Genomic DNA, 274,805 nt, shown 5'->3' with positions numbered 1-274,805 from the left:
TGATCACTGTGATTCAGCTAGACTGTGGGACAGCTGGTTTGCATGAAATAATCAGGCTTGTCTTTTTGTAACTCCTCTGGAAGTGGGCTAGTGTACAAGCTTTATTGTATGCTTGTACAAGGAAAATTTTATTTGCCTGTTTCATTGTCCTTTCAAACACCTCTGGTGTGTGTTGGTAACACCAGGAAATGCTGAGGCTTTGGCAAGACCATAGTTTAACCCCAGCAGTACAGAGTGCCATATTCCTATCCACATCACTCCCTTGGAGGACCCACACCATGAGCATGGTGGAAAGGGACCTTGTGGTGCCATCAACAACCCTTCCCTAGGGCGTAGTCAATATTTCTTTACCAGGCTTAGGCTAGGAAATCTACGTTGTAAATAGTTTACCAGTAACTGTACTTATGAATGTACATGATTTATATTTTGTAATACAGGCAGGACCTACACAAGTATGCAGACAGCAAAGGGAAGTTACTATCTCATTCCAGATGCCATTCCTTCTGATTCCCTCCCCACTCGTTTTTATGATGACTCAGAAGGGACTTGCACCCTGCAGGAGTACACCGATCTCCAGCAACAGCCTGGGATATATACAGATCCAGAGTCTTCATCCCCTTAAGTCTACCAGAGATGAGAGGTATGGGATCAGGCAATCATAAGTGGCTCCCTGCAGCTCCTCTCCCCCACCTCTGGGTGGGGTGGAGAACCTAGCCCATAATATATGCTTTTAGCACATCTTCTGATAAGTGAAACTCCCTTCTCTCACACCACACCACAAGGCACTTTGAATCTGACAAAAGGCATGCCAAAAAGCAAATTTCTTGCTAACAAACAAGAAAATGAGGAATGTGATGTAGCTGGTCTGTTGGGCTCAAAGGGGGAGATGATTAATCACCAGTGAGGGAGGATGACCATAGAGGGCAAATCAGCATCTCTGGGTATTTTGTTTTTCCTCCCCTCATCCCTTTCCCTTTTTAAAATGAATTTAACAGATTGTTTATAGTAGAGTCCCCTCTGCATGCTTTGGCATCTTGTCTGAAGTCAGCAAGTCCCATTCTCTCTGCCAGCATGCAGAAAACACCATGCTAGAGCTTTTCTTGAAAATAAATCAAGGGGTTTAGTGGCTCAGAAATGGCCACAGGTGAGCTTCTAAAGAGGCTCAGGTAGCCTCTTTAGAGAGATTTTCTGCAACCCCAGAGTCTGCTGTTCATGAAAGCTTCTACTGTGATCCTGTCACACTGCCCAGCCCCAGAACGAATGAGTCAATGTAAAGGGATGAGCAGAAGACAAGCCATGAAAAGTAGCAGCTTAGTGATGCTCTTCCTTCCTAGCTCCCAAGCCACACATAGCATTACAACACTATCTGCAGATGGAAACAACATAGGATAAGCTACAGGTCCTGTGCTGACAATGATACTGTCTTGGGATTTAAATGTGCAGATGGAATTTTAATGCACTTGCAGTCATTAAGGTTCAGATAGCATTCACTGAATAAAAGAGATGTTAATATTTGCAGACCAAATTCTATTGAAGATCACTTCTCACCCTATGGTTTCAACTGGATACACTGTTTTTCACTTTGCCTCAAAACCCTTGACTGGGAGTGAGGTATTTCCTTTAATGCTGTTACACTGAGACCAAGAGCTACATAATTTACAAAGCATTCCAAATTCACAGGGAATGAGAAGCAACATAAAAGTATGAAAGTGCAGCCTTTCCCACAGTCTTTTAGGTGAGAGAAGAAACTGAGCTCACCACGCTTCTCTCAGAAGATTTTATGCTCTGATATTGATCCTGAATAGGCAGAGATGCTTACAAAGTCCGTGGTTTTCATCTGGGGGAAGCGTTTTAGATGGTTTTGGTAAAAAATATATCTACAACTGCTCCTCTTTAACCTTAGCATTGGCTATATAAACAGAGCTCCCATAAGGACCTATAGATGCGTCAAGCTAACACTGACCTCATAGAAAGGAGCAATGCTGGGTGAGAGATGCTCTGGTGCAGATGGAGCAAATTCCCGCTCCACGGGGCAGGCCTGTAGCATCCCAGGGTGCTGAGCAAAGCAACACTGGTACTATTGGGCTAGCACTGACCTTTCTCTTTTCCTAAAGCACTAGACACTGGTCCTAGGACCTCAGCAGGAATCAACAGGAACCGCAAGCAATTGTGAGGCTACAGTGCATATCACACAGGCACACACCATGGGTCACTACAGAACTCTGCTCACATGGAAACAGCCCAGGATCAGTAAATCTGACTTGCAGCAAAAAGCCGGAGAAATGTGAGCATTGTGGACTAACACAATTAGGTGCCAGACAGAAGGGCTCAGGACATGTTGTACAGACTATTTGTAAAGACACGTTCCTGGCATTCTGAGTCCATAAATAATGTTTGCTAAAAGGTATTAGGTGCCTTCCCCAAGGGCTGCCAGAAAAAAAAAAGAAAAAAAAAAGAAAAAAAAAAAAGAAAAGAAAAAAGAAAAAAGAAAAAAGAAAAAAGAAAAAAAAAAAAGCAGACCAGAAGGAGCTTAGGCACATTCCAGTTTGGGGAGGAGAAAGAGGCTGCAAAGACATCTCTAGCAGACTTACTACAGTACCTTTACGATATGTTTGTCTTTTCTTACCCGGAGGGCAGGGGTGGGGGAAACATGATTCTTCTCTCTGACAACAGTAGAGATATAATGCTGGATCTGTATAGACAGCACTCTCGTCTGCTTGGGCCACTCCAGCAAAGGTGTCTTGAGCTGGACTGACAGCAGCCGGAGGGGGTTCTGGCAACTGCTCATCTCCCAGGGATGTGACAGTTACATGAAGCGATCACATCAAACTTTGGAGAAAAGCAGGAGGAACGAGGAAAGAGTTTGGATCTGCATGAACTGATCTTTTCTTGCTCCATTGTTATCTGCAGAGTTGATCCAGGGCAAAGTGTCATGTCTTCAACCGAAACAAAGAGGCAGCGTGCAGAGCACACCACGAGTCTGCCAACGTCCCCGCCGTGATCCTGCAGAGGCCTCAAAACACTCGCAGCTGAAAGAAATGGATCATGGTGATAAAGGAGAGTTACCTCTGCTTTATCCTCATATGCCCAGCGAGTCCTGCAAAAACTCCTGCTGCCTCTTCCCCAAATGCTTTTGCCTCAGGCCCAAACTCAGTCACCACTTTAGTCCTATGCAGGAGACCCCAGATCAAAATTGACAGGACTTAGTTTCACTGCAGCTGTTCCCAGCACCCTCTTGGGGGTAGAGACAACTGCTGGTTTCCATTCCTCTGCCACAGGGCAGCCAGATCTGATAGTGTAAGTGTTAACCCCGGGTTCAGCACAAATTACAAACTGAAAACCTACCTGCTCTGTGGAAGGTGACCAGCTTTTGCTACGGTATTCTGTCGGGCTAAATTGTTAAATGGTGTTTTGCCATGTGGGTAGCAATATTTCAGTGACAAAGGAAGCGATCCCAACACAATCCGGGATCTTTTGAGATGAAAGGTGATCTATAACTGTCCATTATATTATCCCCAGGAGAGGAGGAAGAGAATTGAAAACATCAAACATTTACTGGAAGAAAAACAAGTCTAGCCCTGCATTTAATCAAAACATTTTGTTTTGTTCCATTTATAATTATTTCCATCAAATGAACAAATATTTTAGCAATGAAAATGACAGTTCCCTTCCATTGGCAAACAAAAGAATTTGTGTCAGTTCCCCTACAGTGCCACAGTGAAGGTGACATATTTTTAATATAATGTTGAAATCTTTATTGGTATTCCAGTAATGCTAAAGGCATCAATTTAAGCTTAAGAAACTATTGTGTACAGTGCTGGAGGGTTTTTTAGTGTGGTGGTAAGGAAACCAAAGATTTGTGGGGAGAAAAGCTGAAGAGACATTTGATTTTCCCCTGAAATCCACGAGAACGTGATTGAGTTTGTCCACAAGAATTTAACTGAGGCAGAGGCTCCGGGGGAGGAGGGGGGGAACTAACCTGAGAGCCTGGGGGGCTATTTCTATTCCCAGCTGTACTGGTACCCTTGGTACCCTGCATTTTTTTCTTGGAAACAGTAGTGTGGATAAAACTGCTGGAAAGGGGGGGACAGGAAAATCCCCATCTCTGTACAGAACTTGCTCTTACGCTCAAAGGACAACCACAAAATTGAGGCAATGAATTGCAGGTAGCTCTGTGGTAGTTTGTTGAGACCTCGTGCCCCTAATGCAGACTTCCTATAATGTCTCCCCTATTTTCCCCTCCCTGTGCCTCAGATACCTGAACTATGTGTTTCCCACAGAAAAATGGAAATAACCGTGCAGGCTCCCTCTGCAGATCACAGTGAGATCTACCACTGAAACACCAGTAGCTACACATTGCCATTTAGGTATACTGGGGTATTTCCTCCCTCTCCAACCCCCAGAGCTCTCCGATGGTTGACAGCACTCACAGTAGTGATTTCCTGCCTAGACCAGGCCAGGTGTTTTTCCTCTAACACCAGTAGATTTTACTGTCCAAGTGAAAAGGGAGATGTAGTTCATGGATGTAGCTGCTTCCTGTTAAGAAATTCTTCACCCAAGGACACCATGCTGCTTTCCACGCTCTCTCTGCTTAAGTCCTTCCTGGTATTATCTCTGCACCACCCAAACAGGCTCATTTTTATGCCCTCTAGCAACAGGTACTTTGTGAGGGAGTCAGCATCTATCACAAGTGGTTTAATATTAATTAATGCAGGCTTCTTGCCATTTTCTCCTTCAGCTCAAAACAACAGCACACCAATCACATAGCATTCTCACTGGCACATTTTACTACCACAAGATCAAAATATCTCCCTGAAATCCAGCTGTACAGCTCTTTGCTGCACAATAGGCAGAATTTAGCTGCCTCTCACGGAGTGACGTGGCCAAGTCAGCACCTCCTGAAAGAGCAGGAGTTTCTGCTGGAGACAAGCAGGAGAGATACAGGTGCTTAATGGGCAACTTGGAAAGCCTTCTCACGCAGGCAGGGATGGCATTTGGGGACCCACATTACACTGATTTAAACCCTCGTTACTGCATTTCATAGCAGACAGCATTGCTAGTGTATGTGCTTGATGGTGAGCAAGCAGTATCTGGTTTGCGGAGAAGAGAGAGAGTTTTGAATGATCAAAGGCTGCCCAAATGGGCCAACTAAATATAGGGAAGCCATCTGCGAAAGAAACCCACAAAAATCAGGGGGCTCCTTTGCTCTTGGTCCAGTTGGACGATGTGAGAGCAGGTCCCTTGCATCCCATGGCAAGGGAGGGGAGTTGTACTCCTTTTTGGTGAGGGGAAAACAGGGTGGCCACAGCATATTAGCAGGCCAGATCTTCACCCAAATACCAGAATGCAATCACAGCTTTACTATGAGATATTCAGACCTGCTGGCACCAAATCTCCCATTACTCATCCAAGGCTCCACCTCACCCTCTATTTAGGTACTGCTGACAATGCAAAATCTTTTCCTCACCACAAGCCTTTCCACAGAGCATGTTCTGTGTCAGAAATGAAGTGTGGTATGAGGCCAAAAAAATCTACAAAGCATCATCTTCTAGTGCTTTCAGCTAAACATACCATGGCCTGCAAGAAATGAGAGTTTAAACTGATCAATACATGAAAAAATTTAGGATCTATGCTAAAGATGCCTCTAAAAATTCCAGGAGAATCGCAGTCAGCTGCTAATTCTGACTGTCTAGCCTGTCTAGCTCTCTCTCTCTTATATCCTAGTGTCTTGCTCCATCAGAGGCTTTAAAGATTGCCTGTGTTTCTCCTAGAGCTTTCTCAAGCTGTGAGCCACCAAACTCAACTTTGAGTCAAATCTCAATAAATGTCCAGGTGTTCAAAATAGGACTTTGATTATATTTATAGCTCAGAACAACCCGATCATTAGTTCACATGTGTGGGGATAACATGTGATTACAGGCTCAGTTGTATATTTGCAGCATCATGAATTTTCTCGAATTGTCTTTTTTCCTTATTACCAAGATTGCAAGTCTTTGCAGGCATGGATTTATATAGCCAGAAGGGTTGCAGCCAGGTGGTATATCAATCTATATAGTACAGCAGCCACCAAGACAGGCTGCGATATGGACAGAGAGGCCAGGAAGGTTCAGAGTTAAGGAATATTTCTATTTCAAGTGCACAAACACGTAATGCTACCTGCAAGGCTTGCTGATAAGAACATACAGACTCTTGGGCCAGCAGTGGAGCCAGGAATGTTACACCAGGTCTGAGCAGGAGCCGTGCTGCAGCCCAGCTGCCCTGCTGCCAGGCTCCAACAGCACCTCAGTGCTCTGGGCAGCCGAAGCAGCTTCCAGGGTACTGGAAGTGTTGCAATTCCCTGAGCTTTTCTTGCACTGTGGAATTACACTGTTACACCTATGTGATTTAAGCCAGATTCTTCAAGGAGGTACCAACTCCGTGCTTAAAACAGCCACTACCCAAATAAGTGCAATGACATGATTTCTAGTTCAAGTTATTACAAATATTAGCTGTTAATACAGTCAATGAGAGCAATATAGAGAAAAAAAAAGTGGCTCTTGAAGGACTCTTTCAGAAAGAGTCTCCATTAAAAAAGTCTCTCAGATACGGTCCCGCAGACCTGTGCATCTTCGCAGGAACACCTACTGCCCTTAGGTACGAGGACAGCAATTTTCATGCTTCCACTAGCTTTCACCTTTGCTTGGGCCAAGTCATCTAAAAAGAGAAGGACAAAGACACCATATGCTTGTTATTTCCGAGGCTGCAGGTGCCCGGGATGAGGAGCTGCTGGCAGCACACCCTCCCCTGTGCCTGTCATCGAGGGTGGCTGAGGAGAGACCAGTCATGGTAGTGGGATCATCAGGATAAGAACTGGGACTCCTCTCAGAGCAGCAAAACCCTGGTGGCTCTGCTGAGGGACCCAAACTGCTTCCAATCTGGGTGAACAGAGAGATGGTGGAAGGGGAACTCCCGACCTCCTGAAGCCTCCTCCTTTCCCCTGGTTGGTCCTTCCCCTTCCCTTGCTGCACCCTCCCTTGGCCTTATCGCATTCTCCCCATTCCTCGCATTGCCTGCAGCACGCCTCGAAAGCGCTAAGCCCGCCCTGCTCATGCCCCACAGCCGTGCCAGAGCGCTGAGTTCCCCTTGCTCAGGCCTGTGGCACCTGGAGTCGTGGGAGCTGCAGCGGCAGCGGTGGGGCAAACACCCAGCCTCCCACCCATCTTCTCCCACAGCTCTGAAGCATACAGATGCTCTCTCGCTGTGCATAACGCTGCATAAAAAAAACAACTTCAGCTTGATGCCATCATCTACCTTAACCCAGTCTCCTGCATTTATTCCTCACTGTCCTGGAGCATGCTTATCTTATCTTGCAAACCTGACTTGACACCAGGCAGTTTGGTGTTTATATGAAAAAGGGTTTGGCTTTCAAAACAGTTCAGCAGCTGCAAACAGAGCAAGACCTTCAGATCAGCCTAGCCTGCATCTTTGGGGCACTAAAATGAACAGCCAGGTTGTCCCAGAGGGCTCTGTGCGATGATGTGCCTTGAAAACACTTTAGATATTCCTGAAACAGTTAGTTGTGGAGCTTTTGTTGAAAAAGGAGATTCTGGGCAGGTGCCTCTCTAGCAGTCTGCCTAACAGGACATCTGCTCTGCCGCCCATCGCAGCCCTTCCCATGTTCAGTGCCACAAGTTATTGGGACAAACAGAGATCTGGGCCCCATCTGCGCCTGACTTTGACAGGCTGGCACCTCACCGATTCACATTGCAAACCTGCAACAATATTTATTGTCTCTTTGCCTGTTTCTTCATACTAGAACTAACCCAGGAGTACGTAAATTGTGCTGCGTGACTGCAAATCACCGAGATTCAAAGCTGGGTCATCCTAAGGTCAGTATTTACTCTCACACTCTCACAAACTTGCTCTCGTCCTCTCTTTTTTTTTTTTTTTTTTTTAAGAGCACTGCCAGGAACTGGCACCAAGGCAAGCTGTCATCATACAAATCCACTAAAAATACCTATGCCCATTATTTTAAGTTGGCATAGAAACCACCCTGTCTTGACCCAGTTCAATCTTATTGGCCTTAAATGAAGGATCATTGCCCAACAGATTTATTACGGTGACTGTTTAGGTGTACAACAATTTGGCGACATCAGTCCTCCATCTTATGAACTGTGGAGCACTGCACAGTCATGAGGTGATGTATCATAAGCCTCCTGTTATTTCAGGATACGGAAATATCACTCAGGTGCTGCATATAGACCATGGATTCATCATAAGCCAAACTGGAAATTTCAGTCTGAACAGCAGTCTTAAATTAGAAAGCATAGGGAAGTCTGCAGTAAAATAGCAGACCATCTCCATTCATCCCACAGTAAACAAGAATACAAGTAGAAGCAGCATGTTATAGACAAAAACAGAGGTAATACGGTTGAGATAAAATGCTGCAAAGCATCTGGCCCCAAACCTCTGAAAATGCTTGATAGTATTTCACTTTCTTCAGTGGGCTTGGATCACATCTGAACAGAGGAGATTTGAAAGTATCATCAGCACTTCCCATCTGGACCTAGAACAGTCCCACTTTGGGGTTAGTCTGGAGGAAAAAAAATTGGCTCTTTATGATGAACTCACTTTTGTTATTCTGGACAGCAGTTATCACTTATTGCCCATAGAAATGCCTAGATGAATGCAGACTTACTGCCCAGGTAGCTTTTACAAAGGAGCCTGGTTTTACCTTCTTTTTACAAGTAGGAAAATGGAAAGTACGGATGAACGAACTGGTTTGACTGGGAACACAGACCTGCTCAACGCCGGTGTCAGTTCTGAGCAACGTGCCCTCCCTGCCATGTGAAAGAGGTGCCAGATGTGGAGCCAAGTAGCAGCACGCACCTGCTGCTTCTGCACAGCCGTGTGGGCAGACCGTGGCGTAAGGTCCACAGGCACGTTACCGACTCGAGTTCGCAAACAGTGGAGCCAGAGATATCCTCCGGGATGTCCAGAGGAAATACACACCCAAGAACTGGATATCAGAGTTGTACACAAACGAAAGAGCACTGATTTGGCTTCAGCAAGTGATTTTTTAGTTAGCAGGTTTGCAGAAACAGATGCTATTTGTAAAGTGACTCTTTGGGTTATCCAGACAGGTCCCTGGCTACAGAATACTATCCTGTCATCAAGGACACTGGTTTTCAAATTTTTTCAATCTGGGAACTCCTGTGAAGTTTTCTAGTGGAAGTTATGCCTTGTGTAGCATACTTAAACCTACTCACAGTAGGTTTAAAAACTTACAGAGTTGTTTTCCTCAGTTACTTCATCTGAATACTGGAGACGTCAGATCCACAGGAACCGACAACCACTGCCCCAGACCATCTTTCAGTGTCTTTCTTTAGTAAAAGCGTCCATGTGGCAACTCCCAGTGCTCACGTAGCATCCAGGGGCAGGTGAGCTCCATCATGTCACTGAACTTCACCGGTGCAAATTCCCGTGTAACTTACCTAATTCCTGAAACTGGGCTCATCTGCTACATATCAACAGTCACTGGCCCCTAGTATTTTCATGGGAGGAATATAAAAAAAAAAAAAAAAAGAAAGAAAGAAGAATTAAAAAACCAACCAGGTATGCCCTCTCCAAGTGGCAAACAGTCAATTCTGTGGTCAAATTGTGAGAGCAGAATTACAAATACAATTAAAGCGAAATACAGCTCTATTGAAGCTGGTAGGAGTTTTATTATTAACTAAAGTTTCACCTATATGTTTCGGGTGGATAGTTCTGCTGTTCAAGGAAAGAAGCCATTATTTAATCAAAATGACATTTATAATGCAATGCCTCTATCATATTCAAATCTTCAGGACATGTTTACTTTAATCAGTTCTAATTAAATTGCTACATAAGAAAAATATTTAGATCTACTGATGTGTGTACATGTACTCAAGGGAAAGCAATGTAAATTGCCTGGGATCTCATTAACTGCTATTTGTACTGCTTTAAACTCTGGTGATATATTTAGCAAGTCACTTTGAACTTTTCTCTTGCACTACACTGAAACAGACTGCTCTAAAGTGAGAGCGAGAGCATTCCCTAACCAAAGCAATGCGGCGTGTAAAGCAAGGTGGAGGAGGCAGATGTTGCCAAAGCCTCAGCGCTGTTAATTGCAAGGTTTGAGCTGCACTTTCGTAACAGCCAGGACTCTCCAGGACTAAAAAGCAAATAAACAGGTGGAGGGATGCTCGCGGATCTCACGCTCCGCAGCCACTAGCACAGGGCGCCGTGCTGGAGCTTGCCTGGCAGATACCCCCAAGCCGCGCCGAGCCGGGGCCGAGCGGAGCCCCAGCAGGGCTGAGGTGCCCCCAGCCCCACGTAGGGCAAAAGTCGCAAAGGGGATGGAGAAAGAGGCCAAACGCTGGGTGTGTTGGAGCTGCGCCCAGCCTCTGCCCTGCCTCGTGGCTCTGCCTGGCCCCGGCTGCTGCCGTGCTGCACCTCCATCTGTGCTTGTCCCCTAAAGCCCTCTGTCCTTCCCCCTTGTTTGCAACAGGAGAAAACAGGGGCTACAAACACCCCAGAGGGTGGAAAGGGAGGACCATGGCAACACCACCTTTCCTCTGAGCCCTGGCAGTTCCTCCTTGTTGCTTTTTCCCTCAGCTTCACGTTGAGAAACTCCCTGACGCCCTCTGATCTTTTCTGTCACGGTCCCCTGGATTCCTGTCTAGTTTTACCGGTCTCTTCTTGACAAAGCAGAGCATGAAACTATGCAGCACTTCCCATGCGCCCAACCAAGGTTCTGCAGAGGGGAACAAGCCTTAATGTCATGTACCCAGCCCTGCTGAGCTATGTCCTTGTGCCCTGACCCTCACCTTACCCTGTCCCATCTGTATATTTTCAGGCCAGTGTGCACACACAAATATGAGGTTGGACACGATGGTATTTGTTCCCATGGGATGGTCTTTGTACAGGGACCTGTAGGAGCTGGAACGAAGCTTGGCCAAGCTCTGCGGGACACCGATCTTCTGTTCCTTTGGAAATCTTATCTGCCTGGACTCAGCTCAATTGGTCTCAAATGGTTTCATCTATCAGCATAACCCTACTCCGCCAAAATCCAGCCTGAGGAACAGCCCAGGGCCAGGAAGAGTTTACCCTATGAAGAAACCTTCAGACCACTTTCCTTTTGTCACCAGTTCTTGGACTCAGCGCTGCGGTCCCTGCGAGGGACACTGTGAGCCCGGCAGATGGCAGGAGCAGGGCTCAGTGCTGAGCACCGGCTCTGCAGGTCCCAGGGAGGCCGGTGGCGGGGTGCCAAGACACACAGCTCTTCAGTGGCACCCTGCAGGGCGGGCACCTTGCACGATTGCCCTAGCACCCTCCGCCTGCCTGCCTGGTGTTACCTGCTGGGCAGCCAGCGCGAGGACAGAGCTGGCCCAGGGGCTGCTCCTGGGGTGCTCAGGAGTGGTGCTGGCAGTTGCTTGGCACTGAAGAGGAGGCAAGTTGGCAGAATGCAACCCAAGGGTGCCTGAAAGTTCAGGCCGTGAAGGTCCTGTCAGTGACAGCATTTTCTTCACTAAGTACCAAGTTTTACTTTTATTTTAAAATCAGGAACTACTACTTTGTCCAACACAGAGTATCTCTGTGCCATTTGCAGTCTGTGGGAATGGGCTGGCAATGACATTTGCTTTTCTCTAGCCCTCTGGTCCCCTTCTGAGGAAATCTGTTCTTAATTTCCTACCCAGCTGCTATCCTTTCCTCGCAAAGCAAGCGGATGTGATCAGAAAACCGAGTCACAGACCTCTGGTGTCTCACACACCCCACAGACAGGAGACACCTGCCGCGGAGGGTCTGCTGCCCCCTCCCCTGCAGCCCTGGCCTCGGGGTGCCACCGGTAGAGCAAAGCAGCCCTGGCCCCGGGCCCTGCTCAAGGCTGACAGAGCTGCCTTCAGGGGAGGGGATTGCTGAGGTGAGGTTGTTCCTCCTAAAAAATACCCTTCCCCATGACTACTTAGTACTCTAGACCTAAAGACCATGTGTGAGCATCGGTATCACCTGCTCCAGCTTGGGGCCACAGCTTCATTGCCTGTCCTTACTCCAGTCTCCCACAGCAGTTGCCCCAGGAGTGCCCAGGATCAATGTGCCCCTTGCCGTGGCTCACCCTCCCCAAAAAATCCCCTGGCCCTCCCCTGACACCCAGGTCCTGCAGATAAACAAGGCGCCTTTCTCTCCACCCTGGCTTGGCCTCCACCCTTCCTTCCTTCCTGAGGGGCTGTCCTGCTCCTCGGACACCTTGGAGACTTTTCCTGTCCTTCACCAGCTCCCTTGAGTGTCTCCCCTGGCGGCATCTCTGTCCTCACGCCTAGCTTTCCTCCCACCACCTTCCTGGCGTGTAGCTGGCGTGATCCACAATGCACTCCCCACGACCCGGCAGCAGCTGAGCATCATCCTTCTCCCCACTGAGCTCCCTCTGCATGGCAGGGAGCTTGCCCCAACACAACTGGGCTCAAGTACCCCATCTGGACATGTCACCTGTGGCCAGACAGGAGAGCAATGTTGGGTAGATGCCTGTGCATGCTGGGCATGAGGAGAGGAGAAGCAGCTGATCCTTCTCCAGGGAGCCCTTGCTGTCCGTATGTCAACCATCAGTGTCAGAAAGTGGAGGGAACCTGTAGGAGAGCAAAAGGAAATTGTGGAAGACTTGATTTCTAAAATAGTCAAGAAGGCAGTCAGTGTAGGGCAGAGCAGTCTGCCTTGGAAAGGCGTTGGAGAGTTGTGTTTGTCCATCCTTCCCTTGCTCTGCAAGGTGTGAGCCCCTGGGGCAGGTGATTCAGAGGAAAGCAAGGGGGACTGGCCAGCTCTGGAGAGTCTGAGCGCCGTGACCTGATTTTCACCACTGGTTGCAGTAGCTTTTGAAGTCAAAGGCCCTTCAGCCCAACTCGGTGAGCATGAAGGCATTTCCAGCGTGCACATGCAAGGATGCGCTGTGCCTGGCGAGCCTGCTGGCCCCAGGCACCCAGGCCAAAGCCTGGGGCTGCTGCTTCTTGTGGGGTGATGGGAGGCTCCTGCAGCAGCAGTGAAGAGCCAGGATCATGCTCCAGGATCCAAAGTGGTCTTGCAATTTGAGCTGTCCCCACTCTGGAGAGGCTGATGAACGTGTCAGTAACCAGAAACGGGGCCGAGGCATTCAGCTGGTGGGTAGCTCCCTCCCCCCCCCCAGGCTGCACTGCACGAACCGCTTAGAGCAGCAGCGTCTGCATGCAAGGGGCAGACGGCTCAGAGGGGCTGGCCTGTGCTGACAGGCTTTGCTTGTTTTATTTACTGATTTATTAGACTCCTTGAGGAAAGAGCAAAAACTGTGGTGCAGCTAGACTGAGACAAGTGTCTGCAGCAAGACACAAGACTTGTAGGGGTTAACATGGCACAGCACAGGCGGGAGAGCCTCTTGCTCTCCCAGCAGGCTATTTTTTGCACTGTAAGGGGATTGCGATAGAACAGCTTCCTCTTTTCTGACCCCAAACCTTCACCTGGACAAACCGTACATGTGCAGGCCACTGCCAAGTTAGCAGGAGGAGCGTTCCACAGGAAATCAGTGTCTTCTGGAAACCTCTGTTTACAGGAATGCAAATGTTATGTATTTCCTCCTTTTCCTCTTTGAAACTTTTTTTTTCCCTGCCCACTAAGCAGCTGCCCTATGGCACTAAGCTGGGAGAGACCACCCTGGCCCTGGGAAATCCTGGCCTCAGCAGAGCGAGAAGAGGAAGGGTGCCAGGGTGCAGAGCGGCTTCCCGGGACCTCGCCGCAGGGCTGGAGCCGAGAGCTGCCTCCAGCAGGGCTTCCCGGTCCTGCATGTCCGTAGCATGACATTATTGCCATCTTTTCTGCTTGCTTCTCCCCAGGTCAGTTATCACATGGATCCAATATCCTGCTGCTAGACATGGCCCAAAACCTTGCTCGGATCAGCATGAGAGAAAATGGGTTCAAGTCAGGGGGTTGATTGCGTTGCACAGGGTCCTTCTGTGCCACTCTGCAGGTGTAAAAGGCAAACCAGGGTGTAGTCAAGCAACCTGTCCAGATCCGGCCTCTAACTACAGGGGACAGGAAGCAAGATGGAAAATGAGGTCTAATATATGCGTATGATGAAAGATTGACAGTTATTTCATTGTGTGCTTCAGTGAGAAAACCACAAGGACAGCGATACTGGAATGTATTTTTCTTCACCACAAATAATTCACGTCAGGTGGGGGGGCCCTTTCAGTGCATGAGGAATCCTGCGATTTGGGGGCTGCACACCTTAAAAATGGGTCCTGAAACTACTCACAAAAATCCTGTTCTGCCAGACAAGCTGCAGCAGCAGGAGGTGAAATTATTTGCACAGGGGATCTGCCTCAAGCAAAACAACAGGGGAGCACCTGCCCCAGCCAGGAGAGCTCGCCTGTACAAAGCCACATGTGCCCCGGGCTCCGTCCTGCCACGGCGTAATTTGGCTCTCAGGAAGTTTTTCAAAGCAGGGAATCACCCTTGACAGGCTCTCTCCTTTGCAGTTACCGAGTGTCTTAGCAGACAGTAGCAGTCACTCTCGGAGGAAGACGCAGGGGCGACTTCAACCCCGGCAGCGCACATTAGCAATGGGGGTGCAGAGGCACCGCAGCATGGCCTGCACGGTTTTAAGAGCGACCGCTAAAGTAGGCGTCTTGCTTTCCAGCTGCCAAACTTGGGAATACATCACGTTACAAACAGCACTTGCCCTAGAAGTTCACAATTCAAATAGACAAGGTGGAAAAAGTGGAGAAGGAAATGTTATTTCGGTCCTTTACAGATGGGAGCTGTGCTGTCCCCCTCCTTGCTCCAGCCCTGGGACTTTCAGGAGCACGGGACTCCCAGTCCCATCCTCTGCTGAGCGAACGGAGCTGTGGGTGCTCCTGGCAGCAACGAAAATGAAGCCGCCACTTTTGGGGATCACAGCACCTAAACACCAAACTCATGGCTGCCCCAGCAAGGGGGGGCATGTGCCGGGGCAGCTCCTGCCAGCCCTCAGCCTTCCTCCGGGGGCACAGGCTGCCTGCTCCGACGTCCGCTTCCTCCCAGCCCCGAGGCTCACCCGGGTGATGAGCAGGGTAGGATGCAGCTGCGCCCCGGCCACCCAGCTATCCACACTCGGCTTCTTGGGGTGGAGAGTTTTCTTACGGCTGAGGAAACTGATGCATCTACCAGAAATGAAGCTGCTGCTGACTAAGAGTTTTTTTTTCTTTCCCTGATACATCCTCTGCAAGTCAGGAGGGAATTTCCTGCCCCGGTACAACCTGGAGAACACTTACGTGCACACTTTCAGTGTGGGGATGAGAGGGAAAGAGCCCCGGCACACAACCCGAGCCGGCACCTGGGAGCACACAGCAGGCAGCTGCGGGCGACGGGCTCGTCCAGCGCGTGCCGGGACCCAGGGCACCCTCGCGAGGTGCCGGCCGTCCAGCCTCGCTCTGTGGCCGGGGCCGTCCCGCCAGCTGGGGGGCTGCGCTCCTGCCCTCTCGCCCCCAGCTCTGCCCCAGCTCCCCAACCCACCCTGATGGGACTGCAAGAAAAATGACCCCCATCTCAAAGCTCCTCAGTGAACGGTGAGAAGAGGCAGCACTATTGCTATCAGAGCAGGGCAGAAGCTGCAAGGTGGAAGCGTCCGTCCCTTCTTGCTGGCCTGCAGCAGCAACCAGGCCCAACGGGTTTGTGTAGCACGCGTGTGACCTGTCCTGCGCTGGGGGGCTCGAGGTTTGGAGCAAAGGACACGAATTATCAGTTTCCTTTTCTGCAGTTTCCTCAGTTTTGGACACGTGAAGCAAATGCCATTTTCGTTTCTTGCTTGTAGGCTATTTTTGATGAGGGCTGGAATCAATGCTGTTTACTGCTCGTAATTATATGATCACAAAAAAGCGGGGGAGAGCTTTAGATAGGTGCTTTTATATTGCAGTAAAAGTCCTAAGAATATGATAATTTTACCTGGTCCAGTGCTAGGCTACTTAGGTGTAAAACACTTCAATGCTGATACAGACAATACATATGAGTCGAAAAAATACATAGTTTTTCTAAAACCAATGTAGTCATGCTACTAAAACTTTTCAAATGCAGACAAAAATAACCAGGAACAACACCTAACCACAGCTTTATGGGTCCCTCTAGACTCCAAACACTGAAGCATGTTGTGTCAACACAGGACACTTGTAATATTAATGATGAGCTGCATACATACAAGCACACTCTCTTGTAAAAGCACCTAGAGTACTGAAATCTTGTATCAATTTCCAGCCATTTCATTCCAAGTTTTGCCCTAGCCTAGGGCTCAAATAGTTGGCTTGTGTGCATTCCAGGGGATTTTTTATTCTTGTTCAAAGGCTTACTGTCACTGGTTCTTTTTATTTATTACATTTTGGTAGCAGAGTAATTTCTGTTGGCCCCAAGCATTTGTTGAGTGCAAGGAGGTAAACTGAGCCTAGAAATGGCCAGTTCAAGACTTTGTTTAGGAGCCTAGTTTTCAGATGGTATCAAACATTTTCTTCACTGCAAATTAGAGTCATTTCTCTGGGAACAGGACCCTGAAACCACAGCATCAAAATCCCAAGACACATCTGAAAATGCTGGCTACAGTTCTCAGTATCTCTTAGATTTGGTCTGAGCTGAACCTGACTTAAGAGAACGTCTCATCAGGAAAGGTTGGATAGGAGAAGCCTTGACAGGAAGGAAAAATGGTCTACATTATCATTAAAAAGGGAATGTGCCATGCCGTAATTATCCCATGCACTTCATCTTGCCCAGAGCACTTTGAATTGCAGTTGTGTATAGACATCAGCAGAGTAGCTTTTCTATCTCCAAACTAATTACTTAAAAAAAACAAAAAAAAAAAAAAAAAAGCCCTTGAGTGATATTGGAGTAGGCTGAGCAGTGTATGAAACCACCGACCTCTATGGCAGGAGGAAAGGAAGGTGCAAACCAAGCCAGGATCTGGCAGCACTGGGGCTGAGGGTGAGATGGTAGCACTTCCTCCCCAAAACGCCTCTGGCTGCTGACTGCACTACTGAACCCGCGCTCAGGCACCTGCAAATGGCCTTTCAGCTGCTCTGATAACTCAGCACTCCCACAGCACAGCTTTATCCTGGAAAGACCTAACATGCCCAACAACTTCTGCCGTACGAAATCCGGCACTGCTTGCACTGTGGGGCCAATGACTGGCCTTGGGGAAACTTGCTGGAAATACAGGTGCGTTATAAGCATTGAGCTCTTCCTTTGCCACCCTCTTGTGAGCGCTCCTGACCACTTCGTTAGCCACATCCATCCGCAGCTCCTCCGAAGGAAGGACCTGTCTTCACTTGGTCCTATAAAATGGTCTCTAACCCAGGAGCAGTGCAGGGCAGGGCAGAGGGGAGGTTACCGAGGACAGGCCCAGCTCTATCCCTTCCCAAAACCACCTGGACTGTGGCCATCCCAGCAGTGTGACCCGAGTGGTCCCTGCCGTGCGTGGGCCTGGGGCCGGCTGTGACATTCATGAGGGACATCCCCAGTAGCAACAGGGTGATGAGAGAGCGGAGAAAAGCAGCTGTGTGCTGGGGCAGGGGTGCAGCTGGTCACCCCTTCCCTGGCCTGGGACCGCCTCAGTGGGAGAAATGGGGACCTCCTTCCCTGAGGGAATTTACGGCCTCCCGATCCCACCAGCCCCAGACACAATGTTCTTCAGCTTTCCCACAGGGGCAGGTGCTGGGTGCCCGCAGAGCACCTCGAGGGCTGCGAGGGCAGTGCTTCGGTGCTGCCCGCAGACGCGCCGTCCCACCGCAGCGGAGCGCGGTACAGCCCCCAGCACAGGGAGGACATTTCTCAACAGAAGGACAGAATGCCTTCTGTTGGACGAAAAGAGCTGGGGAACAACAAAATAATAGCTAAATAGAAGAGCAACTGTGGTGGGGAAACGAGGCCAGTTAAATCGCTTGTTTTTAAGCTGTAGCTGGTGCAAACTGGCAAACTGCACGGACCCGTACCACAAGCAGGGATATCTGGCCCGGGTTTGGTTCAGAGGTGTGGGACAAAAACCAGCATCCAGAGAGCAGAGTTAGGGCCAGCTGGGCTGGATCTCCCCTGACAGCCACCTCCCGCCTGGCTTCCCATGAATTTGTAGCAGGGCTGGATCGCTCAACGGCCAGCTCTGAACAGATCCAATCCTGGGCAGCACCCACAGCCGGTCTGTGGTCTCCTCCGGGTCCCTGACCCTGCGACAGCGGAAGCCGAGAGAGCTGGGCTGGTTTAACCAGAGGAGCAGCACATTTTCTCCCAACAGTCAGCAGGAGTCTGGCAGGGACTGGCAATCTCTTGGCAAACAGAGCAGAGAGACCCCGGATAGGCTATCAGGCTGTGGGCTGCAGGGGGGTTGTGTTGCTTAAACCTAGCCTGAGGGGCAGCTCTCACCCCGTGCAGAGAGGCACGTACGCAGAGCGCCAAGGGAGCGTGGGCTCGGTCAGCTCGGCTCGGCTCGCAGTGGGCTCCCCGGGCCGGGCCTGCGTGTTCATGGCTCGCTCCAGTGGGGCGACACCACAAACGCGCCCACGGGAGCTGGCGCCCAGCACGGTCCTGCCGGTTCCCCCTCACCCTTCCCAGCTATAGCCTGCAGCCCCATTACAACCAAGGCAGAGTTTTGCATTGCAAACTCATTACTCGGGATTTAAATAGAGAAAGAAAGAAAGAAAGAAAGAAAAATCATTGCTCCACTCTGTCCTCCCCACCCAAAACATTCCAGCCTTTCCTTTCCTGCCACTTGTGCGAGGAGGGAGGGTTGTTTATTGACATTATGCAAGTGCTGAAATATTTTTCTTTTTCTTCGCGCCTGCCTCTCTCTCTCTCTCTCTCTCTCTGGGGGTTGCAAAGGTAGTGCAAACCCCTCCCGTCATCCCAGCTTATCAGCCGAAGGAGACGCATTCCTCAGGGCAGCTCCCTCCGCAGGTCCCCGCTGGCCGCCCGCCCGCCCGCGCCCCGACGCCGCCCAGAGCCGCCCGCCCGGGCGGGCAGCGGCGCTGGGCCGCCGCGAGGCCGCCGCGATGGCCGCGCCGCCGCCGCGCCGCTGAGGGCGGCCGCCGCGATGCTGCCCCGGCGCAGGACCTTCGCGCTGGCGGCGCCCCGCGCCCGAGGTGAGTCCCGCCGCCGCGCCGGTGCCGCCCCGGGCCGCCCCCGCGGCGCTGCGCTGCCGCCTCGCCGCGCCCCGCTCCGGGGCAGGGCTGCCCGGCCGGCGGGCTCCGCACGCACCGGCAGCGCCGCGCCGCCACCGCCGCCCTAATGCTGCGCTCGCTGCTCGCCGGCTGCTTTTGCGCGCACCCAGGTAAGAGCTGGGCGGGCGGGCGGCACCGCGCTCCTCCGGGGAGCGGAGCGGGCTAAGGAGGCGCTTCGCTTTCTCGCAGGAACACGCTCGCTTTGCGGGAGGAGAGGGGCAAAGGCTTGCGAGAGGACAGCCGGAAAGACGGCAGCCTTGTGACTCGGGGCGATCTGTCTGTGCGCGAAGGCAGGCAGGCAACGGGGCTGAAAGCTTCAGGGGATTTAGCGTCTGAGCAGATGTCAATGCAGACCGCGCTCGTGCTCTCCCAGGGGGTTGTCCTGGTTTCGACTAACGTGAGGAAGGTCAGATCTGTCCTTTAGCCCTGCAATTCTGTTGCATACTGGCAAGGATGTAATTCCCTAGGCTGATGTATCCCCAACAAACCGAAGTTATCCAGCGTTTGAGAGATTTTAGTCTCTCTTCCTCCTGTTCAGTGAAGATGAGGCGACCAAGGCAGGGAAGGCATCTTTGAATCTGCAGCAGATTAGATGCAACTGTGGAAGTTTGTCATCAAAGCAACTGGTGTGGCCCCACCTGTCTGAGTCTGCTGAGCCTGCTCTTTCAGTTCTGATGGGTTTGGTATATCTTACATCTTAGCAAGTTCTTCAGGCTTCACGACTGCAAGATCAGGTAGCAGAACCCCCTTGTCAGCCTTGTTTACCAGCAGCTTGGCTTGCACCAGTTGGAAACTAGGGCTGCGGTTTCTGTCCCTGTTGACAGCATTGCACTGGATCAGTTTGCTTTACCCGGAGGTGGCTGCAGGCAGAGCTTGCTAGGCTCTAAGCAGGTTGGGCTAGGCAACAGTGGTATAGCTAAGATGCTGCAAAGCATCTGCTGGAGCCATTTGTGCTCCGCAGGGTCTCAACTTCCTACCTGTAAGCTCACCCCTGTGTCTCTGAACTGTTGCAGTGCAGGCAGCTCCTCAGACTGCCACTGGCTGCCATGTCCATGGGCACATGCTCTGTCATCCACTGCTGAGAGCTCTCTTCCAGGCTCTCCCAGTCAGGAGGGTTGGGGGAAGCTAGTGTGAGCTGAAGCCTCTTACATGCCCTTGTTGGTGCTCTGTGAGCCAGGGTTGCTGAAGCACATGGCTGTGCCCACGTTTAGTTTGGAGACTGCATTTACCAACAGTACAAAGGGCTGGCTTTAAAAGCTGCTCTAATGCAATGCGTCCAGGAGAGCACTCCAGCCCTGCTGCCAGATGTGGAGTGTTTGAAGAGATGCTACCTTACAAAACTGCGGAGGCAGCCTTTTTCTTTTTTCCCTGCTTCTGGGGATAACTTGGCTCTGAACTTGTGCCCCTCCCCTCCCCTCCCACCCCAAATACAGCACAAGCCTTACAGCAGAGTAAGGCGAGAGGGGACTTGCCGTGCCACAGGGCAGCATCCCTCAGCACCCGAATGGAGTTACAGCCACAGATATAGGTGGAGCCCATGGCAGGAGAACAGACATATCACACAGGGCATTCAAGAATCAGAGAGAAATTGAGCTGGAGTTTCTCCAAGTAGAAGACCAGGATGGAGCTTCCTAATCATCTTAGCTGCAAGGAGACATCAAATAGTGTGTCCTGACTTGGGCCATGTCTTGAACTCAGAAAGAGCCAAGAACTTGCATTTTCTTGCAAGTTTCATGGCAAGAACTTTAAAAATGCATCTCCAAATGCAGCTTGGGAGAGAGAACGCAAACCAGATACCTCCTTAGCTCCTTGTATCATCACTGCTTTCGTAATGAGCAGCTCAGTGGCCAGGCATTGCAGGCTGAGAGAAAGCAAGTGAGGAATGATGAGAGGGAAGAAGGGAACACAGCCCAGCAGCACAGGGTGAGAATTGAGTACTGCAGAGACAGAAAGGAAATCTGAGGGCTAAAACAAAAAGAGCAAAAGCAGGTACCCATGTGCTCTCCCATCAGAAGAGATGGAGATGGGATAAGGGGATTACAAGGAGGTCCTGGAGAATAGATATGGACTAGTCCAGCAATACTAGTGGGACCCCTTCAAGTCTCATATCAATAGGATGTGGGGCTATCCAAGGCAAAACAGCCACCACATCACAAGTGAACATTTTTGGAGTGGCAAATTTTAGTCGGGGGTCATCAGATGCAGTAGGCTGGATCTGACCCTGCTTTTTGCAAGAGCTGTTGGAACAGAGGGTGCTCTGGTGGCAGGACACATTGCATCAGCAAGTTCAGTCTACTGCAGCAGCAGAGCTCTGCATCACCTACCCCTGCTTGTCATCCTACTAAGCTCCTTGTATGGCCCTAGGAAAGCCAAAATGACAAGAATCCTCTTCTCTCTCATTGCCACCATGAATGATTTCAGACCTACCCTCTGGGGAATGCCACCTGCCCACTGCTACCCTGTGCAAGCTGAAGGCTCTCCAGGGTTTTGCCTGGGGACAGCAAAGACCACACATAACAAACAGGTTAATGGCTTAAGTGACCTTTCTGACAGGATTCATGAGTTGCTCTGACTTCAGCAGAAGCACTGGGATCTTAATTGCTCCAGTCTGTAGAGCCATAGGACAACTGTTTATCCAAGCTTATTATAGGCAATAAAACCTGAATTACTACATAGCAGGAATGGAACTTGCTCCCCAGGGATGACAGCTAAGTGCCTCATGTCTGCTAATACTTTTCTGGCAGAATACTCCAGTGTGATATGCCATGGCTTGCAAATCAGACTGTCAAGGAAAGATCAAATTTGACAGTTTTGCTAAGGTATAGAATATTTATTTCCATCACTGTCAGCTCAGGTGCATTAGCAAGCTGTGTACCAAGTGACCTCTGTGCTATTTTGCAGGTCTGATTGTGAATTACAGAGAGAAATAACTATATAGATTCTTGCTGTAAAGATACTAGCCTGTGTTTCCTTCTGCCACACTCCCAAATGAAGGAATGTATCAGCAGTTATCACGGGTCTTCAAAATATCAATGGGACAAAAGTAGTGACAGCCATTAAAAAATCTCACTCCTAGATTGTAATATTTGGGAAAATTGCTGCCAAATACCCAGTTCCACAGTGGCACTTCATCCTTCCTGGGTTCTCTTAAGCTAAAAGGAGTCCACTATTCTCCTGGTTAGTGCAGGCCTGTCCTCTCTCCAGCTCCAAGATGACTTGTGGACAGAGGCCCCTCTCTAGAGGATACACTTCTGCAGAGTTCCTGATGCTTGAACCTGTGCAGCTGGATTAGCTGAGGTGTGAAGCGACCTCAAAAACACAAAGTCTTGACCCACTGTCTTCCCATGCCTGATAGGCCAAGTTCACCTTTCATGCTCAAAAAGGCAAAAGGAGAAGATTCCCCTGCTTGGAAAGGTTTGTGGGCAACACAGATGGGTTTCTGAATTCACTGACAGCTAAGCTGCTGGTGTTTCCATTAAGAGAGGGCAACAGCAGCACTGAGAGAAAAGTTGTAGATAAAGGTTTATTTTTGTAGTTTATTTCCCAGGCAAGGAGGTCAGAATACTTTTGCAAGCCTATTTCTTGTCATTTCTTCTGGAAAGAACTGATACCATCTCTGAATCTGCAGTTATCCCAGGATCCACTCCCAGCAGATTATTGGTGGGGACAGCAACAACTCAGCCACTATTTCCTTTATTTCAGGTTTTGAATCTTTCCCCTAAATGGGCATTCTTCCACAGAGAATGATTATGAAGGACTTTAGCAAGAGCTGTCACCTCCGACAGCCTTACAGAACAGCATGGTAGGTGACTGGCATAGCTGAGGCCCCCAGGAACAGCTGTGTTCCAAATTAATCAAGACCTAGGCATGATCCTAGTGCACTGAAATGGCCCTTGGTCATGTTTTCCTTTTTAATTAGATATCTAAGGAAATTAGTTGCACAGTAGGTACAGAAAGAAGTTGATGCAGTTTTTTAGCTAGCGCCACGCACAAGGCCAGGGCTGGCTTTAAAATGGGTGATTGCCAGCATGCATAAATAACTGTAATAATCCAGGTGATCTGCAGGGCCCTGATGTGCCCCAGGACTTTCTGCCAGAGGTCACTAATCTATCAGACTTGTCACTCTTTCAAAAGCTTCACAGGTCACTTAGACTGAATGGAAGCAAGCTGTAAAAATGTCAAGTGGCCTCTACTTGGAAAACCATTTCCTCTTTAGTTCACCCAGTTATATCCATTTGTAAACAGTCAATCTCCCATCATCCACTCATTGCTACTAAAATGCCTGAAAACAGCTATCACTCTCCTCTAAAACATACACATTTAAGCTATGAATGACTCTTCAGAGAGAATCCTTGAACTCAGTTATCATTTGCTCAGCAGTTATTTCGTATTGGATTTATCATTACCTGATGCAGCTGTAGGGGGTCTATAGCACTTCTGGTCCCATTATGTTAAACTATCATCCATAGTAACTCCACACATTTACCAGTAGAAAGACCAAAAAGCACTTTGTAACCAAAGGACCTGAGAACTTTGTGCTTTCTGTGCAAGGACTGTACAAGATTAAAGCTTTGTCGTAACTATTCCTTTTCATTCAACTTTTCAGTGAATGAAGCCATATTTGTACTCCCATGAAATCCACGTGTTTTTCAGTTCTCAAGCTGGAAAAAAACAATATCCTGAAAATGAGGTCTCTTGTGTAAATATTCACAACCTCCAGTTGGGAATGTGGTCCTCTACAAAAGAGGCCTTGAAAGTGACAGTTCCAGTAGTAAAACCCATTTCTAGGGCAGTGATTTTCACATTTTCCACAAATTTCTGCCTTTGTAGATGGAGGCTGTAACTGGTACATCAAGAAGGGGGCCATGAGACCTTCTTATAACCTCCCACAGAAACATATTTGACTAAAAGTTGTCCTGACTGTTAGGAAGTCCTTGCTGAGCTGGGGCAGCTCAAGAGCCCTATGGAGCCCCTGTACGCTGGGGCAGATGAGCACAGCTTTGGGGAAGCAACCTGTCTGCAGAGCCTTGGTGCCAGCCAAGCAGCCCCTCCAGCATCACCAGGCCCATGAAACATCAGGAGACAGGGAAATCCTCACCCCATGGAAGTCAACGACAAAGCCTGGTGGAGATAGATTTCCATCCTAGCAGAGCAATTGGGAGGGAGAGGGTGGTTGCTGGTTCCTTTGATGGTATAAGAGTGATAGGATTCTTCCAGGTACTAGGTGTCCTGTCCATACAGCTCCCCATGGCCACAGGACTATGCCAGACACAACCATTGCCCCCCTAAGAAAATAACGTGTCTTCTGCACACTGCATCAGGGCTGCTAATGGGCTAGAGCCGAGAATGAGGTGCTAACACAGCCCCATAACCCAGCCGCACCCTCGGCACATATGGTGGAAGAGTCAGCAGCAAAAAAATGCTTATTGTTTCAGAAAGGAAGTGACCCTTTCTCTCTTAAATGGTGGGAAATTGAGACCTCATCGTTAGCAAGAAAAAAATTCCCTCTTTGCAGTAAAAGGGAAATACCACCTGAGCTGTATTGCCCCAGAAGTATTAGAGAACACTTAGCAGGCGACAGAAAGGGAGATGCTTCGTAAAGGAAGGAAGGAAAGTGAGAGAATGCAAGGACTGAATGGCAGAGGCAGTCTTTCACTTAAATCATCAGCTTGACTCCCATCCACTAGTTACCGCTGCCTAATAACGCTTCAAAAGACTATATAGAGCGATCATCTCTCCCTGTGCTCAGTCCCATCACAGAGCCTGTCCTGACCTCATAGCACTGAATCCTGACACAGCTGGAGCCAGGCAGGGTACACCAGTCCTCTACAGAGTCCTGAGAACACCCTTCTGGGGCTTAGCTAGTGCATCTTGCTTCCCATGCTCAAGGTGAAGCCTCAAGACGAAGCATACTAGTAGGAATGAAGGGTTTGACTTGTCTTCCTTTGCAGGGCAGCTCTGCTTGCTTAGACGTTTTCTTCCAGCAGTCACTGGTGATGCCCACTCTTGTGCTCTGTCCCTGTGCCACATTAAAGTTTTAGAGTACTGGAGTTAAGTTAAGAGAGGGCTGTGTCTCCTGTATTGCACAGGAGCAGGGAGAAGAATGGACTCTCCAAGCAGGTTTGGACTGGTCACCTTGTGCCTCTGCCTGGGACTGCAACCCTCGAGGACCCTGATGGCACCACACACAGGTTTGCTGCACACACGAACCTTGCAGCAGCCCTGGTGACAAGCAGAGGGCTGCAATGGCTCTAATGCTTCCATCACGCACTAGTATCACAAAGGCAGGTGGAGACAAGCAGAGGTTTGACCCTAACTGGGCCAACCACTGTGCACAGATTTGACACATACTTCCCATACCAAACCGCCTACAAACCAGGATGAACATTTTGAAAAAACGGGTGGACACATGGGACCGAAGCAGGGAGAGCAGCGCAGAGCGGCATTATTGCTGACACGATTAGCAGAATTTGTACTATACCAGCTGCTCGGAGTCCTGTGCTGCCACTGCCAGCGCCTGTCATCCCACTGCCAGCTCGACCCCTTCCATCACCTGTACTGCTATTAGCCAGATACATCTAACGGTCCTGTGCAGTGATGCACTCTTGAGTCAGTGTAGCAGAGGCCAAGGCCTGCTCTTGGGGATCTAGCAGAGCTTAACAGGGCTTGCATGGAAAGAACAGCCAGTGAAACACTGCTTTAGGTCTCCTTTCTCCCTGCCCACCAGGCATAGTTATAAAATAAGAAGCTAGGCCTGGATTTTGAATGGTCTGAGGCTTGGGTAATTGAACACAGGCCTCGGCTCTCTTCACTGGAAGGGTGGGAGCTTCTGCAGGAATTGGACCTGGGCAGGAGTGGGAATGCCTGGGAGCTTGCTCAAGTGTCTCTTGCATACAGCTTATTTAGAAAAAGCTGCTTGAAGGAAATTTCATGCTTTGACATTCATCCTCCTCCCTTAGATCAGAGATCTCTATATTAACGCACTCAGCTCTGTCTGGCAGCTGGTGGTTATTGTGCAACAGGAAAAATGCACTTAGAAAAGGACACTTGAGATTTTAAACTAAGACTCCAAGGACAGGGAGGGAAGACTTGGGGCAGCAGCTGATGTGAGGATATCCACCTTTGAAGGACTTGAGCATCTCTGCCAGGCTTTGTTAACTGCCAACAGAGAAGCATCCTAGAAAGCAGTTTGGAAGTGAAGCAAAGGGAGGTTCTGGAGATTTAGCTGGGACACATCTATTACTCTCACTCCTTATTAGTTACCTTCAGCTATTAGCTAGGTCCCTGTTACCACCTCCCCATGAGATGGGAGGCAGTCTTACCCTCCAACTCTGCAGGCACAGGAAGGCTGGCAACTTGCTCAAGGTTGTACACATCTGTCACTGTCTGTTTGTTAGAGACTTGCATTACAGCCCAGGGAATCCTGTTTTATCTCTGCTGTGATTACAGAGCCATATAACCCCTTGAGACAGCTACTAAGCAAGTAGCACAAGTCAAATTGCAACAGCACTTGGCCTGGCCGTGCATTTCCAGAGATTCTGCAGGCAGCAATATTGGTTCTTAAGCATGCACACACACCTCCACTCCCTCCAGCACTGCTGCACCAAGGTCCCAGCCAGCTGTTAGAAAGCAAAAAAAAAGCCCTGGCTGATTTCCCAGGGAGCAGCAGTGTCAAACCTGGCTAGCCTCCAGCACAAGTAAATAGATTTTACCAACCTTAATGCCACCCTTCAGCTCACTGAAGCTCTTCTTCACACCTTCTTTCAGAAGCCTCCACACAGCATTGTAACCCTACCTCTGCAAGGCGTTCACTCCCATACCACCATCCCTGCTTTGCTATGGATGGTCCTCCAGTGTTGTTGTACAAACCACTTAGAAGCTTATGTGAACTAGAATCATCTGACACAACCTCTGGTAGGTTCCCTGGAAATGAGCTAATTTATAGCAGCTGAGGGTCTGATCTGGCCCATTTGTTTTTGTAGCTGCACAGATGAGCTTCAATTCCACCCTTCTGGTGCTCGCTGGCAAAGTGCTTGAAAGAGCACTTGTGTGTGCCTCTTTTGAGATCTGTAACAGGACTGATCTGCTTATTGGAAGAACCATGGTTTAGAGTGCATAACCCAGCTGATAAGAAGAAAGAAGAGACTATTCTGTTAGTGAGGTGAAACAAGAACTTGAGTTTCAGGTCACTACCTTAATCATTGGAGGTCTCTCACTGTAGTATAGGTGACCTCACTCACCATGGGAATTATGATTGAATGAATGAGCTGGAGATGCCTAAATGTGTTGCAAAACTGTGCTGTCCTTTGTGTTGTTTCCAAACCTGTGGTAGTGGGATGATAACATTTTGTGTTATCACAGGGTTCTGGGAGGATTAATCCCCCCAAATGCTCAAACACTGTGGTTACCAGGACCTGTCACTACCTTGGTCAATGGTTTGTAGCCTATAACTGATGAGCGACCAACTACTGCAAAAGCATTCTGTGTTGCTAGTGGCCAAGGAGGCTGGGAGAGTGAAGGACCATGATTTCACAGCACAAAACTTTCTCAGTGCTGGAGTCAGTGGCATTCAGGACACCCTCTCATGAGGGGTCAGAGACTACTTCTCCTCATTTGTTTATTTTTCCTCCTCCCACCAAACTTTCTGGTACACAACTTGGCTTTTGTAGTCATCAAAAATATGAATTAAGGCACCCAACATCTCCTTCTGTAACCACAGAGACCTCATTTTAATATGTTGCTTCCTGATTTCAGACAAAGAAATATTTGTGTAGGCCAGGGTGAAACTGGTTAAGCAAGAAAAAAAAGGCAGATTGAAAGACAGTGAGAGAATCTCCAATGAAATGCAAGCATGGCATGATTAATAAATGAAGGCAATCAGATGTCTGTGGGAAAGGACTACCACTGCATATAGTCATTTCTGGTGAGAATGGCAGCTGCATCATTTGTTCTTAAAAAGAAAATGCAGCACAACAGCTGCTTTCTAGCCGGCTCCCAGGGGTTATTTTAGCCATTTGTGCCATTTGGTGTGGTAAGGCCATCAGAATAGCCTGTTAACCTTTCATTTTTTTCATGCAATTACGATGCTTTATCTCTAGAGCAGAGGTGTTGGAGGAGGTGTTTGGGCCTGGGGAGGTGACCCTTTTCACTCCATATTAATAAAGATGCTCCTCCCCCAGGCCTCTGGAATCACTGACGGTGTTTTGCTGGGCATGAAGCAGCAAGCCAGGCTCCCGATTGCTTGTCTGCAGTTCAGGGACCAGCACCTTCATCCCAAGAGGATGAAGGGGGGCTGCCCAGCCCAGCGCAGGCAGCTCCTGAAAAGTTTTCCCCTGTCATTTCCACAGGGAAAAGTCTTTCTCTTGTGCTCATCACAGCCATGACTGCCCCAGACATGGCTTCTCACAGTGGAGAGACGCCTGTGAATGCCACCAAGGGAAGCAGGTGCAATTCTTTATGTTGCTAGAGGGTTAAAAGCAATGTGTATCCAAGTCCCATCAAAAGCCCATCAGGTAGGATTCTTTATCTCCCTCAGCCCCTTTGCAAATCCAGTGTAAAAGATTAAACCTATGGCTGCCTATGAATGGTCAAGGGCATCTTTCAGTGGTATCCTAAGAAGGTCTTAACATAAGATAGAAAGAATTTAAATAAAGTAGAAAATGGTTGTAATAGCTTGGTGTTAATGAGTCAAAAAATCTCCATTGGCTGTAGACGTTGCCATGAGTTAAAAATCTGGAGGAAAGAAGGCAGAGAAAGGGCTTATTTCAGAAATAGAGTTTTGTGGGTTCATCAAAGGAGGGCTGGGTGACGGAGCTCCCTTTGCTTTACTTCCAGCCACAGGTCCCCTCTCTACTGACTTTCAAATGGTTACATTTCCAAGTATGAGTTTCTGAAGCAGCTGCTCATTTGATGTCAGGCAAAAAGGAAGGAAGGTAGGAGGAAGGGAATGAAAGGAAACGAAGAAGGAAGTAAGATATCCTGAAAAGCAAATGCACTATAGCCCTTTGATGTGTTCTGGGTCAGGCAGTAAGGAAGAGAAAGATATTAGAGCAACAAGTTTTGTATAGCAGCAATTCATGGTCCCAAGTCCTTGAACAGATGGATTTGGATCTGAGATTTGCAGTTTGCTGAGGGATGGAGGTGGGGCTTTCACACTGGCTCTCTGTGAACCTGTCTGGGCTGTGAAATATTGAACTAAAAAAGGAAGGAAACCTGAGGTCTGATCTTCAACTCACGCAACTGAGCCTTTCATCCAGAGGCTGTTCTATAGATCATCCATGTCACTGTGTGAAACAGCCGTGATGAGGAAACAAATCTACTTTGTCTATATGCAAAAACCCTAATAAATAAAGCTGTTCCCATACCCTTTCTCTTTACAAGGAAGGTAGGACTTAATTTAAAGAAATGATTTCATAGTTAAAACCATACAGGGAGTGAAAAATATCTACAATGCCTGGTTTTATTTTCCTATGAGTACCTGGTTTTCATCACCTGCCTGTATGCAGTGAATACTGCTAACTAAACAGTTTACAACTTACTTGATGCAACCCAAAATTCACTCAATCTGTAGAAATCCAGATTTAGTTTTGCCCTTTTCTGCTGTTTCACAATAAATTTAATCAGAGGAAATATTTTAGACTTAAGGTTTATCATGCTGAAAGAACATGTGCTCCTCTGCATCTGCACACATGAAATCACTGGAAAGTCATTTAAGTACCTGTGTGATTTTCTACGTATCTACTAAATCAGAAGTCTGTGTGCATTTATGACTCCCCCTGAAGCAGTCTGGGTCTATGAAACACAACGTTGCTTTTGTAGCACTTCTGTTGGACTATAAGCTAGTTTCATAGAGCTCAAGAAAAACAGATCAGAACTGTGCCCCCTTCTGCTTCACTTGTGTGGACAGTTTTACCTTTCACATCCCGCAGGGGATGCACTATAAAATAGGACAAGTTTTGCAGTCTCTTAGGACTATTTGTTTCTTTTTAAACAGGTAAGAAGAGCCCATCTGCTGAGGACACAGTTGTGCTAACACATATGAAGATATTGAGCAATGAAGGAATTCAAAATCCAGGGTTAATACCTGAGCCTCCAGCTGACACAGACTGCACAGAAAAATCCCATCTTCCTGGCGTCAGCCTCCAGCCGCACTGCCAGGGAAACCTGAATGCAGCGGCCACACCAGCAAATCCAGATTATGCAGATACTCCGGCGAGCACAAACTATGTAGCCACACTACCTGACCTCAGCACCTTTGAGTCCAAGTGCCGACTTCACAGATTCTCCAAATTTGAATCTGAGGACTCAGGTGTTGAACTGCCTAGTGGAGCTAATTCTCCATCAACACCAACAGGTTCAGAGAAGAGCTTTGTGCTTCACAGCAGAGACTCATTTTGTGACTCTGGGGTGCTTAGCACCTCTTCTTCTCCAGAAATTGACCATCTGATAATGAGAACATGCAAAGAGCGGGCCAGAAAAACTAGCCAGCATGGCCCCGAGAGCGAAAAGCAAGCTGAATACTACAGCCAGGAGGTAGAGGCTGTGCAGGTTCCTACGGCTTCCCTTGAAGACTTCGATGTCACTCAGAAAGGAGAAAGTCCCAAACAACATTTTGACCAAAGTGAAAGTCAATCTCTGGAAAACCAACCTACCCGAGAGACAAACCTTCCCAGGGAAAACATACTTCCGAATCCAGCTCCTGTAGAAGAGCCAAAGACAATTGCTGACCATTACCCAGAGACCTTTGGCAGCATGCAAGACCTTCAGGTCCACGAACATCAGCTGAAGAAGTACCCCACAAGTGACAGTCTGGATGAATACATGGATGAATGCTGTAGACTGAGCGAGGTAAGAAAAACACAGAAACTGAATCTTATAGCAAGGCTTGTCCAAATAACTCACTCAAGTTCTGTTGTTTCTCAGCAAATTAGGGCACATCTGAGTTAATAAAAAAAAAAAAAAAAAAAAAAAATCCTCTGAAACTGTACTGATCAGCAAATGGTTGCAATTGATTTTTAAAAGTTCTTTTCATGTCAAAGAAATTCTGAAGTAATTCACATTTATTGTGCTGGACGAGGATGACTAACAGTTCATAATGATCTGATGTTTCATAGAGCCTTAGATTAGAGGATGTAATTGCTTCTGCTATTGAACACAAAGGTTGGTTGTGAAGTTAGTCACCTTGCAGAGTCACACTATGTATGACACAGGGGATGGGAATCAGAATATACTGCCTTTTCTAAGGCCATGTTACTCCTGTTCCTGGAAACAATTGGACAGCTATTGCAACTCAGAAGTTTGGAAGAACTTGTCTCAGGGCTAGCTCATTGCTGTCCTAGCCTGGAGATGGCCTCTCAAGGGCCTCTCCCTTGAATAGTGAGTGCAAACTCCCATCTTTGCTGTGCTGGAGGTGGAGATCCCATTTTAAATCACCTACACAACTGCGGTGTGTATATTTTGAGGCTGACAAACGGAGGCTTTGCGTAACTGCAAAGACGTATCATTTTCTGAGGCTCGTCTTACCTCGCACTCTGTTTCCCCATTGCCGGGTGCACTGTGCAGCTGCTGAATCTGCCACACAGCTACAGAATTGCTTCAGTCGCTGACAGGTGAACAAAAAGCCCGTCTGTGCACCCGCTCCCGTACCGAACGCTGGCAAACGCTCACTCCAATATTTGCCCCGACCAGCTCGCTGACAGATTGCTGACTTGCTTGCCTGCCGCAGCAGCTTCCAAGAACCAGTGACGGAAAGATCTAACTGGGGATTTAATTCTTGAGAGAGAGAGGGAGGGAGGGAGACAGACCAGAGAGCCCCACGAGCAAGGGGAAGGCATAGTGCAGGCCAGCTGAAGCGCTGTCTCACAGACACACCAAACACATCGAGCAGCACGTAACGGGCAGCTCTTTTCGATAGAGGCAGTGTGCTGCTTTTCTCTCTGTTGCTCCTCTCTCCAGTCATCAGAGCAGCGGGGCCTGCCACTCACATTCTCTTTTTTTCTTTAAGAGGGAAGAAAGATGCTCTAAAAATGAGTGAATTGAAGTCTTGTATCTCAAAGACATTTATTTAGGCATCTTAGTTACTCCCTATTTTAGAAGGAATTAGGTGTCTGCGTCTTTTAAAGAGGTACTTCCGCTAATATTTCCTGAATTTTTGGGAACTGCGGATTCTGTTGGCTCAACTTGAAATGTACTGCAGGGATGGGTTGCCAGAAAGTGCTGGTGCCAAGACTCCTGAGAAGCAGGACCCTTCGGGGTGCCACAGAGGGAGTCACCTCAAATCACCGATCAGGTCTGGGGAAGAGCAGCCTGAAGTTAACAGTCTTTGGGGCTGTTTTGCCGTCACGTGCCCAGCCATCACTTCCCACTCTGGGACTTACGTTGCTGTGATAGTGATGAATTAGGATGGGGGTCAGGGAGGAAGCCAAGTGACAAGTGCTGTGTGTCCATAAAATAAACATGCCTCACCGTGACCTCTCCTGCGGCCCTGAGCCGCTGAGCGATGACCTTCCCCTCCAGCACGCCAAACCCTCGCAAGCAGTAAGGAAGGTCAGAGATGGGCCCTGTAGGTCAGGCCCATCTCTGTTAACATTATATATTTAGAACAAACATTATATGACCAAATTTAGCATCCTCCTCCTCCTCAGAGCCATCTCGCACATGCCAGAAGTAAGACACATATTGGGCACTTTTTCCCAGAGAAACAGTGACTTAGCCTTTTGGCAGACAGCTCAGAAAAGGGCTAGAGCAAGAGAGTTTGGACACAAGAAGACTGTATAAGAAGTTATCTTAAGTTCCCTGTTGCATGCTGGAGGGGGTTGCAGCCAGGCTGACCTTACCTAGCAGCTCCAACTGCCCATGACATTCCTTTAAATCCTTTGTGAAATGGAGCCTCAGTTTCCCAAAGCAAAGCATTTAAATAAACAAGAGAATAAATTAGAAAGAAGCGGGAGAGGAAATGAAGCTCTCAGTTGCTTATCTCCCCTCCTTTTTAATATCCTCACTGGCTGAGTGCTAAAGCTCTGTGCCCCAGAGCACTTTTCTTTGTTTGGTTTTCGAGCTGTATAAATACAGCTGTGGCCCAGACACTGGGGAAGTCTGCCCCTCCTAACAGAGAGCCTTCAGGCTGCCATATCTCAAGAGCAGCACTCTTCAGACTGCCAGCTAATGCCCAGGCTGACTGGACTGACAAACACCTGTGGCTGCCGCACAGTGCTGTTGTTACCCTGTCCTACGTGCCTGAGGGTGAAGGCACTGCTTATTGCAGCCCGGGAGCTTCATCCCCTTGCTAAACCTGCACAAGTGTGCTCAGTGTCGTACAGCAGGGCCAGGACAAGATGCAACTCTCTCAGGAACTGCAGCCTAGACAACCATCCAACCCTACAGCTGATGGATGCGTCTTGGTTAACCTCAGCTGAGGTTCTGCTCCACCCTTATGTTGTAGTTTTCACATTTTCCTGAGACTTGTCCCAGATACAACCTGGTCCTTAGTAGCCAATCTCTTCCCTGGCCTGATGTGGTCACAGGGACTCAGCTATTTCCCGAAGTGCAATCAATGTGGTTTGAAAGACAGCAGGCCAGTTCAGCATATTCCTGCTCTGTTTGGGTAGCATGGCAAACCAAACTGCTCCATCAAATTAATTCCTGTTGCGTTAAAGTTATGTTAATATAAAGCAAAGCAGGCGCTCTTGTATCTCTGTTTAATGCCAGGGTAAGCATATTATGGCTGATAGCAGCTTCCTCAGTTCTGTTGCTGTCTTTGGAAGTACAGCTTTCAAATAAAAGGAGGGCAGCTGGGTTTTCCCAACCTGGCTGGCTGCGGTGCAGCTGCCGGGGCCGTGCTTGCTGGCACCCAAGTGGGATTCAGCTGCTGGATGGGGACAGACCTTGACGTCCTCTCAGCCACCTTCACTGATGAGGCCATGGCCTAGAGAACAGGAGACTGTCAGAAAAACAAATTCTGAAAAAAAAGTCTGGAAGAACCAAATGTTTGGACAATCTGGATTCATTTGGTGAAGGCTTTAACTGAAAATATACATCATGTCCTTTCAGTCTGGCATTTCTTAAACAAAACTTTTTGATCTTTTGTTTTGAACTGGCATTGTTTTGAAATTCACCTATAGTTAAAAAGATGAAAGCAAATGGAAGCTCTTAACACATAGAAGATCTTGGAAGCCTAAATAAAAGCATTTCCTTTAAGCCATATTAAATGTTTTGCGTCAGTTTGAAGATATATAGTTTTGATGCTTTTGCTTTGCAAACCTCTCCTCACCCCCCATCAAGTTTAAATGTAAACTCAGCCCAAACCCCTAGAAGAAGGGAGAGGGCGGTAGCAGCATTGGTATTAAATGAAAAAACTAATTATTCACACAGTGCTAATTACCCTTGGCCAAAACAGTCAAAATACTTCTCTACAGAGAGTGCTTGGGTTTGGGGGAAGTACATGGCAACCTGTGACACTGTGCTGTAGCCTGTACGTGCCGCTCGGAGGAAACTGGAAGTTATTGGCCATTCCTGGACAGCAGGGTGGAGCAGAAATTCAGAAATACGCAGCACGATACCTCTCTTTCCTGTTATTCACAAGCCTTTTGGTGCTGTCGGCTTCCACTGAAAAATGTTTCCCACTCAGCCCATGACGTCACCGGTTGGTTATTCCAAGCCCGCGATGCACGGTGTGTAGTTACGTCCCTCGGCTGTTGGCACAGTTATTTCACTCTGCCTCTTCCCTGACCGTGCTATAAGGAGGCAGGAGCAAGCAGTGAGGGATTTATCCACGTGTGGAGCATTGTATAACTCAGTGCTACCTACGAGAGAAAGTGCAAACGAGACCTTGCAGCTCCCACTGAACTTCGAACCTTCGTAGCACTCAGATGCCGCAGTGAGCACGGTTATACGCGCGCAGGCACTGAGGGACAGATTCCTGGGTCTGCAACCCTGGTGATTTCAGAGGAAAAGGAGGATTTTACACCAGCTAAAATATTGACTAAAGGGCTCTAGATAAGAGCTAAATTCCCAGTGCAGATGTTGGTCCTGCATTTTTAGGCTTCCTAAGAAACCAATGGGCCAGCCAAACTATGCTGATTTATTGCTATCTGAGCAGGGCTACATGCACTGAATATTTGTCCCCAAAACTTGATCAGATGAACACTCACACACACAGAGACCTCTTTTAAGTTACACAGATGTAAAAACCAGCTTAGTGCTCCTTAAACCCAGAGGATCAAAGCATCAGTGGTGTAACTCAGCACTGCAGAGATGGAGATCCTGGCTTTTTTTTTTTTTTTTTTTTTTCCCAGCTGAGGATCTGGTTCAATCCGATGTATATGAAAGAAAAATCTAGCAGCTATTTATACATCGGATTCCTACTATATTCCTACTATATATTATGTTCCTACTATAACTTTAACAGTCTGTTCTAAAATTGTGTCTGTCTGATCCTCTGCCTCTCCACCTTCAAAACCGTGGGTGAGATGCTTTTCCTGCTCTGTTGGTATCATCAGCTCAAAAATGGGTACATGGCTTTTGTTCCACACTATTCAACTATCTTCATGTGAGGGACAGAAAAAAATTCACTCCCATGGGTGAATGTTTTGAGAAGCTTCAATTGGGAGGACAGAGACTGGAAAGGCCTCATCATGGAAAATGTTTGTAGTTTTCCTGTTGTTGCTACCCCCTCAAATGTTAGCAAAAAACTCTCTCTTAGGCACTGAGAGGAAAATATTTAGACCAGAATGTCACAGAGCAGGTTCTACGCTGCATGTGGCATAGGGCACAAGATAGCAAGTACTGTTTAAATATTTCCATCTTTTGAAAAGAAATTCCTGGAAGGGCCCCTGGAGAGGCACTCTCTGAGCAATCATCTGGGAGGCAACCTGCCGGATTACACAAGCTTTCTATATTGGATGCCTGCCACCTCTGAGCAAAGCTGACCCCAGTGGGCCTTGCAGCAGGGAGAGCAAGGTGAAGCATCCCCCTTGAAAGCTCTTACCCTTGCCTGTTGACCCAGAGATGGCTGGCCCTGCAGGGCTGGGCAGGCACTGAAGACCTTGCCTGATTTGCCTTTTGCTCATTTGGCCTCACTGGGACTCCTACAACAAAATGGAAATTAAGTCCCTGTCAAATAGTTCAGACTGCCTGCCCTGAGCAGCCTCTGAAGGATGGCTGTTAGATGAGGGCTTCCAGCATACCGGTTATACTGGGTCCAGCCTGCAGTGTGCTTTAGGCCCTCCGCAGGGGTAAATCCCGCTTACCCCATGGCCTAGAGCAACTGTTTTACACCTTTTCTCTCTTTTCTTCTGGGGACCTGTGTTCATTCTTTGTAGCTTGAAATTCTCTCTAGCTTTTGATAAAAGCCAGATTTTCCTCCATAGCTGCCCAAAATATGCCTTTGCTTCCAAGAGCCTTCAGCCCTAGGCACAGGCCATTGGAAATGAGAGCTACCTTCTGTTCTCCTCCACCTGCCTTTTTTACCCTATAAACCTAGCAGTTGTGAATATGAAGTAGCATCTTACAGTAATAGTTGCTGGACGGACATGAAACAAAAAGACAGTCCCTGCCCAGAAGAAGTCAAGTCAAATGCTTCATGTTTTCTCCCTGTTCCTGAGATCCTAGCCAAACATTTTAATGTATTCTTTTTTACAAGAACTTGCCCACCCCTTGTGGTCTTCTCTTGTGTTTCCACAGCTATCCAAGGGTTGGGTTTGTCTCTCTAAAGGGCAGTAGAGACCTGCAAGGCATCAGTGACTGCAACAGCAAATCGGCAGAACAGCAATTTGCTAAATGTGCAAAAAGGGGGAATAGAGTGGCAGAAAGCCTACCTTTTCAAGGGGAATGTGGAATTTCTGACTGCCCTTTTTGGGACAGCTTAGAAAGCCTCAGATACTCAGATACTTTCTGAAAATCATGTTTCTGAAGCTGGACACACCAAAATCGCTAGCTGCTTTTGGTCATGTTGGCTGTAGCACACAGATCTCAGCAGGCATCGCTTGAGCTCTGTTCTCCCAGCGGGTCCTATGGCTGTGCCCTCCCACTGCACAGACACAGTAAGGATTGTTTTTTTTTTTTTTTATGGCTGAATAACTTTTATTCTGCCACCACTTCTACAGGCTCTGCCCAAGAGGAAAATGCAAACCATGAATGTGAATGAATGATTGGTGTGGAGTAATCGTAGTTTTTCGTATGATTTCATGCGACCTATGTCCCAATCTCGGGCACAAAAGCATCTGGACATAATAATACCTATTTATAAATAACATTATATCATCATTTGTTTAAAAAGAAGTAAATCCTAATGTTGATTATTTTTGAACCCACCATGAGTTTTCTGACATAATGAAAAGACAGGAAGAGTCTCAAAGCTGGCATTTCCCCAAAAATGTTGATTGTTGTGGGAAAGGAGACAGAGTAAGCTTCCTGCTTTTGTAGAGGGAACTTATTTTTTGAAGTAAGATAAACTTAGAGCACCGCTTTTGTAAAGATTTAGGTTTATTTTACTTACTGATATCACATGCACATCAGCAGGCAGCGCCAAGGTGGAAGTGAGCCTCTATGTATTTGTTAGCCATGTGTTCAGCTGAGTCCACTCACAGTGCAGAGGAGTACGCTTGTAACGTGCATGGGAACATCCTGGGGCCAGAAACTGCAAGGTGCAGAGCAGCAGACTGGAAACGCTGTTGTCCTTCCTCTGGTGCAGAGTAACTGCTCTGCCTTGGCTGGGCAGCACAGTGGCAAGACACTGCAGGGCCTGGATGGGGAGAGGTCAGCAGTACAGTCTGGTCATAGCCCAAGTCAGTCTACTGATACAACATACACTGGGGCACTTGTTCACAGGTATATAAACACAGGCGGCTCAAAGGCAGTCCAAAAATCATATATCTTAGTGCCCAGTTCCCACATAGCTACTGTCTTGAGCACAACCCCTAAGCAGATGGATAAAGCTGAGAGCAAGCCTTTTTTAAACAAGCAACATGTGGTCTCAAGGAACTGCTGCATAGTAAAACTCAACAAAGCAATGTTTCCCCCCCTATAGTGACTGTCTGTTCCCATACTCTGAATAAAAACATTTTAATGTGATTTGTTGCTGCGCTTGCACTTCCCTGGCATAGCCAGCCAGCAGGCTTGATCCTTCAGACCTTTCTTCAGGTGTTACTTGATGACCGAGAAAGTAGCAACAGGGACTTAAGCTGGGATCTACTAAAGACCAATGGAAAAATGCTCTTTCTTTTCAGCAGCTTGGTGGAGGCAAATATCCTTCCTGCTGGTGGTGTGGCTGTAAGTTCAGGTGCTCCGTAACTGTTGCACATTGTGAAAGGTAGAAAAAACTATTCCTGGTGGGATAAAGAGAGTCACAGTGGGACTATTACTCCCAGGCACCTATACCATAGGGGGATACTATATCTGTTTGTAGAGGTACTGTAGCTAGTAAAAACTGGAGCCCTATCTCCACGTCAGGTAGACACCCAGCCAGATGATGTAAATGGTATTTTGCAGGCTGAGTGTTACAAGGCTGGCTGACCCCACCTGATTTGCTATATTATGCTCTTTGCTCACCTTGCACCTGGGAGGTAGGACTAGAAACAGGCTTTCATGAGATTTTCCTTTGCTCCAGTTTGTGATCAGGCAGAAGAGTCCTTCTGATGGAGCATCTTGCTGGGTGATTTCAGAAAAGAGCTGTAAGAGAAGTTCAAGCTAGGTTCTGGTTATAACCAAAGCCCCTTGCAAGAATAAAGCTTGGTGGCTTTACTACAGCCCATGCCACTGTAAGAGGCAGGCTGGGCTCTCCAGCTGCTAATAAGGATTGCTCTGCTCTCACTCTGCGGTCTAAGCTTTACTATCGTTGCAGGTGAACCAAGGCAACAGCAAAGCCCTGGGATCTGGCCTGGGATACCTGGAACACATCTGCCAACTGATTGAGAAGATTGGGCAGCTACAGGAACACAACCTGCGCCTCCAAAAGCAAGTGTGCAGCTTACAGAAAGAGCAGAAGATGAGCCAGATAAGGGAGGTAAGCAGACACTGTTGTATCTTTCATTAAATGCTATATATATACTCAAGGCCCAAGTGGAGAGGTCAAAGTGTTTCAGACAGGGAAGAGAATTTACTTGACCCCGTACCCACCTGGGCTGGGTATTCTGGTCTTCAAGGAGTGCTTGTCCACCACAGCAGCATCAGCCTTCCTTAGGGTGGGCTTGGGTTTCTGTTCTTATTCAGTTTTGTTCCCCAAATGTTCTAGTTACTACATGCTTGCTTCTGTTGATTTGAAAAGGGTCCCTCTCACCTTGTGAGAGAGATGGCCAGCTCAGAATCAGGAGCTTTGACTTCTCTGCAGTTGAAGATTTCCCCAACAACACATCTCCCTTCATCAGTGTTATCAGAACAAAACATTTCCATGGACACCCCCTGCTAGCAGTTCTATTTTGTATTGAAGTCCATTTTGAGGCAAGTTGAAAAATCTTTCTTTTCCTCCTGGTTCCAAACTATCAAAATCCAAGGATTCCTACAAAAGAGACACAACAGGGAAGAGAAACTGTGGCATAACAACCCAGTTCTCATTTTCTCTTTCCCTTCCTGCCTTTCTGAAGTGAGCTGCCAAATGAAGAATCTCTGAAATGAAACATCTCAGTGTTCCCATTTGTCTTCGCTGTGAAATTTGACTCAAATTTGCATTTCATTTCAGCTTGCTTTCAAACAGCATTTTTAGCCCCTGCAAGTTTTGCTCAGTTCTACCCAATCTCTGATTCTCAGGTCCTTTTCTTTGGCTACCACGTCAGGTTTCCAGCTCTTTTCTTCCCCTCCCTTTCTCCTCTCTTCTTTTTATTTATTTTATCACCCTCAGAGGAACAGAAGAGGTTTGTCACACTCAGCTGTTTCTTCTCAACCATGCTGTGGCAAGACTTTTATTTTCCTGATAGCATCATCCCCCCCGCCCGCTGCTACTCTCCCACCTGCTGGGACTGGATCTGCAGTAGGTGACTGACTCCTTCTCAGAGCCAAAGCCAAGTTGTGAGTCAGGTTGCAAAGCAGCACAGCCCGTCATTTCCATGTACCCATCTCTCACACTCAGAGGAATGCAGCCTCCTACACAGAGCCTGGGAATTGTTAACACATTTCCTAAAGCTCTACAACTGTGAGTCATTGCTCGAAGTCACTCTTCCAAGCTGCAAATTCAGGATCAAATACCCATCTAGTATACATGTCCCCTCCTCCCTGGCTTCCACTGAAATAAAAGGCACTGTGCTTTCATTTAAATTTTGAAACTTTGATGTTTTTTGGTATTTTTCAAGATGTCTCAACAGAGCCTTTTCAGCTGCGTATGTCACACTGTTCAGTGTGGACACCAGGTCTCAGCTGTAACATTCAGCACTCAGCACTTCCAGTGTGCTCTGCAAAACTGGTGCTCTCTCTCAGGTATTGCTGTGGTGCCTGTACTGCTTGTAGCAGAGCAGCTTTCTGTCATTCTCCTCTTCAGCCTCACTGCCCCTTTGTATGCAAGAGAAACACTACTCTTCCCATTTCCCAAGAGATATGTAGGGTACTGTCCACATGGCACCTTGAAGATGTCCTAAGGCTGCTTTCCAGACTGCATGCACTCTCCAAGCAGACCATGAGCATTGAAAGATTTCTGTGTCCCATACACAGCAAGGGAACATACAACCCCCTGAGCAGAGAAGGCTTAGTGTGGCATTAAGAGCTAGTTCTGAGTATTGCCAAACATGCACATATGGGGGTGGCAGATGGCCCATCCTCTCAACATTGCTCATCAGAGCAGTACAGATGTCCCCATGAGGAATGATATCGTTTCTACAAGCACTCAGGTAATATAGATTGCTGAAGTTGATAGAGCTATACCGATTGATTCCATATGGCCCCAGGCAGTTCACATCATAAGAAGCTGAAAGCACACTATAACTCACAGGGCTGTCCTTGCCCAAGTAGGATGATTGAAAACTTTGAATGTTTGGGAAGCCTTCTTTTGTCATAAGTCTTCTAGGCAAGTCTCCCCTAGAGGAGTATTTAATCTCTGGCAAAATGCTGTGCCATTGCAGAGCCCAGCTTTTGCCAGAGGGCGCATGGATTTCCCCCCCACCCTTGAAAAGTGAGGGACGTATTCCTGCCTGCAGTGCCTTTGCTGTGAATCTTATTGTCTTAATGACCTCTGTCCTTATGAAAAGATGTCCCAGACACAACTGCAGCAGGTGCTACTGGGTATTCATCCTGGACATGAGGGACACGGTTACTCCACATCTGCTGTGGATGCAGATGTGCCAGGAAATGTTTAATGACCTGGGCCAAAAGCATCACCTGTCATCAGATTTTCAAAGCACCCTCCAAAGATTATAAGCACTGCAAAGTGCCATGTAAGTCATATTCAGACAAGATGTTACCTTGAAACTGTCAGCTACCTGTGGGTCTCCAAAGGTGCTAAAGCAGTGTTCGCCTGTCCAGGCTCCAACATCAATGAAGAGTTTGGTTCCTTTTCCACTTCCACGAGATAAGCCTTCCTCAACTCTTGTGCAACATGGTTATGCAAGGTAGAAGATTCGCCCCTCACATCATGCCAGTTACAGGAGAAATGAGCCATATTGTACTCAGATAAAAGGATTGCTCTTTAATAAGCCCTAAAGAATGGAAAGATCCAAATACCCTTACAGTGATAGGTGAAACATCTTCGCGTAAAGCCATTTAAAAGAGACCGAAATACGACTGCTTTGGCAAATGACTGAAGTACCACATACAGCATATCTGTTTGGTAACAAGTAAGCAGACTATGGCATCCCATCAATAAAAATACGAGATACTATTGTCTGTGCACGTTCCTAAACAAATAATATTATCTTAAAATGTGAGTCACTGTTAAAATGGTTCTGTTTATTTACACAAATGCCTCAGTTTAGCAGCTGTGTTTAGAAACTTGCATTCAACTCCTTCTGGGAAGCAAATCGAGAAGATGCTGAGTATCAGGCAATTTAATTTAAACACCTGGGGGGTTTTAGCATGTCACTGATGCATGGAACATTAGTTGCTGCTCTCTGTACTTCAGCTTCACAGCCTTTAGCAGAAACTGCCAGCTTCAGAGCACCCAGTGCAGTCTCCACTGATTTAGGGACCAGCTGGCTAACAAACTCATTTACTAAGGAAAGTCATTTTAGTGTGCAGAATCCCAAATATGTGAAATTATAACCCCCCAGAGGACTGTTATTAATTGGCTATAAGTGGCCAAAATAAACTAACATCTTCGAATTGAGATTGGTAGAGTTACTCCTATTTCTACCAGTCAAGGACCTCATTATCCAAAGCTGGGAACTTACAAACAGAACCGTCCCTGACTGAGAGGCACATCCATGTCAGTGTTGCAAAGACACTGTAGAATTCACCTCAAGCAGAAAAAGGACCAAAGAATCACATACAGAAACTATGAAACTAAGACAGGAATTCACTAAAACTCAGAAGCAGATAGGAAACAGAACAATTCATGTTTGCAGCAGTGGGTTTGGAAGCTGAGAAAAGCCTAGGCTCTCTTGAACTTTCAGGGTTATTATAGAAATGCTGAAATTACTGCTTGGTTCAAACTACAGCATGTGGATTTCATATATGGCATTCGTTCATGTTTGGGTTGCCCCATTGGAAAGAAATGCCTCATTTATCAAACTCAACTTGATTTGAAACTATGCTGATGTCTGGGCCTGCTTGTACAGAGATTTGCTTCTGGCTCGTTTCTGTTCAAAGTGCATCTTTTGGGAACATTAGTTCCAAATTCTCAGTTGCTCTCCAACTTTGGATGCAATCATTGATTTTTCTGGTATCAGCAGAACTCCAGAGTGCCACAATTACAAGGACTGCTATATGATCAGCCAGAGAATTCACACAGGCTCAAGATGACAAGGAACTCAGCTTGTTAAAATGTTTTCCTCTGCTGAACAGCTATCACATGTGTAAACAAGGAACTGTTTTACTACATTCCTGCTCTAGCTTTATAGCTTTAAGAAAACTCTTGCTGCTGAAAACTTGGCCTTTGATTCTTGCTTAAAAAACTGAAAATGAACCAATGGAAAATCTATATTACTGCTCAGCCATTTACAGAGTTAAATCACTTGTCTGGTTCCTGACAGGTCTTGGGATGAGGCTGGGCATCCCTGGGCTGGAATGCTTGCAATCTACCTGCACTATCATACTGCCCAGTTACCTTGGGCTGTTGCAGCCTAACAGTCTGCATACTTTCTTCTTGTTTGGTGTAGGAGTACCTCCTGCAGCATTGCTCCTGTGGAGCTGCCAATGTCTTCCTCAACTCGTACCAAGATGCGAAGACATCTTTTACTGGGAGGAGCAGACCTCACAGCCTCTTGGTTCAGACTGGAAACCCTTCAGATCTTTCCATCATCCCAGAAATAGGAGCAAACAGTGAAAAGCTGAGCAGCTGCAGTGGTGAGTTTAAATACATCTGACCTGCCCTTGTCACCAACTGGTGAAATAAGCTGATCAGCAATTTCCTTTTCCCTAGGAAAGATGGATGGAAACAAAGCAAGGTGTTAGCTTCCCAGCTAAGGTTTAATTCTACTACGAGATGCATTTTTAAATGCTTTGGCTATACTAGGATTTTAACACTTGCCTCTTCACACATGTGAAGCAGGCCTTTTTGCCTACTGAAGATGTGTCTACAGAGGTTAGGACAAATGCATTATCAAATATGTCTGTCTGGTGGGAATTTGGCATGAATGTATGAATGCATTTGTACAGTCCCTCTGTGGGGCTTTGAGATTCCCCCCAACCAAGATATGATTTGATCTAAGATGGAAAGCCTTAAGCGTATTATTAGTCTCCTACCATCTCAAGCAGGCAGAGAATACATTCCTGGAGGATGACTTATTCTACAGACCTAGTTGAAATAAGCCCCAGCTGCAAAGCTTAGATCCAGAGACCAACTTTTCCAGAAGGCTGAGAAGGACTGAGCTCAGCCTACTGATAATAAAGCCAGCTGAAAAGTCTGGATCTAAACGTAGATGTGAACTAGCCTGGTCTGATAATGAGGCTGATTATTTTGAACCTTGGATCTGGATCTGCATCTAATAGCTGGTGAAATGTACAGCAGCATCACACCTCCTGGTAGGATTCAGTCAGAGTGAAACAGCCTTTGGGATGCCTAGCGCAGAGACTAAGAAATGTTCTTTCCTCTCCCTGTCACCTTTCCTGACAATTTCAGAGCAGGCCTAGAAGAAAAATAAGACCATGAGGAAGCTGTTAGAAAGTCTGCCCTAGTCAGACACTTGCTTGGGCCATCTTGCAGCAAAGCAAGATAGAACCACAGTGCAGTGCGGAGAAACCCATCCTTAGGGGTCTTATCCCTTTTGGAGTCACAGCTTGTTGGTGGCACTGCTCAGAGGCCAATCTAGCAGACCACTGCTGAGAAATATGAGCAAGCGCTTGCATTTCATTACAGGAAATGAGAGATACCCGGAATCAGGAAACAGCCAGCTGATGATAGGGCTCAGGAAGTCATCGAACAATAGGAGCAACAAGGAGAATGAGTTCAGAGAAGCCAGTGGCACGGCTGAGGGACAAGCTTTTCTATCAAAGCACCCTGCAGTAAGAAAGGTGAGTGACCAGCTTGAAGCCAGACCCTGAGTGGGATCTGTGGAATAGGCAGGGAGAAGTTCTGCTCAGGCAAATATGGGGAGCGTGAAGTGGGGCTCCCTGGAGAACAAACCAGCCCTGTCTGCTACTGAGTAGGGCAGGAGTAGTGAGGACAGGGGTAGCCTGTGCCTCCCTGGCCACCCTGAATTGAAGATGATGGCTATGTCTATGTAACAAGAAAGGCATAACTATAGCATAGGCCTGGCACAGGGGAGAACAGCATTGCAGACAACAGTATTGGCTTTATCCCTTGTTAACTCCAGATACCTGATGGTATTTTCACTACTGCTGCTAGTGAGATTAAAGCAAGGATACATTTATTAGCAGATATGAACATCTCAGTGGGTTGACCCATAGCTGGGAATACTTGTTGCTAGACTGGCAGTGTGTCAGTGTAATTAACTTCAACCCTGAAAGCCTGTTTCAGAGAAACCCTATCACTGAAATCCAAGGAAGCCAGAGCGAATGCTTTTCCTCTCCCTCTCTTTCCCATTGTTTGTGGCTGCCTCAGCACTTTCAGGTTCCTGTGGGGATCAGAAGTGCTGAAATACCAGGGCAGAGGCTGTAATCGGAGTATTCCCAGCCTTACAGGAAAGAGGAAGGAGTAGGTCTCTCACGGGAAAGACCTTCTCATGAAATTTCCACCCCAAAGTTGCAAATGGGTAGCAAGCATTTGGATGAACTTCAGAAACCCAATCAAGGCTGAACCCTGAAAGGTGCTTAGTGCTCTGGCTTGCATCCAGCAAAGTTCTTGAGCATGAGCATTATTATAGGCACACAGGAGGCCCTGATGATTCACAGGACTGCACAATCAAGCTCCACACTCTTTAACCTAAATCCTCTTATTATACTACACCTTAGTACTGTCAGTTCTTCACTCTGTACTCTGAGCATGAAATACCCCATTTACTTTTACAACTGCAAGTACTGTATGGGAGTTCTGCCATACTAGTACTGTGTTACTAAGTGCTATATATGTGAACTGGCAGTCTAAATACAAAAGGTGAGAGGCAAAAGGTGGAGGAAAGAGGGGATTATCATGCACACAAGAAGGACTGAACTATAAAGGGATACAGGACTTGACCAAGGCTATGGGTAAACTCCAAGGCAAGGCTGAGAACAGAGCCTAGTCTGTCCCCAACTGTGAGACGGTCTCACTGGCATGTTATTTATCAGTTTGTTTATCTTTGATTTTAGGGTCTGGACATCAGTAAGAACATCTCGGTATGTACTACCTTTGATGAATGTATTTAATTTATATCTACATTGTCATGGACCAAGCTCCTATACTGCATTATACATGAATAAAAAAGGATCACTGGCCCCCAAAGCTGACTGTCAAAGTAACAGCCCCATATGTTTCTCTTATTATGCCTAACTGCATTTGACCCATCGTTCTCCCATGCTCACTGCAGGCAACAGTTAGCTGGCCTTCAGAAGCAAGCAACCACTCAGGCTTTCTGTGATACTAACAGTGCTTGCTTTTCTGGGGCAACTCCAGCACAATGAATGACTGACTTTGTTGAGGCCTTCAAAACCTGTCTGCAGCGTGCATTATTCTTAGTAATAAACACAAAGCTCTGATATTTTCATGAGTAAACAGCCTCACTTAAGAGCAATTAGCTCAATAGCACTGAAACTAGTACTGCAGTTTTCAGCTGAGCCTGTGACCTCATCTGACGTTTTCAATTGAAAAGTTAGTGGAGCCTGAAGAGGAATTACCACAATATGTTCTCCCTGGGTTGGTGTGAGTTGCTGGGCAGCCGCCAGGCTCTGCTCCCAAGGTGGCCACAATTCACAGAGCGATCCCGTGGCTGCGTGGCGCCGTGGGGAAGGCACCTCGGGAGACACGAGAACAATGCTGCAAGCGTGACAATGGTTCTGAGAATGTCACCAGCACTGGCATCATTTCTGCCCATTAAGTTAGCCCTGAAAAACAGTTTTTTTCTTTCAGTGTGTCAAAAAACATGATTTTTTTCTTTTAAAACACGACCCATTTGAACTCACCAGGATGAGTTCAGTCCTGGAGGGAACATTAGAGAAGGCCTTATGGGACTTCCTGATCTCCTGAAAATCACCATTAGCATTTCAAATATAAGCACCCAGTAGCTGTGGCTTACAGACATGGTGGGGAAACAAAGCCTTGATCTTTTTTAATTCAGGGTCTACAAAATGCTGTCACCTTGAAAAGGGCAGATATCAACACATTTATGCCCAGCAGAAAGAAAAAAACAGTTAAACTGCTTTTTTGGGTTGTTTTGGTTGTAAATGGCCCCTTGTGCGGATCTAAGTAAGTAGGAAACCAAATTATGCTCTTTTCTTTTCCTGTAATACAGTGTAACAATGAGGTAAAACCTGCCTTCAGGCAGCTACTCAGTACTCACCAGCAAAGTGCTTTCATTCTCTGAAACATTAACTCAGAAAGAACAGCAGGGTCCTGGACATAGAAATGTTACCAGGGGCAAAATACAAGAGAGAAGGTGTTACTGATAAGTCCATCCAGGCCATCTTACTGTGTAACTGAAAACAAAGTCCTCCCCATCTGCCCAAAACAAAAAATTGCAAAGCAACAGTTGGCATCATGTGGACTGTGGAGCTGCAATAGAGTGTGGGTGTGGGCGGGGGTGACAGCCCTGCGTTAGCTCTACCAGGAGTGAAGCTCTTCCTAGGACAATATTTTGAGTGGAAAGTGCCTGTCGTGAAGTACCCAAAGCGTCACGTGTTGGCCAGGTGAGGTCTGCCAGTAACCAGTGTCTGGCCTTGCAAGTTGTGCTTTGATTTTGCTCCCTAGGGTGAAAGCCATGCTTGGGGAAGAATGAGAGATCTTATGAAGAAGACGCGGCTGAGAAACCAGAGCAAGCTGGGACTGTCCTCTGCTGCTCTGAAGAGGTCCTGCCCACAGCTGTACAGGTAAGGCAGAGCTGTGGGAGGCTTTCACTTAGCATTAGGAGGAGATGTTGAGAGATTTTTATCTGTGGTTACTGCTGAGCCAGCAGACTCTTCCTTACTTACTTCTCATTGCATACTGGTGATCCTGGCCAGCACTGCCTTTTGTTTCGTTAGTGTCCAGGTGCTTTAAGATCCCAACAGGATAATGTTACCTGTGTGAGAAATAATGGAAAAACTAAGGTTCTTCCCCACAAAGAAGGCACTCACACCCAGTAGGGCCAAGGGAAGTTCATGACCACTCAGAGACATTACATACCCTAACATTTTTTCTTTTCAGTCCCTCCTAAGTATTCCAGTCAAGTTTAATGCTCTCCTCCATCCTCCTTGACATCTTTCATCCAGGGGAACAGTAACCTGTACTGCATCTGAAGCATGACAGGATGGGGCAGTCAGAATTATCTGGAAGGTTTCCTCTTAGGAAGAGGAAATATGGTTTGCTGAGCATGTGCTCGTGAGTGGGTCCTGCTTGTTGCTATGGATAAATGTTTGGGGAAAAGCACTGCGTCTCACCTTCACTAGGAGGTCAGTGCTGGTCCCTTGGATTAGTTTGTCTACTAGGCTCATTCCAGCCTGGCCTTTACCTGAGCTATCCTGTGCAATGCCTGTCTCTTTCTGAGGTGGCAGCAGCACTGCCAGCTGCCCATTGCACAGGTATTCTCCACGTGCTTGCTGAGTGCTCACAGCTGGCCTGCTGAATTTGTGATAGTTCTGTATATAACGAGGTAATAGGAAGAGCCTGGGTATCTTACTCACTGGAGCAAGAGTATCACATGAAGCTGGGTACTTTCCTGTGTTTTTTCAGCTGTGATCTTAGTGATCCTGACTGGAATAACTCAAATGTGCTTAAGCCCTCTGCAAGTTTTAGTGGGGATGATGGCTGGAAAACAGCCGTTGTTTAAGCACTCAGGAATGTCTCATTGTTCCCCTTAGGTAGCCTGTACCTACATTACAAAATGCAAAAGGGAACTAGGAATCTTGTAGTTACAGCTGGAAAAACCTCTATACTTCATGGAGTGATTTTTCCAGCTGGGAAGAGCTTGGTTGGGGCCCAAACACACATAACAAGCAAGCTTCCTCCCATTGTTTGGGAAACTGAAAGAAACACACAGCAGAAAGAGATCAAACAGTTCCAGCTCAAATAGGTGGTGAATCAGCCGGGGAAAAAGTACAAACTCTTGTGAACCTCCCTGCTAAATCTGAATAGACTGAAGCATTATTTGGGCTTCAGAAAAGTCCTGTCTCTGTAACCTCCTGCTTAGTCTTTTCTCTGTAGCACTAAGGATACCAACAGTGCACCCTGCATGAGAATTACTGGCTAGATCCTCATCTAGTTAAGTCAGTGCAGCTCCACTGAAGGGCAAGCCCAATAGCTCCTAATTGAAATAGGTTTGTTACTTCTGTGCATATATCGGACTCAGCTACAACTGTCATGGAAATGTTGGAGAACAAGACCCCAGAGAGACAAATTCTAACCTGGCTGGAACTGGAGAGCCCCAGAAATCTCACATGATTACTTTTCCAGACTGCTTTCTGTAGCTGCTAAAATGTCTTTCTCTTTTTCCACTAATACTCTTCCTCCCACATCTCTGCACACATGCCCTTGCCTCTAAGCATGGCCCGCAACTCCTTCCAGTCTTCCTTTGCCTACTTCCTAGCTCTTGTTCCCCAGCCCCACTGGGGAAAAGGAAAAGGAAAAAAGGGGGAAAAAAAGCTCTCACTTGCTGTACCCCACATTCCTAGGTAACACTGCATTGACACGGGCTTTTCACTGGTGACTAGAAAAGCTGGGCACCCTACTCCTTTGGGCACCTAACTGCCCTCAGGCTCCTTTGAAATAAAAAGCTAGGCCTTAGGAGTCTGCGAAAACCCTGCAAATGCTGTTGGATAGAAGGCCAGGCTCTTCCCACAGCAGTACCGTGATGGTAAAACAAGAAACTCTTGCTTGGCTGCAGTTCTTGACTTGAGGACGCATTAAAGCTCTCAGCATTTAAAGCCACTGTGTGTGCTAGAGTTTATGAAACACGTTTGTCCTGGCTGCTGGTCCTGTTCATACATGCAGCATATGGGATCGGCTGACTTCTGCTTACCCAAATTTCCTTGGGCACTGAGACATCTCCTGAGCGTCTTGAACTGGATCAGGCTGGAACCTGTTGTCCTATATTAACATATAGCTTTGAAGGAAGAACAGTTTCTTGCTTTTGACACCCAGACCCACTTAAGTCATTCAGGCAATTTGTTTTTTTAACTAGGTCAATGCAAATCCCCTTTTGTGCTCCCACTCTGCGTATGATGAATGATCTGCTCCAGGGTGGCTGTTTTGTTTTTCTTTTTGGATTTTTTTTAAACATCCACAAAAGAATTCTCATAGTAGAGAGAACTTGGTGCTTCCAGGAGGAGGAACAGGGGCCTGCCAAGGTAAACACACGGCACAAGACTCCGTGGTTTGTCATACATTGCTCTCAACAGGCTGAGCTTTTCATTTCATTTTCTTTTTCCTAGTAGTGCTTTTACTCCCACAAAGGAAAGTCTTTTTTGTACAAAGGGCCAGTACAGGCTAGTGAATGAGCTGACTGCAGTGTTAGGAACTTAAGCAGCACATGGACCTGGATCTGACCTATGGCAAAAAAGTACATTTCTCCTCCAAATCACTAGGGAATAATTCTTCTGCCCAGAGCAAGGAACATTACCAAGATGGCCCACAAGACAAGACTTTTTTGCCATTCCACTTTGACTTGGTTTTAGTGTCTGAAAAAATGTTCTCAAATGATAGTTGAATATCAAAATGCCTTAGATACACAAATAAACACTCTGGTACTAGTTTGAATAGTACGGACAAAATTCAGTCTAGCCGGTGAAAACTGGGCTGCAAATTCTGCCGGAATTTGCCTTGATAATTTTATTGTCCATATAGTGCCAGTCTTTCTGACATCAGTTCGATTATTTCATTGCATAAGCTGATGAAACAAAAATCTTGCAACGTTGAAATTAAAAAGAAAACAAAGTAATGGTTAGAAGAGAAAAGGTCTGCACCATGTCAACATTTTTGAATTGAAGCTGTGTTTATCAGTAGCTTTGAAATTTTGCATATTTGATGAAAACCGCTCTTCTTTCTTAAACAGCAAGTGTTTCGAAAGATTATTCTGTCGTTAGTCTGGAGGCCTGACCTAACAAAGCATTAAAACCACACAGGACACACTACACTTACTTCAAATGGATGTAAGAAGTAGTAAACAAACAAACAAAAAAAATCTAGATACAGTCCAGAGCAGCTAGTTTAGTGTTGTCCTTCACAATGTCTCATTTGCTACTTAGTACTTCAGCCAGAATATTAAACTTCCTCATGACCTTTATCCACTAGCCTGTCCCCCACCCTCACTTCCAGCTAGGCAGAAAATATTGGTTGTTCTTAATGGATGAACACAAATTTCATTTTCTTCTGTTATGACTCCATGCCAAGTGATGCATTTTATAGCTCCTTTTTTTGGATGCTGCCACAAATATTTGGACAGCATCTGTTTTGGAATTTCAGATTGGCGAGGAGGGAAATTATTACTCCGGGTGCACATTGGATGTTGGATACTTAGCATATTAATGCTAAAAACAGCCATATATTCTGACTGCTGTCAACTCTAATTGTATTTTTCCATTTGTTAAGGCCAGATATTATGTCTTCGGAGCTGAGGAAAACTGAGAGGAACTCCATGATTGTTCTGGGGCAAAATACAAAGAATGAAAACATATGGCCTTTCTGATAACCCCAGTCAAATGGAACAAGGTAAAATAATTAGTAAGAAGCATGTTTTGCCTTTTTTTTTTTTTTTTTTTTTTGCCTGCTTTCAGAATAGAAGTAATGCAGTCCTATTCCTTCATCCAGACATGGTCATGCAAACATGGGAATAGGTCAGATTTTTGACATTCAAATTATATGGGATTTTGCCAACTGAGGACTAGTCCCATGCTTATCTAATTAATTGTTTATTTTTATTTAAGGCCTCTGATCATTAGGGCTTTATCACACAGGCCATTTGCATTGCACTCAGGAAGTGCAGCAGCAAATTTAGTTATCTGTGGTCTTAGTCAAAAGACTCCAAACAATTAAGTCAACCATATACCTTGGGAATGGGCAGCTTGCACATAATCAAAGCTAAGAGAAAAAAAAAACAGACTTAGCATTATCTTCCATCTTCAAGGTAAAAACTCAGGCTGCTGGTTAAATGCAAAGAATCCCTTTCTAATCTCATTTTCACTGCATGGTCTCATTTCAGAAAGGAAGGAGCAGGAACACCATTGGACACAGAACTGAAACCGCTGGGGTTACTTTGTGCAACCTGCATTCTACGGCTGTCAGCAAGGCAACTGTGATTTGGTGTTGAAAGAGAAAGGGGGAGCAGGGAGCCTGGGAATGGTTTGTGGAAAGATGTGCGCTCAGCTATACGTGGCTTCACTCCCAACTCTGAAGTATACTTACAAAACCAAACCACATGAAAACTATAGTCAATGTTTCAGCAACATAACCAATAGGGGCTTTTAAATAAGATTTGGTAAATCTTCTTCTGCTCTGGTTTAGGAACCGAACTACCTGAAGTACTGAAGCTTTTAAATTATCATTGCTTTCTGGGGATCTTCGCCAGCTGAAAGAAGCTTAAGACTTAAAGGAGACAACAGTACTTGGAGAATTGCCAGAGACTCCTTGTCTGGGCAGCAATAGTTGATGGGGAGAACAGCTTCCTCCTCCAGGAAGGTTTGAATTGCAGTCTCTGCTAACACCTACAGCAGCTCCTGCCCTCAGGGCTGCACCCTGCCAACAGTGCAAGCTTAGTGGCATTCAATGGAAGAACCAAGTCTGTGAAGCAAAAATATCCACCCTTTGCTTCTAATTCTGCAGGGGCACTGCCTCTGTGAAGGCCCCTTGACTTCAGTACTGCCCTATGCAAAAACTGGCTTCAGTGTGGCTTCATTATAGCAAGCAGAGCAAGGGGCACTGTGGGAATCAATCTTCTGAGTGATCAGAGGGTGCATTGAAGATAGTATGCAGCTCTGGCAGGCTGCCCTGTGAATCTTTCAGGGGGCCAAGCTTGATTTCCCACCTTTAAGCGACAAGTTAAGGACCCCTGGAGGCTACAGGCTGCAGTGGCCACCTGATGCACATGCTGGACCTGCGCTCCCTCTGCTGGGAAAGAGCACAGTGGAGAGCAAGGCTGCAAGGAAGAGTTATTCAGCTACATGCATCATTTAAAAGCTGCTTCTCTTGCCTCTTAAAAGTTACTCTTTTGGGTCTTAACTTCTTTATAACAGCAGAGCCATGTTCAGTGGCTGCCTTATTGCCCTGTGTTCACTAACTTCAGACTCAGGCTACAGGCAGCATGTACTTCTGGAGGTCGCATGACTGCTTTGGCCTCTGCACACCAGCTCTTACTGGTACTAGCATTCATGCACGCAGAGTAAGAATTTAGACAAACTATCTTTGCCTGTTGTTATATGGCTATTCTACCCATTGAACTATGATTTAATTGTAAAAATTCAAGTAACTGTAGTTTAACCTCCCCACTCCCCACTCATCCTTACTTGCTTGGGAACTGAGATTTGAGAAGCCAGCAGGAAGATGCCAGCTTCAGCAGGCTCAGCTTGTAAGAGATGCCTCCCCTGTGCTCATCAAGATCAGCTGGAGCCCCTGGAGTCCACAAACCAGGAGAACAGGATCCGAGATTCAGAATATCCCAGTACGGGAAGGTTAATTTGAGCTCAATTCCAGTAACAAGCAACAGTGTGAGGTTAAAGAGCTGCTGTTGATTGGAACGATGGGCCACATTGCCAGCGTGGCTGTAGTTTGTGAGGGTGACAGCCCAGGCCTGTTTCTTCAAGTGCTCAGAATGTTTTCAGGGAAGTAAAGTATGGCTGTTATTAACCTCTCCCCTCCCAAAAAAGTTTGTGCTGATTCAGAGCTAGCACCTTGATGTCTGTGCTGTGTTCAGTATTTCAGCTGTCACTAGTTTTAGCTGCTGCAAGATTCAGATATTTACTGTATATCTTGCTAGCTTCATCAAAAGCTAGAGAGATCAAGGTCTACAACTTGATTATTCTGTGAATAGTCAGCATATCTTCACAAATACAGGGGGCTAAAATCCTACATTATCTTACACCCTCTGTTATCCCTCCAGCTTTACAGACACTGTAACGAATGTGAATCAGTGCAGAACTGGACGAAGTATTGTAAGATGTAGCATTATAAACTGGTATTTTTATAACTACATTCCCCTTATATACAGATTTTTAAACTAGAATGAACTAGCATTTTTTTATTACAGCATTATATGAAATATATTCATGTATTTCCAGAAATATATTTATAACATGTAACATACTGTATAGTTCTCTACTCCAGGATGCATTGTTATACAGGCATAAAATTTAATAAAATGCACCACTATTACAAAATAAATTTGCTTCAGAGATCTATTAATAAAAAACCTGTGCTAGAATGTAATAAGTGCTACACATCTAAAAGTTTCAGGTGAGCACAGCTGGTCAAGAAAATTGTTACTTCCAAACTTTTTAAAGTACTTCAGCTCTGCAATGAAGCAGGTTTGTTCCTTTGAGACTGGTGCTGTTCTTGCAGAAATCTAGAGAAACAGAAGACCCTTTGGAAACGTCACTGGTAATGCCAGACTGTGGCTGTTTGTTTTGAACAGCTCTGTCTCTGCGAGCTGTTGCAAAGCTGCAGAGAAAGCGGACACTGAGGGGCGACAACAGACAACATTCGAAAAGGGTGAAGGCACCTGGCACAAGGCACACCAACACAGAATTAAGGGGCATTTCTGAAACTCTGGATTCATTAGCAGTACTGCACAGCAGCCCTTTCTGCAAGAGAGTAAGATAGGGACCTAACATTTGGGTGACTGATTTGGCAGATAGCTCACAGAATAGGGCACCTGCTGCCATCATCTCACTCCTAGACCCTTACCTCCCAAACCCAGCACCAGCCCCAGAGCCCATGAGTCTGAGCACAGCTGCTTCATACATGCTGCTGCTGCTTCCCAGCCTGTATTCAACTTTCTCCTGAGAATTTCTGCAGACTTGTACAACCTCTTTAAAAAAAACCAATTTCTCCCCAGAACTCCTAAAGCAGCAAACAGGAATCTTGCATCACTGCTGCCTAGATTATCAGGGGAATTTGATACTACTGAAGCTGCACTCCACAGCAGCCCAGCTATGCAGCCAAAGCACAGGTGCTGTGGGTTGCCATCAACATTAGTTTAGACTCCTTCAGGTGGAGGAAAGTTGTGTTTTTCAGAAGGGTGGCATGGGCTGTGAGGGAGAGAGGGAGGGGCTGAAGAAAAGCAGCCCTAAGGCCAGCCAGTACCTACATGTCATTTGACTAACAGGAAGCTAAAGGCACTAACACAGGAGAAAACATGCACTCAAACTAGAAAAAGTAGAGGAGAAAGTCAGTGAGACCCATCTAAGGAGAGGAAAGGCAGGAGAGGAAGACCAGGAATTTGCCTGGGAACATAGCAGGGGAAAACAGTGTTTAGCAGGAGGGAGGACTGCCATGCAAAGAGGTAGTTTCTGTCCTGGCCCCTTCACCACACACACAAGCAGCTAACATTTGTAGGTAAATACCAGTCTGTTTTAGAGGCAACCATTCCTGAAATTTGTTGGAATAAATTAAAAAGCAGTTTCTATCACCTGGAAACACCACTCACACTATGGCAGAAGCCAGTTAAGCCAAACGTCTGCTATACCAAGCAAAGTAGTATTCAGTTTTTTTGCTTTTGAGAACATAGTGGCTGTTCTCCCCTTTAAAAGGGGGATAAGCAGTATAAAGAGATTCACCTATTTTTTTGCAGGGGAAGTTTCCAGTGAGGCTTATGAAAGCAGCAAGTGTTTTTCCTCCTTGCTCAAGAATTACTATATCAATTAAGAAGAAAGTCTTAAGTGCCAGAGTCAAGCTCCTCAAGCCTGAAAAAGGGGGTGAGGGGGAAAAAAGTGGCACCTAGTTTCCCTTCCAGGGATGAGATTTGCTGGACAGTTTTGCCCAGGATATCAGGAAGTTCAGAATGATCCATACATGAAGTTACTGTCTATCTGCTCAGCTGCTGTAACTGAGCACACTGACAGACCTGCCCCACTAATGCTCAGAGTTATTTCTCACCTCCAAAGCACCCTCATGAACTGTTATGCCAGTAGTGGTATCAAACATGCTCCAGTTTGAGAGCTCTGGACTATTTCTAACTGTCTGCTCATGAACTCATTCTGCTGAACACAAAGGCTCACAGTTGGTCTGTTAACCCAGGTTGAGTCTGAGGTTTAGATCACCTAAGCTTTTTGATTCTCTTTATTTCTTTGTCAGATGGGCATGTTTCCCTTTTCTCTACCTCAAGAAGTTTCTCACTTGCCCTGAGGAATGCAAGGTAGGAGAAGCAGCAGTAGGAACATACAACAGCACTAGGTAGACTCGGCTGCAGAGTGCTTTGCTATCCCTACCACCAAGTCCTGCCACAAGAGCACAGCCTCAGCTTATCTGGGGAAACCCTGGGACATTTGTGATTCTCCACCTCAGCAAGTTCCCCACTGCACTATGCAGTCCGGAGACCAGCTCTGCATGTTCCAGATATGATTGATCAGACTGAAAATGCAGTTTAAAAACTAATCAAAGCAAATTCAGTCAGCATTTAAAATGAGTCAAGGTATATGCTTTTGAAGGCTGGCTTAGTCACTCAGGCACTACCCAGCATCACTCCTATCTCCTTTCCAGCAGCCCAGGCTGCAACAGAGGTTCCCCCATGAGAGCAGCAGACAACACTAACCCCAGAACAGAACAGCCAGAAAATAAGACCAAGAGACAGCATCTGGAAACCCCATCTCAACTATCAGGATTATTTTGCCTTGCAACCACAGACAAGGGCCTACAGCCAGAGCCCTGAAACACACTCCTGTTGCACTGAGGTGCTCCGGGTGAGGTAGAAGGACCACCACAGACAAGGTAGGTTTAGGAGTTACTTTATTGCAGTACATTGACTTCATGTGTTACAGGTGTTTTCCTTTGCCACAGCACAGTAGCTACAAGCACCACACATAGAACTGCCCCAGTTGCCACTGCAGCAAAACCCAGAGCCCAAGAGGCTGCAGCATGCACAGCAGCTCCTGTGGGAGGGAAAGGCCTTAGTTACAACCCCCTGGCCTGAGGTATAGGAACATCCTATGTTCCCTCTTTCCATAGAGAAGACTTTTACAGAACCCTTTCCCCAGTCTAGGCACAGTAGGCCTACACTTACCATGGCCATCCACAGCAGTTTCCTGTCTCAGCTGATCCTGGAGGAGAATCAGAGGGCCTTTGCTGGTGACGTAAGAGATGCCCTCCTGAAGGTGATACTCAGTACTCCTTTTACTCCCTACAGAACAGGGGGAATTTTAGGTAAGGCAACTTATGGTCCTGAGTACTATGTTAGGCAGAGACCCTTGTCAACACCTGCTCTGGCATAGGGAGCAAGTACTTTGTTCCCATTGCATTGCCTGCCACATTTTGTCCAACTCAGCTTTAGACAGCCAAAACTTCCAAGCAGGTAAAAACAGGATTAAAAGCTTATGAAGGCGTCTGCTTCCTTGACATGATGGCAAGGCCCCTTCCTCAGTAGAGAGGAGGGGAAAGTGTCCCTATAGAGCACTACCAGCTGAATTAGTCAGTAGGATCTTGTCCTCAACCCCGACCTCCCTAGTTGGGAGTTAGACTCTTCTTGTCCCATTAGGTAGAAGTTAGCAAGGATAGGGCACCTACTGGCTCCAGCAGGACAGATTGTGGTGCAGGATTCCTGCATCAACTGGTGACACATCAAGGCACTGCAGTGTAGATATACCTAAAAGAAGGGGCCATGGCCTTGAATCAGATGTCTGTGGACAGGTGATATGTTAATCTCAAAAATGAGAGGGTAGTAAAATTGCTGTGAATTGCTTCAACAACAGGCTTTAGCCTGGAAACCCTGTTACCTACAACCAGACAGCTTTGATACATCTACCACACAGACTTCAAATGCAGTCAGCTCTGGAATTACAGCTGGGACACCTGGGATTAGCATAGCTGTCCTAACACCACTATACTGTGACCACTGCCTAGGCAGAGCTGGAACCAGCTTTGAGTATTGGCTCCAGCAGCACTGAGCAACCAAGGCAGGCGTGGTGAACTTCATATGACTCTTGCTCAGAAGTTCCCACAAATTCAGAGCCCAGAGGCTTCCCAGGTTCCAAGAGCTACTTCAAAATAGCTTTAGCCAAGAAATTGTTTAGAGAATACACTTAGTGTGGCTAGACCATGTATCCTAAGCCAGTTCAACAGAACAGCTTAGGCAGGCAGTAAGCTAGCACTTGTTCAGTCAGAGCTACTGTTTCAGTAGTTTCATTTTCTGCTACACTCCTCACTCAGAGATGAACGCAGTAGTGGTAAGATGCCTCTTTAGAGAGGCTTTTACATTAACCTCCACCCTTTCCAATTCAAGGGAAGATCTTCCCAGCCTTTGGGAGGCCCAAAAAGGCTAAGAGTGAGCAATAAGAACTACTTTCTACTTATGAGATATGTTTGATTTCAGCAACACACTAGGCTGCCAGAACAGGATCTTACCAGCCCAGAGAGCATCTGTTGGGAAGCAGAGTCCACAAATGCAAATGTGTAGAGGATGAAACGCTGGTAATGAGAGGGGAACTGCAGTCCTGAGGCAGTATTAAGAGGCACCAGCTGTGTCTGGTAGTTGTCCCCTTTATAGGGGCACCTGAGAAGAAAAGGCCAGCAGTGAAGAGGTGTCAGGCACTCCACCAACCCAAAGCTATCTACAAATCACTCACCCATCCACCAAGACTGGCCACTGTGGCTGTTGATAGGGGTGAACACCTGGAGTGGCCCAGCAGTGGTGCAAGACAAGAACCAGGTCTGGGTCCATCCTATGGAGGATCTGCACCTCTGCATAGATGGGGTCTCTCAGAGCTTTCACCACAGGGTAATCACTGTCAGTATAGTAGGATCTATAGCTTTCATCTGAATTAGAAGAAATACGTAAGTCATTTTTAATCCAGAAATAGCAGTTAGAAACAGCCACGCCAGCAAGTCCCCGATGTGGCAGGTGAGAAGTGCCAGGATTTGCCCATCAGGACTCCATTATCACTAGATGAAGAGACCAGAGCTCTGCCCAAAGAGCTAGTAGAAAGTCCTGGAGCCCTCCTACCTGAGGCAATGCGCATCTCCAAGGATAGAGGACCAGACTGGGACACAGCGGGGAGTGGTGGCAGAGTGAAGACCTGAACACTCAAGGGGAGAAAGTTCCCACTAGTGGAGTAACTACAGCGTACATGCAACCTGGTAAGACAAGAGAAGCCCAAGTTGGGCAGATGAGCCAAGGTCACAGACATCCCTTACCCGCCCCCCCCCCACCTCCCTCAGCATCACAACTCATGATCCTCTTGATTAGTTGTATTGCCACAGCATTTCCAACATATGCTTTTAACTACTTGAACTTCTCCGGAGTGCAGACTTGACTCTGCAAAGCATAACTGATCAGCAGCAGCTTTATTCCCACTAGCTGGAGATATACCAGTCCCTAGCCTATTCCAGTACCTCTGCTGCAAATTCAGAAATAGTGACAAGCAGGAATTCTCTAGAGATGCTGGACAGAGTGGCACCTGGCAATACCAGCCCCAGAATGTTACCTGAAAGTGCTGTCCCTAGTGATGGAGCCAAGGTTCCCAGTCTTCACATCTCTTGATGCCACCAACTCATTTTCATATATGCCCTGATCTCCAGCTACCTGCAATGATAAACACGACATTGAGTAAAGTCAGGCTAGAGAACAGTGTTTGGCCTCTGGAGGTTAAGCTGCAGCACTAAATAGCCAAAGCAACTACAGGCTGTTCCAGGTCTGCAGGCTCCTGCTAGTCTAGCTTAGTGACCATTGCAGCTCTTACCTGAAAAGTAGTGCCACAGGCTGAGAGCGGGAATCGGTAGACAACAAACACATTGTTCCTCACTACAGGAATGCAGCCAGCACTGTACCCACTGGCCAGATGTACAGACTCCAGAATAATAGGTGGCAGAGTTACATCCCGAGAGACTGCAATGGAGAACTGGCCATCTGGTGTGCAATGAGCTGTGACTGGAGCAAAAATAGAGAATTCAGTCTTAAACTCAGGGAAAGCACTACAGGAAAGACAAAGGCAACAAGTTCTGCATGCCCAGGACCCCCAGAGCCTGTGCTATGCATGGCATGATATAGGTGCCACCAGCTCTGACTCACATCCAATAAAAACACTGTTGATTCCATCCATAAACATAGGTCTATAGCAATAGAAGTTAGGAGGCTGGACACTTCAACGGGGCAGAGTGTTCTCTACAGCCTAAACTATTTGCATGACTGGTACACATCAGCCCTGCTCCATCAGGCAAGTGAGAGCATCCCAGAGGGACTAATGGCTGGAATACATGAGGACAGTTACTGAAACACTTACCTGTATTACCATAGTAACAAGGCTTCACCCTGTCCCTAGGATCATAGCAACAGCCTCTCTCTTCACACTCTCCCCAGCTTATAGACATGGAGGCACAGGGCAGCCGGTATTGACTGTTAACAGCAGAACAGACACTACTGCTTGGAGCATCTAGGGCTGGAAGAGATCACAGGAGTTTAGAGGAAGAGCACAGGAGTAGGAGAAGAAAAATACAGGGGACACCAGGTTATAAAGCAACCTGATGACTCTGCGTACAAAGTAAGGGAAGATTCATACACTCAGGTGAGGGGGTCAGACTCATGGCACAGAGCTAACCTGGAAGCCTACTGAAGGGCTACAGACTGGAGTATCATCTCATCAGAAGTGACCTGCATTTTCTTGGAAGAGAGACTTGCCCTATAGTCATGTGCAGGAGACATAGCTGCAAGGGTTCAGCCAAGAGAAGGTTCTTGATTAATTGTGGTAGCAGGAAATGGACATTCTACTACCTACAGCCTATGGCTCAATCTATGACTTAGAGACTTTCGTGGTCAGAATATGGCCAGGAGATATCCACTTGCTCAGCCTGCAAGATAAGCACAAGTCCCCAGCAAGCTAGTGGTTCCTATGTCTGAATACTTCTGAGGATTTTTCTGGGCAGTACTAGGTCCCCTTTTCTTCCAACTTCCTCACTGTCTGTCTAGGAACAGTTACCCAAAGGGAAGGGCATTCACAGCCACCAGACACAGCGAGGTATCTAAAGAGATATCAGAGCCTTACCAGGAAGGTCCACAGGGCACCTGAGCAGCTTCTCTTCATGGAGAACCTTTTGTCCAGCAGCATCTGTCCCTTCAACCCCAATCAGCGTGAAGTAATTACCTTCCTGGGGGAGAACCACACAGGTCAGGGCAGTCAGAACAGCAGTAGTTTTGCAGCCCCAGCAGGGCCCCTAAGCTTACTTACCCATTCAAAGACATAGCAACCAGTGTAGGAGATAGACACTTTCCTGGAGCCATCTGGAGTCCCAGATACCCAGAGACCACAACTGGAGTCATTCTGCACAGCATGTGCCTTTCCCTCTGTATCTAAGGGTAGAAGAGACAGCAGGAAGGGCCTAAACATCCCACAGAGGACAGGGACAGCTACAGCCCCACCTTTCTGTAGAACATAGGGTCCCAGCTAGTACTAGGGTCTGTGCCAGCAGAGAGCTATAAAGGAACAAAGCTTTCAAGACCATCTAGATGCAGATGCAGCACTCCACCAAAATGCTTGACTTCTGGGTCATATAGCCAGCCCCCAGCTACACAAGCACAGAAGCTGGTAGACAGCACTTCCCTGCAAGGCCAGCCCCTTTCTTCTCATTTCAGCTATACCTGGCACTGTGCAACTATACAGCAATAAAAGTGTCTTGACATTATCCTCACTTACCCCAAGCAGTCAGTACAACAGAAGCATTTTTCTTCCATCCTGGGGGCAGGGTGAGCTGCAGATTTCCTTGACCACAGGCCAGCATCATAGGATCAGCAAAAAAGCCACCCTGAATCTCCATATCCAATGCAAGGATGCCAAGCAACCCCCAGAAGAATACAGCACTAAACAAGATCCCAGCCTGCCCTACTGTACCCATCCTGCTCTTCTGCCAAGAACCACAAAGCAGCTGTTCTTAGCCTAGCCCTTTTAAACTGTGGGGCCACCTGGCATCGGAGAGAGCCAAGGCAGAAAATTCTAACGTGGCCAGGTGGATTCAGTCCAGCATTTTAACACCTCCATTGCTTTCACCTGGGCCTACACTCACCACAGTCCTCTTGTGTCAGGAGGATGAAAGAAAACCACGGGCAGGAGCTGAGCTTATGTCAAGAGATGGGTCCATATTCATACCACAGAGATGAGAGGAGCTCATTTGTGCAATTTATTCTGGAGCTGTAGAAGGGACTTCAAGCCCTTTCTCTGACTCAGAGTTCTCCTCATCTATGGCCCATCCAGCAGATCCAGCTGCTTTTTTCCTGTGCATCCTGCTGACTGCTGTGACTGCTCATGGGGTGGCATGAGTACAAAAAGTTGTGTGTCTGTGTAAGATGTGGTGAGAGGAGAAGGGAAGGACAAAAGCACAAAAGGGGATGCACTCCCCTCTGAAAGATACACTACATGTTCTTTTTCTCTTTTTAAAAGTGCCACTGCTTCAAATGCTGGACAGGGTGCTGTCACATAGCCACAGCCACCTCCACACCCACATGTAAAGTAGGTGGCTCAGGGTACTTTGCACATGTAAAGGGAAGTGATTCCTCTTAAACACTTCTGCTGTGGACTACAAGCCTATTTGCAGTAAAGGTGGTGTGGGGATAGCCTCAGGGGCCCTGGTTCTCAACTTTTTCAGGCCTGGCTGCTAGGGATATGATCATATGCTCTGTGGGACTCCATTCTCCAAAAGTTTTTTGGGGTGTTTGGTGTTTGAGCAGAGCTCATGAAGCAATATGCTTTCCCCACTCCCTGCCTGGGCACCAGGTAGCTGTGGTGGAGCAGCTGTGGGGGAAAACATTTGGACTTTGGCAGGGACAGTTCACTTCTGCAGAAACTGAGAGCTGTGCCAAGAAAGACTGCGCAAATCTCACAGCCACTATGAGACACTAAACGCTTCCTTTGACTCACTGCTACCTGTTGTTTATTGGGTAAAGAAAAACAAACAAGTTCTTTGGAGTCTTTTTCAGAGAGAGAATTTTCATTATACTTTAACCTAGTGACATTTTGCTTACACTGATAGGAAAAACGTCTATATTTGAAGCAACACTGGGAGCAGTGTAGATTCATCACAGTAATACCTGTACTGACAAGTGTTTGATGTAAGTGCTCTTTCTTCTCTACACACACACAGTTGACAGCTACATTGGATGACGTGGAGATGGGAGGCAAGTGAAATGAGCCTGAAATTCATGAAGCTGAAATACTTTGTTTGGAAGAAGCTGTTGTCAGAGGCAGTGGAAAGCAGCTTGGTTAAGAAGAAACATGCAGATCTCTCTTTCTCACAAATCTTTTCCTTGTCCATTTGTTAGTTATCGCACTTTATAATAATGACTGAATTGTAAGCACTAATTTAATTAGCATGCAAATAGTCCACATACGAGGTGAAGACAGGTAAGCAAATATCTGTGTAGGCCACTAATCTGAAGCTGACCAAGGCTACAACAAGCTAAAATAATCCTGAGATGTCTTATCAGGAAAATCATCTCCTCCTAACAATTTTCTTTCAAAGCAATGAAAAGGTGCAACAGAATATTCCATAGTATTCATCACCATGGAGCCTGTGCCCAAGAGAGCCTTTGGGAACTCTCCCATTGCAGCTGAAAGTGAGGTGCACAATGCTGTCATATTTCCACGGTTTGAGATACCAAGCCCTGGAGATGATAATCACGTTCTTCACTCTGAATGAAAGAGTCTTCCAGCAATCTCTTTGAAGGCTAGAGACAAGGTCGCCCTCACAGTAAAGAAGGTAAAGAAGTGGGGTTTTTTGTTTGGTTGGTTGGTTGTTTTTTTTTTTTACCTGAAATATTAGAAAGCACCCTGCGCGGTTCAATCTACAGAGAGCATATAGCTGGGGCACTATCAGATTGTTGGTTTATATCTTAGTACCTTGCAGAGTTGTCTTGTGCTTGTGTCTCTGACCCAGCCTGGCAAATGACACCTGTGAGCCTGGGCGACTGGAGTCATAGACATATTAGCAGTGTAGGCATTATTCTGAGCTGTAGAAAACTCTCTGGAGACCTGCGGAAAGAAAGGAGGGATTAAAAAATATCTAGTACCAAGTGCCAGGAAGAAGAGCAGAAAAGGCCCTGTGCATTGTGGTACTGCCTCTAGGGAGATTCCTGAACACCTGGCTTATGTGGTAAAGTGTGCAAAACGCCTGCACACAGAGGTGTACTTCAGCCAACACATTTACCCCGAGAGGCTGAACAGCATTTGTGGACAGAAGGCATACCCACACCAATTGTCCATCAGAAGAGGGCTGCTGGCTGCACAGTCAGGTGGGAGCAGCATTTGGCAGTCACTTTCTGAGTCAAAATCCCAAAAGAAAAGAAGGGAATAGCAAGCCTGCAGGTATTGCTACATGATGATGACAAATGTTTTGAAGTTTGACATCTATTTTGGAAAAAAGAGGCAAAGCAGATACTATATTATTTTTCTCAGACTAAACAACTTGCTAGTCTTTTTTTTTCAAATATCCCTAATACCTGCCTCTGATGAACTTAAAACAAAGTTCCTTGGGAAGATGGATAAAGGGGCTTTGAATCCAGCTTTCCTAGGCCTTCACATGGACAGATAGGACAGAGCAGTCCTTCCTACTTTGGGCTTCTGCAAACAGAAATGAGTACTCAGAAAGCCATTGCACACTATCGTGAGGTGAAAACAGCCACAGGTTCCCACAGGTGGAAGTCTGACTCACTAGTCACATGATATTTCCTGCCTGTTAAATAGCCTGTGAATCTGCTAGAGTGGTGGGAATATTTGTCCAGGTAAAAATGAGAAATCTTGAAAGGGTTCCTTGTCCCAGGACTTTTGCCAAAAGTAAGGTACAAACTGTGAGGCAGAGCTGCGAAGTGATCCCTTATCTCTATACACAAGGGTACTTTACAGGGAGAGAGGTCAAGTCATGAACTGGAGGTAGAGATTTAATTTAACAATGCAAATTCCCATGAACTCCACCTTCCCTGTTCAGAAATGTCCAGCAGATCAGCAACTAGAATGAACTTGCTGATTCACCAAAGTACCAGCCAACAGATCTTTAATAAGTAATGAAACGATGTTAAACCAACCAAAAGCAAAGATAACAAACACAGAATATGAACAGTAGGCATCAACAGCATAAGATGCATAAGAACTTATGCACATCAGCTTCCAGCAGTACCTTTGGCTTCTTCAGTCCTTGCAATTACAAGGACTAGGCCTCAGGCTGCACTAACGTCTACTCAGCCCCTCACAAATTCAGTTTTGTCTGGGTGGGAAGTCATTCCCCAGAGACCCTTTCAAGCTCTTGATTTTTCTCTTCTCTGCTTCTCTCACTCTTTCACTCCTACAGAGGAGCTTGGAGAGCTCAGTCCCACCATCTAGTTGTCATTTTATATTCTTCTCTCTCCCGTCATACTAATTCTTCACAAAATCACAGAATCACAGAATGGTTGAGGTTGGAAGGGACCTTAAGAGATCATCTAGCCCAATCCCAGTCCCAATCCCATCTTCTAGTCCAATACAGGGTCACCTGCAGCAGGTTGCCCAGGATCCTGTCCAGATGGTTTTTGAATATCTCCAAGGAGACTCCACTACCTCTCTGGGCAACTTGTTTCGGTCACCCTTACAGTAAAGATGTTTTTCCATATGTTCCTTTTCACAGTAAAGAAGGGAACTTCTTGTATTTCAATTTGTGCCGTTGCATCTTGTTCTGTCACTGGGAATGACTGAGAAGAGCCTGGCCCCATCCTCTTGACACTCTCCCTTAAGATATTTATACACATTGATAAGATCTCCCCTCAGTCTTTTCTTCTCCAGGCTGAACAGGCTCAGCTCTCTCAGTCTTTCCTCATATGAGAGATGCTCCAGCCCCTTAATCGTCTTAGTAGCCTTACGCTGGACTCGCTCCAGTAGCTCCATATCTCTCTTGTACTAGGGAGCCCAGAACCGGATGCAGTACTCCAATTGTGGCCTCACCAGGGCTGAGTAGAGCAGCAGAATCACCTTCCTCGACTTGCTGGCAATGCTCTGCCTAACACAGCCCGGGATACCCTTGGCTTTCTTTGCCACGATGGTACATTGTTGGCCCATGCTCAATTTGTTGTCCACCGGCATTCCCAAGTGCTTCTCTGCAGAGCTGCTCTCTAGCAGGTCAGCCTCCAGGCTGTACTGGTGCATGGGGTCATTCCTCCCTAGCTGCAGGATTCTGCACTTCCTTTTATTGAAGGACCTCCAGCCTATTGAGGTCCCTGTGAACGGCAGCACAGCCCTCTGGTGCATCACCCACTCCTCCCAATTTTGTATCATCAGCAAGTTTGCTGAGGGTGCACTCTTCTCCCTTCATCCAGGTTACTGATGAATAAATTGAACAGGATTGGACAGATCGCTGGGGTACACTGCTGGCTACAGGCCTCTAACCAGACTGTTCTGCTGATCACAACCTTCTGAGCCCTGCCCTTCAGCCAGTTTTCAATCCACCTCAATGTCTGCTCATCTAGCCTGTACTTCCCCAGCTTGCATATGAGGATTTTATGGGAGACAGTGACAAAAGTCTTATTGAAATCAAGGTAGACAACATCCACTGCTCTCCCCTTATCTACCTGCCAGTCATTTCATCATGGAAGGCTATCAGGTTGCTGAAGCATGACTTCCCATTTGAGAATCCACACTGACTACTCTTGATTACCTTCTTATCCTTCATATGCTTAGAAATTATATCTAATCTTACCTGCTACATTACTTTTCCAGGGATTGAAGTGAGGCTGATTGGTGTGTAGTTCCCTGGGGTTTCCTTCTTGCCATTTTTGAAGACTGGAGTGACATTTTCTTTCTTCTAATCCTCAGGTACCTCTCCTGATTTCCATAAGCTTTCAAAGATGATTAAAAGTGGACTTGCAATGATATCTGCCAGCTCCTTCAGCACTCGTGAGTGTATCCTATCAGGACCTATGGACCTGTGTATGTCCAGTTTGCTTAAGTGATCCCTAACCCAATACTCCACCACCAAGAGAAAGTCTTCTTTACTCCAAACTCTGTTCCTTGTACCTATCTATTACATGTGAGTAATGACATGTATGGAGACCCTTCTGTCCTCATTAGGTGGATATTTAATACTTTCCTCTCTTGTGAGGTCACACATCCCTAGGGACAGAGACTGAGGCAATTGCTGTGCACGCAGGACAAGATACTAATGTGTTCAGGCCATTGCAAATGGTGTGAACATCAGTAATAGTGTCAGAAGGACTTCAGGAACAAGCAAGGATGGCTCACTCTACTGAGAATATTATTTACTATTGATCATATCAGTTATCAGTGGGGTAAGTGGTCTTTGATTATTCCTGAAGTCCTTCTAAACAATCAAGAATGGCTCACCCCTCTGAAAACTGGTATGATCAATATTGAAGAACAGAAAATTCAAATGGCACTGAAGTACGTGGAAGATATTTCAACATTACTGAATTTATTGAGAGCCCTTGGTAACGGCAATGCTGACCTCAAACTATGAACACTTTAAATATGGCCCTTCTATTTTTTTATATTTTATGAAGCCACTATGAAGTTCTCAAACTCTGTTGACCTCTGCAATTGCTTGATAGGTTTAATGATCAATAAACACTGAGAGAAGTTCAGTCCTAGTTTCATAACACAGAGCAAAGCTAGCAAATGATTGACTCAGAAAGGTGACTAACTCAGCCTGGTGTTGTGTTAACACAGAATTCTTCAGTATATAAGCTCTGCAGCCAAACTCACTCGTTCCTGAGCCTCAGAAACCCTCCTCCACCAGGCAAATGGAGCTCCTGGGAGCAACAAGTGCTGTCCTCCTGGTTTGCATTGTTTGCCTGCTTTCCTTCACAGCATGGAGAAAGAGGTTTGGAAAGGGGAAGATGCCTCCTGGACCAATTCCCCTTCCCATTCTAGGGAACATGCTACAGGTGAAACCAAAGGACCTGGCCAAAACCCTCCAAAAGGTAAGGCTTCTTTCTTTTGCTCTCTCACTTTTTTTTTGCAGGCAGGAAACATGTGAGCCTAGTGCACTGGGAGAACCGATGGCCATAGCCTGATGATTGCCAACTCCAGAGGGGGAGAAAAGCTCTGGGTATCTCAGCTGCCACCTCATATTGCTGTGACCCTTGTTTTTGAGTGTCTGATGACTGCAAAACCGTTCCATACCCATATTTGTCATGGGAGGGCCAGATCTTGATATTCCTGATCTCTGAGAACACATTGCCTGCAGAGGGATACAACAGGAAAGCCACTTTCACTCCTTTTGCCCACCTGCTCCACGGCCATGTTCTCTTTTGTATTTTGACAGCTCACTGAAAAGTACGGGCCAATGTTCACGGTGTACCTGGGCTCAGAACCCGTGGTGGTGCTGCAGGGACATGATGTGGTGAAAGAAGCCTTGATTGATCATGCGGACGAATTTGCTGCCAGAGGACACATGCCTATAGGAGAGAGGGCTAACAATGGATTAGGTATATTTACTGGCCAAGTTCCTTTTGAGGAGAAAAGAAGGGCTGAGGACAAGACAGGCAGAGAGAGGCTGGAGTGAACTGTGCACAAGGGGAGGCTGAGGAAACTGGCTGGGTCTTGGCTGGAGAAGGAAAGGCAGAGTGAGGTGTTATTGCTAGCTTCCACTACTTAGGGAGGTAACAGAGAAACAGAGCCAGACTCCTTTCAGCGAAGCACAGTGAAGGGGCAAGGCAACAACCACAGGCTGCAGCAAGGGAAAATCTGTATGGTTACAAGGCGATGTGATGGAAAAGGTCAAAAACAAGAGACTGAGCTATATGACCTCCAGAGGTCTCCTCCACACTGAAGTACTCTATAATGCTACTCTATAGGCACTCTTCTGAAAGATAGGATTCACTGTCACTGTGAACCTCAGTTCATCTCATGTCCAGCACACTCAGCCAGGCTTTTCCTCTTCTTTCTTCTTCTGCAGGCATTATTTTCAGCAACAACGAGGGGTGGTTACAAGTTCGTCGATTTGCTCTCAGCACTCTACGCAACTTTGGGATGGGTAAGAGGAGCATTGAGGACAGGATCCAAGAGGAAGCTGAGTGCTTGCTGGAAGAGATCACCAAAACAAAGAGTATGGTTTATTCTTAATATAGCTTATGTTTGCTAAGATGGACTGCATTAAGTGAGCATTGCTGGTGCACAGTCAAATCCAGGAATAAGGTTTCTTGTGTTCTTAGCTTGGAAATCAGGTTTCCATGCATTTGGTCCATGTAAGAAGGCCCCTCATTGTAAAGCAACAAATAATTCCATGATTATTATTACTATTTTCGGAGGACCTTCTGTGTCACTTAGACTGTGATCTGATATTTCTGCTAACCCCCAGAGCTCAGGTTATCCACAGAAGCCATATGTTTTGCTTTTTTACTTTTTGTAACTTTTGTGAACTCGCAGGAATGCCATTTGACCCGACCTACATGCTGAGCTGTTCTGTCTCCAATGTTATATGTTCTGTCATCTTTGGGAACCGATACGACTATAAAGACAAGAAGTTCCTGGCCCTGATGAACAACATGAACAACACCTTTAAGTTGATGAACTCCTACTGGGGACAGGTATGTTCAGCAGCCATTTCACAGTGATGATACACTTCCAGGGGAACAGGAGGCTTTCTTTCCCAATGAAGTCCTAGTTCAGTCTTGAAACAAGGACCCAACAGTGCACACACCTTCTTCGCTGCACTGCACAGGAAGGAATTCACTCTAGAGCAAGAAGAGTACTCACCAACCAAGCTGGCTTTGCCAGCTAGGTGCAGCCTACCTCTACTCCTGACCACCCTTCTTCTCCTTTTCTGAGATTCCTACTACTACTAAACAAGCCCCAATCTTTCTGTCAGTCTGCCCAGGCCTCACTACCCCTCTGACTGGCTCAGCTGAGAGGGTTATGGCCTTTTGCTAATTCCAAATGACAGAGAAACACACTGTGGGCCTTCCTGGTCTTTTCAGCTCTACCAGATGTACCCAAAGATCATGGATCACTTGCCTGGGCCTCACAACAAAATATTCACAGAAATTGATTCTCTAAAAGCCTTTGTGTCAGAGGAGGTGAAGACGCACCAAGCTTCCCTAGATCCCAGCTCCCCTCGGGATTTCATTGACTGCTTCCTCAACAAAATGCAAGAGGTAAGGAGACAGCATGCAGCCCCATCTGATCCCCAAGCACACCTACACTGACCCTCTTTCCTCTCCCAAGTCACATAGACATTAGACTGACCTCTTCCCTGTACTAGGCCCTGAAAGCTGGTCCGTGGAATGGGAAAACACCAACATCATCCCAGATGTCACCGCTGTTAGAGCACAGAGCTCTGAGTATGCCCACTCACTGGCCACTACCTGCAGCTCCTTAGACATCAAACTCCACATCTGCTTTCACTAAAGCACAGAGACATTTGCAGTTTGGTCTTGCAGTTCTTTGGCTGGAAAGCAGTTGGCACATATGGGCGAGTGGGTAGCTAGCTGTCATATGGTGCACAGCTTGAAAAAAGGCTGCTCTGGGGGTCTAGGCTACTACAGAGATAGCGTAGTGATGTTCCAGCTGACTGCTGCACTTCAATAGAGAAGCACAACAGTTCCAGATCAAAAAGTAAGCCAGAACTGATACAAGAAAGAGCCATGTTTCTCAGCTCAGTCAGAGAAACAGCCCAATCTTTTTCCTAGGAGAAGGATCGTGCCAATTCCCATTTCCACTTGAAGAACTTGATAACCAGCACCTTTGATTTGTTCGTTGCTGGAACTGAGACAACTAGCACCACCATAAGATACGGACTTCTGCTTCTTCTCAAACATCCAAAAATACAAGGTATCAGTCTCTGACTTGCTCCCCTTGAGCCATTCTTCTGACCTGGGCTCAGGTCTAATACTACTTTCTTCTCCAAACTTTTCTCCTCCCTCTCTCATTCTCTGCCCAAACAGGGAAAGTCCTTGCACTCTCATTCCCCAGGGTGGGTCTTTGTGGACCTCTCAGCTTCCCTGGCATCAAAAGCAGCAGCAACCCTGGATAGCCTGAAACTTGGCTCTGTTCACATCTTTATCTTCCAGTACTACTATTTACCTGAGTCACTAGGAGGGCACACTTTGCAATGGGCCATAGTGCAGTTGCCTTGTGGGCATCACCAAAACCAGTATTAGCGCTCTTGGGGCTGTGATGTCCTAGTAAAGTGGTTGGGATCTGGACAGCTTGGGGCAATCTCTTTGGGTAAGCTTGGTTTTATTCACCCACCTTATAGTCTGTGCCTTTCATGACAGAGAAAGTTCAGGAAGAGATTGACCGGGTGGTGGGACGATCACGAAGACCCTGTGTGGCCGACCGGATGCAGATGCCCTACACAGATGCTGTGGTCCACGAAATCCAGCGCTTCATCTCCCTCACCCCCTTGAGTCTTCCTCATGCTGTGACCAAAGATATCCACCTCAAGGAGTATGTAATTCCTAAGGTTAGTTGATATGCTCCCTTGGGTTCCACAAGGTGGCAGCACACGCTCACTCTCAGGCTGTTAGTTCTGAGTCAGGAGAGAGAAATAACATGGCCTGATCTTGCCCTCACTCGGACCTTCACGAAGGTCTTACCCTAGGGCTCATGCAGCTGGCATGAAATTCCTTGTTGCCTGGATGATCTTGTAGAAACGCCTTTCATTAGCTATAGAACAGAACTAGGACCTTTTGGACTGCTCTTCTGTTAAGCTTGATGAGGAGCTAAAGGTTGCAGCACCATCTCCGCCCAACACCTTTGCTCATTTACTCTACAGATTGGCCTACCAGTGGAAAGATGGCAGCTTCATAATAAACCCAGAGCTGTGTTTCTTCACACAACATGCAGCCAAGTCACAGAACTGTTTGCCACCATCCACTACAGCCTGAGCAAATCCTTGGAAGCAAAATCTATCAGTAGTTATTAAGCACAGACAGAAACATTCAGAGAGTCCCTGAGCCACAAAGTGCTAGAAAATAGGTTTGCATTCAAGAGAAAGAGTAAAACCTGTTTGCACTACTCTTACCCACATCTTGAAGTAGTCACTGCTGGCTTCTGCCAGAGGCAGGCTAATGGACTACCGAAACACATGGCCTCACCTGGCCCACTACAGTAGAGCTCACGTTACTTTACATCTTTTGGGTGACTGTGTACAGCAGGTGAAGAGCATCACACACACTGAAAGGTGCTTTGATTTTCAGCTATCTGTGTAAAACGAAAAAGTAGGACTCAGGAAACTACTCAGCTTTTAGCAGAGGGCTCTGTGTGACAGTTCTGAAAGACTTACCCAACCCTGCCTTCTGTTCCTGTTCAGGAAGGAGGAAGGAAGGGGATCATGGCAGGAGAAATTTATTAGGAAAGAGGAAGACCTTCACTTCCACAACTGTATGGGCTTTTGCTTTTGGGGGCTGACAGAAAAGAAGGAACATAATCATCTACAAGCTCATTATAGTGAAACACTAAGAGAGAGGAAGAATTAGGTGAGGTGGCCCAAAAGGTCAAGACCTAGGAGAGGATACAAGGGATGAAACAGAAAGGGAATTTTCAGGAAAAGTAGTCAAAACAGCTGTCTTTGCTGAGAGATCTATTAGGCCATCCCTAAATCTGCCCCAGGAGGTGCTTGAATAGAAATTGAATGTATCGATAGCAATGTGCTGGAAATTTCATCCTTAACTTGGCAGGCAGTCAGATTACAAGACATAACTCACCTCCTCTTTATGTTCTGCTCTTCTTGTGCTACTGCAGGGCACCACAGTCTTTCCCATTCTCAGTTCTGTTCTCCATGACAATAAAGAGTTTGCAAACCCAGAAGAGTTTAACCCTGGACATTTCTTGAATGAGAATGGCACCTTTAGGAAGAGCGAGTTCTTCATGCCATTCTCAGCAGGTAAAATGTGCTTCCTCTTCTGATTCCTCTCTCTCAAGCTGCCAACCTCCTCCTCTGGGAACCAGCCTGCCTTTCCTCACACGCATACACTTCTTGCTTTCTCTCAGCATGGTCCCTCCAGAGTTTCCTCAAGACTCAAAGCTCTCTGGATAACTTCCAGCTGCTCCCTTCCCCAGGTGCATCTCCCATCTTGTAGAGGGCCTAGTAGCTTCTTAAACCTTGCCCTGGAAGCTTCTGATATAATGACATGAATGGTACCCATTCCCACTTTTTAAAAAAATTGTGTGCTACAAAACCACTAACCTCTTTCTTGATTAATCTTTCTTTTTATGGTAACTCGACTTTTCCCCAGTTCATCTTAAAATACTTCTCAGGCTATATGCGACCACTCACTCACCCTCTCCAACCCTCTGTTTTCTCATCTGTTCTTTATGTCACCTTTCTCCCTCTCATCCTGCCTCCTATAACGTCTCCTCTGTGCTCAAGGCTTCTCCTGCTCAGGTTCTTTCACACATCCCCCAAACCTACCAACTGGGGTCTACTCTTTCTCCAACAAACTGTTCCCTTGCAAAACTTTCTCTGTAATCCTGACACAGTCACATCACTGCCATGGCTGTATCTGATAAACAATGCTGTGTAACACATCTAAATAGTACAAGCTTCAATCCACTCTGCAACATTTGTTCAGCAATATTTGTTGTTTTACTTCCAGGGAAGCGAATATGTGTTGGAGAGGGCCTAGCACGCATGGAGATATTCTTACTCATCACCATCATCTTGCAGAACTTTACCTTGAAGCCTGTTGTTGATCCCCAGGAACTCAGCATAACCCCGATACTGAGTGGAACAGGAAACGTACCTCCTATTTACCAGCTCTGTGCTATCCCTCGCTGAAGGACTCAAAATCTCTCTCCACTGTGTCTTGAGCTTGGCTATTCCCTTGCATATCCTTTACTAAAACCAATGGCAGGAACTTTAGCACACCTTTCTAAAGCCTCTAGAATGGCCAAAAGGTCTCTAGAAAATATCAGATAGTTCAAATACAAGTGCATGTACAGAATATAAAGATGCTTTCAAAGACTCCTAGAATTACTTTGTTGCATCACAGGGAGGCTCCGGGCAACTTTAGAGCCTATTGCAACGATGCACTGTCCACTTGCTCACTGAACATAGCAGTGGTCACACCGAATAGCTAGTTTGTTCAAGAATGCAGCTTCCATTGCTGGCCATGACCTGCTTCTCCTGCAATGTGTCCAACGAAGAGCAGTGGCAGAGAGCCCTGTGGACAGACAGCTCCAGATGTTTTGGGTACATTAATAACCAAATAAAATAAAATTCTCCGTGACAGGATTCAGGCTGGTACTTTATTTGGGTTGGGGGGGGGGTGGCTGCACCTACTGCTCCACTGTAGAGTGAGCCCATAGCTCCTGAGGCCAGAGCAACCCCGCAATATGCTGCAGGAAGGACTGTCACTCCCTTGGCAAGGACCCTGCCTGGTTCAGCCACTGTGTCTACTGCTGCTGCCAGTAAGCAGCCCCCAGCCTAGTGCAGGGCACTACATTCAGGAAGGCTAATGGTGTGCAAGGAGAAGGCTCTCCTGAGGTAAACAACCCTAGGAGCTTTTGGCAGCCTTGACTGCCATCTTTGTGGCTAGGAGCATTTTGGGGCTGCGACTGCTGTTTTTGCTGCCAGATGAAGAATGGCTGCAGGCTCCTCTCCTGGAGGAGAGCATTTCTTCCCAGCTTGGTAGGTGGAGTTCTGGTTCCTTTCAACGTTGCCTGCCTCAGTGGGACCTCAGGCTGCTTTTGGGGGCTGCCCTTATTTCTTGGGTGCTCTCTACCCCTAGCCTTTCCACAAATCCTGAGCACGTCCTATCGCTTCTCTCTGTCCTCCTTTGTGCCTTCTGCTCTCACTGAAGCATTTGCCAAAACAATCCTGCTTGTCACAGTGGCCACTCAGCACCTCCATATGAATCAATGTGTGTGCTGGGACATGAAACCTTCAGCAGTCTGTCGCTGCAGTGACTTGAGGTGGTCTCCTTAGAACAAGTCAACATTTATTCATCTCCTGGAGAACAGTGCACTCCTTCCCAAATGCACATCTGTTCCCTCTCATCTTATTGAGCCATCTACCTTGGGCTTTGGTCAGTTCAGGCTCTCACCTGATGTCCCAAAGGAATGCCTTCCTGAGACTGCAGAGGTCATTTCTCACCTGATGTCCCAAAGGAATGCCTTCCTGAGACTGCAGAGGTCATTTCTCTGGATAGTGTCTCCACCAAAATCAAAAGAGGGTACTCCTACCCCACCTCACGGCTGAGATAGCTTTTACAGGGCACAGAAAGAACAGCATAAGTAAGAAACCTTTGTGGATAAAGAACAAGAGATGAGGACTAAGAAAAATTGACATCACTATGGTTAATAAGGTCAGAAGGTGGAGTTTTATTCCTCCTCCATTTTCCCTGGGCGTATCAGTTCATCTCAGTTGTGATCTAGCCTCCATCTGCCAATGAAAACAAGAAGTAGGCAGAAACAGTATCTCTGACTACTTTTTTTCTAACATTAGTTTCACTGCAAAGATTTGCCTGTTCTTTATTAGTTTGAATTAACCTAAATTTACTAGGACAGCAAAACCATCTCTCTGAGTTTGGGTACTCCTGGGGAGTTTCTTTTTTGCTTGTGTATCTCAAAGGCACCAGCTCAAACAAGTTCCTTGCCCATCCAAAGTCTCTGTCCTGTCCTCTGTAGAAACACATGTATTACAAGAAGAAAACTCTCTTGTCCATGAAATGCAGCCACATGACCTTGGTGACAAAGAAAATCATTCTGCCTACTGTTTCTGTTCCCAGTCACTATTTGGTGCTTTTCTTTGAGTTATGGGGCAGACAATTTTCATAAAAGGATTCCACTACAGGTGGTTCTCCTCTAGACTTATTCATCCTTGTGAATTTCACTTGTGTTTTGGTGTCTGTTTTGAGATATTTTACTTGATTTTCATTTACATAGATATTTGTTGTCCCCTCCATCATGGTCATGTAAAAGTCCTAGAAGCAAAACATCATTTAGATGATGAACTAGGCTGATTGTCACAAGGTACTCTGGCTGCAAGAATTCCCTCTCTCTTTGCAAACATTTTGCAGTATTTTGAAGAAAATAACAAATTTGCTCACATAGCAGGTGCATCCCTCCTTCTCCCTCCACTTTTGCCCTGCAGGATGCAGGTCTAACATCTGTTTACTCTGAAACAATGGTAATCCATTGTTGGCCCCTCATCTGGGACTGTGATCAAAAGGTAGACATACAGTTAGAGACAGTTGTGATGTAGGCACCACAGGCAAGTGTGGGCTCTCTATTGCGAGCTCAGGGCTACCCTTAAATCCAGGCCTGTGTTTAGTAACTTACTCAGCAGCATATGTGCTACATTAAAGATCAGTTAATAGATGACTTACTTCTGAAGGTCTGGGAGGGGATAATTTATATTCATGTTCTTCTGGCACATTAGGACCTAGGGTTGTCTGAAGTAAACAAAACAGTGGTACATAGCACATATTACAATCTACCCGTAGCTGCATAAGAAGCACAGAGCAGTGCGAAAACGTGCTGTTATTAAACAGCTTCAGAGCTGAGGACACCCACAAGGTACAAATAACCACACAAGCTGTGATATCCAACATACTCTAAGCCAGATCTCAAAATGTTTTTTCATTTGGCACAGTCCCAGAGGTCACTTGATGCCTGCCCAAGGGAATGGTCTTGCAGAAGCTAAAACTCAGTGCCTGAAAGTCACCTTTACTAGAACAACCAAAATCATCTGCTCCTTTAACAGAACAGAAAACCTTTACTTGTACATTTACACTCAGAAAAAAAAACGTGATATTAACACGCAACAGTCAAGTGGAAATTATCTCCCTCAGTGTGATTACAGGTCTGCTTTTGAGGTAAGAAAATAAAGACTCATGCAAATACTAGAGGTGGTTAAAAACATCTGTAAAGCGACAGGGAGGGAGACGACTGTTTTGGGTAGAACCATTCACTTTTGCTGCTGTGGCACTTCACTTTTTTTTCCCCCCATGGGCAGGTTGACTTGCTCTTCAGTGATGTGAGTGGTTTTTCATCCCAGAGGAAGGAAGTGAGGATAAATAAATAAATGATAAATAAATCCACTAAAGAACAGTGGTGATATATTTTTTTTTTGATTTTCTGCTAGTTAATAGCCCATTTGGGTCTGTTCCTCCTTATTTTCACATGAATTTCTTTTATTTTTATGATCTTGTAAATCCTAAGTTGAGCTCCAGCCTTTCAGAGACTGAGCAGAGACAGTTTGAGTGCTTACAGATGTGGATCTGAACCTCCCAAGAGCTCCAGAGAGCTATGAAATAGGCTTCTGATGTGAAAATCTAAGCATGGAAATGAAAAGATGCTCAGAAAATGAGAGGTAGTCACCTGCTTCCAGCTGCAGTTCGTCCCCTGGTGAACACAGACCAGTACCAAGATGACTACAAGCACCAAGACCAGGAAGCTTGGTATCCCTGTGGCACCTCCAACCACCCAGGGCTCATGCTGACTCATAAAGAGAGAGAGTCAAATTAAACTCATGTAGTGGGATCCTTCAATTCTGCACTTAGTAGCTGCGTGAGGGGCTAGCATAGGCTAGCATACAGTAAGAATAGCTAATGCACATATAATCTGTGAGGGACAAAAAGACAGCCCTGGATCACAGCAGTGGCATTCAGCCCAGCTATACTGCATACTAGGATAGATGGGGGAAGTAGAGATTTGATTTCAGAGGGAAAAGGCTCTATAAGTGAGACTGTAATCAATCAGATTAAATAACAGAACAAACTCTCACCCCATAAGAACAATCTGCCTGGATGGTCGTGCCTCCAAATGTATTTGCAGAAGTCTAGAAATCAGTCAGTTATGGATTACTCACAAAACATATTTTCTGCAAAGCAAGGAAGGACAGAGGCTAGGCAAGCAGCTACAACACATCTACAACAGCATGCCACAGGTAACACACAGAAGGCCCAGCTGCACTCTAAGGTGGCCTGTACTTGTTAGTCATAAGCAAGGACCTAAATTCTGATCCTTCCAACAGCAGCTCCGACTGAGTGGAAAGAATATATGTTCTTCCTCAAAAAGTGGCTTGAGGCTGGGAGAAAACATACAGAAAAGTACGAATGCATGCCAGAGAAAGCTGGATTCAGAAGAAAAAGCAGCACAAAGGGAATGGGATGCCCCAAGGAATGATGTGCTCTTTCAACAGCTTACATCTATAATGTAATAAGTGCTACACATCTAAAAGTTTCAGGTGAGCACAGCTGGTCAAGAAAATTGTTACTTCCAAACTTTTTAAAGTACTTCAGCTCTGCAATGAAGCAGGTTTGTTCCTTTGAGACTGGTGCTGTTCTTGCAGAAATCTAGAGAAACAGAAGACCCTTTGGAAACGTCACTGGTAATGCCAGACTGTGGCTGTTTGTTTTGAACAGCTCTGTCTCTGCGAGCTGTTGCAAAGCTGCAGAGAAAGCGGACACTGAGGGGCGACAACAGACAACATTCGAAAAGGGTGAAGGCACCTGGCACAAGGCACACCAACACAGAATTAAGGGGCATTTCTGAAACTCTGGATTCATTAGCAGTACTGCACAGCAGCCCTTTCTGCAAGAGAGTAAGATAGGGACCTAACATTTGGGTGACTGATTTGGCAGATAGCTCACAGAATAGGGCACCTGCTGCCATCATCTCACTCCTAGACCCTTACCTCCCAAACCCAGCACCAGCCCCAGAGCCCATGAGTCTGAGCACAGCTGCTTCATACATGCTGCTGCTGCTTCCCAGCCTGTATTCAGCTTTCTCCTGAGAATTTCTGCAGACTTGTACAACCTCTTTAAAAAAAACCAATTTCTCCCCAGAACTCCTAAAGCAGCAAACAGGAATCTTGCATCACTGCTGCCTAGATTATCAGGGGAATTTGATACTACTGAAGCTGCACTCCACAGCAGCCCAGCTATGCAGCCAAAGCACAGGTGCTGTGGGTTGCCATCAACATTAGTTTAGACTCCTTCAGGTGGAGGAAAGTTGTGTTTTTCAGAAGGGTGGCATGGGCTGTGAGGGAGAGAGGGAGGGGCTGAAGAAAAGCAGCCCTAAGGCCAGCCAGTACCTACATGTCATTTGACTAACAGGAAGCTAAAGGCACTAACACAGGAGAAAACATGCACTCAAACTAGAAAAAGTAGAGGAGAAAGTCAGTGAGACCCATCTAAGGAGAGGAAAGGCAGGAGAGGAAGACCAGGAATTTGCCTGGGAACATAGCAGGGGAAAACAGTGTTTAGCAGGAGGGAGGACTGCCATGCAAAGAGGTAGTTTCTGTCCTGGCCCCTTCACCACACACACAAGCAGCTAACATTTGTAGGTAAATACCAGTCTGTTTTAGAGGCAACCATTCCTGAAATTTGTTGGAATAAATTAAAAAGCAGTTTCTATCACCTGGAAACACCACTCACACTATGGCAGAAGCCAGTTAAGCCAAACGTCTGCTATACCAAGCAAAGTAGTATTCAGTTTTTTTGCTTTTGAGAACATAGTGGCTGTTCTCCCCTTTAAAAGGGGGATAAGCAGTATAAAGAGATTCACCTATTTTTTTGCAGGGGAAGTTTCCAGTGAGGCTTATGAAAGCAGCAAGTGTTTTTCCTCCTTGCTCAAGAATTACTATATCAATTAAGAAGAAAGTCTTAAGTGCCAGAGTCAAGCTCCTCAAGCCTGAAAAAGGGGGTGAGGGGGAAAAAAGTGGCACCTAGTTTCCCTTCCAGGGATGAGATTTGCTGGACAGTTTTGCCCAGGATATCAGGAAGTTCAGAATGATCCATACATGAAGTTACTGTCTATCTGCTCAGCTGCTGTAACTGAGCACACTGACAGACCTGCCCCACTAATGCTCAGAGTTATTTCTCACCTCCAAAGCACCCTCATGAACTGTTATGCCAGTAGTGGTATCAAACATGCTCCAGTTTGAGAGCTCTGGACTATTTCTAACTGTCTGCTCATGAACTCATTCTGCTGAACACAAAGGCTCACAGTTGGTCTGTTAACCCAGGTTGAGTCTGAGGTTTAGATCACCTAAGCTTTTTGATTCTCTTTATTTCTTTGTCAGATGGGCATGTTTCCCTTTTCTCTACCTCAAGAAGTTTCTCACTTGCCCTGAGGAATGCAAGGTAGGAGAAGCAGCAGTAGGAACATACAACAGCACTAGGTAGACTCGGCTGCAGAGTGCTTTGCTATCCCTACCACCAAGTCCTGCCACAAGAGCACAGCCTCAGCTTATCTGGGGAAACCCTGGGACATTTGTGATTCTCCACCTCAGCAAGTTCCCCACTGCACTATGCAGTCCGGAGACCAGCTCTGCATGTTCCAGATATGATTGATCAGACTGAAAATGCAGTTTAAAAACTAATCAAAGCAAATTCAGTCAGCATTTAAAATGAGTCAAGGTATATGCTTTTGAAGGCTGGCTTAGTCACTCAGGCACTACCCAGCATCACTCCTATCTCCTTTCCAGCAGCCCAGGCTGCAACAGAGGTTCCCCCATGAGAGCAGCAGACAACACTAACCCCAGAACAGAACAGCCAGAAAATAAGACCAAGAGACAGCATCTGGAAACCCCATCTCAACTATCAGGATTATTTTGCCTTGCAACCACAGACAAGGGCCTACAGCCAGAGCCCTGAAACACACTCCTGTTGCACTGAGGTGCTCCGGGTGAGGTAGAAGGACCACCACAGACAAGGTAGGTTTAGGAGTTACTTTATTGCAGTACATTGACTTCATGTGTTACAGGTGTTTTCCTTTGCCACAGCACAGTAGCTACAAGCACCACACATAGAACTGCCCCAGTTGCCACTGCAGCAAAACCCAGAGCCCAAGAGGCTGCAGCATGCACAGCAGCTCCTGTGGGAGGGAAAGGCCTTAGTTACAACCCCCTGGCCTGAGGTATAGGAACATCCTATGTTCCCTCTTTCCATAGAGAAGACTTTTACAGAACCCTTTCCCCAGTCTAGGCACAGTAGGCCTACACTTACCATGGCCATCCACAGCAGTTTCCTGTCTCAGCTGATCCTGGAGGAGAATCAGAGGGCCTTTGCTGGTGACGTAAGAGATGCCCTCCTGAAGGTGATACTCAGTACTCCTTTTACTCCCTACAGAACAGGGGGAATTTTAGGTAAGGCAACTTATGGTCCTGAGTACTATGTTAGGCAGAGACCCTTGTCAACACCTGCTCTGGCATAGGGAGCAAGTACTTTGTTCCCATTGCATTGCCTGCCACATTTTGTCCAACTCAGCTTTAGACAGCCAAAACTTCCAAGCAGGTAAAAACAGGATTAAAAGCTTATGAAGGCGTCTGCTTCCTTGACATGATGGCAAGGCCCCTTCCTCAGTAGAGAGGAGGGGAAAGTGTCCCTATAGAGCACTACCAGCTGAATTAGTCAGTAGGATCTTGTCCTCAACCCCGACCTCCCTAGTTGGGAGTTAGACTCTTCTTGTCCCATTAGGTAGAAGTTAGCAAGGATAGGGCACCTACTGGCTCCAGCAGGACAGATTGTGGTGCAGGATTCCTGCATCAACTGGTGACACATCAAGGCACTGCAGTGTAGATATACCTAAAAGAAGGGGCCATGGCCTTGAATCAGATGTCTGTGGACAGGTGATATGTTAATCTCAAAAATGAGAGGGTAGTAAAATTGCTGTGAATTGCTTCAACAACAGGCTTTAGCCTGGAAACCCTGTTACCTACAACCAGACAGCTTTGATACATCTACCACACAGACTTCAAATGCAGTCAGCTCTGGAATTACAGCTGGGACACCTGGGATTAGCATAGCTGTCCTAACACCACTATACTGTGACCACTGCCTAGGCAGAGCTGGAACCAGCTTTGAGTATTGGCTCCAGCAGCACTGAGCAACCAAGGCAGGCGTGGTGAACTTCATATGACTCTTGCTCAGAAGTTCCCACAAATTCAGAGCCCAGAGGCTTCCCAGGTTCCAAGAGCTACTTCAAAATAGCTTTAGCCAAGAAATTGTTTAGAGAATACACTTAGTGTGGCTAGACCATGTATCCTAAGCCAGTTCAACAGAACAGCTTAGGCAGGCAGTAAGCTAGCACTTGTTCAGTCAGAGCTACTGTTTCAGTAGTTTCATTTTCTGCTACACTCCTCACTCAGAGATGAACGCAGTAGTGGTAAGATGCCTCTTTAGAGAGGCTTTTACATTAACCTCCACCCTTTCCAATTCAAGGGAAGATCTTCCCAGCCTTTGGGAGGCCCAAAAAGGCTAAGAGTGAGCAATAAGAACTACTTTCTACTTATGAGATATGTTTGATTTCAGCAACACACTAGGCTGCCAGAACAGGATCTTACCAGCCCAGAGAGCATCTGTTGGGAAGCAGAGTCCACAAATGCAAATGTGTAGAGGATGAAACGCTGGTAATGAGAGGGGAACTGCAGTCCTGAGGCAGTATTAAGAGGCACCAGCTGTGTCTGGTAGTTGTCCCCTTTATAGGGGCACCTGAGAAGAAAAGGCCAGCAGTGAAGAGGTGTCAGGCACTCCACCAACCCAAAGCTATCTACAAATCACTCACCCATCCACCAAGACTGGCCACTGTGGCTGTTGATAGGGGTGAACACCTGGAGTGGCCCAGCAGTGGTGCAAGACAAGAACCAGGTCTGGGTCCATCCTATGGAGGATCTGCACCTCTGCATAGATGGGGTCTCTCAGAGCTTTCACCACAGGGTAATCACTGTCAGTATAGTAGGATCTATAGCTTTCATCTGAATTAGAAGAAATACGTAAGTCATTTTTAATCCAGAAATAGCAGTTAGAAACAGCCACGCCAGCAAGTCCCCGATGTGGCAGGTGAGAAGTGCCAGGATTTGCCCATCAGGACTCCATTATCACTAGATGAAGAGACCAGAGCTCTGCCCAAAGAGCTAGTAGAAAGTCCTGGAGCCCTCCTACCTGAGGCAATGCGCATCTCCAAGGATAGAGGACCAGACTGGGACACAGCGGGGAGTGGTGGCAGAGTGAAGACCTGAACACTCAAGGGGAGAAAGTTCCCACTAGTGGAGTAACTACAGCGTACATGCAACCTGGTAAGACAAGAGAAGCCCAAGTTGGGCAGATGAGCCAAGGTCACAGACATCCCTTACCCGCCCCCCCCCCACCTCCCTCAGCATCACAACTCATGATCCTCTTGATTAGTTGTATTGCCACAGCATTTCCAACATATGCTTTTAACTACTTGAACTTCTCCGGAGTGCAGACTTGACTCTGCAAAGCATAACTGATCAGCAGCAGCTTTATTCCCACTAGCTGGAGATATACCAGTCCCTAGCCTATTCCAGTACCTCTGCTGCAAATTCAGAAATAGTGACAAGCAGGAATTCTCTAGAGATGCTGGACAGAGTGGCACCTGGCAATACCAGCCCCAGAATGTTACCTGAAAGTGCTGTCCCTAGTGATGGAGCCAAGGTTCCCAGTCTTCACATCTCTTGATGCCACCAACTCATTTTCATATATGCCCTGATCTCCAGCTACCTGCAATGATAAACACGACATTGAGTAAAGTCAGGCTAGAGAACAGTGTTTGGCCTCTGGAGGTTAAGCTGCAGCACTAAATAGCCAAAGCAACTACAGGCTGTTCCAGGTCTGCAGGCTCCTGCTAGTCTAGCTTAGTGACCATTGCAGCTCTTACCTGAAAAGTAGTGCCACAGGCTGAGAGCGGGAATCGGTAGACAACAAACACATTGTTCCTCACTACAGGAATGCAGCCAGCACTGTACCCACTGGCCAGATGTACAGACTCCAGAATAATAGGTGGCAGAGTTACATCCCGAGAGACTGCAATGGAGAACTGGCCATCTGGTGTGCAATGAGCTGTGACTGGAGCAAAAATAGAGAATTCAGTCTTAAACTCAGGGAAAGCACTACAGGAAAGACAAAGGCAACAAGTTCTGCATGCCCAGGACCCCCAGAGCCTGTGCTATGCATGGCATGATATAGGTGCCACCAGCTCTGACTCACATCCAATAAAAACACTGTTGATTCCATCCATAAACATAGGTCTATAGCAATAGAAGTTAGGAGGCTGGACACTTCAACGGGGCAGAGTGTTCTCTACAGCCTAAACTATTTGCATGACTGGTACACATCAGCCCTGCTCCATCAGGCAAGTGAGAGCATCCCAGAGGGACTAATGGCTGGAATACATGAGGACAGTTACTGAAACACTTACCTGTATTACCATAGTAACAAGGCTTCACCCTGTCCCTAGGATCATAGCAACAGCCTCTCTCTTCACACTCTCCCCAGCTTATAGACATGGAGGCACAGGGCAGCCGGTATTGACTGTTAACAGCAGAACAGACACTACTGCTTGGAGCATCTAGGGCTGGAAGAGATCACAGGAGTTTAGAGGAAGAGCACAGGAGTAGGAGAAGAAAAATACAGGGGACACCAGGTTATAAAGCAACCTGATGACTCTGCGTACAAAGTAAGGGAAGATTCATACACTCAGGTGAGGGGGTCAGACTCATGGCACAGAGCTAACCTGGAAGCCTACTGAAGGGCTACAGACTGGAGTATCATCTCATCAGAAGTGACCTGCATTTTCTTGGAAGAGAGACTTGCCCTATAGTCATGTGCAGGAGACATAGCTGCAAGGGTTCAGCCAAGAGAAGGTTCTTGATTAATTGTGGTAGCAGGAAATGGACATTCTACTACCTACAGCCTATGGCTCAATCTATGACTTAGAGACTTTCGTGGTCAGAATATGGCCAGGAGATATCCACTTGCTCAGCCTGCAAGATAAGCACAAGTCCCCAGCAAGCTAGTGGTTCCTATGTCTGAATACTTCTGAGGATTTTTCTGGGCAGTACTAGGTCCCCTTTTCTTCCAACTTCCTCACTGTCTGTCTAGGAACAGTTACCCAAAGGGAAGGGCATTCACAGCCACCAGACACAGCGAGGTATCTAAAGAGATATCAGAGCCTTACCAGGAAGGTCCACAGGGCACCTGAGCAGCTTCTCTTCATGGAGAACCTTTTGTCCAGCAGCATCTGTCCCTTCAACCCCAATCAGCGTGAAGTAATTACCTTCCTGGGGGAGAACCACACAGGTCAGGGCAGTCAGAACAGCAGTAGTTTTGCAGCCCCAGCAGGGCCCCTAAGCTTACTTACCCATTCAAAGACATAGCAACCAGTGTAGGAGATAGACACTTTCCTGGAGCCATCTGGAGTCCCAGATACCCAGAGACCACAACTGGAGTCATTCTGCACAGCATGTGCCTTTCCCTCTGTATCTAAGGGTAGAAGAGACAGCAGGAAGGGCCTAAACATCCCACAGAGGACAGGGACAGCTACAGCCCCACCTTTCTGTAGAACATAGGGTCCCAGCTAGTACTAGGGTCTGTGCCAGCAGAGAGCTATAAAGGAACAAAGCTTTCAAGACCATCTAGATGCAGATGCAGCACTCCACCAAAATGCTTGACTTCTGGGTCATATAGCCAGCCCCCAGCTACACAAGCACAGAAGCTGGTAGACAGCACTTCCCTGCAAGGCCAGCCCCTTTCTTCTCATTTCAGCTATACCTGGCACTGTGCAACTATACAGCAATAAAAGTGTCTTGACATTATCCTCACTTACCCCAAGCAGTCAGTACAACAGAAGCATTTTTCTTCCATCCTGGGGGCAGGGTGAGCTGCAGATTTCCTTGACCACAGGCCAGCATCATAGGATCAGCAAAAAAGCCACCCTGAATCTCCATATCCAATGCAAGGATGCCAAGCAACCCCCAGAAGAATACAGCACTAAACAAGATCCCAGCCTGCCCTACTGTACCCATCCTGCTCTTCTGCCAAGAACCACAAAGCAGCTGTTCTTAGCCTAGCCCTTTTAAACTGTGGGGCCACCTGGCATCGGAGAGAGCCAAGGCAGAAAATTCTAACGTGGCCAGGTGGATTCAGTCCAGCATTTTAACACCTCCATTGCTTTCACCTGGGCCTACACTCACCACAGTCCTCTTGTGTCAGGAGGATGAAAGAAAACCACGGGCAGGAGCTGAGCTTATGTCAAGAGATGGGTCCATATTCATACCACAGAGATGAGAGGAGCTCATTTGTGCAATTTATTCTGGAGCTGTAGAAGGGACTTCAAGCCCTTTCTCTGACTCAGAGTTCTCCTCATCTATGGCCCATCCAGCAGATCCAGCTGCTTTTTTCCTGTGCATCCTGCTGACTGCTGTGACTGCTCATGGGGTGGCATGAGTACAAAAAGTTGTGTGTCTGTGTAAGATGTGGTGAGAGGAGAAGGGAAGGACAAAAGCACAAAAGGGGATGCACTCCCCTCTGAAAGATACACTACATGTTCTTTTTCTCTTTTTAAAAGTGCCACTGCTTCAAATGCTGGACAGGGTGCTGTCACATAGCCACAGCCACCTCCACACCCACATGTAAAGTAGGTGGCTCAGGGTACTTTGCACATGTAAAGGGAAGTGATTCCTCTTAAACACTTCTGCTGTGGACTACAAGCCTATTTGCAGTAAAGGTGGTGTGGGGATAGCCTCAGGGGCCCTGGTTCTCAACTTTTTCAGGCCTGGCTGCTAGGGATATGATCATATGCTCTGTGGGACTCCATTCTCCAAAAGTTTTTTGGGGTGTTTGGTGTTTGAGCAGAGCTCATGAAGCAATATGCTTTCCCCACTCCCTGCCTGGGCACCAGGTAGCTGTGGTGGAGCAGCTGTGGGGGAAAACATTTGGACTTTGGCAGGGACAGTTCACTTCTGCAGAAACTGAGAGCTGTGCCAAGAAAGACTGCGCAAATCTCACAGCCACTATGAGACACTAAACGCTTCCTTTGACTCACTGCTACCTGTTGTTTATTGGGTAAAGAAAAACAAACAAGTTCTTTGGAGTCTTTTTCAGAGAGAGAATTTTCATTATACTTTAACCTAGTGACATTTTGCTTACACTGATAGGAAAAACGTCTATATTTGAAGCAACACTGGGAGCAGTGTAGATTCATCACAGTAATACCTGTACTGACAAGTGTTTGATGTAAGTGCTCTTTCTTCTCTACACACACACAGTTGACAGCTACATTGGATGACGTGGAGATGGGAGGCAAGTGAAATGAGCCTGAAATTCATGAAGCTGAAATACTTTGTTTGGAAGAAGCTGTTGTCAGAGGCAGTGGAAAGCAGCTTGGTTAAGAAGAAACATGCAGATCTCTCTTTCTCACAAATCTTTTCCTTGTCCATTTGTTAGTTATCGCACTTTATAATAATGACTGAATTGTAAGCACTAATTTAATTAGCATGCAAATAGTCCACATACGAGGTGAAGACAGGTAAGCAAATATCTGTGTAGGCCACTAATCTGAAGCTGACCAAGGCTACAACAAGCTAAAATAATCCTGAGATGTCTTATCAGGAAAATCATCTCCTCCTAACAATTTTCTTTCAAAGCAATGAAAAGGTGCAACAGAATATTCCATAGTATTCATCACCATGGAGCCTGTGCCCAAGAGAGCCTTTGGGAACTCTCCCATTGCAGCTGAAAGTGAGGTGCACAATGCTGTCATATTTCCACGGTTTGAGATACCAAGCCCTGGAGATGATAATCACGTTCTTCACTCTGAATGAAAGAGTCTTCCAGCAATCTCTTTGAAGACTAGAGACAAGGTCGCCCTCACAGTAAAGAAGGTAAAGAAGTGGGGTTTTTTGTTTGGTTGGTTGGTTGTTTTTTTTTTTTACCTGAAATATTAGAAAGCACCCTGCGCGGTTCAATCTACAGAGAGCATATAGCTGGGGCACTATCAGATTGTTGGTTTATATCTTAGTACCTTGCAGAGTTGTCTTGTGCTTGTGTCTCTGACCCAGCCTGGCAAATGACACCTGTGAGCCTGGGCGACTGGAGTCATAGACATATTAGCAGTGTAGGCATTATTCTGAGCTGTAGAAAACTCTCTGGAGACCTGCGGAAAGAAAGGAGGGATTAAAAAATATCTAGTACCAAGTGCCAGGAAGAAGAGCAGAAAAGGCCCTGTGCATTGTGGTACTGCCTCTAGGGAGATTCCTGAACACCTGGCTTATGTGGTAAAGTGTGCAAAACGCCTGCACACAGAGGTGTACTTCAGCCAACACATTTACCCCGAGAGGCTGAACAGCATTTGTGGACAGAAGGCATACCCACACCAATTGTCCATCAGAAGAGGGCTGCTGGCTGCACAGTCAGGTGGGAGCAGCATTTGGCAGTCACTTTCTGAGTCAAAATCCCAAAAGAAAAGAAGGGAATAGCAAGCCTGCAGGTATTGCTACATGATGATGACAAATGTTTTGAAGTTTGACATCTATTTTGGAAAAAAGAGGCAAAGCAGATACTATATTATTTTTCTCAGACTAAACAACTTGCTAGTCTTTTTTTTTCAAATATCCCTAATACCTGCCTCTGATGAACTTAAAACAAAGTTCCTTGGGAAGATGGATAAAGGGGCTTTGAATCCAGCTTTCCTAGGCCTTCACATGGACAGATAGGACAGAGCAGTCCTTCCTACTTTGGGCTTCTGCAAACAGAAATGAGTACTCAGAAAGCCATTGCACACTATCGTGAGGTGAAAACAGCCACAGGTTCCCACAGGTGGAAGTCTGACTCACTAGTCACATGATATTTCCTGCCTGTTAAATAGCCTGTGAATCTGCTAGAGTGGTGGGAATATTTGTCCAGGTAAAAATGAGAAATCTTGAAAGGGTTCCTTGTCCCAGGACTTTTGCCAAAAGTAAGGTACAAACTGTGAGGCAGAGCTGCGAAGTGATCCCTTATCTCTATACACAAGGGTACTTTACAGGGAGAGAGGTCAAGTCATGAACTGGAGGTAGAGATTTAATTTAACAATGCAAATTCCCATGAACTCCACCTTCCCTGTTCAGAAATGTCCAGCAGATCAGCAACTAGAATGAACTTGCTGATTCACCAAAGTACCAGCCAACAGATCTTTAATAAGTAATGAAACGATGTTAAACCAACCAAAAGCAAAGATAACAAACACAGAATATGAACAGTAGGCATCAACAGCATAAGATGCATAAGAACTTATGCACATCAGCTTCCAGCAGTACCTTTGGCTTCTTCAGTCCTTGCAATTACAAGGACTAGGCCTCAGGCTGCACTAACGTCTACTCAGCCCCTCACAAATTCAGTTTTGTCTGGGTGGGAAGTCATTCCCCAGAGACCCTTTCAAGCTCTTGATTTTTCTCTTCTCTGCTTCTCTCACTCTTTCACTCCTACAGAGGAGCTTGGAGAGCTCAGTCCCACCATCTAGTTGTCATTTTATATTCTTCTCTCTCCCGTCATACTAATTCTTCACAAAATCACAGAATCACAGAATGGTTGAGGTTGGAAGGGACCTTAAGAGATCATCTAGCCCAATCCCAGTCCCAATCCCATCTTCTAGTCCAATACAGGGTCACCTGCAGCAGGTTGCCCAGGATCCTGTCCAGATGGTTTTTGAATATCTCCAAGGAGACTCCACTACCTCTCTGGGCAACTTGTTTCGGTCACCCTTACAGTAAAGATGTTTTTCCATATGTTCCTTTTCACAGTAAAGAAGGGAACTTCTTGTATTTCAATTTGTGCCGTTGCATCTTGTTCTGTCACTGGGAATGACTGAGAAGAGCCTGGCCCCATCCTCTTGACACTCTCCCTTAAGATATTTATACACATTGATAAGATCTCCCCTCAGTCTTTTCTTCTCCAGGCTGAACAGGCTCAGCTCTCTCAGTCTTTCCTCATATGAGAGATGCTCCAGCCCCTTAATCGTCTTAGTAGCCTTACGCTGGACTCGCTCCAGTAGCTCCATATCTCTCTTGTACTAGGGAGCCCAGAACCGGATGCAGTACTCCAATTGTGGCCTCACCAGGGCTGAGTAGAGCAGCAGAATCACCTTCCTCGACTTGCTGGCAATGCTCTGCCTAACACAGCCCGGGATACCCTTGGCTTTCTTTGCCACGATGGTACATTGTTGGCCCATGCTCAATTTGTTGTCCACCGGCATTCCCAAGTGCTTCTCTGCAGAGCTGCTCTCTAGCAGGTCAGCCTCCAGGCTGTACTGGTGCATGGGGTCATTCCTCCCTAGCTGCAGGATTCTGCACTTCCTTTTATTGAAGGACCTCCAGCCTATTGAGGTCCCTGTGAACGGCAGCACAGCCCTCTGGTGCATCACCCATTCCTCCCAATTTTGTATCATCAGCAAGTTTGCTGAGGGTGCACTCTTCTCCCTTCATCCAGGTTACTGATGAATAAATTGAACAGGATTGGACAGATCGCTGGGGTACACTGCTGGCTACAGGCCTCTAACCAGACTGTTCTGCTGATCACAACCTTCTGAGCCCTGCCCTTCAGCCAGTTTTCAATCCACCTCAATGTCTGCTCATCTAGCCTGTACTTCCCCAGCTTGCATATGAGGATTTTATGGGAGACAGTGACAAAAGTCTTATTGAAATCAAGGTAGACAACATCCACTGCTCTCCCCTTATCTACCTGCCAGTCATTTCATCATGGAAGGCTATCAGGTTGCTGAAGCATGACTTCCCATTTGAGAATCCACACTGACTACTCTTGATTACCTTCTTATCCTTCATATGCTTAGAAATTATATCTAATCTTACCTGCTACATTACTTTTCCAGGGATTGAAGTGAGGCTGATTGGTGTGTAGTTCCCTGGGGTTTCCTTCTTGCCATTTTTGAAGACTGGAGTGACATTTTCTTTCTTCTAATCCTCAGGTACCTCTCCTGATTTCCATAAGCTTTCAAAGATGATTAAAAGTGGACTTGCAATGATATCTGCCAGCTCCTTCAGCACTCGTGAGTGTATCCTATCAGGACCTATGGACCTGTGTATGTCCAGTTTGCTTAAGTGATCCCTAACCCAATACTCCACCACCAAGAGAAAGTCTTCTTTACTCCAAACTCTGTTCCTTGTACCTATCTATTACATGTGAGTAATGACATGTATGGAGACCCTTCTGTCCTCATTAGGTGGATATTTAATACTTTCCTCTCTTGTGAGGTCACACATCCCTAGGGACAGAGACTGAGGCAATTGCTGTGCACGCAGGACAAGATACTAATGTGTTCAGGCCATTGCAAATGGTGTGAACATCAGTAATAGTGTCAGAAGGACTTCAGGAACAAGCAAGGATGGCTCACTCTACTGAGAATATTATTTACTATTGATCATATCAGTTATCAGTGGGGTAAGTGGTCTTTGATTATTCCTGAAGTCCTTCTAAACAATCAAGAATGGCTCACCCCTCTGAAAACTGGTATGATCAATATTGAAGAACAGAAAATTCAAATGGCACTGAAGTACGTGGAAGATATTTCAACATTACTGAATTTATTGAGAGCCCTTGGTAACGGCAATGCTGACCTCAAACTATGAACACTTTAAATATGGCCCTTCTATTTTTTTATATTTTATGAAGCCACTATGAAGTTCTCAAACTCTGTTGACCTCTGCAATTGCTTGATAGGTTTAATGATCAATAAACACTGAGAGAAGTTCAGTCCTAGTTTCATAACACAGAGCAAAGCTAGCAAATGATTGACTCAGAAAGGTGACTAACTCAGCCTGGTGTTGTGTTAACACAGAATTCTTCAGTATATAAGCTCTGCAGCCAAACTCACTCGTTCCTGAGCCTCAGAAACCCTCCTCCACCAGGCAAATGGAGCTCCTGGGAGCAACAAGTGCTGTCCTCCTGGTTTGCATTGTTTGCCTGCTTTCCTTCACAGCATGGAGAAAGAGGTTTGGAAAGGGGAAGATGCCTCCTGGACCAATTCCCCTTCCCATTCTAGGGAACATGCTACAGGTGAAACCAAAGGACCTGGCCAAAACCCTCCAAAAGGTAAGGCTTCTTTCTTTTGCTCTCTCACTTTTTTTTTGCAGGCAGGAAACATGTGAGCCTAGTGCACTGGGAGAACCGATGGCCATAGCCTGATGATTGCCAACTCCAGAGGGGGAGAAAAGCTCTGGGTATCTCAGCTGCCACCTCATATTGCTGTGACCCTTGTTTTTGAGTGTCTGATGACTGCAAAACCGTTCCATACCCATATTTGTCATGGGAGGGCCAGATCTTGATATTCCTGATCTCTGAGAACACATTGCCTGCAGAGGGATACAACAGGAAAGCCACTTTCACTCCTTTTGCCCACCTGCTCCACGGCCATGTTCTCTTTTGTATTTTGACAGCTCACTGAAAAGTACGGGCCAATGTTCACGGTGTACCTGGGCTCAGAACCCGTGGTGGTGCTGCAGGGACATGATGTGGTGAAAGAAGCCTTGATTGATCATGCGGACGAATTTGCTGCCAGAGGACACATGCCTATAGGAGAGAGGGCTAACAATGGATTAGGTATATTTACTGGCCAAGTTCCTTTTGAGGAGAAAAGAAGGGCTGAGGACAAGACAGGCAGAGAGAGGCTGGAGTGAACTGTGCACAAGGGGAGGCTGAGGAAACTGGCTGGGTCTTGGCTGGAGAAGGAAAGGCAGAGTGAGGTGTTATTGCTAGCTTCCACTACTTAGGGAGGTAACAGAGAAACAGAGCCAGACTCCTTTCAGCGAAGCACAGTGAAGGGGCAAGGCAACAACCACAGGCTGCAGCAAGGGAAAATCTGTATGGTTACAAGGCGATGTGATGGAAAAGGTCAAAAACAAGAGACTGAGCTATATGACCTCCAGAGGTCTCCTCCACACTGAAGTACTCTATAATGCTACTCTATAGGCACTCTTCTGAAAGATAGGATTCACTGTCACTGTGAACCTCAGTTCATCTCATGTCCAGCACACTCAGCCAGGCTTTTCCTCTTCTTTCTTCTTCTGCAGGCATTATTTTCAGCAACAACGAGGGGTGGTTACAAGTTCGTCGATTTGCTCTCAGCACTCTACGCAACTTTGGGATGGGTAAGAGGAGCATTGAGGACAGGATCCAAGAGGAAGCTGAGTGCTTGCTGGAAGAGATCACCAAAACAAAGAGTATGGTTTATTCTTAATATAGCTTATGTTTGCTAAGATGGACTGCATTAAGTGAGCATTGCTGGTGCACAGTCAAATCCAGGAATAAGGTTTCTTGTGTTCTTAGCTTGGAAATCAGGTTTCCATGCATTTGGTCCATGTAAGAAGGCCCCTCATTGTAAAGCAACAAATAATTCCATGATTATTATTACTATTTTCGGAGGACCTTCTGTGTCACTTAGACTGTGATCTGATATTTCTGCTAACCCCCAGAGCTCAGGTTATCCACAGAAGCCATATGTTTTGCTTTTTTACTTTTTGTAACTTTTGTGAACTCGCAGGAATGCCATTTGACCCGACCTACATGCTGAGCTGTTCTGTCTCCAATGTTATATGTTCTGTCATCTTTGGGAACCGATACGACTATAAAGACAAGAAGTTCCTGGCCCTGATGAACAACATGAACAACACCTTTAAGTTGATGAACTCCTACTGGGGACAGGTATGTTCAGCAGCCATTTCACAGTGATGATACACTTCCAGGGGAACAGGAGGCTTTCTTTCCCAATGAAGTCCTAGTTCAGTCTTGAAACAAGGACCCAACAGTGCACACACCTTCTTCGCTGCACTGCACAGGAAGGAATTCACTCTAGAGCAAGAAGAGTACTCACCAACCAAGCTGGCTTTGCCAGCTAGGTGCAGCCTACCTCTACTCCTGACCACCCTTCTTCTCCTTTTCTGAGATTCCTACTACTACTAAACAAGCCCCAATCTTTCTGTCAGTCTGCCCAGGCCTCACTACCCCTCTGACTGGCTCAGCTGAGAGGGTTATGGCCTTTTGCTAATTCCAAATGACAGAGAAACACACTGTGGGCCTTCCTGGTCTTTTCAGCTCTACCAGATGTACCCAAAGATCATGGATCACTTGCCTGGGCCTCACAACAAAATATTCACAGAAATTGATTCTCTAAAAGCCTTTGTGTCAGAGGAGGTGAAGACGCACCAAGCTTCCCTAGATCCCAGCTCCCCTCGGGATTTCATTGACTGCTTCCTCAACAAAATGCAAGAGGTAAGGAGACAGCATGCAGCCCCATCTGATCCCCAAGCACACCTACACTGACCCTCTTTCCTCTCCCAAGTCACATAGACATTAGACTGACCTCTTCCCTGTACTAGGCCCTGAAAGCTGGTCCGTGGAATGGGAAAACACCAACATCATCCCAGATGTCACCGCTGTTAGAGCACAGAGCTCTGAGTATGCCCACTCACTGGCCACTACCTGCAGCTCCTTAGACATCAAACTCCACATCTGCTTTCACTAAAGCACAGAGACATTTGCAGTTTGGTCTTGCAGTTCTTTGGCTGGAAAGCAGTTGGCACATATGGGCGAGTGGGTAGCTAGCTGTCATATGGTGCACAGCTTGAAAAAAGGCTGCTCTGGGGGTCTAGGCTACTACAGAGATAGCGTAGTGATGTTCCAGCTGACTGCTGCACTTCAATAGAGAAGCACAACAGTTCCAGATCAAAAAGTAAGCCAGAACTGATACAAGAAAGAGCCATGTTTCTCAGCTCAGTCAGAGAAACAGCCCAATCTTTTTCCTAGGAGAAGGATCGTGCCAATTCCCATTTCCACTTGAAGAACTTGATAACCAGCACCTTTGATTTGTTCGTTGCTGGAACTGAGACAACTAGCACCACCATAAGATACGGACTTCTGCTTCTTCTCAAACATCCAAAAATACAAGGTATCAGTCTCTGACTTGCTCCCCTTGAGCCATTCTTCTGACCTGGGCTCAGGTCTAATACTACTTTCTTCTCCAAACTTTTCTCCTCCCTCTCTCATTCTCTGCCCAAACAGGGAAAGTCCTTGCACTCTCATTCCCCAGGGTGGGTCTTTGTGGACCTCTCAGCTTCCCTGGCATCAAAAGCAGCAGCAACCCTGGATAGCCTGAAACTTGGCTCTGTTCACATCTTTATCTTCCAGTACTACTATTTACCTGAGTCACTAGGAGGGCACACTTTGCAATGGGCCATAGTGCAGTTGCCTTGTGGGCATCACCAAAACCAGTATTAGCGCTCTTGGGGCTGTGATGTCCTAGTAAAGTGGTTGGGATCTGGACAGCTTGGGGCAATCTCTTTGGGTAAGCTTGGTTTTATTCACCCACCTTATAGTCTGTGCCTTTCATGACAGAGAAAGTTCAGGAAGAGATTGACCGGGTGGTGGGACGATCACGAAGACCCTGTGTGGCCGACCGGATGCAGATGCCCTACACAGATGCTGTGGTCCACGAAATCCAGCGCTTCATCTCCCTCACCCCCTTGAGTCTTCCTCATGCTGTGACCAAAGATATCCACCTCAAGGAGTATGTAATTCCTAAGGTTAGTTGATATGCTCCCTTGGGTTCCACAAGGTGGCAGCACACGCTCACTCTCAGGCTGTTAGTTCTGAGTCAGGAGAGAGAAATAACATGGCCTGATCTTGCCCTCACTCGGACCTTCACGAAGGTCTTACCCTAGGGCTCATGCAGCTGGCATGAAATTCCTTGTTGCCTGGATGATCTTGTAGAAACGCCTTTCATTAGCTATAGAACAGAACTAGGACCTTTTGGACTGCTCTTCTGTTAAGCTTGATGAGGAGCTAAAGGTTGCAGCACCATCTCCGCCCAACACCTTTGCTCATTTACTCTACAGATTGGCCTACCAGTGGAAAGATGGCAGCTTCATAATAAACCCAGAGCTGTGTTTCTTCACACAACATGCAGCCAAGTCACAGAACTGTTTGCCACCATCCACTACAGCCTGAGCAAATCCTTGGAAGCAAAATCTATCAGTAGTTATTAAGCACAGACAGAAACATTCAGAGAGTCCCTGAGCCACAAAGTGCTAGAAAATAGGTTTGCATTCAAGAGAAAGAGTAAAACCTGTTTGCACTACTCTTACCCACATCTTGAAGTAGTCACTGCTGGCTTCTGCCAGAGGCAGGCTAATGGACTACCGAAACACATGGCCTCACCTGGCCCACTACAGTAGAGCTCACGTTACTTTACATCTTTTGGGTGACTGTGTACAGCAGGTGAAGAGCATCACACACACTGAAAGGTGCTTTGATTTTCAGCTATCTGTGTAAAACGAAAAAGTAGGACTCAGGAAACTACTCAGCTTTTAGCAGAGGGCTCTGTGTGACAGTTCTGAAAGACTTACCCAACCCTGCCTTCTGTTCCTGTTCAGGAAGGAGGAAGGAAGGGGATCATGGCAGGAGAAATTTATTAGGAAAGAGGAAGACCTTCACTTCCACAACTGTATGGGCTTTTGCTTTTGGGGGCTGACAGAAAAGAAGGAACATAATCATCTACAAGCTCATTATAGTGAAACACTAAGAGAGAGGAAGAATTAGGTGAGGTGGCCCAAAAGGTCAAGACCTAGGAGAGGATACAAGGGATGAAACAGAAAGGGAATTTTCAGGAAAAGTAGTCAAAACAGCTGTCTTTGCTGAGAGATCTATTAGGCCATCCCTAAATCTGCCCCAGGAGGTGCTTGAATAGAAATTGAATGTATCGATAGCAATGTGCTGGAAATTTCATCCTTAACTTGGCAGGCAGTCAGATTACAAGACATAACTCACCTCCTCTTTATGTTCTGCTCTTCTTGTGCTACTGCAGGGCACCACAGTCTTTCCCATTCTCAGTTCTGTTCTCCATGACAATAAAGAGTTTGCAAACCCAGAAGAGTTTAACCCTGGACATTTCTTGAATGAGAATGGCACCTTTAGGAAGAGCGAGTTCTTCATGCCATTCTCAGCAGGTAAAATGTGCTTCCTCTTCTGATTCCTCTCTCTCAAGCTGCCAACCTCCTCCTCTGGGAACCAGCCTGCCTTTCCTCACACGCATACACTTCTTGCTTTCTCTCAGCATGGTCCCTCCAGAGTTTCCTCAAGACTCAAAGCTCTCTGGATAACTTCCAGCTGCTCCCTTCCCCAGGTGCATCTCCCATCTTGTAGAGGGCCTAGTAGCTTCTTAAACCTTGCCCTGGAAGCTTCTGATATAATGACATGAATGGTACCCATTCCCACTTTTTAAAAAAATTGTGTGCTACAAAACCACTAACCTCTTTCTTGATTAATCTTTCTTTTTATGGTAACTCGACTTTTCCCCAGTTCATCTTAAAATACTTCTCAGGCTATATGCGACCACTCACTCACCCTCTCCAACCCTCTGTTTTCTCATCTGTTCTTTATGTCACCTTTCTCCCTCTCATCCTGCCTCCTATAACGTCTCCTCTGTGCTCAAGGCTTCTCCTGCTCAGGTTCTTTCACACATCCCCCAAACCTACCAACTGGGGTCTACTCTTTCTCCAACAAACTGTTCCCTTGCAAAACTTTCTCTGTAATCCTGACACAGTCACATCACTGCCATGGCTGTATCTGATAAACAATGCTGTGTAACACATCTAAATAGTACAAGCTTCAATCCACTCTGCAACATTTGTTCAGCAATATTTGTTGTTTTACTTCCAGGGAAGCGAATATGTGTTGGAGAGGGCCTAGCACGCATGGAGATATTCTTACTCATCACCATCATCTTGCAGAACTTTACCTTGAAGCCTGTTGTTGATCCCCAGGAACTCAGCATAACCCCGATACTGAGTGGAACAGGAAACGTACCTCCTATTTACCAGCTCTGTGCTATCCCTCGCTGAAGGACTCAAAATCTCTCTCCACTGTGTCTTGAGCTTGGCTATTCCCTTGCATATCCTTTACTAAAACCAATGGCAGGAACTTTAGCACACCTTTCTAAAGCCTCTAGAATGGCCAAAAGGTCTCTAGAAAATATCAGATAGTTCAAATACAAGTGCATGTACAGAATATAAAGATGCTTTCAAAGACTCCTAGAATTACTTTGTTGCATCACAGGGAGGCTCCGGGCAACTTTAGAGCCTATTGCAACGATGCACTGTCCACTTGCTCACTGAACATAGCAGTGGTCACACCGAATAGCTAGTTTGTTCAAGAATGCAGCTTCCATTGCTGGCCATGACCTGCTTCTCCTGCAATGTGTCCAACGAAGAGCAGTGGCAGAGAGCCCTGTGGACAGACAGCTCCAGATGTTTTGGGTACATTAATAACCAAATAAAATAAAATTCTCCGTGACAGGATTCAGGCTGGTACTTTATTTGGGTTGGGGGGGGGGGGGTGGCTGCACCTACTGCTCCACTGTAGAGTGAGCCCATAGCTCCTGAGGCCAGAGCAACCCCGCAATATGCTGCAGGAAGGACTGTCACTCCCTTGGCAAGGACCCTGCCTGGTTCAGCCACTGTGTCTACTGCTGCTGCCAGTAAGCAGCCCCCAGCCTAGTGCAGGGCACTACATTCAGGAAGGCTAATGGTGTGCAAGGAGAAGGCTCTCCTGAGGTAAACAACCCTAGGAGCTTTTGGCAGCCTTGACTGCCATCTTTGTGGCTAGGAGCATTTTGGGGCTGCGACTGCTGTTTTTGCTGCCAGATGAAGAATGGCTGCAGGCTCCTCTCCTGGAGGAGAGCATTTCTTCCCAGCTTGGTAGGTGGAGTTCTGGTTCCTTTCAACGTTGCCTGCCTCAGTGGGACCTCAGGCTGCTTTTGGGGGCTGCCCTTATTTCTTGGGTGCTCTCTACCCCTAGCCTTTCCACAAATCCTGAGCACGTCCTATCGCTTCTCTCTGTCCTCCTTTGTACCTTCTGCTCTCACTGAAGCATTTGCCAAAACAATCCTGCTTGTCACAGTGGCCACTCAGCACCTCCATATGAATCAATGTGTGTGCTGGGACATGAAACCTTCAGCAGTCTGTCGCTGCAGTGACTTGAGGTGGTCTCCTTAGAACAAGTCAACATTTATTCATCTCCTGGAGAACAGTGCACTCCTTCCCAAATGCACATCTGTTCCCTCTCATCTTATTGAGCCATCTACCTTGGGCTTTGGTCAGTTCAGGCTCTCACCTGATGTCCCAAAGGAATGCCTTCCTGAGACTGCAGAGGTCATTTCTCACCTGATGTCCCAAAGGAATGCCTTCCTGAGACTGCAGAGGTCATTTCTCTGGATAGTGTCTCCACCAAAATCAAAAGAGGGTACTCCTACCCCACCTCACGGCTGAGATAGCTTTTACAGGGCACAGAAAGAACAGCATAAGTAAGAAACCTTTGTGGATAAAGAACAAGAGATGAGGACTAAGAAAAATTGACATCACTATGGTTAATAAGGTCAGAAGGTGGAGTTTTATTCCTCCTCCATTTTCCCTGGGCGTATCAGTTCATCTCAGTTGTGATCTAGCCTCCATCTGCCAATGAAAACAAGAAGTAGGCAGAAACAGTATCTCTGACTACTTTTTTTCTAACATTAGTTTCACTGCAAAGATTTGCCTGTTCTTTATTAGTTTGAATTAACCTAAATTTACTAGGACAGCAAAACCATCTCTCTGAGTTTGGGTACTCCTGGGGAGTTTCTTTTTTGCTTGTGTATCTCAAAGGCACCAGCTCAAACAAGTTCCTTGCCCATCCAAAGTCTCTGTCCTGTCCTCTGTAGAAACACATGTATTACAAGAAGAAAACTCTCTTGTCCATGAAATGCAGCCACATGACCTTGGTGACAAAGAAAATCATTCTGCCTACTGTTTCTGTTCCCAGTCACTATTTGGTGCTTTTCTTTGAGTTATGGGGCAGACAATTTTCATAAAAGGATTCCACTACAGGTGGTTCTCCTCTAGACTTATTCATCCTTGTGAATTTCACTTGTGTTTTGGTGTCTGTTTTGAGATATTTTACTTGATTTTCGTTTACATAGATATTTGTTGTCCCCTCCATCATGGTCATGTAAAAGTCCTAGAAGCAAAACATCATTTAGATGATGAACTAGGCTGATTGTCACAAGGTACTCTGGCTGCAAGAATTCCCTCTCTCTTTGCAAACGTTTTGCAGTATTTTGAAGAAAATAACAAATTTGCTCACATAGCAGGTGCATCCCTCCTTCTCCCTCCACTTTTGCCCTGCAGGATGCAGGTCTAACATCTGTTTACTCTCACTCTATAAGTGAGACTGTAATCAATCAGATTAAATAACAGAACAAACTCTCACCCCATAAGAACAATCTGCCTGGATGGTCGTGCCTCCAAATGTATTTGCAGAAGTCTAGAAATCAGTCAGTTATGGATTACTCACAAAACATATTTTCTGCAAAGCAAGGAAGGACAGAGGCTAGGCAAGCAGCTACAACACATCTACAACAGCATGCCACAGGTAACACACAGAAGGCCCAGCTGCACTCTAAGGTGGCCTGTACTTGTTAGTCATAAGCAAGGACCTAAATTCTGATCCTTCCAACAGCAGCTCCGACTGAGTGGAAAGAATATATGTTCTTCCTCAAAAAGTGGCTTGAGGCTGGGAGAAAACATACAGAAAAGTACGAATGCATGCCAGAGAAAGCTGGATTCAGAAGAAAAAGCAGCACAAAGGGAATGGGATGCCCCAAGGAATGATGTGCTCTTTCAACAGCTTGCATCTATTCTCTGTCCTCACTCTGATGCTGGAGACAGCTGCCTGCACTGCCTTGCCTAGAAGATTGATCAGTAGACAATGCCTTAGCTCATGCCTGGAGCACAGGACATCAGCAGACATGGTGCACCCCGCACCAGAGCACTCTGCCTTTTTCTAGTTTTTACAAGTTATCTCATCCAGCCCCAAATGACAAGGGAGCTGAGGATCAGCTACAAGAAAGTCACTCACATAAACAGTAATGGCAGCATGTACCTGACTTGCTATCCCTTCTCTTGGGCTGACCAACTACCCAAAGCCTGCAGCTCGCATGCTGACATGCCTTCTGGCAGATGGCCACAGGAGTGTCCATCCCAGATGGCTGCAGGAGGGGCTTTGGGAACAGGCCACAGTTCAAGAGCTGCACATAGCTTCTCAAAGGTGATAGGTTGGCCATTTCTTCTCTGGTCCCTGCAACAACTAGATGCTCTGTTTATACAAGAAAAAAAAAAGAAAAAAAAAAAAAAGAAAGAAAAAAGAAAAATACCCAAATCTATATTCATCTTTCAGTTACAAAGTAGCCAGGAAAACTGCCCTTCCCTGAGGTAGGTTGTAGCTAGATTGATTGTCCTCAATACCTATAACTCAACAGTAAAATGCAATTGCTCCCTGGCTGGATAATCCAGCAATAAAATGCAAAATGACAAAGGGATTACATGTTAGAACAGAACCATATTTCAAAGTACAGCAAGTGGGATAGCAAGTTTCTAAAGGCCACATTTTTGCATGCCTAGAATCCTTTTTTATGGGAAAGGAGAAGAAACATATGTCTTTCAGCTAAGAATTAGCATTGATGTGCGCTTTTATTGAGTGTCAGAACATTTAAATAATCCTCTGATAACTGTTGTGATGGCTAATGACTGCTCTAGTCTTTATCTCCTTTCTCATCAAAGGAAAATAGAAATGACATTCAGGTTCCCTTTTGGAGCAGGAAGAAAGTTCAAGCGTATTATGGGCTTATCAAACACACATCATACTGGGCTTCCATATAAATGAGAAAAAAGAAAGAAAGAAAAGAAAGCAAGAAAGAAAGAGAAAAGAAGAAAGAAAGAATCAGGGTACTGTAAGCATCTCATGGGCCTTAATGATACAATACAATATTGGTGGCGTTAGTACAGTCCATCAGACAGGATCTTTATTAGCCAACCACCCATGAAGTCAGCTTTTTTTATTCCAGAATCACGCACTCAGCTCCCACAGATAACATGATAGTGAGCAATCAGTTAATCTTAGCCCTACACAGCATGCTTACCAAATTTACAGCTGGGTTGTAAATGGTTGACAGAGAGGGTGTTGCCACCTGCGAAGAAAAATAAAAAAGAAAAGAAAAATAGAACTGAGTATTAGCAATTGCAATGTATTACTGGCTGGGAATACAAGTGAGGAGGGATGTTTCTGAAGTGCCTGGAAGTGCTGGCATGAGAATATAGTGGTTTGATCTCAACACACAAGGTGTGCTAGTTACTCCAGAGAAAACACAGAATATACAATCCTATTATTTAAGAAAATGATAAAAGGAAATACAGACTGGTTTGCCTGAATTGGTTATGCTATTCAAAGCATCTGAGCAGTCAGGGACTTATCATTTAATGAATCTACCCTATCACATCCCCACTGAGAAAGGGCAGGCTATTTATTCCCACTATGGCTTGAGAGTTAAAGGACAGAGGCAGCTTGTAAGATAACAAAGATTTGCACCTGCAACCTTTGAGCCCCAACTAATCATGTGTGCCTGCTGCTATTGATTCAGGGTCAGCTGAAAATGATCCAAACACATTAACTCTTTCCTGACTGAGTTGTTTACACAAACAGGAAGGGAGGTATACAAAAGAGCTTCTGCTAGACACACTGTCTGCTCGGGGTACTATGCTCTCTTGTAGGGCAGCTGGATACATGGATTTTGCCATCCTGAGAGGAATAAGGAAAGAGTTTGGAGGGAGTTAAAAACTTTTTGCCTCCTCAGTGTTTGCTTTCTTTCAGCATTATTTCCCAGTTGTGGTGCACGCACACACACACCAGAGTCTGTGCAGAAATACAACATATGCTACCCAGAATCTCCAGCTGCAATTACTCAGACCGTATTTTTAACTTCTATGCTGGTGTAGCTCCTACTGCCGGAAGCAATATTGGGTTCAAATGGTGAGCCTGGTGAGCAGCTTGGGCTGCCTGTAGAGACTGCTGCCAGTACCACTGTTGGGAATAGCACTACAGAGGGGCTTAGTTTCAGAGCTAGCTAATCAGGAGGAGATGCAGGAGCCTCCCCTGTCCTATAATCCAGGGTCAAGTAGTACATATCTCCATATGAAGCAGCTCTTTTAAGACAGTTGGGTTCAGTGTGATTCCTGAGCCAGTGCCAGGAGTATGTAGGAATTAAATAAACTGGAGTGAAAGAGCAAAGCTCTCCATTTGAATTGAAACTCTGATTAGGTGCAAGTGACAGGAAAAGCTTGAAAGAGAGCATCACTGTGCACCCACAAAGAATCAGTAGAGAGGGAGCCAGCAGACTCCCTCCCCAGACTTTTTCTGACTACAGTAGGTTCTGCTGCCATGCACTGAATATGGCCTAGTTATTGTAGCACAAGGAGGTCAGTGTAGAGAAAGCATGTTGACAGAAGTCTAGATATTGCAGGTTATGGAGAAGGAAGGCTCAGAAAGTTAGTAAGCTGTGAGAGATTTGGCTCTTCAGTCTTAACTCAGTCGAAGTCCTGCAGTCTTAGAGAGAGAAATATCACTGGGTGTCAAAGATCAGAATCCAGAACAAAATCAAAGAGGAGAAAGTATTGGAAGGTACAGAATTTATCCTCCCATCACAGACACCAACTAGAGGCTTGTTCAAAAGTGCTGCCTTTATATGCAAGCTGTGGTCACTATACTGGGAGCATGATCTTTGAATAACTTAGCTTATAAGACAAGAGATGTTGGGAAAATCCTCTGAGCATGCAGATATCTTTAGCAACTGGTCACTGAGTAAAAAGGGTCTCTTTTCAAACTCCCAAGGGACACAGGTATTGCTGAACCCAGTTACCAGTTGAGAATGAAATACAGTAGAGACATTTCTTGTTCAAGTTTTCTGCTGTGCATTCCTTGAATGTCCTGAATGAAACACACCTTTCTGAACAGCTGACTTGTTAATGTTTAGATTTTTATTTTCATATTTGTCTCTTCTCTGAAGCTGCAGATATTTTTATTTCCTTCTTTTTGGTTAAAGACACTAAACTTTATGGACTTGATGTTTATGTTGAGGACTGTGCATGTAGATTAAATAAAAGTCTGAATAAAAGGAACAACATAAACAATACATGTATTCACCTGCCTGTGCTCAAGTTATTCAGGAAACTGATTTGTATGTGCAATTAAGTATTTACAACCATCAGTTACCAATTAAGAACAGGTTTGTCTATTACTTGCAGATAACCTGATCGGTAGTTCTTGAGTTGGGTGGAAATGTTTTCCCTAACTAATGCAATCACAGTTCCAGACCATAAGTATTAAATTTCTTAAGGTAGTGCAGTAGAGGACAGACTGTATAAAGTAAGTCCTTATGCAAAGAAAAAGCCTGGTTCTGTACTTGAATCTCTAACAGGTGACTTGCCAGGCACTAGGCATTTGTGCTGTTCTCTGAGATGCCTTGACTTTCAAAGAGCAGGATTCAGCACATCTTACTGTCATATTTGGAAAATGAGGTCCCCAACCTCTTCTCAAGCACATATAGAAAGCTGTAGCAACACATGTAGAATTAGGTCTCTCATAGTCATACAGTAGTTTAAAACCATTGCCCTAAACTGTTCAGAAAAGTGGGTCAGTATGGCTGGCCAATCTGCACATGTCAGCAAAGAATGGTCTCTTATGTAAACTGTTATTGACTTCCTATTTGTTTACCTTAAAAAAGAAAGAAGAGGATTCTTCTAATCTTTGTGGCTGAAACTCCTGCCTCCTCCTGCCCCCATTTCTAAAATTAAAGTGAGTACAATTCAATATTGTGATGCTTTTCCTTGATCCTCAGAAAAATGTCTGCAGAGCCTCAGCTCTTTCTCATAGATTGCCCAAACTACTCCAAAGTGATGTCTGGAACTATGAGTGTCAGTGACCCCAATGAGAGTCACTTATCTAAGTTTCCCAGCAGAATGAAGCACCACAGCTACTGTCTAGGAAGAGTGCATCTAGGAAGAGAGAAAGCCTTATACTGCAGCTGAGATCAAAAAAAAGTTCCACCCTTTCCATGTCATGCTTCCCCATAACTCGTAGCAGCCATCAGATGCAGAAACTGAAAGAGAGACCACATGGAGATAGCCCCCTTCCCTCTCCAAAATCAGCCTCACTAGGCCCCTGCATCTCTGTACAGGAGAGCTGCTTGCTGAAGGGAATAGAAGGGAGACAAACAAATGCAATCAACACACAAAACCAGGAATCAGATGCTCTAGATTTACTTCATAGCTTTACTAGACACCTCCGCCCCTCAGTATCAGCTCTCCAACATGTGAATAATATCCCTTTCCTCCCAGCATTTCTCAAAATTGTTCAAATTGTGACTGTGCATGAGCAGGGACTATCTCCTCTTCTGTGCTTATACAGTTCCAGCTGTAATACCTGGCTGCCTCTTGGACAGAGCCAGCATAGGCTACATGCTATTCATTGGGTAGAACTGGGATTATTCCTGTAGAAGAGAAACAGATGGAGATCCCAAGGGGATCAATAAAGGCACAATGAAAAAGATCAACACAGGTTAGAGAGAGTACAAATCTATTATTTCAGTTTGTGTGCAGTTAACACTGCACTATGCTCTGTCAGTTCTGCAGTTGCTCCAAGATCCTTTGAGAACATACTTTCAGCAAATAGTCATGGAATTAATTCACTACTAAATTTCACAAGAGAATGTTGCTTTAGCCTCAGAAACAGCTAGCTACTGGGAAAGAAGGAGTTTGCACTCCCCGCCACTCTCACCCATCCATTTCTAAATAGATGCTGTATGTGTTTCAACAGATCCAACCCCACAGGACAGGAAATAGCCTCAAGAGCTGTTATAAAGATCCAGGGCACAATTTTCCTCATTGCTGCACCCCCTTAAGACCAGGTGGTACCTCCAGGACAGAAAAGCTGGGCTATGCACTTAAATCAAAGCAGAAGTCAGAAGCCATTGCTTGCATTGCAGAGAAATGCAGAACTAACAAAAAAGCCAATTTGATTGATTTGGTCAGGGCAGAGAATGGGAGGATTGAACATTCACAGGGAACATTTAATGTAACAGCTAAGTAATCCCATGGCTTCCCCTCTCTCGCATTCTGTCTTCTCCCCTCCCCTTCCATCCAAACAAGGTTCAACAGAGACACAACTCCCACTCACCATTTTGGTCTGCTTCCCAAGAAATCCTTGCATGTATTAACAGCTGACCAGCTGACTCCAGAGTTAGCACTCCTCCTGGAACGAGTTTCTCTTCGTGTTAAAACACAAACTGCAGACCCACAAGAGGAAGAAACAATGACATTTCTCTCAGGGCAACTCAGACAACCTGGCTGGGTCCCAGCAGAGCTAACAGAACAGTTCCTCAAACTGGCTCATGCCAGGGGCAGAGTTTGGCAAGTGTGTAGAAAGCTGGGCTTCAGAGCACAAAGGACTCTGCCTCTTTCATATCTGCCTCATGTCAAGTAAAACCGCTCCTGGCTTTGGCTATGCATTTAATATGTGCCACAGCTCAACATTAGGTAAATTCTGCTTTTAGTTTCTAGGACTGATACCTTGACTACCAGAGCATGTTTATTAGGAATGCCAACACAAAGTGGAGGATATCTACTGGCCTGTTTCGTGCTTGATGTGGAGACCAGTGGGCCTTCCACTAGGTACTCATGCTTTAAAATGTCAAAGGCTCTCCTGTCAAAGAACTAAAATCCCCTCTAGTATTTCATGCACAAAGACTGGACAGTCCTTGGGCAATCTCTGGAAAATTAAATACTGTTTCTAGCAATAGGCAGAGAAAATGAGAAGCAGCCAATCACACAGCACGAGTGGCCTGCAACATTGAAAGAACAATTAAGGGTAGAAGCTATTTGGGCAGCAGGGAAGATGCAAGTCAGTGAGAGATCTTTATACATACAACAGGTAGATCCTGCACACATGAGAACTTGTTTTGCTGCTACCACAGATGTCTGCATATTTGTCTAATAGCTGTGACTCTTGTTCACATTCCATCTTCTACTTCATCTCCTATTTTCTGCTGGCTTCACTTGGGCTGCATTGTTTCTAATATTTCAGCAACAGCTTGGACTATAACTCTACATGCAATTGGAGGCTTTCTGGCCCTCTAATTCAGAAATTATGTCCACCAAGCAACCCAACTGCCAACTTCTGTGCTTATTCTAAGGTCATATTAGACAATAACACACTGGTGCAGGAAGCAGCATGGGGGCTGTGTGCTTATTCCTTCCTTCAGCTCTGTTGCTGCTTGTCTTTGGGAGCAGTTGAAAGAAAACAGCACAGGAACAGTACAGGTGGTGGGAGATGCACAAATTGTGTGTTCCAGGTGGAAGGACACAGATGTGATCCTTAAGAAGTGGAGTAGCATCAAACAGAGGATAGAAAGAAGGGGAAAAGCATTTTAGGTGCTGCCTGGATACTCAACATTTTACTGCCACAGTGACAGTGCAGAGCACAAGGCTGCAGTTAAGAACTCTCTCACTTTTAAAGGCTAAGACATTAGTTTCATGGAGCTCTGTGTCAGTCTGTCATAGATGCTTCAGGTTTGTATTGGTACCTTTCCTAGGAAATGGCTATATAAACAGAAAATTTCTGCCTTGGGTTCATATTGCTGTCCTGCTTTGCACAGGAGTTTCATGTCCTGAGGTCTTTGCAATCCACTGCTGAAGGCCATATTCTGTAGTGTAGCAAATAGCCTCTTTCTTCTGAAGTCCACTTACAGACTAATTTCCAGACCTATCATCATGTTTATTGCTGTAAATCTGCATCTCAGCCAATTAATGGATCAGTGCAGAACACGAGACACAGTGATGTAGACACTTTTGGCTGACCCTATCATTCCTCTGCTCCATTTCCTAAACATGCTCTGGATTCAAAAACAAACAAACAAACAAACAAACAAACAAACAAAAAAAAAAACCCACAAAGACAAATGCACATGTGAAGGTCATTTTCTGCAGAGAATAAATCCCAACTGGCATTAGTAGCAGAAACAAACAATGGATGACAGAACAAGGAATGTATTAAGAAATTTCCTCACTGTCAAGAAACAGTAAATGCATGCATACAACAGAACGTGCAACTGAATCCAGTCTTTAATGAATGTAGAGACTCGTTCTGGGCATAGGTACATTTGTACATCCTCCTCTCTTCCCCCTCTTAAAAAATGATTTTATTCAGTGAAATGTAAAACCACAGAAAGACTGGAATGTGTATGCACACCTTAAAGAGTCTGACTTTTTTTCTTTTTTTTTAAAGAAATTTCATGCATTCAAATTATTGACTGTTAAGACTAGTCAGTACAGCAGAAATGTTCTACATAGATCATTGGTTGAAATGTAGAGTACAACAGTTGTGAATACACTGTCACAAGACATCCGTTTGAATGCTAACAAATGCAGCAGATCTGTCAAACCACATTGCAACAAGCATCTGCAACAAACCAGAGTATACATTCCAAAGACCAAGCAAGATGAGAAATTATCAGAACATGAAACAAAGATGTTAAAGTACACAGGAAGCTTCTAAAGTAACTTCTCTCCAGAGTAATTACTCTCATTAGAGAGCCAGGAAATCTGAATGCTGCTTGCCAGTGAAACTTTCCTTCTATTTCACAGGGAACATGAATGTCATGATCTTATCTCTGGTCCTCAGTTACTCAGATTTTGCTTGAATGGAGGCAAGTAAGAGAGGGACAAAAGCAGACCCTATCTAGCAGGGCTCACTTCCCCAGACCTGTGTTGTCAAAGAGCAAAAGATCAAAAGCTTCACCTATAAAAAGAAGGCTATAAAATTTGAAGAGAAGCAAAATAGAACTAAAAAAAACCCCAAGCAGAAGTAATATGGTTTTGTACAGCCTGCAATAAAGCTATAGTCAATAATATAGTATTGTTCACATGACATTTATTAAGGCTTTGACTACTGGTCTTCTACATGCAGCCTTCATATACATATAATTGTGTGTGTGTGTGTGTGTGTGTGTATAAATTACTTTTTTTTTCTTGTTCTAAACAAGAAAGTATTTTCATGCATTTGTTTCCCTACTATTCACAATAATTGGATCATCCTCTGTTTAAGGACTTGTGGAAAGGCTGGGGTCTATTTGTTACCCATCCAGAAATGCCCTCATCTCCAAGAATGTCATTTGTGCCTAACACTGGTGCTGCCCAACATTTTCCCACAGATATACACCAGAGGAGGACGTGTCACCCTGGAGCCTGACAGTACATTGGTTATGTAAACATAGTAATCCTTGGATCATAAGTACTTTATTAAAGCTAACATACCTCAGCTTTTAGCTTGTAATTGCCCATGAGCGCCTTAATGAAATGCCATTTGGAATAAAGCCTTCTTTTTTTTTTGCTTCCCATAACAGCAGCATAATAACAGCAGTTCCCCAAAAGGTGCAGCTTCCTCTACTTTTTCCTAATGAAGTGCCAAGTTAGCTGTTGATTTTGAAAGCCCATGGCTCAGTAGCTTCCACATACATAAATAACTAACATAGAGCATGTCTCAGCCTTACAGCTCAAAGTGCTTAAGTCACTATCTTGCTTGCACATCTGGGTTACAGACTTCCAATGATGTCAAGAGACTGGACCCTGGCTCAGCAAAGACTGGGGAGAAAGCAGAAACCAGTGGAGCTCTCCTGTTCCTAATCCTATGCCTTGGGCATGTACATGTTCAGCAGGTTCCCAGAGCTCACCAGAACTGACCTCTAGCACGGCCTCTGTCCCACTGCTTGAGGATCACCCAGTGACACAGTGCTGAGAATTCTGACTAATTCTACCTGACATTTCCTTCTGCGAAACGCTCTCCTAGCTGATGTGGCAGAGAGCTCTAAGGTTGCTGCGGAGAACTATGGGAAGAGCAGCTCAGCCAAGAGAAGCGAGGACTTACGAGGAAGTAGCACTAGGGAACAATAGAAGGGTGGGAACCAAGGACCATAAAGTAGGCTAGCAAAACAAAGGGAGTGGAATGATGACGGAAAAATTTTTATTTAAGACAAGACCTGGACAGTTGCCACAGCCATCTGAGTTGCCTTGTTGTGACAGAGTAATGGGATCAGACTATGAGTGCTCCAGTGGCTAAATGTGCCCTGACTTCCACCACAGCACTTCCTCATCAGCCACAGCCTTTCCCTTGGCCACTGCATTGAAATGCTTCCATTCTACAGGTACCATGACAATTACTGCAATCACGCGCTGGGCACTTCTCATTGTTCATGGTTCGAAGTACATAGCAGTCCTAAAGAGACTCTCTCCATGTCCTTGCCTGTCTACACACACAATAATCAAGAAAATAAATAAATGAGACAGAAGGAGTCATGGAATCTGAAGTCACAGTCATCTGGTTGCTGACATATTGCAGAGAGTATTTTGGGCTGGTAGAGGACAGTGGGTGGACCGAAAGGTCCATCAAGAAAATCCTACTGGGTGGCTGCCCACATCATCTGCTCCAGAAGATGCTTTCAGACAGCTCATGTGTACGGGATGCTTAGGAAATGTCGCCTAGAAATAGGATATAGAAGAAACCAAGGCTTTTTTTCAACTCAAACTCGGTCTTCTCTCAGCCTGTGGCAAGCTGTGCAAAATACAAGATTTATGCCCTGGCAGGTATGATCAGAAGACAATTTTTGGTCCTGGGTATGTAAGCAGGAGAAAGATTATGCTAATTTTTTCAGAGGCAAATCTTTGAACTGGATTTAGTTTTAGTTACAGAAAATATTGTACACTGCTTTGGGCTAGGTGTACAGGAGCATAAAAAGACAAAGATCACAGTTAAATGTAGTTAAATGACTCAGTCTTCACACGGGGAAAGTCTGTGAGGAGCAGTCAAACTACTTTCTCATGTGCAGTGCATCCTGAAATTTGGTACTTATGTATCGGGCGTGAAAGCCTTTCTTGTTGATGGTGTCATCTGTGTGGAATCGAATCATGATGGAATCCCCTGCAGAGTAAATTTCTTCCAAAGGCTGCAGGAAAGAAAATAAGACAGCACGAAGTGGTAAAATCTGCATGCTAAATAATTATTTGCACAATGATGACAGAGTTTAAGCTCACAGTGAAGATAAAATGGTCGGGAAACATGGAAACTGAGTGTTCAGTATGTCCTGCCCTGCTCTGACTTCTTGAGCACATCATAAAATAGAAGACCTCTTACTTGCCAGTAAATCATGGTGCTAGGCACCAGATTTCTGACAGCTGTGGTTCAGATCATAATGATCTTCCCCCAAGACTTGGAGGGAGAAGACCCTGTGTGCCCCCCTCCAGTCCTATTGCTTTCTGTGATTGCTCAAGAGGTCAATCAACCACTGTATTGATTCACCAGGTTGGCAGAGAGAAGCAGAGAAGCTTATGCAATCCATGCCTTCATGCAGGGATTCTTTTGCTCTCCCAGAGCTCAGCAGTTGCTCGTGTTTTTACTCCTTACAAGTTGAGTACCTTGGCTAGATACAAACAGAAATAGAGGTGCTACCTTCACACAAAATTAGCCCTTCTGCACTGGGCAGGTTGGCAGCAGCAGGCCTCCTAGAAAACAGGATTGGAAGGCTCCCCAAGAAATCCTCCTCCTGCCCCAAAACAGGATCACACTCCCCAAAACATTTCTATCAGATTACTGCCCAACACGCTCTAAAAATCACTTGTGATGGAGATCCTCCCTCTTCCAGACATCCATTCCAACACTTTTCCATTCCCACCATCAGGAAGTTCTTCCTCACATATAGCCTGGATCTCTCTTGCTGCAAATTTAAGCCTATTACTTTTGTGAACAACCCCTGTCCCAACTTAGTGGACATGGAGAACAGCTTGTTCCCTTGCTCTTTACATGCTTGCCTTTTTGTCCAGTCCGCTGGATGCCAGCCCACTCTACAATCCCAGTTCTACCAATTGTTCTGTAAGTCACATTCACCGGACTCTTTGTTGTTATTTTTCTAGTCTTCTGAGCTTGCTCTAAATGATTCTACTATTTTCAGGAAATGACACAATCCAAACTGGACCCTATTTTGCAGCTGATGCCCTTCCAGGGTCAAATAGTGGCAGAATAATTTACTGTATCTTACTTGCAAATTCCTGTTCTCTTCCCCACTGACGAGCTGTGACCTACTTAAACCTACCTGTGCTTCTCTACAGAACTGATGCTTTCCTGGCCAATCTTCTTTTCATCCTTGTGTTAATGAGTCATTTGGTGTGATCTGGCCTGAACTGCTTCACATTGAGCTGCTCTACCTCTGTTTATTTTCCAAACCATCTCCCCAGTTTGCCAAGCCTGTTTCAACACTCTTTCTGCCTGTCTGTGTCTTTTTAAATTCAATAATCACCTTCTCCATTTCAATGCTGGATTCACAGATAAATCAAACACAGAACCTCTGCTTTTAAATACCACTCATTATTGCCTGCATTAACAGAGTCACCTCTATTAATCAGGACATAGATAATGGTTTAGGAGACAACATACTATCCTGCAGTTAACAAGCAACTCTGCAAGTCTCTCCACAGCATGGCTGCAACATTACCTTGCTTCAGGAAGAAAGTGACTAAGGATTAAATTGGGCTTTGGAAGCTGAGTTTCCCACAGTTACACAATGTTCTAACTGCAGTCCTGGGGCACAGCACAGGGCAGTGCCATGCTGCTTCTCATGGCTCTGTACTAACAAGGAGAAGTCAATTGGCAAGGTTTCCAAACCAAGTTGTGTATCAAATAAAGTGGCTGTGATCTCTGGCCATAGGGGAGTAAGCAAAGACCAGTCACAAAAAGCATTTTCATCCCAGTTTATGTCAGCTGCCCTCTCCAAAAAGAATATAAGAATACCTTTCTTTGTGACTTCCAGGTACCCCTAAGAAATCATCACCACCATGGCTTACCCCTGAGCCACAGAAGCGTCCCAGTCGGGGTGCAGTGCTGTCATAACCATCGTAGATCTCCATGTAGTCATACCCACAGTCAGCCTCCTCCTCAATCTCAAATGTCTGGAATATCAGCTCCACTCCATACCCATCTTCAGCTACAATCACCCAGTCACAGTTGGACTGTCCTGGATAGTTGTTGTCCCCAAACTGAGCATGGGAATAGAGTTCCTGACTTTGTACTTCAGCCTTTAAGAGGCCACCACACTCTGGAGGAAGAAGAGGGTACATAACAGTCTCCCAGAGACTCCACCTCATAACAGTGTTTGTGTAAAATGCATGTACTTTGGTGCAGAGTTGATCTGCAGCCAACCAGGAGGAGGCAGTCAGCAATCTACTCACACATACACTACCACTCTTAGAATTTGTTTCATTTGTTTGCAGTTGCAGAGATTTCAGAAAACTGAACCTTGATTAAAACTAAGGTTTCCAAGACCAGTCAGGGCTGCCACAAATAAAAGATTAAGCTTGTGTGTGCCCACAGCACACCTCTGTCTCTACCATAACCCATTCAACATGGGCCTGTTCTGTGTGTGGGCCTATACACCTGACTGGCAATTCTTTGTCAGGCTCATATTCTGAAGAATAGAAGAACAGTTGCTCCTCAACCAAGCATCTCTAATTTATATATGAAAAGATGAGTAGGAATGTCTGTTATGAAGAGACCTCTCAGCTGATATGGAAATTGGCATGAACTGTACAGTGCAAACAATGTTCTGGAAACTGGTTAGCATTATTTACAACCAGTTAAAACTCAGGTTTTGCTCATTTTGTTGAAAAGTGTGTCTGGTTTGGCCTGGCAAACACCGCAGTGAGAAATCTGATCACACCTCCTCACACTGGGGTATTGGCAGGAAACACAGCTTACCCGTGCTGTGCTTTGCCTGGAAGCCTTTTCTTTGTACAGAAGCATCAGAGTAAAACCTAAGGAACATCTTGTTAGTAGAAGTCACCACAGGGTTTGGTTTCTTGCTGCCACAGAAACGGCCAAGGATAGGCGACTTGCTGTTGGGCCCATCATATATTTCTAAGTGGTCATAGGCACATTCCTGATGCTGTTCAATTTCAAACTCATTGAAGGTCTGCAGTAAGAACAGAATAAGTAGAATTAAGAAAGATGCTTGTAAATCTGAGTAGCTGTTTAGCAGAGGATGAAATGCCCAAGAAGAAATAGGTCAAATAATATGTCCAACTCCTCACATGCAAACAAAAACAGAATCACATGCTTTCAGATGAAAGTGATCTCAGGATGATGGAGCTCAGTTCATAAGCACATCTTCTGTAGCCTTAACTCTACTGCCTTGCATGCATGCATGACAATGGTCTTCAATTACAAGTCCAATACACTCTCATTTTCCCTGCTGGTAATCCTGCCTAATGCACTGAATGGGCAATTGTTCAGTATTACTTCCTCCAAAGACTCCTTTGGATCCAGGAATTATTTTCCCCAAGGGCATGGACTGGCCACATAGCTTTGGGCATGTCCTGCCACATGCATCAGTCTGCACTGTAAAATGGGGCTGATGCATCCTCCTCAGAGAGGCTGAGGACTGGCACTGCCCTCACTTTATGTGAAGATGGTCCCAGCAAAGTGGCTTGCAAGCAGGGATAGGGAGGAGAGGGCATGTAACTGCCTGTTGCACCTTCTTTTAACAGAGCAGGCCGTGTTCCACAGGCACTGCCTTAGAGTCTCCTCTAAGCTGCCTCATCTCCCTATGCCCCTCTGAGACTTTCTGCCCATTCCTAGCCCAGAGGCAGCCTCCTGGGACCCCCTCCATCTAGCACCCCACTAACCTTTCCTCTCACACAATGGCAGGGAGATATCACTTTAGCAAGGCATAATTTAGCCTGCTTCTCCTCTTTCGCTTTCTGTTACTCACTACTTTCACTCGGTGGCCAGGTGTTGCAGAGATATTCCAGGTGCACTCTTTCCGGCTGGGGTACTTGTCAGGCCAGTTTGGACTGCTCATCATTCCCTCCACACTGCTCAGTTTGTGCTCGCAACCAGCTTGAGAGAGAGAGAGATCAAAAGATGGAGGCATCGAGGCAGGTCTCACAAGGGAACTGTGTTACTGTACTGTACTACCTGCTCCTCCCTGTCCACTGAAACCCTCAAAAGGGCAGAAGCAGAGAATATTTCAATCATTGAATACAGTTTTTTAGGATTACTGCATAGTTCTGGGTGAATCTGTGCCTAGCAAGGCTTATACTTCTGATATCCCAGAGTGCAGCCAGACTAGGCGGCTGAGCTAATCAGACAGCTGGTGCAATAGGTCATCTTACTTCCCTCTTCCTCCACTCCTGTTCCTCCATTTTTTCTCCCCTGCTCCCAAAGACACGGGCTCCACCGAGTTGACGCTGGTGCTATCTGAGCCCTGTCTGAGCTGTTTGTTTTGTTGACTCAGCAAGTTGAATCTGTTCATGGAGAAATCAGGCAAGTGGAGACTTCCTCCATGGAAGGCCACGGGAGCACATATCCAGGGGTGATATGTAAAAATAATGAAATTTTTGAAAGCATCAAAGTGTTAGATCAGCTCAGTCTCTCTCTTCTGACTGAACCTAAGGCTTAAATGATAGCCGGAGCAACAAGTAAACAACAAGGTGGTGTTTCACAATTACTTACTGGCTTCTTTTGCTAGCCCAGCTTCTTACTCCCAACTCTGTCCATCCCTATGGCCATGTGGAGGGCCAGACTGGGGAATAGATCCAGCTAACAAAAACTCTCTTTTTGCTTTTGCTGGAGAATTTTTCAGCTAGATCAGTGCTCCACCTTGGTATGCCACCCAGCTGTACAAACATGCTTCCAATATGGGGCAGGAAGCGCTCTGGATCAAGAAGCATTTGAGAATAAAGACTGCTTAACTTGCCTGGATGTAAGAAGTGGGGGCCTTACCTTCTTTGCAATCATGGCTGTTTTCATGCAGCACAAACCCGTTTCTGCAATGGCATGCATAGCTCCCAAAGGTGTTGATGCATTCGTGCTGGCAGCCACCATTATCTTTGGAGCATTCGTCCTTGTCTGAGCAGGATCAAACCAACAAATACTGAGGTGCCAGCAAGAAACAGGCTAATGCAGCTACCAGCTGCGATTCCCATATCCAAACTGGCAAATACCAATGCAAACTTTAAATCTCTGCTGCTGGATTAGTCCAGTCACATTTTTAGCCTCAGGTATGATTCTTTTCAATCATCTTTCATTCCATAAAATACATCACAAATGTATTTTATTATATAATGTAGGTTTTGAATGATTAAATAGTCCTATTGTTAACAGAAAACTAAGAGCAATGGCTCATTATTTTAGAATAGGGTTCAGGAGAAATATTACACAAATTTATCTACTTAGGCAAAAAATCCACTGGCCCATATTTATATTTTCAAGTTCCTGTGTACATTGATGAGCCCTTATCTTTAAATAGTTTTGTCTGAAAGCACAAGGAACCACATGGAAAAGAGATTCCAAGGTATAAGCTGATCTCTGAAGCTGCAATATGTCTCAGTAGATTTTCACTCAAGTGTGTTTAGCTTTATGCAGAAGCTACAGGGCCAAAGAAGGGCCTGTCTTTTTCACCCTTATGGGACAGTGGCACGTGTAGGTAGCAGAGAAAATGGAAGATCAGACACTTCTATTCCACCTTTTCCATAAGCAAATATAAGCAGTTTGGCTTAGAAAAATTCAGGCTTAAAGTAAAGGGAAAGGATCCAGAAAGCACAGTGGAAACCACTTACTTAGCACCCTCCCACTACATACAGTTCCCTTCACAAACTGTTCCAGCTGAAAAGAAAGTGGGATTTTGTCCCTACTGCTCTTCATAGCAGGTGTTCCTGAATCTCAGTGCTCTGACCTTAGGATCTTTTCTCGGTTTCCAGTCCGGTTTCATTTATCTCCAACTTATCTCCAATTTTTCTTGTGCCTGTGCTTTCCCTGGACTGCATTACCTTCTTCTGTCTCTTCACACCCAAACATATTTCTAGATAAAACATACTCTACCCCATCCTTTCTCTTTTTACACTTAATAAGCCAGTTCTCTTGCCCTGGTTCTCCTCTGCATCTACCTTAATTTGAGGTCATTTTGTCTGATTAGCTGCAAATTGTCCTACTCAAAAATATTTATACTGGTCCACTTCTGGACAGCGTGGTTCCATTTTCACGTAATCTCTACAAATGCCTACCACAAGATGCATCACTGAAACAAAGAGCTATGAAAGGTTCAGACCAAGGGATTAGAAATCTCCAATAGCATGCAAAGCTTAGATAGGATGGATTGCAGTACAGAAGACTTCTGGAAATTTTCTAGCTCTTCTAGTTTCAGAGAGAAAGCTAATGACTCCTGAGGCAGAAAGAACTTCTGGGATCAGGTTTCCCAGTGCTTCCTTCTGCAGGGGACTGGGAGCGTTGATGAAATTCACGCACCTTGGGCACCACACTGTGAAACTGGACCACAAACTGTGCTGAGAAACCAAGATGAAAAAGTCACAACACAGAGCAACCATATTTTTTAGATGTAAATAACCATGCAGTCGGCTGCCTAAATTAAAAGGAGCTTGAAGAATCATAGAATCAGTAAGGTTGAAAGGGACCTCTGGAGATCATCTAGTCCAATCTCCCTGCTCAAGCAGTGTCACCTAGAGCATGTTAGACAGGGTTGCATCCAGGTGGGCCTTGAATATCTCCAGAGAAGGAGACTCCACAACCTCACAGTGAAGAAATTCCTCCTCATATTCAGGTGGAACTTCCTGTGGTTCCGTTTTTGCCTGTTGCCTCTTGTCCTGTCACATGGGACAACTGAAAAGAGTTTTTCCCCATCCCCTTCACACCCTCCCTTCAGGTACTCATACACACTGATAAGATTCCCCCCTCAGTCTTCTCTTCCCCAGGCTAAACAGGCCCAGCTCTTGCACCCGTTCCTCATAGGGCAGATGCTCCAGCCCTCTGACCATCTTCGTAGCCCCGTGCTGGACTCTCTCCAGTAGCTCCATAGAAAATTCACCTAAAACAAGATTTTCAGACAAGACAACCAAGCAACAGAGAAAAAACAGCCACATACCAGAGAAGAAGTGAATTTTGAACCCTTTCTTGGAGACTGTGTTGTCTGATTTGAACTCCAGTCTCATGTTGTTACTGTATGATGTGATTACTTCAGGTTTCTCTGACCCACAGAATTTGCCGTGCAGTTTGGAGTCAGAAGCCAACCCACTGCGAATCTCAACATAGTCATATTTACAGACCTGTCAAGAAAGGAGGAGGTTTCTCAGCTCAATGGAGACAGAACAGAGCTTTTCAGAGGAAGAGGACAGAGGCTTGAGTGACAGGTAAAGGAAACACCCCTATACTCAAGCATACTCCTAATTTCCCCAAATTCTCCTCTGTCTTATAGCATGAGTGTGTTTATCAGAATAGCAGGGTTCCATTTAATCTAGCTAAAATAATTTCCTCCTTGTCTGAAAGCTTGACAGCCTTTACTGAACTTCAGCAGCCTGCTGAATTAAGGAAGAGCACTGCCCCCATTTACAGTGCAGGAAGTAAGACCTGAATGCTTTGTTCAGAATCCATCCCTGGCAAGGCAGAGAACTCTGTTTTATTTTGTTTATCCTCGACCTACGAACTACCTCATTGTTTATTTCCAATGACCTCCCTATAAAAGCAGGCCACAGAGGGGAAAACACCAAATAGGGGATGGAAAACACCTAAAAATATTCAAAGCTAGAGAGAAGATAGAGGGAAAAAAACCTCATTTATAACAAAACAGCTTTAATCTTTCCACTCTCTAGGGAAAACAGATCCCAGCTTCAAGAACAATTACTGCTAATGGCTCTCAAGGGCTGGGAAACAACCAGAAGCTCCATCAGTGGAACACATACTCTTTTGTACCCCAAAGACTTATTCAGTTCTGGGTTATCCAACAATTACACCGCTAAGATACCGGGACTGGTTACGTACATCATTGCCTTCCAGCTCAAACACTTCGAACTGCAGAGAGATCCGGTACTGGGCTGGAGCTACCACCTGCCAGACGCAGTTTTTGTTAGTAGGATATTCCTTGGGCCATCCAGGGCTAGTGATGGTCCCATTGAGCTTGGTGATGAAGCCCCCACAGGCAGCTGGAGAGGCAATAAATGAACACAAGGTTTACTTGGTTCCATCCAGACACAGAATTTGGGCCACATTGTTAGCTAGAAAATAAATCAGACCCTGGCTGGTGGCATGTTTCAAATCCCAGCCTCCGGAACAGGTGTTAAAAGGGGGGTGGGGGGGGGAGCTATGGAGAAAGCAGAAACTTTACTTACTATAAATCACAAGTGAAGAACACACAGCTAGTCCGTGGCTGTGAGAGCTACCTTAACTGCGCAAGACTGATCTCCGTTATACTCTATGGCCTTGGTTTTACTGTGAATCAGCAGACTTGACATACACAACACATCTGATAAGGCCAGCTTAGTAAGTTTACCCATATTTCTGATAGCATTCAAATGCCTGATTTTTGCAACCTAAAATACTTGTAGCCCCAATCCAAAACATACAGAGTGATGACATTTTGTCCTACCAACCTTTGAAGTTCACCAGCTGACTAATTAGAAGGTAATAGAATCCTAGGGAAGATACCTATGTCAGCAGTTTGGTGGCTTGTTACATGTGGGTAGCATCTTAACTAGGGAAAACTGACAACAACTCAGAGACAGTTCTATTCTCCTATTTCCTTTAAAAATTCAGGACATTTCAGCTTCATCATCCTAAGAGAGGACATGGCTTTTACATCAAAGGAATAAACCTCAGTTTGCTATTTGGATGCAAAATTCTACCTGCAATGAAGCAATTTTTTCATTGCTGTTTCCTAGTGGTAACAAGATAAGGCCAGATCCTCAAAATTCACAGCGATAAAAGCTTCCTGTGATTTGGTCCCAGTATCATTTTGCATTAAGAGAACTAAACTAATTAAGAGCAACTTCAATGCAAAAGGCATAGTGAAGCTGCATATCAACTGCAAGTGTTTTAGGGACTTGTTCAAGCACAAATGGAAACATGACCAAGGGTGTTGATGGTAGAGCCAAACAAAACTGACAAGTAAGGACTGCACAAAGCATTTAGATTTTCACCCAAACTTTCCAATTCATTTGTTTATTACCTATAGTGCTTCACTAGTTTTAGCAGAGCAAGAACAACCATTTCCTTCAGTGGGGCCTAGCATTTATCTGAGCAACCTGGTGGTTAAACTTAGATCCCTTTCCATCAGGATGAGCACAGCTGTCTGAGCTGGGGATTATTCAGCTATACGGACCACTCCTGTGTCAAGTGAAAGTACGGAGCAGCAACACAAAGGGGAGTCATGCAGTCCTCACCACAGACCTACATCTGCAGCAGTCTTCTCAGTAACATAGACCTGCTCTGTGCTGAAGAGGCAGGAGAGCACTGGATCTCCATCCTAAGGTATCCTAAGACCAGGATCTTTAGTCCCTGCATTCACTGTCTGTCTCAAAGGAAGAAATTTTCTTGAGGTTTCCAGTGTAGGCCTCAAAACTAAAAAATGTGTCTGTGGTGTGCTTTCAGTATCCAGATGCAATGCATTTTATCTTCATTATGCTGTTGCCTATTGCATTACATTTTGTAGAGTAACACCTGGAGCAGCAAAAGCTATCAACATTGATGTGCATCACTACAATTTCAAAAACTACTCTCTCTGTATTGCCCACAAATGGAGTTTGAAATAGGAGGCTAAGAGTGAAGGCCAGAAAATGCCTGGAAAATTACACTGACTTGCTCAGAACTGCAACAAATTATTTAAAAAATAAGGTATCACTTCCAGAATTCTTTTGCATGCACCTAACTGCTCCCACAAAGTCAACATCAGCCTTGCTCAACAGACTGGCTAAAGCAGAAGCCAGGGCGAACCAGGTCACTTTGAGGGTTTCATTCACAGTATGTGGAGTTTCCTAAACATATCTCAGCTAACAGGAAAAAATAAGAGATAAGACCAACATGTGGATTTCACAACGCTGGTAGCTGCACTGTTTGTGAAAGTAAGCACTTGTTGCAAGAGAGTGGTTCTATAACTATAGTGCTGACAAAAACAGCTTCTATCAAACATGAATGCTTTCTTGTATCAAAAAAATGGAATTGATTCATTATCTATTTTGCATGAGTAAACATTGATATTTTTGTCTACAATAAGCAGGGTTTTTTTTTTTTTTAAGTTTTTCAGCCTTAGATTGAAATATTTTGATTCTGTAGCACTCCTGTCATGCCATCTGGTAGTCAGAGTTACTGCCTTCTGTAAACTGGATTTCTCATCCGAGATTCACCTCCCAAGACACACTCGGACCATTCAACTGTCACAAGGTAATGGCACCTCTCTATGGTGCATTGTGGGAACTCCGATCAGATCATGGATCCCAGGCCAGAAAGCAAGGTTTAAGAGGGATTTAGGCAGCAGAGAATCAGAGTATTTTCAGTTCTTCACTCTAAACTTGATTTAAATGGGAAATGTTGACAAAAGAAAATAGTGGGGCAAGTACACAGAAACAAAGATGGAGAGGAAAGGAGAATCATCTCCAAGCTAGTTCAATTTCATTACTAGCTTAGTATCCATCCTAAAGACAGATGCTCCAATCTGTACGCTACTCACCTTCACAACTCTTCTTATCAGCAGTCAGCTCATAGCCAGGTTCACAGGTGCATATGTAGCTACCCAGTGTGTTCTCACACAGCTGCTCACACCCACCATTGTCTGGCAGAGAACATTCATCCATTTCTGTCAGGAGAAAAACAGAACAAGTCACACTTTCCAAGCACCCAAATTCCCTAACATTTTCCTAGGCAACACTTTGGGGCAGAAAGAACAGAGTCCCGCCTGACAAGCAGAGCCCATGGACCAGGCACTGCAGCAAACCTGACAAGTGCTAAAGCATTCCTACCACCAAAAACTCAAAGGCTAAAAATTTCTATCACCACCCACAGGGCCTAAGTGTTTTTTCTAGACAGATGCAGGAAAACACGATCTCCTGTAAAAACTTTACTGCATTTTGTTCTCATTTGCCCTTTTTTTGTTGTTTTTGTTTTTTATTCCTTATACTCTTAAGTGACTTGACGTATCAAAAACTAGCTCATTATAATAAGCTCATTATAATCATATCCCACTGAATAAAGTACAGCAAAGGACCTGGGAGGACATGCAGATTGTTTTTCCTGTTTGTAGACACACATTAGTTGCTACACTCGATTTTGAAACCAGGTTCTCCCAAACAGATCTCAACAATCTAAGCTGACATTTTATTATAGAGATAGCCAGATTTACTATCTTCTCACCCTGGCTCCTGATTCCATGTACATCCCTTAATAGATTGTTTTATGGACGTGCTCCTGTAAAAGTTAATGCTACGTAGACCAAATGGGAACAGTCCTGATAGCACTGTCTTTCTCAAAGCCTTCGACAGTCAGGAGCCCTCTGCTGTAACAGTTCCAGTTCAAATAGATTTCATTTTCCTGTTTCTATTTGTGGACTTACTAATAAGAGAGTATTGCTTTGCTGCTCTGTGCTTGGACACATTACAGCAACTTCTAATCTGGCTGTTAAATCATTTGCTGAGAGAAAAGAGAGGCTGCAACTTCTATCATCATCAAAAATCCCCATCTTCACCAAGAGAGCGACATAAATACTGGTGTCCTGGCATTAGGCAGCTATATTTTGCAAAGTATTTTATTTCCCCTAACATTCGCCATCAAGAAGAAAGGTACAATGTGCATGCAAGAGAGGCACCTCACTACTAATATTTCAACCATATAGAGATCTGGCTTCAGTGATACAACTGTCACTAAAATTAAGATAACTAACGAAGAATAGTCTTAGAGCTTTCCCTTGAGATATACGTGGTGGAATGGGCATTAGATCTTCGTTATCTTCGTGACACTGTCATCTTGGACCTGACCAAAGACCTACCTTCTGTGATCTGACTGTCTGCAGGTTTACTTTCACTGAAAAGCTAGAAGTTAGCACTGCATGTTCTCACAGGGCATTAATTTCAGTTCAGTCCTTAACTCTGTTTTCTTTCCCAACATTATAAGACATGTAATTGTAGCTCAACAATTCATTAAGGCAAAGTTGATCCAGTGCTCTGTCAGCTGAGGACGGCAGTCTGCAGGTTGCTTGCAGAGCAATCTAATTTGTTCATTTACTTCATTTAAGGAGCATATGCCAATCAGAATCCCTCTGGATAGAGTAGACTTCAGGTCCCAGCTTGAAACTCCACATGGAGCTTGCAGGTATGTCTACACAGCTTTTGAAACTGACATCAATAAGCTCTGCCCACAAGGCAACCTGGCTAGAAGCTGCATAGCTATGGCTACTGTGGTGCTTGGCCCAAGCGAATACACTTTGCCTCTCAGCTGGACTTACTAGCATGGACTCAGTGACACCATAAACACTCATGAACTACAGTTGTGTATCTCAAAATCTATTTCTGGGCATCTTTATCCCAAGAAAACATTTCAGAGGCAGGTGTACTCTATAAACTTGCAGGAAAACTTCATATTATACAGGCCAAGAAGTCTCTGGCTAGTGCTAGACCCCAGAAGGCACCTGTGCCACACAGTCAGTGTGCACTATCACTCCTGAAAGAGGCTAACACATCTTTGGGAAGAAGTACTGACTGTGTCTTTATGGAATCTGAGAATTTAAGGAAGGGAATCCAAGCACTGTGAGAGTTGTCCAGCATCTGGAATGAAACACCACAATACTTGCCAGAGATCTTTTAATCACCCTAAATGGAAGACAGAAATTAAAGTAGAAGAAAGGACTTACACAATCCAAATACTGGCATTGCAGCTATTACGTTCAGAGACAGGTGTACAAAAATAAAAGAGAAACATGATTCTATCCACCTAACAGCAGTTCCAACAGGTATTTTCCAAGCAGTTAGATATTTGCCTCTTGCCTCTATTAAGCCACCAGAATGCTTGGAAAGGTTCAGCTCTTAGCAAAACCTTTGTCTTGGCTCACATCTTCCTGAACAGGATCTCTGTTTAGGAACACATTTGTTTCCTAAAGCAAGCAAATCTTCCCTGGGATTCTCCTTGCATTCAAACTTTCTCCCTCTCCAAAGTTTTCTTTTAGTGTATAACTTCAGACAGTTGTTTTCACCACTTTTTGAACAGTACTAGTAAACTTCCTGGAAAATGTCAGTGTCCCTTGGCATAGATAAATGGGGGCCACATGCTGTCCAGATGTTAAACACAAGGTATTAGTGTGTGTGCTGCTACTGACCTGTAGATGAACCGCTAACATTTTTTTTAGGTAGGTACTCTGTCTCATCAGGGAGGCAGTGTTCATGCCTTAGCCTCGGCCCCATCTACACACTCAAAGCAATTTGCATATAAATTTGACATTGACAGTTGTACAGACAAGACTAGTAAATTTCAACTAAAAATAGATATAAGGGTAACTGATTGCTTTGGTATGACAGTAGGTTAAGCAATGACCGATCCTTGACCTTTACCTTGAGAGTTACTAGAAGACATACCTTTAAAGAAATTTGCTGCAAAGCCTGCTTTATTGATGGTTGCATCTGATGCAAACTTCATCCATATCTTATTTGAGCTGGATTTGACATCTTCTGGCTTCTCATAGCCACAGAAGTGACCGATCAATGGGCTGTATTCAGTGAGGCCATCTCGGATCTCCAGGTAGTCATAAGAACATGTGTCATGCCATTCGATCTGCAAAGGAAAAGGGCTGTGTCTGTACCTGACTACTATGAGAGCTCTGAGTCCTAGCTACTCAGACTTTGCCCACCAATCAGCTTCCAAAGAAGCATCCCAAACAACTGATCACAACTAGGCCTTTGTCTCATGGCTGCCATCGAACATTCCTGCAGCCTAAACCACATTCAAGCACAGGCACATGTCAGTTCTACTGCCATTTCATGGCTATCTCTCCATGAAGCTTGATCCTTGACTATCGACAGGCTGCTTTGCCATGAGAAGCTGTAAGGGACAGAGCAGAACAACTACAAAAAAAACAAAAAAACAAACAAAAAAAAAAAAACAAAGAAAAAGGCTCACGGAATAGCTAAGATGTTGTGGTGTCAGCCCTTTCTTGGACTGTACACAAGCCATAGTGTCCTGTGGGCAAGATGGGGCTTGCATACTAACCCAGGTCCTGCCCACTCCTGTCTTTGACTTATACATTAGTAGTCAGCAAACAGTTCATAGGGCTCCTGACCAAGAGTCTAACACATCCTATAAACTGCTAGCCTGAACCATGATGTTTCTTTAGAGAGTCACAAATATACTGAAACACGCCAAGCCACAGTGAGAGCAACACTATTTTTTTGCCTGATTTCAATCATTCAAATTCATTTGACCAGAATGAAGAGACAGGAACTCATGCTTCCCTATTTAACATGATCAACTATTTTGTGCCCCTCTAATTCCTCCTGTCTACAGTAAAAGTTTTCAAAAATTCATTGTATTTAAACCTTGGCTTGAAAATACCTGAGTGATCTTCTGGTGAGGAGAAATAATGTTCTGAACTATTCAAAAGACTTCTTTAAACATGCTATTATTTAAATCACTTCCTGTTTACTTTTAAAGGACCTATATACACTGTAATAACCATTCAACAGCGCACAGTGACCTTTCTCACCTCAAAGGCTTGGAATGTGATTCCTATGTGAAAGCCCTCAGAAACTGTGATCTTCCAGATGCATTCTTTGGAAGGTCTGTAGTCATCTGGGTAATTGGGAGATTGGATTTGGCCAGCATCTTTGTGAATTTCTCCACCACAAATAGCTTCATAAAAAACAAACAGCAAAAACACAAGATTACAGGCTTTTCCTTAGCTAAAGTCTGCTCCAAAAATGGCCTTCTTCCTCACTCAAATCTGTATTGATACCCCTAATTCTATAAAGGGAATACACAAGTCACGGAAGTTTTTACAAATACAACATTCAATCTTCATGACTGTGTCTTCTGTTTTGTTGTATCAGCCTCCTTAGAAGGTGAACAAATAGGGACAGAGAAGATTTATGGATTTGTATGTTTCCCAGTGCTGGTCACCTTTATAACTACCTAACACCTGGTATCAGCACTAATGACCAAGAGAAGATGTAAAATCATAGAATCATAAGGTTGGAAGGGACCTCTGGAGATCATCTAGTCCAGCCCTCAGCATAGCCCCATATGGGGATTGAACCCATGACCTTGGCATTAGCAACACCGTGCTCTAACCAACTGAGCTAAACCAGTCAGGGTAAAATAACAAATCAAAAAAAAAAAAAAAAAAAAAAAAAAGTGACAAATCTAATCCAGCCACACGATGGCAATATTAACAAGCATGAGGAGAACAGTTCACCAGGAGACCATCAAGCTGACTGCTGGGCATGAAAATTCAAGCTTTGTAGTAAATGCAGAAATTAGTAAGTTTAAAGGCCAAGAACAGATAACTAAATATAAAACATAGTTTAATACAAGAGTAGCAGAGACCTTAAAGACAGTATCAGTTCAGCATGGGCCGACCTTCTGGAGAGCAGTTCTGCAGAGAAGGACCTGGGAGTGCTGGTAGATGACAAGTTGACCATGAGCCAACAAGGTGCTCTTGTGGCCAAGAAAGCCAATGGTATCCTGGGGTGCTCTGGGAAGACTGTTGCCAGCAGGTCGAAGGAGGTGATCCTGCCCCTCTACTCAGCCCTGGGGAGGCCTCATCTCGAGTACTGTGTCCACTTCTGGGCTCCCCAGGACAAAAGAGACATGGAGCGATTGGAGAGAGTGCAGCGTAGGGCTACAAAGATGATCAGAGGGCTGGAGCATCTGCCCTACGAGAGCTGGGCCTCTTTAGCCTGGGGAAGAGAAGACTGAGGGGGGATCTTATCAATGTGTGTAAGTGCTTGAAGGCAGGGTGTCAAGGGGATGGGGAAAAACTCTTTTCAGTTGTCCCATGTGACAGGACAAGAGGCAATGGGCAGAAATTGAAGGACAGGCAGTTCCGCCTGAATGTGAGGGGGAATTTCTTCACTGTGAGAGTGATGGAGCACTGGAACAGGTTGCCCAGAGAGGTTGTGGAGTCTCCTTCTCTGGAGAGATTCAAGGCCCACCTGGATGCAACCCTGTCTAACATGCTCTAAGTGACCCTGCTGAGCAGGGAGGTTGGACTAGATGATCTCCAGAGGTCCCTTCCAACGTTACTAATTCTATGATTCTATGATAACAGGTTAATGTTACTCCATGGTCAAACATACACAGACACCCCTGAAGGTGGCAAAAGAATTTTTGGCTGTGCCTAAAATGAAACAAATGCAAAGCACTGACAGTAAGTACAAGAGAGATGACCTTACAATGGCATCTGCTAGACATCAGTCTACCTCACACTCAGGATCTCCCCACAACGCATTATGTTAGCAGTTCAGATGAAGGTTGCTCTACAATGTCCCAAAGGGTGCTTGTGTGAGGTTATGTTGTCTTGGTTTTGCCTGGTGAATTACTAGTATTTAACAACTACCTATTTAAACGCACTCTTTTGCTGAGACAGCGCTATTCTTTTTTGCCGTAGCATCCAGTGCTAAGGCCAAACATCATTAAATACTTTTAACTAAAATTTAGCTACAGAACACAATTCAGATTGAAGTTCAAGTTTATATATTCAGAGGTAGAAGTGGTGCCGAAAAGAGCCACTGGGGGACTCTGCAAAGAATTGTCACCCCTACCTAACAGAAAGAGGACTGCAAGAGCAAAGACGATGAATGACGGTTGTTTAATAGTCACAAAGCTGTCAGCCAGCACGCAGTATTTTCCCTGTTCACTGCAGTAGTTCACACTGAAATTCAGCTGAGTAGCTAATATACTGGAAGAGCTTATTGCAAAATGGAAATAACATCTGCTGACAGAGCCTGAGAAGTGAATAACCATGCCAAATTCACAGTGTCTGGGCTTGTTGGCAGACCCCAATTCTGGACTTCCGAGCAGCTTCAGAAGATAGGCAATACCAGCCCAGAGCAAAGCTGTTTCCTACTAGCAGTGCTGCAAGGCGATACTACCAGCAATTTCTCCATCAAATCGTGAAATCAAGAGGAAAAGATTTTCTTGGATCTCATGAAAGAAAAGGAACAATACGACTGAACAGTGAGGACATTTTCACTGCACTAACTTTCTGTCATTTACACAATCACAGAATGGGTAGAGTTGGAAGGGACCTCTGGAGATCATCTAGTCCAATCTCCCTGCTCAAGCAGTGTCACCTAGAGCACGTTAGACAGGGTTGCATCCAGGCGGGCTTTGAATATCTCCAGAGAAGAAGACTCCACAACCTCTCTGGGCAACCTGTTCCAGTGCTCCGTCACTCTCACAGGGAAGAAATTCCTCTTCATACTCAGGCGGAACTTCCTGTGGTTCAGTTTTTGCCCGTTGCCTCCAGTCCTTTTGCATGGTACTATTGAAGAGTTTTTCCCCATCCCCTTGACACCCTCCCTTCAAATACTTACACACATTGATAAGATTTAGTATCAGATAATCCTCCCTTGATGGGGCTACTTGCTTCTATCTCTTTCCTCCCAGCTATTTAAAACCTTATGGTCAAGAACTGGAGGAAGCCAAACTCAAAGATCAGCCCACACCCCTGAGGTGCCAGTAAAGTTCAGCTACATGGGAGTTTACAAGCACTCTTGGTAAAGCAAAGGAAAGAGAAGCTGTGGTAAAACTCATGTTTGCTTTTTAACATGTGAGGGAGAAGAGTTCTAAAGAAAAAGAGGAAGTAACAGGAACGGCAGTTAAAGACTTCAGGACAGTTCCTCTTGGAAATAAAAGTTACCCTTATTGCTTGGACAAGAAAGTCATTCAGCAGCTGAGAAAACTACCTGAAAATGAGGAAATAAACAGTCCACTAACAGAGCTTGAATCAGAGGGAAATAGAGATTAAGAAAGATTTTTGGAAACATTCCCACTTTGGCAAATAAAATATGTAGAGAAATACAGATAATCTTTAGTATCTTCCCCTTTAACAAGAGGGGGCAGAGTTATGGAAAAGCTACGAAATGGGCTATCACTGTTTCTGGGCACAAGCTGGCTTCCATCAGTAACTCTCTGTGCTTGCTGTCAGGCTTAGCAGTATATTTTATACCTTCCCAAAGGGAAGCTTCTTGAGGGAAAATGTTACATAAAAAGCAAAAGCCTTGAAGAGGTAGGAAAATACAAAGAATCAGAGGGATGCAGAGTTCAACGACTAGATGCACAGTCCACTTCCACTTCACTTTCTGTGAAGCAAGTATTGCTCATTTTCACTCAACATTCAGGATCATTTATTAATTAATCAACAGCAAATATGGAAAATTATCCAGAGGAAACAATGTTTTGCAAACTGACTTTGGCAGACAGCTAATATCAAATAAATTTTCTTTCAGTATCATTTATCAATCTGAAGCAAGATGCCATATTAACACATATGATGAAGAACAGAGAACTTGCTTCCCAAGAATATTGCCGAGCTTGCTTTTTTTTTTTCCTCTCTTTTTTTAAAGTTAGACCAGATATTACTGGAGAGTAACCTGCTGTAAAAATTAAGCTGAGTAGCCCACAGAAGTAACAAACCAAAATAAAACAGCATAGACTATTATAGACATACTAGTTTGATCACTTCTAATTCCAGCAAACTACCATAAAAGGGGTGTTACAAACAACATGGTCCAGGCAGCAGCTCCTTGTCTGGAGAGAGATAAAAAATAAGGTAAGCTACCTCTGTCTCTGGGGTAACAATTCCTCTCGAAATCATATTTTTCTTGTGAAAACAATTTGCTAGCCCCACACTGTCATAAAACCCTTGTTTTATTTGCACTTCCCTAACAGTATTGTGTTTTCTTCACTTCCATTTCTTAGTTTCATTATTCATGAATATATTGGACATTCAGCATTGGGTTTCCAATGTCATGCTTGTCTCTGTGACTGCAGAAAGAGGATGTATCATCGGAACTAATATAGTCAACCTCAATACTGTTGATAACACTGGTACTTCTAAGAAAATGCTTCTTGCCCAGAAAACAAAAGCTTCTAACACATTTTAGAACCACTGTTGTCAAAATTAGGCATATCTGAAAAACAGACATTACTGATTCATTAGTCACTTGGGCAACACTGCTCCTTGTCTGAAGCAGTCTCAGCCTCCCAGTGCCATTCAAGCCTCTGAAGCATCTGAGCAGCAGCAGAAGTGACACGCTAATTTCCAAGCTTCTGTAAGTATCACATACAAAAGAGAAACCAAAGAAAAATCTTCTGCATTTGAATTAAGTAAACAACCCAAAATAGGATGCATTAAGTGATATAAACAGATATAAAATCTATGAACAGAACCTTGCCTGTTGTGCTTGCCTGAGGTTACTAAAAGTAACCTCAACTACATACAGCACTGCTGCTTGCAGGAACCAGTTAGGGCAAACAACAGAACCATGGCCTATGAACAGAAGCCATTGCCCTGTGCTGCCAGCCTATTCCTGAAAGCAAATGTGATGATCTAGTTTGTAGACCCAGGTCATGTCCCCTGAAACAGCCTGCAAATTCTGCCAGTACCCTTAAAAACAAGGGTGGGGGCCATGTCTAACTACACGGTGAAGCAGAACTACTGACCTCGTAAGTCCCTGCATCGAGTTCTGAAAGTTCCATGCAATGTGATAGAGTCCTTCTAGCTAAGGGCCGTACCTTCATAGATCACAAAGAAGCCTTTGCCTAGGATGTTACTGCTGCTCCGGAACTCGATCCACAGCCTGCTGTCTGTGGAAATTACCGGTTCGGGGATCTTGTCGCCACAAAATCTACCTAAAAAGCAGGAAAAAGACAATCAAGATTTCCCAGCTGACTGGCAGCACAATGTAGCAGGCCCTGAAGTTTCCAAAAAATGAAGAAAATATGTGGTTAAAGCAGCAGTGTTTGTATAAAACATTCATGTTTTATACACTATTCATGTTTTTGAATTATTTTCTCTTTTTTCACCCTTAATTCATATTCTCCTAAATTATTAAATTAATAAAGTTTTTTTCCACCTGAGACCAGAATCCAGTATTCACAAATGCAGCCACCATTGCCCCGGTAAATTAAACGGGGCTCTTGTTTTGACCACTCAGTTGGGAAGATGACCTGACAAGGGTAAGGAATCATCCCTGCTCTCTTGAGATGTGCCATTCCGATGAGAAAGAGGGCTATGCAGATTTCTTAAACCACCATCTGACACAGCTCATCCTGTAACAAGTGCTATAGACCCTTTATCTCTTCCACTCTTCCTCCCCCAGTAAATCTACCTCTTCCAAGTTAAACTTCTGCAGTCATTCAGTCTTTAATCCTCAGTAGCAGCACCGGTAAATAACTGAATCCCAATAGCAAGGGAGAATCCTGAAACAGAGCAGCTGCAAATAGCAACTGCCAGAGTAGCCAGGACAACAGCAATAACCCTAATTTAGCCCTGGTCTTCCTCTACCTGTTCCAGCCCGAAGCTCCTCAGAGCACAAAGCAAACACTTCAGTATGTACTGAGAGCATGAAGTTCAAACATGGTGCTTCCCTTCAGCTGACACTGGCAGGGCTGAATTCTACTAGGCCTGGGCACCTTGTCCAATTGAATCACCAGACCAGAGTCTTTTTCGAAAAACCTCTACTAAGTAAAACTCCATTGATGCCTTACCTGCAAGACAGATCCTTAGTTCCCCTAAGCAGGCTGTGTTAGTGACTCCCTACACTGGAAAATGAGATAGACAGCTCAAGGCCTGCTGACTGTGAGGCAGAGAAGTTTGTTGTTTTTCTTCTGTATGAGGGGCAGAATGGTTGGCATGAGCCCTGTGCATTAAAAGCCTAGAGCCCCCCTGCCTAGTCAGCTGCCCCTAAATACCTTTTTTCTCTGCCTTCCCCTCTTTTTTCTTCTGTTAAACCCCCACATCTAAATATTAGTCCAGACCCTCACTCTACTCACTTCCTCCATTCTGAGTTCCTTGTACCCCAAAACTGCCTAGGACTGCTTGTGCAGTGTGACAGGCCCACAGTGTATCAGCAGCATCTCCCAACTCCACTTCCAAAGAGGATGCTAACAAATAGCATCAGCACTGCAAAACTCCTTCCTCTAGGGTCACTGAACAACTGCCTCTTAGATTTAGACTTGAAGTTTAACAAGGACATCAAGGAAAAGAAATGCAGATGAGGAACTAGAAAGAGCAAAATCCTCACAGTATGATAAAGGGCCCATTCATAAAAAGTTATACACAATTTAAAGGCTGGGATTTCACACACTTCCCTGGGAAAATATGCAGTGCACATGTATTTTTTTTCTCCACAAGAAGTCTGTGCTTTCACAATTCACACTAATCCCCCTCCCCGCCCTCTGCTGAATTGCCGCCTGTCTGCTCTTCCAAGCTAATTTCATGGGCTCAGCCCCTTGTGGGAGCTGTGACCACTCATGTAGCCTCTCATTACAGATGGAAATGCTCACAAATCCACCTGCGTTAGGGGGAGAGAGAGGTGCTTCACTTTTGAAATACCTTTCAATTACTCAGCAGAGAAAATAAATTATGAGAAAGTAAGTAACAGCCACTGGAGCAATGTGATGCATGTGCTGTAGAAACCAGCAACAGCTGCTGCCAAACACAAAGCAGGCAGGAAACATTAAAAACAGCTGCCAACACTTTATAGCAATACAGGTCCACAGAAGCCTCTAGAGAGCAGCACAGCTCCAACCTAAGAACTTCATCTGGCATTAAGGTTGGAATTTCCAAAGGGGCCAAAGTGGGCGGTGCACCTCTGTAGCCCCACTGACCATGCTGTCTGACCAGCGCAGATCTGTGCTGCAGCATCAGGCACAGCATCCCTAAAACAGCTGGTGATGCTACGCAAGCTGATTGTTGTCATCTTCCTTACCTTTCAGGGAGGAAGGGCTGTGTGCACCATTTTATGTACAGGGACATGTGAGATTAGGAGACACGGTCAAGATCAGAGTCAGTGGCAAAGTAGAAAAAGAAGCCAGAAATCCTCACTACCTGCTCTGAGCTCTCCTTTCCCTACAGCCATGAGGAACTCACCAGCTGCCGCACAGTCTAAGGGTTTTGCCAGGTGTCTCGCAAGCTACTCCTGGCTCTCTGGACTAAGGTGGAGTCAGCAGCAACGCAGGGTGGGAGAAGACTTGAAGTCTTTTGATAGCAGGAGGTGGAAGAATAGAGAGGACACTGAAGAGGAGCTGTATTTTCTTTAGATCTTTGGGAACAGTATTACGGTATAGCCCTTGCGCAGTTGGACATTCTTGGCATGATCAATTATCTCCTTGCCCAGAGGCAGGTTCCCAGCTGGAAGTACAGAGGTCCAAAGTACCAACTACTCTGTATTTGTATTCTCAAGGAGAAATAATGGCAGGACTTTGAGCAAGAAGCTGTATGGCTGTTTCCTCCTAACTGCCTGACAGTTCCACTTGGGCCTTATAGAAAAGGGTTTAAAGTGGTTAAAACTCCACAGATCACCTTTTTAATCTCAGCTATGCCCTTAATTTTCCTTTGTGCCTCAGTTCTCAGGCTGGAAGAGGAAGGAATAACGCTTTTGCTGCTAAAGGAGCTTGAATCGTTTGGTATGAATACCCTGACACCTCTGGATGGAGACACTAATGGACACCAGTGCACTGGCTGGACATGGGCACCTTAAAGGTAAAGGAAGGTTTTTGCAATAGGCTCAAGAAGAACACACAAAATGCAAGCAAAATAAAATAGCCTCTCACCCAGTAACGGAGCCTTCCTCCAGTAGCCATCACGCACTTCAATATAATCATACCAACAAAGGCGACTTTTAAACAGGTCCATTGATGTGAAGTTTAACATAATCTGTAAAGAAAAAGGACATACTTTGCAAAGAGAGTCATTTCAAAGAGAAGGCTCTACAGATTACGTGCTTTATCTGCTATTACGCTATATAAGGGAGCATGCAGTAGAAGACACCTGGACAACAAGTTGGATTTTTTTAATCAACTTTCACCAAAAATAAAGGCTTCCCAGGGTGTTTTAAATTAAAAAAAAACATATATACATACCATACACAACAGTAGATAGTACAAGTAACTTTATTGTTCATTCTGTAATCCATACAGTCATTGCTCCTCAATTAGTAAAAGGCTACTAAAAAAGCCTTATTTTGTTCTTTCAATTAAAAAATAAAATCTTTGTTTTTGATTAATGTCAGTAATATAGAGAAACACATTGTCCAAAACCACAGAGGTCTGAGATTTGTTCCTTACAAAAATGACACTTCTTGTAAGAAATAGCTAATTTTGATGACACATTTCCACATTCTGGCAGTTATGCTTATATAGTTACTGTGATTCAACAGTGTTCAGTGGCTTTACAGAGCAGTATTTAGTTTGAAAATGTTATCCCTTTGGTCTCCTTCTTCCATAACAAGGATTATGGGCCCTGCTCCAGGCCTATGGAAGTCGCTGCATGGGATATACTTGTGGCATTATGTCCTTGCAACATTTTAACTATATCTTATTCTACTCCTTGCCAAAAGAATGTTATTAGGTTAAAACAGATATTCTTCTCCAAAAGCAAAGTACTAGATCTGGCAGGATGTACAGAATGCTGGTAATGATGTTACTAACTTTTTTCTTCAGACTTTTGCAATTCTCTGACTTTAGACAACAAAAGGAGATTCATCAGGAGTTTCTATGCAGACGAATACTAAAACCAATATCTGCTCTGAGCTAGTGTCATTGCTGTGATACTACAGTGTACCAATTATTGCATTTGTTTAAACATGGCAAAATAAGTAGAAGCACTTAATCTGAACTTGATCTTCCTTTTTTTTCTTTTTTTTTCTCTCTTTTTTTTTAATACCAGTGTTTCAGCATTTAGATGCTGGGTTATATCTGATGTAACTCTTCTAAAGAGGCTGAGGAACAAAAGGATAAATTATAGTAGCAGAAGTAAAGTTTACACTGTAAAAGCCACACTGTAATTATTTCAGAGCCTGGATTACTTATGATATCTCTTCCCCCTGCAAAGCTCTCCCTGAAGTTCATGGTGGGGGTTCATTACTGCATAGGACTAGGCCTGTAGGCAACAGAACTGAGTCTAAGAACAAGATGACTGCTGAAAAAAAAATTGAACTTTGCCTTTGTTTGTTTGAGTCAGAGTCTTAAAGGCTTCTCAAGGGTGGTCCTCAATGAAGTTGCTCTGCCGAGGAGCTCCAAAGTCAGGCTGCAATATGAAGGGTCTAAAGGGCTGGTATTTATGAATTAAGGGAAGATTTTATTTCTACAGGAGAATCAATAAAGCAAAAGGAGCTAGAAAGCAAGTGGATGGAATAGCTGGTTGATCTACGCCGGGTCTCGGCATGATTCCTCTGACAGGGATATTCTGCCTGTGTGACAGTGGCAAGTAACCAGCATCACTTGTGATTCCTCCCGCTCCCTCCAGGAACCCATCCTGTTGGCACATTTTATGCAACTCAACTGACTGACAACGGGCTTTGAAATGTGACTTCCTCAGCTCTCAGCTCAGTCAACTATCAGGTGGCAAGCTGAGTATGTGAGGAAACTATCCAGGAAAGGTTTTGCCTTGAACTGAAAGGAGTGAGTTCAGAGGTCAACACATTGTCCCCCAAACCGTAAAGAGATTCTACTTCAACATTGCCTCTCCTCTCCTCAGGACCAAATATTCTTGACCCCTGGGACTCCTTTCCTGCAGGCAGGTGAGTCTCTGGGATGACAAAGATGTTGCTCAGGAGCCTCCAACTCTGCACTCTAGAAATCTAGAGCATGCTGTCAGCTGCTAACACTATTGTCACATGCAAAGCCACATGTCAGAGAAGTGCAGAGCACACCTTGAGCTGGTGTTGCACCTACCTTCTCCCCTGGGGTCACTGAGATTCTCCAGACACAATGGGAATAGGAGGGGTAACCGTTTGGAAAGCCAGGGGCTGAGAAATTCCCAGTTGTGTCCTGCAAGGTCTCTCCACAAGCTGCCAGAAAAGAAAAAAAGACAGTAGCAAGGAGTTACCATTTGAAAGACATCAGGGTCTGTTAAAGTGTTTGCACCTGGCTGTTGTATATAGGTTGTGGCTTGTACTCTAAGGATGCTCATTCAATCCTGGCTGGCAGTAGCCAAAGGTGCCATTTACCATCTAAGATCTCACCAAAGGAAGTGATGTGAAAATCACCAGGATTACCAGGTAGAAGTTTATCAGCCCAAGGACAGTGAAACAGCCTCTTAAAAAGGCACCCTTCTCCCTCCCACTGCATGCTAGCACATTTAGGCTTTACCTCTGTTGAGGAGTATCTTATCCATCAATCAAATACAAAATATTAACCCCTCCACAACCCCAAGACTGCTGCCAGCAAATCTGTTTTCACTTTATTATATGCTACTCAATACAGTTCTCCTTACATACTATTGTTAATTGCCTTTTTGTTTGTTTGTTTGTTAAAACACTGTAACCAAAGCAGGGCAAGCTCTCCTGTGCTTAGGCTCTGGCTGTCCAGCATCCACTCTGCTGTCTCACTGCACAAGGTAAAATGTGAACATTGCAGCTTCCTCTCCTCTCCACCTTGCCTTTTTTTATGGCCAGCTGCCGTTGATGAAAGGTAAAACCCAGAATGACTTCTGGGAAGCAAATAATATGCACAAGCATATGTTGTTTAGGGAATGGCAGCTTCCAACATCTGGGGAAGCACTCACTACCACAGTTCCTGTGGTAAGGTAAGTCTCTGAGCCAAGGGGACTGAGCTGGAACAAGGAAAGAGTATGTACATGTGCAGAGCAGCTGACTGGCTAGGTCAGAGGATCTCACATTTCAAAGCTCTCATTTCCTTGAGAACGCTCACCAGACACATGCAAATACCCATCCAACGAAGTAGGGACCTTGGCTTTCTTGCTTTCCAGTTGCTTTTTTAATTTCATAAACCACTGATGTTATAATGCTGCCCTTGACCTGCAACTTGGTTTCCTCAGTGACAGCAAGGCAGCCCCCAAAAATCCCTCATTAAGCAGTAGTGCTTTGAAAGATCTGACAAGACCAAATATCTGGCTTTTTCTCATGGAAATGCCAGTGGATGCTTCTCTGTCTGATGCTATCACATACTCATTAATTTTCAGCCATGGTCACATTTAGATGGGCAGGTCGGAAGTTGGAGGTGAAAAGAGACTGGTCCCATTCAAGAAGTTTAATATCTTCCAAAAAGGGAAAGGGAGTCACCTAGGCCAGAAATTCTTAATTTCCCTGAAGTACTTTGACCCACAGCTTGACAGGTCAGACAAGATGAACAATAGGCAGGGACACAAAAAAGGGGTTTTGCTGAACCAAATGACTCCCAGGCGTGCTCCAGAAGGTGGAGTCACTACTAGGAATGAGTTGTGCATATTTCAAGGCACAGGTCAGCATGGATTCTAGTAAACAGATTCCTGCCAGGAAACGCAAAGGTATTTAAAAACTGCTAGAAAGAAGCACCATTGAATAGAACAGGTAGGAAAATGCATGCAACTGCCCTAGAGGTGTAAAGCAAAAAACGAGAGTTTAAAACCTCCATGTTATTCCCTCCTCCTCAAAGGAACAGTTTTGAGCCCTGAGAACACCCCTTAATATTATGTAACTACAAAGTAGCATTGCACAGAAGTTTTGTTGTCTGCAGAAACAGCCAATCTCCAGCCTCTCCCAACATGTTTGGCAAGAGATGATGTCTATATTCTTCACATTGGCACAAAGCAGTGCTCTTAAAAGGTGATGGCCTGCATGTACTGGAAAAGAATCCTGAAGGCTTCTGTTCACAGAACAAATGCAACTTATTCCTTTCCACGTCTTGCAAAGATGCCTTGACTTGTTATCAGTGTTACAATCTGTTAGGATAATTCCAGCTTCACAATGCAGGATGCTCCTAGGACCCTCAACCAGGAAATGCATGCAGCCTAGCAGATGAACACTGCAAAGAAGTTGAATCCCAGCCATACTTATTCTGAGAGCAATAAGCCATTTTTCAGCCATTCCTCTGGCATTGCCACAGGCAACACAAGGTATGAAGTGGCCATCTGCTTAGGATGACTCTAGGAATGTGGGTATGTGGCAAGATGTCCTAGTAGAGGGGGGATTCCAATCTATAACTTGCCAAGATATATGAACATTCTCTTTCTTTGCTTAAAAATTTATGTGAATGAAGCTGTCCCCAGGAAAAGATAAGGAAAGCCCTAACTCACTGGGAAAACGTACTATGTTACCACATAACACAGTGGACGCTGTTTATCCTGTTACCACAGGATAAAGAGCGTTACTGCCCTCCATCCAACTGAAACCACAGTGCCTGTTACAGACAGCCAAGATCTAATTATCTTAAGTGTAATTATACAGTAATTGTAAGACTTTATAATTATGGAGCAGGTACTAACGTATCTACCAGCAAACACTACTCTGCTAAAATGTCAGAAAGGAAACCTAGCTAACTATCCAAACCATACAAAGGAAACTCTCCTGTAAGGATCTGTCTGGCTTTTCAGCATTGAAGAGAGTGACTGCCCACATGTGCAGAGGGTAACAGGATATTAACGAGCAACGGACATGCACTTGTAGAGCACAATCTCTCACTGCACATCAATATGCAATACAAATGTACTCCACTTAGTAGCAAGGCAGCCAACAGGTCTAGTGAGACAAGTGTTTGGTGCTTCTGAGGTCCAAGAGACTGAATCAAGGTGGTCTTGGCAGATGGTGAAGAGATTGCTGCACACTTAAGCTGCTTGAAAGCACGCAGAAGCGAAAATCAAGGCAGAAGCAGGCTCAACTAGGCAATAAATGCTTCAGAAGTCATTTTCAAATGATGTAGCTGAGAGACAGACATTTACTACTCATTAGCTGGTTACTGATATGTTACACCTTGTCAAAATTGCAGTGGTTATTGGATGGGATGACATAATGCAGGACCACTCTCAATTTAAAGTTTAACTACTCCTGCACAGTTAGCACTGCCTGTAGGCCTGTTAGCTTTTGTACAGCACAAGAGAATGGGACAAGTCATTTTAAAGACTTTTGTACATCAACCAGGTAACCACATCAAACATAGCATTTACCACTATGTAGCAGAAGGCATCTCACCTTCCAAAAAGTCCTTCAGCAAATTTCATCTGGCTTCACCTGACTTGGCACTAACATTTACCCAGCAGGTGTAAGCTTTGGGGAATTAAGAGCAATTTAAAACAGCAGGGTTTTAAAATGGAAATGCTAAGGCAACCCTAACTATAGCAGCCACCAAAGCTCCAGTCTAATTAATGACTTGGAGAGCCCTGTCTCTTACCACAAAGACAGTAGTCATTCTTGCAAGTACCAATGCACACTGAAATTCAGCTTCCATCATGCTAGCTGTCTTGCAGGGTGATTCCCAGGCATTCTCAGACTGGCACTCTCTTTCAAAAAGGGAACCATCTGCCATTCAACTTCTGGAATATGTTGCTGTGTTTTATCTAAAAATTCACAGCTCGACTACCGAACAAAGTTGTCCTCAATCAAAGGTTTCGTTCAAACTCTGCTTTGAACATATAACTAATGTCTCTTGGTCTTGAACTCCTAAACTTTACATTTTGCAGAAGTTGTTACAGAACTTTTTCAAAACTACAGATTCAAATAGCAGCTGCAAATGTTGAAGTCATTAAATATATTGCACTTTTTCTCCTCAAATTCAGCTTGTATATAACTTTCCATGGAAACCAAAAACAAAACCAAAAAATAGATATTGAAAAAAATGGTCTAGTAGGCTTAGAGCTCTGATCATTGAGCTGTCAAATGTTCTGAACTGGGAAAATCTCTGCTAAAGCTCTGAAGCATGAACAAGGAGTAGAAAAGTTCTACTGTGCAAGCAGAAAACTTGAGACTCATTTTAAAGAAAATTGCTTTATAGCTTTTAATTTGCCTTTAACCTCAGATCACTATTGGCTTTTTAGCTCACCTAGAGAAATCCAAAGCTTTAGTGGAATGTTTCCAGCTAAGTGAATGGAAAGTCTGATTGGATTAACCCTGGCTCAAACAAAAATATGGTGCAAGACATTCTTTTTCAAGTATCCAAATAATTCAATCCCTAAACAAATTTATAAGATTATTTTCCAAGAGCCACATCTTGTATGAGGCCAAATAAGGTAGATTACAGTGAAAAAGAAGTTTGTTTGAGAAAAATTACATGTAATTAAAAGACAAAATTGTTAGGACTTGCACATCTAAGAAAGTTATATCACTATAACCTAAAGCAGTGATCCCCAAACATCATGGACCCTGAAGCAGCAGCTCATCCTCAGAATTTATCCTGAACTCTTATGAATCCATACCGTCTAACCTGTAACTGGATACCCAGAAGGGTATTTGCATGCCAGTTATGGACCATTTTCCACAGCTTCATGAATGGTTCACAGACCAGTGCTAGCCAACCACTGAGTTAAGATGTGACTCTCTACATACTGGTAAAATCTACCTCTCCTCCCTACTTTCTCTTCTCTCCCTATCACGTGCTTATTCCAAGTTGATTGGGCCTTTGTCCTGTTTAGCAAATGCTGATTCAGGAAAGGTTTAAGATCAATAAAAGCCACTCTCAACTGGACCAGTATGCTGGCTGCACTATTACTAACATTACAAAGTCAGGGCAACTCTCCGGTATCTTCCCATGGATGTTTCACTACCAGCAGAAATGCAGCCAAGTTTGTTAAATTTTCTCTATCCCAGAATCACATCTTCCCTGCTATCTCCCTTCTTGGTTGCTGCAGTCCATGCCACAGTCCCTAGACTGGTTACCATCTTCACTTGAGGTTTTTCTTTACATCCTTACTGTCAAACTATTGAGACAAATCTAGCAGATACCTTATCTGAAATCTGGTGCTCCCTTGGGATAATGCCTATAGAAATAATTCAATAGAAGTTTGATGGCTGGTGTGCAAAGATCCCCACCACTGTCATCCTTCTGCCATGTTGTTAACTCCTCGTCCCCCCACACTGCCCATGGTCTCATGTGTCACTTCCATGCTCTGTACAGAGCCTACACCCCTAGTTCTGTTTTGGACAGTGTATTTACACAAAAACAGTGGCAAAATGCAAGTCACATCCTAACTCCTCTCCTCAGCCTTCTCTCCAGCTCCTGTTACTAGGTTTCACTAGAGACTAGACAAGTTAAGCCCTAAAACAAACAAGAATATTGGCAAAGTACTAATAGGAGACACATTAGGCAAGTTCAGTTCTCCCACAGCTCCAGCTTGAACCATTTAATAGTCTGTATTTCCTGAGTCATTTCATCAAAGGGACTGTTAACGTGCTCTGGAACTCCAGAGCCTTCCAGATAAACAATGCATCTAGGATAAAGCTGGAGCCATCTCCACAAGCCATATTTACCTGGGCACTTGTACAACTTCCTCGCCTGAGCGATGTCTCCTTGACTCAGGCGAATACGCTGACCAATAGTTGGCCGGACCCCATTACCATCACGACGGGGGAGAATGGTGTCAAGGAAAACCCCTCTAAAGGGAAGAACAGAGACAAAGAGCAGTGAAGTAGGGAAAGTGGTATGATGCACAGAGAATCATCCTGGTAAAAGATGGGCCTCCCACACCATCCCCTTGACCATGTAACCCATGCTAACATGTGAGGGTAAAGCAGTCTGTGATAAGTTACCCATCTCCCTCTACTACAGATAGTTTCCAAATGTAAAGCAAATCTGCCAAGCCAGTAAATTTTTCTTTGGATCTATCAGGATTGCTGCCTCTGTTTCAGTATAGATATATTCCTTCCCATAAATCAGAAAAAGCAAAAATATATTCTTGCAGAAGATTCGTGGTGCATCTGACTCAGCCAGCGTGCAGATTGGACACTAGGCCAAATGAACAGAAGGAAAGGGAGTTTGCTCTGTAGCAGATGAGGCTGAGCTGGCAGTTTCCACAGACAAGAGAAAAAGATCCAGTGCTCTATCTTTGTTCTGCATGAGTTTCCTGTCTTTGCCTCTTTCTTGTGCTGCTACTTCTTCCATGTGGTTCCTAATACTTGGGAGCTTTCTACTGCACTTCTGATCTCACTCCAGTAATGGATTTAAGCTCAGGCCTCACTTGCAGCAAAACGCAGAGTCAGTGCATTCAAGTGCAAGAGTTTCCATGCAAAAGAGACCCAAAGGCAGCATTAAGACTGCAGAGCTCAAGTTTGAGGAAGGAATCAGGAAAAAAAAAAAAAAAAAAAAAAAAAAAAACCCTCCAGATTGTCAAAAACTGTGCTCTTGTAGCCAGGCTGTCAAGTCCATAGAAATCATTTCACTCCATCCCAGAATGTCTTACTGACATCATGCTGCAAATCCTATGAGTTTAAAACTTGGGCATCAGTTATGAGGCATACTCTTCTTTGTGAGGGAAACAATACAGCTGTGTGTATAGTGTGAAGGGAAAGTCAGGGTAGAAGCAAAAATTTTAGTGCTGCCTAGTCCTGATTCAAGACTCTGAGTTAAACATTAAGAATACAAATAATTCTGTTCATAGTATGTTATGCTACTCAGGTGCATAAGAGCCTTGGAAAGGTGTTGGAGAGATTTTTTGCTTTCATTAAATTTTAAATAAATACTGTAAGCAGATTATTTGGATCAGAGATGGCCAGAGATGCAGTCAGTGTTCTTGAACAGAAAATATTACACAAATACATTTTATAGGAAAATTTATCTTATAAATATTCAAGTTAAAGGAAGAAATGGAGGGGGAGGAATAGAATCTGTTTAAGAACCTAGAATCAACTCCTGCAGAGAAAACATTTTGGTCAATTTTGGTGGGAGGAAAATTCATGATCAACATCAATTCTTACAAGTTCTGAGGTAAGTTCATCAATCTTGACTGACAAATTCAGGCTGGCATTCTCCATGGCAACTGCATGCCCAGGCCTGAATTTATGTAAGAGGTTTGATCAAAAATAGATTCTCCATGTCCAGAAACAACATGAACAGAGTAACAGGTCATTTTGCTGGAGGTAAATTTTCAAGCCTCCTCAGGAATTCAAGGAATAACTTTGCATTTGGCAAGGAGATAATTTTGTGGTCAGTTAAATGGTTTTTGCTGATCTCCAGGCTCAGCAAACAGGGACAAACGACAAAATTTAATAGAGAAACCACCATTTGCACATGCTGATCTTTTATTCTTTTGACCAACTCGATCCTCACAACCATGTACTCCTAATCCCAAACCTCCTGCATATGTACACATTTAAGGTATTGCCCAAACAATGCAAGTGACCCACAAAACAGAATTATTTTATGCTGTCTTATTACCTGCCAAGTATATTTTCTTCTACAAGGATGTGCCCAAGGTTGGGGCAGTGAGATTTCTGGTCTCACATTTTCCACTAACTGAATTGTGTACTCCCTTCACAGGCTTTGCTAAACAAGGCTCTATATTGCACTACGCATAGTTTCTCTCATTTTACAAGAAAAAGAACCGACAAGGAAGGAGAATCTTTCTGGCTGTAATCACAGGTCCCACAAGAACCACGCTGCCCACCCAATCAATCACCATTCTCTAGGCAACACTGATGATGTGTATTATGCATGTTTGGTGAGCGTCTATACTTCAGCTCACAAATTAATAAACACTGAGCAGATATCATTAAACAAAGAAGCCCAGGCACTCTAACACCAGATCTGGTCTTGAACAAGAAACCTAACCTCTCTCCCCAGAGGTAGGAAGAGAACCCAAGAATACTGGATGCTCCATGTATCCTGCTGGGATAGGCAGAGCATGCGTTACCTGACCAACGCAGTGGTAAGTCAAGCACAACAACCAACCATTGCCACCAGCTAACAATGACTGAGTTTGAGCAGAGATACATTAGTATCTGCACAGTGCTCTGAATGCATGAAGTGTTATACAAACATTATGAAATTATTAACTGATCTTGAGAAATGCTTATCATTCACAGTCTCATCTGAGGGCAATAGAGGCAGGTACTTATAAACATCACTCAAGGAAGCAGCTATTCAAAGCGGATTGAGCACTCAACTTCAGGCAGCTATCTTTTGTCCCAACTCTGCATTTGGATCCCCATTGATCCAAATCGTCTCAGCAGAAGAGAGACAACATAACCCCACTTCACAGGATAATCATCCTGTGGAGGATATAAGTGCATGTGTATGCAATCTTGCACAGGATTAGGATATTATGTTGTAAATACAGCAAGAAGATGTCCCTTGCCCTGTAGGCAGTGCTTTTTGCATCCTGAATCAAACAGGAGCCTTGCAGAAAAGCAGCGTCATGTGTTGTACCAGGGTGTGCTGTCATGCCTAATGACAAGGGAGTTGCTGAATTAAGGCAAGTCACTATTTACTTAGGGCTCTGCATTGACTTTAACTTTCTTATTGCCAAACTGCCATCTGTAGGTCTTGAGAGTGGCAAAAGGATTTGGCCACTCCAAAAGGACAGCAATATTCAGCTTAATTTGTGGCCATATTTGTAAAGCAATGCGCTATAAAATGTAAGTCTTTACCCATACCATAGTATGACTAAAAAGGAAATGTTCTGGTAGATAAGAACGGAAGTTATCATGGTAAAAGCTCATTACTACCATTAAAGTCTCCTATACCATACTCCTATCAGCCACAGATGCTGGTGAGAAATATGTTTCTCTCTGAGTTGAAAATTAGCAGCAACTCTGTCACAATTTTCAAAAGAACCAGTTGAAGTAATTTCCATTGCTAGGACACAATATGTTTCTGAAAAACTGTCTCCTTCTATCCTGGGCACAAAGTTTAGATTAAAAAGGGTGTGCAACTGTATTTGACCATGAAAAACACCGTATGATTTGCTATCATCAGTATGCTCCAGGAGCAACATGGAACAAGGTTCTGCTGAGTGCTACATAGGAGCTGCCTGAAGATATCAAGTCACAAACACAGCTCTAGAGCCTCTTGTGCCAGATGATTCTAAGTCCTCCATCTCTTCCTCACTCACAACCTAACAGCCAGAGGCGGGAAGCAAAGTTATCAGTGTGAACAAGGCAAGTAATAAACAAGGCTATATATCCATCTGCTCTTTTTTGTGTAACAGCCTGTAGTCACAGGAGGTTAGTGGGCCACCAAACCAAGGGGTTAAACCTTTCACTCATCTTGCAGACAGCACAGAGCAAGCGGGGCAGAGACACTGACAATATCCTCTCAAGAGCTACATCCATCTGCATAGTGGTCAGCAAATGCTGGGACATCGGCTGATGGAGCTATGAGTTCACCTTGATCTCAAGGGAACAAAATCATATGAATACAAAGCTCAAACAATAATTAGTTTATTTAAAAACTACACCTGTGCACCATTTTAGAAGAGAGTAAGCCAGACAAGTAGAACAGACACAGAGACTTTGTGCATACTTCACAGATATCCACTCAAATGGTGTGGCTGCATGAAAATCTACTAGCTAGAACAAGCTCAAAAATACAGGGAGCCATCTGAAATGAAGATACAAAATGTAGCAGAGAATCCACTACAGGAATCGCTGTGGTCACAACTAAGACAAAGACACATCCAGTGAGAAGTGGGACAATTCTCTTGTCATGCAGAACAGCATCAGATGACGCCTTTGAGAAGGATGAGATCAGGGAACGCAAATTAGAATGGAGGGGAGGACATGCAAGAGGCACTTATGTATCCTGGAAGAGGTTCAGTGCACCAGCATTAGCACATATTCTTGAAAATAATGCAGTCCTGGTGCTCAACTGGGTCTGGTCCAACACTATAGTGTAAGCAACGGCTGGATAATCCACTGAAACAGGACGTGGTCTCCAGACAGGGATGGTGCTTTACCACTCCATACCTGGGATGCCAACCTGCAGGGAAGAAGCGAGATCCACTTTGCCACCACTGCCCCATCAATACCAGTCTTGGCAGATAATCAGCTGGCCAGGATTAGTGCTGAATAGCAAGCAGATCCCAAAGCCTAGTTACCTGAGGAATCTCATTTCATGGCTGAATTCTCCGATGTTTCTCAAGCTACACACTGTATCTCCACTGACGGGGTGTTCATACCATCCTTCTTCTATGTAAACTTTCTGGTGTCTGCTAATGTATGAACTCACTCACTTCCATTAGCAGGGTCACTTAGGAGCTCTCTCCCATGCCCAGCCACTAATCTTCATGAAACTTGCAGGAACTTATTACCTTCAAGGACTCTATGTCTCTGTCAGTTTGGATTGCAATTGACCAGCAGGTACAAAACTCCATAGGGTGGGAATGTTGTGTGCACACATTCACGAATTCACATTCATGCAGACCAGTCATCTAAGCCACATTCCCTCAGGGAAATAAACCAAGACACGTCTTGGTAAAGTAGCAGCCTGTAGTTCACTGTTCCCAGTGTTGCTTATTTACAGTGAAAGCACAGTCAGCCCACAGAGGCACTTATGCTTAGTTCATTTACTGCACAAAGACTGCTGCTGGGGTGAGGGTAGGTCACAGACACAAAAGACTCAAAGAAAACAGATTTTAAAGTCCTATTAAGCACCAATTTAAACACAGAAAAACTCTTGCCGTTTTTATCCCTTTTTGGCCTAGCAGTGCTCTGAAGAACTCTGGTTTTCAAGAAAGACAGACTCAAAGGCATCTGCAATATAAATGGAGGTGGTAACTTAATCTCACTTTTGTGCATAGTAATTCCAATCATTGCAGTCCAGCAAATGCTGGAAGGACCCAACAACTGTCCCAAAGGAAGAAAAATTTTCTGCTTTAGATATCTGATCCAAAGACATCTGTGAAGGCTGCAAAGCAACCTTGCCTACTCCACCATCTCTCTTTGCCAGGGCAACCAGCACTCCAGTAAGTCTGATAATTTCCCCCTAGCTGACGTGAACAGAAACAAAAGAGGAATATAATAGGCTTTGCACCCCCATACAACTGGGGAAGAGGAAAATAAAAATAACCGCCAAATCATATTTCATTTTATCAACAAAAAAGTTCCCTAAAACATACATACCTGTAGTATGCAGTGATGAAAGTTCTTAGGAAGGAGCAGTAGTGGGATTTATAGAAGAGCTTTCAAATAATGCAACAAGGCAGAGCTGGTCATCCAGTAACTTTCATCCCAAATCCAAGACATAAATAACTACATCCATTTCACCTCTCTAAATGTGCCTGTCCAGTAGAGCTCTCTGCTCTGAAAATTCTCCAGCTGGAGGGCTAAGATGGGAGTCAAGAGCATATGGCCCACACAAAGATCAGTCAGTTAACTAGGACAGCAACAGGACTGAAAAATTCTCCATGAAGAATCCAATCACAGAGAATCACAAGGCTGCAGAGACTGTGATTTAGAGCTCATGCATAGATGGTTAAAACAAAGAAACAAAAACACCCCCAAAAGCAACAAGTAAGAATCCTAAAGATCATTTTCTAGAGTTTCAAGTCACCCTGAAAGAGTTACTGAGGACTCTGAGGGCAATATTCTGATCCAAAGAATTAGCTGGACAGCCAAGATACTCAAAGCTTATTTTAGTATTACTCCCTTTGCAGGTAGGCAGAAACATACATACATACATGCTGGCTGGGAAGGAGCAGAGCACACTAACATGGCTTTGGAAGATCCCTGAGGTATATTCACCCAGTGTTCGGCGGAGGGGAAAACAAGGAGTCCACCACACTTCACTCACCTTGATTTTGCAAGTACTTTCCAGGCTCTGCAATGCACTAGAGCTCAATTCAACTGCCATATATCTCTGCAAGAGACCACGGGTCTCCTTTTAGGTTCCACGTACCATACAGAGCTGACCACAACTACTGAATGTAGCTCTAAAGAGATGTGACGTGGAATTCTCACCTTGAGAATGTGTTCCTAGCATAGTGCATGATGCTGTCAAAGTCATAGGTCTCTCCCAGAGAGTTCACTTCCCCAGCTTCCATCTTTAAAAAGTTGTATTCCTGACCTGTGATGCAAGACACAATTAAATGGAAAAAATAAATCTCTGTCAAAACCAAAACAAAACAAAAGAAAAAACATAGTATGAAAGTGACATTGTTCCTACCTTCCAACAATTCCAGTTGCACATTCAAATCTCTGTTCACTCAACTATTTTTGCCCTTTCTCTAGACGACTAGCAATACTTTTTTCTTTTTCATATTAGATCACAGACCACAAGGAAGATTTCCACATACCTCAAAGTAGGTGGAGTAAGCTCAAAGGCTATTTTACCTTGCTGTATGTTCTCTCTGATGATTGTGACATGCTGGTCCCTGTCAGGTCGTGTGTGCTCATGCCAGAAACCAACCACATGACCCAGCTCATGAGCCACAATACCAAACTTGTCACAGTTCTTTCCAATGGATATGGCCTGAGGGCCCCCTCCTCGGCGACCCACATACGAGCAGCATCTGAAAAAAGGCAAAAAAAAAAAAAAAAAAAAAAAAAAAAAACACAAAAACAAAAACTATGCAGCTCATCAGAAAATTGGATAAATCTGAGGCACAGGGACAAGGGATTGCAACTGGTCAGGGACAGGTCAGAAAATGCATACCTTATGTCCTTTTAATTTTTTTTATATATATATATATATGTACACACATATATACGTATATACATATATGTGAGTGTGCGTGTGTATAAAAACATATATAAGTTTGTGTATATAAAAAATGCATATATACACTTAAGTGTTATCCCTGCAAAAGAGCCCAGAAAAGCTTGGCATCCTCTTGTGAACTCATACTAAATTATCCTGGCAATCCTTACAGGAGGTGATCAAAGTTGTCTCAGTGACAGATCTCCCATGTGATTATTATTTTTTTCTGACCAGAGGTAGATTTACAGTGCCATTTATCAATGACAAGAATGTCTGCAACAAAGCTAGCTGCGGGTGGGGGGGGGGGAGGGGGTGTATCACTTACCCACATGTTCTGTATGTGAATACAATGAAACTCTCTTCATCAGTTCTCTCCACAAATGTCACACACGTGTGCTTCTCCCAGTGCCTCATAGCTTGCTTAAAAATAGCTCTTTGGGTTCCTGAAAAAGAACCCCCCAAAAAGCAAACAGAGAAGGCCTGGCTTTTAGGAAGATTTCTATTGGGCTTCATCTGGAGGGGGGGGGCAGCCCTCCAAGCCCTCCAACAACTGATTCTGTATCTGAAGTCAATCTGGGGCCTACTTCCTACTGTAGCACTGATTCACTGTATCATGCTTTACTCTCTTTCCACTTAAACAGGCAACTTCTGCATGTAAGAAATACCACCCCACCAGGCAGAGTTCATTCTGGTATAGTTGCTGGGTGCGCTGATCTATGCACCCATACTCAGTGTTATGCCACATTCGCTGTCATGCTGCAACATAATATGACCACACAGTTTTCATGGAGCAGGAATCTCACATCAGTGCTACACATGTGCTCCTCCAACCTAAGGCAAGACTGTTGCCAGATAGTTTATCTTTGATACTAAAAGCAAAAAACACCTAGTTACTAGAGAGAGTGGTCTCAGGGTAGTGTTAGAGAGTGCAGAAATTCACTGCTGCTCTGTGCTTGACTCAAGGAACAGCTCAGGCCTGAACAGAGAGCCACTTGAAAAGTAGGGGATTATGCTGCCTCACGCTAGCAAGACGACAGGCCACGGGACTTTGCTTCCTCAGGGAGATGGCTGTCTGCAGTGCTCACTGAGCAGTTAAGAACAGTCTTAAAGACAGTTGGAAAGTGACACCCTGGAGTGGTACATGGTTCCATGAAGCCTTCCTCCTGCACTACCTTTCTAAAGTACCCTGTGGCGCACACAGCATAGCAGAGCAAGCTGCCACATTGAAGAGGGACTAGAAAGGGAGAAAAGGCCAGAAGTATTTCAATAAGGCATAGGGAATACAGAGAGGCGCTCCAAGGTGGGATTAAGCTGGGGTAAAACACCGACATGAATGCAAGAGAACTGCACTATAGCAAGAGCTGCTTCTCACAAGGTCACCCCATAATACAGAGGAAACTCTCTCATCAGACCCTGAGGAATAGGGATGGCTGTTCTCTGACAAATGCTCAGGGCAGCTGTGGCTGGCAGACGGCTCAATATCCTGTGAGGTTCAATGAGCCTCTCTGTTCATAGAAGATGAACAGACTCTTCCACTGGGGCTTCACAGACTCCTGGTAACACTGCAGGTAACAGGATGCGACAGGGTCTGAGTAAACATGTTAAAGAGGTCTTGAGGATTACTGGCACAGAAGGCAGGAAGGAAAGGAGTCAGGAAACCAGGGAGAAAAACCCACACTCTGGAGGAATGGTTCCCAAGCTACCTTTTATTGCTGGGACAAAGCACATCCCAGACTAACATAGACCCCACAGAAATACCAGGGAATAAGGTTTGCTGGATCTAAGTGACAGATTGTGGTTGTCTGAGGGAGAGAGGGAACAGGAAGGAGCTAGCTTGAACAAGCACAGAACATTTCTCGTCCAAGACATAGGCATATGACTCAACCCCATGGGGAGCCACTTAGTTCTCAGAGGTGGCCTCAGCGCAAGTTGGCTGTCTGCTGTGCAAGACAGACTTGCAAGAGATCCACTCCCTGCAGAGATGTTTTAGTTTAGGCAATCCCCAGGAGATGCTATAAAGCATGCTTTGAAGAGCTCCTCACTCACCAGGGGATCCAGCTTCCTATTTGTCCCCTTCACACACCCAGAGGAGACTATGAAGTTTGGTGCCCAGAAAACAGCAAATCAGGAGGGAAAGTTCCCTGAATGGTAATTCAGAAAGCAATCCAGAACACCTCTGCTCCTGCTCTTCTAGCAGCAGAGAGGATCCCTTTCTGTAAACTCAAGGTGTGAGTGCAGCTTACAGGTGCTGATCCATGAAGCAACCAAGAGAAGCAACCAAGAGCTATACGGTATTTCCTGAACTCCAAGAGAAGCACCATCTCTCCTCACACTTCAGACCTGGGCTTCTATAGTGCACAGCTCCTTGTGCAAACACATGCCCATCCCACCCTAGGAGAGAGGCTCCCAGAGATCTGAGTCATGTGTGGGAAAACTCTGCTCCTGAGATCTCCACACATTGAGACACTCCCCCGAGCAACAAACAGGGAGCAATGTCTTCACTACTGACCAGTGAAATTTCCTCCGATCACATAGGGGATGACCCCCCCTGGCCAGATCCTCTCAGCCCTGGATGTGGTTGCCCTGCGTACTCTGGGAGAGGAGCGTGTATCCATCCTAGACTCATCATTATATGCCTTCTTCTTCGGTCTCCTCACAAGCGTTGCATTCTGCCTGCCGTCTGCAAGACAGAGTGGCAACACTGTTTAAATCCTCTTTGGCTCCACGTGCAGCCCTCCGGTAATAACCTGGAGCCTCGAAGAAAGCAAAACAGAACAAGGCAAGATGTTAATCCGAACCAGAAACCACTGCCAGATCTACAAGTAATCTGTTCAGGACTTGGAGACAGTTAATCTGTAGCAACCTGGCCCTTCTTGTCTTTAAGTCTCCCTTTATCATGTGTCAAATCTTCTCTGCTAGCAAGGTGGAGAGGGACGGCCCCTCTGTCTTTACTCACCTACTGTCACAAACAGCAACTTTATAGACTGGGATATAGTATTTAAACAAGGGAAATGGGAGATGGGAGTCTGAACAACTCCAAACTTCATCGTGATGTGCGTTTGCAACCCACTCAGCTCATCTGGATTTGGAGAGAGAGTTTTGTCCTGCCAGGGCTAGTATCACAAGGGTAGACCAACTCATCTGAGCTAGCCTTGGAAGCAGAGGACAGGCCCCATAGACTGAAACCTACACTCAAGGCTAAGAAGTATTATGCATAAGTGCTTGTTTTCACATGTCAGTTCTCGAGTGGTTTGGAAGCATCTACGTATCAGTCAACTTTGCTGGAAGAGGGAGGTTCAGAGTGGAAAGCTGAGACATTCCATACTTAGTACAAATCTCCATGCTGAATCTCTTCATTTTAATGAAAAGAAGTAAAAAATGTAAAAGGGAAAACAGAACATGTAGCCCCTTTCTTGCTAAATAGGCAGTCATATTTTTCTGGAGAGTGTCAGCTCTGAACCAGGCTGCTCCTGCCAAAGGTGGGCAGGCTCATATTGCCTCCTGCAGCCCACATAGACCTATGTCACCCCTCCACAAATTGAAGGTCTATCAGCAATGGAAACCTAGTGCAGTGCTCCATACTGGCCATGAAATCTGCCTGATGATTCATTCAAGCTCCCAGGCAGGTCCCGCACCTTGCGCTGCATCTGTGCTGGTGCAGCTGCACTTAGATACTGAGTTTGCCTACAAGAGTTGCAACTTTCAATGTAGTCTGGGTCTTACCCAGCTGAAAATTTCCTCTATTTGGAATTCCCTGGCTGCTCATCTCATATTTCTTGTGACATTGATGGCCTCAGTCTTCAAGGCAGTCTTATTCCATTTTTTTTCCTGTTAGTATGTGTAAGAGCTGTATGGGCTTACATTCTCGCATAAGCTGCTTGTTTTGCAGAGCCAAGCCATTAGCTAGGCTTGGGCAAAACAGTAACAGAGGACAGGACGCTGGTAGAGAGCAAAGACACTCATAAAGGAACTCCCGTCTCACATCAAAAGGTAACACTGCTGGCAGCGGCTCCTCGGTCCTGGCAGGCCTCTCTGAAACTCCAAGATGAGGGCTCTAAGGTCTATTTGCAGTGTTGTGATTCATATGGAAATTAGAGTAAGGCTGGCTAGAGCTTTGTTTTCCAAGTCAGGAACATAGGTTATACATTTAAAACTCAGTTATGAAAAAAACGCAAGCCCCACTGAGCCCTTCCTCTTGATATCAGAGACGCTGCTGAGAGCCTCCTCTCCCATTCATCCCTCCAGCGGAAGCACGGGCAAGCAAACCACTACTGTCAAGGCTGAGGGGATCAAAAGAATGGGAAGGAAATTAAGGTAGCCTATAGAGGGATGGAAGGAATGAACTTTAAACCTTCCCTTCTGCTTCATCAGGAGGGAGCTGAGGCCTTCCAGCTGGAGGCCTTGCTCTGAGCTGCAGGCCCAGCTGCAGGACAAAGCCTGGAATTTGCCTTTTGTTCCATTTTGTTTTAAGCAGCTCCACAGCAAAACAAGGTGTGCCAGGCATTTCAGAAGCTGCCTCATCCCTAAACCAGCTGCCAGATCCTGCAGTCAAATGCCCTAATGTTACGTGGTTCCCACAATGAAATACAAACTACTCTCACCCTCTTTGCATACTTCTATCCCACAAAGGTAACAGAGCATTAGAATGGCCACAGCTGGAAGAAGGGGGAGGCTTCTGAGAGAGAAGCAGCCTTGAGGATATCTGCCTCCACACTCTATTCCTGGGACTGTTAAAACACTCTGTGAATTTACAGACAAACAACTCCTGCCAGCAAAGCTGAATGAGGAGTCTTCTGACCTGTGCTCTTCTGCTCCAGCACCTGGTGCAGTAGGAGCTCTGCACAGGGGATCCCAGATCCACACTTCTGCACCATGAACACTTCCATTCCTCACTGCCAACACACCTTCTTGGGCAAGTTCTTGGCAATAGCCCCAGAACATCTCTTGGCCCCTTCATGCTAAGATTTTCTGCCTTGACAACTTATATTTACAGCAGGCCCTCAGAGAGGCCTGACTCTTCCTTCCAATAAGCAGTGGAATTAAAGGAAAGCAGGTAGCAGAAGCAACATTACCAGAAGATACAAAAAGTCTGGACAGAATGTTTTAAAAGGATTTCACTTAACCCCACTGTGTTAAGCCTGGAACAAGTCTGATCCTTTCTAGAACCACCCCCCTTTTATTCTGTGCTGGGGAGCAGCAGCCTCAGAGGTTTCTACACACCAGCTGTGAGTGGGACTGTCCTTATGTCTCCCACAGCCCACGCAGCATCCTAGATCTGGAACATGCTGTGAACAGTCCCTGCTACTCTCTAAAACTCACTTAGGGGTCTCTCAGACTCATCTGGCCAGCAAAGATAGCTCAGCTTTACCCCAGACAGCAGCACCAGTCCATCTTGAAGGGGAGGCAGGCAGAGAGAAGCACCAACAGAGCTTTTTAAATGGGAGCATCCTCTTCAACCACTCCTGCCCGCTGCTAGTAGGTCTGAGGTAGTGGAACAGTTCAAAATATATGGGCAGCTCCAATGAGGGAACACAGCACTGGAACAGGAACCAGGCAGTCACAAGCACAAATGTCCCCCACCATGGACTGATATGCTGTGTGGTCTCTCTGCCTCAGTACCTCTATCCAGAAGGCGGAAATAACATTTCCTCCTGCACACAGGGACTGCAAAAGCCTTGCACAGAGCACGAAAACCCTGTGAAATTGCCCATACAATTGTAGGCCTGGATGGATTCCATAAGCAATACCTTACCTACGTGGGTAGGAGGAACTAATCGCTGAACTCAGCATGGGTGATAGCCCTGCTTCAGGGGAACAGGACCTTAAACTGCCTCAGCTGAAACATCTCCAGCAGAAAGGGGCTAGTTAGCCTTATACTCTCTGCTTTAGGGCAAAATTGTGTTGCTGTCCTAGTGACACCCACAGGTAAACTATGCAAGGCAAACATATCCTTGCAGAGAGTCCACCATCAAGGGCAACAGATACAGATGCCAGGGCAGGGCTGGTCTCCTAGGCACGGAGACACACACACACATGGATACACAGGACAAAACATTATTTTACAAAGGATAAAAGAGTAAATAAAAGATACCCAAAGGTCTGGGTGGGGTACCACATTACCCTTTTTAACTGCTTTGCTACTACGATCCATGGAAGTGGCATTCTCACTTGGCACAAGAGACTGCTCTCCCAGACCTCCTGCAAAAGAAGAAGAGCAGAAACTCCTGGTGAGTAGGTTGGCAGAGCTGGGTTACAGAAGAACAGTGGCTGTCAATGATGCTGCTTGTGGAACTGCTGGCCACAGAAACTGCTCCCTTTGCACAGAGAGCAGGGACTAAGAACCTGATAAGACTGTGCTCTTCCTGGATCAGTTCTTAGCCTATGGAGGCACCTTGCAACTTGCACTACTGCCCTGGGCTTTAGTTTCCCCATATACTGAATAAGCAGAAATTCTCTTCAAGGAAAGGCTAGTTCCACTGATACTTACTGAGGATAGGAGCTATACAAGGAGGGTGGTAGCAAATATAAGTACCACTATTAAATCTAAAGTTAAAAAATGCACACTGCCAAGACAAAGAATCATCTACATTCAGACCAAGATACTGTATCGAGTCATATACATCTGGTCTGAATTCAGCTTCATCTGAAAATAAAAGTCAGAGCATTGGAAAGCCCCTGAACTGTGCATCTGCTTTTTTGATTTTGAAGCTAGCTTTTTCTGTTCATAACATATTTTCTAATCTTTCTCCCCCCACACTGTCTTCAACTTTAATTTCCCCTAAAAAGCCTATTTTTTTAATAATTTCCCCAACATTTGGGTAAAGTCTAAAAAAATTGGAGAGGCTAAAAATTTCAAAATGGACAAAGAAGCAGAGGCATTTTCTCAATGTTGTTTTTTTTATGGTATTTTTCAGCTTCTTAAACACATGTAAAGGAAAAAAAAATCAGAGTAACTAATGATTTTGCATCCTACCCTAAAATCTACACAGTGATCTGGTTTTCCCAACAAGTATGTGTATGTGGTGGGGGAGGGAATCTCCAATGTAAAGTGTATTATTCTATGTACTCCAAAGGCATTCAAGCTTGTTTGGATGTCTCCAGCCTGGGTGCAAAAGAATAGATATAATTTTCCAAAATCAGCATGTAGATATCCAGTAGGTGCAAATCTTTACAGTTTAAAACAGAACTTTGCAAGGAAGGGGTTTGGAATGTTTCACACTAACTCATTGTACCTGCATCAGCCTCCTGTTACACTAGTTATCTGAGATATGTCAAATTCAATCTTCAATGATGCATTTAAAGTTCCTGGGATAGCTTTCAGGTTCTGGTCATCTATCAAGTAGTCTGGCAAACAATCATACAGTCTCATGATGTGAATACCTTATCGTACCAGCAGCTGCTAAATGCTAGGAGAGAGGGAGCTGTAAGAGATCACCCATCAGCAAGAGAACCTTCGAGGAGAGACAGGGAAGAAAAATGTAGTGAAGGGGACAGAAAAATGAGAATAGAGGAAAGGGAGGAACAAAGATCCTCCATAGCTGTCTGTCTTCCACGTTTCCCAGACTTCCCATTCTGCAAGGTTCAACTTGGGAACATCACAGAAGCCACAGAACATCTATTTGGACACTACAAACCTGTGCAGTGAACCACTGAATAATCAGTAGTCTCAACATAGAAAAGCAGCCCAGCTTTTCTCTGGTAGAAGAGCTCTCCACAGCGACTGTAGCAGGAGAGAGAGCTCCAAGATATGTGGGGTGAGAGAGAGCAAGACATGCAAGACAGCAAGACATGTAACAGATAAATAAAACATGCTTTGGGACTACATCCACAGCTTTAAGAAGGTGGTTGTGACACCATCACCTCCCACTCTAGTTTTGCAGGTCCCCTGTGAGCAGAAGGGAGGCTGAATGGGCTGATATCTGAAGAGGTATTAAAAAAGAGCAAGTCTGCACAGTCTAGGTGGCAAGGTAAAGCAGGAAGAGCATGATCTACCACCTTATGCAGAAAGGGAAATACTGTTGGTCATATAACAGTGCTGCATGCTGTGTGGACACTTCAGGAGAGATGTCCCACTTCTGAATGTACAGGACATTTTCCAGCATTTAAAACACTCTTGCTTTGCCAGCTGGAAAACTCCCCTTTCTCCCTGGGGCTAGCTTCTCCTTGCAAACCCTCTCCAGCCTTTCCTAGGTGGCAATGAGGGGAAGGAGGAGAAAAGGTAAATCACTGACACGTTGGAGGAAGGCAGAGAAGACTGCGTCAAATTTATCCTCTCAATCTTTATAGTACGAGAACTAATTAGAATACCAGGAAGGAGGTGGAAAACAGCAATAAAATGAACTAGAAGAGAATAAAATACCCAAACCCTCAGCTGACTATAGGTTAAGGCTTCCTGGTCCAAGAGACGCATTAAATCAGGGAATTGTCTCCCAAAGGAAGTGCCATAATTTAACAGAGCTTGACTGGACAAAAGCCACTAGATGTGTGAACAAGAACAAGCCTGATTCAACAAGATGAATTGCCCTGAACTCCATCACTCTTTTCCAGCCCCAATGTCCCATCCTAAAATTTCCCTTTGTTTTCTTTCATCCTCAGTCCTCGTCACTTCCTTAAGCCCAAGTTCAACAAAAGATCCTCTTCTCAGTTAAATATTACAGCCCCAGGACTTTTTATCCTCCCAAAGTCTTCTATTCTTTACAGAACATCCCATTCCATTTAAAGGAAATCCCAAGCAGACATTCACTACCAGAGTTATTAAGGCATGTGGTCTTTGCTGTAGCAAAGAATAATTTTGTATTTCTAAATAAGTGCAGCTTGCTTCCAGTCACAAACAGATTGCTTCTTAATTGAACTTGGGAGGTGAATTATATGGTGAATTAGGAAAAATTAAATTCAATTCAATTAGTGAATTGTTCCACTAAAAGAGGACTGTATGGGATTGAATTGCAAATGACGGCACTAACCCTACAGTCGGGCCCCTTCTCTCGCACCCAGGCTGGTGACCTCTGCCGTGTTGCTGTGTCATTTGCACAGACTGCTTTTCCAAGCCATGAGCACATTCTTTCCCAGAGATCAGTGCAAGCCTTGGTTTCTTATGCAAAGGAGATGTTTGAATAAAGTAGTGTGACTAATGAAATCTACAACATCTTTGCATATTTTGTCTCATTGTAGCCCACAATAAGGGGGAGCATTGTACAAAGGCCAGATACGGGTATGCTGATATACCGGATATTTTCAAACTCTACTAATCTTGCTAGTACACACAGGGAACACCCACTCCCTTCTCTCCCACAAGCGTTTTCTTGAATCATACATAAGAATTTTGGAAGATCCTGTTCTGATACACTTGAACTTTTAGACTGTGCCTATCTTTATGTAGCCTAGACATATCCCAAAGATTAAAGGAACTTGACAGACATCTAGTCCCCTCTCCCAGTTCTTCCCAAGAGAAGGATAATGCATGATTCTAGCAAGACAAGGACAGATAACTGAAGTGCTTTTATCAATAAATAAAGCCAAGAAATGCACTTTGCATTTGGAACCAGCTGTGCATAGATTGTAACAATTTTCAGGTCCTCTGGTTTCTTCTACAAGTCCCCCGAGTTGTACCTTTCTGTTGGACTATCCTGTTGCGTCAGATAGAGTGGATTACAGCTGTTACTTCTCCAGAGCATGACATGCTCACTTATGTATTTAAGCCTATCATCATTAGGAACACTGAACAGGAGAGCAAAGATACTGAGTTTGACACAATGCTCTGTGGGAAGCTGATGCGGCAATAAGAAGGCAGCCTTGATGTACTTAGAGTTATCTGTAATGAAAAGAGCAAAGCAGGACTGACTTTTCTGTTTTTACTGTATATCCCAAAGCTAACAAGTCCTTCAGAATCACTTTGACCCTCAGTACTTCCCACTCGCTGTTGTGCCAGACCAGTCATCACCTTTTTCCAGACTGATTTTTTAAAAGATTTATCTACTCTTCCACAATCAGGGATGATGTAGGTGTGTTTGATGGCACCTCTGTGCAGGGAGCTTGACTAGATCTCCTAAGGTCTTTCCAGTCCTACATTTTTATGATCCTGTCCTGCTTGGGAGTCTGTGGTATTTAACAACTACAGCCACAGCAGGGCATTGCTGGACTCCTGTGCTAAATAACTTAGTTTCTGCGTGCAGTCTGACAAAGAACACAAAGAAGATTATCTACCAAGCCGGGGTTTGTATAATGTCCTTACATGTGCACACTTGCACAACTCATTTTTCTGTTCCCCACAGCCCAACACTGCCAAGGGAGTTTGGCTAACTGAAAGCAACTCCCAATAGCTTAAATGCACCATAAAACACTAAATCCACCATGCTTGCAGTCTTGGCTGAAGAACAGGTATCTAAATTGTCTGCAGAAACTACAGAGGGAGCCTAGGGTGATAGATAAGGGCCCAGTGAAGCAGAAAGCTCTGTCATTGGTGAGAAGAACGCAGTTTTTCCTTCTCTTCCAGCAGAGGAAAATCAAAACCTAATTTTGTTAAAAGAATGTCCAGGTTGCTCAGCTGAGACCCAAAGAAAAGGTAGCAGATTAACAGAGAGAGAGAGAGAGATTGAACACAAAGTATGTCAAGAGTCAGAACAAAACTGTACTGTTTGCAGTTCCCTTGTGCCACTAGTGTAGATTAAAAGATGTGTAACTTGATGGAAGAGTGAGAAGCAGAATCCTTATGGTACCCATAATTCCTACAAGACAGGGTGGAACAAGGAGTCCTCTTACACCTTAGTAATTTATAGAACATGTAAATTTGTATTCTACAAAACACAGTTTAAAGTGGAGGGTATTTACTGTTGTGTGTAATGTGCTTTTCTTAAAAAAAATAATATTCTGAACTGCCAAAGAGGTGGCAATCAAATGGCTTACTAAATAAAATTTCTGTGCACGCTTCCACAGGACTACAAATTCCAGGGCCGCCTTATCTAAAAAACAGAAAAGAAACAGATCAAGTAGATAAGCAGTCTGTCAGGGCCTTGGAACACACGTACTGGACCTGGAAATGTACCCCCTTATTGCTGCCTTCTGACACTGAGTAACATCCCACAACATCACAGAACTGTTTGAGAGGCAGCTGACCTCTAAAACACTTTAAAAGCACTTGTTTTCTACTTTTACCTGAAACAATTACTCTGAGGCCAGATGAGTTACCATTTGAAAGCAAAGGAGAAACATCAGTCTATCCTGAGATACTTCAAGCTTAATTTGCAGACAATATTTATCTGAAATTTAAGTCTAAATTCAACTAATGCCAGTAAGAGTTGCAGGTGTCTGAAAACTGGGCCTGAGAAATATAGTCAACAAAAATCTGACCTGACAAGGCTACAAAATCTGAGGAGAAAAACCCCAGAAAATTGAGAACACAAAATACTCCTACATAGGAAGTTGACTGGGATGAAGTTTGCAACATCTCATTCTCCTCCAAGGTGGAAGAACAGATGCCATAAAAATCAAAACTTTCTATCTTCACTATGATTCCAAGCCAGTATAATTTCCACTTCTCCCCCTCACCCCAGGTCAATGAATGTCCTTTCCACATTTGCTGGACCTTCTGTTCCTGGTTGCTGCTCACACAGGAGAAGGTCTCCACAGCTGACCTTGGAAAGTGGCTCCAACCACTGCACTTGTCACCTTCCTTGAGGACCAAGGAGTCCCAGTGGGCCCTGGGGACTTTCCTAGATTCTCCTATTTGTAATTCAGCAGGGAACAGCTTAATGACACACATAATTAGGTGGTCTCACATGGATCAAACCTCATCAAGACCTTTTCCAATAAGTTTTATGGTGAAGAGAAGTGCATTTCAGAGCTAGGATACAGTCAAAGAAAAAAAAAATCTGAAAATAAATTGCAAAAATGATTAACCATCCCATATTCCCTGCCCATGCTTCAAAATACCTCACTTAAATAATTTCATTCTATATATAAGCTAGTCACATGCCACAGCTCAGAGATCTGATTTCAAACAAAGGCTACAGTAAAGAATCAACAAAAACAAGAAATACAGGTAACACTAAACACCCATCACTGTTCAATGTGTCAGTTCAGGTAAACTCTACTATATTATGTCCAAAAAGAAGCTTCTAGAAGGACAGGATAAGTTAAACTTGAAGTAACATACCGCTTTTTAATTTTCTTATTAAATAGTTATCAACAACTTTTTAGGGTAGAGAAAAGACTTTCTTGCATGAGATTTTATAACCACGGGGAAAGTGATGATTTTATTAAAACAAGCTCTGCTGAGAAAATGCAGTCAGAAGGGGGAACAGGTGTTTCCCAGACCTAGTGGAAACATTTCATAAGCCCCATTGCCCTGGAGATCTGATCAAATGATTTCAGATAGCTCCTTTAGCATTTCCCATCAGTGGAACAGCTGAAGTCCCCTCAAATTACTTAAAGAAAAATATATTAAAAAGAAGGTGAATTCTGAACTTCAAGTTCCCTCCCAGAATCTATTTTTTGTATTCAGAGTAAGCTGGCTAGCTGCAGTAACTCAGAAGAGTCCTAGGTCCAGATTAGTCAAAAACAAAGACAGGCCTCTTGACAAGCAGATGTGTCATCTTTTCATCAGCTCTGTGAATGCTTGTGCAGGGGTCGAACACTGGCATCTCAGGAAAGTTCACAAGAGGAAGGTGAACTCAGCTAAGCAAACATAGACCTGTCACAAATGTGAGGTGCAAAGCACTTAATACACTTTCTTCTGGTCACCCTCTGCAGCATGGTTTTATGAGCAGAACTGTAGGCAACACTATTCCCCAACACTTCATTTTCCCTCAGCACTCCCCAGTTTTCCAGCAGTAGCTCTGTCACTCCTGTACTGTGATGAAGCTTCTTTTTAAGGAAGCTGTTACAAAAAAATGGGAGAACCTTACCCAACCCCTCCACCGATATTTCAATGGCGAGTCAATGTTTAAGGGAGAAATACTCTCTGAAGACAGAGAAGGACTGAGAAGACTGGAAGAAGGCCTAGCCCGGAAGGCTTTTAACAACTACCTCTGTCCCAGAAAGGAAGGGGAAGAAAAGTTACTGACAACTTCTGTCATGTCACTGATTCCTTCCAGTGAGAAAGAGATCTGTAACAGCCTAGTTTATGCTGCTTTTACTCAGGCAAATGCCAGCTAAAAGCTAAAATGAGTCCACAAGTACTTTGGCTACGAGTATATCTTTGATGTAAGGCCAGGTTTCCACACACAGTGCGAGACCTCTCCTCTTCCAGTACATCAAAGTAGTAACATGCAACATCTACTACCTCTGTTTTGCACTAGATTCCCTGTGAATGCAACAGGTCAAAATCTAGCTCTAAGAGTGTGTTTGCCTCTCTCTCACACACCCCTCTTCATTCACAGTAATGCTCCTCCTTCACAGTTTCTCCTTTAAAAGGAAGAAAAAATAGAAAAGAAATGAATTTTCCGGTGATAATGAAACTCTAAGAGCTGGCTTGGGCTCATTCACTGCTGTTCCAACAGGCAGTACAAACCTTCCTGGCCCCCCTCTGCTTGCATCCCCTGCTTTTGACCTGCAAAGTCTAATTGCTTCAGCCTCAGTCTACTCCGGGGCCTCTCCAGGCACAGTTATGCACAGCTTACTGTGCTACCTTACAGCATCCCCCTGCTCCACTCCAGCTCTGGGCTCCCAGGCACAGCTGGCCAGCTCTCTGCAGCCAGGCCAGACCACTCCTCCCACTGAGCCTTTCTAATCCCTTTGTTTTCCCCTTCCCTCATTTATAGTGGATAAAAATTAACTCAAATGAAAACATTACACTGGAAGCTAAATTATGTTTGGATGCAATTAAACTCCTTCCATGGGGAGTGCATGGTGCCAGCCTGGAAACCTTTCTTCCAGCATATTTTCTGACTGGATTTTCAGACATCCCCATCCTTTGGAACGGAGAATCTGGAACCTCTTACGTGTTTTGGTGTTTTCTCATCCCTAGGAGCCTGTGTCATGTTTGCCAGCCAGGCGAACATCCCAAGTAGGTACAGCAGAGACACGCCATCTGCCCTGTTACCTGTCAGCTCTACCACAGTTCATTTAAAGGACATCCCAACTGACTACTAAAAACACAGGCTAACATCAGGGAAAAGGCTAGAGCTAGCACTGAGGTGAGAAGGGCAGGTGGGGCCTAGCCTTAAAAAGGCTTTGGGAGCAGAAGTCAAATCTGGCCACTGCTGGGGTTACCTCAGGGAAACTCCAGCCCCAAGGCCCAGCAAGCCCCTACCTCCACATCTTCTGTAAGCTGTGGTGGCCGAGACCTGCTCAGTCAGGACAGCTACTCACTCTCCCCACTGCGTGTGCAGTTGGCCAAAACCATGGCAGGCAGTAAGAGCACTGGAGTAATACAGGAGTTAGTAATACCACCCCATTTCCCAGGGTGTTGGAGAGGATCCAGAGCAGACGGTTCAAGTTTCAGCTATTGCCATTGAGAGCCTTTCCCTCTACGTTCCCAAAGGGAAGGCAGTAGCCTTTAACTGCACATGGGTTAAGTCATGCCTCAACACATCAGATACCTCTCTTCCCCACAGAGAGCCATGACCATGGAGAAGGTCACCCCTCACCCTCCAGGGGAAGGTAACAGGATTCCACACAACAGACTCCTTCCTCCCAGTATTGGCTCTCCTCCTGCTTTTTCCCAGGTCACTCCCCAAATCACTCTCTGGACAAGTGGCACAGAGATAAACAAGCCCAACCAAGGTCTGGACCTGAGCAAGAGCTTCCCTGAGTGTATGGCTAGCCAGGAGAGTGGTGATGGAGGCACAGGTTTCTGTTGCTGTAGTCACAAGGCTGGGAGCCAGCATTGCAGCAGGTCACAGTCCAGCCAGCCCTGAGAAGCCCAACAGCCAGGGAGGACACACAGCACTGGAGAAAGCAGCACTGCTTGGGAGTAGAAGCCCTTCAGTTCCACAGTGGACTGATGCTCCAGCATGATGCCGCTCCACTCCAGGTACCATCTCTCAGCTCCTTAGCAAAACAGATGCCTGAATCATTTGCAGTCATTAAAGAAACAGCAGGGGAGTTTGAGTATGAGTGATACAGCGAGCTCTCTACACTACAGTTAACTGCTGCACTGTGTGTTCCTGGCAGAGAAGCTGCCCGATCCAACCCAGGCACAGCTGCAGTTCAGTGGGGGAGTTAAATCAATGGAAAAGAAAATCTCAGACCTTATCTCTGCCACAGACTGAACCTAGGATTCAGCAGCACCACCAATTCCAAAAAGAATAGTGAACCTAATTATACCACTGACACAGCTTTATAAATCTCACATTATCTTCTCTGCAGGACAGCTCTAGGAAGTGAAACAGCAACATAATTTGAATATTTCCCTTTGCTCCTGATCTTTGCCCCAGAGAAACTTCCCCAGGGCTATCCAACTCACCATCTGGCCCCAAAACTACAGCAGCACACACAGTATGGCATTTCAGCCTAAAACTAATTTGCTTTCTTTCCCCACTTGACAGCTGAATAAATACTTTGTCTTTGCCATTTTGAAAGGGGGAGCTGCAGTGAAGTTTTTTTTTTCTTTTCTTTTCTTTTTTGTCCACTGTAACTACAAATGTCAGCCCTCTTTCCAAATTAGGCTTTAACAAGCAACTCAAAGTGAACACATTTATTCCACAAATGTAACCCCTTTCTGTTCACAACTGACCATGAGCTGTTTACTACTTTAACTTAGTTGTTGTTTGCCATTATTCACCAGGTCATTCTGGCCACTGATTCTTTCTTGGACCTGCAAGCACTTTACTGACAGCCACCAGCTATTTCACTGAATGAGGTAAGCAACTTTTATTTTGTGGGCACAGTAACATTCTTGCTTGAAAAGAGAGAGTCTGAAGATCAAGGCATCCAAGACAAGCCTCTCAGAGTTACTGCCCTGCAATGACTGCTCTCATAGCTTATTAGATCTTGCTCTTTCACTGATCGTTTATGCCTCCAAATTCATCTGCTAAAACACTCTCAGAAATGAAAAGGCAGCCTACACAGTAGAGGCAAATTCAATTTTTCATTTAAGCAAGTATTCAAGGAAATTAGGTCTTTGCCCAGCTCAAACAAATGCATGATTTAGGCAATTCCACAGTTATTGGCTAAGCACCGTCAAATTTTACAATTAGGGTAATGGATTTAATTTCCAATGTAATTTCCATATGGATAAACTTATCTCAAGTACATTTGCCATGTGCTCCCCTGCATCACAGTTAATTAATATAAAGCTATTTAATAACCTCCACTTAAACACAAAAGACTATTCAGACACGTTTGGCATCAATAAAAGTAACAGCCTCCCAGTGTGTCACACCAGCTGTAGACAAGAGCTAAAGAAAATTTAATTAAGAGCGACCAAGAACAAGACAGTTGCAACAGGAATCAGATGCTGTAATTGCTCTACATGGTGGATACCTTAGCTCCTTGAAGGGTTAATAATGCCATTTGTACCAACTTCTAGGTGACTGAGATCTATCCAGATGAACAATTTAGGGGTGGGAGAAAGTAATGGGGCGGGGAGCTAAAGGCAGGCAAAGCCAAGCAGAGAGCAACGGGGATTCAGCTTGCATTGTCTGTGCAGTAGCATTGCTGCAACCACTGCTCTAATCTGCAGCTGCGCCCAAGTCTGATGATGGCATCATGCTGAATAAGAAGCAGCTATAAAAACTGGCTGTTTGCAAGCAGCTTGGACTGTGGCATTAATGTATATAAGTTTTTGCGGTTGTGTTCAGATGTTTAAAGAAAGTTAATTGCTCATTACCAAAATCCATACAGATTAATGTGCATTTGACAAAAGTGATACAGAGTTATTATTTTCCCATTTGATTTCCAAAAGAAGCACATAGATTGGACTTACAGGATAAACACCAGTAAGTTTCCACTAAGAATGGATGCATGGCAAAATTTGAAATAGCTGGGGATTTTTGTTACAACGGAGAAAGCTTTACTGCTTATGTGGATTAACCTGAGCAATATTGCAGAGCTCATAAATGGAACACTAATGGAAAAGCTATGTAAGGCTGAATATTGCCTGCAAAGGAGAAATAAAACCATTTATTTTGACAGGCAAAAGGCTACTACCTAGAAAACGTGATTTCAGAGAAGAGTGCGTATCCAAAACAAACTTTGCAGTGCACATGACCAGCTGCCACTGGAAACCCAGGCAGAAGAAAAAACGTATCTTACTCCAAGGGGAACACAGAACTAGTAGGGCTGTGTTATTAACTCTGTGCCCTATTAAGGGTCAAATGGTGAGCTCACCTATTACTTGGAGCTTTCTTTCACCTGCACTGCAAGGACATTTATCACGAGCAAAGGTGAGACACGAAATGGACTTTGTTTCTTTCATGGTGCATGAAGCATTTCTCTGCTGATCCCAAGCTAAATTTGGAACACTGCATCTTGCTGCATCAGGGAAAATCACAAGCTCCACTGGTCCAGACAGGTTTTGGAGCAATATACTGTACTAGAAAGTCTCTAGCCAAAAGAAAACCAGAGCCTGCATACCTTTTGGTGTGACAGGTGGAGAAACGAACAGCACCTCCTGTTACTGCTTACACACATCACAAGTGGCAACTCACTGCCTGGGGAGGCAATGGGCAGTCTTCCATTAACATCTGATGTTGACTCAAATGTTATTCTAGCACTCAACGACTGCTCTTTCTCCCTCATCATACTTGAGGGTCATACATGCTATATAAAACAGTCTAAAAGCAGCGCAAAGATAGGAACAAAATACACACTGAGAAGCAGGTGTAAGAAAGGAGCAAAACTGTATTTGTCAACAAGTGAGACTGCTCTCCTTAGGTATAACACAAGGGAAAGTGCTGAGGAGACAACTAAAGAATGACTTGTCTTAGGTGAATGCAGGAAGGGAAGAACAGTCAGACACACAGAACCCTCACTGCCTCCTGAGGGAGGAGAGTACAGCACTCAGGGCAAAGGGGGAATGGGCCTTGGGGGACCCAAGGAAAACACAATCTCTAAAGCAGGAGAGATGAGTGCGCAACACACAGGAGGCGAAGGAGTGAGGAAAACAAAAGGATCGCCAGCACATACAAAGGCAAGAGCAAAGAAGCAAGCTGCTGCTCTGCATCTTGCTCATGATCCCACTTTAAAGAACTAGTGGAAGTTTCTACACTTTCTACACTTTCTTGCTGGAAGCAAACAGTGTATAAAGGGCAAAACAGCACAGCCAAAAGCACAAAGCTGGCCAATGCTGTACAGTTGGAGGTGTAAGCCGCAAGGCCTTCCACTGCAGAACACCTGCCTGTGGACTGAACTGCAGCTCACTTGCTGGGCAAGTACATTTTTTCATGCAGCATACGCCCAGGCTCTGGACCTGAGGCCTGTGGGATTACCCTGCACACACTGTCAGACCTAGGCAAAGCCTTGAGGAATCCATTAAGTGGTGGTAGTGGCAGGACACACAGTCGGCAGCAGAGAAGGGGCAACACAAGCCTGACAAACTGAGTTCCCAGCTGTTGGCAGTCATGACACAGGGTGATTCAGGGCTATACTCCCAGTCCAGCATAGGAGCCTCTCTAGTGGATCTGGCCTCTTTGCACATATGTACAGCTCCCACACTTCTGCTCCCTAGCTGGATCACCTTCTCCTCTCCACATTACCTTTAGGCACTAGACTGTCAGACTCTGTTCCTGTGAGTAGCAAAAGGGCATTCCTAAGAGCAGCAATTACAGAGAAAAGTCCCTCTCAATCTGTTCCTGAAGGGACTTAAAGCTGGCACTCAGAAATCAAAGAAAAGGGAAAAGCATTTGGAATAAAAATAACCTCAAAGATCAGCATTTGCTGACAGGACAGCCTTAACTGCAGGAGGAATTAGAGGGTTCCTCAGCAACGCGCAGGCGTAATGGGCTTCCTGGGCAATTATCTTCACATTGGAGAAAATCAGGCAGGTCTGACAAGACTGCAATAAGAGGACTGCAAGACTCTGAGCTGGAAGGAAAAAACAAAATGTCTGCCTTTCTACAAAGAGAGGACCACTGACTTATTCCACAGAAATGTGAGAGTGGGAAATTACTATTAAAAAAAGAAGTCTGAAGAGCAGCGCTCTGAGCCCTAAAGCACTTACCCAGTACTTCCAAAAGGGAACACTTGCCTTGCCTTGCCTTAGTAAACTACAGAACTATGGGAAATTCATTTCATGGTTGTCTGCTTCGGTAAAACCCCTGACTGAATGGACACAAAAAGGTAAACATTGGGGCTGGTCATGGGAAAATCATTTGATGCAGCTAAACAAACTTCACCACCAGACCAGGTGTTTGGGCATTTGGCACCTGCCTCCTGGCAGAATGGGCTGAGGCTGCTCGTCCTGCACTTACACGGACTGCAAAGAGAAAACCCTAGAGTGCACATAAGGTGTTATGACAAACTGACAAGAGTTATGCAAACAGACAGACAGAGACATTAGACTGGCCTCTTGGAACAATAATGTTCTTCTGTCTACACTGGAGGAAGCAACATTCACTAAAGATTTCCCAGCAGAAGAGCAAACCTCTGCATAGAGTTCATAAATGCAGGTTATGTTACAACATATATGTAGTGATTTGCACTGCTCCTGGCCAGTCAGGGTCAGCATTGTTCAGATTAAGTTAGCATGACCCGTAGAAACACTCTAAGCCTAAGTGAAGTATAGCTTGTGCCTCAGGCAGCTCTGAATCCAGCAGTACCATGCTGAAGTCCACCCCTTTGGTCCTGAAGCAAGCACCACTACAGCCGAGCACCAAACAGGAGTCAGATGGGAAAAACAGCTCTGAGCTTGGCTTACATATGTCAAATCAGCTGAATTTAACTACCTCTCCTTCAAATCCATAAATCAGACCTTCCCTGGAATCTCAGTCAACCATGTCCTAAAATCCCTTTTTGGAATTTTTTGCAAGGCCATTTTGCCCTATTCTAAGTTTCACTAGAAACACACCAGTAGCATCGAGGAAGACTTGGAAGTAATGTGAAGCATTATGACTGGCCACAGTTCCTGGACAGTGAAATGTCCCACAAAGAGAAGCAGCAGCAGTTCTGCTTGCTACTGCTTCAAGTAGCTTAAGCAGTCAAAAGGTCTTACTCTCCAGCCTTAGGGTAGACAATACAGCTCAGAGCAAGAGAGCCACAGTCTAGCAATCTGCCCTGCAAGCAATCCCAGCTCATGTGAGGGTTAATGCCTTACCTCGGTTGTAACCAGAACAGTGAAACGTATTTTAGGGGCTGAGAGCCCACCAGAGCTGCCATGCAATTCAATAATCGCTGTGGTCATCCCCTCTGCACCAGACAGACTTTTCAGACATGCACTCACACAGTAGTGCACATTCTTCTGTTTCCTTCCAGATCTCTTCAAGGTTTGCCTTAACATCCCAAAGCATAGTGCATCTAAATCAGTGATTCTGGAGTGTCATGTTGCAAAAAAAGCTGTGAGCAAGCTCTGAAATAGAAAGAGTCCTGTGAAACAGAGTGACCAAGGGCATCTCAAAACAACAAAAACAGGCTGCTGCAATCATGGACCTTCTGCAGTCCTGATGAAACAGCAGAATAGCTGCCTGCATTTTCCCAGTGCGCTTGAGAACAGTGGAGCTCTGCAAGAAGGCTCCCATGTGCCAATAAACCAACTCCCTGCTCTTATTGAGGAAAGGTTTAAAGTAGAACTCCTCTCTGCTTTATTTGCCAGGGAATGACTGGCTTGCATTACACTAATGAATCTGATGCCATACATGGCAGTCTCTATCCACATCAGCTCTTAAATACCTTTTGTGGTTCCAAGCCATTTCTCATTCCCATTTCAGTAGAGACCTTAAGATCAAACATAACCCTGCTCCAACTGCACTGATATCTGCAGAATTACTTCTGCTAGCTAGTTGGGATACTCTGCAAACCCTTCCTGCCATTGATCTCTTCAAGTGTGAAAGCCTTGTCATGGCCTTCAGGCCATCAGCCCAAAACCTCCAGTATCAGAGGAAAATAAAACCCATTCTGAGTGTTCTTGAAAAGCATTCTTGGCTGCAGTGGGACATAGAGTCACTACCTCAGCAGCAAGTCCAACACAGTACGGTTCTAGTAAGGGCAGCCAGACTCCTGTGTCTTCTGATCTGCTGAAGCCAAAGCCAGAACACAAGAGACAGATTTGTTTTTCTTACTCACAGAGATGCCTTTCAGAACTGAAAACTGCCTCAACTATGCAAAAATCAGGAAAAGTAGTAATATTTCAGAAAATTCCTCCTAATCCCCAATCTGTCCAACAAAACATAAATGAAGCCCTTTAGGATTAAATATGCATGTTCTTCGTACAGGCATAGTAAGAAAAGAAAAGGCCTTTCTTCCTTCTTCCACATTGGTTCGTGCTACAGAAAATGGAGCAATAAAGCAAAGACAGTTACCTCGCACTACTGGACCCAGGGGCTGCTCCTTAGTCCAACAGAAAAGTGACACTAGGCAGTTTCACAGTCTCCCAGTGGATCTTCTCATTTCCCCACATTTCAGAGTTGTCAGGGGAATCTCAGCAGCACAGGAATTTTCAGAGCTTTGTCTCAAGTTTCTTCCAAAAGAGAGATATTTTATAAAAGCAAATATTTTCAATAAACTTAAAAAAAATCTATGAGAAATCTTTCAAAAATGTAATTTTTTTTTCAAAGAACTTTGATAAAAGTGACTAGGAGTTGACAGATCTCCAGGTATCTGATTTGTTTCAACATGTTTTGAACCATTATTGTAACTATACTGAGCCAGATCCTAAGGGTATCCACTTTAGCACAGCTGAATGATTGATTTGCAGGCTTCAAAACCTGAAAACCTGATTTCACAAAAATGATTTGAGAGAGGGAGGGAAAGAGGGAGGAAGAGAGGGAAAGCTAACTCAAACATTTTAAATGCAAAGCACTTTCATTTTAATAACATGCCTTATTGTTTTTCCCCCATTAACTATACAGCAGTGAGGGGAATGGGGGAATTTCCTCTTTGGCAGATTTTTAGATGGCATTGCAGATGCCAGGCAATAATAGGATGAGAGGATGGGATGGAGGGTATAATTTGGCCTATAGATCTCTACCAATATAAAAAGCAGCAAACAAAAAGAACACAAGTGATTCTCAGAGCACAGCATATGGGTTCAAAGGCCAGCAACTAATGGGAAAAAAGCAAGCATTTTTTTCTGCCTCGGAAAATTAGAAAATTTTCTTAACTCAAGTGAAGATCAAATGTGCAACTTTAAGTAGGTGTTTTACCAAATCACTGATGAGAGTAAAACCAAGCAGAGCTGAGGTTGAGAGGTGTATGAAAGAAGCACAGAAGTCCTATTACTGTAATGATTTAGAATTAGGTTGGAGGAAAGTGTTTTGAAATAAATCTTCAGGGAAATTCTGAGAGGGTCTGGATGAGAAATGAACTAGTTGGTAGTTTGGAGTCCTTTTATAAGAGCATATCTCCTGGCATTCACTCAGACTTCATCTATATTGTTTGCAAATACTCTCTACTAACTCAGAGCTCTGAGTTCTAACTTGGTTGACAGAGATCCGCATGCAGACACCTGAAAATTGCTTGGATCAAATGGACCACACTTAGCTGCAGACTGCTGTCATGCCTGCCTTTCCCTCAGCAGAGTCTGAAGAAAACTAAACTGCTACAAATACATGAGAATAGTGGTTTGTAAGCAAGATGCTATTGCAAAGTCTTCTGCAGTTGCTCCAGCTGCACAACCTGTGCTCTCCCTGACAAATCCTTGGAAAGGAAGTTCCTTTGGAGCAAAGGAGACTGCTCTCATGAATAACAACTACCAGATCATATCTGTCACTCCAAAAGCTTTTAAGCATCAGAATAAGTGATGCAATTTCCTGTGCAATGACAATTCCTGATGTGACCATGCCCACAAGACGATCCAGGCACACTGGATCGAGACACCCAGAAAAGGTAGAAGACAGCCAGCATTGCTGGAGTTCTGAAGCAGAGTACAAAGCTGGGGAGACACAAGGCAGGGCCATTCCAAAGGCAGGAGCTGCGGAGGGAAACCCACTCCTAACTCTGCAGTTAGGACCCACCAGAACGTGTGAGGGGAGAAGAGGCAGAGCTATATGAACAGAGAATTGAAAAGGCTAAAGAACATTTGAAAAAGATACCAAAGCCTTCCAAAGTCAGCATGAAGACAGGTAAACCCAACTGTAAACCACATATGAGCCTCCTTCAAATGGATCTCCAAAGGGATCTGAGCCAATGCATCTCAGAGGGAAGGAACTGCTACCCTATTTGCAGGTTTCCAGCTCTGTGACTTCACCAGGAGGATGATGCTATTTGGTCCACTAATTAAAGTCCCAGAGTGGGAATGAAACACTAGCTCTGATACTTGCCAAAAAAATGGCAATACTTGGAAACACCAAACTTCAAGGCACCCTTTTCTCCCACAAGCCAAACCAAGAGCATAGTTGCTTTAGCAAAATAAGAGAAATCACATTACTTCAGATGCTGAGTACCTGAATAGTGATTTTGGCATTTCTGCAAGCAGAAACCAAGCTCTGATCACATCCATGCTGTGAAATTGAACTCAGCACAAAGATCTGTGGCAGAATACAGGCTGTTCTGAGATCAGATTCCCTGCTTACCTCTCAAGGACCTAGAGAAGGGCATAGCTGTCTTTCTAGGCAGGAGATTGGAAGAAACTGGGAAAAGGACAGTTGGAATGGGAAAGCTTTCAATATCTGACAGAGTCTCAGCCCTCATCAGCCAAGCCACAACTTTTACTAAAATAGCTACCTCCAGTTGTATCTAGGTTCATTGAAGAACCATATCTCCATCAGCCCCAGGAATGTAGAAACTGCATTTTTCCTCCAGAGCCTAGCAGCTAGCTAGAGATACTCCTCATAAGCTAAAAGAATGTACACCTAAAAACAGCCTAAGAGTGTCAAATGGCACAATTTTAACCCCTTCCCCCACTCCTCCCAGCCATACAACATTTTCCGTGCACAAGAAAACAACACAGGGAAATAATAATGCCTGACCTGATAGTTTGTTCAGAACTGCACCTCCCAAACAAGAAGAGTCTGTGTTTCTGTATATATGTATTAAGTACTTCCTCCACTATACAACTAATCCAATCAACAGCTTTAGGAAACTCTGAAATGTTATAATTCGAGGAGTCCCATTCGTAAAAAGCCTTGGGCTGTTTCTGTACAGAGGTTACATTCTTCCCACTGCAAATAAAAAAAAACGGAGAGGAAGACTTCCTACCAGGGAAGAATGGGTCCCAGTCCCCACCATGCTCAAGTGGACTACCCTCTTACAATTCACATCAGTGTCAAGGAAATTACATAGGAGATGAATCAACCCTTCTCACTCCTGTAGGGGCCCCTTGTAGCATAAGTGAGTACAGACAACCTTCTGCACATGCTCTATAGAAAACTAAGCCCACTATGATGGTCACGGGGGCTGGCCATTTATCAGCTTGTATTTTCACAGGGGTTGAAGCTGAGGGGATGAATGAAGCCTGTGGGAGATGCGGACATGGCCATCATCATCTGACTAAGGTAGAGCACTGCATGGCATATCAGTTTTGCCTCAATCAATAAAATGCACCAGGAAGAGTCTAGTTCAAACACACAATGTGAGGCATGGTTGTAAGAGACCAATGCCTGCATAACATGATATGAACTTGGGTTATAAAATTCAATTTGTTTATCAGATGGGTATTACCTAAGTGGACAGCTGAAAAAGTACATTATTCCATACATAGCATTTATTGTCCCCCCCCCATTTTCCAATGTGAGTCAAAACTAACGCCAAACTAAGTGTCCCTATTTCAAACACATTTCCTTTCAGATCTGTGGAAATATAGTTCCTCACAGGAAGAGACCAGTGTTGTAAATTTGAAACTATTCTCTCTCAGACCAGATGAGGGCATGGCTGCCCTCTATGTAAATCACATCTCCATTTTTAATGGACAAAGTTCTGAGTTGAATCCCACACCCAGCTGCATATCCAGGTTTTCCATGCCCTTCCCTGACTATGGGACCAGGCATCAGGAGTAACAGGGAACTCCTTCCTCCCTAGCAAAAAAAAAACAGAGAAAAGAAGGTATTGCCATTTCTGGGCTGCCCTTACCTGATGTGTGTCTTGCATTGCCATCCGAGTGCTTTATTAAGTCAACAGTTCTGTCTATTTGAAACAGCTTCAAATCATCTTCATCTAAAGCAATATCTCCCCAAAAGGCAGCTAGAGAGAAACAAATTGCAATTAGTTTAGCTCTATTCTGGGAGGAAAGTACAATTCCTATGTGGCACATACCACACCTGAAAGGCAATTACTCCATAGACCAGAAAAAGGTCATACACAATAGCAGTTTTTAAAGTACAGATGGAGCAGACATCGGTGAAGAGGTGTCTACTTAAATTGAGCCACTGTGCAATCTCTTCATTGAGATTCCTAATGCTACTCTTTGGTTTAGGTTTGGCTCACAACCAGGGGCTAAGGTGGTAATATTTACTCCTCATTAATGCCTAAAAGAGTGATAATTTATTGGTATTTCCCTTGTTGGTGTGAAGGAGTTAGCTAGGTTGCAGCTCAGATTCTGACTGAGATGTTCCATCTGCACTATCCCCCGGCTAACAATTTCCAAAAGACATGAGGACAACAGTGAAGCATTGAAGCACATCAGTGTATGTCTAAAGGCTACAGTGTCAGCCTGCAGGATCTAACACACATGGTTAGCTCTCAGACACACACTATATTGGTCTAAATCCAATCTGTGAGCCAACCGACCGTTTCCACTTCACTGCAGAAATTCTGGTTCTTTGTCCTCTTGTGGATCAGTTACCCTGATTCAAGTTGCAGAGTTTTCAACTTTGGAAAAATCCTCGAGTTTCAGCCAAAAGCCATGAAAATAAAGCAAACAAAGCAATACCTCAACATTCTCAAGTCAGAGAAATAGACTGAAGACTCCTGAGTGGAAAAAATGATATCCTTGGAATATCCTGAGTTGATTCTGCACAGTGTATAGTTACCGTATATAGAATTTGAACAGAATAAACACAGATGATGAAGCAGTTGACCAAGCACAACACTTTTCAGAGATAACAAACAGGTTATGAACAGAGCTGTTAACACCCATTAGGTGAAGCCAGTGTAAACTGATAAATATGAAAAACAGAAAATTAGAGAACTCAGTATGTCACCAAAGGAGCAACGCTGAGTTGCTGCCTGCAACAGTGACCAGGCATGATGAATTCCGCCCCCCCCCCCCCCCCCCATATTGATTCAACAACATTTACTATCGGGGGGGAGGGGTCTCATTGCCACACCAGCAGCATCACTGACTAAATATGTTTGGCCTGAGGAACCAATGAATTTTACTCACTACTCTACTTTTGCTGCCAAGACCAGACAAAATAGCGACCTTCGCTTGAATATCACAATCCAGCAACTGGACCTATGGCAATTTAATAATGAAGAGCTAACTCAGAGAGGGAAGTTTTTTCTGATATGTCATGGCACCAGGTTCTGATGCAGCACTTCTGCCTCCTGTATTCTACATCCCAGCATCTCAGTCTGTTCAATAGCATTTACTAGTGTCACTGTTCTGGGACACAGGAACTGCAATGTCTTTGCACACTTCTGGGCACATCCCATCTGGCACACACTACCCAGTCAAGAGCTGCTATGAGCACTAGAGCCCTGGGGTGAGCAAAGAGGAGTTCAACTGCTTCCTCCTTTTCCTGGAACCCCTCTTTTCCCCTCTGCTTATCTGACCATGGTAGTAGACCAGGAGTCGCAACACCAGGTTCTCTTGTACTGGTTGTGACTTCCTGTCATTGCTCTCACATGCTTGCTTTGCTGTGGCCTACACAGATTTTAAGGACACAGCAGGCCAGTACCTCACCCCTGTCAAAGTAAAGTCTTGCCTATTTCCTCATTGAAATTTGTTTCTAGGAGCAGCTAGGTATTTTTACCTAATGTCCACGGCCTGCTTTTGCAGGCACTGGTAAGACTAGATCTGTCCTCCCCTCCTCCTTTGACATACAGCAGGCTTTAATCCTACTCCTCACCCTCAGTCCCTTGCTGCAGGAAGAGCTTCTCAGCTTTTAAATCCTGCTCACCCCTCAGCCTGCACAGGCTCTGGCTTTTTGACTGGGTGTCCTTAACAGTGCCACAGAAACCACAGTACAGAAATAAAGCGATAGTTCCAGAAGAGGCCATAGTCTGTGCAAACAAATCTGCACAAAAGCTCACATTAACTATAAATAGGACAGAGCCTCAGGAGTCCCAGAATTGAACTAGGGCTTCTCCAGGCTGAGTGCTACAAAAAAACTCAGTTTAGACAGGCTCTCCTCAATTTCTTGGCAACCCAAGATCTCAAGCAGAAGAGTCACAGAGAAGAAAATAAAACACTGTCAAATACCCACCAGCTAACAATTCTATTAGCATAGCCAAGAGGTAAGCCAGTTGAGAATGACTTGTGGAAGAAACCTGAGGTTCAAAGAAAAGTAATTTTCTTTCTTCAGATAAAGAAATGACTTGCTCAGGGCAATGCAGAATTCAAGGGGCACAGATGAAGACAGCATCCCCTGTCCTCTGACACCTCCCTAGCCATATCTAATAACCAGCTGCTGGCCAAACAGATATCACTTCCCTACCATCCTTGCTACCAAACCAATAGACCCCTTTCAGCCCCAAATTAATTTTCACCATTCTGGTCTCTCAGAGGCTCTTTTCCACTAGTATTACATCGTTTATATTTCAGGATGAGGTAGCCCATGCCAAAGCACAGCTTTCAATGCAAGGCTGTAGCATGGATTTATACAAGCAGTATTGTTAAATTTTCATTCCCATTGGAAGGCAACAGTTTTCTCCAGTCATGCCAAAGAAATCTGTTTCTGTTACAAAGCCATATATCATCCTGAAAGATAGCCCACAACAAAAGCTGAATTTTTCTAGCATTTATTTCCAGTCCTCTGCAGTCCCAGCATGCTTCAGGGGAACCATGATTTATCACAGTCCTGAACCAGCTGAACAACTTTCCTCACTGGAAGTCCCAACTGAAACCACTCCACTGCCACTTCTCCTGTGCTGTCAAAGGCTCCTGCCTAAAGACAGGCAAGACTGAAAGAGGCCTGCTTCCACCCTGAGGGAACTGTCTCACTAGAAGCCCAAGTACTTTGTTATAAGAGGTCACAAGTTCAGAGACTGCTGGCAAATGAAGCAGCTCAAAACACCCCTTCTGACTTCCTTAACCAAAGTCTCCTTTTTAATTTAATGTGGGAGAGTTTCCAAAAGACAAAGCAAACAAAAAAAAATTAAATCTCTGAAGAGCAGACTAAAAAATTTGGAAACCAGCATTTCTCTCGGCAGAAATCTGTCTGCAGCATACAGCCAGGTACAAGCTCTCACACTCAGCATAACAGCACATCATCTTTTATTTATTAAGATACACTAATCACTTTGGATAATCAGAACAGAGCAGCTCTTACTGAGATTCACACAGCCAATATGAGAGTTTGTCTCCATGCTGGACTAGTAAGCTGCGCTAAACACCTCTTAACCCCAAAACATTTAACCTCACCACATATATGCAATTGCACAGCATTTATCTGCTGGGGCGGCGGGAAGGACAATTGGATGCTGGGTTTATTTGTTAAATGCAATTCAATATAGTTTGCCCTCAAGAAAACAGTCCACATACTGGAGTTCGCATTGCATGCTAAGCACAGAGGTACCATGATACCTGGGAAGTACGGCAGACTGCACCAGGAAGGATAATACCTCCTCCTAGTCAGAAGGAAGGCTGAGCAGTTTCTGAGTTTCACTTACAGACACATAGTCCAAACCCATCAGTGCCTTCACAGTCCTTCCTTTTCAACAGTAACTTGTTTTGTGAGCTCTAGCATACTCTCACTCCAAAGCAATGTGACAATCCATAGTGGCTGCTTTCCTTCAGTCCTCCCTGCATTTTCTCTGGTCCTCAGTTGCGTTGCACAATCTGATTTTGAGAGGGGGGAAAATGATTTTGCTGCCTCTAGTGAGAATTCAATAGCAAAAAATGTTCACAAAAGCTTATAATATTCCTTTTCTCTGAAACAATGTTTCATCTAGGCCTTTTAAGCAAATTATTTTCCTCTTGACTCATTTACTTTCAAAGAAAACAAGTACAAAAATCACCAAGAAAAGCTTCTAGTATTCAGCATGGAAAATCTACTAATAATATTGCTCTTAAAGATAAACTTCAAAACAAAATATAATGCTGTGATTTATTAAAAGCAGGCTGATTCAGCACTTTGAAACAAAGACCTGGAGACATGTCTCCTTCCCCTTCACCACAGTGAGCTCCACGTTTAAGCAAGTATTTGAAAGTCGCTTGAGTTGGCAGAACTATGTGTGTGCATATGTGTGTGTGTGTGTATGTACATATAAAACCCTATACCTTAAAAACTTTGTTCAACATCTGTATTTGAACTGATCTCCAATAATCAAGCATGTCTGGGAGCAAAACTATCACTCATTTGCTTAACACGGCCCCTTGCCAGGAAGCCCCATTCACTTTAGGCCATAGATACATCTTGATGACAGGGATCTACAAAGCAGTCAGTCTCTGTACACTATGGGAGAGCACAGCAATTTTCACTGTAACTACCAACAGGAACAACTGTGAGAGAGATGCACGGGGTAGGGTACAAGCAAACCCTCCCTTGTCAGGAAAGCTTCCTCTATCCCACTGCACCACAAACATAGACTTGTTCCCTGATAGGAGCTTTTATTAAGAAATGGCGGGTTTTATGGGCTGAACGGATGGGTGCTGAAACTAGATTGAGGACTATGCCCTATAACTTGAGCCAAAGGAGCCCTCCTTCTGTGAGTATAGAGCCAGGCTAAGCTAGTGTATGTCATCATCTCCAGGGTCTTGTCTGAACTTAGAGCCAGCTGGTATGACTTCACTTCAGATCTTCCAGTGTGGTTTTAACAGTATTGTTGGAGGGACTTTACTCTTGTCCAACAGATTTCTCACAGTACAGTATAGCAATGAGTATGGAAAATAAATAGCAATGCGAACCCAAACAGATGCATCAGACCCATTTCAGCAATACTCACATCTCAAACACAGTTTCTACTAGTGTTCCAACCTCTGTGTGTAGATGGTGTTTGGATTCCCCAAAAGAGATGCCTCATGACCATTCCTGTATGTGGGTGCCAGTGCAAAACATCCAAGGAAGAAGTGTTTGCAAAATCAATCTTGGCATCTCCAATATTGTGACAGATGCCACTTTCAAGTGACCAGGTAGCAGACTCAGCTGTGTCCCTCAAGTGATGAGGTGCATTGGCTGTATGTGGATCACAGTGCACTCAAAGGATACACTCTGAACCCACCTAAACCTATGGGATCAATCACACATGTGTTTCCAAGAGAAAAAGTCTATCTCCACTCTGTTCTTCATCATTTGTGTTACTAGAATACCCACCACCAGCTCCTATTGTCCCAAAGGTGCTTGCACCATAGCAGAATAGTACAAGGGAAAAGCAGTGTCCCACCTTGGCAACACCCTGGCCTGTGTATGTAAGGAGTGCTGGGCATGGGTATGCACACACAGCTGGGTAATAACGAGTGCCACCTCCTGGCAAACAGCAATATGACTGTCATGTGCTGGCTGAAACAAGCAAGTTATTTTTGAGTATTTGCTGATGCTTCCCAACTTGATAGCTCTGAGCACTTGGAGATTTAATTTTCAGGGCGGGCCACACTTTCATTAGTGCTAACACTCTTCAGCCAAACAATAACTAAACAAACCAACAAATCAGAGAGAGTTCCTGCTGTCTCCATTTTTCTTTTTTCCTGAGCATGGACCCCATGGAGGAAGACAAATCTGCTGCTGCTGACCTGCCTGCTGACGCAAGGAATAGGTAGAAAAATGTTCTGAAGTATGCTGATCTATATCTTGAAAAAAAATAACATATTATTTGGGGAAAAAATCCCAAATAAATGCTGTAGAAATAGGGCCATATCCTAAATGTTGAATGCTGCCTGAACCAAAGGAGGCTGGAAAACAAGCAGCAGCAGTGGTCAAGAGAAAAGCATCAAGACTGCTACATTCAGCCTTTTTGTTTTAATCTGTATCAGTCTGTTTCTCCTCAGCAGGGATGATCAGAAATTTCCCATTGGCCAGCTTTGGGAATAAGCTGACCTGGAGACTCTGGCAGTAAACCAGTCCACACAGCAAGGGTACCTAAAGGCAGAGCTGCTGTCTGGCATGAGTGTGGTTTCCTGGCAATAGAGGCTCAACAATTAACTTTTCAGCCAGCAGGAGTTTTCCTGCCCAGGGACCACATTTCATTTCAGAAACAAGTCTGAGTTTGTGGAAGAATGTCTAACGACACAGTCCAGTTTTAAATTGCAATAGATATTTCAAGAATATCAAAACGTTCTGGGAACCGGAGTCTGAATTGTTATTCAGGCTTCTTCAGAAACCTGAGTGGCCAAAATTCCTATATATAACCCTCCTGTAGTACTCTCTCTTGGAAAGTTATTTGCAGGAGACAGAATTAGGCCATGAATTCATAGTCATTACAGTTCATGTTCATTAAAAGACTTCCCTGGAATGTGATGATATATTAATGAACAAACATCCTAGTCTTGGGTTTGTCCAAAGCTGTGAACATGCATGTAAGCCTAAGCGATGACCAGCTTTAAGAAACAATACCCGCTCTCTCTTTGTGGAATGCTGTCTTATTTTAACAGCGAACAGCAGCACTCAGTGGCAGGAATTATACTGTCTGCCATAATTAGGTTAAAAGAAAGACATCTTTGAATATTCACAACTCTCTTGTTACTGGTTGCTTCCTCCCACAAGGCCTTCATCTTTTTCACACCTGCATGGCACCTGAATCCACTCCAGTGATCTAATCCATCCCTGGTACAACGAGCAATGCATGAGATCGTACGTGAACACAGACTGAGCGAAGTCCATGCCACAGGCAGCAAAGCAACTTCCACTGCAGGCTTTTAAATGGTTAAATACCTGCCCTCTCACCTCTTATAAGAGAACATTGCAAAGGGATTGCCAATGCCTATCACTTCAGAGGTCTTACAGGGCTAAGGATGCTGTTTTCCTGTAATTGGGTGTGAAAAAACAAAGGGACGGGATTAACCTTTTATGTTTCTGGGGAGGGTAAATTGAGCTATGTTAGCTTAATAAAATGCACATCTTTTTTGTTCTAGGTGACTATGCATGTACTATGACAATACTGGTTGGAGACAGGGCTTTGCCTGTGCATCTTTAAATTGTTTTCCATGAAAGCTGTACACAGTATGAGGTGTGCCTCTTGGCCACATTTCACATGTAGGCAATCCACTAAGAGGGGAGAGGGGAGAGAGCCATCATTATGCATTTTTATCTTTCTCCCTCAACAGAGGCAGATAAGCAGAGCCACCCTGTACACTCAGACACCTCCCTTGCGTACAAATGATATCAAGCTCTGCAGCACTTGCTGTGCCTGCAGGCTCCTCAGGACTGAGGGCTATCTTTCTGTCCAAATAACTCTGAGCCTCCTGCTGCTGGCTAGGGGATGCAACTATCCTTCCCTGCTCCTGTCGAACTCCAGCATGGACACAGCTGCTCCATTTTGATGAGGAGGGGGCTGAATTTCAGTGCCCTCTTTCCTCACAAGCCAGGAATGGCTTTCAGACCTAGTTTGTTTCCTAGGGCCAGCAGCATCCCACCACCCTGTTCTACCATCTCAAACTAAGATTCTTCTTTTGCCTCTCATGCCAGCTCAGCATCTCTTCCCTCCACCCTACTGATGTCTGTCTATCTCTCAGCTGAATACCAACCCCTCCTTCTTGCCTGAACTTCTCTCCATTTGTTATTGTTCCGTGTTTGTGGGAGCAGTCTGCAAATATGGCAAACTAGAAAAAATATTTCATTGCACTGAGCTAACAAACTATGAAACAACAATCTCTCTTTAAAGCATGAAGGGCTGATCAGAAACTTCGTATTTTATGTCTTCAGCTACCAACAGCCATGAGCTAAGCCACTGACACCTTTCCAGCCAGTAAGGAAGAGTGCAGGCTAATTGCTTTTAAACAGGGCTAGTGTTCGTAGGTCTGCTTGTTCTCCAAGTTACACCAAGTTCAGGGCCAAATAGGAGAAAAGTCAATGGTGATTCAGAAGAGACCTGATATCTTTTCTTTAAGCCAACAGCCTGGCAAGTTGCCCCTGCCAAAAACAAAACAAAACAATACCCTTGATCTTCCAACTTAGTGTAATTTAACCAACTGAGCCATTTTCTTTCATCCTAGCTGCTATATGAAGTGCCAAATCCAGCATTTCTGTTAAGATATGATTACTTTTTCTCTTCCTGGTCTAGTTAATTACATTTGATCTTACGAACATTTAGTGCTGGCCTTCCATCAAAAGCCTGTTATACTAAAAATTCCAAGTTCTTTTCTGCAGTATCGCACAGTCAGGCACTATCACCCATCATTTTAATAATGCCCAACAAACAGAACTTGGGTATGGCCATGATGCCGTAATTGCCAATGTAAACTGGAGTTCCTGCATCCAATTAATCTAAAGCCTCAGCCTGCTCTATATCTCTCAGCCCTGCACTAACAAGGATATTTAGAATTCATTATGGTAATCAGCAGAGAAAACAAACCTCCAGGATTTCCAGCCCTTGGACTGCTGGGCAACAATATTGCCCTCCCATTAACACAGCATGGGTACTTTCTCTTGTACTGTGAGGTGTTGAAATATCCCAGAGAGGAATGGCTAGCTCCCTTTCAGAAGGGCAAGGGCAGGAAGCTTCATATCCTGCCAGAATCAAGAAAAGTTTTGGCATCAAGCCATGCAAAGATCCTCAAGGGAGAATTTGGGAGGAAATGTTATAATCACAGATAGATAGAACCTGGCAGTCCAGGTTGTATTTGAATTTATAGGAGTCAGCTTCTTCTGAAACTCCACACAGAGGCAAAGCCCTGGTGCATCCAAATCCTACTGCAGAGACAAAGTAATAGACAACAGCTCCAAAAAGCTACCAGTGGAAGTGGGAAAAGTCTGTAACAAAGATAGCACTGATGAGGTGCAGCTTTTCAATGAAAAGAAAGGTGACACACACATGGCTGCTTGATCAGGAGGCCATATCCACTTCTCTATTTGACTCTCAGCAAGTGGTCCAGACAACCCTGGCCTCCTGCAACTTCTCAAGTCACCTCACAAAACTAGGGGCAGTTTTGTCACACCCCATAGAGAAGCTATGCCAACTAAGTTAATGTGGAAAAGGCCAGACAGAGACAAGAGATCTAGGCTCCAGCCTATGACCACTCCCCACCAACACTCGCACTTTGCAATGCACACAGCTGTCAGCCACAAAGGCAGTGGGAATCAAAAATACAGACAGACAAAAACGTTTTGTCATAAATGATAGGGCCCATAATAGATGCAAAGCCTACTTGACAGAGGCAGCAACTTTCCCATCCATCCTTGCTTCACCTCACCCCAAGTGCATACGAGATGTTTCTCATCAGCTCACCCTGTAAGGCAGCAGCACTGGCTTGGAAAACCGTCATCGTTTCATCTGCCCTTTAAGAGTAGGCGATGGCAAGGTAATGAAATTCAAGGATGTGTTTGTCAATTAATTATGGAAAAAGCTGTATCATACAAGTCTCGTCTCACTCCCTCCATCATTTTTGCAGCTCAATATAACTTTAATTAATCTTTCCTTTGCCAATTTGAAGGAAGGGTGAGCACGCTGCAAACACCCGCTGAGTATTAAATTGATTTCCTCTTTTATAGTTCTCTTTTCCTCCCTATTGGCCCTATGATGATTTGTGGCCCTTCACTTGGAGACATTTTTTTAATGCTAATATAATCCAAAGCCCCAAGCAACAATCCCATCCAAAAAAGCAACACTGTGCACAGACGATTGCTTCAGCCCAGGCTCTGTCAACACCGAGCAGATCCTCTCCTATCTCTTTTTTCTCCCTCCACCACAGGAATTCAAATTAATCACCTTACCTCCATATTTTTAGTATTTTTACCAAAAGAAGTGGCAACACTGTGGTTCTAAGTAACTAAACAATTCAGTTCTCATAGTTCCCTGCCTCTCATTTGCTGTGCATCTTAACTACCTAAGCAATAAAGCAAAGCATATTCCACTTGCAAATGTGACCCCCTGGCTGAGACACCAGGCTGGTCTTACACTCTGGATATCTGAACTTAAATCAGAAGGAAGGAACAGCATGCTCAGCTGGGCTTCCCAGTAGTTCCAGCTACCCTTAGGGAAAGACACCATCACATCTTGGGCAGGTTGGCCTGAAAACAGAGTCTTTAGGGGCAAGCACACCCCAGTCCACATGCCAAGTCTGTGTTAGACAGGAAAAACAAGCCAACCAAATACAGTCTAGCTATGCAGCAACGAAACCAGCTCTTTTCAAAGCAACCTTCCCCTCCACCTTGGGAAGGATATAGGTCCTGATTTTCAGAAGCAATTCAGTTGCCAACCATTTAAGAGTTTCCCATACTTGTCAAGTATCATTTACAAGATTTATGAATTCCCCTCACTCAGTATGGGCTCCCACCTGCAAGGCATGTGCATGTTTCTTTCTCAGGTGCTCGGATGTGACAATATGATAGCTACAGGAAACAAAGGCTGGGATCACAGTCCCCATCTGACAGATGAGTCACTGTCTTGAGATTTAGATCCTTGTTCAGTAATCCCTTCTCAGTATCAGGGGTTAGGACACCTTGACCCAAACTGATGGATCCTACTTGGTGGATGTCCCACAAGAGAGACTCTGAGCTCTCTGGCCATCAGCTCATCCTGCAGGAAGAGACAATCCAGATCAGCCTTTCTCCTCAGGTAACTCCCACATCATGGGACTTGACCTGGATTTATTCCTCAAAATAAGGAATAATAACCTTGAGATGACAGAAAAAAGTTTTAAAATCAAAACTACTGCAACTCTGAACTTCATCTGGGATAATACAGTGCTTGAGGGCATTCTCCCTGTTATTTGGGATAATACAGTGCTTGAGGACATTCTCGCTGTTAAGGACATTTCACTAGTCATGTCCATAATGCAAAATGAACGATTACAGCTTATTTAACTGCATCATTCAAGGAGGTATGTTTTTCCTTCAGATAGCAGCTTCCTTTGAAAAAAACTGTCCCTTTCCCCCCCACACACAGTGTCAGAACCTCAGCGTTTTCACCTGCTTGCAGCCCCCAGTAATGCAGCAGGGGAAGAGGTACTCCCAAACAGACAGGCAGAAAACTCATTGGCAACTGCCCACCCACAGTAAAAATTGTCCCATTGCAGGCAGACAGGTGCTGAGCCATTAGCTAAGTTACATCCTCAGAAAAGGACAGTAACAACTTAGGCCAACTTGGAGCAAACCTTAAGGGACACTGATGATTTAAAATCACATAGTGCGGGATGAAAGAGGGCAGTTTGTGATAAATCACATCCATTCAAGGGCCAGACAGGGAAAGCAAACACAGGTTCATTTTACTCATTGTTTCTTACCAACCCACACCAGGAGAGGACTGTTGCAGCATTGATGGAAGACTGAAAAGAAATGGACAGCAGGCAGAAAAGAACTGGGAGCTATTTACAGATGATAGCTAATATGAGCTGTTTACAAACTTCCCCTCTGTGAGCTGGGGATGGGAGGATGGCAGGGGGGTGGTTTCAGTCATTAAAAATACAACATGAGAATCCATTAATTTTCCATAGAAACAATGTCGTCATAGAAGCGAGACAAATCCGATCAGTCATGCAAATGTGCTGATGTTAAATTCTCAGGCCTGGGTGGAGAATTTTGGTTGCCAAAAATGGAACAATGAAGAGATCAGGAGATTAGCAGCCAGAGTGGTAGTGGCAGTGGATGTCATGGTGGGGGCATGGGATGTAACTGAAGATCCCCTCACACCCCATAGTGGGGCTTGTGCTCTAAGCCGGGCATAGGTGTGCTGGCAAAACAGACAAAAACTACTCTCCTTACATGAGATCCTGGGAACTGTACAAATACCACATTCCTGCTCCACAAACCAGCAAGACTGCTGAACACACTGCAGAGAGTAAAAGGAATAAAAGTCTCAGTGCCCGACAAGAGTGGGGCTCTCTCAAGTTGTGAAATCCTCATGTCAAAGAAAAGCCAGGGGTGATAGCACAGGCAACAGGCGTGCATGTCTCATAGCACAACATAGCAACGCATTAAGCAACACAGGTTTAGGTGAGAAACCCAGAAAGCATGCTCTCCACTCAAGACATCAGCCCTGCCCCTGGGCACAGGCTGAGCTGTGATGCAATACGAAATGTGGCATTAATGTTGCATTAAGGGGGAAAAAAAATGTAGAAAAGTATTTTTTTTTCCCTCTCCACCAAAAAAACCCAAAGAGGAAACAGCAGGTTTTATCTCCTTTCCTCCCTCTCCCTCTAAAATCAAACTTTACAAACATTCCTCAGAAGGAAATAATACCCATGGAAAATTTTAGCAGCATCCCAAGTGGGAAGAGTAGAAATCACTCACCTTGGCAGCAGCGTGTAGCCCTTCGCAAAGAATCAAGCCACCATCCCAGACTAGCCTCACCACGAGTATTTAGGAGTTAAAAATAACCCTATGAAATGAAGCGCTCCACCCCCTGCAGTACGCAAAACATTACTGGAGTAACACATGTGACAAGGATACTTCCGGGTAAGTCTCATCACTGGCAAAAACAGTTCAAAGAAATACATGAACAAAAAAGCTAACAAACAAAAAAACAAAACAAAACAAAACAAAACAGGAGGAGGAGGAGAGGTCAAAACACATCCTAAACAATTTTTTGCCTAAGTTTGTCTATAAGCCAAAATATCAAAATTTGTCGCAGAGAAGATGTCACAAAAGGCTGTTTGGTTCACTGCTCAAGTTTAAAAAACACTTTGGTTTTACATTTGAATGTGTTTACCATTTATGCTGCAGTGACGTCGAGGCACCTGCTTACAGATCCTCTGTCCAGCCAGGGCTAGGCTGAACTCAAGGGGGACAGGTGAGCGCATGAAAGCTTTCTTCACACTGACAACAACAATATTGGAAAGGTGCAACAGCTGGCCTCATTGCAATGGCACTCAGCCCATCTCCAGCACACACCATGGTCACGCTTCAGAGCGCACAGCACAGCAGTGACAACAAATGAGTAATATTTACACCATTCATATACCACTGTGGTTCATGGTGCTCAGCACAGGAACAGCTCTTCAAAACAGCTTACATTTAAGACGGGGGATGAAAGAGAAGAAAGTCAGAGACAGCAGTGACTCACCTAAGGCCATAGAAAGTGCCAACTGGCAGAGCTCTGAATGAATACAAGACTCCTGCAGTCCTGCCTAGTACCCTACCCACTGGACCCTAAATACTTCAGCTTTCAGAGGCAGTACTTGTACCAATTTCAACCTCTGTCCTGGCTAAAGCAGTCTTTGATGCTTAAGCAAAGAGAGTCACACTACATAGAGGGTTGTAGGGTGGGCTGGATGGGGAAGGGGTCAGCCCATCAGTGCCTTGGAAGGGGCGCTAGCACCTATACTATCCACCTCAGAGAGACTCTCCAGACCATGACTTTGCCCAGGGCAGGTGCTGGCTAGGTAATTCACCTTGATCACAGACTGACTTCTGGTGCCATGTAATCCAAAGAGGTGTTTTTCACAGAAGAGGCCGATCCCACAGGATACAGAAATGCCCCAGAGAGAAGCCGTATTGCTAACTGAGTGTGACATAGCCCAGAGCACAGGCTGCTACAGGGGATACTCAGATAACTACAGCTCTTCAAAATACCCCATATATCCTCTCCAATAATTTCCTGCCTGTTTTAAGCTCCCACAAAAAAGCTTGAAAGAACAGTGATTGTCTTTTCTCACCATATGTATAGAGTAAACGGGATCTCCTGTGTCCCCTCCTGCAGCTCTTAAGTCTTGTCAGTAGCCTGTTCAAGCATCTCCCCAGATTTGCACCTTGGATCCAGCCAGCCAGCCCCAGCAGACACTCTTCAAGTGTGCTTCTTGAATGGCCAGTATTACAAGGCTGTCATCCACACACATACATACAAAATCTTCACTGTACAGACATCCCTGTGTGGCACACAAAAATCACACAGTGTTACCCTTGTAGGAGTGATTCACATCCTGCCAGAGCTTCCTTGGAATGGTTCCTTCTGAAGCCCCCAAACTTTTCACTTAGCTCCATCAGCGCTGGCTGTAGAGCTCTTCTCTCGTTTCTTCCTCACCTTTTTCCATGCCTTTTCTGAACCCTATTACCATAAACTCTCCAGTCTTGTCTTTCAGTGTTACTGCCCTACATTACTTCAGAGTAGTGGCTAAACTCAGCCAGCCCAGCATCCATCAGTGTAATCCCAGCAACTCTCACCTTGTCTATTCCTGCACAGTTGGCACTCAAAGAGTCAATGGTCTTAATTTTCAAGGCCATTCTGTATTATCCCAGCCATACACACCACCCTGAGCATCTAGGACCCTACAGCAACACAACGCAGTGTACAGATCAGTGTACAGAGCTCCAGAGGGATTTACTGTTCAGAGGCTACAATGGCTGCAGTTACACAGGCATCAGCTCTGGGTGCAATCTCCCTCCATACAAAATTTCTCTCAAAATTCACATTCAAATGTCACAGCAGGCACAACGTTCTGCTTTCTTTAACAAGGTCTCATGTCCCTCTAATTACTAATATTGCTCAAACTATGTGGAGAAAGCCTCTGAGCTTTAAACTAGGGCATCATGTACAAGTGGAGGACATGGGTAAGAGAGCCATGGACTATACAGTGTTCTGTTCACACAACTGATCCTGTAATGACAGCAGTGAGCAATCAGGAGAGCAGTCAAGGGTCAAGTGTCATTACATATATCCATCTTATTCTGCAGTAGGCACTCATGAAAACTTGGTCTTTATTAACAGACATCCTGTAATGTTCTGGTTCTCTGTTTTACTTCAAGCACTTAACTACATCTGGGTGAGGACATGCTCCCCACTTCCCAAGCCAGCTGCACCCTTCACTCGCTCAAGCATAAATGACAAGAGCCTGCTCAAGAATATGCATCTGTTTCATGTATGGCTCATATGGCTAATTTAAACAGCTTCCATATGTTGCCAAAAAACTGTGACTGAATGCCACTTACATATAAATGGGGAGATTGTCTGGCTTTCACCAAGAAAGGTTTCATCCTGGAGCTTGGAGCAACAGCTCCTTTGTTCCCAGGTCTGTCTGTGCTTTCCCAGTGCCCTCCGCTGTTAGATTGTGCTGACTGGTTTAAATGCTGCCTCCTGCCGGGGTCGCACCACTATCGCAACATGCTTTAGAAACTGCAGTGAAAAGACCAATGATGAACAGCTCAATAGGAAAAAAGGTTTATCAGGTCACATAGCGCATCCATGTCCTGCTCTTAGTTCCAAAAAAGTTATTCACTCACAAGACAGACATGCTTTTTGCTCTGGGCCTCACCCAGACATCACTATCAGATGCTAAGCTCTAGCTCTTAGAACTCCCCAAAGCATACGAGGGCTTCCCTCAGGGGTATTTTCTCCAGAGGGTACATCTAGGAAGCAGAACAGACAATAAAGCTATTTGGAAATGCAGCAGAGGCCATCAGAAGGATTTAAAAGTTCAAAGGGGAAAAATAAAACAGTGCCACTACTTGCTTGTCAATAATGGCAAGTTACAGTTGTACATCCAGAAAGTACAGTGCAGAATCTATGTCCACTGGAATAGGTCCTGCACAGTAAAACCTGCCTCATCTCTTTAGATAAATCTTGCTGGTGGAGGGACCAAAGAGATGTCCCAAAGAGACATTGAAAGACATGTTCCTTAGGACATCCAGAAGAAATAAAGCTATTTTTTTAAATCACAGAATCAGAGGTAGAGTTGGATGTCCCAACTCCCCAGCTCAATGCTCCATCCAGCAGACAGACCTGATGTTGTCCAACACCTAGGTGTTGAGGTTACCCTCCCTTTCTTGAGGCTGAAGGATTTCAAATCCTTGTCATTTCACAAGGGTGTTGCACAACAGAAAGGGCAGTCAGACCAAGAAAAAGAGGAGGGAATTCTTCTTCACAGTTCACTAGTACACTGAGCTGTTCCCCATTGCCCAGATCAGGGGGATTCATGTTCATGAAAGCTATGCTACTCCTACACCTAGTGGCCACCCTGCAGCATCTCTCCTCCTCTTTGGGGAAGCTGTTGGGGACCACAGACACAGTTAACTAGAAATCCCCTTTGAATCTGCAACAGGGTGAAGCATACAAAATTATTCACATGACCGCTTCACATGGTTTCCATTATTCCTAAATTCTTATACATAAAGGAGAAGCATCAGATTTACACATGATGGATCCAGACAGCTGCAGACTGCCATAGGCACTAACTGCCCAGAGGTAGAAGCCACTCCTCACATAATCCTGTTAAACAGCTGGAATGAATGAAAATGCTGTGTGATTTAGCACGCTAATGGCAGCCCATCTCTGCTTCCTCCACTGGTAATGCAGAATCCTCTTCAATTCAGCCTCTCCCCTTAGGTCCAAATTACAGAAGTAATTTGAAACTGAAGCCTGTAGCAAGTCCGAACCCCTGAATCCTGCAGCAAGCCCGGAGCTTATTCAACTATGAGGCTACAGTAATGGATGGCTGATCTCGGCACTAGGCACACATCCAGGCTATCCATTGCAGTCTGTCTCACCATGGTAAGATGTAGTTTTGGGGGTAATTAAGTGCAGAACACACAAGTATTCTCATTAGTGGAAAACAGCACATTGGAGATTTCATATAGAAAAAAAAATGAGCAGACGGCCATCTCCAAAGGCAAGGTGAAATTTAGACAATATATAATCGTTATTAGACCCAGATCCAGACTGGAATCAAAAGCTCTAGAATCAGAGGGATCTCAGATGGAAGCTGTTTAAAGACCCTTCACAGGGAAGAATATTATATCATATCACAGCAGAAGTGAAGAACCAGCATAAAATTAACGTTAAATAGTTTGAAAAAAAAAAAAACATTGATAATCCTTCACTTCCGAAGGAATACCTGAAAGAGGAGCACCAGCATAATTTTGCACTGTCCTCTCTTGCAGCAAGACTGTCTTAAACCATTCAGCAGAAGATGACATTCAGTAAGGCTTATGCCTCATGCAAACATGGCCTAACTTCCACACCTCCATTAACTGCCAATTCATTCCTAGGCCTTTTCAGTCATATTTGATCACTAAAACATGAAATTTCCTACAATTCAGTGGAAATGAGGGGATGTCTTAATGAAGATCAACATCCATTGACTGTCCAGACAAGTGAGAACAAAATAAACACATGCACAGCAGGCATACCATTTCATTGTGCATGCAGCTTGCAGTACTACCAGTTTGCACTCCCTGAGGCAGCTGTATTTATCGCAAATGGCATGATCCCACTCTTTTCTCCCCTTCCTCCTTTTCAGCAACTTGTTCCTACAGCCACTCTCGTGTTACCATAAGCATTCACAGGGCTGGGCAGCCATGCAGATCAGAAAATCAATCTAGATGAAAAACGATTCAGTAAAAATCAGTTTGTTTTCAACCAGATTGGTTCTTGGTTATGCCCCCACCCCACAGCTCACTGATATTGAAACTAGGATAGAGGTAGATGAGAGGGAAGATTGTCCTTCTCAGCATAGTGCAGACTTATGCCAGAATAAGGTAGTCACGACTGCAGCCTTAGTGGACAAGGATGGCTTACAGAGCAGCTGGCTCAGCCCTCCCTGGCCATTGGATGGCCTCCTACTTCAGTTTGCCCATTCTTCCCTTTCCAGCGCTGTCCTGAAAACAAAGCATCACCCAGAGCTACTCGCCTCAGCCTCCTAGGCCTCCAGAAACATTCACCATGTTGCATTAAAAAAAAATACAATCCTGAGTGCATACCATAAACACTCCTGCTGGCCATCCCTTTCTGAAACACCCGTTCTGAGCCCCTTACATTAGCCCAGCACCTTTTGTGTCAGAGCTCAGTTTCCTCCCTCACAGCAGCAAGCACTCGACAATTTTGCAAGTAATCTACATACGCTCCCAAGTCAAACACCCAGAAAACCACAAAGGTAGCAAGCATCCTTGAAAAGACTAGTGCTCCAGTTCACTCAAGACCACAAAGAAACAGGGATGCCGAAGTATGAGCATATTGCACTCTGCAATGGTGCCATTCAATTGTCGAAAAGATAGAGGCTTTTTTCATCTTTGCTCTGTGTACACCTCCCTGGTACAAGAGAAGAGAAATGGCTCCTGTCATCATCAGTCCACTCCATGCCAGAGCTGGATCTGTTCCAGGAGGAGTGCAATACAATTGTATAATTAGTGACTATCAATGCACAAGCAGGGCTGGATTAAAGGTGCAGAGGCAACTTCAGTTTTGACATTTCCTATCTTTCATAAAATTTCTTTATATGGGGAATGAAGACAATTTCTTCCCCTGAAAAGATGCCTGCACCCTCTGGATAGCAAACAGCCTTCATTTCAGAAGCATGCCTGTCATTGAAGTGGAAGGGTACAGTTTGACAAAAGCAGAGAGCAAAGGGGAGAGAAGGCACAGCTGCTTTTAGACAGCAGCCAAATTTAAAAGTGTCAGTGAGGTCTCTCTGCATTAGCCTTGTTCTGTGGCACGAAGGCCATTTTTAGCTGAGACTCTCAAAACAGTCCCTAGCCTCAGCAGACCAATGTCAGGAAGAACTCCAGCCCAAACAACTGCAAGTTAAAAACTGGTTCCGTTTTGCCACAGCTGCAAATCAGGCCTTATCATAGACACTCCTGGGCATCACCAGGTGGCAGAACCATCAACCTCATTGGAAAAAAAAAAAAAGAGAGGTACAAGAAATAGAAAGTGGCTCAATTATTGCAGAAGACACCCTGTTCCTCAAACAAAGCAACCAACACACAACTCTGCCTTCAAATTTAGCTATACAAGTAGCCGTATGACCACATTTCACTCATTAATGTGGACATTATTGCACTGAGTCTCTCTTAACTGCCCTGCCTCAGTCTCTGTCTGACATAATCAAATACCCTGTACTCAGCAGTCACATAGCACACATACCTCAGAAACAGCAATAGAATTGAGGCAGTTAAACTGCTATGCTGACAGAGGGGTGACTTTACTAAGTCAGGAAGAATCAAGAGCATCAAGACACTTAAATCTTTGGCTTCTCCAGTAGCAACTGGCTGTGGTAGGCACAGAAGCTGAACTGACAGCTGCAGCAACAAAAAGATGCTGTAGGCACCACAGAAGAAAAGTTCTCACCCAGCACTCATACTTTACTTATACTTAATGCTGGTTAGATAGGACAAGTATAGTCTACTGTGCCCTTTTCATATGAAAGGGTTTCCTGCTCCAGGACATGGCACAGCTGTCACAAAGAAACTGGGTATTATCACCTGAGGAAACAGTACTTCTGTGGTTAAGACTGGTGATGGCTTCACCTCTTAAGGCTGGTTTTGTCTCCTCAATACATCAGGCTGCAAGGTTGTGAACAATTGTGAAAGGTTACAAGATCAAAACATCAGTAAGTGGCAAAACAGGGCAGACAGTAACAAAACACAAAGTCAGATCCACATATTTCTCTGAGCTTACTGCCATCAGGCCCTTTTACATCCACACATTAGATGTTGGAAATCAATAATGATCCACGTGAAACCTTATCTGCTACATTAGTCCTAGACACAAGGCAAACAGCCCTTGGAAATTTTGGGGAAGACAACCAAAGGAACTTCAGAGATCTAGAAGAGGTAAAACCCTAGGCACTCCTAGCTCCCCAGCAGATTCACAGACAAACCAATGGCCAATTGCAAGCTCATCTAGTCAAAGCTTTGTTCTAGACTGCCATGCTTTGGGTTCAGGACAAGCCATGTTGAATAAGGACAAGCCATGAATAAGAAAAGAGTAGAGGGATGCTGTAATTAAGCTGTGGCACTCCTCATCCCAAGAAGCTGTGAATGTTAAAGGCTTACATGGGCTCAAAAAGCAAAATCTGTGGAAGAATCCATGAAAGACAAATCCATTCAAGATCATCAAAGACAAAAGAGCCACCTCCAGTTCAGCGACTGCAGAGTTTACTAGATTGTGGGAGACTTTTCTGAGTAAGTATCACTACTGTTACCATGCTTTTCTGTATCACCTTTGGCATTTGCTGCTGGCCCAACAGAGACAGGCTACTGAGTTTGGTGTGAGGGCAGATCAGCCATCCTTAAGTATTAATAGTACATTTCTAAGGAATCATTTTAGCAAAGCTCCAAACACAAAGCAGCAGATTTACAAAAAACCTTTAGAAAGTATTTTCAAAGGATTTATCCATATCTTTAGGCTCCCAAGTAATCTTAAAATTCTGATCCAAACTGCTTTTGGTGGAAATACAGAATTTTTATAGAGCATCCTTCATAAAAAGGCAGGGTGTAATCCTTTATCTAGGATGTTCCCAGAAAGAAAAGTCATAGTAAAAAAGATATTATGCTTGCCATTGAAGGACAGAGCAAAGTATGTAAATCTAGCAGAGAAGAAACAATGTGACTCCAATTTCAGAAACTACTGAACAACCAGAGCTACAGACTAGTGTTCATGACTGGAAATCTTCCCTATTTCCCTCTGCTAGTAGTAACCAACTAGTTATATTCTGACCTGACAATAAGAAGTTAGATCATTCCTGCCAAATCTCAAAGCAGCACAAATTATTTCAGAAATGAGGGGAGTGCTCAGCAAAGTTTGCTTTACAAGCCCCAACTTCCAGGTAGTGATAGAGCAAGGGAGAAAATGCAACACTGAAATTGCCCCCAGACACATTCAGCTTGTTCAAAGCTTCCAGCAGGAGGATTTAGCCAAAGAGTCTGTGACTCTTTGTCATAGGAGTGTAGGTACAAACAAACAGGAGCTTGGAAAAAGGGAGTCAACACACATTTTATTAGTAAAAAGTTAATCAGCTTAAAGTGTGCAACTAAATAAGCAAAGCTTACATTAAAGTGATCTGCAAAGAAAAGATGCCATGGAAATAAAGTTATAGGAAATACAATATAGTCTCTATGTTCCTTTGTAATCCAACATGATAAATATTCATGATTCTGGGTTAATGGGGTACCCAGCTCTCAGCCACCACAATAGTTTTTTGTTTATTCTCAAGACCATGAACTTTGGAACCATGAACCTAAATTTCAGGACTTTGCATTCATGCATGTTAGCAAAATTCAGGGCAACGCAGGGGGACAGAGAAAAAGACAGGAGCTTGGCTTGTGACAATGTAACGAAGGTTGCTGGCAGGTTTTTGATAATGAGTAACAAGAGCCCCAGGATGCAGTGGACTTCCTGCATATCTGTCTCACCCTCTGCCTCACTATCAGCAGAAAAAAGGGAGAAGTGGAAACTGCACAGCCCTACACTTACCTCCAGGCTCCCCAGGGCATGGCCAGTTCCAGAGTTTCTCTCTCCAGAGGACAGACACCTCCTTGGGCCAGTCCACGAGGAAGCAGTGGCTACCTGCATCGCACTAGCACCATGCAGCTGAGGAAAGGGCTGTTCCTTACATAGGAGAACAGACCTTTACAGCCATAAGCACAATCCCCCAAGCCTTCATATTAATTAAAAGGGCATTCTGGCAGTCTGAAAACAGCCCTGCAGGGAGAGGTCTCCAAGCTCCAGCGCAGTAGTCACACTGGAAAGCAAGTGTCCTTCCAAAGCATACTTTAAAGGGTACCAAACCCCATTAGTGAACCCAAAGTTCAACTGCTGCTTTGGTTATGCCTTGTTCTGCAGGTAGCAACATTGCCAGCTTTCCTAGTTTTGCTATGAGGCCTTCCAGAGTGTGTCTCTTAAGGTTCCTACTCTCAGAGTCATGTTAATGTGTACAGATTACTGTTGTCCTTTTCAAGGTAGGTTAGCAGCTTTTAGGGTTAATGAAGGACAGGAGAAAGCTTTTAAAAAAGCACAGAACCTGAAAATCCAAAGCCTAGAAGACAGTATGAGAAAAACAACTTTAAATGCTGAATCTAATGCATTTTAAGCCTATTAAGTTTGTTTGTTTCCCCATATTCACTCACATCTACAGATAATGCTATGATCCCATAAGGTCTTCAGGAGATTCCTGGTTTATTTCTCCCACTAGAGCATCCACCTTCTTTTACTACAAAAACTTCCCATTAGTTTCCCCTCTTCTCCCACCTAACATGTGCCTTCAAACAGTCTGGCACCAAATAGCCAGGCCTCTGTTTTGCTGAGAGGTAGGAGTACAGTTCTGCACTCCATCTCACTGTGAATCGGTTTCTTTAGTCTGCAGACAGAGCTCAGATCCCTCACTGACACCTTAGGGTTCCCTACAACAGTATTTTCCTGCAGCTGATACTGGTGGCAACTGGCTCCAGCTTAGGCAGAAATACTTTCCACACAGGTGAACACTAAAGTCAGATAATGCCATCAAGATCCTTTGGGGAGACTCATCCAGCAGAGCCTTGGCATACACAAACATCCTGGGTCATATGTCCATGTTTCCTCACTATATACAGTCCACGGAGTGCTTCTGAAAGATGACTGGAATCTTCTTTGCGAGGTAACCCACAAAGTACAATTAAATGTGTTCCTGTAGTGGCAGAGATGTCACTTCAAACTGGATTATTTTAAACTTCCCAGCAGGCTTTTATGATCATCTCTAGAGGTCATATGAACAGATAGGACAGATGAACAGATTACCATAAACAGAACACCATGGAGGAGCTGTACGCTACGTGGCATTAACTGTACTCACTCCTCTTTAAAACCCTCTAACAACACCTGCTCCAACTGCCACCAAGGTCCATTCCTTACTTCCAAATTCACTCACTCACCCTCCCTTTCTAAAGGGAAACTGCTCAACAGCAACCTTAATTCCATTTCAAGTATCACTTCCTTCTCTGAAGGGAGCCCTTTTCTACGCATGTGCATACACACACACACACACGCTCTCTCACTTAACTCATCTGCAATCTTATTACTCTGCACACATGGACAAAAATAATATCCAAGGGGCTGGGAATTATTCTGGGCCAGGTTAAAGCCTGTGACTCCTTGGAGCATTCTGGACAAGCTCTACTTACAGCCTAGACTCAAGGTCATATACTTCAGAGTGGGTGGAGAAAACATACAACAGATGGAAGTCTTTCTTCCAAAGGCAACTTGCACCTTGTCAGGCTCTCATGCACAGTTCAAAAATGCCAATCACAGAGCAGGTTGGGGACTTCTGATCACAGAAACTTCTATGAATCAATTCCTATACCACATTGTTTTTCTCCAGTTAAACCTTCTCCTTTGTTTGCAGATGTCTTCAGCCATATTGCATGCAAGGCTGGTCATTAATAAAATGCTTTCTTGTACTACAGAGAAACCACCTTCAGACTAGCCAGTGTTAATGTATTTTTAATTGGCTATTTTAGGGAAAGTGCAGGCTAAGATTTTTAAATTAACAGAAACTGTTCTTCCACTCATCTTCCTTTAGGACAACCTGCATGACAAATCTTGCCAGAGCTAGTTTTATTTCTGCCTCTGGATAGAACCCCTCATTCTGATAAGGTGAACATGAGCAACAGTAGGATATGCCATATAAAGGCTTTCTTATAAAGGTCTTTCCTCAGAACAAGGCTTCTTGTAACAATACAAAAGATTAAAAGAAACAATAACAGTCCCTTAGATTTTAAGTCTTTGCCACCTCAGCTGCAATATTTCAATACAAGACTACTACAAAATATTCATACATAAAGAAGATGAGTTTAGTAAGAACTATGAAAGCTGAGAAATTAATGTGACAGTGAAAGTATACATTTGGAGGGAAAATATTTCTCCAGTTAGTTACATCATAGTGACATATCATCTATCAGTCTGCCCTGTATCACAGAAAGGCTTTGTCTGAAGTAAAATACCTTAGTAAATAATAACAGCTTTCTCAAAACAGATGCAACCTGCCCAGGGGCATATATTTAGGATTTACCTTTTCAATGCTTTATCTTTTTATCTGCATTAGTATAAAAAATAAGTTTCCAGTGGGAGGAACATAAAGTTGTGCATAAGAGGGTGGGAGGAACTTCTGGAGAAGAAAACATTTTCCACATTCCCGTATGCTCAGTGTCAGTAATCACTGGATAAACAGCAAGTGCTGTCGCTGCAGCCTGCAGTTGAGAGAGAAGAGGTGCAAGCACAGCACTAGTGCACCCTATACCACACGTGCTTCTGGCACCACAAACATATCAGGAACCAATGGTCAGCAGGACCCAGGAGGACAGAAAGAGCAGTAACAGTTGATTGTTTTAGAGTCTCTGTTTTACACATGCTTGCAAACCCCAGGACAAGCATGTTATACCTCTACCAGGAAATGAACAATTGTACAACAGGCAAAGAGGGCAAAAGGACAGAAAATGCTCATTAATGTCAAGAAAAAAGAGGGCAGCCAGGAGGTTGTATTCCTAATGCCAACGTCCAATTACCTAGCAGCAGTCCACCTTAATAACAAAGCTTTCCAAGAAAAGACAGACACTTGAGCATTTCAACAACAGCCTTAGGAGACCACAGCTCTTTGCTTAGAAGACAGCAAAAACCCAGTATATCATATATCACCTTCTTACCTGAAGCATAGCAAAAAAGAGACTATATGGCATAAAAGGCCAAAAAGAGGAAAATCAAAAATCAATAAGATCTAACAGAGCATGATGGAAAATCACTTTCCCCATAAAAAGAGGTTACTTACCAGGTTAATTAATCTTTTCTGTATTGTACTTAAGACACCCAGGTAATGGACAAGGTCATAGGAGCAGCGTGGGTGGGAATGCAACCCTCAGAACATGCTTTCAAGAACAGTCAAAAGTTAGAGATTAAATCCAGACAGTGTTCAACTGCACAACCCATCAGCAATTTGACATAGGGGCCAGCTCAGAGTGTCACTGAACAAAATGCACTTCAGATATCAACAATACAGTGGTAATAGATTTCTCTTCCAGTACAGAACCAACCCAACAGCTCTCTCCAGCCCCCTCAGGGTAAGTCCCAAGGACTGGAGCACTTTTGCCTTCCCAAGTCAGCAGTGCCAGCAGAGACAGAAGAAGCTAGACTATCAGCCTCTAAGCTGCATAACTGCAATACTACCACAAAATGCAGCCCACAAAATTCTCATGTGTAAACATTGTGTAAATAACTGAGAAAGCTCCCAACCCAGCAGCCACTTCTTGGGAAAAGGGTATGCCTTTCTCTTGTTGTGAATGCACTGGTAAACCAACAGAGAAGTGCCTGGAGAATGGTAGGGTAGGAGGTTTGGTAGCCCCAGAAGCCTAAAACAGACCTCTGGAGTATCAAATAGTTTGATACTCTAAAGTTAGGTGCATATAACTTTGAACTGTAATTTCCAGTGACCGAAGCCCTGCTGATGGGCTCCACAAAAGAACTGGAGACCCTTGCTGTCTTACAGCTCCTCTGCTCACATCTAGCTTGAGCTATTTATAGCAGGCTACCCAAGGAATAACCCTACTTAGGCCCAGGATACTCAGTAAGGGGCATGGAGCTGCATGATTTCCATCCGTTTCAAGATCACCTCTCCAACTCACAAGTCAATATATTAAGTTTCCCCACTGGTTGCCTCGGCCTGGCAGGACCATTGACAAACTGCTGCTTCTCAGTCTGGAAATTTTTGACTCCAGCACTGCTCTCAAGTGACTTTGCCATGCAGCTATCCAAGCCCTTCCTGCAATAACTGTCCCAGGTGCTATCCACCAATCAATCTGCAATATAGGAGCATGAAAAATGCTGCCCTCAGCTCCTGTCATTATCCAACACACCCTCTGAGTAGACACATTGCACAGAGGTGCTTTGCAAGAGAAGCTGAGTTCCTGATAACATCATTCAAGATTACTGTCATGCCCAAGGAGTTAGATGACAAGCTCAAAGGTGGATTTAACTCTGATATTTCTGCAAGTAGGTGTTTTAGCTCTGCAATGCTACTGTGTCTAACCCACCTTTTTATTTTTCAAGTATTTTTCAGTCTGGGGATTTTTTTTTAACCAAAACCAATGCCTTACTGAACAAATACCTTAATCACACAGCATCCTGCTAACACACACATCAGTGCAGACAGTTATCTACTCCTGCAACACAGACATCTGCCACTAGAGCAGCATAGCATGGATAGGTCCTTCTCTTTTATACAGCCAGTGTTAATGGAAGGCAGGGTACAGTTTGTAAGTAAATCTTTTTCCTCTAAACCCTGTACTCTGAAATGACTCAACCTCCCCCACCAGGCACAACCTGAAATCCAGCATACAAAATACCGGCCAAAAGAGCTATTTTTTGGCAAAGTTCTAAGCAAATTAAAACATTGTCATTTGGGCAACACTAATTGCAGACAAAGCTATTTAAGTTCAAAGTCATGCTGACAAGGCATGGGAGACTGGCAACACCCATGGTTATGACATGAGAATTAGAGAAAAGTAATTCTCAATTCTCTCCAGGACTGTACCAATCAACTCCTAATAAGTAGGAGGGACTCACCTGTACTTCAATATTAATTCTGAACAGAAAGAAATAAAATACACATCAGTCTTAAACTTCTGCCTTAAAACAGTGTGGTATGGCTTGCTCTACAAATAGCTTTGGGGTTTGAGGATGGGAAGGTTAAGCAGATACTTTTTACTTGGGTGCTTACATTTGCACAAATACAAAATGACTGCAGAGTATGTGAATTTCTGCTTGGGACTAAAACTGAGCTGATTCATGGATCAGCAGCTGCTGCAGATCTCTGACAATTTATATCAGTCCAACCAGAGGGTGATTTACCAGTGGCTGTGGTTTTGTGAGGGCTTTCTTCTCAACATGCAATTAAACATTTCGCTGCATTCCAAGTTGGGCTGACATAAACTGGCCAAGAAAGAGCAATCAATCATTGAGAGTTCTTTAATCAAGAGTCTCCCTGCACATTTAAGTGGCTTCTATTGACAGGGACCCTTCCTGTTCAGGAAGTGCTAGAGTAAATCTGAACACCACAGTGTGCCCTTGGAGATCAGTGTTTTCTGGGAGCTCAGCTATAATGGGAAGAAAGAAATAGAAGACTTAACCAGTTAAGTCAAAACAACAGACGGTTCCTATTCAATCATTCATCCTTTCTGAGCAGTGAAAGCATATTTCAGCACTAGCTGAAAGCAGCTTTTTTGCAGGCTGATACGTGCAATCTTCATGATCAGAGATGACAGGATAGTTTGATATCACAGGTGTTTCCTTCTTTCCAAGGTCACTTGTCTCCAAAAAGAACATATAAACCTCTGCATCAGGTCAGCGTCCTCCCCAGTCCTGGCACCATCTTCTTCGTGCAGGCAGGCCTGGTCTCTGATTTACAGAAGCAGGTCTCAGGGTTCCTCAGGGGAAAGGGAGATTAGCAAAGCAGCCCTCACATTACAGCAGATGGCCTGTTCCACAGAACTAGTGCTTCAAAAGCACACAATAGTACAGGGCTGCTGTTCAGGTGATAAAGGACAAAATAACCTAATGACAACCAAGAAAATGGCACAACTCATTGCCAGGAGAGGACAGAGAGGGTAGGCCACAAGCAAAAACAGAAGGAAAAAAAAGTCTCTCCTTTATGTCTCCAGTACTCTGAGAAGGATCTGAATAGCTGCTCCAAGCAGGGACTGAGATGAGCTTCAAGAACAGAGAGACGGGAACATCAGAAACAAATCTGCAGGGAATACAGAGGGGAGCAGGCAGAGAAAGCACAAGGATCTCTGCAGCACAGCCAACAGGAAAAGAAGGAAGTGGGCATATTGAAGAAAAGAGTACATCAGACACACTCCCCCATTCAAACTGGGGCAGCAGCTACCTACTTGGGAAACATCCACAAACACAGGTTTAACAGTGAGAAAGAGGTGACTTACCAGTAAAATGCAGCCAGTTCTTGAGTTAACCATTCAGTAAGGCATAGACACACTATGCATCAGATTAGCATAGGAGGAAAAGAATAAAATCTCCAAGCAAGACTGTAAAGGTAGAATATAATTACACAAATGCAGAGTGCCTTGAACGAAGACCCTTTGCTTTGTGGACTTTCAAAGCCTGGAAGACACACAGTACTGTTTCTAAATCCCTTTTTTTGGGGCTCTCTGACTTACAAATCTTACGCTATACAGCATCTGGGGAATGAACAATCTTCATTGACCAAACCTGCCCAGGTTATGGTCAAGGCTACTCATCTGCAAACTCCATTAAGACTACAAATAAAAGCTCTACAACGTCTTTGCAAAGAAGCAGTTATGGCAACTCCAGCCAGCCAGTCTTCTTTAAGAAAGTAAAAGCTCCACATTTAAAGTTTGCCTATCCCTTGTCCTGTCCATTGCTAAATCCCAAGGTCTAGATATAGCACAGAATATTAAATCTCATGCAGGACAAACAGATCTAACAAATCCTAAGTTGGTTGAAGACCATACATGTCTTCGTCACATCCCAAGGAGACAGCTAAACATCGGAAAGACTTCAAAAATAGATCTTAAAGTATCTTTTCCCAATGATCATTGAGAGCAAAGTTTTGCTCTCAGATTTTCCAGAAAAAGGGATTCTGTACCTGGAAATTTCAAGCTGCAAGAAAATGCTTGGTGGTTATTTTTTCTTTAAGCCACAGCCATTAGTTTGTGCCTATCTAGGATTATAAACCTTAAATTTTCACTTTAAGGAGGGAGTTTCTGCTGAAGCTTTACCTCACTGCAAAACACAGGTTCTCCAATGGCAAATGGGCCACAACATCACTGATTCACATAAAAAGTGTCTCCAGTAGTCTTCACCCACCTGTTTTTCTTTCTTTAACTGCTGTCACTTCCCCAAAGCAGGTAAATTAAAGACTGAATAGTCTGTTCTCTTATTCTTTCCCAGACCACCCAAAGAGACTCAGTCAGCTGCTTCTGTGAGTGTTTAACCCTTCCTGTAACCTAGTGATGGAAAAAAAAAAGTGAGAGGAAGGGTTGATTGCATGGACTTTCTCTTTTCTCTGTAAATACCTGCATTGGCATCAGGTAAATCCTAGGCTGGGTTATGTCACAGACTTCCCTCAAAGCACATGTGCAAGCACTGATATTAATTAATGGACTTCTTTCCTGGAAGCCTGTAAGTGTTGTAACATAAGGAGACCTGGATTCAGCTCCCAGCACTGCCACCATGGTATTGACTGCCTTTGGGTAATCTGCTGGCTCCCACTGTTTTCTACAATCCAGATCCCCATGCTAGAACCATGAGTACCTCCACCAGAACGGCACTGTAGCTTGGCTAGCTTCCCATACCAACTCAGAGACTTAAAAGCTTTACGGAAAAACAGTAAGATGTAAACGAGATTCCTCTACGGGTATCTGGGATTCTCAACCAAACAGCAGGCTGGCAAATGCCCTGCCAATGCTAACACCCTTGTCAGACCAAAAGGAATATCTTGCAAGATGGCAGAGGAAAGCCTACAGCAAGAGCCAGGCTTATGCTCAGAGCTGTCTCTCCAGGCCCTGCAAGACTCCCGCGCTGAGTGGGCTGGCTCCACAGTGCAGTCTTTGAAGAACTTTAGTTTCCCTGCTAATGTGATGGATCACTACTTCCAAGGGAGAAAGCAGCATCTGTGTCACTCAAAACCCAAGCAATATTAAAGTGATCCAGACCTCATGGACCTCAACACTCTTTTTCTTTTGTTTGATTAGTCCTCCGAGGCTTTCATTTTCTAACAACAAATTCCTCAGCTTCCCACAGAAATTTCTGCACGTGACTTCAAATATTTATACTGCAACCCAAGTGAAACTCACTGCCTCTGGAACAAAAGGCACCGTGCCTCTGCAGAGGGAGAGCTAAGAGGAGCGGAATGAAAGTGAAGAACAATTTATATCTCTCTGAGAACTTACGTGCATGGCAAAATCACTATAGCCAAACAGCACTCCATTAGGGCTTAAGACCTCTGGCACAGGACATTCAAACCTGGCAGACCAAATCAACAGATGGAACGGAGACAGGCATGTATAGTGGTGTCCTACCACTGGGCAAACAGTGTCCACATTTGAAAGGGCATTGGTTTGACAGGAAAAGCTGTGCTATCATGGCCAAACTACTTCTCTAACATTTCTGCTGATGAAGAACCAGGTCAAGGTCATCATTAGGTTCCTTACCTGGGACCCACACAGCTCATCTCTTTTCTTTGCGTTCTGACCTCACATGTCCAGTGCTCTGCAAAATCTCTGGAGATCAACTTACTTTTCTGGAGTATTTTTCTGCCACAGCCCAGCTCCTGCTTTGCAGCCTCCCCACACCAGGCTCTAGCCATTCAGGAGCACTGCAAGTAATCACCTAGAGCAAAAGCCATTTCTGTAATCAAAGTCCTATTGAAAGAACCAGACTTATTTGCAAGGGCCATTTGTACTTATATGCAATTCTTCCTTCAGCATGACTCTACTCTGCAAGGCTCTCCTGAAGAGTACTCGAGAAACACACAGGCAGCAGGTGTCCCAGGCTCTTTTGACCTCTGTCTCAGAAGGACACAGGTAAGCAGGCAGACATCTCCTAATACAAAGATATGCACAGAGTCCATTGTCTCTTTGGTCTGGGAGTCATAACTTGCAAGGCTGGCCCATGTCTGGATTTGCTTAGCCCATAGACAGGATTGATGTCACATGAGGGCAAACTGCCCAGCCAAAGCAGACAGAAGTGTTCCAAGAAACAGGGGGACCCCAACAGAGAATATCCTCAATGAGCCCCAGCCTGCAAGATGAACTACCATGGAATATGTCAAGCCTCAGAAAGCAAGACTGCACCTCCTAGCACATGAAGGGCAGAAGTCACCTTAGTAGGAGCCACAGTACCAAGGAACCAAGATGCTAGGACCAAACTGCAACTTTTTCTCATCTGGAAATTCATCAAGTAGAGAAGAGCTTCACAGGGTCATTTCTGGAGGGAAGAGGCTACTGAGTCTGCAAATACTGGGGGGAAAAATTATTCAGGGCCCAGCTCTCCCACCTACTTATGTCTCTCACCTCCCCTTGCTGACTTAAGTTGGACTACACAATCTCCAGAGGTCACTTCCAACCTGAATAAATCTGTGTCACAAACTAAGGTTCCTATAAGCTTGCATCAAAATAATTAGCACAGAATGAATTATAGCCTATTTAATTCATTTGGTTCCAGTATGCCTGAGGCCCTCCAGAAGGATGTGCTTGTCTTGTTTACCAGGCATCCAGAGTTTCTCCTATTATCTCACTCAGGCAACCTCACTCAGATCTGCACTCCTTTCTGGGTATTTTCAGTTGGGCCACTGAATTGCAGGTCTCTCTGAAAAGCATGTCAAGCTTATGACATTTCCCATCTACAATGGAGCAGATCTGTGCAGGAACCTTTGCACCATTCCCTTTGGAAAGGTCTAGTTACCTGACACAAAGCTCAACAAAAACCACCAGGTAGAATCAACACTGTGACCTCCCCTGGCATTTTGAATCAAGCAACTGCTCAGCCCTGCCTTACCTACCCCTTTATGATTCAGACCTCTCTGACAACCCTAAAAGGACAGATAAGCAGCCACAGATTATGAAAAGGAAATCAGGGATTGAACGGCAGTAGAGTACGGCACATCAGCTGAGCCTTGGTAACTGGACACATGCTTTTACTAGCAGCTCCGTAGTTGCAGTGATTTAAGTGGTTATTGCACTGTGCTGTTCTTCCTGTCTTGTTGCTGGATATTATCATGTCCTTAACCAACACAACAGAGAGGAACATGTGCCAGGTATTTTGCTCCCAATCTGGAATGTCAGTAGTCAACAGCCTACACCCAACCTCAGGGCACGAACTGCAGGGCTGAGGAATCAGCTAGCTTCCACTTCTTAACCTGCCAAATCCAAATCCATTAGAGTTTGTGGGTCACAGCCATTAGCCTGCAGCAAGAGTAGTAAAGCGCTGTAGTTTTAACAACTCTGGAAAACATTTTAGCCTTGCCTTTGCTAAGGCTAATAGTCTGCATACAGTTTGTAGCCACAGGACCTGGAACCTGTGACTACGGCAGGAATGGAACACCACGCAATTCTACAATGTCAGCTCTATTTCCACAGATCATCTATAATGGGCCCTCAAAAAATATATCAGGCATCTGAACTTTTAACAGCAGGGTCTCCAATCATTGACTACTCATCAGTCATACTTCTAGACAAATATTGACACTATTTAACCAGAACAGAAATTCAGGCCCAGGGAAGTTTATTAGCTTTGCAAATATAAGATTTTCCTATAACAAATCAGGAACAAAGCTTGAAAGACTTCCTATATAGTCATGAGACAACAGCCCTCACATACCCCATCTCAGAGGACTAATTCCATTAAAGGTGTCTTCACTTCATCTCATTAGCAGAAAGCAAGCTCTTCACTCATAAAACTTAGCTGAACTTAGCCTTTGGGATAATATCTTCATTACTGAATATCTGCCTAGCTCTGCTAATGGCCTAATATTGGAAGAAGAAGAAGGTTGTGAACAGCAAGGGTCTATGTGGTAAAAATTCTGCTTTCCTTGTTTTTGAGCCGACTTTAACTGAAGCCATTCTCGGATGCATAGAGGTAGGTACACAGGCTGCAGGACACTCCTTACATGCTAAGTGCTCTGCACTTCATTTTTAGTTGATGGAGCACACGTGGAGAGAAACTGGTAAAAGAGCCAGAAAGCACAGTCTGTCAGGACAGATTGAAAGAGCTGGAGTCATATGGTCTACAGAAAAGAAAGGCAAAACATGAAAAAAATGGTAATAGTGCTCAGTAGTGAAGAAGGCTGCAGCAAAGGGGAAGGCAGTGTATTGTCCTGTGTATCCATGCAGACTGGGTGAGAAGAAACAGACTTAAAGTGCAGTGCTGAAATCTCAGGTTAGACAACAGGAAAGACAGAACAACACTGGGCTAGGCTGCTTGGGACCTGTTTTTGAAACAGCACTGTGTGGTGGGAAGAGGATTGAACTGAATTTTGAAATAAAATCCACAATTTGCAACACATGCCACGTACAACACCAGTTAAACAATTTGCTATACAGACAGACAGACTCTGGCAGATGTTATCTGAATGGAGTTTTGTGTATGTGAGCAGATAAAAGCAATCAGGAGATAGATGATAACATAGAAAGCTATGTCAAGAAATGCTAAAGAAGAGCTAAGAGACCATTTCTTGGACAAAGTCCTAACTGAAAAAAGAGATCAAAAACATTGCACACAAAAAGAATTTTTTTCATTTTTTTTTTGATTCCTTGCAGTTTTAGAAAACAGGACTTTGCATAGTTACCTGTTAATAAAACTAGGCTGACAAGAGATACTGATTGCCAGTTTCTTAGAAGAGAAGCGATTCACAAGTCCAAAACACCAGCTGACACATAGAAACAAAAGGAATAACAGTTATATCAAGAGTATCACCTAGTTTCCAAATAGAAAATATGAGTTCATATTCCTATCAAATTGAGGTAGCATGATAGAAATTCTTGGAGAAATCTAAATGCTTAAGAGTTAGCACAAGCTCAGAAACAATTGAGCATAGCCTAGCACAGGAATAGAAAACTTTGAAAAAAGAACGAAGACAACAACTGGAGGCTTCCCAGAAAGAGGTGCTGCAGGATCTTTGATGGAGGTAGTAACTGCAAAGTATCTGGATAGGGAGGGAGGCTCGGCTGGTGCCTCTGGAGCTGCTGCTGGTTTAATCAGCTCTCTCCCTCCGTTCCCTCTCCCTCGCTGGGGAGCACCAGGTCAGCCTGTATGGCAGCAGTCAGGACTGCAGCAAGAAAGGCAGCCTGGAAAGCACTCGAGTTCTGCCTCTTCAGGGCACGCACCAGAACTTTGGGGAAGACAGACAGACACTAGGACAAGTTCAAACAGTTGTCAACACGCTGCAAAAAACGCACAGAAAAAGCTTATATAGGAACCAGGAAAAGCTTGCATGGGAACATAAATGCAAAGTACTGCTGCACATTTCAGCAGCTTTGTAGAGCAGCTCTGACTTGGGAGGGATCGATGATAGGTGGGAGAGGGACGACACGGGTTGAAAATGCCTTTTTTTTTTTTTTTTTTTTTTAATAAACACGTATATTCATACAGGGGGCTGCAACTCGCAGATAACAGGAGCAGCAGTGACAGCAGGGGAGCAGCCGTGCGAATCACCCCCCGCAGCGGCGGCGCTCTGCCCACGGCTGACGGGTCTGGGATAGAGAGCGCCCCGGGGCACGGTGCCGAGTGACGGGACGCCGGCTGCGGCGGCAGCAAGAGCGGTTTCTCCCCGGATCTCCGCTCGGCTTTCGAAGAACAGAGGGCACCGGGAAGCCAAGGAGGGTCCCGGCCGGCGGGCAGCCCGGGGGCCCCGCCGCGGCCAGGTGAGCGCGATGCGGCGGTCCCGCCGCGGCACCTGCCGGTGCCCGGGAGCGGCGGTCCCCAAAGGGGCGCCTTCCTCCGCCGGTCGCACCTGACCGCCACCGCCACGCCGGCAAACTTCTCCGGGAGTTACAGCCCGCCCGCCCGCACTCCTACCGGCTTTGCAGGGGTCGCGGTACTCCATCTGCTCCTCCGCCGTCTCCGGCTCCTGGGCCACCAGCGCGGCCCCCCGGCCGCCCGGCCCCGCGGCGGGCAGAAGTAGGAGCGAGAGCAGCAGGCGGCGGAGCGGGGCAGCCCCGCTGCCCATGGCGGCGGCGGCCGGGAGCGGGCGGCGGAGCGGGGCGGCACGGCTGCCCGGGCTGCGGGCACTGCGCGGCGCCAGGAGCCCCGCGCGCCGCCCCTGCCTGCCCGCCCGCCCGCCCGCTGCCGCCGCCGCCGCGGGGCCGCTCCTGCCGCGAGAGCGGGGGGGAGCGGCCGCCGTCACTCAGGGCACCGACAGCCAATGGCGCCCGCGCCCGCACCGCCCCCGCGGGCCGAGGTGCCGGGGGCGGGGAGGCGCCGCGTGCTCTGTCCCCCTCCTCCCCTTCCTCGGGCTGCGGAGCCCGCTGGGGGAGAGCCTGGGGCCGCGCCGGCGCTGCGGGACGGCCGCGGCGACTTCCACTCACCTTGGCCTCGCTGAGCCGCCGCGCGCGGCCCCTGCCCCGCGGCCGCCAACGGCCGCCCCGCGCGCCCCAACGGCCGCCCCAACGGCTGCCCCGCGCGCCCCAACGGCCGCCCCGCGCTAATTGAAGAGCAAAGGCTGGGCGCAGCCTCAGCCGCGGCGCTCCTTCCCTTGAAACAGTTCACACTCCTGTAGGAGAAGAGGAATAGCTTGTGCTAAGCCATGTGTATTTGCGAGGAAAGAAGTTAGGTGAGAGCTGTCATTACTATCGTAAAAATCTATGTATTTCCTCTTTTGAGGAAGTAACTGGATTTATAAGACAGTTAGCGGGGGAAAAGATAAAACAGCAGCTGCATCTATCCCCCTCTTTACTCTTTTAAGCAATTTACAACCGCTAAGCTGCTTTTGGTTGCAACTGGACTATTTTACTGCCCTGAAAACTTGGGCTTTGCGATGGCCCTTCTTGGAAAACCAGGAAGGTAGTTATGCGAGAGGTATAAAGCCTTAAGCTGCATCAAGATCTGTGTCCACAGGATTTGATGTGATGGACTCCAGCAACCAGAGTTTGTACTTTATTTCTGACATTTTTAATGGTAGTGTGTGGAATTACACATTAGAAAGCATGACACGTTAGGGCTGCTGCCTTGTGATGGAGGTAGTTTCCAAAGGCATGATTTCTCTACTATTTACACAGAGATCCCATAAGGAAATGTCAGATGCCCAAAGCTCAGCCATCTCAATATGTGCTCAAGAGTATAATAATAGTCCTGCAATGACCAGGTGATTCAGTTTGAATTCAACACTTCCTCAGGCAGCCTCTGCTCATACAAGACATTATGGTGTCCAGTTGTACCAAAATTTATCTGTCGCATTACTCTAGCTCTCACCCTCTTCTCATGTCACTCATGAGAATGCAGCATTAGACAAAGACAATACAGATGCTGTACTGGTGAGCAGAGAAAAGCTGAGAAGTTTCAACCTCAGTGCAGGCTCTTTGGGTTGAAACACATACTGCAATCTCCCTATGTTCCAGCTTCCAAACTCCCGTAGCAGTATCTGCAAACAGTGTTTCCCATTACAGCATCAGCTCCAAACCTTTCCTTTCACTCAAGCAGATGATGGCTTGGCATCAGATATACATAAATTTGTCACTTATCATCTAGTCTACAGCAATGAATAATACCTGAGTATGAAAATGCACAACGTGATTCAGGCATCTCCTCAGCAGCGGCACAGGCTACTGCAAATCATTCCTCCCCCATACTGGCATCCCAGAAAACATCCAGTCAGGATACATATATCCTATCCAAACCTTCAGACAGACCAAAAAGATTACCTCCAACTCTGGCATGAAGGCCATGGTCAACCAGCTCTGCTGATCACACTAGAGTTTTCTACAACTGGTGAAAAGCCCATCAGCATAGAAGACAGCTGGCTGGAGACCATGGAAGCCATTCCCATAAGAAGGAGAAGCTATCACAAGCCCCCCAGTTTATACTACAAGCATCAAGTTCTCCACCTATCTTCTGTAACATATAACACCAAGGAGACATAGTCCACTACCAAAACAACACACCACTACATGCAGTCTCCCCAGAGGGAGAGGTCAAGAAAGATTAAAAACAAAACACAACAGATGTCACATAAACAACTACCGGAGCTTTCAACGATGAAAACACCTTCCACTCCTTTGCTGTACCAGTCTGGGCAAGACAGGACACGAAAACAGATATTACAGGAAGATACTTCAAGGGACTAGCCAAAGTTATGACTAGGACTTGTTGCTGATTCAGGATAATGAAACATCTGCCTGTCTATTTATTTTTTGCTTAGGATGCTCATTACTAAGTCACAAGCCTTCACTCCTCTCTGATCATCACCAAACCAGTGCTGTAACACCAAATCCACTTGTTGAGATCTAGCCTGGAGAAAAAGCCCACTCTGCATAGGAGCCCTAAACGAGTACATGCCATCAAACTCATGAGGATTTTAAATGCAGCTGACCCTCCAGCAATGAATATCCTGAACAGAACCAATGAAGAAAAATGGTAATTCTGGAAACTAATCTATCACTGGGGGCCTTATACACACAGCAGCATTTTGCTGCTGCTCTTAGACATCTCAGCAAAAGATTACTGGGAGTTTTACGGGCAATTCTGGAAGACCTGAGGCTGAGAGCTTATAGGAGGAAAGAAGAGATACCCAATAGCCATCTTAAAATTTGTAAAGAAAGAATAAGCATTGGCTGCACCAAGAGGATTTTGGTTTCAGGCAAGTTTTCTAGCAGTACAAACAGAGAAACTTAGAAGCAGATTGTCGTGAAGAAGGGAAGGAGTTTCCACCACTGCAGGTTTTTAAAGAGGAGGGTAGACAAATATCCAGCAGAAAAGACTTAGTAAAATACCTAGGCACACCCCCCATTTCCTGAGTTTTATACTGCTCATATACCTGCTAACAACCTTTACTCTTTCCATACTAGCCTGCTACTTTCCAACTTTGTCAAAGAGCAGAGCATCAAAGTTAGAGTTACTTTGAAGGAAAAGCCTGATTTTCCTCTGTGCTTCAGAAGGACTCCCAATTCCTATGAAATAAAAGCACTAGCTGCTCCTTTCTCTCTTCTTCATTGAGGAGGTCCTGGCAGCATTATTCTGTTTTACTGATGGTGTGGGAAGTAGGAAAATAAAGTCCTGGACACTTCAAAGAGTGAGTGAACAGCTTCTCTGATCAACACTATGGATCAGCAGAGCGTGCAGTGCAGTGTGCAAATTTGGGCTGTCACCCACTAAGAACAAAGTCTTTTGACCATATGCAAATTATTTGATAATCTCTTCCAAGATGGCAAGCTAAAATGGGGAGTAGGAGCACTTCTGCACATAGAAGGTGTATTGTAGATGCAGCTATTCAAGAGGACATCCTGCAGCTTAGAAAGAGAGGTAATGGAGCAAAATGTGGTTGTGCAATGAGAATGAGCCCATGAGACAGTTCAAGGCAGTGTATTACTACTATCTACACACCGATGGAAAAAGCTCCCCCACTACAGCAAACTCTCCTCCTAGAAGTCCATTTCCTAGCAAGAGAGCAACTCAGCCTTTCTAGAAATGGTGACACAGTTCCAGATCATCTCATTCTGCAGGCAGCATCCAAAGCAGCAAAGCAGCATGTGTAGAGTAATGGCTTCTTCTTCTTAGTATTGAGAAAAAAGATCAGTTCATTTCATCTTGATAGGCAGGTGTCCCATCAGTGTAAATAAGGAACATAGAAAAAAAATCCTTTCATAAGAGTTTTTAAATATGAACTGCTAAAACAGTCAAGTTTCACACAAGCAGTGCAAATCCTGACAGTAAGAGTTAAATAACTGGAAACAAAACAATCTATATCCATTGCTGCCAAAGGGAGACTTTTCCAGGCAGAATCTCCCTGCTATCCCTTCCCCCTCCCCACCTAAAACACATGCAAACAAAATCTGCTGTCTTTTCAAGCCTCACTGAGCAGGCATGCATGCAGCTTTTCTGAACAGCATCCATGAGCAAAACTATGCAGAAACTACTTCTCGCTGATGGAATAACCCCTCACACGTCCTGAGGCCAAATATACACTCAAGTGTGCTTTCTTCCACAAGACCTGCTTCTTACTGCTTGCCAGCTCCTGGGACCATCAAATCTTATAACAAGGTGACTAAAGCATCACCCCTTTGGAGCCTGCCCCACTGCAGAGTTCTCAACTCTCTCCAGGTTTACAACCTGAGACTTCCTTTCCTGGTCTTAGCTTCCCAAACATGCCAAGATTTTTCTTCTTTCATTTTTACCACCATCACAAAGGAAGATGGAAAACATCTCTGAATCCATAGCATTTTCTCTACTTTTCCCTCTACATTTCCAGTACCTCTCACTTCTGCTAAGACTTATTTAATTGCCTCCTATTTCATTGGCCCCTTCTTGGCAGAAAACAACCACTGCTGTAGCTTTAACCCAATATGCTATGCAGCACTTCCTACTGGCACTGCTGAGCACACTGCGCACACACTATTTTTCTCTCTGCTTCATGACACTGTCTCAAAGGCTCTGCTAACATCTTTATGGGTTTCCCTGCCCTGACAAAGCCCCTTATTTATACCTGATTTCCTCTCTTTTCTTCCAGGTGGTTTTACCATCAATCTATTGTTCTAGACTCCACTTGCCACTTCTAGAGTTTGCCTCTTCTGTGGCACTTTTTCCAGCAGAGTGTGACCAGTGTCGTTGCTAAATCCAGGTGACAAATGAAATCAGCATGAATTACTGATGTCTGTCTCTTCTATCCTTTCTTTTATAACCCATTTCTTGCCACTGCTGCAAGAATTTAGCAGGGTTTGGATGTGGGGTTTTTTTGTTGTTGTTCTTAGGATTACCACTTAAGTTAAAATCATGTACTACCCAAAATTCTTTAAAGGAGCTGACACATACGTGCCTAAATGTATTCTAGGGGCTCTTAATCTGCTGTAAAGATAGCTCACTGCAGTTACAGACACATTCATACATGCATTAACAGATCAACAAACTTAATAACTTAGTTCTGGTATATATACAAGCAGCAACACTTCAGTTACCTATTGCTAGGTTGCTGAAGATGTTTGGAAAATTCCTTCCAGTTCACTAAAGAAGTAACAGACAGGATTTTAAGTTATTCCATCTTAAAAAGATACCCAAACATTGCTCTTTCATTCTTGAAACCTTTAAATTATGTGAGGAAAAGCAAACTACCTTACCTTCTGTAATATTGAGTTGCACTCAAAAACAAGTTGGGAGCTGGGGGGAAGACCTCTCACATTTGGAAGTATGAATTTTGGCTTGATCACAGGTTCCCAACCTGGAGATATGTGAAGCTGATATTTCATTAATTCACTTAAAACCCATTTTCAGAGCTCATACAGGAATCTAGTGCGTTTGAAAATTGTTGAGTAAAACGAGCATTTTTGGTGATCTCTGCTGCTGCAAGGCTAACCAGAAGAGCACAAAACACCTTTGGAAATGGAGCGGTTGAGTTCAGAATTCTGAAAGGTGCATCCACTGGTCTTTCCAAAGAATAGTGCACATTTTGCCATAGAAAAACCTCTGTGGCAAGTAACTTTTTTCTCCTTCCCCCAAAAGACGGATCTGTGAAAGTAACCGCATTTCCCAACACCTCCACTATCAAAGATGGGATGGTGAACATTTATCTGTTCACCCACAAGGAATCCTTTATTGAGTGACAGCATATACTACCTGAATTTAGACTGATTCACAGCAGAGGCTAAAGTTTAATGAAAGAGAAAGGGGGAGGGGGGGGAAGGAGAGGAGGAAAAAAAAAACCTGCTTCATGGAGAATTGCCCTAGACAAGTTTCCCAATCTGCTGTTTCAGCACCAGATTCATGTACATGGATAAATCTCTGAAATATATTCTTCTACATCACACGCCTAGCTATGGTACAGAATGCACAGATATTTCGTCTCTTGAGGCAAGCAATATTTTAAATCTAGTTTATCTTGCATGTAACACTTTAGATCACCAAAACCAGGAATAGTTATTTCCTTTTCCATTATTTAGCTATACATACCATATATAAAAAATGTGGTCCATCTCAGGTTCAGACAATGCAGCAGTGTTTGAATTGTAATCATTCTGATAGAGAAACAGAAAAAAAAACCTCAACAAAACCAACTTTCAGATAAAGGATTCAAATTACTACTTAAAATGACTTTGCAGAGTCCAAGTGCAGACCTTAGGTCACCTAATTGCATCTCTTCAATGTTGTATTCAAATACAGCCACTTGACAGAGAATTATCTCCAGCTCCCGCATGTGAATGGGTGCCTGTCTCTGTAAGACTGTCCGATCTTTCTTTAACCCAAATACTAGACAATACTTACTGGCTCACCTGCTAACTGCTGGCCAGACATTAGAGGGGAAAATGAGGATGGTTTCCATTCCATACTTTAGCGCTTCTGAACCAAAGCAAGAAAAGCCTCATGCTGAGCTAGCAATACACAGGGCAATAGGCAGGATGTATGATTTCAAGACTGTAGTGACTCAAAATGAAAAATTGCATAAAATGAAGTCACCATAGTTTGTGAAAAATAAGTAACAATTAACGCTAAGTAACAATTTGCCACTCTAAGCCTTCAGAAAAATCTCCCTTAGTGCTCTTCCTCATCATAGTGTTTTTTTTTTTTTTTTCTTAGTTTGGTCTGTTTCTTAGATCGAACTATTAGTGATTCAACTTCTTGGTTGAATCTTGGTTGAACTTTCTGGAATGAAGTCACACAAAGCAATCTGAGGTAGTATGAACTTGAATAGTTGGTATGTTTTGGAAAGCTCCAATCCCAAGGTCTTCAATGATGCTTCAGTCTAGAATGTGAAGAAAATTTGTTTTCCATGAGAAATGAAGTCCCAATACAGTAGAACCTCCAGAAATATTTGATGTCATTTTGTATTGTTTTCCTAGAAGTCAGTTAGAAAATTATCCTTCCGCATGCCAAAAATGCTTGTCAACAACTTCCCCCTTGCTAACGATAGATGAACCCTTGCCACTTATTGCATAAGCCTTGCACTATGGTTAATACTTGATTAAAATGAAGTCTTCATTGATTTGGAGGTGAGGGAAAGTGATACCTTAACTGCAAATTTGTCTCCAGGGTCTTGCCTTTGAAATAGGCTAGGTTATCAAATAAAACCATATGATCTCATCTCACAGAACTAGACAACTTTTTCTTATCCTTTTCTCAGTTGAGTTTCCTGCCCTTTAAAATAATTCTCTCCAAGAACTGCTTTAATTCATTGGAACTGCAGTAAGCTTCTTAGATTCATGGATTCTCACATCATTCCCCCCCCCGCCCCCCCCATGCCACAACCCAAAAATTGAAGAATTTCAAAATCACTTAACTAGTCATAAAAGTAATTATTTTTAACACCTCTTTCTCCAAACTGAAACCACCTCTTGGATTAAACTGCCAGATGTGAAGAACAGTAGTGCTACTTGTAAAACTTGCACGCAGGCATCTCCTCAGAACATTAGGAGAATTTTCTCACTTATTTTATCAAAAAGGAAATGCTCTTTTGCAAGATTAATTTCTGTACTTCTGCGTTTAGAAAAGGAATGGAACCAAAACACTTGTTTTGGAGAAAAGACGCTCCTTAGGAATGCAAGCCATAAATAATGTTGCTTCTAAGTTTTGAAGTAAGGGTTTATTCCAGAGCTCTAACAATAGCAGTGGCTTTTGTTTCAGACTGCTGCCTCTTCTGGTTCAGCTGCAGTATTAATAACCACAGCAAGACTACTGCTACCACAGTGGATTTAGCTAGGACGTGACAAGAGCGGATCCAGGAGATGGAATCCTTGTCTAACCTACCCACTCCCACTGACTCTTACACAATGAACCACAAGCTGCACAGAGAAGACTTCAAGACAAATGGACCTTTCCAGTGACTCTAGACTCAACTACTCATTTTACTTGCACTTTCCTTCCAGCTGCAGTCCACAGGCTGGGGAGGTCCCCCCCAACAGGCTTATGCTTTTCTGACACATTCCAGTGGACTAATTGCTGACAGTCAACACATTCCAGTGGACTAATTGCTGACTCCCAGTTGTGCAACTCTGCTGTCTTCAGTAAAGCTGCCTACATATGGGCAGTTACATTTGGCTAGATATTAGTGCTAAAACCAGAGCAAAATTCCACTTAGTCATTTCCATGTTACCTCTGCAATAATGATAATAATTAAAATGAAAATTTCCACAGAAGCTAGCAGATGACACCACATAGAGATTTTATAAACATGCTATCAATTTTAACTAGGTTGAGCATCAAAAATTATAACTCGACAGTATGTGCAAGTTTCAGGTAAAAAGCTATCTAAAAAGTTATACCTATACTATTGTATAGAAAACAGTTTGTCTTTTGCGTACCTTCTACAAACCTTGGAATGTAATCTGGACAGGAATTAATAGCTACTGTTGCTTCAAAGCATTCGGACATCAAAAAGAGCATAATATAATGTTTATTTGCCAACACCAATCCAGTGTTCACCATTTCTCATACAGAATGTACTAGAGCTGCTTTCGGTATGCACTCTGCCTCAATTTAACAGATTCACAATTCTATTCATCTAAAGCATTTGCTTAAGACCGGCTATTGCTACAGAACTATTTATTGAATTCTCTGGCCTCTGTACCAGAAACAGGCAGAAAGGCACTGAATGACCAACTGAAGAGTTATCAAAAAGTTTTATTTCAAGAACCACAAACTCTTAAGAAACCACCATGGAAAGAGGAGTGTTGGCTGTAAGATCTTTAATTCTTCCATAAAAGAGGAAGGACTACATCATCTAAGCAGAGAGCTTCCAAATTCTTTTAGAGCAAGATGGTTCAAAATATATCCACATTTTTGGGGGGGGCAAATAAATAGCCTTGCCTCAAATGGCAACCATAAGGAAAAGCTGTTCAAAACTGGTCACATTTTGCACTCCTTCAAAGCTGACAGGAAGGGGAAAAACAAAGCAAAACTCCAGCTTATTCATGTGCTAGGGTAGAAGTATAAAAAAATGTCAATTATTTAAACACACAGTACTTCTCCAGAGGAACGTCCTTGCAAAAACAAAAGTAATGGCTGTGCTTTAAGTATCTTTTCAATGTCACTTTAAAAGCTACATAATTCTACCTGGATATGCAAAAGCTAATAATGCCAGAGGACAGCGAAAGCAAGTAGGCAGCCCACCATTCCATAGCATTAAAAAGTGATTAAATGAAATTCACAAATGGTTTAGTGACATTTCTGATAGACTAATCACATAGTAGTGCTCTATTTAGAGAAACAAATCCATTATCAAAATATTCCTTTTAAAAAACTTGTATCTCAGAGGAGTACTTAATGTATTTATTGTGTGGAGATAATGGCTTCTCACTTCAGATTTAGAAGAACATGGATGAAAAGAGGGCTTCCTACAGCTGTGTGCACTAGCGAGAACAAGTACAAAACTCATTCTCCAAGTTTCCATGCTTTGAAACAAAGGAAAACTAACTGTTGACCCAATTTATGAGCCTTTCTTAATACAGCCTGTACTGTAAGAGTTATCGCCTCTCAAATGGCAGAGCATTCAGCCACAGACACCAACCACCCACTTGAAGCAAAAATTAATTCTCTTCTGACAGATTGGTTAGAATTAGCCAAGAAAAAAAATCACAGGTGAAGGCTCAAATATTTTTTTACAAGTCGTATACAGCATGCATTGCTTCTCAATATTACCTCTAACCTTATTCTTCCCCAGCCCCCAAGAAGCATAACTAATTTACATCTTAGCCACTGCATTATCAGTACTTCTTACACAGATGCAGTACAGTGCTAACCAGTACAAATTCTTTGTTCTTTTCTTAAATTGAGCAAGTTGTATTTTCTGGGGCAGGGCTCTATTTCAAACAGCCACACTGATGAAAGCATCCATATATGGCAGATGCCAAAAAAATCTCAAGCTGACTGGATCTTAAATCTGTCACAGAAACACATTTAGAATCTTTCCAGCTAAGTACAGTGCATAATTAACACTCATCTGTCTTAGAAAGACTTAACTTTTATTTGGCCATTTATTTTAGTCTGTGCTTACCTCCATTTTTTTCCAGTATACTAGCTTGATCAAGAAGATTTCTCCACTAACAGTTCAACCAAGAGTAACCTTTTTTTGGGACAGTCATCCACTTTGGAGCTGTACTGTACAATACAGGTGTAAGCAAACTGATTTGTGTGGGGTTCTGATATTTGGAAGCATACTAATACCGTATACAAAAATTGGAATTCATTAGTATTGCCTTTTTAAACAGACGTTTTCAACTGCAAACTCATCTATTTTCACAATCAGAACATTTTTGTCCGAAAAGTTTATTTTAGTTTTCTGAACACTCTAAAGCAATTGCTTTTGATGTTACATAAGTGTCCAGATAGGATTAACAAAAATTAAAATGTTCTAAGTTACAAATTTAATTCCTGTAAGAGCTTCAGAAAAGAAATAGAACAGAAGAGCATGACATACACACATTGTGAAGAAATTCCAATTTTTCATGCAATGGCAGGCAAGATGTAAAAAGCCACCCAGTTCACACATTTGTACACCGAATCATCAGAAAAGTACTCTGTAGTAAATCTGTACATCCAAATACATTTGGGATCTACACCTAAGTTACATTATTTAATGTTATATACATTTATTACCCCTGTATAATGTCTAAAGGAAAATCTTCATTCAAACCCAAACCAAAAAAAAAAAAAAGGAAAAAAAAAAGGCAAGACTAACTTGGAAAAAAAGAGAATCACTTTAGACATTCAATTAAAACGTTTGTTTTGTTTTAATCTAGACCTCAATGTTTATTAAAAACACAAGTCCTCTTCATTTAACATTTTGCTTTCTAACTGTACAGTAAATTGCATTGCAGAGAACACATCCCGTTTCAGACTGTATTTTCTTTGGATGGATTTAAGATGTAGCTGGATTATTTTAAAGATAAATATAGGGAAGTTGGTCCAACTAGAATGACAGCTTATATATTACATGCATGTGGGTTTTTTTATATATTTTTAAATTACTTTTTTAAACAAATGAGTGTAGGGTATAGTTGATATTGCAAATAAACCAAAAAGCACCTGGAATCAAAATACAAAACATACCTCCTTATCCTGACAATGGCAGTAAAAATCAGAAAAGTAATCTTTCTGGAACAGCATTTTTACATAATTTAGAAATGTTAAGTACCAGAAAGACTACTAATCAAGCAGTTTTAGCAGCCAAATTTCCCTCTTTATATTGAATGGAACAAATGCTTTAAATAAACCGTTTGTCCTCTTCACTGAAGAGAGCTAGTCTATTCATCTTTAATGAGCTTTTTTTGGGGGGGAAGATTAGCCACGTACTGTAGTAATGCCTACTGCATATAATCCAAGCATTTGCTGTGAACAGTTGGAGAAAGCAGTCAGTAAGAACCTAGGATCAATGAAATAGATGTTACTTTAAGCCATCCACAAAACGGAGACCCATATAGTGCCCAGTGCCAAAACCCAGATCTCTTCTCGCGCTTTTTGCTGTGCAAGTTCATCCCCATGAAAACAGGAACTGATCCATAGTTCAATTTTCTTATTTTCTTAGTCAATTTTCACATTAGTGTAGATTTTACGAACAAAGGCACTTGTTCCCATGTAACCAATAGCTCCTGCAAAATAAACACAAAATGTTTAATGTTAGATAATCAAAATAAAGCAGAAATATAAACTAATCATTTTAAACAGATAAAGTTATATAAATCATGCACTGTGCAAAGAAAATTGTTTACCAGTGATACTTATTCTCAAACTTTAATTATCCATGCTCTCAGTGAATGTCTGCCATAAACTGCCCTAGTCTAGCAACCTAAATCCATTTAGCCATCTTACCAAGAGGCCATGCTCACTTGGCCTCGATAAATACAGCAACCCCCCCCTACTGCTGCCAATAACTGGGTCCTTTTTTTCTGAACAGAGGGTAGAAAACATACAATCCTCAACTCTGCAGGAAAGGAGGATGAGAGGGGAGGTTTTTATTATAAATGACATGCCTTCCGGATGAGTGTTTTATTTGCAGATGGCTTTTTCCTTACCACAAGGCACAAATAATAATAGATTCCCATCCCAGGAGTTTTAAACTCCAAGGAGGTCTGTACAAAAAGATTAAACTAGTAGCAGTTAGTAGTTAAAGAAAATTGCAACCTGTGGTTTTCAAATTAGTCAGTCATGAGCAGAGTATGTATTGTCACAGCAGTAATAAAAAAGGTCACTGGGTTTTTGATAGGGGCAACAGTTTAGCATAAACTCTAAAATACTGCAGGTCTACAGACATCTGGAAAGATGAAAGCGCAGAACCAAGAGAGAACAAGAACTCTGTCAGACAGGGATTCAGCAACTTACCTGGTCAAACTCAGCAGCTCAGGTTCGCCAGGCTGAGTGAACGGTGTTATCTCATGATATCCACATGAAATACCCTATTGTGTGTTTTTCATGGCTTGCAAGCAAAGTAAGACTAAACTAGCCTTCTGGAAGTCAGTTTGGCTAACTCTCAGATTAGAAATGAAATTGAAAACTAAGCAAGAAGTAGAGAGAACTGCTCTCAGACAGCTACAATAACACATCGTAAAATACTGAAAGAAGAGGATAGAGAAGCCGGGGCCTGTAATTCACTACAGATGAAGAGAACTCTTAACACCAAACGTGTGAATGTTCAGTAAAGAACAGACTCAATAGAGATTTTTGTTTCCCTGGAGCAATGCAGAAAATTCCAGGAAGAAGCACGAAGCAACATTTTTGGTAAAGTGACCCTGGATGCACCAGACTCGCCCAAGATGAGTTAGATATAAAAGCCTAACCATCATTAAGAAAATTCAACAAAAGCTTTCTTTCTCATAAAAGTAGAAAGTTTTATCCTCCCTTTTAGAAATCTCAGCATCATCTCTGCATCCACTGAATGAATCCTTACTAACCAAAAACTGTATGAAAGACTAATTCTACTCTAAACAAAAAGATTGCACTTCTGTTACTGTGCAGAAGCAGCTCAGGGACAAAGAATTAGGAGGATAAGGGGAAAAGCGATGCTAGAAACACAAAATAATATCAGAGTGCCTGGAATTGAGACACCTAGAAAAGCAAAAGCTTCAGAAGAAAAAGATGACTATGTATCCATATGGAATAAGAGTTACAGAGTATTTTTCTCTTCTACAAAATATTCATCTAGGTCACAAGCTTGGCTTCTGATAGAGGCATAATGGCAATGGGAATAGATGATGGATACACATAAAGTTTTTCACTAAAGGAAGAGAAAGAATGGTGTCCATCACTACTCCAGTCTGCATGTTCACATAAAACACAGCAAGCTGCTTTCACAAGGACAGTCAGGTAACCTCAAAATTTGTACTCTTCCCATTCATCTGCTGGCAACTTTAAATCTTACTCGGAACAAACAGTTGACAGTAGGCTTTTTAAAACTAGTTATAAAAGGAGCCAAATACACTTTGTGGGACACAGTGGCCAGTTCCACTGGAGTCTGCCTCCAAGTATGTGAGATTCTGCAGCCTCTGCAGGGAGAGGCAGCACGGCTGTATCCCATATTCTATGTGATCTGGATGGATTTGCTATGAACCATGATTAACACTAGCATCATACTAGAAGTAGCAAAAGAGTTTTGTTAAAATATGATAAAATACTGCTTTAAGTAGTGAGTCTTCTTAAAGGAAGGGAATGTGTATACCTTTTCTATATTGCTACATCTAAGCATAGTATGGATACATTAATACCAAGCATGAAGGCAATAAGAACAGTGATTGCATCCATCAAACTTAAATGGCATACCGTAGCAGCTATTTAACAGTCTTTCTTTAGTAAGCAGAATTGTCCTGAGCAAGTACCTGGTCACAAAACAGTGTCTCCAAAGTCCATCCTAGCAAACAGGTGGAGAATAAAACCTTTTATCTGTGAATAGTAACACCTTTTATTTTCCATGGAAATTTGACTTTCCTGTGGTAGGGAGGGTCTGCCTTATAGTACAACCAACCACCCAAAAGGAAAAATTTGGCAGGATTTTCCAAATTAAGACCTTGCATATCTACATGATGCATGAAATCTATATGTCTGTGGAAAGGCAAGTCGCATCAATGCTCAAGATTTACTCAGAACCCAGGGAGTTCTTTAAATTCTGAAAATTGCTCAGATAATTCATAAGCCCAGCTATTAATTTCACATGCAGTTCTATTTTTTAGATCTTAAGAGAAACATTCATGTGTAACCTGCACTCAAACCTGATGTATCAGTCCAATGCCATTAAAACAGTAAAAGGCCTATGGAGTTAGCCTTTGTGGCACAGCATTTCAAGCAGTCTAAATGTCATGATAACCATTCCACTGGCAGAAGACAAAGCAGTTATACTACTAGCTCAGACAAAGTAAATCTGATTAAAATGAACACAGCACACATGCAGACCAGGTTGTTAATTGCAAGCAGTAAATGTGCTAGGGATACAGTAGAGAGAAGAACTGGTAGTTTCAGGAGAGACTAGTAAAACTTCCTCACAGACTGAGCATGTGCAGAGAAGGGAATCATGAGCTCAAACAGGAGCATCAACAGCTTTTTCTGCCACCTGCCAAGTACCTCATCTTCTACCTTATGTAATAAGTGACTCAAATAAAGTCACTGAACTCATGCCTTAAGAGGCATAGTGCCTTGGCTGTACAAAGCAGGCAATGCCATCAGATCAAACACCCGTTTTAGTCACTTGACTCAGGTGCATTCCAGAAAAAATTTTTTTTTTGAAGGTTTCTCTAGTGATGCAATGCCAGATATCACAGAGATCTAGGAAAACAAAGCCCTAACTGTGTTTCATTTGGACCTAGATGATAGGTGCACAAGAGGGAATTGGGGAAAAGAGGGGGAGGAGGAGCAGAGAGTAGCAGTCACAACAGAACACAGCTCTCAATCACATAAACAAATCATGGCCCCTTTCTGAATCATGTCAGCCTTATCCATGAAAGACCACTAATGGCAGTACCCAAGGCAGGGGTAAAACTTCAAGATTACTTTGCAGGTATTGAATAAAACATAAGAAGAAAGAGAGAGAGAGAGAGAGAGAGAACAACAACAACTGAAGAACATCCTCCTGAGTTGGCTCATGATAAAAGAAATGATAAAGTCATGATAAAGAAAATGATTTTTTTTAAGTATCACCTCATGAGGCATTTAACTAGGTTCTGTCCCATACTAGTTTAGCTGAATAGGTGGTAAGCGTATCTCAGCAGAACAACAAGCCTTTAAATAAACAAAATTCAAAAGAATCCAAATAGCCAGGCAGAGTAGCCACTAAACAGTAAAATACTGATTCTTTTCTCTTACCTCAAACCAATTAACACTCATTACAGATATGGTTTTGTAAGCATCTGCCCCAAAAAGAAAAAACCCACCACCACCAAACAGAGACCTCCCAAAAATACCTTCAGTCATACTTATAGTATTTATCTGGATGTGGAAATATGGCATTGCAGGAGGGCACCTTACCACCTAGCCCTTATGCCATCTACTAAGCTGGGAAGTAAGGTTTATCCTTCTCTGTCACTAAGAGGGAAGCATGAGGAGCTCAGAAGATTTGCAAGTTCTCATGGGCTCCCTACTGTCCTGCCCCAGATATCAGATGCTCTGCAGAGGGCAGCAGACTTTGCGGATTAAAGCATCCCACCAATACGGGATTTGAGTTCATTAAGTCTAGTCAGGAGCACTAAAACAGAGCTAGATAATACCAGCCTACACATATTTTCCCTGTGGCTGCTCTGAATCCCAGCTAGTTCATCTGGTACTCAACTGTGTGTTACCAAACATACCCATATGCATGAGCATTGAAAGCACACACTTTTCACAGGAAATGTACAGTCAGTAGCATGCACGTTGCACAATTCTCTAACACAAATGTCTTTGTTAGCCTTCAATGGCAGCCAGTTCCTCGGACAAATGCTTTCTGACAGGGAATTTCCACCTCCCCCTCTCAACATGCTGAAAATAGGAGTCCTCAGTAAGAAGGAATCTCCATGCTCCTTTTCCAACACACACACACTTAAACACAAAAAAAATCTCAATAGGGCTGTAGGAATACAATTTAACACATAAAACAAGTATTTTCTGATTCTGAAAAGTTTAGAGCTTGCTCTAATGTTCCATCACGTAATGCCTCATTGTGACAGGAAAACATTTGACAATCTCAGTTTTCAATGTTTTAAAAAATATTTTAATTACAGAAACTGGTGGGCAAGCTTGGCTTCTGCATCACAGACATTTTAATCAATACCAGCCCGAACACTTTAAAAGAAGAGATTTAAAGTTGAAAAGTATAAGCCTATTAAGGGAAAAAAATGGCTGCGAGACTTCCAGAACAGCAGGGAAGTCTTGCAATGTGCCAAGAACTTGATGAGACAAAATTAGACTTCATGAGGGAGAAAAGAAACAGGTACTCAGCAGTTAGGAATGATTTTCTCTCCTTTTTATGAAGCATTGTGAAATTACCTTCTTGGGATATCAAGAAATCCACACTTTACAAAAAGTCCAGTCCTACAAGGCATCATGGGTCTCAAATCTTTAACTCACAGAAAGCCTTCTGTTATAGTCTACAGGACTATTCATTCACTGACAAGAAAGGTGTGAAATAAGGATCACACCTAAAAAGCAAAGTACATCATATGAAAGTGCAGAAGAATCATACGTTTTCTGGAAGTCAAAGTGAAGGATTAAAATAAGGCTAACAGGTGGACAAGTGCACCTGACTTCATCAGATGGCCTTTATAGAAAGTACTTTTTTTTTTTTTTCCTTTAAACATTTGTCAAGATAACATCTTAACAAGCAATGAAACCCAGCTGACAAAAAAGCACATCTGTTCTCTCCTCATCTGTGAGTATTTCAACACTTATTTCTCAAACACTATCCCAAAGTTTCAGTTCTTTCTGTACTGGTCACCTTCATATACATACGCCACAAGACACAGATGGTAGCATCGTCAGGATGGGGTACCACTGATGCCTTAATGAGTGTTTTGTACTGGGACAATGGTAAAAACTGCACATTAAAACATTAACGTGGAATCAGCTTAACTTCTATTTATTTTGCAGAATTTGGTGTGTTGAAAATACATCTGTTACTGTATTCTGACCCAACACTGAGGCTGAAATTCTTGGCACAATACATAAAAATTATTTCCTATCTGAAGAAATAATCCATAGAAACCTCCTATGCTAGTAATATGAGCCAAATATAACAAGAGAGCTGTAAGATTATTTTCAAAGATTGTAAGGTTTGTTTGGCAGATCTGATACACATACATACTCCCTACCAACACCACAGAACTAAAATCAGAAACGTGACAGTCTAATCAATTCTGACAGCAAATTTTCAATATATTTGAAACTTACCACACATAATCCCCAAAGCTGTACTAAATACTGCCATATAACCAAAGTAAAATGATGTTTGAAACAAGCCATACATCCTGGAGGGAAAAAAAAAATTGCCAGGTTATTTCCCATTCTTCCTCAATATGAATTATTCTACATTCTAAAGCACGCTAAAAACAAACTTCTTTGGCATTATAGTAATCTGATAGTCAAGCATGAAAACTACCACTTACTTTGTCTTGAAAAAGTAGTAGTAAAAGGAGTACATGTAAACATATATCGCAGTTGACGCAGCAGAAAGAAAGCTTGTCCATTGCCTGGAAGTAAACACACATCCATTACACATCTAACCACAACAGATGCACAACAGGCTAAAATATCTGCCTTGAGAAGCGTACTGATTCTATACACTTATTTAAATTTGACAAAATCTACACATAGTCTGCTTCAAATGACAAAAGCTTCTAAGGCAGCAGCTATCACTGATATCAAATAATGAACCTTCCCGATATTCCTGTGAGCACTGACTTTTAAATATGTACATAGGCACATGCATAGCTCCTGCACAGAAAGAATCCAAGAAGCAGGCATGAATAATCAAGTTCTGCCTTCTTTTACTCCTCAGAGCTGAGACCTAGACACGGGACACTTTGCAAGACCCATTTAGACTGAAGAATCAGTATTTTCATAGAAAACACTCCTGTTCTGGTCAACTGTGCAAAAAATACAATACTTACCACCTGTAATCCTCTGCATTTAGCAGGAAATATGTACAAACGATAGTCACGCAAACTGTCACAATGCAGAGGATAACCAGAACCAACATCATAAAGCCATAAACATAGTAGATCTTGTAAGCCCAGAATGAAGTAAAAATGAAATACCTGAAGAGAATAAACAAAATATGCAGATGATATTGCAATAAGACTCAAATTACTAGCAGTTTGAATCAACTGCACTAATAGCTGACAGACTCACATCTCAATAAAAATTGATCCAAAGGGGAGGATGCCACCTAGGCAAACAATAACAGCTGGTTCCATGAACCTGAAAGATATTAAGGTTTGTTTAGGGACAGTTTTATTTTTTCATTTATAAACATATGTTTAAGACAAAAAACAACTGCAAGAATATATTTAAAAGGCATGCTAACGAGAATTTTTGTCTCTTATCAGCATGTTAGAAAGAAAATTCCCCCAAAGATGTCATGCGTATGGTGAGAAAAAGTTATTCTTGGGGAACCCAAAACAAAACATAAGTTTACATCCATTTCCAGAAATAAGGTTATGGTTCTAACCAGCATTAAAGGTTACAGAAGTAATCCTTCTTGTCAAAAAAGGACTAACAATCAAAATCCCTTAACATCCACCAGCCTCGAATGAGGTCACTGAAAACTCAATGCTGTTGATGGCCACACATCTAATACTTCAAAGAAAATTTTTAAAAGGATAATGGTCATATAATTAAGAATCACTGTATATTTTTAATGCTATATTGAGCCAGCGCGTGATGAGCACACGGTCAAAAATTATTACTCAGTTACCTGTAGATGATACTGTTACTTACTAAAGGTGACCTCTTTGTAGTACTTGCAATGATACTGAATCTAGCTAGCAATGATTTAATTTGCAGCTTCTTTAATTATTTATAGGGAGACTTGTCTAAGTTGATAGCGTGTAATTTCATCTTCTTGAAAAGTATCTTATTTCTTTTCCTCTGTCATCCTGATCCAGCAAAAAGCATCAGTTTCCCACAATACAGGCCACACTATAAATCAAATCCTAGCTTCTCAGCTGCACAACCTGCCACTAACAACAGAGTAAGTGTACTGCACTTCCTGGATATTGCAAGTATACATCTCTCAGTGCCCCCTTTACCCCATCTGTTCCATTCCTCTGAACAGGGAAGGCAAGAAAAATCTATTAAAAAAAAATCCTCTGAGGATATTATTTCCATAGCTTGCTGCTTCCATCTCAGAATGAAATAGGAAAAAGTGATTGCATTTGTGATACTCCAAAAAGCGAAGCCTACTTAGGCTAGGCATCCATATACATTCACTTCAAAAATAATTAACGCTTATTCACAATGCAAACTGTGTACCTGGCTTTGTGCCATCCAAAAAGGTGCAAAACAGGGAACAGGACTGCAAATGTCTGCCCACTATCACCCTGCAAATGTGCCTCAGCCTGAACTTGGAAACCATCAAGCAGAACAGTTCTGCCTCCAAGGCATGTTCAATCCTAAATCTGTCAGAGACACTAACTAAAGAGGAGAGGTTTAATTTCAAGATAGCCATATAGGAACTGGGTTGGGCCCATCCCTTTTACATAAGGGACTGAACAGCAATTCAGGCCAAATGTAAATTAGCGATCCAGGACTATAAAAGCTGCTACAATTATTAACCATTAATTGTGCTTGGTATTTTTATTCAAGAGAAAAATTGTACTAAGAAAACTTCAGTAGAGGCATTCTTCTAGACAAATCTGAATCTAAACATTAAAAGTTATTCCAGAAAAACTTTTAGTGATTACACCTTAAAAGTCATTTTAAATGTCCTGAAGCAAATACATGTAGTTTACGTGCACTTGTCTTTACCATTTTTTCTCCGGTATGGGGCGAGGAACTGCATTGACACGACATGGAAAATTAGGCTGCCCTGACAGATTTCGGCCAAGAATCGTGCCAACCAGATTCAATGGAAGAATAACAAAGAAGCAAATACAGCACACTGCCACCTGTAAATTAAAAAAAATCAGGGATGAGGAGACAGAAAAGGATACGACCAACCCACCCCATATATATTAGTGCTCAGTTGTTATCATCGCAGAACCATACTCCTCATTACGACGCACTAGACAATACCTTTACCTGCAGCACCTACTTTATCAAAAGTAGTATTTATTTCCTGAGAAACTTCTAATAAATATTAGGGAAAAGTTTTAGTATAGGACAGAGCATTTTCTTGCATCAGGGAACAGAAATATCCCAGTTTTTTTTTGGTTTGGGTGAGGATTTTTTTTTTTTTTTTTTTTTTTTTACTGTTTTCTTCTAACCACTATACTCAATATATTACAAAAACATGAAATGGAATTCTTCATGTTGTTTCATTAGAGAGGATTTTGACAGTTTCTCTTCAAGTTTTGCACAGTGTGTTATCCCTTGGAATTAACTTCTAGCTGTTAGCTCATTACATACAAAAATATCACCCCCCAAAAAAAGTCCAAACAAGAATTTGAAGCCATGTCAGAATGCTACAAATCAAAATTTTGGGCTTAAGTTTCTCCACTACCCACAAACCGGGTAATTAAGAACACAGATGCCAAAGACACAAATAGGTATGTACAGATACTCGGTTTACAAGCACAATAACCCCATCTAAACATACAGATTAGGTTTATGCACACTGCAGCCAAACCCAGCCCGTATTCTAGCTCTCTTTAATGGAGCACCCTCCAGAAAACGTTGCTGTGAATCATCTTTCATGTAATACATGCACGTAACACTACTTTCGCTGTTCACAGAAGGCAACACATTCTTATCTTCCAAAACAGGAAATTGTAAGTATTTAGTAAGATATTCTCTCTTCAACAAAAATGAATGAGCATTACATAGCTTGATACATTTTTGATACTGATAATTAAAGATAGAACTGTTTCTAGTAATGCAATAACCATAGTTTCCTCTGAATATTGAGGGTGTGAACCTCCCTATGCAAATATATGAAAAACAGCCTTTTAAAGGGTACTGTTGCCTCATGCCTTGCCCCTGCACCTCCTGAGCAAGGACAAAGCTGCCACACTCTTCTTGTATCCCATCATGATACATGCTACCCACAGCCGCAGATTAATCCCATACCAGGGAGAGAGGACCACACTGACACGTATAGAAAACAGTCACTCCATGATAAATGAAGGCTCTTCATATACATTATCTCTATGGAAACCTACTGCAGGCAGCTGACAAGCGAGAACCCCTGGGCTTCACAGGAAAAGGAGTTGCACTACATTAACTTGATACAAATCTAGCATTAAGTTGATTTCACCAGTTTAAGGCAACATCTGACAAAAGTGAGTCTATTGACTTGCACACCATTATTGGTTGGGTCAGATGTGGATGAAAAATGTTGCCTGAAGTTGGATGGAGTAACGTTGATACTTCTTCACAGGAGAGATATACTAAGCATATGAGCAACAAGCAGAAGCACTGTCCAAATTGCTTTATAGTTCTTTAAGAGGAGGTTAATTAAGCATTAATATCATAAGCCACTAGAACTTGAAGCTTCAGTTGTAAATAGGACAACACTAAGTAGTTTTTACATCTGACAGCACTAATAAAGCAGAGTTCACTACACATTTAGTATCACCATCTATCTTACAGTACAGCAAAAAACACTGGTAAGCAAGCAGAGTGGTTTAGGCAGGACTTCGAGGTCACCCAAGAATGATTGTCAAAGGAAGTGTACAACTATTTCACTCTCACTTAATGGATGCAGGTTCAGCGACTTTGCTCTTGAAAACTGCTCAACTTGAATAAAAGAATAAGCAGGTAAGAATTTTCAGAGCAAAATGCCAAAAATATTCTGAAACAAACAGCAGCATTTTGAGTCCCACATTTATTAAAACCGTTTTAAAATCCTTCAACATCACAGGACATGATAAAAAGCACTACTATGAAGGCAAATAAATCAAAACAGTCCTCAACAAATTTAAGCAGTTCTAGATCAAGAAGTCACAGCTTGTTTAAGGTGCAGTGGGTAAAAAAACATTCAAGAATCATGGCCTGGACAGAATCAAAAGAATTTGGGGCCTGACCACACTGAAAGTCATTTCTATTTGGAAGAACAGCTTGCTTTATTGGGGCTGTTTCCTAACTGCACAAGGATTTCTGGGTGCCATGGGCCATCTCTGTCCACAATTTCAGTCAGGCTCTTGCAGGCAGGTTTCAAAGCTGGCTGAAATGGCGAGATCAAATATAGGCAGTGTGAAAGGGCATCCCTGTTACTCATCCACATGAAACTGTTACAGTGCAGTGTTATCACGATGTTTCTGGCTTCATTTCTTCATCTCAGAAATTACCTCAGACTAGGCAGACTGATAGCGAATCCACTGCTTTACTGCAAAAAGGAAGTGTCTTAACAACAGCCTCAGTCTGAGCTCACCTGGAACCAAAATCTCTAATTTCCTAACTGTCTACCTTACAAAATAAGTCCATCATGGAAAATCCTCATGGAGGGGATATGACCTCAGACAATGAACCACACAAGGACCATCCAGTGCTACTTACTGATTAAAAAGCAAACTCCTAGATGATAAAAAAGGCAGGTAAAGGCAGGGAATATCACCTCACCCTAGTGACATCAAACACAGAGATGAACGGCTTTAAATCAGGCAGGAAAGGAGTAGGTCTCACTTGTTTCTGCAGAGCATAGCTGTTGTGTCGTCTGGGAGGCTGACCCATCAACAGCTTTGAATTCTAAAATGTGTATCTGTATAAAATATGCTGAGGCAGACCAAGATTCCTGAATAACATCCTCAGTAAGTACTGCCAACTTGTTCCCAGTACGCCTGTCACTAGCACCCGTCAGAAAACCTGCACACTTGTGGTTTCATTATCAGATCAGCCAAGCCATGACTGACAATGCTGTAAGATTGTTAACTATTTTAACCATCTGGCTAAAAAAATAAACTGTTCTCAGCCAGAACCACTAGAATGTTAGGTAAAATCTAGTAAGTAACATTAGATAAAGGCAACACATTGTTAAACAACATGCCACTCGTCTTAATGTTATGTTCCAAGGGCAGCTGGAAGAGGAATGCATTTTCCTCTTTTTCCTGAAGCCATTCAAGAGTCTACAAATATCTGAGATGATTTTTGCAGTGCAAAGAGAAGCCCTCCAAAATGAGCAAGAACAGACCATACTGCAGACTTGGGAATGCCTCCCGCTTCCACCCGACTCTGATACGCTCTCCAAGCTGAGAACCATGAACGTTCTGCCCTCTGGGATAGCCGAGCACTCTCGGGAGGCTGAGCAACGTGACTGGTGCAGGTTAGAATGGGCACACAATGCGTTGACGTCAACAGTGTCCTCTCTTCTCTGCTCTCAACTTACTGCCTGGCCCCAAGCAAGTCTGCTTGTTCAAACTGAGGCATGCTGAAAATTATTTTTTTCCATTCTTGGCAGTAACAGTTTTCTCTGGATGCAAAGTGGAAGTAACCGGCTCTTCTAGCTTGTGCACCATGTTATTCCTACTATATTGTCTTTAAAGCAAAGGATCTGAGCAGAAGACACCATTTCCTCCCAAACTGAACAGGTATCACCTCTTGTCACAAGTTGCAGGGGTAATCACAATGATGATACAGGTTGGGCAATATTTAAACCTTCAGTCTAAAGCAAACACAGGACACTGTGGCACACGTTTTAATTAAAAGAAATCAAGTTGAGAGATTTTTGCCTACAGGTTTCAAAGAATGACATTACACAGTAAAAGAAATAGCTCAGGCACATACTGGCCTCCATATCACCATCACAGATGGTGAGAGGAAATGAAGACAGGATCAACAGACTTGTGCTCTGCCCTTGCACCGGAGCTCTAAGATGGCATCAGACACTTCTCAGGACTCCACTTAGAGGTTGCCAGTAACATACTCAAAAAAAGCTGCCTGAGACTGCAGTATCATCTGAACAATAACAGCTTCTACATGACCAGTGCAGACATCAGAATTAGGTCCTAACAAGCCTTGTAAGAGAATTATTATTGTAACATCACCTTGCCAAAAAATACAGAGAACAGTTTTAACTACCACTTTAGACAACCCAAATATAAGAAAACCTAGGCAAACCTACATCTGCAAACCCAATTTTCCATCATGCAAACACTCTCCAGAACCAATACTATACAGTACACATTACAATATTCTGAAATATCACATTTACACATGAACATCTGATTTACTTCAGAAGTTTCAGTTATCACAGGACAGACGATCTATGCCATCAAGCTTTCATTCTTACTAATCCTTTTTTTGAGGAGGAAAGAATATTCTATTGCCCTTGACTGAACACGCAAAACACAGTTTTCCTTATTTGAAAGGAAACATTGTTACGAGGGATATAAACTATGTTCTACCACGACCTGTTTCACATTTTCTGACAACTGTATATTAAACGTCATTCAAAGCTGATAATTAAAATTTTTATGAGTATATCTAATATTAAACAGCTACTGGCAGGCTGCAGTGCCTTGACTACTTAATGCACAAGGGAGAAATGCAATAAAAACTAACTGTCAAAGCAGTAGAAGTTTGATCTTTCCTGTCAGCTACCAAAACTGCACTTGCAGACAGCATGAAGCTCTCCAATATAGGTTATCGAAACTGTACAGTGAAACAACTTCATACACTTACTTCATACACTTAATCTGTTCAAACATCACACAGAAGAAAACAACACAAGGCTTCAAAATAAAGTGTTATTTATGCTGTTACAATTAAATTGCCAATCTATAGTGCTGCTTTGAGAAGCAAATTGAACTGCTGAAAATTTAGCTAGAAGTGTTCAACTCTGTCTACTTCTGGATAAGCAAGTCTTTTTTGATAAAGGTCTTAGTCGCTTTCAAGCAAGCAAAGAAAGCATTCTGCTGAAAGTATATAGCTTGTTTTCTTTCTTGGCCAGGTATACTTCAGCTAGATCATTTCCTGATCCAGCTCGCTGCATGAAAGCCTGTGCAGCTACCTTTTTCAGCGGTAGCCCATGCTCCTGTCAAATTGCAGCCATTGGGGATAGCTGCAGTCTGGATTAAGCTATCTCTTGGTGCGAACACCACTTTTTTCTAACTTAGACAAGGTATAATGGATGCAAACACTAAGGTCTTGATCTCAAGAGAAATTAGAGGTGCATAACACTATTTAATGAAATCACTAAAAACACACACTGGAAGTCTTAGCTACACAAGAATTCACTAGTTCAAACAAAACAGAAATGGCATGTTCTAAGCAGTTTAATACAAGCTGCTTAGATTCTGCAATTAGAATAAAATATTAGTCATACTAAGGTAAGTCTTAATGGAAATCCTTAAGGTATGTACTATGCACAGATCAACATAAGCAGTCATAAACTGTAAAATACCAGAACTAAGATGGTCTCTTTAAATTCAAGTTGTGCTCTACTCTACAGAAATACTGCATTACTGTCTACGCATTTTTTGCATAGAACCTCTACAACACTCCCTCTGAAGGTGTGCAGCCAGCTCACTTTACTTGCCACCATCTGAAATTCTTTTTATAACAACTGTTCCACGCTCCATTTACTGCTTATAATTCAAATTCAATACAAAAGAAGCATAATAGGTAAGTATACTGAAAAGTCTGACTTAAAATGGCAAAAGGTAAGCCAACATGTACTACACCTTCAGAAAAACTATGTTCACCAGTAATAAGACATAATAAATAAAGAACTCTTAACAAAAAATTGGGCTCCAAAAGAGTAAAGAATCAAACAGCACCCACTGCATTTCTGTGAAGATGAAGAAATGATGGGGAAACCAGACTTTCCTATCTCCTTCACATGCTTAGGGAAAATTAAGCACTCTAGTTGAAAGGTTTAAACCATTAAGTTTTAAAAGCTCTTATATTTGAATAAAATCTGACACATTCTTTATTACATTTTGAAGGGAAGGGCAGTTGAAAGATATCCCGGGAAAGATATTAAGCCTTTGTTCAGGCTTACCATGTATTTTGCTACATAATGTTTGTCACATTGTAAGCAGAGGGCTTGCATGTAAACCCAAAAGGGGTAAAGGCAGAACCTCAAGGCTGAAGAATAATTTCAGATACAAACTAAATTATCTTCCCTGTCCCTGCTGCCACAGCTACAGTGAGATCCCAGACATCCGCAATGAGATGGACAAGCTGAAAGAAGCTTTGAAATTCAAATCAGACTGAAATGAGAGCGAGGTGTATGAGCGTCCTGAAAGGCCCAATCAGTTTGAGCATTTAAACACCCAGTGCTGAAGAGCACATGCCAGGTAGATCAAAGGTGCAGCTGCTGTATGTTAGTTTGGATGTCTTCCCTGTGACTTTGCCCTTCTCAATTTCAATAGAAAACCTCTCTGGAGGGAAGAATGAAGACACAGAAGGGAGACTGTGCCTAGTGGTTCACTGGAGAGTGGGTACGCGAATGGGGCAAATTACAGATGCCATATTTAAGCATAGTCTCTTAGCAACCTTTCTGCTCAGCGATTCTTTTCAGCAACTCAGTTTCTGCTTTTTCCAGATTTACATGGCTCAAGAAGAGGTGATAATTCTTGCTAGCATTTTAAATCAAGGAGAGTGTTTTCAGATATCCCAGGGTAAAGGAAGTCATCTCTGAGTTCTAGCATTTTGGATAGCAGAGATTTTATTTCCCCAAGAAAGTAGCAGCAAGTCTGCACTAGACAATTCTGGAGGCTTCTCCACATTGGAAACAAGGGTGGATAAACACAAAGAGGCACTTCTACACAGAGGAATTCCCAGGGACATTAAGCACAACATGCTTAAATTCCAAACAAATTTCATTTCTTTCTATAAACCAGCTTCATTAGTTGACTAGAATTCATTAAAGTGCTGACTATTCCAGTGAAGTTTCCTATCCACAACCTGCTCCTACAAGTCTGCTAACTCCACTCAAAGTTTATTACTACAGTCATGATGATTCAAACACATTCAGAAAACTTTGAAATCATTAAAATCACTGTGAATAAGGAATCCTAACATCCTGTTAAGTGACCCCTCAAGATTTATACGCTCATTTGCTTTTGTACATATGTTTCCAGGATCTTAAAATACAAATTAGTTGAACAGAATTACAAGACAAATTTCAATACAGGTGAAAGTCCATCAGCATTCCTGAACTCCACATGAGAGTACAAGATAGAAATCTGATATCGTAAGTGCTTGCTCTGCAGTAAAACAGAGCATCTTTATACATGTCAGAGACTAATGTTGTAAACCCTTCCAAAAGTATTATGTATGGTCACTAGCCTAGGAAAGAAAAACCAATACAATATTCCTCTTGGGCAAAGACTGATTAATATAGACATAGTCAAAGTTTGAATTTCTGTCTAACTTCTTGAAGATGAGAACTAGAAAAATTAAGTGAACAGTTTATAAACATGTTAGACTTGATACTATATTTAGCAGTCTTATAATGAATGACTAATTCAATGTAAAAAGTGGTATTTAGACGAGCACCGAAAATACTACTAATAGGGAAGTGACTACAATCAGCAACATACATATCAAGTGATTTCTTTATTATCTTCTGTGATTTCTACAACATTCATTCTTTTACAATGAGTTTTTAAGCATTTTCAGTCACATACTGATTTTGATTGTATCTCTAATATTAGAACTCGTAAGACAGATGTTTTGACACCAACATTCATTTTGTAGTAGATTTAAACTAAGCAGAAATACAAGACTTCTCAAGCATCTCTGAAGAGACTAAATGATTTAGCATGTCATAAAAACCAGCATGCAAATAGAGGGGGCTACAAAAGTGTAATAAATCTCAAGATTTATTACAGGTATTGCAGAAAAAACAAGCCTGCCTTTATGCAATCAATCTCTCACTTAAGTTAGTAGTGCTACTGAATAATAATCACAGAAAAGGCAGTTCCACCATATACTTTTCAAAAAAATTCTGCTCTCACAAAATTCTCTCTCTTACGGTCAAACAGAAGCTTTATCCAAGGGCCAAGCAATTATTTCCTTCAGCTTACTTGCAGGGGCCAGGAGAGCAAACAAAATTCTAACAAGAGCCAAGAGATACAGGAAAAGTCATCCTGATTAAATAAGGAAGTAATCCAACCAGCATTTTTCAAGTGACATAGTTAAAACATAGACAGTAGACTATATCCGGACACTAAACATCACTTCAGAATGTGAAAAGAGCGATTCCCTTTCTTAAAGCCAGGACTGCTCAAGACTTCTCATCTTACACTGTTAGCTGATTTTGTTAATTTTAATTTTTACTGCTTAATTGCAATGATCTGGAAGTGGCTTTCAGTTGGACTGCTTCTGTATTTTAGCTTATAATCAGTTTGCATTGGCAATTCAGAAGAGAAGTAAAGTTGCAAACTTCCTATTTTATTCTTAAAGTTGTTATAACACGAGACTTGAATACACAGCAGAAATGCCATTTTGAGAAGAGAGAAGACTGTTGTTGGCCTCCAGCAGCTGTTGTTTATTTTGAGTAAAACAAATCTTTCTTACAGCACCTGAAAATCCCACCAGAATAATTCTCTAACTAGGAAGCTGAAGCTATGAGTCACAATTGTATTTAGATTAAAAGATAGTTTTCTTGTGTCTGCAATGCTGTTTAAATTCTCTGTTAAAATGACTCACCATTGTTCCAAAGGGTATAGCTCTTGAAGCGTGATAATAGATGGCAATGAAGTTAATGAAGAAGGCAGTGCCACACACCATTGCTGGAATAAGGAAAGCCCCAATGAACATCTGCTTTATCCATCGCCTTCCTGTAAGAAAGGACATTCCAAGAGAATTGATAAGATATGCTGTATTTTTTTCAGAAGTTACCAGCAAGTTCTCCAGAATTTGTGTTTGGTTTCTTTTCCCCCAAAAAGCGAAAAGATGAGTAAGAACATATTACATACATACAAGAGTCAATTAAGAGTTTTATTTGGCTCCTAGAAATTCACAGGATGCAGGACATTAAGCCAATTTATTTGGCCAGAGGAGAAGACAAGGAAAGGGGATATAGTGTGAGCAGGTTCTGGCCCAAGCAACAGCATATGCTGACTAGCTGATGAAGGAGAAAGGTATGAAACATGAGCACGTACCTAGGCTGCAGATTAGCACTGACAGAGGTACCAGAGTGAGCTCTGTGCAGAGCCTGCTCACAGCCCATTACCACGGCAGCACTGTGCGAGAGCTCTGCACTCCTCCCCGGGCCAGCTCAGCACCACAGCTGCATTCAAGCAGCACTTGCTCCCAGTTACCATGACCAAACTAAACTGGCTCATACCTTTAGGAAGCTTTAAGAAAATGGCTATTGATGTATAAAGCACAATATCACAGTTTTTAATAAACAACAGAAAAGGAAGAAGGAAAATGATTTCCAAAACTCGGACAGTAAGGACAACAGCAACATTTCATTTGTCAGTAGTTATTATGTCTACAGCTCCCTAAGGAGCTAAAAAACCCCAAACCAACCAAGAAAAAAAAAAAAAAAAAAAACCACCACCACCACAGCAAAAAGACAAAAACACACCACCAAAAAAAAAAAACACTCAGGCAGTAACTTAAGTGTTTTACTACCTGCATTACCTTGACTTTCTAAGCTCTTAAATACTGTACTTATTTAAATATAATGTAGATGCAGCTGTAATACACGCTAAGTAGAAAAGAGGCAGAAAACCCAGCACATGTTTCAAAGACTATGATATATGATTTTTCACCATGAGCCACATAAGCAGCAATTCAGGGCTTCCTGCATGTTTGATCTGCAGACAAAATGCAAAATTGGCTTAACTATATAGCAAGGCCCACTGAAGTGGTACAACATTTTTAGACCAGTAACTCCAAATTACCTAGATCTCCATTTCTACAAATCACTTCACATGGGTTGATACACAAGCCACAAAAAAAGAGACACCTGACCTCCAGACTCTGCCATGGAGACTGAACTCTAATCAATATTTCTTGCTAAACAGATACAAATTTCCTTTTGCAACCTCACTGGAACTAATTTTCTTGAAGTACTGCAGAAAGTAACAAATGCCGATTACTCCCTTATTGCAGTATAGGGGATAGATGAAGCTCGTGGAACTGCAAGGATGTAACTGGTTATAATTCAGAGGCACTGTAGAGAGCACTTGAAGACAGCCTGTCCAAATACATCATGCCCATTTTATTGGGCTTCTGTTCTCTACTGATGCTCATTTTCTGTTTAAGTACAAAGCAGAGAGCACAACGAAAAGCAGAATAAACTTCTCTGAGAAAAAGATTCTATGAACAGTTTTCTCTATCCATGATTAATGGCTTAGTAGGTCCTGCAGACCCTTTCTTTCAGTGCTGTCAAACATAACCCCCACAAATCCCTGTAGGGGAGGACTATGTGGGAATCATCCGGAGCAGAGGACATGAACTGTTAACAGCATATTCTACAGAACAAGGAGAGTCTATTAGACCCTCTGGATGTCATCAGACACACATAACTGTACACAAGAGTATAACATGCAATTCTTAAGGATACACCTGTTAATAGCTCTTTAGTTCTTATTATTTTTAAATTAACCAAAGACTTCAGCTACCTTCAGTTAGAAAATGCAGCCAATATCAAAGAGGAAATAACAGGATGGTTAAATATACTCAACATATTTTACATTCGTTAAAAATTTAATGAATTCTATCTGGATGCCCTAACTTCATGAGGACACTTCTACAGTAGTGCAGATGAGAAAAACGTAACTTTTCCACTTAACAATACAATTAAAATACTGAAACATGAAAACGATTTACCTCCTTGTCTAGCATAAAGGCTTCCTCCAAAATATCCATTCACTGGGGATGTTGCAGCATAAACAAATATAGCTGTACTAAGCATTGATCCTCTCCTAGAAAAAGTGATTTTTTGTAAGTGAAATAGAAAAGCAAACAGCATAAAAGCAAAAAATCACAGTAAAATGTGCAAAGTTAGCAGCACTTATTTAATAATTCTAGCTAATGTAAAAATTAAAGAGACACTGCACGTTTAAATTTTGAAGTCTATACAAGAATGAGAATTGTTTTTATTCCAAATCTAATTTGATCTGGAGGGGAAGAAAAAACAAAAGAGTTCTGACATAATACATTCTTTCCTAATGTGTACTTAATTCTGCTGAATATAAACACAAGATATCACCTCTGACCAAAATATTCTGATATTTGCATGTGTGTACCCTGTGTAAGAACTGAACTATTTAACTGAAACACATTAAGCATAAGACTCAACTATTGCAGATAAATGGTATTCTTGGGTAAACACAGAGGCCAATATTAAGAAAAACATACTAAGATTGTGAATGATGTTTCTGCCATGTCTCAGATATTAACTTTTAAAATGAAAGTATTTGTTCCTCTTACAGTAGATTAGAAAACCTGATTCAGACACTGTAGTTGCTGTAACAAAGCTATAAATCAGGGTGGAAGAGTCAAACCGTAAGAGTTGGTCATTTTAAAATTATCACTTCATTAAATGCTGGAGCATTCATCTTGTAGTATTTTCTGAAAATTTTAGGCAGAGCTAATAATTTTAAATCATAAAAGCCATCCCAAAATACATTTTTAATCCATACCTAAGAATGGCAAGATACAAATGTTGCTCATGAACAGAGATGTTTTCCCACCTCCCCTTCAATACAATTGACTCTTCTGTAGCTGTAAGCAATATAAGGATTTCAGCCAGTTTGCTGAACTCTAAATCATTTACCTGGAGATATTCCGAGTGATTCTGGACTCTTGGTATTTTGGCTTTTGATGGACAAACACCGGATGTCTGCCCTGTTTAAAGCAGTCGCCTTTGGTACAACTGACTTCTACCACCAAAAGGCCTGAATTGAGCAAATGTGTCTGTTGGTCACACACACTGAACTATCAGTGTGCTAACATTTGTTTATTAAAAATAAGCAATATTTCCATTTTAGAGAGCCACTTGTTAGACAGAAATCAAACTTTAATCACCTTCTTCATTTGAGCCAATTTAGAAGCATGGATTAAAAATCTACAAAACTACACAGTGTCTGAAGTGATGCACGTTATTTGTAACATGACCAGCAGATACTAATTTGAAATGATCTCAAGATGTCTTATTCTCAAGTTTACTCATTTATGTTCCAAATGTTCTAATGGGAAATGTTCTCAAAACACAACCCAACATGAATAAATTAATAGCTTCCATGATCAAATGTCACTGAGAGACTTTTATTTGATGTCAGCCCTGTGGTCTGTAAGAGTTTTACAGGACTGAAGAACACTGACGGGCAAAGACTGATAATTCTGGGTTACAACCTTCTTCACTCACCTTCTACTTGCCTCAACATAAGAATTTTCCATATAAGATTTGGTCAACTGCTCAGTTGCATACCCAGGATTAAACTCAATTTGAGAGTAATATAAAGTTCTATTGCAATAAAGGCCACAGCACACATTTCAAAACCCCTGTTCTGACATACTTTAGAATTGCTGTTACTAATTTATAGCTGCACTATAGCATGCAAACATTCTGAAATAATTTCAGTCCATACCTTAAAGGGCCAATATGCTGTCCAATTAAAAACATGTACATAAGTCTCTCCAGAAATGTAAAAAATTGAAGGGAAGAAGGAGGGAAACAATGCCACATGACAAGTGAAAATATACCACAATACTGGTACCACCGAGTGGGTTTTTAGAGTCACTGAATTACAAGACAGTTGAATTCAAAAGCAAGAGCTTCCTCTAGTGGCATGCCACGAGTACTGCAATCTGCTAAATTCCAGAATTACAGTATACACAAGGGAAAGTGAAAACAGAACACAGATTTGGCATTTTAGTCATTGCTTGGAACTAAGCCCTTGTACAGTTATTTGTTATGGTATCCAAAACATGGTCACTACAAAAATAGAGGAAGCTCATCTTTCCTCCAGAACACCAAAGCCTCAAAAATAGATAAAAGGTAAGGAATAGAACAGGGTGAACTGTGAGTGGTGGGTTAAGTTTAAACTAGAATACTGTTTGTTTGTTTCAAATTAATTCTCTCCAGTCAGGGCTACACAGCCCAACTACTGCTGGAGGTTTTAGTGCAACACCTGCTGGGAAGTGTTTATTCCAAAGAAGGTAAAGTTCCCAATTCTGAGAAAACACATAGATAAACTTGACTTAAATGTATTGCAAGCAGTAAGCAGGACTATTCACAGCACACTAAACTCACACTGCAGTCTTTACAACATGGGAGCGGGGGAGTGGGGGAGGAGGTCAGAAACGGCAAGATCTCGTCACTCCACATGAAACCAGGAGTGAAATCTGTGCCCTTTTAACACTTCTTTATTTCCCATATAATCCACCAGCAATACTGCAGAAAAACAAACCACAATTTCTTAATATATCATGTAAAAAGTAAGGAATAAAAAAATGCAAGTTTATAAGGAGACAGTCACATGGTAATAGTAGGACAAAATTTCCTTACAGTTTAGAAAAAAACAGCTTCTTTGAGTACTACACCTGACTGTAGACTCTCAAACAATTTTTCAGACCACAGTTAGAACATTCAGTTTTGTAATGATTTAGTTCATTTAAGTATTTATATGTGGAAGACATGGCACAATCACACTTACTCTGTGTATAAATCCTCTATCATCGCAACAACAATGACTATGAGAGACACAGCAAAAATTTGACAACCAGAACCAATAAGCGATGAAAATATTAAAGGATGACTGGATGGTCTAAAAACATCTCCATGGACCTGCTTCCACCCGTACTCATCACCTAGATCTCTGTCCTAGGAACAACAACAACAAAAACAGTTTTAGGTCTAGTCACCAAAATTAAGACAGAAGAATACATGCCAGGCATAAATTAAGGATTTGATTCAGTAAAGTAACCTCAAGGGTAGGAATGTCTTTGAATGCAGCCATCTAGGAGAAAAGATTGCTCTTCCGATGCTTTCTACGACAACAAAAATTGCTACTTGAATGTATGATGCAGCAAAATCTACCAGACTTCCTCCCTATCCCTGAAGTCCCCTGAAAGGCTTAGAAAACTGTGCTTTACACAGACTTCTATTGCACACTGAGCAGAAGGGACTTCAGTTAACTGAAGATACAAACATCAGTGCAGCTACCACAGATTGGTATTCCAGTTTGCAACCCAGGAGCAAAAGGCTCCTAAAAAACAACAGATTGCACAGATTTTATATGCCAATTCAGCCCATGGTAGTCTGCTGTTTAACACTAGCAGAAAGTTACACTCTTGGATTCTCATACACGAAAGTCCTATATTACAAAGAAATCCGGTAACACTTTCAAAACAAACATACAGCAGTTTTCTGTCCAAGTGAAGAATGCAATTCAGAGATTCTAACACAATGAACATGTGAAAACAGTTAAGTCTTACAAAAATCAGCACACAAACAGAGATCTTACCATATCATCCATTTCTTCCTCTTTACTGTATCTTGCATAATCTTTTCTCAAAGTTCTCATTAATATCATAGACACTAGGCCAACCAGAAAGATCACCATCATGAAAGAATTGAAAATTGAAAACCAGTGAATCTACGAAGAGAAAATACTCAAATTTCAGAACCGTAAATATTTCCAATGTGCTTCAATATGGCTATATTATTACTTAGGACCATAGCTGGTCAGCACAAGCTATTACACTAAGTAATAACATATTCACTTTGTAAGTAACATTTGCAGAAAGTCCCACTAAAAAAGGCCAGTGAAATACTATACATATAGTCAACAGCCAGACATGCTCAAGACTTAATCAAGCACCAGCAGAATTCAAACTGTCTATACAGCTTCCCTTAACCAAGGGCAAAGGAAAAGCAACACGATGTATGGCTGCCTGATAAGCACATCCTCTGATTTTCACTGAATTCTGAACAGTACTTCTTACCTCTAACTTGAAAAAGAAATACAGCTCAGTACTCTAGCCTTAAGGAGATTATAACTGCAGCTTACCATCACAAATGTTAACACAAACTGGCTTAGGCTTTTTGCTTTGCAATTACTTAGGTCACAAGTAATATCACCAGTTACAGTTACTCCACTAAAATGAAGTACAGTTGTGCTCCTGAAACTCCATTGCTTCTGAGCATACACATGTATCTGCTTGAATTCCCTTGCATTTGCTGAGGGCTTGAGGCATGCACGCAGACATTTACTGAAACGTACTTAAAAAATAGTCATTTTGTTTGAGCAACAGAAGCGTTGCTTAAAAGCTGAAGTGATAGAGCTGTCTGCCTCACTGTTCCAGAGCAGCTCACTGCTAGAGCAGCAGTAGCAGCAGGCTCCATGTCGCACCAGATGACCTAGAGCTGAATTTCACAAGACTGAAAAGAGGGACATATCTTTGCCTCTTGCTGAATGACACGAAAACCTCACAGATTTACAGACCAGATCAAAAATGTGAGGCAGAATAAACAGAAATGATTAATCAGAAGAACTACTATATTTTTAAATGCCCTTTCATTATCTAATAGCTCTGTCCCATCTCAGCTAAGATTCAGACAATGCACATAAACTACTGCTGCAGTACTGGATTCTGAGCAGAGAGTCTCTACATTGTGTTCTGTACTGCAACAGAAGTACTGCACAGCTACTTCAATTAATTTTTTTTTTTTTTTTTTAACTTCTCAAGGAGAACACAATGCAACAGTTTTGAGCTTTAGGAGTCCAGCATGCTTTAGTTTTTTGTAATTTCACTCTAAGATTAGGTGTAATTGTTCAAGCTTATGTTTGCAAAAAACACACACCAAAAACCCCTATAGTTTTCCAACCCTGACTGTGCCATGTTAACATAATTTCAGAAGATTGTATAAAAGAGAAAAGAGACAGAAGATAGCTTGCCAAAGCAGGCAATAGGCCAGTGATTTAAAGAAAAACCAAAAACACACACACACACCCCATACCCAAGCTGAAATTGTATACCACCTTTTGGCCTGAAATTCAAAACAAAGTGATAGGTGATTTCTGTAACTTTAACAGTACAATGCATGATGGAACCTACCTATTTCAATAAAAAGGAAAACTTAAAAACTCAAAATTAGAAAGATTACAACATTTTAAAATTCAATTAAAAAAATACCACCAAGAAATCAAGGAGACAAATGAAATGTCTGAAGATAAATTAGACACCAATCACCTGCAAATACCCCACCTGTCATTTCAGAAGAGAATTATTGGAAACAGCCTAGAAAAAAATGCTGAACTAAAGCACCCATTTCAATGGGACATTTTGTAAGGTTGTCTTAGAACATTACATACTCTGTGCTGAAAGAATGACGGGTCAAGGTACTTGTCAAATCGGTCTTCAAACTTCACATCTGACTTTTTCCATTTCACCTGAAGAGAAGAATGTTTACACTTGAAACTTACTCATTACACATACTCAGGCATACTCACATACAGACACTCAGAACATTTTTCGTATTGTCCACTTCAGATTTCTCTTCAAACATTATACAAAGTCTATCAAAAATAAAGGACTGAGGCTCCTAAAGACTGATATTTACAGCTCAGACAGAACGAACATCAGCAACCTCACCTCATGGATCTAATCTTCTCTCTGTACGTGTTTAGGAACAAGGAAAAATCAGTCTTGCATTCCTCTGTTGTCAATGTGTCTACTAGATTAATTAAAGATGCAAATTTCCAGCTGTCAAATACAATAAACTCATTTCATGATTACAGAAGAAGCTGACACTCTTACTGAAGGCGCCAAATAAAGTCTCCAGTAAATGACCCCATTTTCAGTTCTTTCAAGCTAGTAGTTCATGAAGGATGTTCTTCACAGCAGATGCTTGTGCAGTGATGAATTTTCTTGAATCATCATTTCTAAGAATGTATTTAGAAAAACAAACAACCTCCTTCCCCGTCCCAAACTTAAAAGCACATGCATATAGAACTTCTATGGGCAGTACACAGCTTAATGTATATAGTACACTTCTGTAGAAGCCCTTTGAAGAATCCAACCTAATTTGTCCAAGATTTCATAGCATGTGTAAGGGAAATAAAGTATTTCTAGATACGCTTAAGAAAGATGTGCTAGACAGTAGTGGATTTTTTCCAAGCATTTTGTGGGCAGTGAGTACACTTTTTTTTTCCTCATCATTTCTAACATCTGCTAACTGGATTGTATAGAAAGGGGTGTGAGGAGAATATTAGTAGTGTTTTGTAGACTGAGTGTAACTTCCACTGCTGCTGCTCCCCTGTCGCAACTGAGGTCTGTTTTGCTGCCGTGCAGTAACACCTGTACTCACATTGTCTGAATATAGCGCCCAAAACCAAAAGAAAGCAGCCCAGCAGAAGCAAGGGAGATGAAAAGAAATAAGGAGATTTAAAAGACAAGATTTAAAACAGACACTATAGGAAAAATACGAGCATAAACTGAGATACAAGCTAGCTGGAAGGGAACAGCATAAAAAGGATTAGGCTGAACCCTAAAACAATCATTAACATTTTAAAAACTACAAGCTAAAAGCTGTAGCCTGAAAACTTTAATACCATGGGATTCTCCAATCTGTACACCTCCACTGACAATAAGCAACTCTGAAATCTGCCAGAAAAATATGAATTTGTTCCTATACTATCAGCTTATCACTGCATGCAGTTACTTCATTAGCTCCATGGAGAACTGCTTTGGACTTGAAATTCATAATAGTACTGATGAACAATATGGTGCTAATATGGTAGCACAAAGTTCAGAATTTTTGCAAGTTCATGTTAATTTGAATTTTTAAACATAGTTTCAGAAATTAAATAAAAATTTACACTGAAAAAAAAATCAAATTTTTCAAAAGATTTCAGTATTAGGAAATATCAGAACTTGTACCTATGAAACCAGTGCATTTCCACTTCAGCATACCTTATTTAAATGCATGATCAGAAACTATCTTATCCAGCAGGACGCTCTCACTCAGCACAGAAGCAAGCTTGTAAGTGTAGACTGAGTACCTCTATTGGTCACTACAGCCCTGAGACAGATTAAAATCCCAATGCTCAGATATTACACTCACTTTTAGGTGTAATATTAATTTTATTCAGTTCAAATTACAGGCTTGTTCAAGATTAAAGGCTCAAAACATTAATAGTTTTCAACTTTGTTTTTAAATAGATACATTTCTAATTAGAGCATCTGCCACCAAGAAACACTGCTTAAAATAAGGATAACCTGTGAACTAAATATCACACACACACCAGCCCAGCAACTGCCCAGTGGTGCCAACAGAGATGGAAAGTAAGATCTTGAGCACTGTATGCTGAAAATATTTAAAGGGAATATCTAGCTTTAATGTCTTACAGCTACTCAGTACTGTCTACCTCAAAATACACAGAGCAAATGGACTCCACAATCCTAGAGGGATTTAAAAGAAAAACAAAGCAAGTGCCACTACCATTTTTGCAACAGAAATAGGAAGAGTAGTGCAAACATAATCCTAGAAAGCACGTATGAAAATAGTTAATTGCACTTCAAATCTTATGACCTACTCAGCATAAGACAAACAACGGTGACAAGAATATCTTCTGAAATAAAATCTTATGGTGACACCTACTCCTAACAGATGGTAGGAAACCAATGGATTAAGAACTCGGGTGTGAATGCAGTCTTGTAAATATATGAGAAGTGATCGCTTACAGATGAAGGTGGTAATAAAAATAAATAACAAGATTCAAAATAGTAACTAACAATCCAACATCCCACATTAACAAATGTGTTTATTCATTACATTTTATCATAGCAATTCAACATAAAAGTAGAAAACTTCAGAGAAAATCTTATAAATAAAGCTATACAAATAAGGCAAATTTTTACTGGAATTGCAAATATATATATGTATACATACACACACACATGTGTGTGTATATATAAAATGTAAAACTAACAGACTGCAAAGTACAAAGGCTTACGGTGGGTTTTGCTCCTTGTTCCAGTTCAAATCAAGGAGGGAATGGGGGGAAGTGATACCATCTGCTATCTTATCTATGATGCAAACATCACTGCTCTGAAGACTGAGCAAAATATCTAGTTATTGTGGGAACCTTGATGCTTCTAGCCTCTATACATCTTTAGATATCTTCCTTTCCTAACTAAACATTTTTCTGTAGATTGTAGAAGTTCCGTTTTGTCTGAAGTGGCTCAAAAATCATTTTACATTTACTCCTAATAAATCTAACAACTCAGTAATGAAAAAATAGTTGAAGAAATGAGGAGGCATCTTCCTCTGATGTACCTCAACATATCAATACATAGATAGAATATTTTACCATGTAGAGCTGCTTATTACACCACATACATCAGCAAATTACTTACTGAATATGACATCTGGATTTTTGTATTTGGTACCAATTTCACCTTTCCTTCACTGGTCAAATTCACATCCACAATTCTATTTCCGTTGTAACCAATTTCAAGTTTTTTGTAAGTCCAAAGATAATAATCTTCCCCATTTTCATCTGCTTCTCCAACAATACCTGTATAGGAAATAAATTATGTTTAAAATATAGGCATCAGTTGCAGGCCTGCTTTTCAAATATTCTGTGATCATTTTTTAAAAAAATATTCTTATTTAACAAAATTTTCAGCAGCTAAAAAAAGCACCTATATAGCTATAGCAGAAAAGAACACAGCAGACGTCATATTTTTCAACTATGATACCTAGACTACACCTTTAATGCACAGGTATCTGCAAGAAACATTCTGTAACAGCACTAGGAAAAAAAAATAGATGCACCAATAATGTTTTGGAAGAAGAATTAACAATATTTTTTCTAATTTTATATAAATTTCTTCTCAGACAACCAATTAGCCAAATATGGATTTAAATTCTATGAACTCTTAGCCCTTGACCTCCATACTTTTCCATCTCCTTGTTCCATCTATTATCCCTTCACTAATTTTTCTTCCTTTTCAAAACTCAGTTCTGTATTCTGCATTAGTTGATTCCCCAAGACCACACTTTTTGCTCTCATTTGCTCATGTATTTACGATACTTGCCAAGAATCATATTTTTCAACTACTCGCATTTCTTTTACTAAAAAAATCAGAGAGATACTATCTGCATGAAAATGCTGACTACATCCATGATGGGAAACTGCTCAGATGCTCCTGGAGCATCAGAGTTCAGTTAACTGAACTCAGAACTAGCTCATGATTAAGTTATTTTTAATAACTTATTGCAAAATGTTTAAGCTACAGTGGAATTCCAGATGTTGTTGTATGCTGCAGGGCAGGGAGAAGAGGCAAGGGAAGAAGCCAAATGTAGCTGTCAGAGTTCACAGGCCGCAGACATTAACTTTTGTTCAAGTCTAGACCATCATCCAGAGATGGTTCACAAGATGGAAAGCCACTATTAAAGCAGGACCCAGAATATGCAAAAATAGGGAAAGGGAAACAAGCAGGTGAAGGATATGAAAAAGGGTACCACAAAGGAGCAGGTATGGGGAGGAAAGACACTTCTGTACTATCTGTGCTTCTTAATTTTCAAGCAGGTTTTTTTCCTTTGTCATATTTTTTAGTCATGCTCATCTGTCAGAACTGCCTTATGCAGTCCTCCATACAGGAGAGGACCTTGCCAGCTCGCGGCTCTGCCATGCAGCCTAACACCTGGCCTGCCATCTGCTCCAGGGGGTTATCCAAAACGACGGCAACCCAGACCTCTACGCTGCTTAAAGGGCATTCTGATCAATCACTCCCCCCAAAAGTGAATTAAAGCAATGTTCCATATACTTAAGGAGATGTGCTAGAACAGAGACAGTCAAGCCTAGAAACTTTACTGTGGACTAGCAATTCCGGAGAAAAAATGAAATTGAATCATTTTACCTGAAGGCACCTAAACAGATTTGCTTGCCTTTCTGAGTTGAGGAAATAAAGTGCAATCCTTCCAACAGTAGTCTGAAGTCATTACCTTTATTTAAAAAGGATTAAGAAAACGTCTTTTAAGCCTAGACTTTACTGAAAGTAGAGCACTCACTACTGGATATTTTGGGGAATTCTTAAGGAAAATTTCAAATATTAATGGTTGCAGGCATGTCAATTGACTTTGACATTAGTAAGCCATATCCTGATGGAAAGCCGCAAAGAACATAACTGAAGTTTGCCAGAAGACAGGAGGAGTGCCACAAATCCTTTTTTTTTTTTTTTTTTTTTTTTACTAGTTACTGAGAGAAGTGGTCTGCTTTCAAAAACAGAACTAAGCACAAGTTGCCTAGAGTTCTCAGCAAACAGTAACATTATCTGAATCCTTTTTCTGCAGAGAATACTTGCTTTCTTTTGACAACATCGAAGATGACTTTATCCATTTAAGGACAAAGTTTTAGTTTATCCAGCTATGAAATACAAACCAACATTTTTTTTTTTTTAAGATTGATTAGACGACATGGTATATACATTATATGCTTGCTAGTGGATAGATAACCCAAACGAAGTGAATCAGCATGATATATTACATTTAATAATGGAAAAAAAACCAACGCAAGACATGATACCTTTTTATGGTAACTGAAGGTAAATCAGTACTGGACGTTCTCCTGAACATCACAACTTCTCAGAATTCAAAGTCAGGTATGCTATCACTATTACTAAAGTTCTTACCTCCCTGTATTTTAAGAAGTCCTAATATTTTTCATTGAAGTTAGTGAAATTAATGATTATGCAACAGTACATCATACAGAAGACACTAGTTTTCACTAGTATTTCTATCATATTAGCTGGTACTAAACAAGGTTATATAATACAGTCAAAATTACTAACAAGCTGGAGGATCCATGTCTACCACATCACTCAATGTTCTTACACGGAAATACTTACAACAGAAAACGTTCAGGGAGCAGCAAATCCCAGAATCAAATTTTAAGCAGCACTCAGACTAAAACACTCCTGTTGCTGAACTGAGATGCAGCCAAACCAGGACTGACACAGATAAGCCATTGCCATTCATCTTCCAAACTGTAACTGAACCCACCCATCCGCTCAAAGTTCTGATACGTAGATAATTCTTCTGATGGGCTCAGGTACATCCACTACACTCCTAGTCCTCCATCAAGAACTGGTGGATGTTGTGGCATAAAATCCAGGCTAATACCGACTGACCAACCTGTAGTCCCCTTAGTTCTAACTAGCCCTCAGGAGACATAGAGCAAAATTGTCAGCACCACCTGCTTCTATAAATGATGTCAAAGATTATTTTTCTGCATCTGTTACCAGTACTTTAGAGCTGCATTCTTCTATTAACTATCAGAACACAATGTATTGGTTCCAAACCAAATTATCAAAACCAGCTTCTTATGCCACATGGAAGAGATGCAGATTCTACATGTTTGTCAGTTGTAGGAATGATTTCTCGTACATTCAAAGCACACATACAAAGGAGAATATTAAAGACATTGGAATCACAATAAAACTGATTTTTCAGCTCAGGACATAACAATGTATTCAATAGGTATCAGATTTAGTAATCAAATCTGTTCTTCAGTATCTGAGGTGAGACACAAAATCTTCCCAAACGAGATTAGAAAAAAAATCAGTCCTAAAAAGTCTCCAGGACTAACTAGCACAGACAGGATACTGAAGTCAGCTAAGCATCCCTTGACTTCGTGCAGTCTAAAGGCTACACAGCTGCTCTAGTGTAGAAGAATCACTCATGTCTCTCTCTGAAAGGTCAAAAGCATTAAAAAATTGTAGCAACTGTCACTCACGAATGCTTTTAAAAAGCCTATCAGCATTTGCAGAAGTAGTATAGTAAAGGCCACACAGATTAATTAGGGTCTACTCCCAGCTCTGCCACAAAGCTGTTACCCACACTAAACAAATCAACTAATAAAAACTAACGCAATACAAGCGTACCTCTTCCAAACAGTAACATATTCCTTGAACACAGATGTAAAAAACAAAGAAAAACATAGGAAGCAATAGTCTTCCTTACTAACACATACAATCCAACAGCTCATTTCTGGCCAAGGCTCATATTTCAGCACCAAGTTACTTTCTGAGAACTGCTAAAATTGTAAGAGGTTAAAAAAAAAATCTGTCAGAATGAAAGAGTGATAGGTAGCATTATTCAGCATATTATTTACCAAAGGACTCCTGGCAAGTGGCTTAAACGGTGATTTTGTATATATTCTAGGGTTTTGTGTTTTGGGGGGTTTACACCACTTTCTCAGAACACAGGCAAAGAGTTTATACGAACACAAGATTTTGAGGTGCTTTTCCTTTCTCTTCAATTTGCATCTAGTTCTACAACAGAGCTTAAGATTTGATGGGTTTGTTTAATACCAAACCAAAGCGCAATCTGTGGAACATTCATGTAGCTAGCTATATGATTACAGAGTACAAGAGAGTGACAAAAGCCACAGAAAGGATAGGAGATTACTGTGATAAGGACATTTTTGATCTAAAATACAAGCATTTTTAGATCAAATTAATAATACTCAGCAAGAGCAAATTCCTAAAGTAATTTTAAGAACTGTACAGGAATACATAAAATAAGGCTACTGGATAAAATGACAGACCATACATGCAGAAATGTAAAAAGCCACTGAGTTACCATAAAAGTAAATTAGAAAATCTTTGTATTATTAATAGATTCAAAAACTAGCATTATAAAGCTGAAACAATAAAAAAGGCTTTCCAAGATTTTAATCATGAACACATTAACACAGACCTTGTATCTGACCTCCTGTATCCAATTATCACTTGAAAATTTAAAAGAATAATTTAACCCTAAGAACTTCTATTAAAAATCAATGCTTGAAAAACAAAAGGTTTTTTGTTTTTGTAAATCAGTAGTGCGAGTCATCCAACTGTTCTTTCAACATAATAATCCTTCAAGTTATTTCTGTTTGCTTACATGAGTTCCACACACATACTTGTAAGATTCTTCTACAGAATTGTAGTCATTAAAGTAAGTGAATCCACGAAACCAGCAGCCCAGCCACCCCTGCAGTTTGTGATCAGTCAAGCTCTTAATGTGTACCATCACTCACCCCATATTGGCAAGTCATCAATATACATCTGGTACCAATAGTGATTTTTTATAGCATACACAAACGCGTCTCTTCTTCCTTTGTCCAAGTCGATTTCACAGTAAGTGGTCTGCATTACATCCTCTGCAAGAAATTAAAGCACTGTTAATGATTTATTAATGAGCTGGCTCTAAAGGAACACAAACTAAGCGGTTAGCGCACACTTCTAGAGTCTCTAACGCCTCTTGGATCTGTATCTTCAAGTAGCTAACACAAAGGGACACTTTAAAAAGGAGCCACTACAGCAACTTATTTTTTCCTGTAATTCTGCCCTGCAGTATGCAGAAACCTCCCAGGGACCCATCAGGCAGGGCTTCAAAGAATCCTTTTGCTACTCTGCCCACAGAAGTTTAAGATCTATTTGCTGACAGTAGCTTTATTGGGACAGCCTAAGTGAGGACCCATTTAAAATCAGTGTCAAGCTGATACTAGCTGCCTGTGAAGCCCATCTGCTCTTAGAAACACCTGCAGACCATGAGAACTCTTATGTTGATGATAGGCATGAAATTATTAGCAAAATATATAAAATTGCGTATTTTATTAACTCTCCATTTTAGTATTTCCAGGCTCATTAACTGCCCCTGTTGTTACCAAGAATATTCTCCTTAAAAAAAAAAAAAATCACTTTTTAAAATTCTGAGCAATTCAAGAAACAAGCACAAAGGAGGAAACAAAACAGAGAATAGAATACAGAACAAAGATAAAAGCAGGAACAATGCAAAGAAGGCACGAAAGGTTGCATTTGAAAATAAAATAAATCCGCTATTCAAGCCAGATGGCTATTTTTCCCCCCATCAACAATTCTTAAGTAATGCAGTTATCAGACATGTATTTGTACCCCAATTTCATTGCCTTATATTTGCTTTTCAAGTGAAATAATACAAAAGGCATACATTAAAAAAACAAAAATAAGAGCAGCAATAGTTTTAGAGATTTTTAAAAAAACCCACTTCTTAATGAGCAGATGTTTTCAGTCTCCAAACAATAAATAAAGTAAACACACACAAAAAAATCCACCTTCTCCTTCCCTAATCTTATTTGTCATCACTGAAAACTGCGACCCATTTCTAGTGGACAGCATTAATCTGTACTCTATGTACAGCTCCAATTTGTACTCAAATTCAGCTTACTTGACCTCCTCTTAACATTAATACAATTCCAAAGCTTTTTTTTTTAAGGAAATAAAAGGGGGGGTGGGTCTGCACAGAAAAAGCACAGGTAAGTAGAATACAAAACATTCTCTGATAACATCTATTTCTCAACATGAAAATATGCACAAAATCTCTGGTCAAGCAAAACTAAAATAGAGCATAGTGAAGCAAGACAGTAGGAAACCCACCAAAAGCAGCCCTGCATAGCTGGAGTGACTTCCTGTAGCCCTGGAGTGGACACATCTCTTACTTCATACAAAAAATTTCCATTTTCACTTTTTTTTCCCCCTCCTTCAAAGACCTAATCAAAGCACACTAAGCTTTGTTTTCATTTTTAAAAAAGTCTTTTTTCCAGACTGACTTCTTAGGCAATAAACATTTTGCTGTTCTGAAATCACTTAGAAGCCGGGAAGAAAAAAAAAAACAAACCCATTCAAGCCAATATCCTGAAAGGTCCTGAGAAGGCAATTAGATCACAGACTACATTTTCAGGATCTGTACTGGTCCAATCAAGAGATGAAAGGCACTGAAGCTGGCACCACCACTAAAACAAATACACACAAACCCAGATCCCAGCTGCATCCATTCATGCCTGCTCTGAACTCAATCCTGTATGTTTTGGAGTATGCTCACAAAAAATGCCTCTGCTTTCTCACCTTAACGGATTTGAATCATCTTGTTAATAATAAATAATTAAATAGGTAAACAAATAAACAAAAGCAACTGAAGCCCCTGCCTTCGGGATTTGTTGCTGAGCAGGGAATTGACTCTTTCTCAAATACTCGGTGCTTCAAAAAACTGCTTTGCCAGTTTCAGAGCGTACTCAAACAGCAACTAATGCCTTCCTACCATCACGAAAGATGGTTCAACACACAGAGGTCAAGCTAATTATATTTATTTTAACTTGAAATAGTAGTAAAAGTACTTAAGAAGATAACCTTGCAGAATCTGATAGATGAAGCATTACATTCCGGCACAGTACAGAAGCCTGGTCTGGAGGCAGTGAAACGGAGGACTGGGCTATCATTAGCCGATCTTTCCCGACTGGTTCACCACACAGCAGTACGAGCGCAACCAAGGGATAACACAGGGACAGGAGCAAGTGCTACTACTAAAAGGAAAATCACTCAAACCACATGTAAATATTTTCTGTTTAAAGACCCTTTCCCATTTAACTCAGAATACAGCAGCCTTTGTTTGTATTTATTATCTAAAACTAATTTCATATTAGATTGGAATTGGTTTCCAAGTACCTCCATGGGTTTTCAGACCCTGGAATTTGCTTTTTTCGCTAACTGAAATGAGCCATTCTGCATCTAATACTGCAGGATGCAAGCGCTGGCTCTTGCTGCTGTAAAAATAAATAAAGAGACATTAGAAAACTTGCTGCATGCCACCACAAGCTGCCTTCATCCATTCTTTAATGGATTTTACTTTTGGTATTCAGAACATCACAAGATCTCACAATGATATCACGATCAACTGAGCAGAAGTTATTCAAGTGCATATAAACAAAAAGCCAATAAACTCATAAAAATCTTGCAAACTAAAGGCATGATTTTACTTAATTTACCTGATTTCACCTTCCACCCCTCTACACCATAAACAGCCAGGACTCCCAGCAAGGGGAACGAAGAGAAGCGCTCCTTCCTCCACCCACCGGCAATGCTGAAGCTGTGGTTTAGTTACAGGGCAGAAATTCTGATTAGCTGGTTAAGCTCAAGCCCATTGCGTTAAATGGTTAAGCGAAAGTAGCTTAGAACAGCATTCACTGGCGGAGGAGGCTGGAGACTGTACTTCATTACAGCATTACTTGATCTAAAGTTTTGCATGTTTTAGAAACGACCACAACCTGGATAAAAAGTAAGGTGGGTGGAGTTAAAATACGTATTGTGGAGTGTCTGAATGGCTTACACTGAAGAGACAATGTCTGATGTATGTAACAGCCTCAGTAACATCAGTAGCATGTTAAGAAAGTTTTAAAATAGTACAAACACGAGACTCACGACAAAAGGAGGTGCAACTATGCCAGATTTTGAACTTCCTATGAATGGTTAGATCAACTTGATTTTACTCAGATACATGAACTACATCCCTCATTATAGCATCTGCTCATCGCCTAGTACAACATAGAGCATCAGTCTGAATGGCTGTCACATCATCTGGAACCACTGCAGAAAGTCTTAGGCGAGGAGTTTCCGTTTCCCTTTCAAATTCATTTTCTCTAATTGGTATTGTACTGATGGCAATGCCAAAAATCCATTCTCTCACTGCAGTTGCTATGATGCCAATGTTCATGTATTTAGTAAGTCAGTAGGGCTTAGGTGTAACACTCATTGGATGTCAACACAAATGTGCAAATGAAGAACGCGACAGATTACCTGAAAAGCACCATTATTCTAGATTCAGCTTGTCAAGAGAATTAAGCCAAAGGAAAACTTAAAGTTATAAGAGTATACTAATAATTCCCTGCCTTCTTCACAAAGGTATTTTTCACAGGTTTGAGATCTGTGATGTAACAACAACACTGTCCATAGTCATAACAAATGAGAAACAGCTATCCTATACAGTCATAGGTACCCTTTCAAATAACATGTTTTTAAAACTCTACTAGAAACACTACTTCATGGATTCATGAATATATTGCAGATTTGTCCCACCAGTCACTACAACAAGCATCCAAGCTCAGGCCTCCATTTTTGGCAAGATAAAATTTCTACAAAGCCATAATTTTGTAGGTTCTTACTCTATTTCAGATACACAGGCAAGCTCCACTGATTAAACTGCCTGAAGGGATTTCTTTCTAATTGCAGAAGCTAATCTTTTAGAACAATTCTACGAAAGATGTGATTCATATATATAATACGCACACACACATATTACACACACATACACACAAAAAATTCTTGAGCTAAATCTGTGCGTATACAGTATTTTTAGAGGAATAACAACAGTCAGGCTAGTAACTTCAATAAGCACAGAAGCTGCATTTAATCCCCCTTCCCTCATTCCAAAGGAGGAAAAACAGTATAAATCCAGAACTAATTCATTTTGATGAATTCTTTAAACGCCGATTTAAAGAGGAAAAACACCTGTAGCTGTTAGTCCCAAACACTTTAGGAAAGACACAAGTCGGTCAACTCAGAATGTAGATCTGATTTACATATTCATAAAGGAAATTTGTACACGTCTTTCAGACGATCATGCCACCTTTTGCATGTCAGCTTGCTATAGATATGTAAATATGGTATGAAGAATCTATCTAAAAGTTTATCAAAAGGTACTTGAGCAGTTCTTAATTATTTCAGCTGCAGATATTAGAAAACTATTGATGCAAAAATGCAAGTTGCTATTTAAGAAATAAAAATCAGAGAAAAAAATATCATTAATAACTTTGTTTCAATTTCATGGCTGCAATTTCTGAGCCACTAGTTGGTGGGGGGGGAATAAATCAATCACGACAGTAAGGCAAAATTTAGTCATTAAAAAAACTTCTTGATTTCTGCAATACAAGCCAATTACACTGTAAAACAAAAACAAAACGTTTCCTCTGAAAACAGTGAGCATCTCCACTTCAGTCAAGAACAAAGCCTACCATTAAAATGTCACCAAAAAGCCAACATTTAAACAAACAAACCAGGAAAAAAAACTGTCCGAGAAGTGTTTATATAAGCTCTAAATCTTGATAGCTGGTCTATGAAACTTAAATTTTCCTATATGCAGTGAATATAAATTACACTGGTTTTGTGATAACTTCTAAGAAAAATCTCAGATATGAAACTTTTTGTTCCGTGTTTTTACAATAAAGTAGTTATATACTACGACAAGTTGTATTTCAACAAATTTTCCATAGTCATCAAATAAGTACTAATAACTATTGCTACATTTAATTTATGTTTGTTGTGCTGAAATTTGAAAAAAAAAAAAAGGAAATTTTAATACCTTTAATATTAGGTCAAATCTAGTAAAATAGAGTTGAGCCACTTTCAGAGCTCATTTCATAAATCCAGAGCTAGAAGTACTAAATCACCTCCTGATGCAGAAGCTGCTGGAAACCAGCTAACAGGAAGGGGATTATTGTCTTCCATCTTTTACCATCACGACATAGGTTGTAAAGGACAAATCAGAAACACACATGAACAGCTTCCCAGTTCACGGACATGTATTTTGTTATCAACCAGCTCCTACGCACTATCTGCTTTCTAGAAAATATTGGACCCGCACCAGCTTGCATCCAGAGTTAAATTCACTCCTGGTCCAACACCAATCAACAATCTATATCAAAAAGTACCAATATCTTAACTAAAAAGCAACAAAGAATATGGGTGAAGAGGAAGACATTAATGGATAGTACAAGGTACATATGCTCGGTTCACAAACCTATCGATTTCACCATCCCTATCCATATGAAAGTCAAAACCACTAAATACAGGTTATTCCATTTATTTCAGTTGGGATCTCAATTATCTCCTCTAGACAGTGTGTTCATCTAATCATTCGAGATCCCCCTCAAAAATCTCTGTTCAGGTTACAGATATGCCATCTTGCAACTACTCTCAATTTAAGTTCAAGAATATTACTTAAATCTGACCCAGTGCTGACCAAGACAGATGCAACTTCACCTCCAGAAACAAACAAGAAAAATCACATTAATGCTTCTCCAGGGAGAGACTGCGATAGGTACTGCTGCAAGCTCTACTATTCCCTTCTGCGGCACAGCAAACAAGCCAGAGTGCCTGCCTGCTCCTCGCAGGACAGCAGGTTCCCTTTGCAAGCTCGTTCCACCCTCCCGTAGGGTTCTTACCACCTCGTTAACTTCATTAAGCTACAGGTCAAGCACCTCTGCATATTCCAGGGGTCAGAAGCAAGTTACTTTCCTTCAAGTCATAACACGTAATGGCTTAACCAACACCAGCTCTTTCAACAGTGGCATCTATGCTCCCTTAAGAAAAGCGGAATTTCATATTTATCTAAATGCAAAACAGTACATACAAAGCCTCACTAGCTTACAAATCCACAGTGCTCTTGGTAACAACAGTATTCATTCCTCTGGGCTACAATTTTTTAAAAAAATGGCAAAAACACTAAAATTAGAAACCGTGGGAATCTCTGTATCACTTTTATTTCACATGGACAGGCACAAAATTAACCCGAGTATTTCCACCAATGCTGTCATAACACAGGCTTACCGTGAAGGAACTGGACTACTATTTTCTCCACACGATGAACCTGTACTGCAATGGGGTGGTTTTTTGCACCCCTCCCCACTATGCATAAAGGAGAGGGGACGCCACAGCTCTCAGATCTGCCTCCAGTTCCCTGGTAACTCTCACACAGAAAACAGCACACTAAAGGCTGAATAAAACATCCTTCTCTATGGCCTTTAGTACAAAGCTTTCAGTGCAGTAGCGAACCTGGCAAAATTCAGCCTAATACTTTTAAAAGAATTAAAAACCTTGATAATGTGTATTGGGAAATTTATTAACACATCTATCACTTAAAAACTTACAAGCCCTAGACACCTGATTCTTTCAGAAATCACTACTTTGTGTACCCATACAGAGGTTATTTTGACTGACAGTGCATGCAGTCCGTTTGGAAGAATACACCCCAGCACAGCAACCAGGTATCTGGCATGCACTGGCAAAGCAGGCAGAGGTACAAAAAGGCACCCGTAAAACAAGGGCAGACTAGATCTCAAGCCAAACTGCACTCAGTTGTCGCAATAAAAAAATCACTTGTAAAATAGAAAATCTCATGTTTTGTGTGACAAACCATCACCACAAACATTTGTGGTTCACAACCTGAAACTCCTCAAACTCAAAGCAAAACACAGCTTAAGGGAAACAAGTTTACCCATGAAGAACTACAAAAGACATGACAGATATACGGACATGGCAGGGACATAATCAAACCAGAACGGCCACACAAGGAACAGTAACGACAGCACTTTTTTTAATTCTTGCTAGTCTGGAAATTGCTTTGTCTTCCTGCAGTTCTGAATTGCAGGAGACTTCTCTTAATCAAACAGGAATGTGCCAATTTTTATGTACTGAAGTTCTGGAAGTTCAGAGTCGCACATAATTTTTACACAAAAAAGACAGGTGTTACATATTTCTTTCCCAAGTGTTAGTCAAAAGAATTACAGAAACAGCAACAAAATTCTCTATCAGAATCCAAGTATTCGACGAGCATTCGAGAAGATACGCAAAGACAAATGGATTTGTCTACGTGTTACATATTTCTGTGTTATTTCTCTCAGAAACAGCAGGGAATGGTCTAGAAAAACTACGTAAGACTAAACTATAAAACAGTCACGAGAGGGGATGAAAGACAAACTCAGAAGTTTTGTCTGCTTCACCTGTCCTCTCAGGAAGAACATGCTTCATAGATCTAAACCAGCCTGACAACTGCACGTACTTTGGATACAGCTCCAGCCTTTTTGTGCCTCTAAGGAAGAAACCTTTTCAAGCATTTCAGCCAGCTCCTGAACGTGAGCCGGTCCATTTCCTTCCCTTGGTATCACCTTGACGCTTTCACAAGAGAGTCCGATTAGGAAGTCGGCACCTCCACCTCAGTGAGGAAAACGGCCGTTCTGGGAGGACAGAAAGTCGCAGGTTGGAAGCGAGGAGCAGCCAGCTACCCCACAGCACGATGCCCTCAAGCTCCCCCACTCACAAAGTGGAAGTCTTGCTCTAGCAAAAAACTGGAACAGTAGGGGAATAAATCTACTGCAGCTAATGTTTGGGAATAAATTGGGGGGGGGAGGAGGGGAGAGTAAAATACTGTAAGAACAAATACTATTTTGCTGCAGGAATAGGAGGAGAGAGTGTCATAATTCACAGCAATAACCATTAAGTCAGAAAAAGTCATTTTTTTTCCAATCTGGTGCTGCATCTAAAGCGTACGCTTGTCACTTGACTAACACACTGTCTCTCTGCAGGAATGCGGCAATTAAAAGAAGTCTAAACCACATGTGTAACTGGCTGTAAAAGAAATAAGATGTTTATCATAGTCTGACAGTGAAAGTTTTGCTTAATCTGTACAGTCACATTGAACTTCTGCCACTTGCCTCCTCTGTTCTTTCTACTTTGTTTCCAAGCATATTCTATGAGGTTTGCTGGAAAACTGTTTCTCTCATAGCGAATAAAATTTTGAAAGAGATGTAAGTCTTGAAAATCAGTAATAAGATTGTTTCCCAGTGTTAGTTCCAATATAGCTCACTTCTTAAAGGAAAGAGGCATCTCCAAATTCATTTTAATGCAACCACATTAGCCTTGATGCAGCTTCAAAGTTTATGAAGAATTTAAAGTTTTAACAAACATTTCATTTATTTTGCTTATAACAAAACCATAACCAAGTCTCTTATTTCAGAGATGTCCAACTTTGGATAAATTTTTATAACTTAGAGAAACTAAGTCCCATCTGACAGCAAATGCTCAAACAAGAGATACAACTTTTAAACTCTTCATACAGTTAAGTACTGGTGAGGCAACAAAGAGTAGCTCTCAAGAATAAATAGACAGATAGATACTAAACTAGACCAAGTAAATGAATGAATGTTAAGTCCAATATAGACAAAAAAAATCTGCTATTATTTGAAGCCCTATAACTACCAGTTACAGACAGCTAGATGCTGGTTATTGATGAATAAAATCCAGATAAATTCTGTGGTAGAAGTCTCATCCCTTAACATCAATAAATGTATTTGCAAAAGTAGTTAAACTTCATCTTTGAATAGTACAGAAGGGGTGAGAGGGGCAAGGGACAGGAGTAAAAATATACTACGTCCTTCCTGACTGGCATATGATGAGCAAGGAATACCTCTTTTAGAGCCAAAACAAAAAAAAACACCTCAATATCCTCCACACCCATTGACATCCTTCTCCAAGTGCTGTAAGATAAAGTTTTCCTGTATCCTCATGACCTGCCAACTCTTAGCTGGTCCAACTATGGGTTCCTCAGTATTGGCCTACACTGTTCCATGTGATCCATTGCCTGTGACCTGCAGCTTCTTCAATAGCAGCAAGAGAATAACATGATTTTTGCAATTTCATTAGTGCCATGCAGGTTATGACCACGAGCAATTAAACTGACTAGGCTTGGTCGCTTCATTTGTGGAAGTTTGACTAGGCTTAGCACTATCACATACTAGTATCTGACAGCAGATGCAAGATGCAATGTTATCTGTATTTACATTTGGTAATTTCTTTCACAACTCTCAGAAACATTCTGGCTGCTAATAGCTTCATTCTATTGACCTTGATGCTTCTTACAGAGCTTCCTTCAGCAACAAGAGCCAAGTATATTTTAAAAGAACACAAAGAATTTCTAGTCAAGCATACAAATACTAGCTATTGTAGTAGCTGAAAGGGAAATCATAGAAATTCGTCAAATTAAACCCCTAAAGTTACTACTTATGAAGCAGGGAGATGTGTGTAAAAATTGCACCTCTTGCAACTTCTTGAAATCATAAATTCACACAAATTTCCTCTCCAGTTTTATTTTAATAATCTTTCAGAAGAGGCATGGAAATAATACTAAGAATATGAAACATTTTCTCAAGATGGATCACAAATGTATGACTTCTTTTTATATTACTGAATAATACTAAGACACATGAACATGTGGTTCATCAAGCATGCATCAAAGGCCCATTCTCCATTAGCCAGAATAAGCTTCCCATCTCTCCACTGAAGTACGCATTTCCCTTTGCTCATCATCTGCTTTAAAGTTGATTTCTATTCATTTCACACATAGGAATTTAAACTTGTTAAGTCATTTCTTTGGCTTTATTCACATTTATGGTATCCAAAATCAGAAAAAAAAAATACAGGTTGGAAAAACATATATAAAAGCAAAATTAACAGCAGCAGTGCTTTCATTCTGACTTCTTAAAAAAAGCTTTTTGTACAGTGCATTTTAATAACTTCACTAAAATGCAAAAGAATTTAAACTACAGAACATTTAAAATTAGACAGGAGAGAAAAGAATACAATGAATACAATAATTAATACTGTCTGAGGGCACTACCTGATGTTGAGCACTTGCTACTTGTTCTAGCTACAGAGGATCTGCAAATATTCAACCTCACAGAAAAAAAATCATATCTTTGCAATTGATAAATATAAAGTAAATTCTGTATTTTGAGGCTGCAAGAGATCTGAAAAGTGGTCAAACACTTTTATCACCTTCAACTACATCTTATTTTTCACAAACATAACACATTTGCATACAAATAGATTTACTCTAATGAAACTGACAGCTTTTTTAAAACATTATCAAAACAATTATATGCTCTATTCTTTGAAACAAGTTTTCATATTAAAGAGAGATTACCTCATCATTTTATGGTAAGAATTTTTGAGAGAAGATGTGGATAGAGTTATACATCTTAGTGACTACTTCCCACATTATAAAAAAAAGAAATGATCTTTCTATTGATGTTTCCAAGTAACATTATTTACTGATTTGAGCAATCAGTCATCATACACTACAGATATGACACGTTACAGGTCAAAGATTTCAGTTTGTGAATATGTTTTAATAATTCAATACCCAGAAAGCTCAGTTTTACTCTACAAAAAGTAATGATAATCAGTTTTCAAAAGTATAGATCTACTGCAAACATCTTCCTTACAGGACATACACGTGAAAGCTTAGCATATTTAAAAGCCACCTGTATTAGGTAACCGTACAGAGAGTTTCAAGCAACAGTATGAAATACACTCAAAAACTGCCAGCACTAAACTCTCAGTTCTTCTAATTAAAAATGACCAAATGTACTTTCAATTGCTTACCTTTAAATTTTATGTCAAGACCACTAAATTCCAATTCAACTCCTTGAAGCGCTTCTCCTAGAGTTTCATGGTAATGGCTGATACTTTTTTTTGATCCCACACAGAAAGGAAGAGAGAAGTATTTGTATGTCTCTTGGCGATTGTGGTAAGGTCCTACTGTATTCATCCATAGAACAACTTCTTCTTTATCTTGGTACTGAAAGATAAAGTTACTGAGTTAGATGAGAAGCCCAGGAGAATTAAATGAAGAGTATCTCTCATTCAAATTAAGTAGCGAAGCAGGAGTTTTCAATCAAAAGCAGCAGTTCCATTTAAAGACAGTCCAATGTTTCTGCCTTTTAGGTGGCCGGGGTTCTAAGAAAAGATTTTCAGCTGGCCTTCCTATGAAGAACATTTTAGCTGATCACACAGTTTCCTAGAGTCTATCACTGAAGCAACACAAGAGGAGGACTGGTCACGCAAATTAGATAAAGAAGCAGAAGAAACAACAGAAACAGGGGAAAAAAAGCAGAAGCCTCAGTCACTTAAACTGTATTTCTGCAAATTTTGTGAAAACACACTCCAGTTAAAAAGCAAAACTCTGTAAGCACCTCCACTGAGAGGAAGGAAAAGCCAAGAACCAACATCTTGTTAAACATGATGAAATGAATTGGACAATTGTCCCCGAGAGATAGATCTTAGAGATGGGCCAACTAATCAAAAGACACGAGTTTTAATTGTTTTAGACACCATTATAAATCAATCAAACAGGATTCAAAGTTTGTAGGAAGCCAACCTTCTTTAGTTCCAGTGATCACAGGTATATTGTATTTTCCTACAATGCAACTCCTTCTGTAACAGTCCAAAGCAAAAGTGATCTTTTACGTTCAAAATTCCCTGAAGAAAGCAATGCCTTACAGAGAGTACTAAAATTCAACTGTGGCATACCTATCATAGCCAAGAGACAAAACTGTCAAATGGAAGGATTGTATTTTGATGTATTTCCACCATTTGCGCAGTGAAAAAGTAGAACAGCAAGAATTCTGGTGGTTGCCATTAAATTCTTTGGAAGAACATTCACCCTTGACTTTCCACAGCTGCTGTAAGCCAGCAAAACTTAGTCCTTGGCTAGAAGTCAGAGATTTTCTTTTTTTCAAGCCCGTGTAACTTTTAATAAACACAGCTTTAGATTTGTTTGTCCATCAGTATACAAGTGTTGCCTGAATTCAGAAGAACGAACTGATCCGAAATCGTATTTGCACTATATCTGAATGTGTCTGAATGAGGTAAAAGGCTTGCGGTTATTGCAAAGTTGCGTTGCCCGCTCAACACAACCCCTTCACTTACACCAATTTCAACAGATTAGGAGGCATATGGATCTAAGTTTTAAGGTAGAAAAGACTGCTCATAACTGTTCACTGCTGCAAGCATAATCACCACATAGACACCTAATTTTTCTTTTTAAAGTACACAAGAATGAAGTACTGTTTTAAGACTGAGGTGCAAACACAGAATGCAGAGGAAAAGAAAGTCAGCTTTGATTAGTTGTAACTATTTCATAAAACAGAATTAAAATACTTAATACGGTTCTGCATCTCTGTTTTTTTAACAAATGGGCAAAGGTCCTTCAACTCCATTTATTCTCAATAATCACTGTCATACTGACAGGTTAATTCAGAAATGATTAGCTACATCTGGAATGCATAAAACTCTTGAGATGAGGTGTTCCAACGTTAAATTTATGGATTTAAATAAGCATGTTTTAGGAGGTAATTTAATCCCTTTATCTCAACACGTCACTTCAAGTAAGAGCCTAATCTACTTCGTTTACAATGCCGTACAAGGGTCTTTCCTGCATCTTACGTGAGCTACCTCCAACAAAAAGATTTCATTCTAAACAGCAGCAAAGCTCAAACACTTATCAGTTTAACAAATCTGCCTGAGAAAGGCGCATACACCCTGGAACCACCCGAAGGGTAAAAGCCATCAATGGGGAAGCAAAGTAAACACCAGAGCAAGAGAAAGCAGACATTCTGTCTCTCTGCCAGCAGCTAGGAAGGTAACACCAATGCAGCACATACGTGCAACTTCCAAAGTTGAGAGAGAAAAAAATTAGTTCCAGCTCTTTAACAAGCAGAAGCAGAGAGCACAGTCCTCTAGCTCTCATCAAAGCAGCAAGGGACAAGCTAGTCTTTACTTCTTTCTTTTCTGCCATGCCTAGCCTGTCTTTTGTTCCTTCCCCTAACAGCCACAGATATTTTCGGTCCTTTCTAAAAACGATCTTAACCTGTTGATACCCCAGTTTAGCATTATTTCTTCTAATGCAACAGCGTCCACACACACCAAGCTGCACCTCCATACAAACTTCAGGAATGGATTATGAGAACATTCCTACATCCATGAACTTATCTTAGGAACTGGAAAGGAATGCATTGACTACTGTTTTACTTAGCTGCTTATTTGTGACTTGCTTCACCCTAAATTGGGATGTTTACATTTTTTGGAACTATGCCAGATCACCTTCACATGACAGAAAGAATATACCTCTACGCACACAGCTACTAAAAGACAGCACTTTACTCAAAATCTTGTTTCTTGTCCTGATCTAATTATGCAACTGCATTATATTTACATCAATTGCAAGAATAACTTTGGTCTTTGCCCATCTCTCATCTGCGTGATGCTTACACCTCTTTCCAGTCCTCCTAGAATATAACCCAACACAAGGAGGAAGAAAAATGTAACAGCAAAAGGATGCATTTTTTTTTCACCACATTGACTCCAACCTCAACCATTCTGTGATTCTGTGACTCCAGGATACCATCAAACCTGCACTGGAGAGAAAAGGGACCAAACCAAACAATTCACTCCATTTTTATTACTTTCTCCTTTCTTACAACCATCACAGCAAAATAGCTAAAGAGAAAACCGTTCAGGAGGACTGCTACGTAAAATAACAAGGTTCCTTGGCACTACCAGGCTATGCCTCACAATCAGCAGGTCTCTAGTGATAGCAATTTGCAATCCATTAAGGGCACACTTGCCGGGTTTTGCTCACTCTCAGCTATATGGATGGACTTTCAGGTTTAAAAGTGTTTCCCCATCAGTTACCTACAATCTCATTTAAACAAAGCATGCAACAACAGGTAACAGTACAGTACAGCGTGTCTTAAAAACCTAGAAGCTGAAGTGTCTATTGTAGGCAGTGAACTTTCCTCTAGACAGAAAGAAAAATACAAAGTAATCACTAGATACAAGAATGAACACATCTCTACCTTGTTCAAAAAGTCCAGGATTCAGGCATCCAAAACATCCTATGTTATAGTCTTCACAGAGCAATATAATCAGAAGAGGAAAGCTATAATCGTTTCAGTACGAAATTATATTTTGACTGCTATCACGTTCCTATACAGTGAAGAACCTAACACAAGAAGTATTCAAAGATCTGCTCCTCACCAATTTGTAGCACTTTTGGAAAGAGAATTCTCTACTTTGAAGAATAGTATCTTAAATGGAGCTTTTCAGACCAATTCCCTGTGGGGAGGTAATACTCTCCCTTATCTACACACTGCCATACATGCACATAGTATTGTAAATTTACGTGCAAAGTGTTACAACCTTACAACCGAGACATCTGTCATCATCTTTCTTCACATCATAAAGTATCAGAAAAATTTATTTACAGTAAGCTGAAGAAACTGCTTCCTTTATTAACTTCAGAAATTGGTTAAGTCCTATCATTATTTAAGCCCTTAGAAAAAGGGTGATATGTTAAAAATCTTTAGGTATTTCTCTAAATTTAGAAATGTCTCCCATAACTACTAATATATTCACAGACGTATTAACACATTTTGAAGTATTAACTACAACGTAAATGTCATTCTTTCAACACAGGCCCACAAGAAGTTGTATACTATTACCTACTACACTGAGCAAAAGCACTGTTGGAGCTGTGACTGCAACAAAATAGTGACATACAAACTCATTTCCTTTGGAAGGGAAATTCATGTCACCGTTTCCTATGAGGCAAAAAGTACTTTTCTAGAACAGCACCACCCACACTTACAACAATAAACCCTTCTCATTGGACAGAAAACACCAGCCTGAATGGCTTCTAGTAGGAAGCAGATTCATTAGCTTTGGGAAAGACATCTACTTCCTCAAGGCAAACCCTCTAATTTCCGCCTCTACTCCCTTTGCAGTCTTCAGACACCTACAGATTGGAACAGAGGCGCGACCATGACTCTGTCATGCCATACGTTGCCCTGGCACCTGAAGAGCAAAGCTGATCACGGTCTGTAGTTATTTTCTATCTTCTGGTAAGTCTGGAGAGGAGCTCAGCTGCTTTCCCAAATCAGACAGTTGTATATTCATTCTTTCACGAGATGTATACTTCTACCAACCCTCCTCATTCAATTTCTTAAAACTTTCTTCTTTATAGTTTCCTTCATATAAAACTTACCTTTGCCTTGGCTGCCAAGTCTCACACAATTAAGAGGCAGGGCAGTCACAAAGCCACTTGGTGCACCACACTGAAGCCCAGTATGTTTTTCACTCTTTAAAATGTCAAGAAAAGGAAAAACAAGACTCAAAGACTGGTATTGCTCTTTCTTAATCGGTAGGGTAATTTGGTGGCAAGGAGCTCAGTGCTATCAAAGAGTTCAAGTATTTCCTTGCACTACTGCCTTCTCAATATCAAAGCATTTACAACAAGCAACAGTCAATGGTAGTGTGAAACAACTATAGAAAAAAACCTTGTACTCTAGTTCTTAGTCTTGCCTCAATCTTCTGGGCCTGTTCTGTCACCTTCACATGAGGATTTCTAGATTTAGAGAATGCTAATGTACAAAGGATCTTAGAGCAAATGTGTCCACACTGTAAAAGAGATCACATAAGACAAATTCCTAAAGAGCGACCGGGTTCCAGCAGGGCCGTGGCTCAGGTACACTATCAGCATCAGTAAGATTTTGATCAACCCACTCACTAAAAGTCTTGCTGAGGTTTCAACTACTGCATGTTCCTGTATTTAGTCTTTCAGGGCATTTGGAGCCTCCTACATACTGCAGAGATCTACAGGCCATAGAATATAGGAAGAAAGTTTCAGCTCAAATTTCAGCTGAATAGCACCACCTCCTATTCTCAGTAGAAAGGACATACTGAAAAGCTGTTCTCATTTCATTAGAAAGTGATTTAAACACATTGGAGAAAATGACAAAACAGAACTCTGCATTTTTACTTTTTCCTATCATGATTCTGGCTGATAAGCAACTGCTCAATTTTACCCTGTGAGCTTCAAATGCAATAGAACAAATCAAAATCCTATTGACTGTTAACTTAACAGTCAAGTCAGCAAGGCCTCAGAGTCAAAACCAGCACCAAGTAAGATATGCTATGAAGAAGTCCAACAGTCTCTCTTAAAAACTGCTACACAGCAATATAAAACTTCCTTGTGCAATCAACTGAAAGAGCATGATGTTTTCCTTCTCCTCCATTATCAGCAAGCAGAATACTTGGATTCAATGACAGATTCCTCCAAATTCCAAGGGAAAAAAAATAGTTTCAAGACCTCCCTATCAAGGTAGGCAACAAAGTCAGCTACAATGTCCTGTAATATTCATGTGAAGTGTCTAGCGAGTTAAATTCTACAGTTGCTTCATCTAGAGTAGCTGGCTCCTTAACAATCCTAAGAGAAACTTCCTGTTCTCATTACACATACAGTGATACAGGTTTTGAGTCACTATTTGACCCACCACTGCTATAGGACTTTCGGAAAAGAAACAAGTACATTCCTATTTCAGGTGTACCAAAGCTACTGAGGCTGCAACAAGGGTTGCATTTCTACAAGTAGCTATAAAATAACATGTCAGTTGGTAAAATAATTTGAAGTAACAGTCTGCAGAGTAAACTCCAGACTATTTGCATGACTGAGAGTATCAAGAGTTACAGTTATGCATCAATGTAATTTTAAATTTATCCATTATGAACACAAACATCAAATATCTTCCCAGTACAAAGGATGGTTATTTTGCTGTAGTAAGGTAGAGTCACTTCAGAAACTCCTCTATTTGTTCATCATTCTCTTTCCAGCCTACTTTGCACAGAATCAGACAGTGCAAAGGCAGCTTCTCGGATGCCAGAAGATGGACACCAGCGTTCTATTTAAATACTGACAGGACAGCTGAGCCGACGTCACTGAGCCAAAAGAGGTGAATGAGTAAGATGTCGCAACCTCCACACTGCTAACTTCTTCTGGTTTTGCTTCATATAAAGGGACAATACTCTGCACATATTTCAGAGAGTTTAATAAAATGGTACAACAATAATATGAAAAAGATATACAATGATACAGGCCCGAGCGTGGACTTCCATTAGCTGACAATGTAAACAACTACTGAACGTGGGCCTGTGCGCCTTTTAAGGCTCAGTGCAAAGACTGTCTCCATACATCTATATGATTTAGAAATGATTCAAGTATAAATATATTGAGACTATCTTTATCGCAGGATTGATCTTTCCTTCACATTAACCCATAGTACGCTCCTGTGAAATGGAACACAATTTAATGTTCTCTTTATAATAACTGTATATATTATATTCTATTGTATATTATAACTGTAGAAATTAGCATGGCAGCTCTGGAAACATCCTATTTACCACAGAAGACAACTGAGGCTAGACTAAGTCACTAAGTGAAAGGCTGCAGAAAAGGACATCAGATTGGTAGGGTATTTTTTTTCAACCATGAAAAACACTTCGCAAGAAGTGTCAGGATACCAGTAGAGAGCATTATAACTTCCATATCTTCCATGTTAAATTCAGCAAAATAATTTCAAATCAAGATAATTTCTTTCAGACACTTTTTAATTCTACTCCTTTATTCAAATCAAATTTTGTAGTGAAGCTTTCTAAAATGTAGTCCCTTAAACATCAACATATATCACATTAAAAAAAAAAAAAGTCTAACATCTTCCAATGGCAGAATGGCAGAGCAAAACTGCAGAAGCAGGACAGGAAATTGTAAAGAAATAACAGAAGCAGCAAGTATCTAGTCCCCAGTATCTTATGGACATTCTGTCTATTGAACATTGCAATAATGCTCAATTACATCCACAGTCTATTTAACTTGATTTCAGCCTCATGTTCTCATTTGGATGCAGCAGGTTATTTCTAGTAACATCTCCACGTTTCTCACTGAATTTTAGGCCTGGTCAAAACACGGCTACAACTGTACCAGTAGCACAGTTCACACTGTTGTACAAACAAGTCTTTTACTTCTACACTTTCCAGATGCGAGAGTTTGCCCCAGCATACCAAGCCTAGCTGCTGTGACATTTATTTCACCTCTTCAAAATGTAACTGCAACAACTTCAAAAGGAATTAGGTTACTTGTCTGTACACAATTTTGTATTAAAAGAGGTATTTTAGCTGCACTCAAGTGCAGCTTTCTCTGACATTTTACAGATACAATACAGATTTCATGGTATTGTTATGCACTAATTTTAAATCAGATTCATATTTTGATGTATGAATGTTTAAAAACACTCTTCTCAATCATACTACGAACTAGGAATTCTGATATCCATTCAGGCAGGTTTTACTTTTTAGTATTTTTCATGTATTTTCACACTTACTCAGCATGGTAACTAAAAGCAGCATTAGAATTAAAATGCTACCCACTCCCTAAACCTTTCTTTCCTCTACAACAGGAATACCACAGTATTTCAGAGTACTTTTACTGTTTGTCTATTCTATCTTCAACCCCACCAAGTCTAACAATAAAAAATGTAAGATCAAAGATCCGGCACAAGTGCAGTAATCCTAAAACACCACCTTGTTTCTGCAAGATCAGATTAAACTGTGCTAAGGCAACCTGCAACTCACCTATACCATGACTTCCACAAATTCAGTCAGTGGTCAAATGGCACAATTATGAGATTACAGTCAAAAAGTAATTATGTAATGTTCTTCGAAGGACCAAAATAAGTTAAAGAAAACAAGAAAAGTTTTCAGTTAAATTCTGATAAATTGTTCTGTCATTGTCTAAAACTATGCTGCTGCACTGTTTTTAATAATGAAGATTTTAGATGTCAAATCTCAATTTCTCCGAATTTACTGTTGATTTTAAATACCTAAATCCTAATCCTGTGACCACATTGATACTGTTCTTTCTCTAAGGAAATGCAGACACTTCAAATTTAGGATAAAGTATTCTTTCTCTGAAAATGTTACCTATTGGTCTGATAAACCTATCCACATCCGATGCCTCAGAAAACACTAACATTTGTAACTCTAGAGTTTGATTTTCAGTCCTCTCTCCCCACAATTACCTTTTATAATATTTACCTATGCATTCCTACAGTTATAAAACAAAGGATACAGATAAAACATAAGCAATTTATAGTAGTTATTATAGCTGCAGGAAACAAATTAAAAATTAACCTGCTAACATTAGCCAAAGTACAGTATTTTCAAATATTATGCATGTCGCATGTAGGTAAGACACTGCACATCTGCAGCTAAAAATCTGTGGCAAGATATAATGATACTCCTTCACTCACGCACAACTGGGCACATTTGAACATGAAACTGCACAGTAGAATTAGTAAGGGAAAAGCAGTGCATAATACTGCATGTTCCTATGAATAGGATTCAGTCTTAAATTTGGTGAAAATTTAGTGTCTTAAGTTACTAAAAGCAAGTATTCTTAAATGAGTGTACTGTTTTTTCCCTTCACTTCCCAAAATGTGAACAGAGCTTTCAAAATGTAACAAATCATTCAGGATGCAGAAAGATTCACCTTCCAACAACAATCAGCTTCAAAATTGAAAATTTATTGAAAGATCATTTCCCTAAGAGTCTTAATCTTAGACTCTGTGTACTACTTAAAAAAAAACCTGTTCATGTTTTACTTATATGATTAACGCTTACTCCCAATCACCTGTATAGTATTATAGTATCAAAACACCTTTATTTGGAAGGCTGTCTCCTTATTCAGATAACTGTCTTGTGTCAACCATTTCTAGTCTATCACATGGTATTACTAAAGTGATCATCATATGTACTGGAATGATAAACCTGAAGGACAGAGCTACAATTTAAAAGACCTGAGGAACTTATATGAAAAAAAATGTCTTAACAAGAGATGGGTAGGGTTTTTTTTCCACTGAAATTGTTTAGGTAATCATTTAAAAGACCTAAAAACCATTAGAGAAACTTACTTTTGAAAGAGAAATTGTTAAAACTCCACGACAGGTTTACAAAATAGTTTTTTCCCCAGAAGACTATCAGTATTAAATGAATGACGAAGAATCCCACAAGTCAAACAGCCTAATGCAAGACTACACTGAAAACCACCTCATCTCAGCAAAGACTTGATTCTAAAAAAAATACATTCAGCTACCAAATCAGGACAACTAAACTAATACATAGAACACCCACTCCTTACTCAACAGTAGCCCATATTTCTGCCATTAACTGCAAGAGCAGTAAATCCATCAGCTTCAAATAAAATAAAAGCAATCCTAAACATTTTCAAAAGTCTGATAAATGCACAGAACTATGCAGCTTTCTAATTAAGTACTGCTTAACTTAAAAGTATCTGTTTATCCGTTCTATTAAAACACTTAAGTGTGCAATACCTTGGAAAAACTATGTTAAGAAGTTGGGCAAGCTCTCATCACCTAAGTTGTCCAGAACATAAAAAAGTTCTAACACAGTGTATTTAATCAGACACTCTGTAATCCATCCCACCGGTGAGGAAACACGGACGGTTTTTGACCAAGCCTTGTGCCAACATCCCATCCCGGTTTACAGCGCAGACATCTACCCTTCCAACACGAAAATCGTAAGAAACAGCGCTTCGGTGCAAAACGGGAAACTGATTAAGCAACGCCACTTACACTGCGCGGATTCCTCTCAGCTACTGCAGGCTTTTTACAACAACTATCGGCTCAGGAGCGGCTGGCACCCGCCTCAGCAGCGTTTTACGAGCCCGTTTCGGGGCAGCGCTCCCGCCAGGGAGCCCCGGGGCTGCGGCTGCCCCCGGGGCGCGCTCCCGCCGCACGGCGCGGCCCGCACGCCAGCCGCCTCCCGGAAGACCCGGGCGCTCGGGCCGAGCGCACGGCAGGCGCGGCCCGGGCCCCTGCGCACGGAGGCGGCGCCCCGCGCAGCTCCGCGCAGAGGCGGGGCGCACCGGCCGCCGCCGCGCAACGCCAGGAGGCCGCGCTGGCGGAGAGCGGCCCGCCCGCCCCGGGCCCGGCCGCCCGCTGCGCCCAGCCCCGCGCCCGGCGGCGCCCGCAGCACCGTCGGCACCGGACAGGAGCTGCCGCCGCCGCCGCCCCGCTCCCTCCGCCAGGCGGCCGCGCCGCGCCGGGCCGCGGCCGAGCCACCACCCACCGTGTGCTCGTGCTCGTCGGCGCGGGCGCGCAGCGGCAGGCGGAGCAGGAGCAGCGCGGCGGCGGCCGCGCACAGCAGCAACCCGGGCGCCGCCATCTCGGCCCTGGGCGTCCCCGCGCACGCAGCAGGCCCCGCCGCCCAGCCGGCCCGCGCCCCGCCGCCAACGCCGACCGCCCGACGCCACTTCCGCTCCCCCCGGCCACGTCATCCGGCCGCACACCGGAAGCGCCGCGCCTACGGCGGCCCCGAGGAGCCAAGCGCCGCCGCCGCGGCCCGCCCAGGAGGCCGAGGGCTGCGCGCAGCCGCGGCCGGGCCGGGCGCGGGGCCGCTCCGCCCGGGCGGGGAGGGCGCTGCCGCCGGCGGGGCCGGTTCCGGCCCTGCCGGGGAAGGGGCCGCCGCCCGGCAGGCGCAGCGACCTTGGGCGCTGCTGGCGGACAGTTACCGTGTGCGCCCCCGAAGCGTGGTGCTCCCTGCACTGAGACCTGCGCCTGATCCTCAGTGCTGACGTACGTGCTCAGCGCCTGGGATCCGAACAGGAGCAAAGACTACGAGAAACAAATTGAAAGTCAGCCAACATCCCAAATCCGGAGAAACTATACAAGCTTTTTAAAAAACTTGCATTACACACAACTTTATTGAAGCACAATTTATGTTTTAACTGATTGATAAGACCATTTTAAATCATGAGAGCAACCTGATACAGAGAAAACTATGCCACATGGCAAAGTACAAATACAGTCAAAACAGCAGAAAAGTGGTCCAGTTTTCCAGAATACTTAAGCATAACAAATTCATGAACGTAAGTCTGAAGTGCAAAAAGCTATGTACCTGTAAGGACAGAACGTACTCATGAGGGGGCAAAAAACTACCCAAACTGGAAAAAAATGTTTTCTGTCAGTACTGCTGTATGGAGTCTGCAAACCTGCACATTTATTTAAAAGTTTTCCAAGTTATAATTTCAAGGTTAAAGGAAAACCATAAACTTCTCAGTAGTAAGCATCCATTGACCAGACAATTTATAAACAGAATGAATACAAAAGCAATCCTTAGAAGTTATCAGATGTAGTATTTTCCCCCAAAATAGAGACTACACCATCTGCTTCTCAAATATTGCACAAGCCAACAAATAAATAAATACACAGATATTAAAAGACACCAGCTCAATTTGAGGATTCCTCCGTACGTTGTATTACATGCTATTCATGCTTTGTGCAAAAGGTTGTAAAACAATCTTCTCTGTTTACTGCAGAGCACCATACCTACTGTAGGAGCTTTTCCCCTTGTGGTCTTATGCATTTGATCTCTCTTCCTCTAAAATATTTTAGCAAACTAAGTTTATATGAACCCCTTTTCCAGATAGGACATTCACAATCTCCCTCTGATTTCAGAGGAAGCAGGGTCCCTTTGGAGAGAAATACTTGTCATAAACTGTTCAAGAACCCTGTTTACATTAAAAACTAGGCAGCTTTGGTAACACCATATGTTTCGTCATTGCATCTCAGTCCAAAACTGAGTAGCTTACCCTTGGGAGTCAGAGAGAGGAGGCTTTAGCTTCTTCAGTACTTAAGTCTCTCAGTCAACAACAACGGGGCCAGCCAGAGCCATCTGCTGTAGGGGGGGTTGCGATGCACATGCTACACAAAGAACAAACACTTCTCCTGCGCAAACCAGCTGCCGCCTGAGCTCGGTCGATTGGTCAATGCCCCTAGAGGTGTAAAGACTGGTACTTTTTTTTACCAGCAATTTTATTTTCTGTCTG

The 274,805-nt window shown here is 43.4% G+C and overlaps 7 protein-coding genes across 12 annotated transcripts; 3 read left to right on the top strand and 4 right to left on the bottom strand.

Moving 5' to 3' along the window:
- The first annotated feature begins 19,024 nt into the window (after positions 1–19,024).
- On the top strand, positions 19,025–54,198 carry LOC134142741 (uncharacterized). The gene is made up of 9 exons (XM_062580199.1): positions 19,025–19,109; positions 30,181–31,034; positions 39,025–39,186; positions 43,418–43,604; positions 44,617–44,771; positions 46,008–46,034; positions 47,602–47,720; positions 51,415–51,534; positions 52,025–54,198. The coding sequence occupies exons 1-8, from the start codon at positions 19,061–19,063 to the stop codon at positions 51,509–51,511; spliced, it is 1,650 nt and encodes a 549-aa protein (XP_062436183.1). The 5' UTR covers positions 19,025–19,060; the 3' UTR covers positions 51,512–51,534; positions 52,025–54,198.
- A 1,514-nt stretch (positions 54,199–55,712) lies between these two features.
- Positions 55,713–61,851, bottom strand: LOC134142892 (zona pellucida sperm-binding protein 4-like). Its single transcript, XM_062580456.1, has 13 exons — positions 61,653–61,851; positions 61,188–61,309; positions 61,005–61,107; positions 60,246–60,401; positions 59,706–59,893; positions 59,451–59,548; positions 58,970–59,100; positions 58,593–58,782; positions 58,372–58,519; positions 57,535–57,613; positions 57,035–57,151; positions 56,773–56,903; positions 55,713–55,718 (listed from the first exon to the last, which is right to left on the bottom strand). The coding sequence occupies exons 1-13, from the start codon at positions 61,849–61,851 to the stop codon at positions 55,713–55,715; spliced, it is 1,668 nt and encodes a 555-aa protein (XP_062436440.1).
- Positions 61,852–67,729: 5,878 nt separating this feature from the next.
- LOC134143092 (cytochrome P450 2C19) lies at positions 67,730–73,710 on the top strand. Of its 3 annotated transcripts, none has more exons than XM_062580794.1 (9): positions 67,730–67,909; positions 68,254–68,416; positions 68,887–69,036; positions 69,357–69,517; positions 69,908–70,084; positions 70,619–70,760; positions 71,207–71,394; positions 72,675–72,816; positions 73,529–73,710. In XM_062580794.1, the coding sequence occupies exons 1-9, from the start codon at positions 67,730–67,732 to the stop codon at positions 73,708–73,710; spliced, it is 1,485 nt and encodes a 494-aa protein (XP_062436778.1). The 3 variants fall into 3 exon arrangements, with proteins under 3 accessions (XP_062436778.1, XP_062436777.1, XP_062436779.1); XM_062580793.1 differs by having other exon boundaries at positions 69,357–69,526; positions 69,917–70,084; XM_062580795.1 differs by lacking the exon at positions 69,908–70,084.
- Positions 73,711–79,565: 5,855 nt separating this feature from the next.
- Positions 79,566–85,704, bottom strand: LOC134142891 (zona pellucida sperm-binding protein 4-like). Its single transcript, XM_062580455.1, has 13 exons — positions 85,506–85,704; positions 85,041–85,162; positions 84,858–84,960; positions 84,099–84,254; positions 83,559–83,746; positions 83,304–83,401; positions 82,823–82,953; positions 82,446–82,635; positions 82,225–82,372; positions 81,388–81,466; positions 80,888–81,004; positions 80,626–80,756; positions 79,566–79,571 (listed from the first exon to the last, which is right to left on the bottom strand). Exons 1-13 carry the CDS (start codon positions 85,702–85,704, stop codon positions 79,566–79,568), a joined length of 1,668 nt encoding a protein of 555 aa, XP_062436439.1.
- Positions 85,705–91,582: 5,878 nt separating this feature from the next.
- Positions 91,583–97,563, top strand: LOC134143091 (cytochrome P450 2C19-like). Of its 3 annotated transcripts, none has more exons than XM_062580791.1 (9): positions 91,583–91,762; positions 92,107–92,269; positions 92,740–92,889; positions 93,210–93,370; positions 93,761–93,937; positions 94,472–94,613; positions 95,060–95,247; positions 96,528–96,669; positions 97,382–97,563. In XM_062580791.1, exons 1-9 carry the CDS (start codon positions 91,583–91,585, stop codon positions 97,561–97,563), a joined length of 1,485 nt encoding a protein of 494 aa, XP_062436775.1. The 3 variants fall into 3 exon arrangements, with proteins under 3 accessions (XP_062436775.1, XP_062436774.1, XP_062436776.1); XM_062580790.1 differs by having other exon boundaries at positions 93,210–93,379; positions 93,770–93,937; XM_062580792.1 differs by lacking the exon at positions 93,761–93,937.
- Positions 97,564–110,444: 12,881 nt separating this feature from the next.
- TLL2 (tolloid like 2) lies at positions 110,445–207,665 on the bottom strand. Its single transcript, XM_062579883.1, has 21 exons — positions 207,515–207,665; positions 173,108–173,218; positions 154,130–154,207; positions 150,519–150,689; positions 148,335–148,452; positions 147,643–147,821; positions 147,271–147,376; positions 140,848–140,972; positions 135,344–135,459; positions 133,223–133,325; positions 130,181–130,297; positions 125,148–125,293; positions 124,024–124,219; positions 121,134–121,259; positions 118,454–118,614; positions 117,561–117,741; positions 115,406–115,531; positions 114,393–114,520; positions 113,381–113,594; positions 112,471–112,721; positions 110,445–110,579 (listed from the first exon to the last, which is right to left on the bottom strand). Exons 1-21 carry the CDS (start codon positions 207,663–207,665, stop codon positions 110,445–110,447), a joined length of 3,039 nt encoding a protein of 1,012 aa, XP_062435867.1.
- Positions 207,666–216,303: 8,638 nt separating this feature from the next.
- On the bottom strand, positions 216,304–273,200 carry TM9SF3 (transmembrane 9 superfamily member 3). Of its 2 annotated transcripts, none has more exons than XM_062580327.1 (15): positions 273,047–273,200; positions 262,673–262,868; positions 251,683–251,805; positions 247,013–247,173; positions 243,967–244,044; positions 242,116–242,247; positions 241,306–241,472; positions 238,475–238,569; positions 236,339–236,469; positions 227,552–227,691; positions 225,935–226,003; positions 225,694–225,840; positions 225,190–225,273; positions 224,975–225,051; positions 216,304–219,219 (listed from the first exon to the last, which is right to left on the bottom strand). In XM_062580327.1, the coding sequence occupies exons 1-15, from the start codon at positions 273,140–273,142 to the stop codon at positions 219,152–219,154; spliced, it is 1,764 nt and encodes a 587-aa protein (XP_062436311.1). In that variant the 5' UTR covers positions 273,143–273,200; the 3' UTR covers positions 216,304–219,151. The 2 variants fall into 2 exon arrangements, with proteins under 2 accessions (XP_062436311.1, XP_062436313.1); XM_062580329.1 differs by lacking the exon at positions 273,047–273,200 and adding an exon at positions 272,551–272,642.
- Between the last annotated feature and the right edge of the window lie 1,605 nt (positions 273,201–274,805).

Source organism: Rhea pennata, chromosome 7 (genome assembly GCF_028389875.1).
Source record: "Rhea pennata isolate bPtePen1 chromosome 7, bPtePen1.pri, whole genome shotgun sequence".
Taxonomy (NCBI): domain Eukaryota; kingdom Metazoa; phylum Chordata; class Aves; order Rheiformes; family Rheidae; genus Rhea; species Rhea pennata.
Note: the sequence above shows the minus strand (reverse complement) of the source record. Positions and strands in the feature narration are given on the sequence as shown.

What these genes read in the sequence shown, in the direction of transcription:
- TLL2 (XM_062579883.1), bottom strand. Translation starts at nt 207,665, where the DNA reads ATGGGCAGCGGGGCTGCCCCGCTCCGCCGCCTGCTGCTCTCGCTCCTA. An exon ending in TCACATTCCAAGCCTTTGAG is followed by an intron (nt 124,220 to 125,147) that starts GTGAGAAAGGTC and finishes TTTCCTTTGCAG; the next exon opens with ATCGAATGGCATGACACATG. An exon ending in CAGCCATGATTGCAAAGAAG is followed by an intron (nt 114,521 to 115,405) that starts GTAAGGCCCCCA and finishes CTCTCTCTCAAG; the next exon opens with CTGGTTGCGAGCACAAACTG.
- LOC134143091 (XM_062580791.1), top strand. Translation starts at nt 91,583, where the DNA reads ATGGAGCTCCTGGGAGCAACAAGTGCTGTCCTCCTGGTTTGCATTGTT. An exon ending in TGAACTCCTACTGGGGACAG is followed by an intron (nt 93,371 to 93,760) that starts GTATGTTCAGCA and finishes TGGTCTTTTCAG; the next exon opens with CTCTACCAGATGTACCCAAA. An exon ending in CAAACATCCAAAAATACAAG is followed by an intron (nt 94,614 to 95,059) that starts GTATCAGTCTCT and finishes CTTTCATGACAG; the next exon opens with AGAAAGTTCAGGAAGAGATT.
- LOC134142741 (XM_062580199.1), top strand. Translation starts at nt 19,061, where the DNA reads ATGCTGCCCCGGCGCAGGACCTTCGCGCTGGCGGCGCCCCGCGCCCGA. An exon ending in AAAGCTGAGCAGCTGCAGTG is followed by an intron (nt 43,605 to 44,616) that starts GTGAGTTTAAAT and finishes ATTTCATTACAG; the next exon opens with GAAATGAGAGATACCCGGAA. An exon ending in AGCACCCTGCAGTAAGAAAG is followed by an intron (nt 44,772 to 46,007) that starts GTGAGTGACCAG and finishes CTTTGATTTTAG; the next exon opens with GGTCTGGACATCAGTAAGAA.
- LOC134142891 (XM_062580455.1), bottom strand. Translation starts at nt 85,704, where the DNA reads ATGGGTACAGTAGGGCAGGCTGGGATCTTGTTTAGTGCTGTATTCTTC. An exon ending in GTTGCTATGTCTTTGAATGG is followed by an intron (nt 84,961 to 85,040) that starts GTAAGTAAGCTT and finishes GTTCTCCCCCAG; the next exon opens with GAAGGTAATTACTTCACGCT. An exon ending in GTGCCCTGTGGACCTTCCTG is followed by an intron (nt 84,255 to 84,857) that starts GTAAGGCTCTGA and finishes GATCTCTTCCAG; the next exon opens with CCCTAGATGCTCCAAGCAGT.
- LOC134142892 (XM_062580456.1), bottom strand. Translation starts at nt 61,851, where the DNA reads ATGGGTACAGTAGGGCAGGCTGGGATCTTGTTTAGTGCTGTATTCTTC. An exon ending in TGTTGTACTGACTGCTTGGG is followed by an intron (nt 61,310 to 61,652) that starts GTAAGTGAGGAT and finishes TTCTACCCTTAG; the next exon opens with ATACAGAGGGAAAGGCACAT. An exon ending in TGGCCAGTCTTGGTGGATGG is followed by an intron (nt 58,520 to 58,592) that starts GTGAGTGATTTG and finishes TTTTCTTCTCAG; the next exon opens with GTGCCCCTATAAAGGGGACA.
- TM9SF3 (XM_062580327.1), bottom strand. Translation starts at nt 273,142, where the DNA reads ATGGCGGCGCCCGGGTTGCTGCTGTGCGCGGCCGCCGCCGCGCTGCTC. An exon ending in CCGACGAGCACGAGCACACG is followed by an intron (nt 262,869 to 273,046) that starts GTGGGTGGTGGC and finishes TTTATCTTTCAG; the next exon opens with TACCAAGATAAAGAAGAAGT. An exon ending in TCTTGACATAAAATTTAAAG is followed by an intron (nt 251,806 to 262,672) that starts GTAAGCAATTGA and finishes AATTTCTTGCAG; the next exon opens with AGGATGTAATGCAGACCACT.
- LOC134143092 (XM_062580794.1), top strand. Translation starts at nt 67,730, where the DNA reads ATGGAGCTCCTGGGAGCAACAAGTGCTGTCCTCCTGGTTTGCATTGTT. An exon ending in TCCTCAACAAAATGCAAGAG is followed by an intron (nt 70,085 to 70,618) that starts GTAAGGAGACAG and finishes TCTTTTTCCTAG; the next exon opens with GAGAAGGATCGTGCCAATTC. An exon ending in CTTCATGCCATTCTCAGCAG is followed by an intron (nt 72,817 to 73,528) that starts GTAAAATGTGCT and finishes TTTTACTTCCAG; the next exon opens with GGAAGCGAATATGTGTTGGA.